At 36.5% G+C, this 288,358-nt stretch overlaps 1 protein-coding gene and 1 long non-coding RNA gene across 2 annotated transcripts; one reads left to right on the plus strand and one right to left on the minus strand.

Annotated features, from left to right (window-relative positions):
• Positions 1-26,034: 26,034 nt before the first annotated feature.
• lrrc4ca (leucine rich repeat containing 4C, genome duplicate a) lies at positions 26,035-150,991 on the minus strand. Its single transcript, XM_032546759.1, is given in 7 exon segments — positions 26,035-31,266; positions 31,268-31,375; positions 31,377-32,489; positions 47,042-47,111; positions 102,940-103,067; positions 105,570-105,679; positions 150,388-150,991. Coding segments are annotated over 3 exon segments (1,935 nt in total). The 5' UTR covers positions 32,439-32,489; positions 47,042-47,111; positions 102,940-103,067; positions 105,570-105,679; positions 150,388-150,991; the 3' UTR covers positions 26,035-30,501.
• LOC116708765 (uncharacterized) lies at positions 132,652-196,654 on the plus strand. Its single transcript, XR_004336769.1, has 3 exons — positions 132,652-132,668; positions 181,517-181,525; positions 196,588-196,654. It is a non-coding gene; the product is annotated as an uncharacterized LOC116708765 (long non-coding RNA).
• The last annotated feature ends 91,704 nt before the right edge of the window (positions 196,655-288,358 follow it).

Below are 288,358 nucleotides of genomic sequence, written 5' to 3' on the forward strand. Positions count from 1 at the left end.
CGTGGGGAATGTACTTTATGACATACAGATCAAACAGCATAGGAGACACAAAGGACTAGTCTGAAATGACCTCAGCCACACTATTTTTGCAAAGTTAATGAGCCGAAAGACTAATTCACATAATAGCATAAAAAATACATGCAGAATATTAACAGAAAGGTTTTTTATGACCTACTTTATTAGTGTTCACCATTATTTTTCTCAGATAAATGATGGAGGACATTACTCTAGTCTAGATTTTGTACTTTAGCTATTTCATCTCTAAAATGATTTTATATAATGATGTTAGTGTATCTTTCGTCTCCATGTAAATATAGCATATAAATGTCAATAAACATAGCAGTACTTTATTATTAAAAAAAAAAAAAGAAATTCCTTCAAAGAATTGAACATTGCAGAATTCAAACACTGAAATATAACATCAATTACTTACAGGATTAAACTCCAAAGCAAACCCAGTGGACACTAGAAGATATAAATAATTGCTGGAAAGGTCCACCCTTAAAAAGCCATAAAGCTGCATTTTGTGGAGATCACCATTGGGGATTAATTGCTAAATATGCCATATTTACCTTAGCCTGACCATTGCCTTCCAGTGCAATTCCACTTGAACAAAATTCTTGCTTCCAGCACCATCTGGGCTTTCTCCACATGACTTGGATTATCTTCAGTAGAGCAAACAGAAGGAAAAATTGTCAAAAATTGTGTCAATTTTCTGCTCTGTTCTAGAATTGTGGCATAAATGGCATAGGACAAGGGACTGGTTTTTACCAGGCTAAACTTACCTCACACTGTGAACTATAAAAAATTATGTACAAGACTTAAACATGTCTTACTTGGATGTTCAACCCAATAAAATGGCATAACGTGTGGCGGTTCTTGCATTAATGCAACACCTCATTTTGTGTTTTTAAAAGGCTATACTCAATAATGTAAAGTAAAAGCCACTGATTGTCATAAAACTCTTGTCAAAGAAATCTGTGTTCTCAATCAGTTTTACTCTGCTTAGCCCTATAAATCCTAAACGTGACGTGATTATCCAGCCAAATTTGCAGTAGTGTAATTCTGCCACACTTTGTGCTATGGTTTCTGAAAGGGGAGACGTTGCACTTTGGGAGACAGTGATCAGAGCATGACCAGGTGTCTTATCTTTTCCAGATTATTATATTTTTGGAACCTTACCATTTTTTGCCACAGTCAATTCATCAATTGCCTCCTCAGACTGGACGAGTAACACGAACTACTTTGTCGGAACTGTGAGTTCTAGAACTATACTGTTACCAGCATCCTTCAGTCATTCCCTAAAAGTAAACATTAGATTTTCTGAAAGTGAGTGAAAGGGGCCTGCATACCACCAGGTGATCTGCATACGGAAGATGGTTTATTAATATCTCCCCAGTATTACAGGTTCTCAGCTGTATGAACAGATCATCAGCATATAGATTAAATACAATTGGTCATGAAATCCTGCCTTGTCCAACAGGATTGCTAACCCCAAGGGGGCAGAAACACTGATTCTCCATGTAGTTGCCCTATTTCTCTTTTATGTCATCATCAAAGACAAAAATTTACTTTTACATAGATTTTATTTTATATCTGGGCTTTTGAGACAGGAGTCCTCCCACTGTCAGAAAGTAGATCATTGGAACTTGTACATTTTTAAGTAGTTTGCATTCTGAAAATAATAACAATGCATTTTATTTGCTAGCATCTTTCACCCAAAGACACTTTACACAAAAAAACAATACAAAAATACACTAAAAAATAGAAACAAATTTGGAAGAAAAACCCCCACAAAAGATTATATAAATAAGAGATTACAATGAAAGGACCAACTCGAACAGATGAGTTTTGAATTGTGATTTGAAAGTGAGAAAAGCGTCAATATCGCGGATGTCATCGTGAAAAGAGAGCTGAGCTAAAAAGCGAAGCTTTTGACTTACTGTTTGACCTACGTTCCTATCCTCATCTATAGTCACCAGCTCCGAGTAAAATCTAACATCTCTGGGCACAGATAATTTGTTTGTTTATAAAACAGCCTGTTAAAATCTAAGCTATATCTGCACATAGTGCATCCAGACAAGAAAGGGACCCCTTTAGCTCAAGATAATTACAGTGTAAGCTGTTTACTGTAACAGCAGCATTTTTAATTTGGAGGGCAACATACATTTCAAGACACACAGCAATACATGCATACACTACAGCCCTATTAGTCAGTGAACTATGTGAATAATAAAGAAAGCTTAAGAAAGGTACACACTTTAATATACAGGCCTTTTTGCTTTGCATATGATTAGTGCAGGGGGTGTTGACTGTAACTGATTGCTGAGGTGATGTGGATGTTCTAATTGCATAAAACAATGCACAAAATATTAAAGTTGCCACTTATATATAATGCAGGTTGTATTTTAATTAAAGACAAGGAAATCTGCTGAGGTATCAAAGCCAGGCTCAATTATGAAAAGTGAAACACAATCAGTTTTCTCAGATACACTACCAGACTGCTAAAATTAATTGAATTCTCTATAAATCCCTCTCTATCACTTAAGTGCTAATGGAAAAAAATGAGTATGTCAATAATTTAGGATAATCCAATCACAAGCTCTGCTTAGAGCTAATGTCTTTGAGAGAAGAGACTGAAAGAAAGCAGCATTTTTTACCACTTGGCAGAGATTTACTAAAATTAGTGAAGAATTCCAGTCTTACCTTTTACACATGCTTGTTATTAGAAAGGGATTTTTTTTCCTAATCTAACTGTTCATCCATATATTTTATAGTATGATTTAAGTTTGTGCTGTCGTGATGTTGTTTGTAATGTATTCGTTCCTCTCCTTTATTCCTACAAAGGGCAGATTTTGTGATCATTCACACCTGCACATTGTTCTATAATCAAGTTGGAAATCATTGCTAGTTGTACTCACCTTTTGCTAACCCGCGTGTCGTCGTGTAAACTTAAAAGTTAGAAGTTTGCAACAAATAACACTCAACAGAGCTTTACGATTAAGACTCATACAAACATCATTATCCACACTCTCTCTTCTGAAAATATTTGGCAGTACGTTGTTGCTGATACTCATGACCTGTAAACTTCTCACTATAGTTAACAGTTTGAACTTTTAATTTCCTAATCTCACTTGTCATAAATAATTACTACTAAATACAGGATAAAGTCTAGAAAACAGCCTTTCACTGAAACTAGATACCTGCATGTAGTATCTAGTTCTCTCTTTGTGACATCACTTATGACCAGATGTCTGGCTGTTTTTTTACTCTAAGCCACAGGTGTCAAACTCCAGTCCTCAAGGGCCGCTGTCCTGCAGTTTTTAGATGTTCCACAGGTACAAAACGCTGGAATGAAATGGCTTAATTACCTCCTCCTTGTGCAAATCAGTTCTCCAAAGCCTTGCTAATGACCTAATTATTCTATTCAGGTGTGGTGCAGCAGAGGCACATCTAAACGTTGCAGGACACCGGCCCTTGAGGACTGGAGTTTGACACCCCTGCTCTAAGCTATACAATTTTCTAACTTCGAACATCATGATCAAATGTTATCTTTTTGTCAGGGTTACAAAGAAAAACTTCAGTGGGGGTTGAATTTCTACTCTAACAGTAGGAAAGAAAAAGATACAAAGATTAAAAACCAAAAATGGTAACCTGGAAAGTGCTTCAATTTATTATGTAATGTATTGTAGTACAAATCCAGCTCAGAGGACATAAATGAAGAAAAAGCATCATGAAAAATAAGGAATATACCAGAAAGATGTTGAGAGGAAGTTTAAATCAACGTTATAAAATGTTTCATGGTTTAAATATCTCAGGGAGAACTGTTCATTCCTTTATCCGAAAATGAAAAATGCATGAGACACCTACAAATTCAATAAGACCTGGTTGTCCACCTAAACTGACATATTGAACATAGTGAGTGTTTATTAGAGGAGCAGGCCAGGAGGCATACTAAGAGGAGCAATGTTAATATACAAATAATATATGATAATCCATTGACTTGAAAATTGTGCTATCCACTCTATAAATCTGGCATTTATAAAACTTTGGCAAGAAAAAAAAATATTGTTAAAAGAAGACCATATGTCATGTTTGTAGTTTTGGCCAAAGCAAACATTTGGAATTACTTTTTCTGATCAGATGAAATCAAATTGAACTTTTTGGCTTTTTTAAAAATGCTATGTTTGCTGGGAAACCCTGCACAGCACCTGGAATACAGCATCCCAACAGTGAAACATGGTGATCATGGTGTGAATGCTTTTCTCCAGCAGAAACATGGAGTTGTTAGAGTTGATGGGAAGATGGATGGTTAATTACGGTGCCACACTGAAAGAAAATCTGTTAGGGGCTGCAGAAGACATGAGACTGTAGGGGCACGTTTCAGTGAATATACAAATATATTGACAAAATTACAATAGAATGGTTTCTATCAAGGCATTTTAATTTATTAGGCCGGGCCTAACTCTATTGGGATTCTGGGTTGTTTTCCTCTAGATTTTTATTTGTTTTCTGTGCTGTCTTATTCTTAGTTTTGATTAGATTGGCCATGTTTCTGTTTTACTTTAATTTAGCCATGCCTAGTTATTCTAAGTTATATTCTCTTTATTAATTATTTCTTGTTCTCAGTTAAAGTTTGTTAGATTTGTTTTCCCAGTTCTCCTTTGTGTTCACGCCTCCTCACTCCCAGTGATGTTCTCCCTCTCCCTCCCTCTACCCTCAGCCTGCCTTCAGCCCTCTCTTCACACCTGCAACCTGTTAGTTAATCAGCCCGGGTCTATTGTTCCAGCACTCACTCTCTCAGTATTTAAGCCAGGGGTCTCAAACTCCAGTCCTCAAGGGCTGCAGTCCTGCAACTTTTAGATGTGCCTCTGCTGCACCACACCTGAACAGAATAATTAGGTCATTAAGGCTCTGGAAAACTGATCTACACAAGGAGGAAATATTTAAGTCATTTCATTCCAGTGTTTTGTACCTGTGGCACATCTAAAAACTGCAGGACTGCGGCCCTCGAGGCCTGGAGTTTGAGACCCCTGATCTACATGCTATGACAAAATCTAACTAAGAAAATGTGACAACATTTTTACTGCAGTCCAATCTCACTGAACTTGAGATATTTTTGCAAAGATGTAATTCTTGCAAAATGCAAGTTCATGCCACACTTTTTAGTTTTTTATTAGTTAATGTGTTGCTATGGTTGTTCATCACAGAATCCCAATAAAATACATTAACATTTGGAGTTGTGATGTGAAAAACTTGCTGTACGTGAAAATGTTTGCATCACTCTGTAAAGTGAACTTCTCCCTCTTGCTGCATCAAGTTCTCAAAGCCAAAAAAGCTACCACATCTGGCCTTTGACTATAACGGTAAACTGTTTAATTAGCATTCAGTCCCATATCAACTGAATCTGCTGAAGTTGCAGGTATTAATCAGTTCCAGCTGACATTAAAAACAACATGACACCTAGAGGGTGCAGGTTAACTTTCAAAGGGGTGCTGTGCTTGAGGCTGCAAAAGAGGGTACAGCTCACTTTTCTTTTCATTAACACACATTTACTTATCGGTATCAGTTTCCAAAGATGTTGATAACATAAGACCACCCTTCCCTTTTATGGTGGCATAACATTCTTGCACCTCCTGTGAAATGTTAAAAAATGTGCTTTCATTTCAAAACAGACAAAAAGATAAATAAATCAGGAATTTTAGAATGTTTATCCAGTGGAAATAGTGTCATTCCCCCAAGCTATTATAGATTACAGACTTGCTCTTTGCGCTGTGGTGTAATTCCAAATGTTGGGGTTTAATATAAAGTTTGACCAAGGCTGCAAGCTTTACATGTGTTTTCATGCAAAAAAGAAACTACTGTGAATGAATCAGATGCTCTATCCACCAAGACCTTGGGTAGATTTAATGAACATAATTTAAACAGATACTTTGTTTTCTGGTGGTAACTGCTCTTTCAATTTTACCATATGTTACTATTCCATCCTTCCCCCCACACATCCCCACACACACTTCTCTTGAATCATTGTTTCTACTCTTGCTTGTCTTTCTGTAAAACAATTGTATGCAGTTCCATATCTCTGCTCTATTCTTGTTTTTTTTTTTCTTTGTAAGATTCCCCCAAAGCGATCACCACTCCATACAACTTCCAATGTGAACAATTAGCAAATTAAAACCTAACACTTGGAAAAAGAGGAAAATTTTCAAAAAACATATAAAATATTACCCTTGTTTTATAATTCATCACAGCATTTCAGAATGACTTAAAAAACAGACATTTCTCCTTCCTGAAAACAGCAAGAAGCACAATGAATGAACATTTCTGTTATTGCACTTTACCTAAACCTACATACTATGTTCTTTTTTTAATGAAGTGCTCATCATTACACTCGTGTCTGATGTACTGCATGCATGTCAGAGACACTTGTTTGTGGAAACTCCTGAAGAACAGCATCTGCAGAACAGAACAGAGGCAAAGTCAACATTTCCTTCTATTTTAACTAAATTAGACCATCTGGCAATGAACAATGCTAGTTTTTTCAAAGGATTAGCAGTGAGGAATAACATCACGGTGGCATGCCAATATTCCTATCATAGCAAAACAGTTAATGATAACTGGTGGTTTATAGTAATGCTACACAAAATAAATAAAATCACATGAGCTTTTTAAGTAGACTCAAGGTACTTACTAGTTATGGCTTGCACTTTCGCAACATTCAGCTGCATTTTTGGTGGTCCCCCTGTCCCTGACTTCCCAGTCAGGGTGGACTGGGCAAGGACCTCCATTGTGAACACCAAGACAGCCAGCTCCTGAGCAAAACTGCTCATGCGAGTTAGTTTCAGCCGAAGAAAAAAATTAGAAAAAAAAGAAACTTCAGATGAAATTTCATCATGAAACTATTGAAGTTTCATCTGGAAACTTTTGGAGACAATTCTTTGAACTCAGAGAAAAGGGGGCTGAATACTTTTCTACTCTGCACTTTTCAGTTTTTCAGTTGTAAAAAAAATAGTTTGATCATGTATAATTTTCTTTCTTCTTCACAATTGTATATCACTTTTTTTCCCCACATAAAATTCCAATGAAATATATGTATGTTTGTTGTAATGTGACAAAATATGGAAATGTTCAAGGGATAATGAACACTTTTGCATGGTACTGTATGACATTTGTCTGACAAAATTTTGGCCCATAAAAATTGAAAACATATCCAAATGCATTGATGCTTCCCATTATTTTCTCAAGTGTTATTGGGGTTGTGTTCATGCCTATGGTTACATGTCACTGTTCAATGAAGAACAAGTAGCTAAGTCAGCTGGAGAGACCAGTCAGCATGATTGGATAAAGTGAGGCTTGGGCCAAGGTAAATGTCTTATCTGAATTGCAACACAGCCCCGCCTCTTTGTTCTCTACAAGTCTCCAGACTATGAGCTGTTCCCCCTAACGTGACCTCAGTTTTATCTGTTTTACATGAGATCGAATAGTGAATACAGTAGGGCCTGTCAATCTTCCAATAACTAGTCAGCAACATCCAGGCTGATAAAATGATAAAATACATTTCTCAATGTACAGTATTTTATCAAGTTAAAGTTGACATTTAATATCCATGACGGATTTATGTCTCAAATTAAATTTTGCAACTATTTGGAAGAAAAAAACTGTTTATTTGGTAGAAGCATAGGAAAGCAGAAGAGATGGAAAGAGAGGGGGAGCCATGTACAATGTCTTTGCAAAGCAGGAGCTGTCAACTAGGGATTAGCAGAATGAGCAGAAAACTGACAATAGGCAGCAGCTTATATACCCTAGAAGACAGGATTTCAATTTTAATCCTCTATAAATGATGAAAAGAACCCCACAATACAATTCCTGCCATTATGGCAGTAGTATTCAGTAGTAAGCTTATATTTAAAACAAGAGGAACATAAAAAGAAAAGAACAAGCCAGTTACCAAAGAAAGCGTTAAAAAATAGAGTGATTATTTTGAAACTACACAGTGGTTGTACGGAATTTAAAGTTTTAAAAAATGTAATTTTATCTATCTGCCTTTCATTTTTATTTTAAGAAAGAATTCAGCATATCAAGGCAGCCAAACATAATTGTGGAAAACACTTCAATTATTGAGTGGCTTTTTAAAAAAGTAATGGGAGAATATTGTTGAAAAAGTAGAGTGAAGAGAATAAGCTCTACCCTTTCAAGAATGAAGTTGAGTACTTCAAACCTACAGTATATATGTGAACCTGCACTTGTGAAGTGCCTGTAAACAGGTGACATTATTGCTCAATTGTTTAAAAATCAACATGGGATTATTTTGATAATAATTTGAAATAAACATTTACGATACTAATGCAAATGTTGACACGGGTTAAAACACAACTCTAATCCTATAAACTGTAAGACATGCATGGATAGATACATGGATATTGATTCACAGCAGGAAACTAAAAAGAAAAGACATACTGAATAAAATCACAGTGTGAAAAAACTGTAGGAAACTACAACCATGACTTGATTTATCCTAGCATGTAAGATCATTTTGAACAATCAAGATTACTGAGTCTAATACTACTTCACGTGACAGTAAGAAAAGGAAAATGACTGATTAAAATTAGTCCAGCCACTCAGTATCTGAAAAACGATTAAGGTCTTTATGATGTATGACTGATGAAGTCTGTCAAATTACTGTGCAAACCAAAAACCCTGTCCATGTCTAACATGAGCTCCTCAATGGCATACTAATAGCAGAAAAAAAAGTTCATGAAATACACAAATTTCAATCCACAAAAAGGGTGAAAACAAAACAATTACCTGAATAACACACTGTATTCGTTCAGTAAAAAACAGCATCAAAAAACCTAAGTTGGGGATACATTATTATTTTGCCTGACTTACCACAGTCGAGAAAAGTCTGCATCAGTTGTGGGATAGCCGTGAGTCAGCAAAAAAATAAATACATTGTTAAGGGGACTGGAGAAGTCTGGAGTCTTCAAGTGTGTGAAGGGAAATGACTCAGCGTCAGTCGTACCCAAGCAAACATGTTTGAAGATTTTGAAGCGGATCTGGATGCAACTAGGTAGTTTCAAAGTCTGGCTCGTATGAACTGATCACTGATCCAGCTACAAATGCATGTTCCAAACAGTCAATGCACTCTTTTCACCTCACTATTTTTCTTTTTGATTACAGTCAACACTGATGTAGTATGGCATTGTCTAAATTTACAACAAGCGCAATATAATAAACAACAACAACTTGGATAAAGATAGCCTGTGTTTACTCCGTAGATTCCAGTAAAGAATGGACCTGTGACCGCATTGCCAACCCAACATGCATTGCACAGGTGAAAAATGGCCACCTCCATGGGTTAAAAGATATAAAACATTTGAAGTAATTATGGGTTTTTAAGTATCACAAGCAGCATTTTTTAAAATTAATACATATTTAGGTCAACATGTTCAACTAATCATAGATCCCTTTAAACTGTCAAAAGTTTATTTTCACATATCTACTTACAAAGTTTTTATACCTATGTTGTCATGATATTCAGTTTTCAATTTTTTTTTATTCTTTAAAATGCTTAAAAAGCACTGCCGTATTTTTGAAATTATAAATAGCTTTATCCAACCAAGAAGTAAAGCACAACCTCAAATTGCTGCTGTTATGACAGGCATTTGTGTGGACATGAAAACACCCTGCTTTTAACTAAAATTTGTTTTCTGACATGAGTCACTTGAGAGCATGGATGTACTGGTTTTCTCAGCTGAGCCAAGCAGTATCAGGTTCCATTAGCATCACAGTGATTTGTACACTATTCACTCCTTCCTTACTTATTTGCTTTGGGTTTGTGTGAAAATACTTCAGCTCTGCCTTTAGAATCTCTGAGTGAAAGCACGTTAGTTTAAGACTATTTATTCATATATTAATATATTATATTATTCATATATAAGACTATTTATACATATATATAGAATTGTATTTGAAATGTAATTAATTACAAATTTATTGATGTAACTTGACTTAATGATTGATTCTATATTGCATTGTGATTCTGTGTTTGTAATGATGTAAAGCACTTTGAAATGTCTTGCTGCTGAAATGTGCTGTACAAATAAAATTTGATTGATTGATTGATTGATTGATTGATATAAAGTGATCAGTTTGATATATTTGCATATAGTTCTGCAAACCAGAACTGTATATTTGTTTAACTTTTAAATGGTAATTTAAATAAATCTCTTGCTTGTTTATGTTTTATGATTTCTAAATATAAGCGTTTTTGTTTTTATCTACTGACAACTGACTTTTACAGAACCCAACATATTTGTATGATTTAAACCTTTTTATTGTCAAATGTATTGCTCCTGACGTTCATTAGACGGCCATTATTTCATTTAGGCAAGAAATAATAGGCTTCTTGCCCGAAAATTGACCTCTGTTGCTGTGATAAGAACCTCAGTGCTGTGCATCACATGATGTGCATTAAGTTTTTTCTGGGTATTTCATCCCAGATTTCATATAGAAAATTGTGCTGGATTGCACCAATTTAGAAGGATGCTGGGGCTTTGAAAATAAGTGGTAGGAGATGGACCAAGGCCATTTACATGCCTATCATTGCCTAAGGTTCCTATTCTTGCTGGAGTAGTAATGAATCAAGTGGAAGAAGGACTTGGTCTATACCCTCATGTATTGCATAGGCAGTTATGAAAATATGGAATATTCACTGTGACTGATGTGCTGTTTAGAATGACACAGTTACTACTGTATGCGTTAGTCTTGTGTTGAGTTAACTGATCTTAACGATATCAATTTTAAATGAAGCTCAAACAAAAAATAGTTTTGAAATGCCTTGCTTCATTTGTAAATATGTTTACTTTTTCAATCAGGGTACAATTTGGGATTAAACAGGGTAAGAACTAAAGTAGGAGAAAAACCATTAAGGTTAATCCCCAAGTCAACACAACAAGAAAGAACATTTACAATGTGCAACTTTGAGCACAAGGGAGACTAATAGGAATCAAAGTTCCATCTTTCAACAAGTCATCTGACTCGGCTTTTCACTAGCTAGATAAATCACTTGCCAACCCTGGGAGAAATAGAGCTGAGAAGACTCTTATTGTCTGCCTTGAGGCGCAAGCAATTTTTGAGTTAAAAAGTAAATGAAAGTAAAGTGTATTCATTACCACACAGAAGGCTTTTCTGTATAACAGTCTGTCCTTTGACTTTCTTAGTTTCTCAAAAGCTTTATTATGGGACAGCTTTATTATTTTCTGTGCTTCTCAGTTTTTTTTAGCACTCTTTTCAATAGTCCTATTTCTGTTATTTGGTTTTAGTATTTCAATTAGGAGACTGAAATCTAAACAAATAAGACTTGCTGTGTCTGGAGAGCATGGCATAAACAATATGTCTAAAGGAAGTTGTTATACTTGAACAAATGAAAGAAGCAATTTACCTTTTGGTATATCATGCTTTTTAAAATTAAATATATAATGCATTACTAGGTAGGCATGGTTGAGTATGCCATCCATCTATTCATTATATACCACGGTTGTCCTTGCAGGGTCGCTAGAGGGGATCTGGTTTCTTTCTCCAGCAGTCAACGGGCGAGAGGCAGGGTACACCCTGAATAGGTTGACACTCCATCGGAGTGCAATACAGAGACAGATAGGACAAACAAACTAAGGATAATTTAGAGTTCAGCTAACCTAATGGTCATGTTTTTGGATTGGGGAGGAAGCTGGGGTACCCAGAAAGAACCATGCACAGAGAGAACATGTAAACTCTATGCAGAAAGACTCTAGCCTGGGATTCGAACCGAGAACCTTCATGCTGCAAGGCACAGTGCACAGTGCAGGCTGCCACCTTGCAGCCCTGGTTGCATATGTTGAGACCAAATTTTCATTGTGACACCTAATGTGCACTGTAAAACATTTAAGGGTGAATTGACTTGAAAATGACAGTTCACCTGGTCCCTTCAAAATGCAAGTAAAAAGTCAACTAAAAATATTTATAATCTTAACTCAAGAATTTAAAGTCAAGTAGATTAAACAAGTGTCAGGTTGTCCAATCATAGTTTTTTTTTTTTTTTTAGTTCTGATAGCTCCTTCTGAATTGTGAGCTGTTTCACATAAATCCAAGAAAGCTATCCTCTCTTAGGTGAACAAGCACATGCTTTTGTATTATTTTCACTCATTATCAAGTTAAAAAACTGTCCATTTCAAGTTAGTGGACTTTAAATTTTTGTGTCAAAGTCATAAAACATTTGAAAGTGGTTTAACAGAAAATGAAGGCTCACCTGTTGCTTTGAGTTCACTCAAAGAGTTGTCATGAACATTAAACCAGACCAGTGCTCTACAAGAACACACTGGACACAGAAATAAAATACTAATGTGAAGTGTGCTGAATTTGAGGTTTGACTATAAAAAAGCTGACATGGTTTTATTATAGTCTTACTTCTGGCAAGCTAAACAGGGGAACAAACAGGTATGTAAAAATGTTTTAGCAATCCTTTTCAACATAATGTCTTTTTCATTGTAAATGTATGGTATGACAGAGCACAGATTCTGCCATTATCATTGATGATGTTCTGGTATGACACAGCCATATATTTTTTACAAGTAATCTGTAACAGATTCAAATTGTTGTATTTAGTGAGAAATGTGAAATATATCAAATGTAAGATTCCAAGAGGGACTGAAAGATCGAATTCATTGCTTTGTTCAAAAGTCAAATGCCAGAAGCAGTGAGTGGTCAGTGAAGCTAGACAAATGTGCCCTGAGGCTGACCTCTGGCATGTTGGAAATGATCTACCAGAGGGAACTTGAGACCGAAATGTCACACACAGTGAGAGGACATGGTTGTTGTCACCATAAGACTCAAGGGGCTACCTCCCCTTTCATTCAAGCTAACCTTCCTTGAAGGTGTTGAAAGGTACTTTCTCATAAGGTCATGAACTAAGACTTATTTTTAGAAAACCTGTCTTGTGTAATCAGTTTTTAAATAAGTAAATAGACTGCTATTTGGGTAGCGTAATTAAACAAATGTGTAAAAGAAATATTACTTTTTTTTTACACGTATGTTTTGCTTTTTGATTCATTTCATCTTGTTGTGTTGCATGTTTTGAGTAACTTCTATTTTCATGCATGAAGTTAGACCATTTGCCATTACTTTGCCAAAGCCTCAAAATACACATGGACTAATTGTGAATTAGCTCTATGCAGGAATTAGAGGGAAGACTGACAAGCCAGCAGACACTGAAGGTACGAGTGCACACAGGGGCGAGCGGGTGATCGAAGCGAGAACGAGCTGCGAGGGGGCCGCCACCGTCCACCCAAGAGGCTCGCACCATGGCAAGAATCGCAGCAGGCCAAGGAAGGATGAACCGAGACACACAGGCTTGAACTTGAACAATATGGCACTTTGGCAGTGGAGATGGGTGAGGAGTGAGTGTGCCAGGGACAAGGGCGGTGTGGAGAGAGGTGATCCTGTGAGACTGCGAACAGCAAGACCCGTAGAAGAGCCACAAGGGACCACTACCCAAGCCAGAGCTCAGTACTTATTAAAAATGTTGGCCGGACAGTGGACATTTGTAGGATTGGACAGGGAGAGAATGATGGAAGATACTGGAAACCAACAGGACCGAGCACTGGCTCGACCACGAAAGACTCTAAGAAAAAACAGGCAAGACCAAGCTCTTTTTACTGTTAAGACTGCTTGGACTAGACTTTTATTGTAGTGTGCCATTTTAGTATTTTAGCATGCATTTTATACAGTTTAATAGTGAAGTATGTCTTCTCATATCTCAAATTGGGCTTCTTCAAATTAAGTATTTTTTTCATACTGTACACACTCTTTAATGATACTATTGCTGGTCAGAAAAACCACAAGAGTGGTTATTTAGTTTTTTATTTATTTTTGTAAAAATAAAAAGCTGAAAATAATACTTGGACATAACAAAATACTGTAACTGTGTAGTTTTGCTAGGAAGCCTCACATTATCAAAGAAAAATGGGCAAAATGTTGAGACTTGGACATTGCAGCCCAAGTCACAGACGAGACATGACATGAAGCCATTGTGTAATCAGCAATCTGTTAACATTGAGCTAAAATGAGAAGCATGAAGTTTCACATAGACATCAAAAATGCCACATTACACGTGTTCAAGCTGCACTTGGATTTCAAATATGTGTTTCGTTGTTAACAGTTTAAATTTTTCCCATTCTATAATCAGAGCTTTCCATTTATAGAGAGAGCTATTTTCTACCTGTTCAGCTATTGAACATTTCTAAGAGGTGGACAGGATAGTTATTATCTTCCTTACTTCCTTGATATATTAAATTTCAGATACAATTTATCTGAGTTAGGATCTGACCTCTTTTTAAATAATTTTGAGTAAATACAGTTCTGTCACATCACAGAGTATCTGCCTGATGTGGACTTGAGAAGTGTTAACAGATTCTGAGCCTTTGTCCACAAAGCATTGCTTAAAATAGTAAATAATTGTTTTTTGTCCCCTTTAAAATAATATTCAGATAACAGTTAGCAGATTATATTAATGGACCATGCCCCAGCGCAGTAATAAAATATTCTATACAATTGTTATTCATAAGTTGATTTAATTCTAAAGAGCTGACAATAAAAAATAATTTTAATTAGTCAGAAATATTTACAATAAATATTCATATTAGTTAACATAGGCCTAAAAACGTAAGTACTGGTTCATAGGACCAATGAAGAGTGTTAAAAAGAGGTGTTATGATTCCTACACACAATTTCAAAAGTCTTTAAAACACCAAAAATATATTGTCAGTCTATACCATTTTACCTAAATAATAGTCATAGCATAAACAATTTAAGCTGATAAAAATAGACTGAAACTTAGAATTAGAAACTAATGAATTAGAGACTGAAACAGTTACAACAATTATTCATAATGTGACTGGGGATTCTCAATACATTAAAACTTTTCTGTACACGTTATGTGTACAATGAATTAACAGCTGAATTTTATATATAAAAAAGTAAATCTAGTAAAAATTACATAAAAGATAATTTCAAACAAACTAAATCATTTGCTTTTTGCTGCTGAAACTCCAACATACAGGAGCTGCTATGGCATTTTTTTCAGTGGTTGCAATGGACTGAAGCCAAGTACATTATATTGATATTGATACCAATTAAGCTCTAGAACCAAGACCCCTGGTGCAAATTGGCAGTTCAGTGTGGCCAACCTTTATGCAAGTCAATTTATTGAATGGAAGGAGGGAGAAGCAAATGTTCAAAAGAGATATGTTACTGACTTAGAGTTCATAAATAACAGGTGAAAATATTTTTCCAATGAACTGTATCAGGTCTAATAACATTTATCTCTTATTACAACTGCTCATATTTAGTTAAATATTGAAATCCTAAAAATTCAAGAATATACTTTTAATAAATAAATCATCAAGTACTGTTTAAGTTGCTTGGCTACACGTGTTTAATTGTCAATATATACAGGCTTTAGTTTCCCTATATGTGGTTTTGATAGAAATATGAATTAGAGCTAAAAGGGGGAAAAAACAACAACTATGAATTTAAGTATTTAAAAATATGTTTTTGTGTCACTTAAAAACAAAACTAAGATCAATTTAGATTTTAATATTTATTTGTAAGTTTCATCTAATCTTGGTAAATCTTGTTATTCTACTTAGCTTTTACTTGCAGGTTGTTTTTAGGCTTGGAATCTAGTAAAGTTCAGTTAAGGAACGGTGTGTTTGTATTTACTCAAAATATTTTCCTTCAAGAAGACCTTTTGTTATTTTTTTTTACCACTAAATATCAAAACGACAAAAAAAAGACACTACCAAAGGAAAAGACAATGGTAAATGGCTTGTAGTTGTATAGCATTTTTTCAAGTCCATATGACCCCAAAGCGGTTTACACTAGATTCAGCCATTCACACAAACATTCACATGCCGATGGTGGCAAGTTACTGGATAGTAACCAGCCACTGCCCTGGGGCACACTGACAGAGGTGAGGCTGCCATGCACTGGTGCCACCAGGCCCTCAGATCAGCCAACATCAGGCAAGGAGGGTGAGGTGTCTTGCACAACGATAGAGGCGGCAAAGCGGGGATCGAACCGGCAACCCACCAACTGCGGGATGAAGTCCTGCCTCTGAAGTTTAGTCTGATTTCCTGACACATTTATTTGTACATGACCTGATTCTTCCTTTCATTTAGCTTTTACATTTAAGAATGTTAAGACATTTGCGTATTCAAAACCCATCTGACTGTTGTGGAACAGGCACACCGCAAAGTTCAAGATGAATAGAGTGATGAGTCATTTCAAAACTGAGACTAGACATAACGTCTGAAAGCCATTGCATATACTGTAGATGGGATGGCTAGCAGTCTCCATTCTCAGTAGTAATATATGTTGTTCTTCCCTGCTCAGAGTATCAAAAAAAGCAAGTAAAAGGTTGGATGTAACTTCCAGGTCTGTAATCTAATTGAAGGCAGTTTTCAAAACATATTGGCAATAGTCATAGGAAGTATCCAAACCTGGACATTTCCTTAACATCCCAATCATCTGCAGTATTTCATGCATTCCAACTATTGTATACAGCTAAAAAAAATAATTCTTATTATTTAAAAAAGGATCCACTTTTAAAAGATACATTTTGAAGAACTTTCCATTCAAAATAAAATTTACTTTCACCAATAATGTCGCAGAGCTTGAGTAACATTGCTGTTTTAGGATTACGAAGAACATTAACTAGGCTTTGTGTTTATAGTGGTGGAAGTCAAGATTTGTATTTCCAAACAAGAAAATCATAGATATGTTTTCCCTGTACTAGAGCATTAGAAAGCTTATAAGAAAAAAGTACTTACTATTTCATAAATCAAATGCTTTTTTAAAAGTCAGTTTACAGAGAGATTATACTTAAGACCACTTTTCTGACTACAATGGATGTCACGGTGATGTTTCTGCAGTCCATCATTAATATCACCTAATCCCTCGAACATGGATCCATCCTGACAGCTTCTAGCCTACTGTGAGCACCCTTAGGTGCTTCCTGTTGTGCAATCAATACATTACATCTGCATAATTAAAAACAGGATGTTATTAGTAAAGAGTTCTGATAAAAAGAGTGAGTGGAGATGGTTAATTATTGTTTCAATTGTACAATTTGCTGTTCAGTGTTTATTTACCTAGATTATAAAGTTCAGCAGATAGAAAATAACATTAGAACAAAGAAGATTATGTGGAAACAACAATTCTTCCTTTAAAATAAACTGTAAGTGTCTCTGTGTCTTGTGCATTTTTGGTCAAAACAGGTATGTTCTTCATTTAGTGACATAAGAGGTCGATGAAGTACCCAAAAACTGGACTCAGAATGAAATAACTTAAGTAGGACTGAAAACAACTCCTAGAAGTACTTTTTTATTTATATGGAACTGATTTACCTACCTCTTTGAATCTGATCTGCATATCCAATTTAAAGGTCCTCCTGGAGCGAGCCAAGTATCCTGAGTGTTCTCACAGGTGAACATGTGTGGATTTATCACACGTCAATTCTAACCCAGTGGTTGTTTGTTGGATCTGGAGGGCCTGTTCCAACAGCTGTGAGTTGACATGCCCCCAGAGAGGATGTAATGGCTGCATGGCTTCCCTCCACATAGAATCACTGTTTGTGCCCTGTTCAAAGGAGGACAATTACTCACTTTCCATGGCCAATGTATGTCATGCATTTCAAACTAATACTGTCAAAATTTACACGGCAAACTTTAACAAACTGAACATGATCTAATTTGCAGTTTAATTTTATGTAAAGCACAGGAGAGTATCTCTCTTATTTCTGTGTGTTACAATCAATCAGAGCATGTATGTCCTTTACTGTACATGGTTAATTTTACTCAAAGCAACTTTACTGATATAACACACATTCAATAACTCATAACTCATTTAAAATCTTTCACAGTCCTCAATCAATAACTCCTTGGACAGTCAATGTGCATACTTTGCCTGACAAGTCGATCAGAGAAGGCCCATGGCATGGTGTTGCAGATCTGTCAAAGCAAAGACATTAATGTGCCTGTTGGGTTGTCAGCCCAACTTTTTGTCATTGTTGATGCTCCACTGTGAACTTACACTTTAGGAAGATAAATGTGACAATGGAGTATACTGTGATTATTCAGTCAGTTATGCTTTATTTCACTAATATATTTATAAATGAAATGGTCACAAGACATACATGTTGTGGTGCTTACCATATCATTCAGTTTTTTGAATTTTATTTAATAATGATGATACCACATTTAAATAAAATGTAGCTGCAGTACATACTGAGCCACCTCCGTGCTTCAAAGCAGTCCCATACTTCACATTTATGTTGGTCTATACAGACAGTCTATATATACAGACTGATAAACAGGATAGATAGATAGACAGACAGACAGATAGATATTTTCTCTATTTATTTAATTATCAATAAAATAAATAAAGCAGTTGAAGGTGGACTAGTCTGTCAGGAACTCCAGGTCCACTTTTTTCTCCCCAATCTACTCTTGACTATAGCCTTGGGTCACTGAGGCTGGAGGACAAACAGGATATTGCATGTCCAAAAGTAGACCTTAAATGTGATAAGTAAAGCTTTCTGTCCCACAGGGATTCAAATTCTGAGGACTTCTAACCCAATGACACTGATTTATACTGACTGCTATTGCAGCTAAAGATTTGCTCACTCTTTCTGGTTTCTCTGTAGTCAAATCCTCTCGTCTTCTCCTCCTTCCTCGAGGCAATGTTGTCTGAAGTTTCTGTTCCACTTCATCTCTCTTCCTAGCCTTTGCCTCTTGGAGTAATAATTGCCTCACATAAAATTCTTTAAATGCACAGATCTGTGAAAAGTGTCGTGATAAAGGCCACTGGTGTCGGGGTGTTCAAACTCTGCATCCACAATGTCCGTAAAAGCTATTTATTGCATTTCTGCCAGAGCTATGCCAACATACCATTTTCAGACTTCTTACTGTGAATTTTTCCACCTCCTTGCAGAAGCACATTAAAAGAAGGGCAATAACCCCTGGTCAACTAACATGATAATAAAAGAGAAATGAAAATATTTGTTTTTACATTTTTAAAAAATCGATTATTATTGCAAGTAACTGACTGAGTACTATGACATAGCGAGCCAAAATGTCTATTCACATGAAAACGTAATACATATACCTCTAAACATAAGTTCCTAACATGCGCTTGCACATATCACATTTAATGCAAGTTAGTTTACCATTAAATGCTTACAGAAGTATAATTTGAAGAATTTTGTGGCTTTTTCTGCATTGGTCCTCAAACAACATGACAACCCTTTAGTGTGTGTAGATAGGGCATTGCTCAAATATTTTGCTTTAAGCTTTAATCAAGTATTTCTGAATCTTTTTGTCCAACACATGTGATAATACACATTTTCACATGTGTATTTCCACAAATTACAAAGAAATATCCTGTTTCACTACTTCAGTTCAAAAAGTGAAGCTCATATTGCAAAGATATATTATACACAGATTTATATTTCAAGTGTTCAGTTCTGATGACTTTGATCATTTTGTTTAACCCCTATTGAGAATCCACAATTCAGCAAACAGGACCATTTAAATATTACAAAGGACCAATAAAAGATTTTAACTACAGAAATACTGTGCTTTGGCCTTCAGAATAATGATGAAGAATGCTGACTTGACAGTTGTTCAGCAGACAATCACTGACACCCTCTACAAGTTTGATAAGCCACTAAGGGTCACTTATAAAGAACTTGTCTGTTTGCAGTTCTGTGTTTAAGCATACAAATTGACATAAAAATTGATTGCTTACCAAAAAAAGTTTGGTAAGCAAAAGTTTCACCAGTTATAACTAAAACAGCAATGTTGAGAAAATAGTAAAACAAAGTTCATTCAAGAGTTCAGGGTAGATTCACAAAGAATGAACATTGGCCAGAGGGAATGCTTATCTAAGCCACTTATAAAATACATGGACTACAAATGTCATGTAGTCCAAGCCATGTCTGAACCAGAAACAATGTTAGAACTCTTTTCCAATATTGTGTGTAGGATATTTTTTTTTCTGAGGAACTGGATATGGACTTTTGCTTAGCTATAAGCCACGATTACCACAATTTACAAAATTAAACACTGAAAATTTTATACTGTATATTTGTACATTGTTTTAAGTGTAAACTAAGAGAACATTCAGACACTTTCACAGTAACATAAACATGTAGCTAAATCAATTACCGTTCTCTGCATTTGCAGCTTCCATCCAGTTCTTCTATACTGTCACTGTGCTGCTTTATTGTTCTGTCTATTCTGAAAAATGACCAGACACCACACTTTTAGCTCTGACTTTACCATATGTCTTCAGTAGGCTTTGGCACACAGAAGCTAAGTAAAAGTGCCATTTATAAATCTGTTTGATGACAACAGCTGTCTCCACGGACACAAAAATCACACAGAATATGACACTCTTCCCTGTCTTCAAAGTCATTCACACAGCTGAGTGCATTCCTTCAACTATAGTGAATGTGGAACATCAGTTCATTGATAGAGAGTTGTGAACAAAGAAAATCATAATTGAATGAGCCAATGGCTCCCCAGAACTTTAATTTACATGAGTACTTTTTGTTTGTCACCCTTAGTGTAATCGATGTTTCCCCACACTGATGAGATGGAATGCATCAGGTAATTAGTTTTCTGTAGACAATGCCAAACACTGTTTGGCGCTCTTTTTTTTTCTTTTACATAAGCATCCTCTCCAATCCAAATTTTTGCATACAACTTTGAAATTCGACACCCAAAAAAATGCATCAAAAATAGGACTGGACAACATTGGGAAAACATGTGTGGTGGGATGGTGTTCCATCCTCCGCATCCCTGCGCACCAGGTGCAGCCAGAAGCGCACCGCTGATTGGTGGGCGGGGCAGATGGCTTTATAGTCGAGCAGGCCGCTGCAAGGTGTGTGTGTGTCTTTGTTTCCCCTGCTACATGTCTGCTGCCCGAGTGGCTTGTGTGCTTGATCGGCTCATCTGTGCTCGTAAGTGCCATTTATACCATCTGTGGCTGGGACTGTGGTTGGGTTTTGGGTGCTATATCTGCCGTGCGTTTCTGCAGCGTTGCTCTGCTGGCGTTAGCGGCTGCAGCTGGAGGTTGTTGCGGCGTGCGGCTCTCATCTAGTCCTCACCTGCTGATCCGCTCCCTCCCTGGGCAATCTGTGTTTCCACTCCTGTGTAAGCTACCTGCTATTCAGATTTAAATTTATTTTACCTGAATCCACAGTTAATGAGTTTTCTGTTTTCGGCACAAGATTGTTTTGGAGTTGCAGCGCTTTGGACGCTCTGCTGTTTTGTCTTGCCGGTGGTTGTTTGGGCAGGCTTAGTGGACTGGGCATGACTCCTGTGGACCTGTTAAAGACTCTGAAACCTGACAACAACAATTTGTTCCATTGCTTGAAGTGTTTTTCTAATACATTTTGTCTTTGTTGTGCATTATTGAAATTACTAATTGGTTTGCTTTTTTTGGTTTGATTTACTAATTTGTTTTCTTTTGCATTGCTCTTTTTTTTTTTTTTTAAATAAGAGTTGTCCTTACTTAACATGATCCCTTTTCTTTCCAGGGACCGAGTAGTAGGCCTGAAGCCATGTTTTTAAAAGAGAAATGTTTTAAGAAAATTGTTTAATAAAATATTGTGTACTATTCTGTGTTCTGGTACATCTTGTTTAAAAAATCTCCCCCTGCTGGTCACACATGCAAGCAGTGATATTGGTGCATGTTATAAAAATATAACTGAAAGTACAGTTAGGGTTTATGAACTTATAGTTTGGGTTCACAGCAGACATGCCTCAATCGGAAAATAGAAAGTTTTGCTATTTATTTTTTTTGGGGGGGGGATCTCAACAAGGTATTAAAAAAACAAACTAGTTTTTGGCTTACATTTTTAGCTAACATTTACAAACCAGGCTGTACTGTACAATACGCATATTGCATACAAGCCATAAAGAAAAATGTGCAATATATTGTGCAGCCCTTGCATATCACTCTGAACAATTCCGGTTTGGAATAACAAAGGTCTGTTTTAGCTCCTGAGAGTTAAGTTAAAAGATAGTCGGACTGAAGCTCATCCCATAGGAAGTTTGCGCTTTTATAAAACGACTTCATGTTTGCTTCCATGTGGTTCTTCATTACAGTGCGTTTCACCTCTCTGATATTGCTGCAGGTCTCATTACATTTTAACTTGTCTTCCACAACGTTTTGCAAAGAAATTATTTCATAACATTTCAAAGAAAAAAAAATCCCTGGTGTCAATTTGTTACATTAAATTTATTAGAGGGCTAGAGTTTTATTGAGTTTAATTTTATGCTTCTGGGTGTGGAAAAGTGTTTGACCTGGACATTCATCATCCAAATACACGTTGTGCTTGCATTTAGCCTTAGATTAATGAATTGGCACTGTTTGGAGGTGATTTTCCTTAAGACCTGACCTTCAAATGTATACTTGCTGGTTTCACAAGAGGCACACTTTTACACAACAGCATGCAATTATCAGAAAGCATTCTTGTATGAGTGAATAGATAAAGGCCACTTAAAATAACTAATGTACATACATTGGGCTTTAAATAAAAACATTTTTTTTTTTTTACCTTTTATGTATTACTGACTTATGCTCTAATTACAGAGTATAGTTACCACATGCAATAAAGTATAGCTACAGGACTTGGTGATGAAGCATAATTAAAATTTGTTGAGTTAAATTAAGCTATTAAGTTCTTAGAAACAATGAAGACCAGGTTGATAAAGTCAAATTTTACATTAATAAACAATTGTGAAAGTAATGGAAGTTGTTGAATTTCAAAGGTTCCTCCAGCTGCCAGTACACTCAACTTTAAGACTTTCTGAAAGTGTTGTAGCCTCCAGGATTGCAGAGAAATGCAGTTTTGCCTGGAATGTTGAATATTGCATAAAAGTAAATCTCTTGCTCAGAAAATGAGACTCATGTATTATACATATATAGTGATATGTTCCAAAACTTCTTCTGTAACTTTGATCATCACTTACAGATATTGAAAACCCAAAACTTAATGCCTCAGAAAATTATTTTATGTTTTGAATTTTAAACTTTGAAATGAGTAATTAATTGAAGCCCAATTATCGGGAAGACTGCTGACTTGACAGATATCCAGAAGATATTCCCCATCACCCTTCACAAGAAGGTTAACCCACAAAAGGCAATTGCTAAATAAGGAGGTTGTTGTTACACATTAGCAGAAAATTGAGTGGAAGGAAGAAGTGTAGTAGCAGAAGGTGCACCAGTAACAGGAAGAACCACAGACTTGAGGGGATTGTCTTCTAATTGCAGTTATTTTTGTTTTTTTGTTTGCTGGTGTTGTATGTCATACTGGGCACAACTAAAAAATAAAAGCAACCAAAAATGCATTGTGGCTCTATGCTTTCACCAGCTAATAGTCCCCCCCAAAAAAGAAAGAAAAACTTTACTATTGTATAGAGGATTTATGATGCTTTGATGTGAATGTTACTTCTAATAGTGTGGAATTTATATCCTGTAGCATACCCTGAGGTACATTACGCCATACAGCCACAAACCCTGATGAAGAACTGACTGTTAAAATGAAATTTAAAATGTCCTATAAAAGCTCTGAAGTGATCAGAAAATAGATCAAGTGGTCAGATCCACATTAAGTTTCAAGCAAACAGCATGCTAAGGTGAGTGAATATTCATAAGTGTAGATGGCATACCACAGTGGGAGAACAAGTGATGTTATTAATGTTCAATTGCTGCAATATTTTAGTCGCAGTTAGGTCTGTTACACACTAAAAGTGTTAATAGCGTGTGAGAGTTTTGGACTATTCAAAAAAATCTTTGGTAACCCGACCTATCTGATTTGATCATATTGTCTAGTCAAAGCCAATATCAGGATGTTTATTTCCCTTTCTTCATCCCTTGGCAAAAAGAACAATTTATTTTTATGTCTGCAATCATGGAGTGCTTTATCCTTATAGATACTTACATGAGTAATTTGTGAATTTAACATATAAATTAAGCACAACAAGTAGTCTTTAAACACCTCTTTTAATGAATATATTTCTCCTCAGTTTTCCACTGAAACCCATTTATTACAAAAGACAAACACTGGAATACCAAGCACTGACATTAAGCACCCATTAATTTAACTGAGCCTCAGGAGCAGAATAAATAAGAAAATGAGGAGTTTAATGGTGCATTAGTGAGGAGGCAGTGGAACACGAGCTGAGATGTTTTCTGACTAGAGAACCCTTTCAAAAACTGAGGAACATCAAAAGAGGAAAAACTTGGGATTATGAATTATTTCACTGAGCAGCAAGGTGTGAACCAGGCTTGCCATGACTGACCAAAAAATATATCAGAGGAAAAAAGCTTTTGATATTATATCTTCTGGAAATTATTTCTTAATAATTATTTTGGTTGTTTAAACCTATTAGTATTCCACTGTGATTTTGTCTGAACAGTGGAAGATCCATGCTATTTAACATGACTAAGTGGAACAAAGACAGTATTAAAAATAAAAGCTTTAGAGGCAGATAGAGTACTAATTTAAGTGCAATGTTAATCTCTGTTTACCACAGTTGCCGAGCTGAATGTATATTTAACGTTTCCTATAAGTTTTAAATATGATCAGTGCTAAGAAACATCTAAATTAACCAATTATTGTTCCTATATATTGTTACTATTTAAGTCTGCTCTGAAGCTCAGTCTTGCTTTTTGTGTTACAAATGAGGTGGAGACTAACTCGGTAGAGGTAAATAAAAAAATGTGATAGTCCTTTTGGGAGATAAGCGATTAATATTTTTGTAAACTTGTTCGTAAACTTCTGTCAATATTTCTATGTACTAATGATTCAGTGAACTGTGTAAAGGTATATCTTTTTAAATCCTACTACAAAGGCCTCAGAATGCTCGGATGCTTTATTCTGAGTTTGTATTTTATTTTTTATACATAAAATGCTTTGGCAAAATATTTTAAGATCATTATATTAAATTCAACCCAATTTAATATACCTTGTTAATCTTAAAGGAAACAGTTTCTTTAAAATAATATTGCAGTTTCCTTTTCAAAATTTGTCTAATACAAAAAGCAAATATTTTTTAGTGTTCGATCATCAAGGCTAATGACTCCAGTCTTAGATGTAGATTTGAGAGATGCTTAGGTCACAAAACCAAGGCTTCACACTATGCTGGACTCGTGATATAAAGACTCAAAACTTCACTTTCCTGAGAGTCAAAGAGTGGAGCTCAGATCTCATGTAAATAAGGGTGGGATTAAAATTAAAAGTGTAGGTCATTTAAGGTAATGTTGCCCTTTTAAAAAAGGTTTTATTAACTGGTGTTCTTTGAAACATTCTGGAAAGTATTTAGGGGTTTTCCGCAATGTTCCATGACAGTCCTGTTAAAGGCCAGATTTGATTCATTGACCAAAGACGTTTTTGGGTGATGGGCATTTAAAGACTTATAATTTTTTCATGTTTGCTATACCAGGGTTACAATCAGCATAAGAATGTGTCTCAAACTGCACTAACTGTTAAGTGAGTTATATTAAACTTATGTTATCTCTGACATCTTCATTTCTTGCTGCTAAACTTGCTGCTAATCTGCAGATAGAGAGTGAAGATATAATCTTGCCTATTTGATTCATTAAAAATTAAAGTAGGGTAAATATTACATCTTAATAATTTTCAAAATATTTCATAGCCAGTCACAGCAGTTTTTATTACTGATCTTAATGTTTTGAAAAAAAGATGTCAAATGTTTCAGAGGTACAGAATAAAAATGTGAATACATAACCTGCAGCAATTCTGAGTTAAGTTACATCAGAAGACACTGCAGACTTGACTTAGATTTGCTTATCAAAGACTTGAGACTAGAATTGGGAAAAAATAAAAGACAGTATGACGTAATGTAACTTTGCTTTTTCCAATTTCAAACAATTTTGCTGTGGTGTTTGAAAACAAGGATCACACAATACAGAAAAACAACAATAGTTTATTTTACCCATATTTTGTGTATGAACTACAAACTCTGGTCTCTATAATCAATCTCCATATCTTTTAAAGGTCATGAAAGAATGCTTACATGAAAATCAATCTCTTATTCTGTTACAGCATATTTCTCTATTTTCACTTTTTAAACAGATTGTTGGCACATGTAAAATCAAAATAATAAAAAAGCTTGTTTTTTTTTTAAATTTTATTCTTAAAATGTATTTTTTAAGAAATCTACCACTAAAACAGCATTCCCTCTCAGATTCAAAAAGAAAGGTAGTTTTTAAAAAACAATACTGACCAAAAATATTCAGATATCTTACATACATGAGACAGCTTGACAAATGCAATTGATTTACCATTGAAATTTTCTGACAGTTTTCCTCCAAATAAAAAAAAAAGATAAAAGTCTGCAACAGAGAATTTTAGTCCTAAATTCCATCTCTAAGAGCTTAGACAAAACAATGACTGATACCGTTGCCATCCTATGGTATACAAAAGTGCCACACTCTACAAAAGTAAGGGTGAGAAGTCCAGCTGGTAAAAATGTGTAGAACTTAAAGTTATTTGATTTTTAAAATTCATTGTATTGTAATATTACCAAAGCAGAAATAACCACAAAAGTACTGTGTGTTGCACCTTCGATAAATTATACAGTTTCTAAGAACAAATCAAACACTTTCTTGAAAGTCTAAAACAGTTTGTACCACAGTGTGGGTCTTTTGTGGAAAAATTGCCAATATGTTGAAGCCCCTTCATAAATAAAGACAATTAATTGGTGTGGGCGATTGGCTTTGGGCTGTGGGAGGGCAGCAACAAAAGTATTCAGGAAGGCTCATTTAAAGATTTTTGATAGATTGGGATCCACAGATAGATTGGAATATTTTACTGTAATGATGCCACACATATAATTTACTTATTTTATGTAAATATGTATTAAATCTTATATTCATTAATACAGCTGATAGTTTTAATTGTATGTAAATTACAGTATAGAGAAAAAGTATTCACTCGCTTGGATGTGTCATTTTTTTAATGTTAAAAAAAAAAAAAAAAAAACTTTACAAACAAGCCCACTTAATGTCAAAGTGAAAACAGATTCTACAAAATGACAATTCAATAAAAATATGTAACATAAAATCAGTGATTGCGTCAATATCTACCCCTTCCAATGTGACGGACATAATTCTATAAAGGTCCAGCCAACTAGTGCTTGTAGTCTCACGATGAGTACAATGGAGATCACCTGAGCGCAATGACAGTATGTCTAGTGATTGCAGTATAACAATACCTGTTTCTGGGAGGCCCATTCACTGGTTAAGCAGAATTCCAGGCTACCAGAATGAAGACCAAAGGACACACCATGCAAATAAAAAAAAATGGTTACTGAATGTTTGGTGACAGATACAAAATACGTCTCTAAAGCACTGAACATCCCCTCGAGTTAAATCCATCATCAAGAAATGGAAAGAATATGACCCATATATAAATCTGCCTAGATCAGGTTGTACTCACAAACTGAGTGATAATGCAAGAAGGAGGCCATAGGGAGAAGACACCAAGAGACCCAGGACTACGCAGAAGGAGTTGCAATCTTTATCAGATGTTGCCCAGCTTCAAGCTTTCTTTTCATTGAAGAAAGCTTGAGTTAGAGTTTGCCAGAAAGCCTGTGGGAAACTCCATGGTCAAATTAAAGAATGTTATTTGTTCTGATGAGACAACACTGGAGCTCTTTGGCCATCAGACAGTACGTTGCTTAGCAGACGTTGAACACTGCACATCACCACAAATGCACCATTACCATTTGAAGTCATGATGACATCATGCAGTGGGGATGCTTCTGTGTAGCAGCTCCTGGAAGGCTTGGAGAGGTAGAAGGTAAAATGAAATGAGCAAAATATAATATTAATCCTAGAGGACAATTTGTTCCATCTAGCATTAGAACTACGACTTTGCAGAACATTTATCTTTTAGCAAGACAATGAATGACTGAAGCATACAGCGACATAAAAATGTTTTGAAGAAAACAATGATAGATCTTGTTCTGGAGTGGCCAGTTCAAAGCGCAGACTTCAATCAAATACTGACTTGAAGGGAGTGAATATTTATGCAATCATTTATTTTATGCAATTTCTTTTATTTATTGATAATCATTTTATAGATATCAATTTTCACATTTACATTGGAGTTGTTTTGTTCAGTACTTTTGTCATAAAAATACACATTTTGTTAATCCAGACTGTAAAAGCATGAAAAAAAGAAAACATCCAAGAAGGTGAAAAAATATGATTGTAAGGATTATTGTCTTGACGAATTACTCATGGATCCTATATGCCCTCTAGTCTGGCCATATGTCTTTGAATTAAGCAAAATCAGAAAAGAAAATTTAATGGTGCTTCTTTTAGAGTTTTTTGTGTACCTGGCAGTTGTTTCAGTTAGTGCTACTTTGTTGCAACAACACCGTGGTTTGATTTTTGCTTAAGAAAAACCATGGTTTAGGCAAAAGCAGAGAATAGGCTGTTCAAATTCCATACACCTTTGAGAAGTACAGATTCTAAGCTGAATCTTATCATTAAATTTTTATACAACCATTATATAAACACCATGTATTGTTTTCAAAGTCAGTGTTGCATTTCTTGACAACTCTTTGATTTCTACTACCGTATTCCTCTGTTATTATCAATTACCAGAAGTTGGGGGAAGCTTTTAATTCATGATTCCTTACCTGGAATACAACCCAAAATTCTAAACATCTAAGTGACCAGGGTAGAATTGCAAATGTACTGTGAATGTATACATGTCATGCTTCTTCAGTATGATCAAACAGTGCAACAATGCCTTTCAGCAAAAATATCCTACTGCTGAAAAGAAACCCTGTTTACTTGCTAAAAGTAAATCTTGGACCATCTGTCTAACCACAGCATTCATGGAGCTTGGCACAATTTTCACAGTAGGGACTTTAAAATGGCTTCCTGGATATGAGTGCCTGCAGAACTGTGTCCATACAAAGCCCATGGGCACATCAATTAAAATGTAAATTGTGTTGTCGCTAAGGGAAAAAGAAAAAAAGGTAGGTGCAACTCAAACATCTGGTTGATGCCTGATCCCACACATTCTGCATGACCATAAAGCCTCTTGTAGCATAAGCCTTGCCACTCAGGGCCAAGTCCTTTGGTTGGCAGGGGCAGGGTGTGAAGCTGGGGCTGCCAAGCATCTCAATGTGGAAATGTGGCACATAGATGACAAGCAATGTGGTCAGACAGCTGTATAAAGGGTTTAAGCTTTTTCTTCAGCTCGTCACTCTGGTTCTGACAGCACTCCTGGCAGTACTGCAGAAGAGGTAACAGGTCCCAGCAAGAATAAAAAACCTCTTTAAAGCAGCCACCTTAATATGCACCGGAACACAGCATTAGAAGGTAAATGTGAGGTCAGAATACATTGGAAACATTTCAAGCAAGGAGAATTTTGCCAGGATGGGTCAGTGACACTATTCCCATCCCGTTCAATTACAATAATGCTTCTAAAATATTTATTAATGCTGCTATGACTTTCAGAACAGCAATAATTCTTAATGCCGTCAATGGTATATTTTAATAACAATAAAAGGATCCCTCTAAGTAGGCACGGACTTCTGTCAAGACAACTTTGAGATCAGAAATATAATTGTATTTTGCATTCACATTAGGGACAGAACGACCTTTTGATCAATGAAATTTAATTTAAGAGAACATAAAATCATTAGTAATGAACTTCATTTTTAAACAGCTTTCATAAGTAGGGTCTATTTCCCTTTTTCAAGAACTTTATGTGACTTCATGGCAGAACAGAGAGTGCCTAATGTATGTGACAGTTCCAATTAAAACTTTGAATTGTGGTCAAAATTCAAAACTGACACTTTCGCTTTGCCAAGTGTTTTCTACAGCCATGTTTTAGATGACCACAAGTTATTCAATAATTTCATTCACTGCTGGAGAAAACCCCTAATGTGCTCTAGATTTTCTTCACAGGTGTAAAGTATGAAATTACCCACTCAGATTCAAACTGTAATTATACTAAAATACCAGCTAAAAAGTAATGATAGTTTTTTTTTTCCAACAGATGTCTTCTAAAAGAGTTTAAGCATATTTGTAAACCATTCATTTTCACATGAGAGGAGGAAAAATAACATGTATTAATAGATGAAAAAAAAGCAGAATAATCTTTTTTTCTTGATTCAACCACAATATTTTTTTCTTAAATAAATAACTTCTGTTTTGTAAAGACACTTTTCGAAACAGTAGACATATTCTAAATCCCAATGTCATTGAATGAAAATCACTCCAGTGATTTGCTAAACATGAGTGTGTTGCTCCAGATTTGAGCGACAGTCCTCAAAACCAGTTGTCAATACTGTCCTGTCAGTAATGCCACTGTGTAATGCCAACAGTTTTATGAGTTAGTCAAAAGTATTAGATTTGGGTCTCTTGTACATTGTCTTTTGAGGTGGCCCGGATTAACAAAGGTTCGTGAGCTGAGCTGTGTATGGAATTCATAGCTGAGGCATGGTTATAGGCAGTCTTGTAGGTATTGTAGTGGTTGAGGTGCTCATGCTCCAGAGACGGCAGAGTAAGATGGCCCTCCATGCCTGGGCCTCCTGTTACGCAGTCCTCATCTACATTGATGATCTCAATAGTGCGTGTGGGTGCATGGTGATTCTGCTGGTGATGCTGCTTCCGCATCTTGTAGAAGATAATCAGCATTACTGCTGCCATAAGAGTGATTGCAACGAAGCAGCCAATGATGATTTTAGTTGTCTTCATAACCTCATCCAAACCATTGAGTGAGCCCTCTGTTACAGGTATTGTGTAGGGTTTTTCTGTTGCGCGTGTGGACAGTGGGGTTCGAACTGTTGTCGTTGTAGAAGAGGTGGGTGAAGGACTTTCCCATATACTGGCAGAGGATGTGGGGCTCACTTTCTGTTGAACAGTGGTGGTGAAGCCTTCGTTATGAGGTGTTTCTATTGTTTCTACTGTTACTGTGGTGAAGTAGCTGAAGCTACTGTTCTCTGGAGAGGACACATTCAGTGTGGCTGAGGCTGTTGTGTTACCTGCAGAATTACTAACCATACATGTGTATGTCCCTGTGTCCTGCATGGTAACATTTGTGAAATTCAGTGTCCCATCATTTAGCACAGAAATTCTGACTTTGTATGCACCATGTGTCATTATTGAACCAGTTGGGTGTAATCCAGCTAACTGAGGTCAGCGAGCTGGCTCTACATTTCAACTCAGCAGCACTTCCCTCTGTTACATTTAAGTCTGCAGGAGGCTCCACAATAACAGGGAGCATAACAATGAAAGTAATTCTGGTCCAGCTCACCAATATAGCGGCCCTTATATTGGGTAGGTGAGCTGCAGCGGGCACAGCAGCTGGTGTTTGCAGGTACCATCTCCTTAAGCCACCAGCTTAGCCACAGGATGTCACAGTTGCAATTCCAGGGGTTATGGTGCAAGTGCACCCTCTCCAAATGATGTAAAGGAGTAAAGAGATCATGGGGCAAAAGCGTTAGGTTATTATGGGCAAGGTTAAGCTCCACAAGTGACTGAAGGTCATCAAACGAGTTCCTTTCTATAGTCTGGATTTGAGCATGCATCATCCATAGCTTTTGCAGGTGGATAAGCCCTTTAAATGAACCAGGCCGGATAACAGACAACTGGTTTCCAGACATTTCAAGTTCATCCAGTTTGACCAATGGAGTGAGATTGGGAATTTCCTTCAAATTGCACATTCCCAAATTTAGGTAGCGCAGATTGCTCAATCCTTCAAAGGCTCCTTCTGAAATGTATGAGAGCCTTTTGAGCTCCCCTAGGTCCAACCTTCGTAATGAGGGAACTCTGTTGAAAGCATAAGAAGGAATGCTTTCTATTGGATTATTTCTTAGCCAGAGCTCCTTTAGCTTAGATAAGTACTCAAATGCTCCGTTTGGGATGGTGGTGAGTCTATTATCGAAAAGCTCCAAGGTATTCAGGCTTGCCAGTCCATTGAAAGCGCCCAGCTCAATTTTACGTATGTGGTTTTTGCTCAGCTGCAGAATCTCCAAATGTCTTAGATGTTTGAAGCTGTCCACCTTTATCACCTGTATGAGATTTTCTTGCAGATTCAAATAGCGTGTGTTGGTAGAGATGCCATCAGGAACTTCTCGCAAGCTTCTGCGAGTGCAAATAACCTTGCTAAACTGGTTACTGCAGGAGCAAACAGAAGGACAAGTTTGAGCACGCACCAGTCCTGCCACTACTAGCAGCTGGAGGGCTAGAAGCAGCACAAATAAAGGGTCGGACAAGGCCCGGTTCCACCTAGGACCTCGCATCATCTGCTGCTGCTGGGAAGAGGTCATCTTGTTGAACATTCATAATTCATTGACTGTTCTTCCACTCTTTTTCATGAGGATATGGGCCAACTGGAATGAAATGACAGAAAAGAGACAATTAATTAGAATAAGTATGATGCATGTTAAAGATTATCCTGGTCAGTTTTATTTGTATGTTTCAAATTCATTATAACAAACATTCATACAAAACAATTCACCTTTTTTTAAAAGGTTTTGTTGGCTCTAGTGGCCTTTATTTGAAAGTAGTTCAACAGGAAACAGGGTAATGAGAGAAGGGGAAGGCCGCGACCACTGCCAAGAGGACAAAGGCCTCAATGCATTGGGTCGTGCTTTGCTCCTGCACCATCACAGCACCACAAGAATTCACCTTTTTTTTAAAGAAATATATCTGGCATAGTAATTCAACCTCAAACCCAAGAGGAAGAAACACATTTTTTGTGTTGATGAAGAACAGCAACTCATGGTGCAAGTTTAGTAGATTGTAGAGTCAATCATCTGACATAAAAGCCAATCTGTAATCTTTACTGGTCTTTCATTGATTAAGACATATGACTTTCCAGGTTTTTTGATTAAATTAGATAGCAAAAACTTGCTTAAACTAACATCAAGAACATATTAGTAATTCTATTAGGTTTTCTTCTCAATGATTTGCATGAGCTCAACTACTGGAAGTTATATGTTGTTACCTCTCTACTTTAGTGTTCAACCCACATGTTTTCCTAACTCAAATGTATTTATTTTTGATCACATTGTATTCTGTGCAAACAATGTAGATTATATAAATTATTTATAATTTTTTTTGATGTAGAGAAATTACTGAACACCAGATGGAGACTAATATTCTCTGGTTCAAGAAATGTATAAGTGATGGTAAAATACATAGGATAATTTGAATAATTATGTAATTTCTTCAAACAGGCAATTTGCATCTTACAAATTTACACTGAACATTTTTTTTTTAACATGATAGTTCTAATAAATGTAAACTAAAAACTTAAGCAATGCAAGCATTGCATTTTTCACACACTAGGTCTAAATGATGGTGGCAGCAGCTGTACTGGCACTTGTCAATATTGCCACTGGTAGGCCGGGCTTCAGAGTTGCAATTAAAAATTAGTCAAGCAGTGATATTTAACAAAAAATTATGATAACAGGTAAAAGTTGAAATGTTCTGAAATGTTTCTCTCTTCCAGCATATTTGCTCTCGAAAGTAAGGAGTTATTTATTAGCCATAAAAATAAAGAATGATTTACATTACCCAGGAATTATATTTTTTAGCACAACTACAAGTATGTGATGGTATGGTGATGAGAGCATAAAGCATACTTTCCATTGCTCAATGGAATGCTTGGGCTGATAGTACGGTAGAAGACTTTTAAGGAACTGTGCCACTGAATTGCTCTATTTTGTGACTGTGTTCAGTAATGTGTTGCTGATTCTGCAACAGAAAGCTCTCCACTTCAGGACGAACAGGCTATTACTGTAACTGCTGATTAATTGCTAGATTACTGACTCCATTAATTCTTCAATTACAAAATTCAAAGTACCCAAATCTTTCAAGCAGGCAGACAAATGTGACAGGGATCCCACACCATGCTGAACGTCACTTTAAATTATAGCTCCCTTTTTATACTGTAAATGAACATATTTGTGGCATGCCATATGGAGAAGTTAGTTACCTATGTGTGCCAGAGGACATTTGTTCTGCAATATAAATATCTCAAGATGGAATCCAAATTGCATGATTGAAATCATTAAATTAAGACTAGATTTAGTATCAAATTTGGCAGGCCACATTAATGTAATAGTAACCTGGATTGTATGACCTTCAACCATTTGGATCCTTTGTGTGTCAGTGGATGTGTGTGGTGGTTGGAGGTAGGTGGAAGGGTATATTTGTAGAAATAATAGTGCTTGTGTTGAGTGGGTGTATGTGAGAAAGTTTGTCACCTCAAGTTGCCCAGCTGTTAAAAGTGTTGAAAATGGTTGAAGCCTTGCAAGGCTTCAACCATTTTCAGTCTGTCTTTCAGCTTCATAGAGACTGAAAGACATGCCGACTCAGCTCTGGAAGATCCCAGACACAAGGCACAACGCCAGCCCTCAGCTGTTCCCCCTCCCTCCCGTCCCATCATGTTGCTGAGAACTCCAGTCTGCAGACCCAACTGAAGAATGGTGTTGCATAGGTCACAGAGAAGGAAGTGAGCACCATGGCACAGGCACCATTCTCACTTGGGGCCAGCTCCCCAACTGACCTCACCTTCTGCCACCCACAGTCAACAGTCAAGTGCTATATTGACTGACCCCTAAGTCAACCACCTTGCCTAGGTGGGAGCAGTTTGGGAGAACCTGGATCAACCAAGCAAAGTGAGCCCGGCATCAGCAGCTTAGAACCCAAAGACCCGTCAGTTCAGTCAGGACCACAGCTTCACCCCAGGTGAGAACACCCACCCTCCAAACCCCCATTGTCCATTTGGGCATAACCTTAATCCCATAACCTCCCAAACCACACTTTGTCCTACAAATGTCCCACAGCAGCACCCCTACTTTCAATTATAACTTCTTTCACTTGGTAAGAAGTAAAGCCTTGCACTTGACAAAAGAATAGGGTTCATTTTAGGTTGCTTATTTTCCATCTGCCATAGTACTAGCATATAAGCTCAGTAGTCTCAATTATGTTTATAAATACAAATTTACAAACTTTTCATTTGTGAAAATTTTAGTTGCTAAAATAATTAAAAAGAAAAGCAATGTCTCTCTTCTCATTTTTGCCGTTTCTTATCCCTTACTCCAAAAGATCAACCATCAAAAACGATGTAAACAATGAATCAGCAGAAGGGCCGCAGAAAACATGAAGCCGATTTACAAAGCAAAACAAGATGTCAGCATAACAGCAACGAAAGCACAGAACTGGATTTGCATAGTGCAGAGATGGATTTAGACATAAAGCGATAACAAGATGAGATTAGAAAGATAATACATCTTTCAACTTTTGAAAAAGATTAAAAATTGCTCTCTAGTCTTTTCTGCCACATAGAGCTGAAGACTGACCCAGATTAAAAGGAGTTAGAAAACTGAGGAGCAAAATTTGAAACATTTTTAAATACAGAAAATATTGAAAATTTCATATATGTTACCATGTGGATATCATAATTTCCATATAGTTGCAAAGTAAAATACACCTTGATTGCAGCTTACTCTGAGGACATATCAGTTAATGTCTAAAATATGCAGCAGAGTTGCTGGACAAGATAACAGCATGTGACACCTTTGTCTTTGACGAAACTACAACAGCAACAGACAGACACTTACAAATGTACCAATTAGAAATACAACTCACCACATTACCCTAAGGCGTAATGTGGTGAGGGGGCAGTTGCATCAGCAAACCAGCTTGTTTTCATTTTATTCCATCAGAGGTGCCATCAGACCCCTTTAGGTTTATAAGTAGGAGAGTGACTGAGAATGGAGACATTTAAATGGCACAAAACTATAGTTTGGTTAAATACAATATATATCTGGCTAACATTACGTACTTCTATTAGCCATTAAAAACAACATTGTATTCGAAAACGTTTTTTACATTCAAAAAAGTTATTGGGAAACATCTGAAAAATAACCAAACAGAGATAACATTTTTACAATCCTATTGCTACTGCTCTCAGCAATAGCAAAACATTTTGCAACATCTCCCACTCCAACAATTATTTCCAAACTTAAATGGCAGTTAGCCAAAATCCAGATATTCAAATAGTTCCGATATTAAACTGTCTCCTGTTTAATATCTGAACTACATTATACAAAACCTAAGTTTCTTTGATTAAAATTTGACAATACAGTCAGTTAATTTTATTACATGTTTATACATTTTTTGTTTTATTCCAATCAACTCAAGAGTGATGTTTCATGTAGTAATGAAAGACAACCCTCTGTTAAATAATCTTTTACGGACAAATTTGTGTTTCCTAGCAATATTATTGTTTGACTGGAAATATTTTAAGCTGCAACTGCTGCAAGTTATGCAAAGCAACACAGTCTATAAGCTGTGGTCACGCCCATGGTGGGTGATCCGTTTATGGCAGATCATTACTTTTGGCACAACACCAGCATAAGTGCATCTGTGAGTGGTTCTAATGATTTTAAAATTGAAACCTTGAAAAATCATAATATAACTATAAAACTCCATACATGCCACAATAAACGCACCCAAGTCTCCAAATCTCTCCCCAATGCCTTTCAGTGGCTGACAGCACCAGTCATAACAAGACATGTTGACAATCAAGTTTAATGCTGACTACATTATTGCAAAACAAGAACCTACCTTCAAGTTTCTTAATAATTCTTCATAAGAAATATGGTTTGGTCATAATGAAATGTTCATTTTGACATATTGAAAAGATCCTTCGGTGTGGAAATCTCATAACTTTAGGAAAATAGTGTGTTCAGGTTTTCATCAAGAAGTTATTGTCATGTTCTTGCTGAAATGACTGACTCACATGCACAAATGCTCCCAGGAGGTAAGACTTGAAAGGTTTATTGTACAGTGAAATAAATGTGTAGATGGTCTTTGCTCTACAGGAATTTTCTGTCAGCTCATGAGGACTAAGTTTCTGAGGGAAAGAGAAGACAGGTGAGTGGAGGAATGTTGATAGTGAGGTTGAAATGAATCCTGGTAGCTTACTGGATAAATGGTGGAGGTTTTGCCTGGGGAAGGCAAGCGGACTCCAGGATGACTATCTGTGTGGTGATTATAGATGGAGGGCACTGGTGATCTGAGCATAGAGTTGGAGATGGAAACATAGAAGGGAGGACAGGCCGCTCATTGGTGGTTGAAATAAGGAGCATGATGGTTGTCAGTCATGAATGATGTAGAGTAGTTCTGAGGCAGAGGAAGTTGGTTGATATCCAAAAGCTCTAGGGACATGCAGCTCGGAATCAGCTCCTTTAAAGGAGATAAAACACAGAGATTAATCTTGATGCATGACGCTAGGCAGCTCACTAGAAGAGTCAGAGACTTAGGTTTACCACTCAAGCAGTGAGAGACTGACAATCCACTCCTCATAAACACCGGGAGATTGACTTGATTGCTTGCAGGTGTGTGGGAGCACACCTGCACATCTACACCTTCCAGGATCGACGCTCCGGTCCTATTACACCTTTTGGTGGGAACCTGAGATTCAGGAAGAAACTGACACAAAACACAAACACCCCAGATTCCTAACAGTTACAGTCACAAATCCTCATTCTTCCATTGATTGTTTTGGAACTTTATGGGAAATCAGCTTTATGTATGTTCTCCTAAATATCCATTTTTCATAGGAAATACAGCTAATTAGCCATAAATAAGTTAATTTATTCATATTAATGGCCACACCAAGCTACACAGACGTTTCTACTAGCTTAACATTTTTAATGGGTGCTTGTGTTTGAGCAAATCAAACAGAAAAAATTAATGTTTTTGGAGAGCTGGAAAAATTTGAGTGTCATTAAAGTCAAACAAATTAACTACAGAAGTTACTGCTTGGCATGAAGTATCATATATTCTTTTTTTTCATGTTCAGTAAGCAAGTGAAAGTTGAATCTCCAGCAAAGAGTGAGCGACAAAATCTTTGTCTCTCACACTGCACAGCAAAGAAAGGAAAAAAGACAAGGAGATATCGCGAAGCATGAGACAGTTGAGACAGAGGAAGGTCGGCGTATACAGCAGAAAGAGAGAGACAGAAGGAGAGAGAGGGAGATTAATGAGATATAAATCAAATCAGGTCACGTCTTGATAATGCCAGCAATCTTGCAACAGCTCCAAATATAAATCTGAATCCTTTCAGGACTGCAGTGTGGGAGGGATACCCACCACATGCTTTACAGACCCTCTCTTTTCCATCTCTGCATTCTCACTGCATAAACAGGACATACAAGAAACAGATTGAATTAATTAAATCAAACTTTCTCTTACAAGATTCACATGTCCACTTTTTGATTGTGTAGAAATATTTTGCATAGTCTTCTGCATAGTCAGGGCTCTTATTACCAAATGGTTAATGAATGAGAATGAGAAAGTTGCACATGTGATACAGCTTTAAGTATGTGTCACTCAGTTTCACTTCCATGTATTTGTATTCTATGCTCTAGATTACATAAACACCAAAGGCTATAAGAGATTGAGAACTTTTCGCTTTTCTTCTTCTAAACTAGTTTTAGGCATGTACAATTTGTGAGATGGAAAACAATATCTTAAAGTATGTATATTGAACCAATCTTTTTTATGCAAACTTACACATATATGCTATCACCACAAAACAAATAAAAAGTGAAGTAGACAAAACAAATCATATTGTCACAGTCAGAATGGCTCTGGCATTCTTATGGGTACTGTTTTGACAGATACCACCCACCTAAACACTACTACTGGCCAGTACCATCCCCCATGTCAAACAAAATCACCAACAAGGACAATTGACTATCTTGCTATACAAAAATGCTGAGTAAGAACGCCAGAAGCAAGCATCACTTGCTAGATACTGATCAAATTGAATTTCTGCTGGATGCACCATAAAAACGTCTGCTTAATATAGGCTCTACTACTCCTCACAAATCAGTAAAACCTCCCTGAAACACGAGGTCAAAATCTGATGACTGATGCCATTTCCTTAAATCTTTACTTTGAACATTTTGCGAGAAATCAAAAACCATGTTCACAATTTTTTATTTTTTTACCCCTCCAGGGGGTCTTTTGTGGGTTCTAGTGTCCCTTATATGAAAGTAGGCTGACAGGAAAGGGGGAAGACATGTGGCAAATATCGCCAGATCCGGGAATCGAACCCGCGACGGCCACGTCGAGGACTCAAGGCCTCCAAACATGGGTCGCGCTATCCCCTACGCCACCACAGCACCCCCCTCATGTTCACAAATTTGACAATTTTTAGGTCTGTCAATGAAAGCATTTACATTCAATAACACACTTTCAATTATATTCAAACTGACAGCTGGTCAAAAACCCATTAGCCTGGCATACTTTCACTTTTATTTAAATTAAGGAAATGTATTTGACACACTTGTTACCCCCAAAAAACTCCACCTGTGCTGAGTCGGAGCCGAGGGGCTGTTTATGAAGACATTGGCAAATTTTCAACCAAAATGATGAACCTAACTGATGCTGAATGCAGCCCAATATCCATAACATGGCAAATAGAAGTTGTTGTTTCTCTGTGTGTGTGTAATGCGTGCTGTTTGAGAACCTCAGTATACAAATGAATTTTTTAACCTCTTTTCCTATAATACCACAGGTCAACAGGATGGTATTTATGGAACAATAGCTTCAATAGCTTCCAGGTTGCTCACTACCACATTTGTTGACATGTTTAGTTCTGTCTGTGATTTGTTTGTTCCTCTGTAATGTCTTAGTATGTCATGGTGAAGCAAAAGCTCACCCAAAAAGACAAAGTTTTCAATATGCTGGTCTGTCTACACAACAACCCTCTCTGATGGCCATGGGATATGAATCGTGATTTAAAGAATGAGACAAAAGGTTGACTGATCATACAGTATGCTGCTTCTTAAGAAATATTTCCTAATGAATGAGGTAAAATAAAACCAGCTGAACTGGTAAGTTCCTTAAACACTTTCAATGTTTGTTTTTGGCACCGTAATAGTCTTCCCAAACACTAGGAGTCATCCCTGACAAAATTACTGCACCTGCAGAAGAGCCTTGCATTAGCTAATTTACATATTTAACTTTCCTCTCTCTTCTAGGTAAGAGATCTGATTAACCTAAGCAATAATTTAAAAACCAATGAATGCATTTGACCCTAAAAGTGCATCTAATCAGCGCTGCTTACTGATGCACTTGAGTCGAACATGCTCATGTTCATAAATCTTATCACTCTCTAATGAGAGGGTTTTAAATACTAGTAAATATTTTACCATAACAGCCAGGTCACAGAAAAACAGCAAATGTACAACACATCGTGTTATGTCATTATACATATTTTGCAAGTTTTTCCACATATCACTGACTGACTGAAGCATGTTATAACTTTTTGCAGATGTGTTTTTCTGTATACCTGCTAGATAATGCAGTTGCTTGATGAGTTTGTCCTTTGGATGTTTACCCCAGCATGCTCTATATATTTAGGTTAATGTTCCTCTTCTCACAGATTTGCTTATTTCCCCTTGCCTTGTCAGACATGCCTTGAAAGCTGCTTCCCTCATCAGCTGCTGCCAGGGAGAACCAGTCAGGCATGTGAATGCCATACTTTAGAAACAAGTGACTGTAAAGTGGGTCTGACTGTATAATGCAAACCACAAACAAAGAAGTAGGATTTAATGAGATTCCCCAAAGTGTAAGGAGTTATTGAATAAATTGGTAAAGCCTTGGTTCCTGGTATCCCTGAGGCTCTTCAACTTCCCAAGCTTGCCTTCCTCATATATTATAAAAGAAACTGATTTTATTCAGACTAAACCGCTTTCATGAGTTGACCAGTTGTGATGTTCATGTATAGATTTTCAGCAGTAGACAGAGATTCTCATGGGTGCTTTGAATAGTCTACAGTCCCATACACAACAAACTGTAATCCACTGTGCATTTTGATATCACTCTATAAAAATGAGCATCAACATCTCTTAATGCTATCTACAGGGGCTCGTTTGTTAGTTCGGACCACATGGACCAGACTTCGTTCCCACATGAATCAATGTCCCTTGGCAGTCCTTGACCCTGTAACAAGTTTATCAGTGTTCCGCCTTTGGACCGCCTTTGAAAGATACATACTACTGCACAGCTAAAACACAAAATGTGCAAATTTTGATATGCTCCAACCTCTTTCTCTTTCTATCAGGGATCTTCTCAATCTTGCTCAATTCCTTGCACAAACCATTGCTTCTGCTTCCAACACGTTAACTTTGACAACTAAATTTTGTCTTGCCTTCCAATAGTGCTGGTCAAGATATAAGCATCATTTTTCACTTTAATTTTCATTGGATATAATGTTATCCATTGTCAGAATGTACTGTTAAAATAGATCCATTTGTTTCATCACAACATGTTGATGACCATATTATATAGAACAAAACTATATCCCTAAATTGAGTAATTTTCTTACCATGTTCTTAAATGCAAATGTGGTAATTATGACTATCCTTTTAAGTTCCTTCTTATATATTTTTCAGCAGCTAAGCTCTTTTTTTAGGTTGTTGTATTTTCGCTTTTCAAATCCTCTGATCTACAAACAAAGGCTTGGCTATGCTGTCATGCACTATCATGTATGACACCAACACTAATTATGACTAAAGCAAGCTTCATTGCAGCTACTACTTCTTGAGGACTCTGTGCTATCACTACATGTTTGTTCAGTGCGTCTCTTTGTAAACATACAGTCTCTCCATATTTGCAATGATGTGTTTTTCTTTATTTTTGAATGTGGTCCTTTATTAGTGTTTTGTTGAGTAAACATAACATCAGCTGCCGCACACTAAATAGCATGTGAGTTTTGAGTTGTTGTACATGAAATTTCATGTAGATTTTTTGTACATGTGTGTAACTGCACTGAATTCATACATGCAGATCAAGTCAAGATGCGTATGTTTTGACAAAATCTTGAATATAAATGGAAATTTGTACCTATTATATGTAGGAAAAGTACATACATGAGAATTAAGCTGTATGTTATATTATTTCAAAATGAAGACATTATGCAACCATACAGATAAGTTATTTTTGATACATGTGTTTTCAAATGTATCTGAAGTGTGGGTTTTCATTATGTGCAAATTTGCCTAAGATGTGTACATGGCATTTGGCTTGTTTCATGGAGAGCAGTGTGCTGGCAGCGAGAACTAGTAGCTGACAAGACCTATTGATGAAATCCATCTTCACCCTGTGAACATTTTAGAGAAGCTGTGGGTAGAAAATGGTTGCTAACTACTCCTCAAGGATGTCATGGCAGGAGTCTGTCGGTAATGCTGCTGTCACTCTGGTGTCTGTTAGAGGTCAAGGTTGGTGTGCATCATTTTAATGGTTTCTAAATCATGCAGAGGTTAAATGGCAAGTGAGCTCACACAGACGGGTGGGATTATTTCCCTATGAGAAACAGTTGTTTCTCACCTTCTACAGCTCTGTGTTGTAGTCATTGCAGCAATCATTTGTTGTAGTGAATTTGTACTTTATGGTAATAATTCTAAATCACCAGAATGCTAGTCATGATCAGTCAAAATAATAGAGAAAGGATCATCTATTTATGAACTGGTTTCTTGTGAAGTACATATGAGTAGTCACACAAAATGTAGGAAATCTTATTTTGAAAAATCAGAAACAAATTCTCATTGAAGAATAATTACAAAAACGGAACAGAACAGCTCCACATCAAGAGTGTTTCTTAAGAATGCATAATTGTCAAGCAGATGGACCATCTGCAAAATTTAATATCGTTAAGTGTTTTTGCATGAAATGATTAATTGTGTTGGCACTAACATGTCAGCTTAACAATGTCTCTGATAAATTTGCATAAGGTTGTTGTGAAACTAAGTCCACTACCAAACTTAGTTTCACAAGAATTTTAGAGACAAGAATTTTGTCTCACTAATCAACATTTTGTCCTCTGTATAATCAGCCTTATACAGATTCTTTTGGCTTATCTTTTTACTCCTTTTACTGTCTTGTACTGGTACTGGTTTTTAAAAGGCCAGTGAAATAAGTAACACCTGAGCTGCAAGGGGACCCTTAAGGAATACTTAACACAACAAAACAAAAAGAAAATGAATTAACTGATCATAAAACAGAATAAGTCTCCTAAATCTTGTCTTAAAAGTAAAGAAATTCTTTAAGATAAAAAAAACTGTCCAGTTTCAAAAGTATTGTGCAAAATTACAGCCGGTAAATGAAAAATAACCTGCGTTTATAGGGATTATACTAAAGTTTTTGTAAGGCTTTTAAAATTCTATCTGTGAGTGTTTTGAGTATATTTCTGCAATCAAACTACCTTAAATTTCGTATGGCAATAAATAAACTTTTTGTAAAATACTTTGACGACACTCTTCTGTAATCCATCAAAGATGATGGGGATTTTCAAACCAGCTAAAATGTTCAAACAAGTCCTCCCCTAAAACATGCTTTTCTTTGTCATGTATTTGTAGAGGATTATATGACAAGGCATTTAAATCTACAGACATTCCAAAAGAGTCTTCAGTAAACAAATGTCTCTTCTGGCTGAGAATCTTTGAACAATTGAAAACTGTTATGTCGTCTCATAAAAATGTGAATTTTTTAAAATTTAGTTCCATGTAATGGTGTTTGGCTAAAACCTACAAAAATACATTTCATTCTTTTTGACAAACTAAGTACTTTGCTTGAAACATAACCATTCATGTCTAGTCACATTGCACAGTTTCTTTTGCTGAGCTCAGGTCTTTCCCACAAAACTGTTCTTAAAATTCCTAAAGCCGTGGTGTAGAAAGAATGCATGGAAAATATTTTCAAGAGACAAAAACAGGCCAATTGAGTACACTGCAGCACTCTAACATCAATTTCTATGAAGGTTTCCTATCTAGCCCCACAGGAATGGGTAGAAAAAAGCACAGATCAAATTTGAGTAAAACCACATGAAAAGAAGCTTTGAAGTTAGTGAACCACAAAAGCAACTATTCATGCAAGTTACATCAAATAAGATGAATGGCATTTAACTTTTTAAAAGGTTTGACAGACAGCACCTTTATACGTGGGCTTAAAAGTATCCCAAGGAACCAGCAGAGTTCCAAAGCGACCAAAAGCCTGGTGCACTTCTGGATTTGTAAAAAGAATGAATTATTGTGGTGAAGATAGAAAAACTAAATACTGCTCCCTGTCAAATATACATCATCCTAATTTTGTAATATTTCTGTTTTTTCATATGCTATATGAAAAAAAAGGTTTTGCTTAACCCATCATCTTTTTAAATCAATTAATTTAGCCAATAATTGAGCAACCAATATGCAGTAACCCCCTTATGGAAGTAGTTAAATCAGTTATCCAGACTGACTGTGAGACAAATCTGTTTTTTTTTTTTATTGTGTGAACTTTTCTTTACTTTGAATATAGCATTTGTCATTAAAGATTTCCATTCCATCTTGCCACACTGAAACCATAACCTGTCTCTCAGGTTTAAGGACCAAGTGACTAAAGCTGAAGGGTAACATCTAAAAAACAACTGGTTGATTTGTTTGATGTTTGAATTTTTAAAAATCTAAGAGACTTCAGCATTGCTGACTATAGTGCTTTCTTATACGTATATGCACTCTATTTTTGCTGGGTGTTTGCATATTCTCCTGTTGTGTTGAGATGAAGACACATGAAGCCTTTGGTGCAAATTCAAGCTGGGAGACTCTCTCTAGCTTCATCTGCATCATCATTGCTTGTCTCTGCCGCAGCCAATCACCGCCAGATCCCCGCTCCTCTTCAGCCAATCATCGATCAAGTATCCCTTCATAAAGCTCATCATCCATCAATCCACCTGTTTCCCAGCTGTGCTTCTACCCACCTCCACCTCCAGGGTGGGTGTGCAACCCACCCGCCCCCATCGTCCCAAGCACCTTCAGGCTCGCTCTCTTTCCATTCTCCGACTCCACCACTAGTGTTCGGGCCCATGGGGAAGAAGACCCTAATCCTCACCCTTAGCTCTCTATTCAAGCTGGTGGCAATTCTCAGCATTGTGGAGAATTATCCGTTCTCCATGCTAAGTTCTTGCTGTATGAGGTTGAAGAAGAGTCAGTGAGTTGAATTTATGAATTACATTTATTAATACCAAAATACAGCTGATCCATAGTTCATGCTATCCTTAAGGGCGAGCAGAACAAAATGGCATCAAACAAAAGTTTTTCATTCTCTTTGCTAGCCCCTAAGCAACGCCCTAAAGAGGGCATTCCCTAGTGTGTCATATTCTCTAACCGTAGCTTTGAGGGCATTTCCTAACATGTCATTTCCTTTAGCTTTAGCTTTGTAACTAGCTAAAGGAGATAGAAAGAAAACACATAATTATTTATTCTCATTAACAGCATACACATCTTCTGTCAGGGTCTGAGCACCAAAGAAATAAATACAACTCTCTAATTGTTGCTGCTGGGGGCAGGCTCTGTGTGAATCTCTCCAGATTGAAATTATATGATTTATTTATTTATTTATTTTTGCCTGATTTGACCTCTTATTCCCACTTGGTAAAAGTCTCTATCAAGCTGGAGAATTTGGTAGCTAGGCAGGACGATTAGGATAAGTGAAAGTGAAACATCTGCGATCATGTAAAATCGCAGGCAGATCTTACATGACCTCCATCACAATCAAACATGTTTTGTTTTTTGAGCCGAGTATGAATGTAGTCAGGTCTTGTCAACTGATTAAAGTAAAGTGGTCTAGGTGGAGTTTAATTTTTTTTTTTAAATTACATTTGACAAAAAAATATATGTTTCAGTTACAATCATAAATTCTAATCTTGTTCATGCAGTGAAGTGAACCCATAACATTATTTTCTGTTTAGAGAGAAATTGATTTTTGGAATAATTCAACTTCATTCTAAAACCTACTAACACTAATTCAATGCGAGTACTGAAACAAACAAAGTTTCATATTGCCAACATCAAAAACTGACCCCTCTGACAATACTTCTTTATGGTGCAATCTTTCATATATAATTCAAACATTGGTCATTGGGAGTCTTCTCTGATGGTTCAAAAACAACACCACACTGACAGATGTCATTTGTATAGTGAAAATATCTAAAAACAAATCTAGCATTTCTGAAATTGAATATTTCAACAATATGTGGCAATAAAAACAACAACCCTAAAACAAGTCTTCATTAGGTAGGTAGTTAGAAAATATTTGCTGTCCCTTATGGGTTGGTGATTGGGAAGTAAACCTTCTAGTGGGAGTCGTTATCTCCAGCGATTGCTCTGCATGGTCGTTAAGCTTCCCAAGAAAGTGATGCTACTTTAAAGGACCCAGGGCATCCTTTAGAGCCAGTATTGTTCCAGTTTGATGTTCTTAATAGCCTGGATGATTATTTTTCCTAATAGGCTGTCAAGTAATTTTAAGTATTCTTGAAACAATTCAGCAATTTGTTTTGGTCATTTTTATGGATTGAACAAAGAAAAGTATTAAATGAACAATCTTGACAAAGAACTTTTCCTAACAAAATTACAGATTATAATTGTTCTGCATAATAATATGATTTTTACTGTTAAAATAGGACACATTTTATTTTATTTTAACAAAAAAAACATTGTGCTTTTAACTTGTAATGTGTTTGGTGCATTAAAATCATCTATTTAAAGACAGGTGATAAATTTTAGTCTGCTACAGATTTTTATTTTTCATTTTTGTATTGCACTGTTTTTTAACAGTAATGTCTCCAATGATAATTCTAATGACTTCCCCCCACAAAGACAGTTCATTCTCTGATTTTGTACTTTTCCAAGAATTGCAGTTTACAAAGTAAGTCAACCATAGGTACAGAATTATTATGGAACTACGTTGTGTCGCATGGATTTAAAGAAAAAAAAAGAGATCTGTTTATCTGTTTCTTTCATTCTTTTGAGATCAAACCTTGCAAGCTTAGAAAGAAGGTCAATGGTAACCAAACTCCCATTTCAAGCTTACTTCATACCTGCCAGTTCAGTAACTTGTACTTTGACTTCTGGTCATTTTTATTCCAGCTACCAGTCCAACATGCGTGCCTGTAAATACAAGAAACGAGGTATAAGCATAGGTCATTCTTGAGAAAACAAACATGTTTTTTATTAATTCCTTACCACAGGCTTTAGTAAATACTTTTGAGTAAGAAATTACAAATAAAATGTGGTTTACTTAATCACCTAATGCAAAGACATCTACTTTAATGCACTCCTTATTGAGAAAAAATGTTTTCTGTATTACTGTTACAGATGTTTGTAATAGTAACTTTGAGATTTTGCTTAAGAGTGACTACAATATATGCTCCTAGATGGCTAGAAAAGCTCATTCCTGAGGGTCAGTGCAATATTCAATTCTATAAAGCCTTGAGTAAGTGTCTGCAACAAACACATACACAAAAATAAATGCACAGTGTGAGTTTGTTTCACAGTCAGTGAGGACGGCCTCTGGTAAATAAATTATTGAGAAGGAAAGCAAACAGAGATTAAGGTTTCTATCTTTTATGCCACACAACAGTACCGTGTAGAAACTGCAAATAAGTGTGTGTTTGATAAGCAATAGAATATAAATGTGTGTGCTTATCTCACCAAATCTTGTTTTGGGGTTCATGAGTGTTAAATGTACTGTCACATTATTTCAAAATGACACTTAAATAACAGCCATGGAATGCCACAAGCGTATTAGTCCCTATATGTTGCGCACCTGAAAATTTAACAAGTGAATGAACAAAAGGGGAATATTCCACATTTGTTGAGCTTAAGTTTAAATATTGTTTAAGGGTTGTTAGATAAAACTTTGCCAAGTACAAACAAAATCACATATCTCAGGATTCTCAGGAAGTTTTTTTTCAGGGTCTGCTAAGTAGTTTTATCAGTAGAATTGGGTACTTGAGATTATCTCAAAATACACAGCAGTACCTACATGCATCCGAATGAGGTGAAGTGTTACGCAGTAACAGTTTTACTCAAGTGTGAGTCTCAAATAATCTCAGGCTGAAAATGAATACCAGTGACATTAAGAGGGAAGCTCCTCTATGCATAAATTAAATCACAACAAAGGTACAGTTTACACAACTGAAGCAGAAATACAGAATATTACAGTAAATAATGATATAGTGACCATATTTTGGCAGATTCGGCAGCAATCTTGCCAAAGTCTCTGATTTCCTACCAGCATTCTGTAACTTGAGCAATCATGAAATGTTTAATGTTGTCTTTTCACTGTGTAGGTTGGTCTATCAATAAATAGGTCAATGTTGGTTGAAATATGAGAAAATGCTTCCATTTCCTCTCTGTTTTGTAGTCCGTACGTATTAGGGGGAAGAAAAAAAAAATCTGTGTTCTGTGTTCGAATTGGGAGCAATACTTTTGATGTAAGATAACAGTCTTTTTTTTCCATATTTAAGAATTAAGTGGCCGTCTGAGAATAAAAGTTTAATGCTCAGTGACTATCTCCAATCAATCGAATTTTAGCTTCATTCCTTAAAAACACTGAGGATTTTTTCTCACCAAGGAGATGTAAGACATATAACCACCAGACTACATACACAGATAAGGTTTTTTGTCTGTCAACACATTACAGTAAAGGCATAAACTGTGAATCTTGTTCACTCTCTTGGCTTTGATCTCCCACAATTCCAACATGCAATATTTATTATGAAATCTTTCGCAATAATTTACTGTAGAACATCCCTCAAGGAGTTTACTGTGATATTGACCTGACTAAGGAATTCCACTGCCTTATCCACACACAATGAAACAATGACTTGTAACACTGGTGGCACCGGCATGTTCACTAACGCAGATATTTGCTTTTGAGAGATGAAACAAGGATATTGAGAAAGATCCTGGCTTTTGTGGGTAGTCCATAATGTTTTGCTATTTGTATGGAATGTCTTAAGAAATACACTGTTTCACAAATGTCAAGGATGACTTGAGAAGTGTACCAAAGCAACTGAGAAGAACTGCAATGTAAGTGATTAAATGAATGGATCGTAAACACAGCACAACACGCAGTGTTTACGGCTGACAGTCCAGAGCTGTAAAGCTTAAACCAGTTTTAAAATGATAAATTAATATTACTAAGTAGATGATGGATATAGAATTTGTTGTTGTAAGCATTATCATCGCTGTTACTATCAACAGCATCAATATTGCAACACCCCACTTCACCCCACCTTCATTCTTTAAACACACTCTGACACACACAAAGAAAAACATATCCTCTGCCTTTTGTCATCAGACTCCAAAGTGATATATCATTATGTTTTTCATTTTGCTTCTTAAGTGAGTATTTTAGAATGTTTTTCTAAGATCTATGCAAAGCCTAAATGCACAGATTGCCAAAAAACAGCTGGCAGTTCAAAAGCAGATAAAGTGTGATATGCTTCTATAGTGTAATTATGTAGCCTTGATTCTGTAGAAACAAACTTGAACCTATACATTTTTTCCCCCAAAAATTACATAAAATAAAAATATATATATATATTCCAACAGTAAGTTTATCAAATAAAAAACACTTTGCATCATTCAGTGGTCTAACTGACATCTTTGTGTGACTGCAAGAGTTTTGTTTTCTCATTACTAATTTAACATCATTCATCTACATAAAACCATCAAGTCAAGACCAACTAAGCCATATTCTTCTTCTTTCTTTTTTCAAAAATAAAGTCCCTGTCTCAAAGAGCAATGCTGCAACAAATCATGACTAATATCAGTGTCTTCTGCACCAAAAAGTCAACATATTTTGACCTGCTGGTCACACTACATCACCCTCTGAAACAGACCAGAAAAGCATACCATGCTGAATCAAATGGGTGAGCAGCCACTTGTTCAATTAGGATATTTTGTGGGAGAGGCAGTGCAGTTTGTAGTATGCTGAGAATAGACTCAAAAAGGAGAAGTGGTGAAATAAGCTTAGCTCTGTTAGAAATTTGTCATTATCTAATGGTAAATTTATGTGTTTTCGGTGGACAGGTAGACAGACAGAATCATTGCACAGTGCACATGTATTTCAGATCAACATGATTCCACAAGATAAAACACATTAGCTGACTTAAAATATGGGCATCAAGGGCAGAACTACAGGAGGCTAAAGAGGGGTCAACTACCCCCTCCAGTAGACTTTGGCTCCCCAGCTGCCCTCCAGAGTTTTATATCCTAAAACAATCATATAAACCGTATAATATTTTTGTTCAGAAGTCTTTTATAGCTTTCAACATAAATATTTGGCCACCAAAAATTATATATTTATAAATATAATCTTGCGATTCCTGAAAAATCTGGCTGTGTCCCTGCATTAAACATTATCTAACTCTTGCACAGCGACCACACATGCTAGTGTGTAACAAGCACATTGACATCTGTAGCCCAGCAGAGGAGCCACTTTATCCAGGTTATGTATTAGCACAAAAAGTTAAAGTCCAATCAAGTTTGCAATGAAAGATGATCACGGTTTAATACGTCACATTATCAAATTATCACTTTCTGAAAGAGACTCCATCCATCCATCCATCCATCCATCCATTTTCTGTACACCTTTGTCCCTAGTGGGGTCAGGAGGGGTGCTGGTGCCTATCTCCAGCAAACGTTTCGGGCGAGAGGCGGGGTCACCCTAGACAGGTCGCCAGTCTGTCGCAGCTGACAGTGACTCTCGCATGTCATTTCTTAGAGTATAAGCAAATTTTGCAAGTTAGCTTTTGCTTGTGATTAATTCAAGAAGAGTTTATGAATATTTAAAATATGTGAAATGTTTATGGCTTGCTGTTTCAGGGGGTGAACTTACAAAGGCAGCTCCATAAGATCAATGTCACAGCAAGGCATCACACAGTTAAACCATGTTAGACTGATTAGTTAAATTAAAAAAAATAAATAAATAAAAATGGGCATTTTTTAATTAGTTCATTTTGGTTCAGGACCAACTATAGTGCCCTTGATTCTGAAGAACAAACCTGAACCTGTGCATTTTTGGCATAGGTTCAGGTTTGCCAAAAACTTGAACCTTTTTAGAGTTCTATGATTGCGAAAGTGAGCAACCGAGCCATGGCTGTGAGGATACAGTCGGTAGAGGATACCACATTTTTTCTCAAGTAAGAGTTGTGATATTTTACAATATTATACTAGTAAATGATCATTTACAACTAGAGCACTGTACTGCAAAGTACTGTTTTTTTCAAAAGGTACTCAAGTAAATATAAATAGTAACTAGCCTCCCAGCCCCCATGTAAAATCTTCTAGATCTGCCACTAGTGGACATTAAGATGGAGTACAATTACCTGGTACCAATTAATTCTCTATGTTACATCATGGATTCTAAATTAATTAAAATTCAGCTAAATATGTACTTTGATACATTTTCATTTGATATCGATTAACACGTCTGGGATATACACCACGTGTACTAGACAACATGTGAGCTTGCAGGATTTTTTAACATATTGTCAGCATTTCAGTGTGTGCATGTCTGCGCTGATGCAGTCTATGAACATAGTTACTAACAAACAGACTTGCCTAAATATAGACAAACACTTAAGATGCCCAAAAAATGTGGCAACCATTGCCAGATTCCAGTTTTTCATTAGAAAGAACGATGCACAATAAAGTCATTCTAAAGACATAGCTACATTGCCTGGCAAAAGTATTCATTTCTCTTTTACGGCCTTTACCAGGTTTTCGGATATGCTTACATTTCCATCAAACTTCCCATCAATTCTGATTCACTCCGAGTTTAGTGACCAGCATATTAATTTTTACATCCATTTTTTAAACATATTTAATACAATTTTTTGGGGATTAAATGTTTAAAAGATCTTGATTGGTACTACAGTATTATTTTTGCTCCAAAAAGAGATGCATCGGGGAGACAAAAATCTCACCAGAGTGGAATTAGTTCAATCAGGGTAGATATGGAATTAATATGTCTGATTAAGAGCCTGACTGAATTAGCATTTGGTCCAAAGGGGATTCTAGCTGCAGGGGAGGGATGCAATATGTTCTGGAAGCAATAAAGGCTGACAGATTGGTCTATGGAGTAACAAAGACAATACAGAGCAGGGGAACATGCAAATAATTTGTTCTTTTGTTTTTGGCTTCCTTTAAGCCAACTTTTGGATCAAAGTTTGGTTTTGTAATTTAATTGCAATACCTCACCTAGACAAGCAAAAGAGCCTAAGAGAGTTTTTTTTTCTGTTATAAAATTTACTGATCAATTTATTTGTACATCTGGTGTCATTAAAAATAATGTATTTTATTATTCCTTTCAAAAAGAGAAACTTCTCTCCAATAGATTCATTGAACAATGATAAATTTAAAATGTGTGAATAATATGGCTAACAGCTGAATAGAAACTATTTCACAGAAAAATTTGATTTAACTTAGGTCACTAATGGCCATGTGGGTCATGAGTTGTGGTTGGACCAAAATGCAGAGTATACATAGTTAGGAGCATCGATCATATTGAACAATGTTCAATGAAAAAATGATGTGCAAATTTACACAAATTTGTACATTTGTACATCATGGATTCTAAATCAATTAAAATTCAGCTAAATATGTAAACCATCTAAACCTATCTACATAGATTTTATTAAAAAATCCTGATCAGGGTAATACTGAGCAGATTTAGGAATGTCAGTACATGCTGGGATGGAGAGCTGCTTAGATGTTAAGCTCTCCGAATAGGAAGTGCCAGGCATAAAAAGTCACACCACTTGCTTGGCTTCATATGCACTCAACTCAAACCTTAAACATGTGATTATACATCAATCTTAAAAAGGTACAGAATCCAAGTCACTTGAGGTCCAGGGTAAAGATTCCACAGTCAGTAGTGATTTGGGAAACCATTGTAATCTGCTGGTGTGGTGTGGTTTATCCACTGTGGTTTATCCAGTCCAAGTTCAGCAGAGCCATTTTACCCACACATTTTCGAACACATTGTACTTTCTTCTGATGATGAGCTTTATGAAGATGCTTATTTTATTCTCCAGCAATACTTAGCACCTGCCCATACTCCCGAAAGTACCAATACCTGAGCATTTGCTTGATTGCCCAGCAAACTCACCTGACCTTAATCTCATAGAAAAGATATTAAGTATTGTCAAAGGATAAGGTGAGACAACAAACTCAATCAGCTGGTTTATTAAAAAAAGAGTGCTTGCTTAATACTTCTGCAGAGCCACAGGTTGATCCTCCTACATGCCATGTACAAAGAAAATCTTCAGAAGTAGAACACAAAGTAAAGCAAAAGGAAGAAAAAATAAAGGTAATAGTTAGTATACTTCAACCCAGCAATTTGTGATTCTGGCAATAGTTAGTAAAACCTGTGCCACTGTTGATATGAAATGCACAACACACTAAAATGGAAGGAAAGCGTTGTGTGCTATGTAAATCAGTGTTTGTGTAATTTCAATTATTTGTCACCCTGTTAATTAGCAGAAAAACAAAGACAATAAATAGACACAATCTCTTAAAAAACAACAAAAGCATAGGATGATGAAGGGAGTAGGCAAGGACAAAAATAAAAAGTATACAGCAGAGAGATGAAAACCTTGGAGTGGGAGAAAGTCGAATAAAAATTAAGAAGAAAAGCCAAGGCGGCATAAAGAAACCTTTTGGCAAATGAGTGTGATATGTGAGCAAAGAAGGTGAAAGACAGAAAGGGAAGAAGAGAGAGCAGTAGAGGGAATTTTATATTGTCATTATTCATTTCATTTGCCTGGTGTGATGGACATTATGGTGAGTCACCAAGTGCGTCTTTCTTCAGAAGCATATGAGTGCAGTAGTTGAAGAGGCAAACTGACAAATTAGATTAATTTCTCCCTTCTGTTCTTTGTACTCATTTCGATTTTCCCCCAGAAATTAAACAGCATGCGTCAAACGGTGCCCCATTTGGTATGAGAGCCAGCTTCTTGTTTGATTTCTATGAACCCTATGAGGCTGTGTTCTTAAGGTAATTTATCAGATTTTGATTTTAGGCTTTTTCTCTAACTTCCTCATTGTTTGCTGCTGCATAATTTTTCTAGCACCTATCTATTTATACATCTTCCTTTTTTATATCATATTCACAGATTAGTTTTCTGTATTAGTTTTAAAACACTCTGTGATATAAGAAATGCTAATGTTTTTTTTTTCTCTTCCTTATTCTGTTCTTAAAATGATTTTGTTTGAGATATTGTCCCAAATTAGTAAATTCACAGTGACAATTGTTCGATAAATCTTTGATTTACTAATCTGAAAAAAAATTGTTAATTAATTATTTCAACATTTTCATAAAACTTTTAAGGAGAATAATCTCTCAATGCATAATTGTAACCCCCAAATTAATTGTGATCACACAAATGTTGAGTGCATGTAAATATCCGATAAGCCCTATAAAGTTTCTTTTATTGACACCTAGATTAATGACTTCTGTAATAAGGCTAGTTAAATATTTATATCAATGTAGAAACAAACATAATAGGGAAAATAAATAATAAGAATATTTTTTTTTAAAAGGTTTCTAACAAATGTAGCTTATTAACATGTTTGAACATTGTACCACCTCTGTATTTGGATAAATAAGCATACAACTCAAACTCTTATCTTTTATTTTACCACACAACATTTCTTTTTAAAAGCTATCTTAAAAAGGGCAGACCCAACTTTTATAATCTTCATTAAAAGAACAGAGCCAACGCCATGATGCTCCCACATACCATGTCCAAAATGTTTTGCGGAATAAACAAAGTAGGCTGATAAAGTTTTAGGATATGGAATGACCGAGTCTCCTATTCTGTTCACAGATTGTGAACTTTGCTCCTGGAAAACAACCAATTTAAATAAACTCTGCCAATTCCAATGAGAAAAGTGATTAAGTTTCAGGTTAGAATGATATGAAAAACTTGTTTCAGCAACTTACAGGATATTTACATAAATACCAGTATCACTATCCTCATAAAAATTTTAAGATTAGCTGAAAAATGGCAAGAATTCACATTCCCAAGAAGATTCTAAGTAGAGCTTCAACATGCAAAAGAAGAAATTAGAGTGAGATAAAAAAAAATTAACTGTATATTTTGTGATGATTTCTTTTGCTTGGAGAATGATGTTAATATACTTAGATATTTTTTTTCAATCCAGGATGCATTTTGTTTCTGCCAAAAATGGCAGGGGGAAAACAATTGTCTAATAATCTTCTGTGCAGAGTGATATGTGCATTCTGGTACCAATCAGATTTGTTAACTTTCAACATATTTATGATAAAAACAGAAGTACTGAGCACTGTTACTAAAAAAGTCACTGTTTAACAGAAGACAGCCATTGATCTACAAAGAGTGTAATACACAAAAGGCTACTCCCACAGAAAGTGGTTGTTTAGAGAGTGTGGCGTCCATACATATTCATAGTGCATATTGAGTGTATGGGAAAACTGTGGATAGAAAATGTCCACCAGCTACAGGGATAGCCATACCATTGAAGGGATTGTCAAGCAAACTTCAATCAAGAATTTGGGCAAAGCTTTACAAGGAGTGAACTGAGGGTCACTGAAAGTCACTATCCACAGATGAATCCTACACATGTTACATTCCTTGTTTCAAGCAACTTCTGAACCAGAGACTGAATGATTGCTTAGTGGTCCAAAGTCCTCATTTCAGATAAAAAAAAAAAAGTTTGCATTTCATTTTGAAATCAAGATCCCAGAGTGTGAAGAAAGAGCAGAAAGACACAGAATCCACGTTGCCTGAAGTGCAGTATGAGGTCATTGATGGTCACTGATTACACCTTAGCAGTGCCACAGGCTACAGTGATGCAGCAATCCATGCAAATGGAGGCCCATTACAGTATTGAGCGCATAGAAATGAACCTACTTTTAGCTTGACATTTCTGTTTGAAATATCTTCTTTTTATGGTGTTTAAAATTCTAATTCTATGAATTACCAAATTTTAATTTTTCATTATCTGTAAGCCAAACAGATAATGAAAAGTTATCTGTTTGTGTAATTATCTGTTTGTGTAATGAATGTAGTTTCTCTTAGCTAAAATGAGTGACAAAAATAGTCAACAATTTCAAGGTATTCACATTTCAAGTCCAGTATAAGTAACTCTGGTTACTGTAAGTCATTCGCACTGCACCATATTCATTGTGTCTTCAACACCTCCTTCATTTAAGGTAATTTAGAGTGCACATGTGCTTATAAAGAGACCCTTCCTAGATCAGTTCTGGCAAACTCCAGCAAATACCTCTCCATAAAGGATGACTCATTTCCAGTTCCTAGAATCACCTTCTGAGTATCGTCTCCCACTTCCCACGAGATGAACACAACTCCTACGTTTTACAAAACAGAAATGAGCCTTGAACAAGAGGTTGCTTGAGATTCATCTCATTCACTAGTGTGCATGTGTATTAAGAAGAATTTTTCCAGTCTATAATAATATGCATACTGTTCTTGAGGCCTATTTCATGATCTTGCTAAGTAGTAGAATGCCCCTAAGCTAACAACACAAAATATTTCTAATAGGTTGTTTCAAATGAACTTTAAGAAGATATTTGCAGTTCTCTTTTTAACAGTTTCTAAACTACACAATTTATTTTTTCATACAATACTTTCTGATTTGTAATAACCTTTTTTTTTAATAAGGTTATTACTAATAATCTTCTGTGCAGAGTGATATGTGCATTCTCTCCATCTCTCCAACTCTCCATCTACTCTCCAGTAGATGGAGAGTATAAACTCTCCATCTACTGGAGAGTTTATACGTGTTTATAAGTGTTTATAAGTTTATAAGTGTGAAGTTGTGGAAAATAACTTTATGTTATGTAAGTAATGTAATTAATGCAACGTTTCATCTCAGTTCATGTTTATCACAAAATATTAGATGTATTGCATTTTGATTTGCAGATTTGATATGATTTGATATTTGATCTATCTTTCTGAAAATCCAATCCCATAACATGGAAAATTATGCACAATACTTTTATGGGGCTATGGCCACAGACTATTTTGACTTTTGGGTTCACAGCTATTCTTAAGCAGATTTACATTGTGAGGACAGCACTAAGCACAGGGTTGATTACAGGTATTAGAAGTTGATAACAGACTTAAGGAAGGGAATGCTGACATGATATCAGCAGGGGGATGAAATCCGAAGACCATATTATAGTGTTTAATATCTGTGCGCTAAATAGAGTCAGTAGAAGATAGGATGGAAGAGGAGGAGAGAAAGTGAGAATGTACGTTAGAGTATGTGTAACTCTGTGTCTTCCCAGAGCCGAGCAGTAGTACTTTTGTTATGGTTCACAATGTTTTTAGGTGATAGATATGACTTGATTTCTTCTGCAAAATCTTATGTACCGTTACATCAAATAGCAGAGAAAACTGGTCATGATGAATTGTCTAAGTGGCTCTATCTTGAAAAAGCAATCAGTCTTTTAGTGCTTTCTAGAACAATCTTTCACCAGACTTGAGTTTCACTGTCTGTCACCCCAAGCTACAATACTCTGCCAGTGTTGTTTGCGCAAGAAGAAAATGCTCCATCAGAGTAGAGATAAGGCGCATTGTACTGTGTGCCTTGATTCTGGCTGTTATCACAGGAGAAGCACTCAGGCTTCCCAGGTAGAGTAATGTGTCCAATATCACAGTGTGCGGGTTATCATGAAGAGGAATCAGCTAAATGAGGAAGGACAAAGACCATTCAAAGGACAGTAAATGTTTAGCAAATGCAAATGCAGATGCATGACTTTTAATGTATAATGAAGGTCAGAACATGCTTTGTAATAGGAAGCCTTTCTAATTTAGATGAATTAAGAAAGGACGTTTTCTATTCCCAAAATTATAAACCACTCGGCCATAACATAAAGCTAGCTTTGATTCAGTGAAAGGCGGGTGACATTGTAGGACTAGCTAATGTAAGCCTTCTGCAGTGCTTACAGATTCATAGGGACAGTTCAAAATGTGTATGAAGTCTTGTATAGTCACAGAGGTATGATTTGTTAGATTCAAATACTATTGATAATCAGTAACAATAATCTAACTAATCATACACATATTTGTTTTTGCTCAGCCATAGAGGACAATCTGTATGAAATGAAAAAAAAAAAATTAACATAAAATTAGATTGCAGGCATAATTTAACTCAGTATTTCCTGCCTAAACTTATATAAGATAGAGTGAAAGAGTAAAAATGACATATCTGAAAGAAACATAATACCAGGGACAATTAAGTAAAAGAACAAGAAAAAACATATCATCAACAGGTTTTAGTCATGCTAACAATATCAACAATATCAATTTCTTCTAAGTACATTAGTTCTGTGGTGAGAAATGTTTTTCATTTGAAGGTTTTTCAGAGTTTTGCAGCTCAGCCTAGTTTTGACAAACAACATGAACCTATTGTGCTCCCCTACATTTGTATGTCATTGTCTAACAAAAGTCTAACTGAAAGAGTCGAGATTAAGGGTTGACTGTGTGAATACCTAGGCCTGCTAAGAAAGTGTTCTTTCTTGCAAGAAAAGGAGGGCGTGTGACGATGTTATTTATTTTTCATTCAGAGTTGGAAATTCAAGAGCAGTAGGATAAGCCTCAGAGGAATAACTGACTAGAGTCGTTACCTCCTGGGGCAACAGTCACTCTCTTCTCCTTCTTTCTCCCACTACTGCTCAATTTCCATCTCCCACCTTTCTGATCTTCACAAGAGAGCTGCCACTGTCTCTCTGAGAGAAGGAGAAATAACGCTGGAGCAGTTCGTTCTCAATACCAGCTTTGCCTTCCTCATAGTCAAACTCTATTCATTGCACACCTCTGTGGTTTAATAGTTACGGTTAGCTTCGTTCAGCTTTAAATACATAGGGCAAACTGAGTTGAGAGGTACTTCTGGTTCCTCCCTGGGCTTGCTTGTTTCTACATGGTTTCTACAGCTTTTTTTTTTTATCCCAGTCTTCCTCATTAACAGCATTCCCATTATACCCTAGAGTCATTAAAAAAGTCACTTTTTCTCCCTTGTCCCTCTAGTGTTTTCCTTTTATCATTCTGCTCCATTCCACGCCTTATTCGAATGAACTTAAGGTTTGAATGTCTAGGATAAAACTTATTTTCCATCTGGACCAGAGTGAATTATTGGATGCCAGAGAAGTCTGGCTGAGTTGGCTTCATAAAGCTGAGTCTCCATGCTCTGTTCTCGGCATTAAGCTGTTATCATGGGAGCCAACAAAAGGCTTCCTTACTGTTCCCTGTTCCTCCTAATGAACTGAGGTGTCATATGCATTCTTATATTAGGGTCATTTGGGAGGTCCCCCATAGCTATAAAAAGTCAAAATGAGGGTTGTAAGACATATGCAGAGGCTCTCATGCCTTCAAACCTGTCTCAGTGAACTTCTTTCATGTTTCATTATCAAGGGGAAGATCTAGATTTTCTCTTGGTGCTGGTTTTGATTAAGATGACATTGTTGCAAAAGTAAAGTGTTCCTTAGCAGCTTAGGTTGTATATAAGAAATCTCACACCACAACAGTGTCAGACTCCAGGATTTAGCCATTTTACTACAGTGTTTTTAACACCACCAGATAAAAAAAAAGGTGAAGAATTAAAGCAATGTGTGCTTTCCTATTTCTTTTGAGGGACAACTGTGATATTTGATATCTCCTATTTATAACACCTATTTATTATACCTCAAATAGAAACAAGCCGGGGCCCAGTCGCCCTCACAACAGCAACAGAAAGAAATAAACTTTACCTCTAAAGCTACAAGCCGACAACAGATTATGAAGAAATAAAATCATCATCCCCTGTTCAATATCGTAACTTCCTTCCTCTATCCTTGTTCCTCCCTCTCTTTGCCTTTCCCCTTAACCTTTATATTACTCTGAGCTCCATCCCCCACCTAGTTAAGTTCATTGGCTGAAGAGGAAGAATGCTGAGGATGCAGGATGGGGGAGAATCCAGCATCAATTAGTTTCTAAAGTGCTCTTTATTTATTTATTTTTGTGCCCCATGCCAAATTAAATTAAGCAATAAAAGATGTGAAATGGAAAAGCAGTGAACTTTAATTATTGAGGCAGAACCTCTGCATGGGTCATCACTCAGTAGAGTTCTGTAGATCACGGTGTGCTCTCATAAAGCACACGTTAGAAGAATGATTTTGATCTTTGGGCAGAATCAAAGACCTCTAAAAATCTCTTTGAAATGGTTGAACTCTTTTGGTCTATCTCTGCTGAAATCTTTTCTAAATAAGATGGACGTCTTTCTATCATCTGTTGTGTGCTATTCCATAAGTGCTCAGATTGGAAAATTTAAGAAATAGGAGTGTGATGTTGCTTGACACAATAAAAATGCTGTGAACAGAATGAGGAGAGGAAGAGAGGATAGCCATGAGGACGGATAACTCAGTTTTAATGAATGGTCAGAAATAAATCCAATTTTCTCAGTTCTGTTAATGATCAGAGTTTTCTGTTTAATCACTGTATTAATGCCTACCAATACAGTTATTAAACTGCATCAATATAAAACACATATTTGTAAAACACATGTTGTTTTACTTGCATTCTTTAAATAAGCATTGGGTGACATTAATCAACACTTATTTTATTCTTACTTGTTTTACTTGTATTGTTCTAAAGGTCTCTGCTAATGAAGCTGGTTGTTCACATAGTTCTGTATCCAAACATATGCATTTGCAGAACATTGAGAGGAAGGAAGAAGTGTGGTAGGAAAAGGTGTTCCAGCAACACGGAGAACTGCAGCCTTGAAGAATAGTCAAGCAAAAATCCTTTCCAGAGGAGACACCACACATTAATACTAGACTTAGGGTAATGTTGCATTCCCCATGTCATTCCTCCTGAACCAGAGACAATGTTAGAGGCTAAGGAGAACAGGAACTGGACTGTTGTTTTCAGATGAAAGTAAATTCTGTATTTAAATTGGAAATCAAGGTCCAAGAGCCTGGAGGAAGAGTGGAACGGCACAGAATCCACATTGGTTGAAGTCCAGTGACAAGTTTCCACAGTCAGTGATGGTTTGGGGTGCCATGTCATGTTGATCCACTGTGTTTTCTAAAGTCCACAGTCAATGGACATTCTAGAGCACTTCATGCTCCCCTATGCTGACAAGCTTTATGGCGATGTTGATTTTATTTTCCAGCAGGACTTGGCACTTGCACACATTGCTAAAGATAATAAAAGCTGATTCAGTGATTATGGTGTTCCTGTTCTTGATTGACCTGAGCCTTACAAAAAATATGTGGGCTGCAAGAGGGAGATTCAAATTTTTTGATGTACTACTACCAAGGAAGTGCTCTTTCCCTACTGCCTTTCTGCATAGGTCTGAACTCCCTGAGCAAAACACATAAATCAACAACACAGGCTATGGATACTGACTCAGAAATAGGGCCAATATCAGTCACCTCATCTATATGAATGATATCAAGCTCTGTGGTAAGTGTAAGTGAAACGCTGACTCACTGATCCACACTGCCAGGAATCCACAAGACGGCCTTCAGAATGTCATTCAGGCTAGAGAAATGTGGCTGAATTGAGACAAAAAGAGGTAAGGTAATCCATACAGAGGAGATTACTCTCCCAGAAGGGAGAATAGCAAATGCAGAGGAGAGCTATAAGTACCTAGATATACCACAGGCAAATTGGCAACCACAAAGCGGTCAGAGGGCCTTCCTTATTTGACATGAGGTTAACAAGAGCCCTCGGCTGAAGATGGTAGACCTCTTTCCGCACCCATAGAAAGACATGCTCAATGAACTGTTTCTGTTAAGAAACTCTTATATGTTAGAGAGAAGTTGTTTTTGTTTATCCAAAACATGTGACAGCTTGATATTTCAGAAACATAATTGTTGGACTTCTCCCTTAATCTGTGGTTATTTTGAACCTCCCCCAGTCCTAAGAGATTGGGTCCATTGGAATGAGTTATTATCAGGCTTTTTTTTTGTGGTTTCAGGAACTGACAGGTGGATCGGACACCACCACCACTTTCTGTTGCTCGACCGTAACATCTGCCACGCTCTTCCTGAGCATTGTGTGTTAAGATTGTGGGAGTATATGAATCTTGGCAGGCATATGCTAAGTATAAGTATATGTACTGTATATGTAACCCATGTTATTTTAGAGAAATATGAATTATAGCCTGTAATACACTATATTGCCAATAGGTGGCAGTAAATAGCTTCAAAGTAGTCTAAAGCTACAGTGATATGCTACAGAATATGAGCTAGAACAACCAGAAGAAGAAGAAAGAAAACGTTTTGTGGTCACTTACTGACAAAACTCGGTTTTCTTTTCTATATTTTTCAAGAATTAGTTTTCATCTATGGGTAATTTTCGATTCCTGTGTATCTGGATCCGGAAGAAGTTTGTTTTTTGAGATTTAATTTCTTTCTTTTTCTTGCTGCGAATCTCCGGTGAGTTCTGTGCTATAATTAGCTTCGTTAGCTATCGATTAGCCACAAGCTAATATTTTGCTGTTATGTAATAAAAGTTATATTGCAATCTAATTTTACAGTTTCAATGTTAAAAAGAAAAAAACAAAACAATCGGAGATACTTGTTTATGGGTAAGAATGCATGTTCTACATGTCTACATGACGTTTTGTATGTGAATTAGCAATGCTTATTATGGCTAACTCACAAAGGCTATTCTGCTAATATTAAGTATTTAGTGACAGTGAGTTATTTATTCCACTGTATGGAATTTAAGAGTGCTGGAAAAAAAGATGTTGATGTCAATTCAGTGAGTATTATTTTGTGATGTTTTGTTGAACTAAAAGAAACAAAAGTTATTTATCACAGCTGGAAATAATTTTATCTACACGGAGTGAAGAGATAAAATTTCACTGAAGTGACTTAGAATCACATATGACACTATAGTGAAAGATGTTTCTGCTGCATGCAGGTTGTTTTTTTTGTGATGAGAGACAACGCATGAAGAACGGCGAGCCAGGATCCACATTGTGTCCACTATGATGCCAAAGAAGGACCTTCTTCTGTTCCACTAGATCGGTGGGATTGCACATACTAATACTACCCGGGTAACTACAATATAACATTCAGATCTGAGTACTGAACTGAAAACAAATCAAAGGAAAAGAAACTCTTGAACTTGACTGACTTGACTTAGGTCTACTAAAAGAAAACATTGACTATTTTGTTCTGTTGGTGTTATTGTCAAAATGTATAATAAATGGGTTGTTTTGTTCAACACATTGATTCCCTTGCTCCTCCTGAGTTGAACCTAGTTCTGATATGCTATTTGATTATAAGGATTCATAGTCACTGATCCCCTTGTGGCAGGTGACTTACCAGGTTAGTAGATCTTACATATATATGAACAATAACTGAAACAGAATTATTTTTCTATAATTTTTTGATAATCAGGTGGTGCCCTGGGTTAGTACTTTTGATCTAATTTACTAGTTTTATTAATAATTGTCCTAAGCAATTACTTATAGTCAAACCTGCCTCTATTAGTTGCGCAACACCTCTTTGTGGAATACAATCTGGAGACCACTATAGGTCAAAGTCGGAATTACCTGCCAAGACGGTGGAGGTGATAGACCTAACTTCCTATGGGACTTTGTTACAAACGACCAAAACCGTTTATGTAAATTAGTCACATATACGTAATTCTCTAATTTTAGAAGGAAATCTATCAAAACAAAAAAATGTATAAGGAAGTAAAAAAATATATATGCATGAAGAAGCTTAAAGCTAATAAGTTGTATGTGAGTGTAATCAGGTCACAAGGGTAAGTAAGTCAGGAAGTTTTTTAAACAAAAAACATTTTATACAGGAAACTGGTAAATAGTAGCTAGTCAAAAGACCTTCAAATGATTGTCCAGAGGCCTGTAATGTCATATGATTCTTGATTATTTTTCTAGATATTCTGTAATGAAAGTCATTTGGTATCTGAAGGATATCAAGAACATAGAAGCAAAATGAGGAAATGGAAAATAAAAAAGACTAAGATCACAAGATTAAATGGGTCATCAGTATTGGATATCAGCAGATAAGCTAGTAGGAAAATCTTTGCACTCTGCTTGAATATGTGTAGTATATGTTTTGCAATAGCTGTCAGCTGTTGCCAATCATGGTTTTAATACCACTTTCCACAACAGTACTTAAGAATATGTCTTAAATAAAAAAGGATTAAATAAAATCATGAAAATTAACAGCTGCACTTTTAAAATAAATATGCATAGATCTATTTTGTTGAGATTACTCTTTAGAATTCCACTACCAGCAACAACAGGATGAGGTGAAGTCAATCGGTTTTTCAATAGCAGGTTTAAAAACAACATAGTTCACTAAAAGTGCTTTACGTGGTTTAAAATCAACTTGCATGCAATTTCATAAAATAAAACATACTGTTAAAATCAAAAACAATATACACAGGTCAGTGCAAGTCCACCCCAGAGTAAAAAATCCATGGGGTTCAAATGACCCCATATCTTAAAACCGTGTGGAGGTTTAAGGAGTAAAAATAAACAAGTTTAAACTAACATTCTAAAATGGACTGGAAGCCAATGCAAAAAGGCCAAAACAGTCATTTCTTCCAGGACAGGGAAGAACTTGTAGAGACCTCCAATTAAGACAAAATAAAGTCTTGAATTAGTGCCTCACAGTGACTACATGAAATGAGAATCTAAGCCTTGCTGATAAACCTTTGCTGAGAGAAAAGTGTCTTGACTGTTGAGTAACTCTATTTCTGAAATGTAAAGTCAAATCACAGCAACAGTGTTTCTATTGACAAAATGTGATTTTCTATCTAAATGTGACGGTCACTGAAATATGTTTGCATGTAAACATTTTTACAAAGTACTTTTATTTATTTAAGAAAACTACAGTTTGAGGTAATATAAACATTTACTTTTTCCCAAACAAATTCTATTTTACATTACACGTTTTTATCATGGCAACAAAAACTTTTAAACCGGTCACCTTGTGGTTGGTTGATAAATTGTCAAATACAAACCATACTCATTTGGCACACAGATGTTAATGGAAACATACACACAATGAAAGGTGTTCTCAGCTGTTTTACAACTTGCACATATTTCTGTTCCCTGCTAACGTCAAACACATGACGTTATCTTAGCATTGCAATTTATTACAATTTGTTGATGTGCAAAAAAAATCCTGCTGTAAACTGTTGTAGTTTCACTCACAATCGAAATACCAAACAAAAGAATTAGAGCCATATATGTTGTTTTTTTTTTTAACCTTTTCAGCTGCCTTGAATGTAAACCTCGTGAATACTAAATGTGTTAACGGAAAAAGTGGAGACAATTTTATCTGGAGTTGCTTTTAACACAAAAATACACACAAACTTCACAGTGGGATATTTTCTACTGGAGATGTGCTCTCGCAGCTAGAATCTCAAGAGAGAAGGCGTGGTGGAGTGTCTGTCTAGAACACGCAGGAGGCAGGTCACAATGCACAAAGCATGCTGTGGAAATCATTTTGTTTTGCTTGCACCATGTCAGACGTAGTAGAAGAGCTGTGTTGATGTGTTTATACCGAATATACAGAAATGTTGCCACTATAGCAAAAACCAAATAGAAGCCAACACGTACTGTATGTCAAAGTGGTATACTTCTGTTGACATACTCAGCAAGGTTTAGACCCTCATTTCAGAAAGTCACTTTAGTCAGTGAGGCACTAACTCATGCCTTTATTTTGTCCTAATCAAAGGTCCCTGCAAGTTCTTTCCTGTCCCTTGGTAGAAATGGCTGTTTGGCCTTTTTACAATGGGTAACTTGGAACTTTCACCCCAAGTTGGACAGTCAATTATTAAGCATGAGGAAAAGAGTCTCCTTGAAAGTGCCAGAAGGCTAATAATTTTCTTTTTAACAGAGCATATCATCTTTCACAGCTTCATTTTTAATTGCTGTGCTCAATCCATTTAGGACTGCAGTCATTCTAGAACAGAGTTGTTGGAGCTTGTGAATTGAAACTACTGTTAAAAACGGATTGATTAAAAAAACATACAAACTATGGTAAATGAAAGTGGACCACTTTACTTTAAATAAAATATATAATATAGATAGACAAAGCACATTTGTCCAGTGGATAGCTCTGGGTTTGGCAGTTAGCATAACAAAAACACCAGTAATTGGTTTAAATTTGTAGGATTATGTTGTGGGCCTGTTGAAGAACTTGACTGACCTGTGCAGAGTTCTGAGCTTAACCTGATAGAACATCTTCAGAATAAACTAGACCAGCAGTCAGCTAGGTCTAGTGGTGCACAATATATTGCAAATATATCATCATCACAATGTAAGTGTGAACAATATTCATGTCATAAAGGGTTGTACTTCAGTGCAATAATTGTTAGATAGTATATTCCAAGTCTTCTGAACTTGCATTTTATATGCTAACATAAACTTTAGCCTGTTGGACAAAGCCTCATGACAGCATATGCTCACATCAGACACTAATGACATTGGCCAAATGTCATTAGTGTCTGTCATTTCATTGAATGAAATGACAGATGAGAAAGAGAGGAAAGAAGAAAGTATGCATATATTGCAGTTGATATTGTAATCATAATATTTGTTAATGCTATCAGAAGCATTTTTAATACCTTGCAACCCTAGTTGTTTTTTTTCTTTAAACATTAGTGTCTGACCTTACAAATGTGGAACTTGAAGAATGGCCAAAAATCAACATATACCCTCCCATAAACCTTGTGGTGGACCCAGTCTAAGAAGATCCAAATCTGTCATATATGCAAAGTGTGGGTGGGCAGAATAACAAACACAATGTCACTTCAAATTTATATAGGTGTAAAGGCAGAAGTGAAGTACTTTTGGCCATACTACCCAAACAGTTAGCCAGACAGACAAAATACAGTCCTGTTGTAATTTATTTGGAGACTATTAGACCAGTGTTGTCCAAACTGGTGGGAACAAAAGTGTGATGTTTAAAAATTTCAGTAATAAAAAAAAAAACGCACAATAGACAAATAATAGTGAACTCTCTTAACTCTGTAGTGACAACTTAAAAATGCAACATTCGAATGACAAAAGTAGAAAAGAACAAATTACTTTGAAAAAGGTCTCAGATGCCTTAATCAAAGAAATATGAATAATTTCTTAACCTTGTGCATCAAATATTTTCTACTTTGTTGGTCTGGAAAATGTTTCTAGTCTAGTGAACTTTAAAAAATTACTTATAAAAACATGAAATGAACAAAGCAATGCTGTAATACCTTTTAAGCACTCAGACTTAACGTACTCACAGAAGGTCAGTAAAAGTCTTATGTGGGTTTTATGTTCTTTATTTCTGTTCCCCTAACAACACTTACAAAATCTGGCTTTGAAGTGATAATGAAAAATCATGTTTTGCAGCTTCAGACACATTTTGATTGGTTCCCGCGCTGCTGGTAGAGATTGAAAAAGTGGAATATTTATGGGCCCACAAGTGAAATTAATTTTTGTCAAAGGATGCCTGGATGATTCAATCTTGGACTACTTCTGAACGCTTAGATCACCTTAAAAATCATCAGTGCGTGACAGAAATCCACAGAAACAATTTTGGTGAAGATTAAAACTGCTACAAATGTTGTAGGTCTCCCAACAGACAGATAGCATGTTCAACATTTGTTGAATATCTAAAATCTGTTGTTCAGGTATAGAAAATCATGCAGTAGTTGTGTTTCCAAGGTTTACACAACCTCAATTTTCTAATGAAACAAGTCTAGGGATTTTGGTTGTTTGTCCAAGAACATGTGAATCGGTAGATCTACATTAAAAAGAGTCAGTCAGACATATGGAAGTACAAAACCAAACTGAAAAAATAAATAGAAAAAGCAAAGCAAATGAAATGAACCTAGGGACTACGGTGCCTCGTACCTTCCATTTACCCTGCATATTTTGGGGCGCTATGGTCTTTAATCTGCAGATGATCCTGATGGACTGTGCATTTAATTTGGCACCCCATAGCCCACAGATCAAAACAAGAAATTTCAAAGCTTCGCCTCAGCTTGCCCATGAGAGAAGATGCACTGGAACACATTCCAAAAACAGCTGATGCCACAACACTTACACTTCTACAAGCTGCACCCAGAAATGTGCAAAAAAAAACACAGCCTAAAACATCAGGTGTTGGACAGTGCAGTAGAAGCAAGCGATAAATCCCTGCGTGTGTAAAGCGAATAAACTTGACACAACCACAAGCACAATAACAGTGTCTCTATCTACACTAAATAACACTGAAAACATGAAGTAGAAGCTGCAAGTGGTGCAATATAATAACATTTAGTTGTTTCAGTGATTTTACATATTGTTTATGGTTGATATTGGTTATAAATATCACTGATACATTTGAAATATTTAACCAAATCACTTAATGCCACTGATAATGTATATGTACGCTCAGCATAAAGGCAGTGACAAACTATGCCCAATTATCATTGCCTTCAATAATTATGGAACTGTAATGATAATTGTGAAATCTGGTGTCAATTGTACAGCACACCCTGACTGTATTGAAATATATATTCTATATTACCACTTTAGGAAGTATTTTTGCATTACTGCAATGTATGTGATATTGTGCGATCTAAAACAAGAAAAAAAAAGTAATTTTGTGCTGTAAATAAAATATGAGCGTTCACTTTCTCTGCTGTCTGCAAGAACCTATCCACACACAATACATGAAGATTTTTTTAAAAATTGAAAAAAAAAAAAGTTTTTTTGTTACACGATTTAAATTCATATGTTGTTATTTAATGAGACCACATTGAATAAATCTAATATACATTAAATTCAACAGTGTAGAAAAAGTGTCTATGTGCGTTTTTAATATCTAAGTGCTTTTTAACAGCAGCAAAAATCAAACGATGTGTGGACGGTCACTGTAGAGTCTTAAGGTCTTAAGCATTGCTATGACTGCGCTGCATATCTCAATACTGCATTCTGCGTGGAAGAGCGTGGTAGTGGCAGATTATCCATAAGCTATGCATGTCTTAGCCATGGTAGAAGTTGCCAGAGTGGCCACAGCAGTTTCATTTCAAGGCTACAACCTAATCAAGCACACACCTGGCAGGCATGAAGCAGTAGGCACTCCATGTACCCTAGCTGCAAAAAAGAAATAAAGAAAGTAAGGATTCATGCCATGCTCATGCTCCATGCACACAGAGATTGGTATGCAGTGCGTTTCCATAGTTTTGGGTACCCAGCGGGGGAGAATTGCGCATATACTGTAGGTTGCCAGGAGATGGAGAGATGTTTAGTTTCTCAGCTGCAGTTAAAACTGAAAATATATTCCTCATACTACTGAAAAAAAGAAATTGGTGTACTAAGCAATGAAAAGGGACGGAGAAGTGGAAACGCATGAGCAGCCTTCTCATAGTGTATGTAATGTCACAGTAATCGCAGAAAAACTAGTAAAACTTCAGATTTTAGAGTCTTAATGTTATAATTTCAACGTGATCATTGAAAAATAAATTTAGGATTTTGTGTGCATAACTTTTAATGACTGCATTCAACAAGATATGCCTACTGAAAAAAAAAACATCAGGTTGAAATTTTTGTGCATGATGCACTCTATAATAATAATAATAATAATAATAAAACCTCACCTGCCTTCTTTCATTCTGTTAATGAGCAGAACATATTTATAAGGTTTTTTTTTCCTCCACAGCAAAGTGCACTAAAGGTGGAGATACAGGAAGCTCTCATATTAGTAGGTCATGTCTGTAGATTATCAAGAGGATATGAGATTTCCATGATGTTCATATTGTGACACAATGGGATACACATTAAGATGATTAACAATATAGACTTAGTTAAGTCAGTAACAGTTAAAATACACTAAGTGAGATGGAAATCTTAAGACAGAAATCAAAACTCTCTAAAAAGATTTTTTTTTTTTTTTACTTTTCAAAAGTGGCTTTTCAAAAATAACTCCAGTTTTGACCTTGGCAAATAGCACAAAAAGGCTCCTATATCAATTTGAGCCATATGTAAATGGGAACAGTATTAGCTCTTATCCAACCTAATATTTGCTTTCTTCAAGACTAATTTAACGAGATTTTTTTGTCAGCTTTGTGCTCAAGATGTACAACATGGACAAAATGATAATGTTATAAAGTAGAATTTTGAAGATGTCTATTCTCACACACTGTAACAAATTTAACTCTACACTAAAACTAATGCATAATTAAAGTTCTCTTAGTGAGTGATGCTAATCAATGTCTTTTATACATTGAATTCAGTTTGTTGTTTTGATCTGTAAGTCACTAAAAGACTGCAGCGTTTTATTAAAGACACTGGTGATCTGTCAGTATTTGTCTAAGAAACAGCAGTTACATACAGTATATAAGCATCAGAGATATATCAACATGCTTTCCAAAATAAAACAGCTGAACTGAATTAAAAGGCCAGATACTATTCAAACAACTGGCTACCCAAATTTTGTTATTGTTCCACTGGAATCATGTTTTCAATTTTAGGGAAAAGTGTGGTTAGGATTTTACAAATATATTTGTGTAACTACTCAAAATACAGCGAATCTTTCACTCAAACCATTATTTTCAAACTTATAACCAAGTTGACAGTTGTGGTTTAACTACACATTACATTTGTTCAAAACCGGAAGTTTCAAAGGTTCACTATAAGTTTTAATATTATGAAGGAAAATCAGAGGTTTCTCTCTAACTCCCATTGAAAAACCTAATTGCATAGAACACTTAGTGGGATGTGCAGTGTAAATGGTTTATTTGCACTTCTGACAATGTTTATCTCACTAAACAACAAACAGTACTACATTGTGTAACACATCTTGGTATAATACTTGAAATGTACAACTCTACAGAAATACATTATTATTTTAGATTGGTAAGAGTGGTAGTGGTCATTCAATTAGCAATTTTTGAACTAGTACACTGTCAAATTCAGAAATAACTGAAACAAAGCAAATTTGTAATTAGTATTGCGTCATTCTTGACACCAGAGTTAATCTGTTTTTTGAAATCATTAACATTTCTGAATACCGCTAACGACAGCTCAAGAATCTGTACCACAGTTTGAGAAACATGGAAATAAACTGGCAAAACAGAGACTCTAGAATTCTGCAAAATTGCACTCATGCTTATATATAGACACACAACTAAACTCTTTTGTATTGGTCTTTTTGTAAAGTTCTGAAATTATTACATTTGAGTAGTAATTAGGAACATTTTATGGAGTAATTCTCTGTTCAGTTAGAAAAACTGATTCCCAGTTTCTTTAATATTTGTAATAGAAAAGGTTCAAAATGCACAGGTACATTAGTGCAGCATGCACTAAGGAACAAATATAAACAATAACAATTTATATATTCTGATATGTTGCTAATTTTGCTTATTATCTCAAATTATTATACAATAAACTTTTCAGAATACAACTATATGAAGACTATTTTGTATCTATGCTTTTTAGATGGAACATTCAAGAAATCTGGCCTTCCTAAACCTTCAGTCCTGACAAATTGCTGGCGCACAAATTACAGGGCTTCAGCTGTAGGCGAACAAAAGCCCAACTGAGGGACATGCTCAGCTGGCAGACATTTAACTTTAGCTAGAGAACCTGCAAGCATGTGTGTGTAGTTGTGCGTGTGTCTGTGTGTGGTTGTGTGAGTGGAAAGAGGAAAGGGTGACACAGAAAGACTCCATGTTAGCAGTCACATCACATCACAGTTTGCAACCACATTGATTAAGAGAGTTACCATGCAGCCTAATCTGGACATGGGGCAGATAAGATCATTACTGGCAACCGCTGATTTCATGTGAGTTTTATAAAAGGATTAGTTCAGTGCTCTCAATGTGCCCCTTCCATTTCTCTTTCTGCTAAATTTATTTTATTTATGTCTTGCATTTGTAGACACTGGTGAATAATGCATACTTTATGTACATGATTGATTATTTTGACATAGAATCTATTACAAGGGTGTTTGACTCCACATTTCTAGTTGCAATAAGGGAGCAGCATATCAGTATATTGAATGTACTTAGTGCACAGTACATGTGTGTGTGTGTGTATTTTTTTTATTTCTCTGTATTCAAAGATGTGTACCTTTGAGAGTTTCAACAGCCAGTTCTATTGTAAACCCTAAGCTACTGTGAGACTGCAAGAGCGGGAGTCATCCATCAGAGCTGGACACTTCTCCCATATGCAAACAGGCGAATTAAAATACTCGCCTCCCACTGGATCCATAAGCGAGAAAGAAGAGAGGTGAAGGAATTCCGTATAATAGGATCAAGATTAGAAAAGCTTCATGCGGTGCCAACGTGAAAGGACAAGCAAATATAAGGATAAATGATGGAAGAAGGTCAAGTGATTTGGTTCAGCGAGGTTGAAACAAATCCCAGATACGGAATAAAACTCATCATCTGGACTAGGGTGCGTAGTCCTGTGACAGTACGATATGGATTTATCCCTTAAGGGTCTGTAATCATTGAAAGTGGTTGTACAAGAACCCTGCTCTGCACAGCTGTGTGGCACTTTTTTGCATCACTACATAGCTGTCGTCCTCTAGGAATGATTAACCTAGAAGAGCTTTATATAGAAAGGAAGGAAGGACTAGATGGAAAAGAAGGATGAGGAGGAAGGAAAGAGTGAGGGAAGGATCTGGGCATGGAGGACATTATTGAATTCCATGGAGGGTATACTCTTTACCTCTGCACATCAAACCATGTTCAACACCGTTTAGCAATCTGTCTGCTAATTAATCATGGACTATAATCAGTTAGAGGCACTGGAAAATTATGTGTTTGTGTGTGTCTAGGGATGTGGGTACATTGTCTGTGGTTCAGAAATAGTTACACAGTGAAAATGAAAGGCGCAGACAACATGTAATTTGCAGCCAGAGTATTCTTGCCAGCAACAGTTTTCATGCAACGCTTAAGCGGGTATATTGCTGCTTCTCTCCGCTGTGGAGAACACTGGGGAGCATTTTAATTTGCTCTTTATTGTGTATTTGTCCTTTTCATAATGTATATGGAATTTTTATCAGTTTATGACACAGCTACAGATTGCTACATGCGCTGTAAGCCTCCCACCTTCAGAAATTAATGAAACAAAAAACGTAAATTATCTGATGCTAATAAATGACTTGGTTCAATAATTGTAGGATGAATTTTACTGATACTGATCCAGTTTTGTAGATGAATTGACTATAGGGCTATGGGAAGTCTTGTTTGCAGCTACTCTGACTAATTTTGACATGGTGGCCATGGCAGCAGGGGTGGGCTTGGTTATCATCTGACACAGAACACCAGCCAAGCCTGCAAGCTCGCGTACAGCCATCAGTGCTAATCTCCTGCTATGTGCTAACAATAGCACTGATGTTCTGGCTTTCTGGAGGAGCTTTGCTTGCTCTGAGCATGCCTTGTTTGAACAATGTCCCAGTGGCCAGCCACCTTTAGCTTTCTCATTATGGATGGAACAGTAGAACTGAAATCAGTAAGTGTATTGTTGCTTCCATGGGATAGCTGCTTGATTCAAGGCACATAAGTCACTGACCGATATAGAAAGGAGCGGAAGATTCAGCCCTTGAGGTTTAACAGAGTGCTGAGATGATGCAGAGCTTGAAAGATTTGACTAGGGAAGGAATTCACTACCCATGTGTTAAAACAATGAAAGCAAACTTTTGTAATGATGCAGGTCAGAAAAAAAAGTCCTCAGATAATAATTAAAGAGGATCAAAAATCTTTACAGAAAAAAGTAAAACTTTAGTGCATCAGAAAATAAATAAGTCAATAATTTTATCCATTTCTGCAATTTCTTAACATGGTGCAGAGTGCATGCTACATATGTTGAGGGTCTTATCAAAGGGAAATATAGAAACAAAAAAGTATGCATACATACACTCAAGCCTAATGATAACTTAAGAGTGACCAATTAACCAAACATGTATGTTTTTGGAATGTAAGAGAGAACTAGAGTAGCTGTAGAAAACACATATAAACACAAGAAAACATGCAAACATTCAAACCCGGTAATAATCTTACTGCAGGCCACTATTGCTCACTAAGCTAATGTGAAGCATGTTCATCTTTGCAATCAATACAAAAAATAATTCAATCAAAAGTTTAATAACTATATTGTGATCTAACTTTAATTGGTTTTTGTTGTTTTGTTTTACCTAAAACACATGGGTTTCTTTTATGCTTGTTAGTTCTTTCTCTCCCCACAGAAAAATATGTCTCAAGGACAACAAGAACAGCCACAACAAAGCAGTTTCACTGTAAACCATAATACCTGGTAGGAATAAGCTGGTATTTATATGTGTAATACAATACATTTTATATGCTATACACTTAACTGAGGGCTGTGCATATAAAATAATATCAGTATTTCAAAAACTCTAAAACATCTAAGTCAGTTCCGATATCAAAACCAAATCTCCCATAGATCTTGTAAATTGTATTTTAAGAGGTTATACTGGATGCTAATTGTTAGCATTTCTTTGCATTTGTAAGTGCTAATAATTGTGGCAATCGAAGTAAAAAACAGAAACTGTTACAACTCTACAGCAACATCCAGGATAAAGAGAAACTTGTCATTTAGACTCTTTTCCATTTCATTATTTTATGGTCTTACTTGCAAACAACTTTCAGGTCCTAAACAGAGTCATCAGCAAAGCAACCTTTTGTGGAGAACCTGCAATAATGTCTACCCTATGTTGAAATAAAAAAAACATGCTTTGATATAACTTTAAAAATAATTTTGAACTTCCTCATTTTAACATACAGGACAATATGGTACGTTCATATTACAGCTTAACTCCATCAATTAGTTTGAATTAGAGCCCATTTCATTGTCTTTGCAATCACGATGATGTAAATCCTTTGATGCTGCAACAAAGGAATACAGACGTGGCTGAACAGAAAACTGCTTTTTATTCTCCCCTTTTTTTAACCAATGTGTGAATACACCACATCTCCCTTAAGTTGGCCAAGTTCTTTTTTTCACCAGCAATGGTGAAATCTTCTATTGTCATGTTATATAAAAGCTAGGTGCATTCTTGCCTTTTTAGACTTAACAGAACCCTACACACAGGCAATGTCTGCATTCTATCTACTGAAGGCAATTTGCATTTTTGACATTTATGGGTGTGCTTCCAAGGCTCGCAGTGTAATTTATGTGACATATACTACTCATTTACAGATTGATAGCTGCCATTCTTAACTGCTTATAATCACTGCACAAAAGTTTCTGTGCTGGATCTTTTGTCAGAGACTCTGTTAAAGCTGCTATGCTCTTCATTAAAATCCCATTTGTATTTGCAAGACAGAAGACAACCTCCTCTCACACTACCCCTGTTTTTAGGGATCATTTCAGTCTGGGGGCTCTCCCATTTGGGTTCATTATTTAAAAGTGAACACATGCACAGATAAAACTACAACAATTCAAATTCAGAGGAGAGTAGTCTTTCTTGAACTCTATGGAGTATTCTCTTTGGATCATAAAGTTCCCTCCTCATAATAGGGATATGACATTTATTTTTTTTCTCAAAATAACTTGTCCCTGTCAAATACAAAAAAAAGTCAATTCACATAAGAATCGAGATTCTCATTTACTACAATTTAGAATCAAAATAAAATGCCCCAAAGTTGTTTTGAAAGCTATAAAAAGTAATGCAAATTAACGGTCTGTCACCTTCCAATTTGTAGCCATGTGAGGCATCCTGATGCCACCATGCAGCTGCTACTGGAAGCTATGTAAGTGCAGAAAGCACCAAAACAAAGAGGAAACTAAAAATGAAGAAGAGGGAGATTTGAATCACTCAGCCTTCCTTGAGGGCAAACATTTGGACTCATTTAATTTTTTTTCCCAAATTTGTAGGAAGACCAAGCTTGGCATGAGCTTCACCGCTTGAACAGACCAATGATCCTTTGAGCCTCCAGGATCATCACATGGGGTGCATTTCTCTTAATGTTTGTTACACAAGATTTACAAAATGAAGATTGAGAACTTCGGGAATACCAGAAATCCAAGCTACAGTGGAGCAAAGGTAAATCAGAGCCTCCCATATAAAGATAAGTGCAGAGTTTTGTGTGTTTTTCCAGAAGTTTGTGGCCGTGTTTTTTGCAGAAATGTGCTGTAGTGAAATGTTGTAGTTCAACTTGTCCATTTGTTTATCGTATCCACAGGCAACATGAATTCTCCCAAGGAGCAATTATCTGATGAGATGAAGAATTTTATGCATTTGTACTATTCTTCACTGAGTAACTACTAAGACTTTTAAATGGCTAAAAACTCCTGGAAAGAAACTGACATGGCTTTCTGCAGATGAAGTATGGGAGAGCCTCAAGTTTTTCACTGACAGCTATGCCACAGCTTCACTGAAAGAGTAAAACAAAAACTCGCAACAAACTTTGATTGATACACTAGTGTAAATCAAAGTTCACACTAATGTGTGATGGAAATTGCAACAATTCCGTCTAAGCATGTGTTAATATTTAATGCCTAACCAGGTTTTAAATAAGACACTTAAGAGCAATGCTGGAGTAGACCATGAGGATCCTTTGAAAACCTACAGACTGAAGCAGAAGTCACTATGGATGATCTTTTTCAATCAAAAATAAATTTTGAATCAAAGTTGGAAATTGAATCCACTAATGAGATAGCAAAATATTCCCTACTTTCTAATTGGTCAGTTCCACTTGTTGTCTTGTCCAGACCAACACAGGAACAGGTTGTTTTCTTTCTGTTCCCTTAGCCAAGTAGTTTCCACATTATAGTAGCAAGACAAACCTCAAAGTTTTATGACCTAATTCAGGTTCTAAAGTTGCATAAAGGAAAATCACCATCATACAAATAAATAATGCCATATAATGTTTGGCTTTTGATTTCTTGTATTAAAATAAACCCTGATTTGAAGCTAATGAAAACAGAATAAACCATCTCTTCTGTGCTCGGATGAGTGTTATGCAAATACAGACAGTTCTTGTAAGAGGGGCAGGTGAAGGACTGCATCCCAGTGACTGCAGGCCTACCTGTTTAATCAAAGCACAAAGGAACCTTTTAACCTGCCTGTAGTGCCCTATAAAAAGCTGCACATGTCCCTAAGGGTTTGTTATCCTCTGGAAAAAGTCTGTTCATTCTGGATCTGCTTATAAAGCAAATGATTCAGTATAGCCCACCTGGTTCCATGGCTTACATGTCACTTTGTTAGCATAATTCTTCACAAAGAGTGTGAATTAAGCTATTAAATGCAGATTTAAATCTACATTCACCTTTTCATTGCAATGGCAGTTAGAAAATGGAGAAATCCACACAGACAGTGGGCAGTGAAGGCTGCAAAGTCCTTTTTTAGTGACACAAAAGGAAAAATAGATCAGGGGCTCTGCACTGAGATCAGTATTTGTTCACAATGCCCACAAAAGCTAACACATCAACTCTGTCATTTACACACAAACAGTTACACAATCATAAACCTCTGTTCCATGCAGCCCCAGAGAGAAAAGGCAATCCACACACCCCATGAATATTACAATGAGCTGGATCTGGGTCATTAATATGACACAGTCGTTACTCTGGAGCCCAATTAGCAGTCAACACAGAGCCTGGAACGTTCCTGTTACTATACATAATCACTATATCACTGAGACAGAGTCTGGAGCAGGGAGGAATCAAACAGTCTCACATAGGGAACATGAAGGACTCTTCACAGATACATGGTAGACAGGGAGGTTGCAACCAGTTAATGACGCTTAAAGAAGGACATTTAGAAACATATATGAATTTAATATTGCTTAAATGTCTACTATTAATAAAGGTTGGATCAGTATTAGAGATTCAACTTCAAATGCAGCTTAGTAGCAAAAACCTACAAAAAAAAGCAACTAATGTGTTTCTATATGTATTTAGATTATGGGAATAACTTATTTTCCCCTGTGCAGTCTTCCTAATCAAGGAGTCACTAAAGCAAACAAACACTCACCGACTTTTGGCTTGTAAACACTTGCAAACCCATTAGCAATGAAGTAGGAGGAGGTAAACCATCATCTCCATCATTTGGAAGGGGTCAATGTGAGTTGACCCTGTTTAATCCCTGCACTCTTCGTTTTTCAGTCATAAATGCTAATGTGAGAATGTGGCATATATCTAGAAATCTATTTTGAAATGTTTTCTCAGGAAAAAAGTTACAATATTTCACTTCATTAAAAGAGTCTGGGGTTGAATGTTGCAGTTGTCACACCACTGCCTCTCAACAAGAAAGTCCTGAACTTCCAACCTGTCCAAGCCATTCTGTTTTCACGCTTTCCTTGTACATGAGTCGGGTTATCTCTGGGTACTCTGTCTTCCTCCCACTGACTAAAACTGTAGCTAATGCATTTCAAGGCAGCCTTCCATTTGAACTAGACCAGCCTGGTGCCCGAGGTACCATTACAAGACTAGTATGATGGAAGTGAAGTCGGAGGAGGAAGATGTAAGGAACAATTATATGAGGCACACACTATTATATTGTGGTGAGTTATTGGTAGCAGTTTAGCCATTTTCTTTCTCCCTAAGTGTAAATATTTCATAATTTCATGTTAGGCTATTTGGCCTCTCTAAATTACAGCCCTGCATGGTTGTTTATTCCGTCCCTTTATTGCCCTGTGATGAACTGGCAACAACACCTGTCCCATATTGACCACCTGGAAAAAGCCACTAGCATTCCTGCGACTGCAAAGATTAAGCAAGTATATATAAAAATGGAAGGATCAAAGATTCTTTGAAAATATGAAGATTTAATGACTCTCAAAGTCACAAATTCAGAAAGATTAATAACCATACATTAAAGCACACATTTCCCAACATACTTCTCACCTGTTTTCAAGGCAAGAAATGTGTATTCATAGATATTTAGTCAGATATTAATTTGTAGGGTTTATAAAATAATCCCTTTAATTCAAGAGAAGTAGGAATGGATTTTAATTTAATGATATTGAAAAAGAAAGTTTTTGCATACATTTGACATAATGGAGCCTTTCCAGTTTCCATTAGTACTTGTATGCAAATATTTCAAATTTGATTAGTTCACTAACAAAGATTACATGTAATGTGATGAGGAAGAGAATGTATGTTTCTTTGTCCTTCAGTGACAGACAGACTGGTGCTAAATGCTGAGAAGTCTGGCACTGGTTGCAGGAGGCTACTCATTTGGCTACACGCAGGCGTGTGCACACGCACACACACGCATACACACACACACACACACCCCACGCACGCACTTCTTCAGGAATGATTAGATACCTCCACAGCTTTTCCTCACGACTTAGATTCATCATCACCACAGTTTTCTGTTTTCATCAGTGAAAAATATTGCTGTGTGACAGAAAGATTAAAGTTCATCATTGATCACAAACACTTTCAGGAATATATAAAGCCTAATTTGCACGTTAATATTTATATGACCTGCTCCGTCCTTCTTTCTGTAGCTTAGCTAAAGTTCCTTGAACTACACCATTTAAGATTTGGTGATGAACAGCTGCCAGTATAAAAATCTTTTTTCTCACCCTCTATTCTGCATACAAACAAACTGCTGCTGGAATGGGTTTTCCTTTGATGGGGATTGCATCTGTTAAAAATAATTTTTTATGATTCATCCTTATCAGGCATATGTGCTCTGAATTTGTTATTTTTTTTCCCAGTATTTTCTTTCTCTAACATGCAGTTCTGGGGGCAGTCTGACAGCTCCTGGCATAAGGTCCTGACCTGAGCAGGAAAACAGGGCTGTTCCTCAGCAGACTATGTCGGGACAACTTAGATTAAGCCAAGTGTAAAACAATCCTTGTGACATCGGAAACATAGTAGGGCACGTTGCCTACATTCAGGTGCCCTGATGAGCAAAACATTAAGGTCAGAGATAAATAAAGAGAGTTAGTGGAAAGAAAAATGCGAAAAGTTGTAGAAAGATAAAATTGAGACTATATTGTTGGATGAAAATGATAAAAACAGAAAGATACAAGGTATGAGACCGGCTTTTTGAAGTTGCAAGAGAGTTGGAATGGACATAAAGCTTTTTGTCTTCATCTTTATCAAAGCTTTGTTCACACACCCCAACACTATTGTAAGCATGCGAATGTTAGATGCAGATTGAACGTGCTGTGTAGTATTGTGGGTCTTTGACTGATGACCAGACTCCTGCTGCGAAGCTGAGCTGCACAGCCATCTGATTGCCAGTGTAACTGCCCTGAGGAGTTGAAAAGCAGATCTGGGAGACAGACGGCAAAGATTGACCCACATGTCCAGATAGCAGACAGTCTTTCTGCATCCCTGGGTCTGCAGTACGTTGCTGCGAAGGAGGACACACATGTGACCTCTCAAATGTAGACATGTACATTATTGTTGCACTATGATTAAAAAAATATATTTTTGGGTTTATAACTAATTACAGTACATGTTCATGTATGGTTTTCAACAGCACATGTTATGGTCGAAATCTCTTCTTCTAAACAGTGTAATGCTAGAGTTCAAACCTGGCATTACATCCCTGTAATTACTATGACGGTGTGAAAACTATTTATCTCCTCTAAAGTTTAATAGAAAAACTATGTTCATATGCGTTTCTCTTTAGTAGCGAATGATCAGCCACTTTCAGTCACAGCATGACAAGACCTCATATTGTGATTACAACTCACAAAAAGCCCCCCAAATACCATCTAAGGTGCTCTGGCAATACGGAAAATGATAATTACAGTGCTGTGAAAAAGTATTTGCACATTTAGTACATGTTTCAGATGAAACAAATTTTAATCTCAAAGGTAACTTGAGTAAAAGCAAAATGTAGTTTCCAAGTAAATTAAAAAAAAAAAACTGCAGAGACTAAGACATTGTTGTTGTTGTTTTGAGTCTTATGTATACCCCTCAAATGTTGTTGGGGTTTTTTTAACCAATTTTGGTTGCCAAAATTTTATGTGGGACTATCAAAGTAAAATAAATCAAATATGGATACTTTTCTGGTCTTATTTAAAATAAATAAATAAATCCTCTTTCAGAAAATACACTTCCTTTGACTTCACGATCGTGATTTTGTGTTGGTCTGTCATTTAAAATCTGAATAAAACACTATTCAAATCGTCTTTGTAATATGACACCTTCCATACTTACGCCATGCATATGTTAAACAATACCTACCTGATGTAAATGTAAATGTAACTTTTTTTAACTGACAAATGTTAGAGAGATTTCTGTCATTCAATTGAAAGTAACTTCCTTAATCATTTTCACGAAAAAAAGGAAAACTAGCAAACTTGCTAGTTTGCCCTAAGATTTATTGGATGTTTTCCTAAAAACAAATCAAATCCAAAAAAACCCCAAAACAAACAAAAAACAAATAAAAAAACACTTAATTACTCTCACTTTCTGTCTGAGAGAGAAACAACATCTTTTCAATAAACCTGGCAAATAATAACTGCAATATGTTATAGACAAAAGTACTGCTTTTCCTCAAGCAAATACCTATCTGCTCTCACAGGTCAACTAGCTCTTACCACAATAAAGCTTTTTTTTTTTCACTGTGGCAAAAATATACTATGATTACTGCTGAAATGCAATGAATGTTTTTCCATATACACAATTCCACCAATACCATGAGAAAGTCTAGAACTTTTCAAACTATTTTGTTTGCTTAGGCTGTAGAATAACCAATAATAGGTCAGTGGATGTGTGTATAATTTCAAAATGGCCTGCTGAAATAAGTTTTGTCATGGAAGGCTAGTGTCCATCGTCAACTTCTATTTTAGCTAGCAGCTCAGAAGATGCCTAGGGATGCACCAATCATAGCTCTGTTGCTATGCAACAGCTAGAAACCTCGTTTGGAGGGTGTCTCTTCAGTTCAAATAGTTTTAACTTGGAGTGTTCATACTGCGGAACACAGAGCACTCATGGATTCCTAAAAATCCTCTGTCAACAGAATATGCTTGAAAAGGCTTCATAGGAAAGGCCTTGTCCCCTACTTTCTTGTTCTAAGGTTCTTCATTATCTTCTACTTTCTTTACTCAGGAACAAGTATCTACAGATCAATGATGCACATCAAATAAAAACTAAACTTAGCCAGTCAGAGATAGTTCTGCCTTCTACCCTTTTCCACCTCATTTACCATTTAATTTAGCAGAATGAATTAACATGTTAGCCAAAGTCGGTATCACTTTAAAACGACACTGCCCACTTGCCTAAAAGGCAGGAAGACTGACTTCTCCAAGCACACGAGCTACTGTTGATGTGTATGTGTGTATCCCAGAGAGAAAAGTGTAGAGAGAGATGTCGGGAGGTTGAGTATTTGTTCTGCAGTTAAGCAAGCTGTTATCACTACCATTACATCAATCCCATCTCAGTTGCTGTCACTCTTTTTGATGACATGTGGCATTTTAGAGAGGTAGAGAAAAAGAGATCTAGGTACAAATAACTAAGTTGATAAGACACCATCGCTGACGGAAGGTGGGTGATGTAAGGCAAGTGGTGAGTAATGATGCATCCTGAATTCAGGTCAGTGCTCTTTGCTGATTCTGACGAAGGAAGCAAGCAAACGGGGGGTAGTGATGGATTTGGAGGGATTCCTTTTAGGATCTGAGTCACAGTAAAATATTTTGGGCTGCAATATAAGAATAAAACGAATGTGAACAAATGCCTCACAGTGTTGCCACACTAAACACTCTTATCCATATTTCATTTAACGCACTCCTGTTCCCCTAATAAGCAACAGGAGAAAATGCTCCTTGGTCCTTTGAAAGTTAGAATGGCACTTTTATGATGTCTTCCAGATTATTCCTTGAGATGGATGGGCTGAGTTGGAACACCAATTGATTAACCCATCGACTGGTGGAATGTGCCGCGGCCGTTCCCCAGCTAAGCTGTTCTTTCCCCCGGACAGAACATTTAGACGGATATGCTGGAGACGATGACTAATGATCAGATCTACTGAGGAATACAATCCGTGTCTGACTGTTTATTTGGACACAGTCTACATACGTACTCCTGTTTGGTTGGTGTGGCAAATTATGTTTTAGAAAGATCTAAGAGTCTCATGCTCAACTGACTGATCACAGTGGAAAATAATATTTTTTTCTGAGGTAAGATTTCATGAGGATGCAGGTGTTTACAACATCAGTAAAACAAAGACAAACTGTTAAATTTGATCAGACTGTTCTATTCGGATAATCACCTTACGTGATAGATGCTGTTTTTGTCACAAATCCAAAATAGGTGACTGTCAGTAGCAAAGTTATCATATCATGTCAAGCAAAAGTATTTGTAGCCTTTGGACTGTTTCCTTTTGTCCCTGTCATATTACTGGGAGTTTATAAGATGGATAAAGACAGACTAGTGCAGAATCAAGTGGAAAAATGAACTATTCTTTAAAAAATTCTTTACAAATAAAATATTTATGTCCGCCCCTTTTACAGTGATGTTCCATGACACAATGTAATGAAACATCTCATCTTTAAATGTCAATTCATTAGGCTTTGAGCATATTTTCAATGTAATTTAATCTCAGTATAAATAATGCAGTTCTGTGCAGGCCTCTCAGCACACCAGTCAACAAGAACTAACATGAAAACAAGAGAAAATACCAAACAAATAAGGGATAAGGCTGTGGAGAATTTTAAAGAACAATCCCTAAGATTTGACCATCCCACTTCAACACATCAACAAACCACAGAATGCTTTCTATCCATCATTTGAACAAATGTAGCACTAGTTTGATGAAACCAAAATTCAAATAGTGGAATACATGCAAAAGCCTATACATGGAAAAAATAAATAAAATAAATAGAACCGCATACAATACAAGCACAATCCTGGTGGTATATCATCCTCTGAGAATGCTTGTCTTCAGCAGGAACAGAAAAGATTAACAAAGTTGATGGAAGGAGCTAAATGCAACACAATTCTGTAAGAAAACGTTTTACAGACTGTGAAATATTTGAAACTAAGGTGACGGATTACTTTTCCACAGAACAACCACAATCAAAGAGGTACAATGGAACAATGGCTTAGATCAAAGCATAATCATGTGTTACAATAGCTCAGTTAAGTCAAACTCCTGACCTAAATTCAACTGAGAATCTGTGGTAGGATTTGTAAATTGCTGTTCATAGATGCTATCCATTTAATTAGACTACGTTTGAGACAAATGTTTTCCTCCAGATGTGCAAAAATGGTGGAGACGTGCTCTGAAAAAAAATTTCTGCAGTAATTTCAGAAAAAAAAGATGGTTCTAGAAACCTGTACTCTGAGGGTTATTGCAGAAATGTGTATTAAACAGTAAAATAAAAAAAAATAACTATTGAACAAACTCCATTTAGTGGTCCTAGGGCTATTCAATATTAGGAGGATATAAGACTGTCATGACATTATGGAATATTTAAAAATATCAGATATATTATGATTTACCCACATTTTTCTCACCACACTTTTTCTTTTCATTGGTATATGCCACTACTCTCTTGATGATTAAGATCTCTAAAAGTTATGGCCAGAAGAGACAACGAAAGTCCAGGTATCCTAAAGCAAATATTGCTAAGCATAGTTTTAGTACATGACATCCTAAGTATCAATGATTTACACATATTCTTTTGTGACTGTGATATTGCACATATAAAGATTCCTGTAAGAATTGTTTAAAATAATTGCACATCTAAATCAACCTCAAATTATGGACAAAATCATGAATTTAACCATTTTTGTAAGCCTTATTTTATTATAAAAATTCATCTCGCTGTCCTCATTAGGACTACGTCCTCTCTGGCCTACCACTTTAGACCTCCAGCATCACAGAGCTCTATTAAAGAAGGCAAGGACGAAGATAAGAGATCACTTCAACAGTTCCCTTTTTCCCAATGAATGAAACCCCCTGAGATAGTCTATACCCAGAGAAGATGAAAAATGTACGGGTGGCTCCATTATTGATACAAGTCTCCGGCAGCGAAAGAAATGAATGCTAATGGTGTCCTAAGCTGGGTTTTACAGAGATTAATCCGATTTTAGAAATGAACAGTTTATTATATGGCACACAGTCCTGGCCCTGATCTGAAGTGAATCCTGGACTGAAAAAGGGTGGAAAAAGATGACAAAGGGATTTTGGGAATGAAACATGGGTATACAGCTTGTCGCTTCACAAGACCCTGGCACCTCATTGCAGTTGTGCCCTTTTCCAGCTGACAAGTTCATTTATTTTCTGACATAGCTGCCCAGAAAGATTTTCAATAGATAAGTCAGACAACAATGGCAAAAGAAATAGGGCATATAACAGATGTCTTTGGTGACTACATTATTAGTTGAAGACTGGCTTTGTGCGAGCAGCAGGAAGTCCCACTTGGTCTCTTTGCTGCACCTGCTCTAAGGCTATTCCCCACTGTTTAGGCGGACTAATGGCGACACACAGGGGATACAGCTGTTCTTGGTTCGACACAGTGAAATAAACAGACTCTAATTTAAACTCGCTCAAAAGCAATAAGCTTTTTTTTTATGTCGGTTAGAAATATTTAGGTTGCCATGCCCTTTTTAAACCATATGGCATTCTGAAACCACAAGCACCATCCATCTCCCAAAAAATAAATAAATAAAAATGTCCATAGCGAGGACAAGGTTTGAGAAGTGTTGAATGGGGAAGTGGAATAGTTGTTCTGATTATTACCATGAATCACTTTGCACCAGTTGCCAATAAACAACTGCAATCCTGGGAACATATAGGGATATTTATCATACTAAAGCCTCCGACAGGGCAAAAAACATCAAATCTGCATTCAAATTTGTTTCTTAAAAGTAATGTCACTCCATCATATAGAAAGTTGTTTTTCTTCTTGTTTCAGTGAGGTGAAAAATGTATGCCATGTTTCTCACATTTACAGGCTATGTATGAAATCTATTCTTTGACTGAAGAGTGACACCCATCTTCATTGAAAACTTTATCCTCAGGGGGATCAGTGTAAAAACACAGACACTGCACTCATTGTGGACAGTCCTGTATTTTTATATTCATAGTATTTTTGAATGCATCGGTGTTAAAGTGGAAAGGGCAAGCTGCATTGCAACAGTTATTTAATTTGTAACAGTGGCCCTTTCTGAAAGTCTGTTACACCACTTGCACCACGTTCAAATGATATGAAAATCACGTTTAGGTTAAAAATTACAATTTATATGGTCAAGTTAGTCAACTCTAACTTGGCTATGTTTTAGGTCAAGTCAGAAAAGGAGAAACATATTTTTCCCTTCTTTTTTCTAGTTCTAAATTTCAAGTACACCCACAGCAACATGCCAAATAAAAATGATGAAATTCTCTTACTGCTTTTGGAGAACAACCCCCACAATATTTGTGACTTTTCTGTCCCTGTGAAGTTTTACAAAAAAGCCTCGGAGGTGCAGAACTTCACTGGATACCAGTCTTTATTAGAAGACGAGACTTATTATAAAAGCATGTCTTGTAATTTGGAATATCTCACGCTCTTTGGTTTTCATCAAACTTTAAACACACATTCACAAAGTGGTAACTGTTGCTTTGTGGCATATTGCGGCGGAGCTCAAAACAGACTTCTAGCAAGCCGTCTAGCGCATATATATTACTGGGAAGGACCAGAATGAAGTTTTTTTTTTTTTTCTTAATTTCAGCACCACGTAGAGGGACAGCTCCCTCCCAGCCTACCACAGAGAAGTGAAAAAGCGCCTTTTGTGTAAGTCACACCAAGTAAAAGTGGAGGGGGGACTTGTGGTCTGATTATTCAAAGATCCAGGAGTGAGCAAGAATTTCCAGTTTCATCAATAGCTTTTCTGCACTATTACTTGTATGTTAAACCATGTAGGTCAAATTTATCCAAGATCAGATGCACACATGCATCTGATGTCAGATTTTCAGCTGCTGAATAGGTTGAGCGCAAAAACAGGTATAGACTGCATTGATAACTGCAGAGGGGAGGACAGGTGTCACATTTGCGTTAAGCAAAACCTGACCTGCCCTGTTTATTGTTGCTCCGATCAAACAGGCGTCATATTAGCATAAATGTAAAACTATTTTCAGTTGATAATAAAATATATATATATATATATATATATATTTGTCGCGCATTCGCTCACTCAAGTCAAGGGCGCGCGGTGACGCCAAAGCAGACCTGTGCGAACGTGCGGATCTTTCTGCTATCTTGTCGAAGGAGCAGGTTATTAAACATCTTTCACTTTGAGAATGCAGCATCACTGAAGGGGTATAGAACCCTAATAACGTGCCCAATATCCCTGCAGTTCTAGAAACATTAAAGACGGTGCATAGAAGCATGATATGGTAAAGAAGGCATAGAACACCCTAGAGCGTATTTAACCACAAAAAACTTACTTTTCCACGAAGAGGTCTGGAAGGTCTGTCTTGCTGTCTCGCGGCTGACGGTCCGTCTTTCACTCTCTCACCCTCCCGTAAAAAGAACTGCATAGAAAAATTCCGCAATTCTCCGGCGCGTTTACAAAATTCCGTGTTGTCGTCTTCTTGTCAAAGACACTGTGTTCCTAATTAAAAAACAAAAAAACAAGTGGTACGTAATCCACACATTAGTCCGGACGGCGTGCTGCTAAAGTCTCACAGTGATGATACCCCGCAAATCAAATGGATATTTCCTCCTGTTCCAAGACGCAAATCACCACCAAGGCGCCCGACAAGTGCGATTGTTGAAACTAGTCTCCCCGACCAGAAGGCGATGCGCTCCCAAATTTTCAGGGGGAAAAAAAAGAGTTAAATTAATCCAAGCCTAATGGCTCTTTTGTCTTTTCTCAGAGCTTAAAAACTGACCTTTCCAAACCCATCAGCTCGAGTTGGTCAATGCCCAGGCACATCAAAGCTACATCCTGGAAAGCTCGTCATTTAGACACTAAGACAGAGCTTTTTTCTCCTTAGAGAGGCAGAGGTGGGGTTGCTTTTACGTCCCGCTCGCTTTCGTTTCAAATATAACTTTTTATCAAGTCCCCATAAGAATATTTATCAATCATCAAGCCTGATTGAAATTTTAGCGCATTAGCCAACGTACTTTTTTTTTAGGGGAATGCTTACATCTGTTTCTCCTCGCCGATGAAAGCAGCCCCGCAGAATTACGCCTGTGTGTGGTTATCCTACAAATTAAGTGAAGAAGTTGGGTATTTAAAAGAGCAATATCTCTCTTCAAGTTGCGTCGCTCTTCATTTGTAAAATAATACACTTTAAGAAGAAACGAAGCAAATGGAAATCCTGGGAGGTGTCTTCACTTGGATCCTCTAGCAGCAGCTTTTAAGTCTGAAAGAGCTGAGGGAGGAAAAAAAAAAAAAAAAAAAAAAAGCTCAATTCCTGCACGTTTTCCGCACCCAGTCTGGAAGGGAGTCACAGTTCACTGAAAGCATTCATGTCTCCTGCACCCTCCCTTCGCTCCGTGAATTTTCCTCATGAAGCCTCCTTTTGATGTGACAGAATATATTTATTCTTTGGAGTGCATTTCCACAAGACGTCGATTGTCCGGCTATCCTCCCCTTCTCTGGACCGCGGAGTGTATTAGTCGGCTTTAATTAGATGGCTCCATTACGCACAGGCGAGCTGCATCCATCGGTCCCTTTCAAAGTGCCCCGAGCGCTCAGCCTTTTATATTGCTATATAAATAAAACGCCGACAGACAGTGAATTGATAAGGGGCATCATGTAAGGTTACCTCCCACTGACAGGCTGTTCCTCCAACTTCAACCGGGTATGCTCCGCCACTGACTGCAGGTGGCTCACCCGCAAGACCGAGGCAGCGATGCCAGGGAAAATTGCCCTCCTTCTTTTACAGTCTACATGCAGCCCTGAACTAAAAAAAAAAAAAAAAAAAAAATCTGAAAAGCCTTTTAAGTACCACGCTTAGTGCTCCTTTGATATTTTCTTATTTGCCTGTTGCTTTATCTCTCATTAATCGGTCAATTTGAAGAAAAAAAGGGGGACAAAACTGTAGGTTTTTTTTTTGTGCGTGTGAGCATGTCGGAATAAAAGTCGTCGAGCAAACGACACAGACAGATGGAGAGAATGAGACAGGAGAAAAAGTGTTTCCTCCCATGTGAATCTTGGAAATAGGACATGACTGCCACCTACCGACTCCTTCTCTCCTGGGTGATAATGCGATAGCCCTGTTCGGGTTGACTGCCGCATAGGACCGTTCTCCCATGACACACTATAGATTGTGTTTACATACACTTTTGAATTTGTATTTCATAAACACTGTCAGGCACAAAAGGAGACCAGAGCTTGAATTATCTTCATGCATGCAAACATGGAAATAGATGTAAGGTGCAGGCGCACACATACAGAGAGAAGTGTGACAATCCAGAAAACAGATTAATATGAGTTATAATCTCTCTCAGGCTTCAGCACTTTAGACCCTATTTATAAATGCTGGCAGAGTGTTATGAATTATGAAATAGGTCCACACGGTGCAGATTTTTAGCACGGTGGGTGACACCAGAGACTTCAGGTCTTCAGAAAGATTATTGCTTGTGAAGCGTTTATCTTGGGCCGCCTGCTGCACTGCAAATATTATGCTAAACTCAGTAATATTCTGCAACATATATAGAGAGGCTACAAACGTGGAGGAATTTTTCCGCATATAGGCCGAGTTGAGCATTTGCAGTGAACGTGCTCAAATAAAACACGATAGCGAGATGTGAGAAGACACTTGAATGACTGGGATGTGTCTATCTGGTTGTCAACATCTGATCTCCTTTCCCTCAGTGCTGTAGGTGTTGCATCATTCATCTGTCTTCATAACTGTCGACCTGCCTGTCTGAGTTTTGGGCATACTCTAGTAAAGAGCACCAACCTTCTGCTTTCCAATTTGAGAAGGTATATTTATTTATTTTATTTTATTTTATTTACTTTTTCTTGGTTCACATTTGTCCTTAATTTCAAACACAACTTAATGAGAAATATTAGCATTTGGCTCTTCTGTTCTATTGTCCTGTTCATCTTTCTAGCCTAATGCATTTGATATAAAGATTTTATATCAAATGTGATATAATGAGGAGGAATTTGTCCATCATTTAGCATTATTATTATACAGCAGCTGTGTACAGGCCATATGTCTGTTCTTAATTCCGGAAACCTTTGACTACTTCATTATACTTATTAGTTTTGCCAAAGTCCATCAATTTGTGGCTCTCGAACAAATACATTAACAAATTTTATTATGCCTGATTCTAAAATATTATACTGACCTGACACATGGGTTTACAAGTTTTACAGAAAACTACTAAAGAAGTATTTGTTTTTCTTTCCCAGGAAATCCCTGTGCCATTCATCTTATCTGAGATGTTCATGGGCAGAATGTAGGCATGGTCATGGAAGAGAGTGTGTCTGGTTTGAGAAACTCAGGGTTTTTTTTATTTGATTTTTGCAGACGACATAGCTTGTTTGGCATCTTAAAGTTATGATCTTCAGCAAGCACTACAGCAATTCACAGCCACGTTTTAAGGGGCTGGGATGAGAGTCAAATCCTCTTAGTCTGAGGTTATGATTCTCAACCAAGAATGTCATTACCAGAGAGGTTAATCTCTGGCTCACAGAGAAGTTCAAGTGTCTTGATCATTACCGATGATCAGACAGAGCAGGAGATTGACAGATGGAACAGGGTCTTGTCGACAATAATGTGGCCACTGCTTCAGTCTGTTGTGGTGAAGAAAGAGCAGTGTCAAAAAGTAAAGATTTCAATTAACTGGTAACTCTGAATCCTGACCCTCATCTATGCATTTGGGATTTGACTCATGACTGAAAGAACAAGATCCTGGACACAAGCAGCTAAAAAGAGCTTCTTCTGTAGGGTGGCAGGGCTCAGTCAGAAAGACAAAGAGAGAAGACTTCTGTCAAACCTGCAAATACTTGTCACAGGTCAGTATGATATTTTAGAATAATATTTTTTAAAAGCTTTTTTAGTCATTGCTTTGGAGGTTAAAAGTGATGAACTCTGACAACCCTACTAAATATAATGAAGTACTCTGAAAGCGTTACCACTTAAGAATAGACTTATGGCCTGCAGTGTAACTGGAGGACAAAATTCCTCACTTATATAAAAGGTTTTTATGAAATTCATCAGGCAAGTCAGTTATCCTCCCTTAGAAGATCCAAGTGGAGCTGCTGCTCCTAATCAGGTAGAGGAGTACATTAAGGTGGTTCTGGCCTCTGACCACAGTGAATTGTGGGCATCCCCCTTTGGAATGTGTTTGAGTATGTCACACTGGGAAAAGACCTCAGGGCAGGCCCAGAACTTGCTGAAGGAACTATCTTCTTCTCCTCATTCTGCTCTTCCCTTCAAAGGTTGTCACTGCAAGTCATGTGTCTCTATTGATTTTAATATTTGATTTGGGTTAGATTTTATGTCGGTTGCCCCTTCTGACACAAATCTCTCCGTATTTGAAACCAGATATTTTCATGCATTGCAAAAAAAAAAAAAAAGACACAAACTTTTTTCCTGTGTGACATTAAACCTGACCAAACTTTTCCTGTTTTGTGTCAAGTTGAATCACCAAAATGATCTCCATTTGAAAAAAAAAACCTTTAAAAATTCCCCCATTCATTACTTCCAGTTTGAGTTTTAAATATATAAAAAATAGAATAGCAAAATACTTATTGCCAATCATCTCAGAAAGTGAAGCTTAAATGTCATATTGAACAATCACAAATAGAGTGACATATTACAATAATTGTTTCTTGTAATTTTGATGATTATAGGTTGCAGGTAAAACAAAAACACAAAATTCAATGTCTCAAAAACGTAGAATACTGTGAAAAAGGTCCTTAATAGAATGTCATAGTGTCATATCCTAATCAGCTAATTAACTCAAAACACCTACAGAGGTTTACTGACATTTAAAATGGTCCCTGTCTATGGGTCTGTATGCTACACAATTAGGAGGAAGGCTGCTGACTTTACAGATGTCCAGAAGACAGTCAATGACATCCTTTACAAGTAAATACATTGAAATGCATTTCAGAAGAGCCAACACACAAAGGCAAAAACTACACATGAGGTACAAATGTCACATTCCCCGTGTCAAGCCACTCCTGAACCATGAGACAATGTCAGAAGAATCTTATTTGAGCTAAGGAGAAAAGAATTGTTTCTCAACAGTCTAAAGTTAGATTAAAGTAAATTCTGCATTTCATTTGGAAATCAAGGTCCCAGAGCCTGGAAGAAGAGTGGAGAGGCACAGAATCCACATTGCTTGAAGTCCAGTGACAAGTTTCCACATTCAGTGATGGTTTGAGGTGCCATGTCATCTGCTGGTGTTGATCCACTGTGTTTTCTGACAGTCAGTGCAATCATAATCTACCAGGAAATTCTAGAGCACTTTTTGTTTTCCTCTGGTGACAAGCTGTATAGAGCAGGACTTGGCACCTGCACACATTGTCAAAGGTACTAAAAGCTGCTTCAATGACCATGGAGTTCCTATTCTTGACTGGCCAACCCTAGTGTATGTAAACATCTGACTTTAAAGAAATAAAATCTGAAAACTTCCTTCTCACACTGTTTTGGCATTTCAGGAAATACAACATGTTTTTGATAGTCTTGGCTGACAGATTTTTGTCAAATTTATTATTAATCAGTCAGAAGACAAAAGATACTGTGCCCTTTGTGTCTTCTTATACAGGGTAGGTATGCATTTTATTTCAGATTTGTTCGATTTTTGTCAGGGAATACCTTGTGATCCACCAACATTAGCTAGAGAGAGCCTCTGGGGGAAGAGATGTCTGGACTTCCCTCCAGCATCTGTTGAGCCTAATTCAAACTCTGTTGGTAGGCAGAATGCTCTGTCAATTCAGTCGGTTATGCAGCTACTATTTTTTGTTATCCCTCATTCATGGGCCTGGTAGACTGAGAGCACATTTGTTTTCACAGACACAGTACAACATATATATGTATGAATGTATATATGAATGAATGGAATACAGTAAATTGGAATATGCTTTTCGATGAGGCTCGTTTGTCGGAATAATAGTTTTTTATTGGTCTGATGCCATTTTTAGCCCTTTTTTTTCTTTTCTTGAATGCATAATTAACAGAACAAGATCTGTAAAGTATTCACTTCCCTTTGAACTGATACTTGTAAATTAGAATAAATGGAACTATTTCTTGTAATATTACACTTGCATATGAGTAATTTAATTAAAACTTTTCTGTAATGGCTTCAATGGCTGAACATTATTCAACAAACAGCATAATGAACATATTGGGTTCAATTGCTGAAATATCAAGACATGGATGTCCACCTAAACACAGCTTTAATCTAAGAGGCATCTAAGAGGCCCATTGTAACTCCAGAAGCTTCAGAGAATCTGTTGACAAGATAACTATTAGTCATGCATCCCAGAAAGCCACGATTTATGGGTCAGTGGCAAGAAGACAGCTACTGCCGAATCAATGAGAAGTCCTGTTTGCAGTTTGGAACAAGCCACACAGGGAACACAACAAACATGTAGAATTCAGAGATAGGGTCAGATAAAATAAACTTGCTGGCAAATAAGAAAACAGTTTCTGTGGCAACAAACAAATCATGTGTTGTTGAGGGAGCAAAATGCTGGGTGAATTGTTTGGAAAGGAAAAGTCGGTCTGATGTGATGGGAAGATGAATGGTGCTAAACAAAGGACCATCTTTAAAGAAAACATGTTAGAAGCTGCAAAAGATGCCAGACTTCACCTGTCCTTAAAACGTAGCTATTTTTTTTTCACTTTCAGAGGTGTAAGCTAAATCTATACCATTCTAACAAAAAAGGAGTCCTTTTGTCGTAGAAAAGGGATCCATTTATCGCTAAAAATCTTAAACATAAAAATGAGGGCCTGCACATTTGCCTTATTAAAAGGAAGCGATACAGTGTCTTCATTTTATGAGGCTGAATGTTTTCTACAGAAGCTTTTCTCTCTGCAAGAAGAGAAGGATATAGGTCAGCCTTTCTTTTGACATCAATGTGTGGGCCCATGGTCTGACTTACAAAAAGTTACTGGATATTACTATTTCAAATTAAAACTGAAAGCTAAAAAAGTGGCTTGTCAAAAACAAATACTGGCTTGATAAGACTTAAAATTATCAGTAGAAATCTCAGACTAAAACATATAAACAAGTGTCCGTCTGCGTCAACTGATTATAAATGCTCACTACATTTACTTTTACATTTTTCTTTGATACTGTTTTTTCCACTTCACAACTGTGTACTGTTTTGTGTTGGTCTATCACATAAATTTCAAATAAAATAAAGTGAAGGTTGTGACTGCACCATGAGAAAAGTTATACGTTTAACGGATATGAATACTACTGCTAAGCACTGTTGAGTCTGAAGGACAACAAAAAAAGAGAGTCTAAATACTTCTGTTTTTTCATCATTTTCTCTGTTGTACAGATGTAAGCACTACTCTTGGGCACAATTGAAACACCTCAGTAAAGATCACTCTGTCCTTGGAGAGTGATTGAAAAGTGTTGGGCTGCCATTGTTAAAACTATGACCTTGTTCCCTGAAAGGCCAAGACTCATATAAGACTCCTGGGAGCAAGATATTCCTGGAGCAGCAAGGGCAAGTAAAAGACCTTACTTAGACCAGTGCTCCAGTATACATTACATGTTTAAGCATTCTCATGAAAAAGAATAACAGCTAGACATTAATGTGAATTACAAATGTGGCATAAGGTATAATTCTGGATGTTCGTTCATTGTGTTGTTCAGTTATTTTTTTTTAAATATATTTTGTTTTTCAAAGTGTTTTTTTTCTGAAAATGCAGAAGAAAAACACAACAAGGGACCATTCAGTGACTACATAACACACCCATAATTTTTCTTTTTCATGAGCATCGTGTTGTCATATTTATATGAATGAGTGAAGATATTTCTGGTGTGCAGTATAGTAGGACCCTAGTCACTCAAAAAGATGTCACTGCTCAGGGTATGAGGAAGAGTAGCCAAACAGGGAGATGCACTCAGATTATTCAGGAATAGGGAGTAAAGAAAGAACCCAATTTTATTTTACAAAGTTTTGTGTTTGCAACACAAAACTTACATAAACTATAAACTACTAAGACATTTATAGATGTGTATTTGAACTAGGGTTTTGTTGCTCAAATTCTGACTCTTCCCTTTCTTTAATGGTCTTCACATTTCCTGCCGCTCAGACATGGTGTAAGAAGGTTCTGCTGTGACATCCACAGCTGTCCCACTTCAAAAGGAGGCTCCCTGAATACATTAATAATGTGTGTTCTTTATTTTAAGAACCACCATTCATTATTCATGATGTTTTTGGAGGGTATGAGACTTCACAACTGATATCCTACAGGGTTCAATGGCATTAAAACAATGTGATGAGGTGAGTGGGAGGTAAGATGCAAGGTAATGCCACAAAAGGCCTGTAAATGTTTTATTTGTTTTACTTTTTGATTTATTTTATTGCTACTCCTTATATCCATTTTTCTTCTCTTTACATATGCACAGAATGCCTTATAAAAGTATTAATATACCTTAAACTTTTCTTCATTTGGTTTTCAGGCTGACGTACTGTGTTAGTTTCACAACGCACCTTCTTTCACATATTCCTCATGTTCCTTGTATGAGTTCTTAACAGTTGCAATTGAACTTTCTTTTATTGATGACTTTCTACCTTCCACTCTGGCACATAGGACAGATGTTTTAGAGATGGCTAAAAAATCTGGCTAATCTAACAGCTGTAGTGTAGTCAGATTAGTGACGTAAGATAATCATAAACCCCATAACCATTACTGATTAAAAACATGCTTGGCAAAGGCTTTAGCCTTTTGTCCATCTTAGGCTGGTCCAACAATTTAAACTCTAGCTGTACAATACAAATGCACCCTATGAAACAGATGCAGGAACCTTTTCCATCGGCCTTAGCTGGATTATTCCAAGAGGTATTGGGTTGACCAGCGGTAGAGAAGCTCACAGATTGGTCCCAGTCCAACGTGGACTGCACGGTGCTATGGTTTTTAGGACTGTTGCCTAGCAGCAAGATGGTACTGGGTTCCAATCTCAGCCAAAGCCTTACTGCATGGAGTTTGCTTTTTTAACATTGTGTTCAGTTCTTCTCACTGAGTACTCCAGGATCCTCCTGCAGTAAGGGCTAGTGCTTGTGTTTAGCACTCATTGGGCAACAGGCTGGTACGTCAAAGCTTTCCTTGTTTTTTAATATAAAAAAAACCCAAACATTTTAGAATTACCAAAAATCATCATACATGAGAAGCCCCAGAGTATAACATGAACACTGTGGCTAAAAGGTTAATCAAAATCTAATTTACAATTTAAGGGAAAGCTCCAGCAATAGAGGGTGAATTATTGCTCAACGTATTGGCATCAACATACTGTTTGCCAAAAGCCAGCTGATCTGACATACTTTCAGACATTACACACACAGTTATGCATTAAGAAATTACAAATTTCTTTTAGCCTTGTATGCAAAACCTTTTGTGGTTTAAGTGTCAGAAGTCAGTGATGCAAAGATGATGTAAAGCAGCTGAAATATGCTGCTTTGTAAATTTTGATAGAGAGCAGCACCAAATAAATTAGGCAAAGCAAACTGTGTGCTATGGATCATGATACATATGGTTAAACACAATTTAACCAAGTGATATAGCTTATAGTAACTTAGGACATTTTGAACCTTCAACTTACTTAATTTATCATCTGTGGGGGACCAGTTGCTGGGAACTTTAGATCAAGGAACCCCTCCCACCCCCTTCAATTAAAATATGATTCTATTCTCTTTCCTATGAATATTTTGTTTTGCTTATTAAAAAGCACTGTGTTTCATTGTCCATGTTAAGCTGAACATTCATATATGTTGGTAACTATTCTGACTGATGAGAGGGAAATGAGTTTAGAAAGGCATCAGTTTTGAACAGGCGCTTAGGGCAGCCTTGGGTCCTAAGTTTCTGTGTTGAAGAAGCTCAGTAGTACATAGCAGCCATAGTGTGACGCACGTCGGATTTATGAATGTTGTTTGTATTTTCAGGTAAGCCGAAGTAGAGAAAAAGTTACCAAAAGGCATTGTATGTTTGTAACATGAAGTGATAAAGTTTCATAAATGTATGTTGCTGTATTAATAACCGAAATATGATTATCTCAGTGGAGACTGAGATAGCTAAGCTACGTTTCTGTGTTGAAGAAGCTCAGTAGTACATAGCAACCATAGTGTGACGCACGTCGGATTTATAATGTTGTTTGTATTTTCAGATAAAAAGGAAAGTAATGGAAATTTACAACCACCGCATGTCTCGACATCACTTCTGTTCGAGTGTGCAACACATCTTCCAATAATCTTTTATTTTTAAGTCACTATTAAAGGATCCCATATTCTCTTTCAGAAAGATAACTGTAACTATGCAAATAAATTTTAAAATGTAATTCCAAGACAACATCTAAACTAGTTCCAATTGATATGATTACTATTTGAGTATGTATGGTTTCAGGTTATAGGGACTGAACTCTAACCAAAAAAGGAAGGACTAGAAAAGAAAATTCTGTCTTTTGACGACAAACCAGATAATGATAAAATGAAGCATGCACCAGCTTAATGGCTCCCCATTTCCCATGTAACAATTGGAAACATTTATCAAGTGTATTTACTGTGAATAATGAAAAAAATGTGAACATGAGGTACAATTCTGCTGGAGTCTGAGCCACGTAGAAGTTAAGCTTGAATCCATTAGTTGTTTGTTGTCTTCCTCAGAAGAATTTAGACATTTTTCGGTCATAAAGCACATGAACATGGTGTTAATGCATCTGTAGCAAATTTTCAGCACAATTAAGGTCAGATGTTTCCTTTGAAACAGATGAGTAACCCAAAGCATTATGCCTGGCATTACGAACCTTCAGCGTAAATAAAAAAATATCTTAAGATCTTAGCTTATTGTAATTCTGATGCTGTATAAAACAGTGGTCCCCAACTCCTGGGCCACGGACCGGACCAATTGGTACCGGGCCGCGCAAGAAGCAATTAAATATTTCCGCTTTATGTATTATTTGAGTCTGGATGATCTTTTATTTTGAAAATCCTTTAACCGGATTCCCTCGGTTACGTCTTGCACGCCAACATTGAGCCCACAAGCAGCAAAATAAACATAAACATAGCCACATATAATAAACATATATAAAAATGACCTTTACATATAGTAATAAACATTTCCACATATCACTTCCGATGTCCACCGGACTCTCAGTTGCCATGTCAACTGTTTGAGATTCCGCTCCGTTCTTACGTCACCGCGCTTTCTGATTGGCTACCTGTCACATTCAATAGGCTGCGTTCTCGCTCCCAGCCAGGGAAAACCCCACAGGCTGCGATAATCGGGCCAAGACAATGTTCACTAATATACAACACACCACCAAGTAACACACCACACACTGTGTAAGATGGTCGTAAACGGAAAATTGGGGAAAAAAAAAAAAAAAAGGCTTTAGCGGGTACACTAACATGCAGAAGCATTATCTGACGGTTCCTCCTCCTGTGCCTGCTGGGCCCCTGGGCCGCAGCAAAATTGCCAAGTCTTGACCGGTCCGCAGGTAATAAAAAGGTTGGGGACCACTGGTATACAACAATTCTCTTGGGTTAATGTTACTGTGGGCTATTTTGAATGAAACACAACACTACTCTGCATTATCTTCCAAAAACAACAGTATCAGTCTGAGGAACTCCACCACACCTCAGTGTATTGCGAGTGATCATTAGTATTCTGCAGATCTTTCACAGCCCCCATATTCCAGCTAGAATTTTTGATTAATGCACAGCCATTAAAGGCTTACTTTGCCACTTGGAAAATCTTGACTGACAATCAGAGGATAAAGCTCTAAGCATGACATAAACCTTGTAATCCTGTATCATAGCAGATTTAGACTTGGTGGAACCTCAGTTTCAGCTTGTTTATCTCATTGGCTATGTCTCTGCTGAACCAAAACAAGCAGCACTCCAGACAATGCCGTACCTTTACGCATTTGAGGCAAGGAACAGATTTGCAGCATCTGGATGTGACTGCAGATCCTCTCTGTCTCTAATCCTCTGGGTTGCTGTGTTTCTGCTCAGGCACATGAGGGATCATGTGAGCCATTCATTTACATGCTTCCTGCCACAGGGCAAATAAACAGACAAAACAAAAACCAAAAAAAAAAGCAATATATTTCCACCTGAATAATAAAAACATGACTTGTACATTTTGAATGGTTTATAAATATGCAACATACATAAAGTTTGCAGTATTTTAACTTGGGTTGAAATGTGGCAAACTTCCTGTATGGATATCTTATTATGTCTGCTAACATAACGTTCTGCTATAACAGCAGTCCCATGATTTAAAGATCTCAAAAGTTTCTGCTACTCATCACATAATTGATTTTGGCTACCACGGGGACCTAGGATTACAATGCTGCACATATTAACACCTCCCCCCCCCCGGATGTTGGTCTTAACTTAACTGGATCTCCAGCTGGATTTGAGAGAATCATTTCAGCTGGAGCAGAACGTCTAACAATTTACACTGATCCAACTTTTTATGCAGATTTGTTCTGTATTTAGCCTTTAAAGACAATTTACACGAGGCCATAAAGTAACATATAAAACCTTAATAATCAACTCTATCATACATCAGAGATTTGATTGGTCCAGATGTTCCTAACAGACCACTTGCCTCCCAGTCTGCAGATTTACTGCCGGATGCTAGGATTTCTAAAGGTAAAAAGGGAGACAGTTTGTTTAGTTGTCAGACCCCTCTCTTGTGGAACCAGCTCCTAGTTTTAGTCAATGAGGCCTGTTCCAGTCTAGTATAGCCTATAGGTGTAGGCTGAGGCTGCTGGAGGAGATAATGACAACCTCTCCCTACTCCTCCACAATCTTCTCCTTCTAACCACTCCTCGCTGCGCTATTTGCACATATTTAAACTTTTAATTGTATATTAAAAGCTACTTTCGGTTTGCCGTTCTATTTAGCTGTGACAGTTTCCTGGAGGGAATTTAAATGTCTTATCTTGAAACTCTTGCTTGCAAATCTAAACTATCTATTCTGGCCTCAAAATGTAAAATATTTACCTAGGGCTATCATGAAAATTGCATAATAAAGACTCTAGGCTAAGCTTTGTTTCCATAAGCAAGGTATCACCTTGAAAGTTTGAAAAAACTAAACAACACAAGTTTCAGTGCTAATTACATTAACAATTTCTCTCACAGGGAAAGGTCGTTTTGAAGTCGGTTTGACAAAAGACAACAAGAATCAATAACCGGTTAAAGATGGAGCTGCAAAGATTTGTTTGTCATCAGGCCTAAATGACACTGCTACTTTAAAGAGATCACCAGAAAGAGTAATAGAATAGAGAGCCTGATGTGGCACAAGTATTTAATGGTGGACGGAAAGAAATTACTTTACCACTTCTGATCTCGCTAAATGGTCATCATTAGTCTTTAACGATTTTGTCTGTATTCATAAATCAACTATTTATTGTCAAATAGGATAATCTATTTAATATTCAGGCAGAATAAAAACTGATGAGCAACATTCATGAAAAATGATTTGTTACTGAAAAAACTACTATATATTTTCCTTGATATATATATTCACTCTTTTTAAAGATTTTTAATATGAACATTGCATTTTGCACAGTGTACTTATCAGAGCATAATTCACAGAAATATCTCAGTAAATTAGAATAAAATTACATTAATTTATTTTAAAAACTACAATAAAAACTAAACTCATATAACATTGAACATGTTTTCTCCTGCTCATTTTGCATTAGTATACAGTTAAAACTCAAATCAGGTTCTCTGAAAATAATATCAATAAAAGATAATTTTGATACAAAATTGCCGGAATTCTGAAATATTTGACCGTACACAGTATAATACCTGCCCATTAGGCTGGAGATTCTTTAGGGTCCGTTGTGAGTTAGCATTATATAAACAAAACTGAATACAGTCCTTCCCTATTGAGGCATGGAGTCATCTTGATTCCTAAGGTGCACTGTGGTACTTGATACCAAAATGTTTGCCCTAGTCAAAGTCAAATTATGCCCACTTTTTCTGTTTCCAACGTCAGTTTAGAGAGCACAATATTCACTTTCTGACTAGTACAGGTATAACCTACACATACAATGCTAAGCAAACAATCAGTGTTACCAGCAGTCCCCTTAAGTGGCTATTACAATATGTCTTGTCACTGTATTTGTCTGAAAAGCACAATTGTTTTGCATTCTGATTTAAAATCTAATCTCATTCATACTGCTCCTTTCTCTGTCTTCAATAGGTAAGTATAAATATATTGCTGAGTGACATGGTGCATTGTTTTCTTCTCTTTGTCTCCTCCACCTTTTCCTGCCACTTTCAACATTTCAACCTTCTCCTCATTTTATTTCATGTAAAAATTTTGCAAAAAGATATAGTGACAGGTGTTTAACCTGTACAACAAACAACTATTTCAAGGGTAACAAAAAAGTTTGCAAGGCAGCAATTACACCACATTGTGGGCAAACACTTCACAGACATGATCCTAAGGGGCCCGAGGCTTTTATGTAACTTCTAGCAGAAATCAGTTCCACCAAATGACAGCTTGCAGATCTTACATAATTAGGAAGAGACAGAGTAGAAAGAATTTGCTGGCCCAAACTGATAAACATTTAGCAAAGGTTGGGAGCTGGACACATCTCATTTTTTGCCATTTCGCATTGCCTCTCTAACAAAGCTATACAGTGCATAGATTAGCAGGCAAATGGATAAGATCCAGAAAAAAAGTTTGAAACTGAGGAAAGGTAGTAAACAGTAAAAGCATAGCAAGAGACAAAGAAATGAAATCTGTCAGTTTGATTTAAAAAAAAAAATCTTTGTGCTCCCTGGTGCCTGAGGGAATAACATGTCAACACCTCTTTGTGTTTTAGTAGTTCTTAATAGTGGGTACTAAAACTGTCAAGCTTAATAAAACAAATTTCAACAAAAAATGAATACAATAGAAACACCAGCACACCACATACATTCACTTCAATGAGAAAAGTGAGGGCAAATACTTTGGAAACAAAAGAAAATAGCTTAATTCTAAGACAAAAAAATGTATTTACATAAAAACTGTAAAACATTCTTTACTGTCTTTTTGTGTGGCTAGAATACATAGGATCACTGTGCAAAAAGGAATAATATGGTGTTTTGTGTCTATGTACGTAGGAGCATGTACGTAGTAGCTTCGTACATGCTGCTACGTATTTATTTGTAGTAGCACAAAGTGCTTGTAAAGTTTGACTATCTGCCTTCTTGGTAACCTTTAGTGACCTGCAGATTACACAAGGTATCCTTAGCAACTGCTGCCTTCTCGTTCCAGTAGTTTCTCTTTTGCCATCTCACCTTTTTATCCTCCCACTCACTGCAGATCTGTGAGCCCTTACATGAGAAGTCTTGATATGAATGTTACATTCAGAATACAAAGAACAAAGAGATGGGAAATTCTTAGGGTACTCCATTGACTATTGCATGTCTTTTTCCCATGTTGTAACAGGTGTTACGTCAGTCTACGTTACCCCATCAAAATGCCCCCTACAGCTCTGCATGCAAAAGCAAATGAAAAAAAAAATTGCATGTGCTCGCTTTTGGTCTGTAAATGGTACACTTTGCTCACACACAAAGGGATTACGGCACTCCGTCGAGTTTTGTTGTGAAAAGACAGAATCGATGTGCACACAAACAATGAGCGGCATTAGTGAGAAATTTGATAAGCAAAACTTACAAAATTCAGAAACCGGGCATAGGAGGGAAGCAAAGTGAATCAGCCAGGAAAAGTAATTTTGCCCCCCGAGGACTTATGTGGCACCCACAAGGTCACCCCATCATTCAACATGTAAAAAAATGTGTACACTCAACACTTCGATTTTTTTATTAGGGGAAAAAAAATCACCATAACACAAATTATCCATAAACCAAAAATTTTGAAAGATTCTGACCTGGGTCTACTAGTGCAGCCTCCATTTGTGATGCATGAATGATCTCCCGTGAGGCAAAGGCAACAGGAGGAGGGCTTGGTAGTGTTGCAGGATGCCAGGAGAATGATTTAAATATCTCAATAATGCATCTGAAGAGAAAAAGAGATGCATGATTCCATAAATAAAAGTATACAACACTGGACATTTTTAAGTTCACTATAATGCCCATGTAAAATACTGTACATGCACAATTTTCTGAAATGTACAATTTCCTGCAATTTAAATCAAATTAAATGCTGAATTAAATGAAGCAATAAACTTTAATAATATGGGAATTCAAAAATTATCTTAAGTTGAAAATAATTTGTAGTTACTCTTATGTAATTATATCACACAGTTGAATAGCTTTTGCTACTTTACAGCTTTTCTGAAAAATAACCTACTTAAAGAAACTGGGATCTACTCACTATCTCAACAGAGGACGGCTCACAACCACACCCAGGAGGAGTGTCTTAGTGATTTCCAAAATGCTTGTGTATGTGCTGCTCAAAGTGCCTAATGGCGGAGAAACAACGTATCATTACTGAAAAGTCATTTATCCACCATCATTGGTGGTGACAGTTTTAACAAATATGCATAAAAAATATTGTTTATAAACGATACCTACTGCAGCTTTAAGGAGTGTACCAGCACTTATTTTATTTACAAATAAACCACTGATTTATGTAGCCTAATCTGTACAACTGAGATAAATATGTTCTGTTTTATTCTCTAATCTAGAGAATTGGGTGATCACAGCGGTTTCAGAAACTGTGTACCCATCCCTCTACTGAGAGCAGAGACTATAGAAAACACTCTGATATGTAAATTTACTTTAATATATAACGTTATCTGTTGTTTTTTTACATTACAGCATCAACTGTGCTTGGAAAGCTGTCAGGAGAAACACATTTTGATGCCACCCCTAATAAGATCATAGTTTATGTGATATTGCATATTATATGAAAATGAATAACCAGTAGCTAAACATCTGACAAACAGCAAAAAGGCAGGGGGGTTGGAGAGCAAACTTTTCTAACATCTCTGCACTGATATGGCGGGGGAGCACATTTCAAACCATTGCTCCTTCACTGCACCATTTATGCTGCAGCTGCTGCGGCTTCAAACAGCCCTCTTTTGTTCACGTTTCTGCTATTGAGACACTGCATTTGCAGTCAATTCAAATCCGTCATCCAGAACTAAAAACTCAGAGAAAACAAACCACCACTGAAACATAACCATCTGGGATTTTGGTTTAGGCTTTATGTCTAGGTTTATAACACAGGCTAGCAGGGATTTTTTTTTTTTTTTTTTTGTACAGCTGCCAACACTCTTGCTGGTGCCATTAAAAAAAATAAAACATGAAACTATACAGAGTTATTCTTATTTCCTTTTTTTTAATTTTATGGATTGTTTTGGAGGCTTTCAATTATTTGTATTGAACATTTATCTGAATTTCACACTGGAAAGTAAAAATATACTTTCGAAGAAGGCCTACTAAAACCTATTAAAAGCATATTGGAAGGGCCTACATCTCACATGCTAATATTAACTGTTTGACTCAATGACCTTCATGTTATACATGCGGCACAATGGTTTTCAACCCATGTATGGGTTTTAATCTTTTTAGTCACAACCTTTGAGCACACCTGGCTAAGGGCAACAGGTTTTGTGCTTTGTTGACAAAGGATTAGGAGCATGGAAAAGCATGAGTCACAGGGAAGAACGTGAGGTAAAATGTCTGGTGTGATTGCAGGAGAGGTCCAGTGGGAGCTGAAGGGTGATGGACAATGCCATGTTGGACGGGGGAGCGGAATGTGACAATGTTGGTTGCAAACTCTCCCTGCCGTGGAAAATGATCAGTGACATAATGTGTGTGTTTAACACTGGAGGCTGAATCTAGCTTGGGGAAATGTGGCAAACTGGGAGTCTGTGTTAGCAAAGTACCGATTGCTATGCTTTGTGTTGCAGTTTGGGTGAAAGATGGCAGAAGACCAGCTCACTGGTAGCAGGAGGGAGCTGCAAGAGGAGTGATTTGCAGCAGACACATTTGGCAGACAGACTCTTCTCATTCAGAGGCTCTCACAGACTGGTATGATCTGCGTTTTCTATCTTACAGACCTATTTTAATGTCCTACTTGAGTACTCTTTGCATAAATTAGATTTTTTAATTGATGTCATGTTCAATGTGTAAAGGACTTTATTCAAACTTTACAAACTTAGTCAGCAGTTTATTTTGTGTAGTTCATAGGTTGCAACAAACCTATGTCCAAACCATGCAGTACTGTATTAGTATTATTAAAAATACACTCCCTTTATTATAAGCATGCTTACACAGACAGTATTGATTCAACATACATCCTGCATTGGTTTGTGCAAAAAAATATAGTCAAAAGAAATATGAACAGAAAGTGATGCGGATGAGAATGCTTTAACTGGGATTAACCATGTGCTGTGGTTCAGCTTCACCTGCCACATCTACATTTGATTGCAGCTAGACCTGCAGATTCAAGAAATCACTTAAACAGAACCAATCTGACAGCACTGAGTTAATTAATAGACCTTAGAAAGCATGGCCCAATCAAAAGAAAAAAGAAAAGAAATCACCATACCTACAGTCAACCATGGTGGTGTGATGGTCTTTGGCGTCTTTGATGCCTCTGGACCTGGACAACTTATTGATGCTGATGGAGCCAATGAATTTGCTCTCTTCCACAAAATCCTAAATGAGAAAATTCAGCCATCAGTTCATGACCAAGTTAAAGTGAACATGGGTTATGCAGCTTTCCTAAATGTAACACAAATTAACAAAATAAAACAAAGTGAATAATAAATGAATGAGAGGAGGAAGTGCAGAAAGCTAACTTTCAAATATTGAATTGACATTAACAGCCACCTCATTTAACTCAGTATGGTACTTCTCTCTTCGCAGTGGAAGATGGTTGTTCATAGCACAGGCAATTTCAGGTAAGCTTCATAGCACTGAACTGGCACATTGTATACATCACAGCCAAATGTTAACAGTTTAAAACTTCAACAAAGTCCATGTCTCCAGGAAGGAATAATTTCTCAGTAGCTGGGGGTTCAAACCTTCTGTACAAAGTACAGCATAGAACAAGGGGCTGTTTTTTTTTTGTTTTGTTTTGTTTTGTACCAGGCCACTGGATTGCATATTTAATATGAAGTTAGTTTTTAGTGATATACATTATTCAAATCCTTTATAGAGGAACAAACAAGTTAGAAATTCAAAGCTTTCTGAATGTACTCCTTTAACTACTAGTTCCATGATGTTCTCAATTGAATCAACTATCCATACTCTTTCTGCAGAAAGAGGGGTAGTTGGTAGCAAAGGTTAGGTTGTCCTAATCACTATAAGATATCCGGGAGCTGTCCTTTGATTGGCCTACCAGAGAAGCACTCTGGGCTGTCATTTCTTATTTGGGAAAGAGATGATGCTCATGCCCACAGACAAGACTAGATTTGATTGGAATAACACTGGTGTGCACCAAGCTTGCAGACATGTCTATCTTGACAGTGACTGTGCAGAATGTTTGCTGAGAAACAGCTGAAATGGAAAACAACCAAGCAGAGAAATCAGCCCCTACTGAATTTCAGTCAAGTTTGTGGGAGCAAATATCTTTCTTGTCTCCAACCTTAAGTAGTAATAACACAGCAACGTCAAAGAATCACCAGGTTGGAAAGACAGTGGTCAGCCATCTCTGGATGAATGCATCTCTCTTCACACAAATAGACTTTTTTACGATACAATTTTTTCTGTGATCATTCCAGTCAGTTCTTGTTTACAGATGGAATTATTTGTTTATGTCGCACAAATAATATTAGTCTTTTTTAAATAGATATAGAACTTTTTTGCACTTAACACAGGAAACTCACAAAAAAAAGAGAAGTACACTTCTCCAAAGGCTAACTACTCTCTGACTTTGATAGATTAGTCTCATCGGAGCGATGTCACATGTTCTTTATTTTCTCGAACACTGTGCAAGCGGAACAGATGGTATCTGGGAGTAACATGCTCTCATTAGGAGGTCCAGTGTTTGCATATATGAAAGGGAAAATGAGAGAAAACAGAGAGGGAGGGGGTAAAATCCTCTGAGTTTTGGCACAGATCGACACTCTGACCTTCTGTCCAGTCTGCTGTCTGACAGGCAGGAATAAAAGGATGAAGTAGTGAAGGTAAAGGAAAGCCTCACAGTATCAGAGAGCATCTTATCTAAGTCGCGCTAATCAGTAATCACTAATGTGTTTCTTTCACCTTTGACATATCTGTTAATCGGAACGTCTGCTAGGCAAATGTGTTGCTGCTTTTAAAAGTTTCTAATATACCACATTAGCAAAATAATAGCAAAATAACTTTAATGCATTTGTGCATCTCAACCTATTACAAACCACACTATTCATTCAGTACAATTGTATATATCAAACTTTAAAAGCAATAAGCGAAGAATCAAAATACAATAGAAAGTGAACCCTGCTTTTTGGCATCAAAAAAATAATTAACCCAGTTTGTGGCAAAGTTTGCCTTCACACTCTGGACCTCTCCATGTCTGTTTGACTGTGGTATTAAACTTTTTACAACGTGATGTAGTGACCTTTGGTCTACCTATTTATACCTGGCAGCTACATAGCATGATATGCTACTGTGACTGATGTGTCAAACTGGCTGGATCACTGTCAGCTCCAATTACTGTTCTGTCTCCTCATCCATGGCATCCCTTGAGGTAAGCTACTATGGTTTCTTGTGTAACAAAGTACAATCATGGAAGGTTTTCTAAAGCTTTAAGCAGATATCGCACTATACTCCGAGTATTAACCAAGAACGTAATGCCAAGCATTGTTTATCAGGTTAAAATAAGGTCTCTTCTCTGTCAGCTTTTCTGCTCAATAAAGTCTCTGCTAACTTTCGAATCCTTGTACTAACTTGATTTGTATTTAGTACGAGTAGAAAAATCTTTATTTAAAATTATTTTGAAAATAACTGAATTCTTATGTCAGGTAATGTGCAACTTACAAACTGTACATTAGTTTGTGAGATGTGAGAAAAATATACTAGAAAAAAAAAAGATATATAATTTATCAACTAAACCTATGCTTACTGTGCAAATGCATTTGTACTCCGTGAACCTATTCCCCTCTTGTGATGTAGGAACAATCAACTTCAATGTAGTTTATTAGGATTTCTTATGTGAGACTGACTCAAGAAATACTTCAGTGTTTCAATTTTGTTTGTCAGCACATGTAAGCCCTATTATGCAATGTCCACAACAAACAAAAAATATATATACCGTACTGTGAAATCTATTCTATCACACAGCATCTTGAAACTGGCTAACTATGAATCCACACTAATCTATGCTCACTATAGAGATTTTAAATAACAAACACCTGTAAGTAACTAATTATTATGAAAAGATGTGGTTGAGTCACGAGTAAAGACCAATGTCACACTCATCTGTATCTTTTAATTAGATCATTTCATTGTTTCTTTTTGATTTTGGGTTAATCAGTGCACTTTGCACTGTCCTACTACATTTGGCCAGTGGTACCTGTCCAATATTTGAATACAAAAAGTCAGATAACTTGCTGAAGTGAACATCACAATAGGGAAAAAAAGGATCTACGTATGTGACTATGTGCTTTGCCAAACAGGCTTCCCTGTGTCTTTGGTAAGAACACTCTGATTGCTGTTGAAAGGACCAGCTCATGTGATAGGGTTGCACAGTATTTTCATGCCACTCATGATATTATCCCTGGTACAGTATTCATGTATCATGAACAATATCAGATTGGACCTGGGACCTTTCATTCCTAAATAAAAAAAAGCTTCAATTTCAGATAGCCTTAAAACCCATAAAAGGATGCTTTCAATTTCATTTTGCAATTGTACTAGGTAAAGAGAAAAACAAAATGTTATATTGTTGTTAATTTTTTACAGATTATATAAAATTATATTTGAAAGAAAATCATAAGGCTACTTTGACTGCTTATTTTGAGGTAATGGGAATTTGGTCAAATCTGCTTTGTATATTTCTATACCTTTGGTACATCTTATCTGTAGTTGCATGACTAAACTCTCTTAACACATGTAAAAATGTAAAGCATAAAAGCTCTGTATGTTAACTTTATGCATAAAAATCCCCCAAGTAAAACTGTCTGACCTAATTCTGAAACTAGCACAGCTGAGTTTGAGCAAGAATTAGCTTATTTTCTGGAGGGCAGAGGAAGAGGTAGAATACAGTAAGTGGTAGAAGGGCCCTTTTGCTGATCAAAGTATGTGATGTTATAATTTATTTATTTTCTTGTCAGCCTTTACTGGTTCCGTCTGGTGATATGGCAGCTGTTTGGAGCATGACGATTTTATTTTAAGCTCATCCCAAAGGAAGGCGAAAAAGTCGCCCAATTTTATTCTACAAACAGATGTAATCAGGTGGTGTCAGCAACATAAACAAAAGTATTATTGCTGAGCTTTTTAGTTGTCAGGCAGTAATAAACAAAATGCAGTCAAGCAAATATGAATCTATGTAGCAGCTTAGGTGCAAGAAAAATATTACATAAAGTGCTTGAAAATCTTCTCCAGTTACCAGGGATATAATGTGGTTTTGTTTGCTTTTGCAAAAAAGAAAAACAAAGTATTTAGTAAAACTATAATAGCTACTAACCTGATCCAGAAACATTGTACTAAAGAGTTTTATGGGTAATTTCCCCCTATGTGGGTGACAAATCTTTACTTATATGCAGCCTTTCTCTCTTCCCCAACTGAAAACGTCGCCATTACCGTAGTCCCTTTATGGACCTAGTTTCCCCAAATAAAACTTTTTAATTATCCACTTGCCTGACTTTTGTTGTTCAAGACCTAAGTTTATAACAGATGCAGTGGCATCCAAAGAATTTAACATAATTTGAGAAAATGTGTTGCTTAAAAAAAACTGGCTTACTTCATTCACAATAGAAATATCATGAGAAAAATGGTTTATGAGTAAATAATGGAGGAGACATTTTAGTTTGCGTGTTTTGAGACATTCAGTTTTTACAGTATAATGAAACAAAAGGAATAGTGGATGACGCAAAGAACAACTTCCCTCCCTAAAGTCTACAGACTGTATGCAGACTTAAGGATGTTTTACCCCGGAGTGTAATACTGTTCTGTTGTTTTTTTTTCTTTCTTTTTTTTTTTACATTAACTATATATTGGGATGATGGTGGCAACAGTAGTAGGAGTTCATTCTGTAATCGTGAGTTGCCAGTTCGATCCCCAGCTCCATCTGTCTCTGTCGCTGTGTCCTTGAGGGAAACACTTCACTTGCCTTTCCTGCTTAGAGGTCCCAGTGGCATCAGTGCATGACAGTCTTGGTTTTGTCAATGTGTCCCATAGTAGCTGTGTCTACAATCCAGTAGAGAGACCAGTCTCCTCATGGAACCATTGTCTGAGATCTATTTGTTTTTGGGGTAACAATAAAGGGGTCAGTAAATGGGTGTGCCCAATTCTAATTTTGAGTAAAACCTCAGAGACTTTGTAGACCTACCTAATGTTATTAAAATATAAGCAAATACCATGCTTAACAAGGAAAAAAAATACTTTGTTGTGTACCTAATGCTTTGTTATTTAAGAAGATATATATTTATCTTTGTAAATCTGACCCTAAAATTACCAAAAGCATCCAGCTACATCAGCTCCAGTTGTTGGAATGTCAAATTCATACCAATCCTGAAGTGTGTCCAGCAGAAATATTGCCAAGGCCACAAATGGCTGGTGGGCTGCACCTTGAACACCCCTGGTTACTACAGTATTTTCACCTTTTATATCTTACATTACTGCTTACTAATTGTTTTAACGAATAATACATTTGAATTTTACAAGACAAATATTTTGAAATGATTTATAATGTCTTATTTTGTTCATCATGGCACTGAAATATGTCATCCTTTTACTTTTGTCTTGACATGAAAAAAACATATTTTTGTTAAAAAAAAACCCTATTGATTTGTATGAAAAAAGAATCAATTACACATAATTAGGATGTAAGCATACTGCTCACTGCTCTCGATAATCAAGTTAATCTTAATCAATAACACACCATTTCAATATGGGATCATTCAAGCTAAAATAAAACAGGAAATAACACAGCATGACAAGTTTCTCAATAATTTGCAATGTGCAACACCTCATATTTGCTTTGGCTTGTATCATTCTGGTCCTTGATTTTATGAATGTCAGAAAAACATCCTTGTTTTCATTACAGTACTAGGTTAATTCCAACTAAATAAAACCTAGCAGGCCCTTTAAGTTGAGATGAAGTAGTGTCTTTGAAAATGGAAAAAGTCAAAGTTCAAGAGTTGGTTCAAGCAACAAAATTACAGCTGAGCATGTCTACATAATTGTTCAGCATGAACTTCTATCTTTATGTAACTATGTTACACAAACATTAAATGTAGGGACAAAAGTTTAAATTTATTTTATTTTATTTTTTTTCCTATTTAATCAGTTTACATCATATGTCTACCTTCATTTTGCTACCTGTTAATATTAAATGCAACAAATGTTCATTTATGAACATTTATATGTTCATAAATGAGCATATATTTGATCATTTATGAATAAATACATTATATAAATATATAAATATTTTTTCAGACAGAAAGAAGGCTGACATTAGCAATAAGGTTATTCCAGAAGTAGGGGGTTACTGTTCTATCTCCACATCTGTTGAAGCAACGATATTCCATTCAGTAAGTATTGTTGAGTAATACTTCATCAACTGATTTAGAAACACAATTAACCTTGGTCAGTTAGAAGAAACTTAAATACACCTTAAATCTCTCTGGCATCAATTGAACCCAGCATGTAACCCTGTAAGAGTTTGCAGCATTGTAATATTATCTTAGAATTTATGGCTTTTACAGAAATAGTTTGATTAGCGCGGTTTGAAATGTTGGTCTTACTAAACCTTCAATTCTCACACTGTCAGGTCAGGACTTTGTACAGGTCTTTGTCTGCCTGTGCAAATTTATTCTTCTATACTTAAAACTGGTTGCTTATAAATATACATATTATACTGTATGACTACAGTTCGAAGCCATTTGCCTTAGGATTTTAATTTTTTTTTTCAGATGGCAATAGTAGCTCAGGGAAGAGGTGGAGGAGATCGATATTTTTCACAGACTCTCTGTTTCAGAAGAAAATGTAACGACTTAGTGACATTTTTGAAAAATATGTAAAAGAAATTTTTTTATTAATAAAGATTATGTACTGCAGCTTTAAAGGGGTTTATGCTAACTGTTCTCTCAGTACAAACTTTTATCCAAGATGCTTCCAACTTCATATTACAAATTAGATGGTTAAAAACCAATTGCATCCAGTAATAGTGATGAATAGTATCCAACACACTGTAAAGTGCAGAATTCACAACAATAAAAAAATAGACAGGTTTGCATAAAACCATTATCATGTGTTTCTGTTTTAGCAGTTGGCATTTACTGATCACGCTCTAAAAACAGTGTGAACTTTCTTCCTGCAATGTTGTATTTAATATTCATAGTGAACAAACAGAAGCTTAAACATCTATTAAATGTGAAATCTAAATTACCACAGCAGCACGCTCCCATTGTAGTCTGTTCAAAATGAAATCCATTCTTAGTTGAGTCAATGCTGACCTCACCAAATGCCTCACACCAATGGAGTTTGTTAAGAGTTTCGGGGACTTAGCAAGGCAAATTGGACTCCCTGTTAAATTTAACAAATTAATCTTTCATGCTAAGGTATATTACATCAAAAAACTAAAAGGAACAACATTCAAGCTCCACCAGTCATTGTATCAATGATGGAAAAGTAAAACTGCTAACTGTAAATAAATAAAATAAAAAAACAATCTACTCCACTTCCTCTTTCAAAATGTCAAAGATTTAATTTGCAGCTTTGTCTGATATATTTATAGTCATCTCTGTAGTGGCCCTTGATCAGTGTTAACTTGATGTTTTAAGTGTGCTGCTATAAATATGCCAACTGTGCCAAAACCAAAGCAAAACTTTTAAAACTGTTTTTTTCTTTGCACTTTCATATTAACCTCCAAATTCTACCTCTTAACGACATTCCCTCATGAAATGTAGTCATGTTTTTTGCATATAACTGATTATGTTTCAAGCAAACACTGCCTTAATCTTATTAACATGAGTCACAGAATTTACATATTTTGTTGTAATTATTTTCATGCTTAAATGATCAGGTACAGCAGATAATGAGATAATAATCTGTTGTGACACAATTTTTTCTCATACCCTTGATGCTGGAGATGTAAAACTCTTTACTAAAATGTTCAAATGAATTACAGATGACATTACTTCTATCACCTATTTTATTTTTGTAAAATTTGAGTTTATAATATAAATTAGTGTCAAATAAAAAAAAAAAGAAATGCCAGATATGTTGAATATATAGCTCCGTAATGCCTTGTTGTTGGTTTTTGTGTGTGTGTGTGTGTGTGTGTGGGGTGGGGTGGGGTGGGGGGCGGGGGGTGCGTGTGCATGTATGCTATACTTTTATCTTCACTTGAGCCACGAAATAAAGATGATTAGGTGTTTGTCATCAACACATCTTGAATCAGGTCAAGAATCTGGGTTAACTGCAAAACAAACTCCACATTCTATTTCGCATCATAAAAATGTAAACAAAGACTTGTTTCTTTTGAAGTTATGACATTATTTCTTAGCGAAACTTCAGAACTTCACCAAGTATAAAAACAAGCTATTGGGTCTGAAATATTATTAGTACTTCAGCTGTTATATACTCCCTGAATAGGTCAAAGGTTTACCATGTATAAGAAGTGAATTTACACGTGAAGTAATCATTTTAAATCATTTCTTTTGATTCAACTTCTCCCCAAAAGACAAAGAAAACTCTTTAGCTATATAATCTACTTGCTTGCTTCTATTCCTGATTCATGAGCAAAAGACTAGGACTTGAGTTCCTCCTAACAGCAAGATTGAAGTCTATTTTTGGGACTTAAGTGTGATTTGAATCTGACCTTGAAATTTAATTCCCCATTTTTATATTGATATAGTAGGTATTATACCAAAACCATACACATAAGTACTCCGTGCTAAAGTGCTTGCAGTGGCTCCAAAAATATGTCTCATTAGACATTATAAGAATAGACAGCACATTAAATTTATACAATTATATATGACCCTACACACAAATACTACTGCGTCTGCTAGAGAAATATGTTTCCCTGGCCTTTATAGAAACTTTTGTCCAGATGGCCAGACGATAACTCGGCCCTTGCCTGGATCCCTCAATCTGGTGATAAACTTGCAGTGTGAAACATATAATTAGACTATGTATACACACTGTTTCGTCTGCTATCTGCATCTGACCTATGAGATGTTAATACAAGGAACAAAAAGTAAAAAAAAAATACCTGAAAGTGGTGATAAGTGGTAAGAACATGAGCTTTCACTGTGCAGTATTAAAGACTGGAAAAGACACCAAACCCAATAAAGCCCACCATGAATGGTTTTAAATCCATCATACAGAAATGTCACAGAATTCTCTCTTCCTCTATGGATGAGCTGGAGAAAGCTAAAATCTCATGTAGGAAGAAAAACAATTTCTTTATTATAGAATTTGTGAGCACAAACAAACTGTTGCCATGAATTTGCTAAGAACTAGAACACAAGGAGCAATAAAGCTGGTAATTAAAATTCAAGTTGATCTTTTGAGGCTAAATATTCTTCTGCTTTTTTGCTTCAATGATTTTAGATGCTAATTTATCTATTTTACACAAAAATATGATGAATGATGACTGTGATAACTGGTAATGAAGATGATAGTGGTTATTGAACAAACTGTCTACCAGACGTTTTGGTTAAGTTGACAAAAATATCTTTCAACATATTGGTATAGTCAGGGGTAAGTAAAAATAATAACAACAATACTACTACTACTACTACTAACTACTACTACTACTACTACTAATAATAATAATAATAATAATAATAGTCTTTTCTGTAAATACAAAAAATTACATGGACTACAACAAAAAAGGGTGCCTTCCCTTACGAACATTCATTCACACAACACCATCGGACATAACCATGGTATGTAACAGCCGTACTCAAAATTAATGAAAAAATACCGACAATAATAATAGAGGTTACATTCACTCAGTCATATTTCTGCCTACTTTTGTTGATTTATGTGCACCTATTGAAATCATCGACAAACACGCCTTAATTAATTCTATTTTATCATCATAGCATTGTTAATAGCTCTCCTACAGAGTTAAGGGCAAAATTATTCTCTTCATTTAAACAGTCCTTGGACCTGCAGTGCAGCCAACACTATAGAATCAATGTCACAAAGGACCAATTGATCTATCTTCTAATTATTACCTTAAGATGTTCTGTGAGCAGCATCATACCAGTATCCAATCAAATCCAATTAACACTGGTGGCCCCATCCAGAAAACTGCATTATAGAGGGATTACACAGCTATCTGTGCTGGTCTGATTAATGGCCACAGTAATTAATGCTGAAGGGGTCTGTCCAAGTGCCTCAGTGTCGAGGAGCATACAGCAGTGAGCCAGCTGCAGCGAGCGGGGCTTCTATTCACACACACACACACACACACAGGCCCGCACGCCCCTACACAAGCACAAACACTTGAACACCTGGATCCTCTCATGCACACATATGTTGCACACAGTGAGGGTTTATTCAGAGAATTATAAACCGATATATAAATGCAAAAATAGAGTTCAAGTATAATTTAGGTGTCAATTGAAAAACTGTGCAAATAGTATAATAAAAAACATAATAGTTGATAAAAAAGCAATATTTGAATATTGGAAAATTAACAAAGGCTGATACCTATATTGCCATCTGTAGGCCTCCGTCTTGAGGTAAACTGTATAGCTTTATTGTGTTCAAAAGTGAAACCAATTCCATACGTACCAGACAAAAAAAAAAATAAACATACAATGAGAAATAATATGAAAATGAAGCATTTTGTGGCAGTCATACTAAAATTTAAAGGAATGATTTAGTAAAATTATTATCTTATTATCTTACAAATGTCACTATAAAATATTTTCACCAGAAAATATTATCAATAATCAGTCCTTTATCTCTTGTAAGGAAACAAATACAGTTACTTTACCTCAGGCCGTTGAGTACAAGTACTTTGGTGTCTTGTTCAGTATTGATTGCAGGATGGAGCAGAAGACAGATAAAGGGATTGGGGGATAATCAGCAGTAATGCTGGCGCTGCTCTGATCTGTCATGGCGAAAATAAAGTGCATAGCCAAAAAGCAAAGTCCTCCAGCTACATTCTAGACTCAGTTCCCAAAGCTGAGATACTAAAGTCTCTCTATGCTGCATGTTTTAGGTGTCTCCTTGAACTAGGTAGCATGCAGAGAAGGCATTTATTGTCACAACATAACTCTTGATTCTACAGACAAGAACCCAATAGCAGGATGATGATGTCTAGAGAGCATTTTCTCTTGTCATCAAAATATCCTTAATCCTTAGAAAGGAATTTCCAAAATATCTCAATATCTCTGAAAAGTTTTCACACATTTTTTGCCTTTTGATTTTTCTGATATTTAATGTACTTACACATATTTATGCACATTATTATTTTATTTCCATTTAATTAAAAATGCAAATATTTAACGATCAAAATTAAAAGCACATAAATGTTGTGGTAAACAGTGTGCAGAAGGTAGAATGAGAATGTGAAATTGACCTTTCTTTTCTTATTTTGATCATCTCTCAGAGCTTGATCACTATGTCCCAAAGCAGTTGGTGTTATGCAGAACATATATGCTGACTAAGCACAAATTATGGCTTTGCTTAGCTTTGCGTTTCATTTTAAGCTATTTTTGTACCACCAAATTCTGCAGATGTGCTCTATTTAAAAAGAACAGACCTTGTTTGACTGTGAATGCTATCGACTTGATTCCTCTTTGATTTCATGACATATGAATTTCAAAACCAAACAGCAACAACAACAATAGTAACAAGTATATAGCAATACTACTACTAACAATATCAATAATAGGTAATGATGACTGCATGATGGTCATGGGTTTACGTATCAGCCTGGGATCTTTCTGCATATTTTCGCCATGCACGTTCTTTACAAGTATTCGCGCTTTGGCACACTGTCCAAAAACATGATTCTTTGAGTAATTAGTTTCTCTTAAATGACTTTTGGCACAACTGTGTAAGTGCAGTTCATACCTAAGGTATGATTAACCTGTCCAGGGCGTAACCTGTCTTGGCCCAATGAAGGCTGCAGATGGGTCCCATGCTCTCTGCGATCTCTCAATAGTCTAGAGCACATCCCAGGTTATGCTTTTTAAAAAGGAGTAGTTTTATGCTGTTACATGGTAAAGTAAAACAGCATGAATTCAGAAAGGAATGCTTTAAATACAAACACGAAAAGAAGACCATAATTGTGCACGTCTGCATTTGATAAAACAGACCAGCAGTCAGTTAGATAAAGAACATGAACCACATAAAGAGAGAGTTCAAAGCAACAGATTTAGGAATGCCATCCTTCCGAGAGCAAAACTAAAAAGGGAATCTGTTAGATGTGGTCTGTGCTTTAGACAATTTTTATAATGTCAGTGTTCTAGAATTTTAAGCAACGAAGGACTGCTATTATTTGTTTCCTTGTAGTGCTGCAGGTCTTCCAAGCATAACAGTACCTATTGTATTTCATGTCAAACTTGACTATGGAAATGTTATGGAAAAATTTTTCAGCACCAGCATGAGTGCTGAGGTGGTAATCATTCTTTTCCACACCATGGTCTGCATTCTGCCTGTGTTTTGATCTACTTTACACATTATGTATGTTGCCATGGAATATTTCTGATTATTTTTACTAAACATGCTGATTTTCTTCTTGTGCTATGAATATGTACAGTGCTTTCTGTGATTATATGAGACATTCACAATTCACTGAAATTCTAATAATGAATGGATCATGGATTGTTCATACCTGGTTACCACCAGCTCAGATTCCAATTTGTCACCATTGTCAATGCTATAGAAACATGCAGTAATAGTTACGGACTGGGTGAAAATCGACTGCTGACTCAAACTTTAGCAAATGTCAACCATGTCATTTCACAATACTTTACAATTACTGTTAATTTGCATGTAAGGTACTCGAGGCAGCACTAACATGGAGATGTTTTTGAGAACATCTCCATCTACACATATTTCCACAAAGCGCACAAATACACACATCGCTACATGTCTATTTTTTTTTTACTGTTGCACAAAAGCTTAATTTTGAGATAGCAGAAATCAGAGAGCATATCCATTCAATTTGACACATGTTTTATTATTCCTGCATTATGCAACTGTTGCTAAATGTCATGTAAATGCTTCAGTGAATTTCAATTTACCATCAAGCCACTAAGCCCCAGTTCCTACTTTGAGCTGATAAAGTGAAATTGAGGAATGCAACAAAAAAAAAAAAGAGGCTGGAAAGACAGAGAGAGTTCATGGGACACTTCCCTCAGAGCAGTGTTATCCACCATGAATACAGAATGTCACGAGCAGTAAGGAAAGGAAAGTCATTTGTCAGCTGTATCAAGGATCTGGGTAATTACTGTAGAAACAGCAGCTTTGTGGTTATCCTGCTGAAGAAGTACAAGAGAAGAACTGTCTGTTTGAAGGAGACTAAATTCTGCATCTGTCAGACCTGACACTACTGAGAAGGCCCCTTTTTCAAACAAACATGTAAAGATAAAAATATTTATTTTTCTACATTGCTTAATGTTTTTGTGGAACTCTAAGGTGGTGATTAAAATTCATACACATTGAACCATGATGTCTAAAATTTTACAATTTTTTAGTTTATTTTTTCCAAAAATAGATTATTTCTTAAGTAATTCCCATCCTTGGTCATATTTATAAATGCAGCGGCAAGCTGTAATGATTAACAATGGCTTTCAGGGAACTCCGAAACTCATATGGATATATTAATGATGCTGTGACTGTTTTTCTATTTTAACACTTCAAAGGTCTCATGCCCTGTTTCCTGGCACTTTTTGTGGTCTTTACCAGATATTTTTCAAAATATTTGGAAAAGCAGGGGTACATAAATAACTGATGTTAGAGAGGGTATGGTGTTCACAGTTTCACACCATCATGTCTTTAAACTGATTCATGATAATCTGATGTAGACTGACAAAAAGTGGTAAGCAACAATCATTGTGTATAAGATATCATGTGTATAAGATATCAATCTTTAGTAGTTATTTCTTTTATTCTTAATCCAGACACCTTCAAATGTTAATAAACTATAACTTCATATTTCTCTGTTACTGTTATATGAATGAACACAGTACTGTTATTTACATATGATACACAGAATAAAGAACGCATCTAGAATAAACAGTCTACATTTAGAACAGGTTCTATACATTCTTGAAAAGTCTTTAAAAGTATGGAATTTGACAGTACTATTTTCAAATAATAAGAAAAGACATAAAAACAACTGGAAAAAGGCACCAGTCCTTCTTGCCAAATTGCAAGCATAAGTGTGTTCACATAATGAATGGATGGATTATGTATTGATATAAAGTGCACCACTAATTTATGATATCTCAATGAGTACATACAGTAAGTTTATAATCAAAACGCTTTGGTTAAATCCAGAATTTCTTAACCCTGATCCTCAGAGCTGTTCCAGGTGTCTCCCTGCTGCTGCACACCTGACTTCGGTGCACAGGTGATTGGCAGGCATCTGCAGCAGTTCATGCAATACTGAGTAGGTAATGCAATCCTTTACAGTAAGTTTGTAGTAGGCACATCTAAAACACGAAGGTACCAATAACAAGGGTTGACAAACACTGGGCTATACAACATAGTATTTCTGTTACCATTGAATGCTATGAAAATAAAAAATGTAACCTAAAATTAACATTCTCCAATCCCTTGAATTTAATTTTTAGATTTTTTGGCACCTTTAATTCCAGTTACTAGATGGGAAATGGGTAAAGAGAGAGTAGACCTGCAGCAAAGGTCTCAAAGTCAGTAATTGAACCCTAGACAGTCACAAAGAGGATCAGAGGTTCTTTTATTTGTGCTACACTCTGTTGGTATTTTTGTTTTCCTATTTTACTTCAAAACCTCAACAAATTTTTTAAGCTTAATTGATTAAAAGAAATCTTATGCGTGCTGACAAGAACGTCTAAGACACAGGAAAAATTCACTCTGGAGGCTTTTTTTAGAGACACTTTACATATGAATGTCCATCACTATTTCCGGATTTGTAATAATAGCAGTGCGTGTGGCAGAAGGAATGGTCGGGAAAAGAATGGTAACAAGACTAAAAAAAAATGCTCTTTTTTCAGTCAGAGGGAGCATGTGCTCGTTCTAAAATGAATTTCATCTCACATACACATGTAAATCTCGTCAGTACTCATCTCTCTCTTGGCGGGAAAAGCAGTTCAGAGAGACAGCCGGGATAAATCAGTGGGTAGGGCCCTGATGTAGCCTGTGTGGGCTAGGACAGAGATGAAGTCACTGCAAGCAGCCTCTCTGGCTTTAATGATGTGCAGTGAGCCAGTGGAGGCGTGTAAATCTGCAGCTGGCATCTCATTCTCTGCAGCCTCTATTCTTACCAACCTTTGAGATATCTCTGTCAAAGTCACCTCTGTGCACCTGCTACAGGTTCAAGTGCAACAATTCCCCCAGTGGGTAAGAGACAAAGAGAGAGAACTTACCAGAAAGAGAGAAGCTTACGCCACAAGTTTTACTTTACTCAAATTCAGAAGAAAATACCAGCAATCTTCAACTTGCAAGTGCTAATATTGCTATCATTAACATTATTAATATTATAAACAATTACAATCCAGATTTTTAAAAAGTTTTTTTTTTTTTTATAGAACACATGAATGTATTAAATAGAACACTAGTTCTCTAGTTTTAAATGCTCCCGGTTAATGGGTATGGGCCTTTCATCATTTGATAAATTCCAGTCAGTACTCTCAAAACTACATAATTTTACTTAACATTATGTAGTTTTTAAGTATACTACATAATTTATAAACAGCTATAAACATGCTGGGAATGTTCATAGCAACATGCTGGGAAACAAAAATGTGCTCAAAGCAGCTAATCTTTTATGCTACTGAATGTCGGGAATTCTCCATATAGCCTGGACTATTGACATACATGCTCAATTAATCTTTGGCAGTTATTTTTTACCAAGGAGTATGCTATCAAAATTCACTGAATGTTCAGTATGACTGATTTGGTCATTTTCATTCCCACATAAAGCTCATGCAATGTAATCCCTTGAACTGAAAATGCGGCATTGTATGTAGGAAAATTGCCTCTTTCTCAATATAAACATCAACTGGAAAACTAACACTGGTGAAAAAGTAGAAGATTTGTACATCTTGCTCTGCATATATATTTATATATTTTTCAGTTATTTAATAGGTATTATTAAAAACATTTCAGAGGGGGTGTTTTGAGTTTTTTGAGCTTTACGTTACGTTACGTTACATTATAATGTAATTCCCTCATCAAAAACATATGTGGAGTTTGCTTTGATTCTTTATAAGTTTGAGAATCCTTGAATGTACCGTGGCAGCTAAAATGGTTACTCCCACAAAGCGCCACCTATTTCCATAAAGTTCCTCTTTGGAGCTGTAGTCTACAAATAATAATATAAATCTGTGTTACATATGGTTTCTGGACATGTCCATCAATATTGTTTTCTTTTGACAAGCTGTTACTGTTTTCTTTATAATCATCAATATTCTGCAGCTGTCATCTGTATGTAACTTTGCGTTATATTTAGAAAAACCCAAGTATTGGACACACTACATAAGAAATCTCTGGTCTACATTTCTAACTGCATGTGACTCTATCTCTGAATTGTGTTAGAATATAATTGGATTGAATTGGTTGGACAAATTATTCCAAGCAAAATTTGTTCATGTACAAGCAAAAGAAGTGAATTAATTTCTAATCAATACTTTTTTTACAATTATTTATTCATGTTCTATAACGAGAAAGATTTTGATATCTGGATCCAATGTCAAATGTTTGCATATAACATAAATTTTAAATTTACACACTGATTCAAATTGTATGTTTCAAAAGACATTGTTTTGTTTAAAAGCATTACAGATTCACTAAAACTGCAGCACTTAAAAAATATTAAGTCAAATCTATTTGAAGTATTATGCAGACAATTGCCTATTTCATTAATCCTGTCTGTCAAGCATGATTTTAGTTTGCACTCGGTATTTGGGTAAAGAGTGGTGAAGTGGCTCAACCTTGCTTTAATTGAAATTTTGAAAACAAAAAAAGAAAAACAAATTAAATTTATTTATGTATTCACAACAGAAACCAGTTGATCTGCAGTGCACTTTATTTTTAAGCAAGAAAATGCTTTTACTGCTTTTAAGGAATGAACAGTTTGTCAACATCAAGATAGCAACAACAGCCCTAACTGTCCTGAGGCATTACAACACACTAAGTAACGTAACAATTTTAATTACCATCTACTTTTAAAGTCAACGTTCAGTTTTAATAAATAATAACTATCAAAAGTCCCAAAACAATTAAACTGTTTTGTGACTGTTTTGATTGAAACTCCCTTTATGTTGGGAAATTAAAGCACAGCTGTTCAGCTTTTAAAAGCATTCTTTGTAGTAAAACTTTGTTGTCTTTCTGGTAGAGCTACTTTGCAGAAGAAAAAAAACAATCAGTCAGGCAGTAAGTGAAAGAGACAGTAATTACAAAGCAAATAAAAAGCTGAGCTGATGAAACTAAATGTTAGGAAGCAAGAGAAAAAAATATTGTGACCCAAATATAAATTAAGTAAAAAGAGAAAAGATAGAGATTAATGAAACATTAAAGTAGCTGAGAAATACAAGCAGCAACAGGAGAGTACAGATGAATGACTGGCTGTTTTAAGTGTAAACATGAAAGCAAGATGTGTTCATTAAAGTCAAAAGTGTGTCAAATAATTGCAGTTTTTCTGGGGTTTTGTGACAAAAAAAATACCTTTATACTCTAGTCAGTGTAGGGAGTAGACTCTCTGATATTCACACCTCAGTAAAAACATGTAAATATAAAGGTAACATGTTGCACAACAACATACTGTATAAAGTGTCGAAACAAAACATTGAAACAAAGACAAACATGGTGAGATAAATGTTATTTTTTTTGTCTTCATGGTACAACAAGAAGAGCGAGTGGAGCTCGGGTCCAACCAATTTTGGAGCCTATTGTTAAAAAATAAAATTGAAGAGAAAACAACAACACAATAGATAAATTCATAAAAATCCCACAGCCATATTCTGTCACTGAATGCATCATTGCACGTAACATTAGTCAAGGTTCACAATACCAAATGCAAACCTTTCTCACATAGTGAATTGCAAGTTTGCTTTGTTTGCTATTTAGAACTTTTTGGAAACATTTTCATATTAATTTTCATTACAAGATTGTTTTCCAGAAAGCGCACAAGCCTGTGAAGTTGTTCTACTCTACATCAGTAGCCCATGTTGAGAGCTCTTGGTGATCCCTCCACCATCTTAAACTAGTTAGTGGTTAATTAAGGCATGCAAAATACTCATCTACAGAGGGCCACATAAAAAAATATATAAGCCAGATTTCATCCCCGGGCCTGGACTTGGCCACATGTCAATCACTCTGCAGGAAGTAGTATGAAATTGCCCTGCTGTATGTACATTCAAATAGATGTAAAGTCCGGGGTAGCGAAGCATTCCTGCTTGAAAACAATTCTAGAGAAAGATTATCGTATCCTAAAAATAACAGATGTCCACGAGAGCTCTTGGACATATGGGCTGACTTATAACTTTGCTGTATTCTTATAAGCTTAATATACTTTGTGAACTATTTCACACACAGAACACCTGCCCTCTGGTTTCAATGCATGATTTTGCAGAGTTGCAAACACAAAAACAGGTAAAAAGCCAAGCATCAATGTGGAAGAAAGCCCCTTGTAATCCTGCTGTTTTTAGCTGTGTGTGCTTATCACAATGCACAGAGCAGGGTTGGTAAACAATGCCATGTATGTCAATTCAAAAGAGAGTCATTGCTTTGCATGCTTCTCACTGATGTGCTGTGCCATGCAGAGGTATTGTGTGCTTTCTGCTTCTAGCGAATCTCTTGAAGCTGGGTGTATGTGCAAGGCACAAGATGTGGACTCTAAAAAAAAAAAAAAAACATGTTATGGGAAGGGCATGCTCAAATATGGTATTAAGGTTGTTGGAACTAGTTTTACTATAGATTTAATGAATTTTATAGTGGGTTCAAGGTACAAATCTTTGTAAGACAAACAGCAGACAGTTACAAATGTTGGTCTTAAATCTTATTTATTCTTAATATTTTTGTTTGAGGTGACACTTCTTCCAACTTTCCACTATCAGTCAGTGGAACTGATAGTGGCTTTTTTTCTAGGAAAGCCTCCTAGAAAAAGATAATTTACAGGCATTTTATTTCCAAAATAATGAGGCTGCTGTCTGTCATCATTGAGGTTCTGCAGTGGTTCAAACCCTATGTCTTATCATAAATGTATGATAATAAGACAAAAGGCAATGCCATGTATATCAATTCAAAAGAGAGTCATTGCTGTAATACTTTGATTCGCCATTTGCTCTGTATTTTCTTTCTGAAACAATAACATTAATCGTTTTAAATGTTGCCATGGTAACCAATATAAGATGTTATAATTTCTTCACTACTACTTTAATATTTTAGGCAATGGTTGACTTAATGATTATTTATAAGTCGTTATCCAAGTTTTAAAAAAAAATGCATTTGTGTTCAGAGCTAACACCGCAATCCGCAAAAGGATTTATCACTTCTGTTTAATGTCTGCTTGTTCATATTAGCCAGAAAACCGGAAAACTGCACATGCAATACTAGAAAACATTGAGTCAAATGGAAGAATAAGTGGAGGGAGCCTGTCATGACATATGCTTAGAGCAACCACAAAAATTGAACAGCAACAACACTGCTGATATCATAGACCTCTATCAGTCACTTTTACTGTAATCACCTCAGAGTTAAGCTGACAAACCAGGCAGAGGATGGAAAAGAAAAAGGCACAGAAGTGACAATAAGTCAGTAAGAGTGAAACATGTGAAGTTAAAGAGAGTGGATTTTAGAAACACATTTCTTGTGCAGGTGTGTGTTTTGAGTTGTGTTGGTTTTGAGAAACACTACTTGAGGCAATAGCGTAATGCTTTGTGACCTTTGTGTCACAGCAGATCAGAGAGATCAGCTTAGAATATCAGTGAAGATGGGAGATTTGCTTTTCTTTTTATATTCAGCCATAGTTCAAATGTTAGAAACACTAGTATTACCTTTGAATCTTCACAGACTGGATTCTAGCTGTCTCAAGGGAATAACTCCAGTCACACAATATTACACTCCTCCTTCCTTCAGTTCTGGAGAAAAACTAATTCAACATTTATATTGGCCTTTGTTGAGGTTTTTAGTGCGGTTTAGAAAATAAAACATTACTACACAAGATTATTCCTTTTACATGCTTTACAAAAGAAAGACCTAAACCTGATTTTCTCAATGTCAGCAACATCTTTCTCCAGTGAGAAAAAAAACATCCTTTTGTCAAAAACACACATGGAAATGTCCCTGAAAGCTTGTGGAACCATTACCTCACCATGGTCTTTTCAACAATTCATCAAATCTTGAGGAAGGTCTGCCAAACCAAATACACCAAACCGAATAGTCTTATGTTCATTCATCCTTTACGCCAGGACTGGTTTTCTTTTTCCAGTAATTTTGTACCTTTATCCTCTGACTAAATGTAGTTTATCTTTTTCTGCTCCTGGAAGAATCTGTGCCAAACAATCCAAAAAATTTCCAGATCTCTCTCACATGAACACTTCTGACAGGGGAGAGCAAAAGTAAAATGTGTAACTTTTCAACAATTTTCTTAGTTTAATCTCACCATGAAGAGTTAGAGCAGCATCTAATTGTATAATGCTGGTGTAAAATAGTAAATATGTATTTTCATCCTTTTTTGCACAATAAAGCTGAAATATATTTTGCAAGTAACACAGTACTGTGAGTTCGTTAGAGGTTTTGAGGACTCAAACACAGATAGGAGGCAGGCAAGATCACTTTGTAGTGAAGCTCAGTAAACAAAAGGTAAAATGGAAACTGGTTATGTGTAGAAGAAAAACAAGAATATGTCAAAATAGGGAGCAGAAAAATCTGAAAATTGACTATTAAAAACTATAAATCCAGAAGAGGAGGATGGTGGAACAAAGGAGAAGTGATAAGGGCTCCCTACAACAATGAATCTCTGTATGTATGGCTTGTGCATTCTATTAATGTGCAACTCTTATGTGACTCGAGTGTGCAGGTGTCCCATTTAGTGGCATGCTGGCCTGACTTAGCACTTAGCACTTCTTTTTCCTGGCGTAAAGCAGTGTAGGGAGTAGACTGCAGGCAGGTCCAGTATGTGATGGCTGACTTCTTGGTGAGTCCATGAAAAACTAATTTGTAGAATTCTAACCATTAGGACCTGATGCACTGATGCACTATTTCACTATTACCTGCAAAGGACAGTGACTAACCCTCGGGCTCTGGCTCCTAACCCTGTTTCTAAAGCCCCAGAGCACAGAGAGTGCACACTTTAATAATACTCACACCCATAAGCAGTCAACTGTGGAGCGTGCCATCGGCCTCCTAAAATGCTAGTGGCAGAGTGTAAACTTTATTTCACGTCACAGTGGCTAGCAATCTGCTTTTAACTCTCCACCTCACTTACATTGCTTTCTGCTTCCATGAAATTGTGTTTATTTTCTCCTTTTTTCCCTGTTGTTGACGTTGTTAATCATGAAATAACATAATCAGTTAGCCAATTTAAATAAACACTGACATTTCCTGTTAAACTTGTTGTATTGCTCATAAAACCCTGAATTTGCTTCTGATTGGTTGACAAGTTCCCCATGATTACTCTGTTAGATAAGTATTCGATATAGGTGTGTCTTTTGTGATGCTCTTCTAGACCATCATATGTTTTGAGTTTTCTAACACATCAAGCAGTTGACCCAGCCAAAGTTAATTAGTCTCGCACTTTATTTTGATCTATCTGAAATGTCACTTCAGAGCAAAAGTTATTATGTTGACTTTGTAAGCATATAGATGAAACAACTGGTTGATGAATAAACCATCAACCAAAACATTGGCTTTTGTTTGCTGGTATTTCATCTGGAATTTCCAAGAAGGAATTTGATATCACTTGAAAGCCTACACTGTCAAATTTTGAGTGGATGATAAAAGAAACTTAACACTTGGATTACAAAGCCTGAGTGAACTGACATAATCTTAAAAGCAGTGTATTGCGTTATGCTGTTGTCAGCCCAGTTTTCTTGTCAGTGACTCTCACTTATGGATGCAGTGTTGTCTGTGTCAAATTTTATCAGGCGGTATTTTAGAAAAAAATTACTGACATGCAGTTAATAGTCATTTCCAGAACACACAGAAGAAAATATCTTTAGAATAATGTCACTTTGACTATGATGTCCAGTGACATGGAAAACCATCTGCAGAGCTACGATTGCTTGTAATAAATTTCATTTTGTTTAGCAATAGTTAAAATACAGCTTAGCTAAGTTTTTCTTTAAGTATTCACCCCAAATTAACTGTATCTACTCATGAATGGATTAGATTGAATTGTATGTAATAGGAGAGTCTCAATCTGATATTGATATTGGAAATTGATCTAATATATCAGCTGAAAAATTGGATTAAATTGGGCTTCATCTAAAATCTCAGGTATACGCATGCAGAAAAAAGCATCCCTCTCTATTAAAAAGTAAGAATAATACAAGAATGAAAGATTAAGTAGGACAGTCTACATGATCAAAGACATTTTAAAACACATCTGATAAATTCTAAGGTTTTTTTTATTATTTTAGAATCTCAAAGAAAATGAGATTCTTTGTCTTTTTTTCGAACAATGAGCTAAAACTCTTATTTCATTGTAATGCAACCAAGGTCATGCATTATATTGTCTTGTCTCATCTAATGAGCTGGTTGTATAAAAAAAACACCCTTATTTAACATGTACAAGTAGTTAGAAGGACCTTCTTTTTCACCACCTGCACACAAAAACACACCCCTTCTCGGGTTTCCACCCCTATTTTTAACTAAAATACACCATTTAATATATGACTATTGTCTGTGTTTATGTTCCACTGCATTTATCATACAATGAGTACACGCACCATTAGCACCGCTGTCGTCACAAGGGATCAAACCTATAACCTTCACAGTATTGCTGCTTAGTTTAATCAACACACCAAATTCATATCCAGCAGAAATACACTGGTTACAAACTGGTTGGAAATGACGTTGGACCTCTTGTAGGAATGTCAGCTCATTGTAATAATGTGATCTGCTTTTGCTAGAGATTTACATATAACATTTTGAATATTCTTTCAAAGGATGACAATAAAAGGTCTCATAGAAAGTGGCTATTATGTGTGTTGGGTTGAGATTATGCTCTTCTGACTAAAATATTTAGTGATATTCTAATTTTTCTTTCTGACCATAAAATGTAGTTACATTAATGGGTGCTGACAACTATTACTTTTAAATCAAATGTATGGCTCACATGTGGTTTCCTCCATATTTTGTTGTGTAATGTCCTTCAACAGTGGAAAAAGGACAACAAAGACCAGTTACCTGTCAGAGAACCAATTACAGGAAGCAATAAAGGCATAGAAAACATTCAATAGAAGAAATGTTTGGTACCTCTTCCCCCCTTGGCAGTCCACCCCTTCTCACTTGCACACAAAAATAGTGAAAGGTAGCACAGAGGTAGCAGGCTATGAGGCTTCCTCTCTGCTTGCTTGCCATTTGTCATTACAATACTGCAATGTTTATTTTCAGCACACACAAACTGAAAAAGGTAAAGGGGAGAAACAACAAGCAACTTGAGTACTGCTGACAAAGCACAACAGGATCACAGGAAGGCCTGATGTACAGGAGTCCAATTTCTCAAACAGAGGCTAGTCATTCTTAAAAGAGCATTTGTTTACTTTTAAATGGCACAGCCATTCTACAAGCAAATGGATTGCCATCCACAGTTCACGTGAGATAAATATATTAGCACTACTGTACCAAAATATTAAGATAACTGTTCCACATTTTAGAGCCTAAATTTTTAAGTTGAACTTCAATCTATTTCCCCTTAAGCTTTATTCAGCATCTATTCAATCTATTTAGCCTCATACATACGTATCAGTATAAGTACAGTGATTACACTGACTTTCTTTTTAATTTATGAGCAACCATCAGAGTTAATCAGCATAGTTTATTTCAATTCACATGGTTTCATTTGCAGCAATTGCACGAGGTGTTTAGATCTAACAAGTTAACTGTATTTTGGAGGGGAGTCAGAGTGGTTGTCGAATTAAATATGCACAGTTACATTTTTGAAAATATCTGCTTTCCTTTTTTTTTTTCATTGGAACTGTCTGCATAGTTTGACCATTGGTCCATGACACTATAGATATCTTAGCAGACAACAGTTAGGACTGAGATTAGTGTGCCAAACATTTAAAAGGATATTACTGTGCTTATTGAAAAAGACAGTGTCAGAATTGTTTGCACACACAATGTTTTCCGGTTGCATTTCAGTAGTTTCCTGTTCCACAGAGCATAAAAATGGAGTTGGAAACACATTTACAGAATAAGTTCTTACATAGCAAACTTTCCTTCCAACTGAAATTTCTGAGGTCTATGGTCATTTCAAGAACACATGGATGAAAATCTCTGTAAGAATTTTCCTTTGACTATGGTGCCAGATGACATAAAAAAAGCATTTGCAGATTTACAATTGCTTGTAACAAATTTAGTTTTGTTTAACAGTGGTCATACTACAACACCTTAACTGAATAATTTAAAAGACCAAACCTACAGTTCAGAAGGGAGAACATTTAGTTTTTGTGAGATGTGTGGTCCATGCTAGTTTGCAACCTCTACATCATTTTTATTACAGCCATGTGGAGAGTCAATGTCTGATGAAATTGCACTTTGTGTAGCCTGGTTGATTCGCTCCAAACCACTAGGTTCACATTTTTGTTCCTTCTTTTTTGCAAAATTTTAGAAGTCCACTTAATTGGACAATGGGATGGAAACACAACTTTAAAGATATTAACTGAATTAAAGTTGAATTGACTTTATTTTAGGTAATAAAAAATTCAGTCATTCTTTTGTTGGTGCTTGATTCTTTCATGCATGTTTGATTAAATCCTTGAATCTCCTGAGGCACTCATTCAGTGATGCCTAAACGCTTACTCAAACAAAGTTCCTTCTTGCAGCTGCAGTCTCCAAGTTGAGTTTCTGTCTCACAGAACAGCCTTCCGCAATGCCCCGCACCACTCAACTTCACCAGACTAAGGCAGCACCAATTAGCAAACTGCAATCCTGCTAAGCGTATCATACAAATAACTTCTAACACTCCTAAGAATTTCAAGCCGTAAAATTGCAAAGTCAAATTTCTTTTAAGTCATGCTTGATATATACAGAAGTTGTAAGCTATAAAATGGCATTATGTGGCTGGGTAATATGTAGTGCAGCCCCTTCAAAATCCTTAGCTCATTCAAAGCCCAGAATTCAAAGCCTTGGATTGTCTGAAAGTGTTCAGTATGATGTAATATCTAACTTGAAAGTCTTTCCTGCCACACAACAAAACTGTTCGCCCTAAGACAGCAAAATCAGGGATGAAAGGCTTTTAGTTTTGAGGGTTGTCCTCTGTGAAGACCTATATTTCACAAAGGTCAAATCTGACCTCCTTTCATGGGTTTCAGCTATCGTTCACACACATTGTGTCATAACTCATATTTACCGCTTGTTGTTTAACATGGGTCAGTTCTGGCCCTCACATAACATGCAATCATTCACCCTAAGAAACAGTAATGTTGCATTTGGGCCACATTTGATCTTAGCCCTATCCAGAACTGAGCCTGATGTGTCATAGGGGTCCAGAGAATGCCCAAATTTTGAAGGCCATCTGCCAGTCTCTACAAAGAAACCAAAAACAGAGGTCTATATGTAAAACAGTCTTCATTTACACATTTCATAGTTTTTTATTGTGCTCTGGATTTACTTTTTTTTTTTTCCATTTCTACTATAATTTACTACCACCCCTGTTTTATTTACCAGTGTTTTCTTTAATTCCTCTTAATTAGAAACTAACTTAAGTATGATTCAGGAGTTGTAATGTAGTTTGGTCTCCACAGGTTAGTGCCATTCAGCAAAGGATGTCTTAAATTTGCCTGCATTTGGTATTGTTGGTTTCATCTCAACTTCCGAGAGGTTAAAGTTCATCAATTAATAGAATAAAATATGTCATATTTTACCTGTAGCTGTATAACCTTCACATTCACTAAGGTGGATGTATTTGAGAGATAAAATTTTTTGTCGCTGTTTGCTCCTTCCCGTTGGAATTATTCATCTGAAGCACTGTCTGGTATAATTTTATAACCTCCTTCTCTACGTACCTTGACGTCTGTATCTGTTCCTCTTCCCCCACTCATCTAATAGCTTACGTCTTCCCTGAGGGATAGATGGCCAAGTATAATGCTTCCGTGGATAGGCTTATAGTTGCTGAAGGTCTTTCTTGTCATGGGAACAATATAAAAATGATAAAGATAAAAAATTTTCAGGGTCTTGATGTATTTCATTTTGTCAAAATCCAGCTGACTGCCCTGTATTTGGAGAAGTACTGGTGTATTGTAAAATTGTATACACAGGCTCTCTCCTTTCGTTGTCTTGTTTTATGTTGCATCTTTGGTGTTCTGCCTTAAATGCCAGAGAAAAATAATTATTTTCAGATTCCTTATCAAAATATAGATGTTTATCATCCTCTCTTTACCACCATAATTTCCTTAGTCTTCTTATTTTGGAGTACTCTGTCAGAGAAGAATACAAAGAAATTCTAGAGATATCCCAACTTGACAACGATGATCAATAAGTAGATCAGAAAAACTCTTTAGAGTGATTTTTTTGTTCATTTTCATCTGATATTGCTGCTATAAACTCATTTTTCGTCATTCTCAGAAGGCAAATTTATATTCTGCTTAGCAAATACATTCTGACAAATATGTTCATAAAACAAGGGCATAATCCTCTACCAACACCTAATTTCTTATATAATCACAAACTAAAAATAGTGTAGCAGATGGAAATGACAAAAAAAGAAAAACAAATTCTCTTACTACTACATTTGCGGTGAGATAAAATGCTGTAGGTGTTATTCAGATGATTCATTTTGCCATAAGAAAAGGTACTGAGAACTGTCTCACCAGCTCTTCTACACACAGTAAATGGAGCACTCCAACCCTTAGTACAGCGTATTAGTTTGTGTTATGTTACAAACTGTTTTGTCTTTGACGGGGGGACATATTCTCTTTTCTTCATTTTAAATATAAACATGTTGGAACTGATGAAATTATGAATAAGCTGATTGCAAATGTAGCTTTGTATATGTTACATACATTTCTGCTTCTTCTCAATATAGATGCCTGCTAATCCAGGCTCTGATAGGTAAGGAGGTTGAATTGGGTCAACCTCTCTGCGGACAACGTACATAACATATATTTTCTCACCAGGAAGTTTTCATATCCTAGAAATATGCATTTAAACAGTTGAATCATAAACAGTTTTTATGACTGCCATTTTCTATGGGAAGGGATACTGTTCTTGGAAGACAGGCAAGAGAATAAAACACAGATGGAAAAATAAAGTGCCATAATGTTCTAGAAAATTCTGAAAGGTATTCTTCCATAAGCTTTTTCTGAAAAAAGATTTTGTGCCTTTTATTTCATGGAATGACATGATATTTAGTCAAATGTAATTTTAAATGCAAGTTTCAGAATGTTGATTACTTCATGAATTGAAATGTTTACATCTACATGCTGAACATAGTTTAGCAATGAAGAAGTGGATTTTGAGACTTTTCTAAAGTAATTAAAACGATATTTGCACCAAATATGTATTTCTATTGATATAAATATATTCTGACTTAATATTCTTTATAAATATATACTGTATAAACTAAATAATTCTTAACATATTTTTATTTTCCTTCTCGCCAACAACATTGTTAGTACAAAGAATACACACACACAGGCAGGTACATGAAGGAGGAATTTTTCTTTGTATACTGCTAAATGTATCTAAAAAGGACACTAATTGGTGTGCAAACCAAATAGAAAAGTTACCATTGTTTAATTCTCTTGATTCATCCAAACTGACCTGAACTGATGTAGCTAAACACAATCTCTCAAATTCACATTTTTTTAAGAGCTATCGCCAACAGCACTTGTACTGTATGTGGCTTCATCTTGTCAGAGTTGTGTGAGGAAATTACTTTTTCACTTTTAGTACATTGGATAGTTATTTTTGTCTGACAAAAATATAAAAACAAAATAAAAATGTAAATGGGAAATTTTTTTATAGCACTGTATAAAGAACAATTGCAAGGCTTGCCTCAGATCCCAACAGACGCTCCAATATACTCAAGTCTGTGGAATTTAGAGGTAAATAAAACATCTTAAAGACTGAGGTTACAGGTGTTCTTCCTTTGGTCCCTATAGGTTCAACTTTTCATAAAGTTAAAAGAATCTAAAACCTATGGTTATGTAAATGACTTGATGATTAATCTAATGGTGTTTATAAAATGTTATTGCACGACTCGCAATTATTCTTTATCCTTATGTGATATCAAGGCCGTTTATATAAATTGAACTTTCTTTATATCTATGGAAGTAAAGCAAAATCTATTAAAGTATTATAATATAAATCGAAGGAGTTTTTTTGTGGAATGACACAACAGACACAAATACTCTTAATTGTAATCTTATTTCCAAATATGTTTTGTAGATATTACGTTCAGAATTACATTCAATTAAGTGAAAATCACATGTCTCCTCTGGACAGCTGATCCACAATCACACCTATTTTTTTTTCTGCAAAAGAAAGTTAGCCTCTCATCCTTACCCACACAGCCTTAATCTTCCAAATGCTGCTTGAGCATTTGAATTTCTGCACATCAATCTCAGGGCTCCGTCCTGCCTTGATTAATGGTCCCCATCTATCATGGCACCATGTGGCTCGCAGGCCTCGCTACGGCAGACAGCTTTGCTTTAGAATAATGGGTGCACTCCATCCGAGTCTCTACCATGCAATGATTGTGCATCTCTGTGATCTATCTGTCAAGCCTCTCTGTCAAAAGGGACAACAGGGGACAGTGCAAGGGGAAGCAATCAGAACGAAGGAGGCATTGCGGCATGCCATTTAGCTACAGTATGTAACAGACTGCGTTTTATAGAAGGTAGCTGTGCTGACTGATAAACACAAATATTTTCTCACTGACAATCCGGATTCTCTCATTCTGTCACACATGGACGCGTGAAGCCTTGGAGACATTCAGTCTGCCATCAATAACATTGACAGGGAAAGTATAGCCACTAATGGTAACTGCATGTTTTGTTGTTATCCTTTCTTCTCTTTGTTTCTCCTATATTTTTTAATAAATGAAGCATTTTCTAGGTTTTAAATATTTACCATTTCACTGATACAGTGAATTTACAGTTTTCTGAAAATCTATTGGAGGGGCAAAACAATCACACAGTATATCTCTAATCTTAGAAAATGTACTGCATGGTGGCACAGTTAGAAGCACTGTTGTCTTACAGCAGGAAGGTCGTAGGCTGATGGTCTTTCTGCATAGAGTTAATATATTCATGAATGGGTCCCATAATCCAAAAACAAGACTTTTAGGTTTATTAACTCAAATCTACACAGTGTCAAAATTATAAATACAAGCCTAAAATATTTACAAATCTCCCAATAATATTTAGTTAAAAGTTCCCTTGTAATTTGCCCCTCAACCACATCCTGCTTGTAGCCATCAACAAGTTTCTGGCACAAATTGGTGTATATTTAATAACTCAAGTTTGTTTAAGGGGTAGAGCTCATTTGATTAGGTTTCTGTTTTACATGTGAGAAGACATAATTTTATACTAGATGAGAGTTTATAAAAAAAATATTATTTTTGCAAATTGTGGCAGGAAATTAACTTATTAAGTTTGAAGTAAATGTAAACTTGCTCTCTCATTGTCAAAGTTTGTTGAAGCTGTTTGTTGCATGATCATCACATTCTGAAAAAGAGAATATTTCAATTACATATTTAAATTTAGAAACTGTATATAGCAACAGTGTTCATGCTAACTGTCAGTAAACTCCTGATGGGAATTGTTTTAGCATTTTGTTTTTTAATTACTAACTAGTGCATGACAGCAGTAATTACAAGGACATCACTTGGTAAATAGTGTGACCTGTATTACCTGTTTGATCATACCTGTAGGTCTCTGTTGTTCAGTGTTATTGGGCTTTACTTTATTACTTTTTTATTTGCTTTGCTTAAATGTCACAGCCCTATTACATTCTCTTCTGGGAATAGAGACACTATGTCGGAGTGTTGTGTTCCACCCTATTGCTGACATTTCTTTTCAGCTGGATATTACTCCAAACATTTTCCCCTGGTTCACCACTCCTGTCAGTCTGCGCCAGATGCAACATGGGGCGTGAGAAATCAATTTTTTAGAAGTCTTATGGATAACAGTGGTAAAGAGCTGCCAATGAAAAACATCACTACATGTATTGCATGTTGCTAAATTAAAAAGAGGATGAGAGCGAGAGAGAAATTTCACATGTTGTGACTAATTACAGATTTCTAAATAGAATGTGCAGCAGTTGTGAAAGTCCAGCTGATGAAATATCTTCAGTTTCTGTTATGTGCTTGAATTTCCTAGCTCTCTAACACATATAAGCATAAATTTGCATCTAAAGTTTTTGAAGCACAAGTTGCTGATGCCTTTTGACTCTGAGAAAAGTTGTAAATATCATGTATTATTAAACATGACTAAAGAGACAGAAGAGTACTTAAGTGAAATGGTTAGACTAAATTCATTCCAGGAATATAAGACTGAATCTACCCAACAATGCCCATGAACTAATTTAAATATTTATGAGTCTATATAATTTAATGAGACATGCAAGACAAATCTTTCAGCTGCACAAAAGTAAATAATTTTTTTTACGTAATATAAAATACACAGGTGTTCAGGCAGATGAAGAAACCATAAGAATGCATTTAATCTGTGTCTGTTGTGGAAAACATTAATTTAGTTTACCTAATTATCAATGATCAATTATTTATTTCCTGTTGCCAACTGCTTATATAAAAGGTCAAACAAGGAAAGCCGGTCCTGTTTCTCCTCCTGATAGAAGATAGGAAATTCAGTCTGCAAAATTGTGATGCAGTTTAATTAGGTCAGCAGCTGCCTAACCGTATTTGATAATTAAACATTTATATGAACTTCAATGTTAAGCATTGTTTTACAAACATGTCAGCCAAGTATCTCATTATTTTACTAATGAGATACTTTACTTTGCTTTACATAGTTCTGAAAATCTGTTATTCACAATTCAGATATGTTTTTGGTGAATGGATAACATCATAACACGAAATACAGCTCAATAAAGTCGATTTTAGATAAAACCTCCCTGTAATCCGTTAAAAAAATGGTGCTGAGATTGCAAATAGTGATTTTTTTTGAGGACTTGGTACACCTTTCTGAATACAGCATATAGGGAAATATAGAAGAAAAAAATGATGCAAAAACGAGAGACTTGGATGTCAGTTGGCCAGTTAAGTTGATTTTGCCTTGAAAAGACCTAGAGTCATTTAATTCAATATTCGGCTTGAGGAGCAATAATGGGGGATTCTAATGAAGCTACGACAAAAATGAAAAGGTTGTCATAAATCGTTAATAACTAATGGTGTGTGAAAGAATCGTTAATAGCCAATGGTGTGTGAAAGTCTCTGTTTAAAAACTCAAACACATTCTTTCAGGTGAGAATATATGTACCTCTGTCAGAGCTGCAGTTGTGGCTTAATTACTGTAAATACTTCCTTGATGGTGGCATTAAAAACACATGAGTTTAGAAGGTGCCTTTGCTTCCTTTTATGCACATGTATTATTGAGAAACATTACAGAAAGCCCTTACACGGTGTGCTTGGTGTAAGCACTTACTAGTACTTGATGTTGTGCACCAGTAATATCATGTCACTTTGATACGAATGTAAAATAAATACAAATACTGTAAATATGTGATGCATTTTGAGATGTCAGTAGATCCTTCGGAAGGTTAAAAACAGAAAAAGATAGAAATAAAGCAATTTAAAACATGGCTTCCGATCCTGAATCCGGGAACATTTCACTGTTAAAACATTTGTTCGGTGACTAGACAGAGGAAACAACAATGGTCCCTTAATATTCTTTTGTACTTATTACCTTATTTTTACTACTGATTAAGTGAAATACAGACTACCAATGAAGCTATAGTCTCAGAAATTGAGTGTAAGTCAAGTCTTAGGTCTTTAGAGCACAAGTCCAAGTGCTGAAATCTGTTTTTGTGACGCAAGTGTAACGTGAGTCAAAGTCATACTCACTCACAATCCCTAATTCCCATACTAGTATGCTCATTCTGTTGCTTTTTGTAATTCACAGCTCGATATTTGTTCTAAATTGCACTTTTTTCCATGTCTGTTTTCCAAGCCCTGTTTGACAGTCACGTTAGTTAATCTATATTTTAAATTTAAATAATGTGCCAGTACATGCAGTGTGTGCAGAGGTCTGTTAAATGTTTCTTTTCTGCAACTAATTCTCTGAACGAATGGCTGAAAGAAAAGCGTGATGTCGTGTGTCTCAAGCTGAATTTCAACAAGAATTTACAACTAGTTAAGATAAATTGCAGTCTTATGTTTGCATGCAAAACATACTGCCAGTACAGACTTTTGTTCATAATCTCCCATAGATTTGCAGTTTAAATTGTTGTTTAAGAAAAGAGAAAGGCTTAATGAGCAGATGGTTAAACTTGCCCAAGATAAATACAAAATGTATGGCATCCCTTTGTTTTCATTCAGAATTTAGTATGAACTGTAGCATATGTGTTTAAAGTGATCTGGATGTTTTCAAACAGTGAAGGTCTATCGTAGACAAATGATGACCCACATAATGAATTGTGCAGTACACACAGAAAGCAACTTGCAATGCCCCAGCAATGTTTTTGCAAAGGAAGCTACTGACTGACACTGATTCATTGCTGCAGTGTCATATTTATGAAGGTTTTTTCCTGTATAGTTAAGATTTTCATTAGTCAATGGATGAATGAAAGTCAGAACAGCAACATATTTTATGCTTTCCCACTGTAGGCTGTGCAGTGTGGAAATTGTAAACATACTTCAGACACTACTTTTCTGTAAATTCCTTCAAGTAATGGAGTTGTTAACCAGTCAGACATATTTTATGCACCAATAATTCACCAATACCAGGAAAACATAGCAGTGTAACTGAGAGTGATTCTCTATAAACCGCCATCATTCCTCATTACTAATGAAATATAGAGGCCAGTGAGAGAAAGAGACTGCATTAAAATGTGATAACTATATGTAATGTGCTGCGGCAACACCAGGAACAAGTTGCCAGAACACAAAGTGCTTTACAGAGTGCAAAAATAATAAGAGGTGCATCTAAGTAAAAGCTTGTCTATATAAAAGTGTTCTGAATCCCTGTTTTTTAAGGGATTCAACAGAGCCGGTCACACGGAGAGACGGGGGGGAAAAAAGGCAAAGGACTGACAGGACTGATCCCCGGGGGAACCTGTCAGGTTTGCTGTATGACTCCCTAAAAAACCACCTGCTGTTTTACTTTATTTCGTACTTAAATTCTAATTGTTGTCTTGAGGCAAAGGCGGCAAAATGGAATTTTGTGGCTCCATGAAAAAACAGGCAGTGCAAGACATTACGTAATAGAGTACAACTCCAGGTAAAAGGAATAGATTTTGCATCATAGATACTGAGTGAGTGTGGCAGCCAAAGTTTAAGTAACCTTTCATCACATTGCCTTGAGGTCTTTTACACTGGTAGCAACATGTACAGCTGGATGTCAAGATCACTCTTAAGTTGTCTGGCTTAAAAAAGACAAACAACAAGCAGTCAGCAATCTCTATAATGTCTGAGTTGATTTACTCTTAGGTTCTCCAAATGTCAAGGAGGAGTTCAATCAGGATTTAGTAGCACAAACAATTCGGGAAATGCCAACGAAAGGAAATTAGGACTTTACTCTTCTTAGGCAGATTCTTGGACTCTCAGCAAGACGGCTGTTGTTACTACATTTAAGTACTTGCCAATACAAATATTCAACCTTTTTTATTCTTACCTATATATTTTCTGCTACATACATTTATGTTTTCTGTAAATGTATTGAACGTTGCTGGTCGCACATGTGACATGGCCTTAGAAAGTTCCGATTTATTTAGTTCAAGAAAGCATTCAAATGGTTTTCTTTATGAATGTAATCCAAGCAAAGATGTACATCACCCTGTTTTATAATACAGGATTCTGCACCATTTGATATAACCATTTACACTAGTTTAATTTGACTTTCTTTCACAATTTGGAGTAAAACAGCAAAAAAAAAAAGTCATTGTAATTATCTTAAAACTAAAGCTGCCAATACATTTATTAAAGGATTACAAACAAAAAAGCAGTGTTATACAAAATAAGATAACTTATGCATAAGTACTGCTAACAATAATTATACAGCTGCAACTAAAAACAGCTACAAAGAATGTCATTTTGGCTCCTTTTTCATTAGCCAAAAATTAGAGTACATGTAAGCAATAGTCATTCCATCATACTGATATAACAATCCCTCCACCGCACACATTGTGTCACAACTTGAGTTTTCCGAGGGATTTTGTATAATATCATTCACTGCTCCTATGGAGACAGAAAATACTCTGTGGAACACTTTGCAATTTGCCATGTATTTACCTTCTCCCACACAGACACTGGTGATATTTAGCTTCCTCTTCCTTTGCTATACTTTTGCAAACTGTTTGTATTTGACAGGGGAGCTTGAAGACGAGGCAGAAGTCATTTTTTAAATCTCAGTGTTACTCCCACTTCCTGCCAGCAGCTCATTTATTGTACATGGCAACATTCAAGGTACACATAGACAGATATAAATATAGCATCATGCACTGAGAATAAAATACAAAACAGGATGAAGGGCATCCTACTAGCTCATGTCAATAAATGTAGGCTTATCTTCAGTCCAGATCTTTTCATCTCTCCATTCTGCAGTGTTATCAGAAACATCATCATAAATTTTGTCCCACTAAACAACAAAGATCACCTCCCCATCATAATGTCTCTGTGAATATTAAAAGCCTTTTACAAAAGCTGACAATCTGCTGTTATGATTCTGCAGGAACACCAGCCCTCACAGACAACTGCAAATCTTTGTTGTTTTTTTTTTTAATGTTTTACATGTTAAGATGAAGTTTTGTATGTGTACTTACATGTGTGCCCCATCACAGTGGGGTGAAAAATACAGTTGTTTCAGAATCAAGAAAGAGAAGGAAAAAAAACATCAAAAGGCAAGCTTCAAACATTCCTGGAAGCCTGGCATCGATGTATAATACAACAGATGAACAGAAGCTTGCATTAAGTAAAAAACTTAAAGGAAGAATGTTTAGGTACTCTCTTAGGTGCTAGAAATTTGGTTTGAATTTACAGTATGTTCCTGTTTAGATCATTCCTTATTTATTTGCTATTTCGTGGCCTTTTAGTTTATTCATTGTGTTAGTTCATTTATTGATTTGGTTTGTGCTTTGGACTTTTTTTTCTTAGATTAGTGTTATATGATATTTATATCAGTTTCAGAGTTTTTTTCCCTCAAGCACTCTCTGCTTTGTTTCTCTTTCACCTTTCTCTCAGGCTGCAACTCTCCTCCCTTCTCAGCTGTTCCTTGTCCTTTGCGCTTTCACTCAGATTCTTTCCATTCTCATCTGATTAGCTACTTTGGTTTCTTTGTCGCTTCCACCTCTCCCTCAGTATTTAAGTTTCTTCCATCCATGACAGGCTCCTTCTGTGATGTACCTTGTTTTTCCTGCCTTTCAGTTAACTTGAGATTCTTGTGTCTTCTATAATTCCATTTAATAAGTCATGATTATCTTGAGTTCATGTCTGCAGTTTGGTCCTGCCTTAAAACTCCAATACTTAACAGGTACCTTCTTAAATATTTTATAATTTAGTTATTTTTAAAATGGCATTACATTGCTGTTGCAAAGCAAACATATTTCACATTTCTCTCCAATTTTCATATTGACTGATTTGACATTGACTTCTGAAGAGGTGTACTATACCCTTTTAAGAATGTCAAGCGGATTGATGCTTAACAAAACATACTGATTCTGTTTCAATAGTCTTATTAAACAAGCTTAAAATTAGCTGGACAGTCTGGAAAACTCAGCTTAAAACCAAACAAACACTGGTGGCTCCAAGAGAAATCGTAAAGTAATAAGAAATGTCACTTTTTGTTCCAACTCCAAGGATTATTTCTATTTTGTTTTCTTGTTTTGTTATTTTTTTTTGAAAAAGCCCTTAAACACTACATATGTCATTGTGTCCTTTCTTGTTTAATTTTCAGTACAATTTTTATCATTTATTGTTTACAATGTCAGAAAACTTAGAATTTTCACATATATTTTGCCAATATAATGATTATTGAAATAGAGCATAACCTGTTGCTCTTATGAATTGATATGACAATTTAGTGTTGGGCAGGTAATTTTTGAATACTGTGTGGTATGAGCTGCACTGGGTTGTTTTTTAATTGCATTTTTGTTTAAGCCTTATGAATCTTTCATAAATATATTATTGTTTGTGCAAACAACATTTTTAATTTTCCCTTAACTCAAATTTTAAAATACAGTTTTGTTTATACCTGCAGTAAAATATAATAGGTTATCCAAGTCTCGCATCTCCCTTTGAAAGAGTTTAACTTGGAAAACACAGCCAGCAAAACTCATCTGAACAACATCAATGAAGGTGACCCCTGAACAGCAGGGCAGACAGAGCACTGGCAACGCTTCAAACACAACTAAAAAAAAAAAAGAAAAAGTCTGATGATTCTACTTCATCCTCATTGTGTCTTCTGTCAAAAAGTCATCAGGAAAACCTTTTTGGATAATGTTGCAATTAGCAATGCATTTTGCATTTAATGTGACCTAAAATGGGGTTCTGTCAGAGGAATGGCAATATGAGCAATTGGATTAGTAGAGGCCACCAAAGAAAAAGAAAAAAAAAACAAAAACACTTTGGCCATGATTTGAATTGCTTATGAGAAAGACCTTTGTTGGCCTTTGGACTAAAAGCGACTGTTTAACTTCATAACTCAACACAGTTTTAGCTATTTTAATAGCACTTTAACACACCAATATTAATGGGAGATTATTAGGCTTCTTCACATTTTATAAACCACCTATCCAGCTATGCATGTGTCAGAGTAATATCTTACAGTTTACTGTTAATGACTGTTTTGTAATTGATAATGTTGGCAATTACATGAATACCTTCTCTGTTCTATTCATTATCCACAACAACAACAACCCTCTAATAGCTCATTCACTGAATGTATGGGGGGAGTGTGGTGCCGCACTCTATTCCTCTCTCCGTCACTATTTATAGCCCAAACAATTAAGCTGAGAAGACCTTCATTAGCCTGCTGCTATTCAGCAGGACCCTGAGTCGCCTTGCCAGCCAGCCAAACAGGTGTTCCTTAATAATCACAGCTGAATTGCCAGCAACACTGGTTTGCGATTTCCCCCCCATATGTTTCAAGTTGTTAGCGGTCCTCTACTGAGAAATGAATGACTTTCTAGCCTCATTACAATATCTTACAGTATTTACATGTGGATGTTGGCCTGCTGTCTGACCCTTAATGCAAGTGACATTCTGCTTCAGTACTAGAAACAGATATTAAAACAGGTATTACCATTTTTAAAATTGTAATATTTACCTGCCTGAGCATTCCCCTCACACAAATATTGCTTGCTCCAACTGCATGTTTGTTCTGAAAATAACATGGAGTATTTCCACATCGATGTCAGGATTTGCTCTGGTCGGCAGTGTCTTATGTTTTTCACAACTGAAAAACATATTCTCTATTAGACAAATTAATTACAGCTAACATATCCTGCCATTTTTTAACATTGCGGTTTCGGGAGCTGGCTGCAGTCCTCCACAGCATGTGCCAAAAGCCAGAAGATGACAGGCTGCCAGAGGTTTTAGAAATACTGCAATGACATGGCACCACTTCATCCAATTTGGCTCGCGTTCATCTATTATCTCATCAAGCAGTGCCAACATACAGTCTCTGTTTCTTGTATACTGGGATGATGATTTTGACTTGGTCTAAATTTAATATGAAGCTCTGAAAAAAAGTCACACAGGAAAGCAAGTGCATTTGAGGTGTTGGCTTAAAATACATTTGCCTCCAAAAAGCACACATCTTGAACTAACCTATTAGAAACTTTAAAAAATCATCGCATTGTCATTTGGGCTTTCCTTAATTCTTTAAAGGCATTAGTGTGTGCAAACTTACTAATTTGATTAATTTGATAGGAAAAAAATATATAATTCTCATTTGTCAGACATTTTGTAAATGTAAGTTATTTTGACTATTTTTACAGAACTTCACAGAAAACCATTATTTAGATTTTTCCTGGTCAGAGAGTGAGATAAAAAATGTAATGGGTTGTTTTTTGTCTAGTATGTATAAATACCTGGTTTCAATTATATAACAGAATTACATTTATTAGGTTTCTCTTCTCATTTGAAGTATCCTGTAAGTTTTCTGTACCAGTAGCTACATAGACATTTTTAGGGTATTCTTCTCAGGACTTTCAGACAAGTTACCCTCTTAATACAGCAGGTCAGTTTCAAAGCACAGCCAAATAGTATCACCATAGTCAAAGAGTTAAACACTGTCTTGCTTTGGTTGCCTTATTACCTTCTAGAAAATGTACGTTGCATTTTGTCCATTATGAAACTGAGCTGTTTTATGGAGGGTGGGAAGACGTAATGTGATTGGACATCAGGAAATCCAGTCCAAACTTCATTTGCTGCTAATATATTCCTCCCACTAACAATGTATTCAACTGGCTTCATTCTGTTGTCAAGATTGAGCCTGTCTGTGCCAGAACTGTACTTAACTTTTGTTGCTAAAATTAGATGACTGAATGCACTTGTCATATTTTCGACAAACATTCTTAGAACTGTCCAATATGGCATAGACATATTATTTATGTGAGTGAGCACTGCACATTTATATGACGGAAAACTTTCCCTAAATTAAAATAAAATAACAGAGATGTGACTAGAGTTTTCCTAACACAAATCAAAAATCATAAAAATAATTATAGTTCAGTATGTCAGAGGTATTTTTTTCACGTGTGGACGACGGAGATGTGATGGGGGTGACCCGCCAGCCTGTTAATTCTTGAAACCACAAAAAAATCACAAAAACTCATTCTATAGGATGGGCCATGAATTTCCATACTTTATATAAGTATTTTTCTTTCATATTTCAGATACCCAAAAAGATGTGTTTGACAAAAGAGCAAAGAATTGAAATTATACTGATGACTTGATCGGGAAGCAGTCACATGGTTGCACGAAACTTTAACAGAAAACATGGAACCAGCATCACACACGGCACTGTGGCAAAACTTATTTGCAAGTTTCAGAAAATTGGAAATGTTGCAGATCAACCACAAAGTGGTCCAAGACGTGCAGCGATTACACAGAGTCTCAAAAAAATAAAAACTGTTGTAAAATATAAAATGTTTATTTTTTTCTATGTATGGAAACTTATGACCCACCCTGTAGTATAAGTCTGACCCTTCTTTCTAAGAGTGAAATCACATGATGTCATATCTGTCAGATGTCTGAAACTGCAGATATTTGTGAAAATTGCCATAAATTGGTAATGTGACCAAAGAAAATTTATGTTTGTAAATAAAAATCTTAATACTGACATGAAAAACTACAATTCAGTAATATTGCTGAAATTAGTCACACCATGTTGGTCAAGGGTATTATTAAGTCTCAAGGTGGATTGATTCAGGTTGCTAATGCAGATAGCATCACAGGCCACCTCTGAAAGTGGTCCAGAATAAACCAGCCAAAGAGAATCATAAGGATTTTCAGGGTTATATCTTAGCACCAGGAATAAATAAGGCTGAGTAGTCTGAGCCAAAGAAAACATGTATTTTGTAGATGCACTTTTCTAACTACTCAGTAAACATGGCGTATTGTTTTCCAAAGAAATAAAATGGCATTCACATATGTATTTGAACCACACAAGAGTTCACTTCAACCGAACCGAGACCTAGGATTTTAGACAGACAGGAATTTGCTTTTTTGGTCCACATCAGGGTTTGATTGTGCCTTCACATCTCCCCAAACTATCCAGACTTTCTCAGCAAACAAGCTAGAGTTTGAATAAAATGGACTTAACAGTGCTGGTGTGACTAGATATATTTGGTAATAAGAAGAAGAACAATAGAAAAGAGTTCCAACACAAATTATGTAGATGTGTTTTTCAGAAAAGCATGAACATTATGGATTTCTTAGTTTGCAGAATTTATCATTTCTTCTTAATTATTTTTAACTTCACACTTTTCCATTAGCTGCAGCTTCCAAGCTTTGCATTGCTTTTTTTGTCTTTTATCCATAATAAGTCATGTCTCGTCCTATTATAGACCGATGTTACTATTCAGCCGGCAACTATTTACCTGACATTTTGCACTTGTTTAAATGAAGCTGTTGGTCCACAGTCTCACTGTAATTATGATGAAATACTAATTAGGAAGGCCTGACCTATGCAGACATGGCCACGCTCTCAAATGTCTACTCCAGATGGCAGCAGGTACAAAAGATGCTTGTGAAAGAGACCTTTGTGCATTAGGATAGAAAGGACCTGTCCTACTGGAACATTAGGATTCAAAACATGCCTCAGTCACTGAAGATTTTAAATTAGCAATCTGGACAGTGTTCAAAAAGGTTTTGTCAATTGACAGACAAAAAAGATAAAATGTGCATCATTGCATATCCAATTGTACATTCATGTTTATATTAAACAGATAGGAATTTTTTGCACCTACATTCATGAAAATCTGGATCATTTAGAGTAAAGTTTCTGACGTACAATAAAGATCCACTGTGTTTAAGACTAATCCAATATCCGGCTTATCAGCACAAAAATAAACAGGGTTTTATAATTGTGTTTTTTGTAAAGAGACACTTTATTACATGAAATTTAACAAATTTCATGTAATAAATTTCATATTACATGAAATTTAATAAATTTCATGTAATATGAAATTACATAAAAACCATAAATGTTTTTATGGTTTTATGTAGTTCCATAAATGTCTATTTGGTTAACATTTGTGTGGCACACTGTGCCCATGAGGAACTTATAAGCATTTTTCCAACAACAAATCCTGAAATAAATGCCGTCCTCAAAGAGAAGAAAAGCTCTTTTCTTTGAGAGAAGAAATGTTCAGATAAGGGAACAAGGAAGATGAACATTCTAACCTTTGTGCCACATAATGCCCCAAGTTTCACATTCATAAATGTTAATTTTAGGACGTGTTGATTTATTTAATTATAACACTTTTGGCTTTAACCTACTGTTTGTGTTACATTTAGATTTTAGCTCCAAATACCATGGGCCAAGCGTTCCTTTAGTACTTGAGGTTCTACAGCAGTATCCTCATTTTATTTACGGCTGTTCACCTCCAGCTACAAATTACAGGTGCTGTGCTGAAAACGGCCCGGTAGTAACTTCAGTCGAGAGCAAATACTGAAGCAGTGCAGCAATTGATGTTTACCAATGTTTCATGACCTATTAGAGCCATTGTAATTACACTTTCAACTAAGAAAAGAAACAAAACATGTCACTGTCAAAAACTACAAAAATGTTAGCGCTATTAGAGCAGAGGACACAGAGATGAGAGAGTTCTGTGAAAGTAGGTTGGAGAGTAAGCCAAGCTGCAGAAAGGCTGTACCTCCGGCTTAAAGAGTGTTCCTTAGGTTGACAGAGGGTACCATTTCTTACCAAAGTGATAGAGCCCTGACCGAGAGCAAAGGATCAGATTGAAGCAGCATATTTTCCTCCCTCTGCCTGTAGTGCTTTAAGCATTTCATACATAGCTTTACTGGAGCAACTTGATGAATTCAAAGTCAGAAGTTGTGTCAGTGGCCAAATCATCTTTGTGTTTGAGACCGGTGGCTTATTTTGGTAAAAAAATAAAATAAAATAATAATAATAAGAGAAATATTCTTGACCAAAATTTGATGATTGTAGGGCCCAGTTCTAAAGCATCTGCGATTGTAGTTTTTCCATGTTAAAACCAAAGAAATTTAGATCTAGAAATGACAATGTCCATGTTTCCTTTGAACAAACGCTATATATATGGACTTACATGTAGCAAAACTAAATTCTTAGTAATTAGATCATCTACACCTGTGCTGAATGTTGTAAGTAGAATGTTAAAATTATTAGTTAAAGGAATTCTTCTTCTGCCCCATTGTGTTAAATGACCCTCCTCACGAAATGCTTGTCAGAATGGCTTGTGGCAAATTCTAACAAAAGCACTTAAGAGAAAAAGCTTTCCCCATTGTTTATGTAGTGCATTTCAGCCACTCGGCAGAAAAGAAGAAACACTAACTGAGTAAGTAATACTAACTAACCATTAGACACTAACTAACTACAGTTAGTAGTTAGTTAGCTTTCACAAAAGCTAGTGTGTTTTGTGAAAGGTGAGATGTTGAGATGGCTTTAAGTCAGCCTACCTGAATGTTGTTACAGCCCATCTCTCTCCTTTGATGATCAAAGTTTATCGCATTTGCTTCTTCCACAAGGATAATTCACTATGTGACACATCTCAAATAATCTCAAACTGGTTTATTGAACAAGTTCATGATAGTCCAGATCTGGCGACAATCTCTAGATCTTGACCCAATAGAAAGTATTTGAGATGTAGTGGAATGGAAGAGTCGCATAACGGATATGAACTGCTAGTCTGTCAATGGGACAAAAATCTATGCAGAATATTTCTAACACCATGTTGGATCTACACTATATTATATTATCAAGGCAGTTGTTAATGACAAGATTTTGCTTGCAAGGTGTACAATGAAGAGGTGATTATGTAGGTCAAGTATGTGTTTTTAGGTATCATTGTTAAAGGGTATACACAGGAGTAGTTTCAAGTAACAGCCAGATGCAGTTCCTTCCAACTGGCTTTCAGTATGCTTTTGCTTTTCTTGTTTTGTTTTTTTTTGTATTGTCATCCTTCTTCAATAATACATGCCACATATGCTTGCTACTGAGTCTAATGTTTGTGGTGTGGGATTTACGTTGGATTAAGCTTCAAAAGAATGGCTGGCAATCTATTGTTTGTTACTGGCAAGCTACATTCCCAATAGGGGGCCTCTTTTTCAGCAGTTTCTGTTTCTAAGAAAATAGTTCCAACATAATATAATTTCATTTCATTTCGACATTGTGTGAAATGTATGCTTTTGGAGGGCCATTGATTTCAAACATTATGTGTATTTTTTCCCTTATGGCTCTACTCAGCCACAATAATGTCAATAATGAGTTATTTAGTCAAAGCAGACATCCTGTTTGACTAAGAGATTCGACACACATAATTTCTTAAACAATTGCGAATGAATAAATTATATTCTTTGTTAAATAATTTTGTCTTGATGAACAATCTTTGTCTGTAAAATCAAATGAAGTCTGTTTTTCCTGATTTTGATGATGTACATAATTTCATTATGCTTAGCTGAATACTTTTTTGTCATTCTCAATCAGCACCAATTATAAGCACTTCATCACCACCTCCCTTCTGTGAATCATTGGTGCCATAAAAGGCTAAGGATAGTGGTTCATCAAAATATGCCCCCTCTTTCATGGGTACAACACTTGTCCAGCATTTCAAGGGTTCTGAATGCATACAGACAGACAATGACCCAATCTAAATGTGCATGAAATGCTTTCTCTTATCTTTGCATGCCTGTGGTTAACATAGGAGTACTGACAGGAAAATAAAAAAAGGTGATCATCAGTGCTACACTGCCGTCAGACACAGGACAAAAGTGTTTGCCGTACTTGAACAAAAATTGGATAGTTTTAACAAAACATTGGTTCAAAAACTGTGAACCAATTTGTTGGCTGAGAAAAGGGATAAGAAGAATGTTGCTAATTTTTTGAAGACTACACAACAAGGTGCCTTTGACATTTGCTCCAAAGATAATTCCTAAACTTTTGCTGCAGTGTGACAATGACAAATACATATTTCTCTCTTGTATATGACCTTTTGTTTGATCAGACTTCTCTAAACCCCTTTCACATGATGTATCTAATAATGTTATCTAGTCTGTTGTCTGTAGCTAAATTGAATTACCCAGCATGCACTTCTTCTTAAGACTGACTATTCTTTTTGTGTAATCTGAAATACTACGTAATGTGATGACAATTCTTGACATTATCAACCCTGAAATTGCTGTTCCAACTGGGGAGTTTATGGGTGGATTTTGTGATTAACCATTTTTATGTACTGGGGCTTTATGTGCTATTTTAAAAACTAGAGGTGGTTTTAGTTGTTCAGATATTGCTAGGCCTAAAATATTTATAATAGTTTCTAAAATCTAAAATCTTTATCATGTGGATAAAGAGAGATTATTGATTCTAACCCAAATATCACTTGTTCAGTAATCCCAATTTCATTATTCTCTTCCAGTCACTCTTTGTAGCCTTAAAATTAAATACCACTTTAGTAATTAACCAAACCTCAAACCCATGACCAAACTCTTTTTTATTGGGACAATCCAGGCCTGAATATGTGTTGTTTTACCCAGCGGGTTTGGGAGGTTCTATTAATAACAATTTACTCTACATTGTTATACCTGCTTGGGAAAGAAGAAAACTCAACATTATTTCAGTTAACTTAATAAGAAATTTTGGATGGAAAAAAATTTAAAAAATCATATTATTGTTTTTCTTTGGTCTATGTTCTATGAACTGTAAAGTCTGCTTCTGCAATGAAGCTCCAATATTGTACGTAGTAATATTTTTAAAATGGCATCTCCAAAACAAACTGGAGATGACAAACTACACATGAGACTGTGTCTCATGTGCAGCATGAGACACAGTCCAACAGTAATTTACAATATCAAGAAACAACAAAAAAAGTTAGAAAAAGAAAGGTTCAAAAATATCCAGTCACAAATGAATGGTTTATAAAAAAGTAATATCAGTGCTATTTTTATGATTAAAATGTTTTAATGATATTGCCTAAATTGAATGTGAATGAGGAAAAACATAATCAACATTCTCTTAGTATAAACATCTGAAACTGATTTTACTCACCAGTGAATTTTGAATCACAGTTCAGAGCAACCTCACCATGTCTTGCCTTTCTTGCTCCCAAACTTAATACAATGGGAATAGGGAATGAGGGATTGTGAGATAAAAAAAAGGCAGCAGGCCTATTTGGAAAGGAACTTTTCGTAAGTAGTAACTCCATGGACATGTATCCAATAGATTGGGTGCCGAGCTGTGAAGACCATAAGATGTTCCTGAAAAGTATCAAGGAGATTCATTTAATACGCTGAAGGCTTTTTGAGTCCACTGCTGGTACTAATGCTTGACCTGTGCAGAGGTAGGCACCAATTGTCATTCAGGCCATGCTCTCCGCTCGCATGAATATTCCTTCAAATTAAGCCAGAGGAAATCGTTTGAGTATCTGAAGGAAAAAAGGAAAGTGAAGGGTACAAGGCAAAGCTGGAAAAACCAAGATAGTATTCCAGAAATTATATTGGTGGTGGCATTGGAGAGGTGTGTTGCTTCCAATCTTTATCCCCTGATCCTCTTTTTGGCGTCCAACTTGTCTCCAGCAGTGGTGGGGGCATAGAGTGATAGAGCAGTGTTGAGTATTGCTGCTGCGTTCTTTCTCCTACCAGCAGTCTCTGCTCAAATAAATGCCTGGTCTGTCACAGTTCTCTGCTGCAATGCATTAGATTCATCCTTCCCCTCATGCACTCTCTCACTCGTGCTTGCCTCCTCCCTTCTTGCTCACTCTTATTTGTTCACTTGAGCTCAATCACACGTGAGGAGACACAGAGGGAGAATAGAATACAAATAAGCGTTCTTAACGAACTAGTTGTTCTTGGATTTGATGTATTTTGAGAAGTCAGAATGAAGGAGAAACTGGTTTGAGTTTATGTGGTCTATGAGTCACTCCCTGTCTTGACTGGGAGGGAAGACTAAGTCACTGCGCATTGGTATGAGTGTACACCTTTTCTTATGGGAAACAAATCATTTTAAATAACTACCAGTAGTTTAAACATTAGCAGCCAAAAGAAAAATAAATAATTGATGAGTTGATATATTTTTTTAAATTTCAGATAACTTTAGTCTCATAATGATCATATTTACCAAGACACTTGCAAAAAAAAAAGGTTTGAAAATCTTTCTTTTTAATTTATTTTTTGCTGGTTCACTAAAAATTCTTCCTAAGTGCAAAGTGTCAGGATGCACTTGAGAGCACTCCAGTAATGAAATTAGCCTGAGTTAATTTACCATATTATTAATTTTCATTAGCTGCAACTGTGCATATCCTACTGCAATATGTAAAACACTATTTCATGGAAGTGGTCATTAGTAAGAAGTGTCATCACACCTCCTTCAGAAACCCAGAATAGTAAATGTGGCTTCATTTTTTATTTTTACATTACTTGCTACATTACATTATTTTTATTGTAGTATTAAATTGTTATTATACAGTTTTATTATCTTTTTAATGTTGTTAATCTAGTATTATGAATGCTTATGAGCAGGGGTGCAGCCAGGAATTTTGGGCCCCACTATTTGAGAAGTAAGTTAGTCTATATTGATTAGTTCCGTGTTTGGCTGGCTAGCTTAGTTGCTAGTGATGGCAATTTTGACTCTTTTCAGAGAGCCGGCACTTGTGGCTTAGCTCCAAAAAAGAGCCAGCTCTTCGGTTCTCAAGCAGCTCTTAGTTTAGTATCTGCAGCCCTATATATTATCATAACTTAGCAAGTAGTTCCCCATATGAGAAGCCTTGCACTTGATTAGTTTTATGTATTTGCTATGTTACAAAATCACACATTCTTACGTTTGTGTAATATTTTAATCAAAATTTTAATTAACAAAAATAAATGAACAAAATACTGCAAGCAAATATACTGAACAGACCCATAATAATAACAACAATAATAATATATTATCATTCTATAATATTTATAATCTTCAGCCAGATGCTGCTTCTTTTACATGTGCCCATTATATTTATGGGTTTTTGCAACACACTCTTCTTCACCACTGCCTATTAATTCTAACCCGACTATCAAGTCTTTCCCTGCATAATGGTAGGGTCCCATATCCTCACACGTGATTGGCTACAAGGCTGCTAATCATGCTAATCAAAATAAAGTTCTGCTGTGAGCAGATAGCGCTTCCATTCAAGAGTGAGAATTAAGCAGCAAAAGGGGGGAGATAGTGGGGAGATAGCTAGCTCCCTCCCTTCCTTTCTCTTTCCACCTCTCGTGCAGTGCGCTGCTCTTTGCGCTGTTGTGTTTGTAGCCCATCCAGTAGGATGCAGACCAGTTCTCTGTGAAGAGCAGTTCCTGTCGTTCACTTGAAAGAGCCAGCTCTAAGAGCCGAAACGTTCGCGACGACCCGCCACTACTAGTTGCTACCGCAGCAAGTTAGCGCAACACTCTGCTATCAAAGGCAACATGTAATTTCATCACATTAGTATCACTGTACCTCTGTCTCTGTCACGTTTTTGGTTTTCTTCTTTTCTCTTCTTTGAGCTCCAGACAATGGACCTTACCAAGCTCCGCCCACAACCGACCCACGTGACCGCAAGTCTCACAAGCAAAGCCTTGCATCGCGTTGTTTCTATGTAAACGTGACTAGATTAGTGCATCATTTCTACCGGATTTTCACAATATATCAGCTACTACAATGGACAGAGGAACTAACAAGTTCATGTCATCATCTGGGAGGAGGTCACTGGTTTCTCAGTCACAAGCTGGTTGTAAACCTGAGGCCAGCAGGCCTCAGTCAGTTATGGTAGATCTGACATTTGGTTTGATGACGTCAATATGAGAAGCTACAGACTGATAGGAGGAACCAAAGAGCTCTGTAAAGGTAAAGGCAAATCTTCTGAAGTTGATATATAATTAATTTAATTTCACATAATTATCGCGGTAGAAGCCATTTGTTTGTTAAAATTTTATGAAATATATTTGTTCTATTTGATGTTTGTTGTGAATGACGTAAACTCACAAACGAACAAGGTAATTAGTCCAACGTTTAGAAACTACAGCGGCTGTAATGCGCCACAGCAAAGGTAAACAAAGGTAAAATAACCCGAACAGGTGATCAACTCAAAACCACTCGTACCTTTTTACTCTCTCTCTCTCTTTGTAGTTTAAGCACACCTATTACCGTGGCAACCGCCTGCGCCCCGCAAGACGAGCAAAGATTAGTTAAAAACATAACATTCAGTCCGTTACGATATCAAGTTTCCAGGCTTGATATTTATTTCTCGATTATTAATCAGCGCTTCCCTGAACACAGCGATGGTTGATTGACTAGCTGTACTTGGTGCTAGCGTGGCTGACACGAGTAACAGTTTAGTCCAAAGCCTTTCCTGCTAAAATAAAATCTTCAGTGTATGTCAGATACAGTACACATTGCATATTGATCTGTTTAGCTAACGTAAGACTGTGTAGCAGACAGGCTTCAAGGTGTAGAAGTTGTATCAGTTCTGCCTTTATGCTGTACTTAGCTAACGGGAAGCTAAGTGTGTTTGTGAGACTGCCACTGCACGTGACCACGTAGAATGGGCATCAGCCAATGAAAAGCGGCCCCTCTTGTAAGGTCCATTACAAAACTCACCCTCTCATTCCAACAGGGCAACATTACTGAGAAGTGGTGGAGAGGCGCTCAGGCCGTAGGAATGAACCAACTAGTGGAGAAGAAGGAAGAGCTAAGCAAAGTATCATTGCTATTAAATGTAGCTTTTCATATTCTTTGCTATGCTGCTTACGGAGCCCCACAGGGGACATTTAGGATTTTTTTTTCTTTTGTGTTACCAAAAGTATTACATTCCCTTGCAAAAAAAATTTGCATTCCCTTGCAATACTTTTGCGTTACCTTGCAAAACTTTTGCATTCAATTGCAATACTTTTACGTTGTAGAACATGATTTGGTCTGATGAAACCAAAGATGAGCCAAAAGACAAGCTTAACACAAAATACCCAGAGTGAAACATGATTTTATCTGGGTGTATCTTCCCTGAGATAGGAGTATTTTTTTTTCTTTCTTTCTTTTTGGTGGATGAACAAGATATGTATATGTACAGTTTCAAATATCTGTAAATTTTCAACCAAAACCTGTGGCTGCTTGCTGAAAAAAGAAATTTTGTTTTCTAGTATCACTGTAAATCCAAGCATTTGTCCAAATTACCAAAAATAATGACTTCATAAAAGCAGAGATAATCTTTTTGAAAGTTTAGTCAAAGTCTAGAACTCAGTATGGAGGACTCACCTGGGGAAGTCTCTGAGTAACTTTGAAATTTAGCAAAACTTATACATTGTGTTTTTCAAACTACATGCCACAAATAAATTAAAAAACTGATGTGCATGTTCATTCAACTTCTATGCCGTTTGACTACATTGTCAATATTTTTGCTCTTGGCTTCTGGCAAACTAGGGCACCTTATAACAATTATTTTCTTCTTGGTACTCACAATCGTCAGATTTATGAAAGGCAAATTTAATAGCTGTTTTTGACAAATGATTTTCCCACCACAGCTGTAGATTTCTACAGCCTCCCACCCTCAGAGTAACCATTTCAGCTTCTTCTCTAATTAATGCTTTGCTTGCTGGCCTATCAGTTTAGGTAGACATCAACCCGTACTTGGTTTGCAGGTTGTGCCATTATTTTCTCTTTTTGGTTAGAATTTCCAAGTGCTTTGTAAGATATATGTTTATATTGGGTTATAACCCAACTTTACTTTAACCCTCCTGTTATGTTCCGGGTCAAATTGACCCGTTTTAAAATTTACAAATTAAAAAAAAAAAATAGAAGATTTTTTTTGATGAAACGTTTTCCTATGGTGCACTCTAGACATAGTGAAATTTATCATTTTAACATTTGTCCAAACCTAGTCTACTTTACATCGATCTGTTGGGTATTTGACCCGCAGTAGGTTAAAGTGCAAAAAAGATTAAAATGCCAATTCTATAGTTTCCTTGCAGTTAGACCAATTTCACACACAAATCACACAAACGCACGCACCCACACCAACAAATTCCACTATCTCTTTACTCACTAGAAACTGCGAGAAAGCAGGTTCACACAACCCGGGAATCTTTTGTTCCTGTGGACAAACTCCCCACACTGAGTGAATCAGCAGAAGTGAGAAAAACATAATACTTCTGCTGACTAATCTGATTTAATCAGAGGTCAATTACCAGAACATATGGTGTACAATTCAATTATAAGATCATTTGGTAAAAAAAAAAGATATATAAATAATTACCAAGGTCAACTTCAGAAACATTGTTTTTTGTGTCTAGGTTTTTTCATGGCATTAAAATCTAAATCCATTTTTATGTCCAATGAGTAATGAGGTTGTCATCATGACCTTATTCCTGAAAATAATAAAACATCATTGACACAAATTGATGAATGGTGGTATTGGAGCAGATCAAAAAGTTTGGAGATTTTTGGTTTGACTATGCATGATAACACTCCTGGGTCAATTGACCCACAACATTTGCGTACCAGAAACGAAAACAGAGGTAGCTCACAACTTATCCTGACCTTCTGGTGATTTCTAAAGTTAATTGGTTTTATTTAGGTGTGTTAAAGAAAAAGGGGCAACCAAAATTCAGGTACCTTTGATTTATGTAAAAGAATTGAAATAGCACTTCTATTTGCACTCATGGTTCTGCTCTATTTTGTTTTGGTCCATCCAACTTTGCAGCAAAGTGTTTTGACTTCACACTTTGTATTCTGTGGTGCTAATAATCTATTTGTTTTCCTGGTGGAAAGATGCAATTCTTTTAATTTTTTCTTTATTTTATTTGTACTTTTTTTCTGTTTCTATTAAAGATTCCTGGAAGTATTTTTTTTTGTCAATTTTTGTTTAATTTCAATGTAATAGCAATGTTTAAACACATTTTATCAGTCTCAGGCTATGTCATTGTGTAGAATTAGAGATGTGGAGAATTACTCTATTTAGTAACTTTTCAGCCAGTTCTCTTTAATGATTAAAAGCAGAACAAGCTAGTGTAACAGAGACAGTATAATGTCACCATGCCTAGGCCAGCAAGTTCAAAAGTATTTCATTTTACAGGTATGATTACCTCTATTAAGTCTACTGGCACTGATTGCTTTTTGTCAATAAGCACAGTGATTCCTCCCTGTAGAATTTTGAAATTATTCTATTTTAAAATGTGTTTGTATCATAATAGTGTCTCATACTGTTTTCTTACATCAGATAACATAACTACACAACATAATCTAATACTGGCCATTCTACCTGCAATGATTTGTTTACCAAATTGAATCTGCAGTCTGGATCCCAACACACTTGGGGCTTTCCAACATGTCAATCACCAGCAAAGGCTTTAGCACTAAGATGTTTTGTCCCACTCTGGAGTCCAAATACAAAAACACATTCAATGAGGTTAGATTATGTATCCTAACATAAAATGTCTGACTGTCTATCACAATTAAACCAAATAGGCTTCATGAATTTGAATAACCCCTCCCCCCCTCCAGGGCACATTATCAATGTTTGATTTGAAGCAGCATCTGGAGACTCAAAAACAACATTTTTCTTTGGAGAACAGAGCAAAATATAGTACACCAGTCAGTGATTCTCAGTAAACAGTTAGTGCCTTACAAATAAAAGAAAATGCTAGGCTGGTGTGAATGGCGTAGTTGCACATGTTGATGCATACTCGGTTAAGAGTTACACTATGATTGTGGTAAACGTCTCTAAATTGACTAAATTTTATGATTTAGTTAATCACTGTTAAAACTCAAAAATGTAAACAATAACTAACTTTTGTCTGCCAACATAAAGAGCATCTTTTGTAAGAAAAATATTGATAATCTTTAGATGTAATAGTTCAAAGAATATGACTGATGCTTCCTTAAACTGTTCATTTATGACCATGTCTAGATAAACTAGACATTTTTTAAGTTCTGTTGTCTTAAAAAATATATTCCAAAGAATAGAAGGTACTTTTATGTCCTCTTTCCAATTACCTTTACTATGTAAAATTAATATTTTTGCCATTTCTGATGCTTTAGTACAATGAAAAAAAAGAACTATTCAGATTATACTTTTGGTCCTTGTTATATGTGACTTTATAATCAGTGAAGGGAGTCAAAACTTTAAGAGTCTACTCAGTTTTAACAAAAATGTGGAAAACCTTTTTTTTTATGCCTTAACTTTTTCCATATAGTTTTCCATATCTCACTGGACTCTTTACCCATGAATAAGCGATCACTTAAACATCCACCTGTGTTTTCCAGAATAAAAGCACCTTCCAGCACCAGCACAGGTGCAAAATTGTCAGAATTTTCATGCTTAATAAATTCAGCAAGTCAAGACAAGACATTGGGAACATGACTCTATTTTTGCCATCATCGCTGGTCTTTGCTTGTGCCTTTCTGATTATTAATTACAATTAATGTTTTGAGTCTTGCCTTCTCTCTGCATGCTGCCTTTTTGCATCTGTCATACAGTGGAGCCAATGTAAACCAAACCTGGAATTTTCTTTGATCCAGTTGCTATATGATGAGGGAAATTTTTACCATCAAATTTCTCTCCATCCGGTGTTAACCACCTGAGTACAGTCACTCATCTGCAGAGTTCTTCTCCTTGCTGCGCAAGCTCCTGAGGATCATCCTTGCTCACAGGTCTCACCTGAACTTTTCCCTTTCTGTCTGGAAGGTTGGTCAGTTGTGACTGGAACAAGGTTGTTGCATTGGTTACTTGCTCATCTCTGTCTGCTTCAGAACTGCACAGAGTTGCTGCGATCCAGTATTGTTGTCTTTTTGCATCACTAGTTAAAAAAATGTAATATAAAAAATATTCATGCAAAAATTACAAGTCAAAACCATTTTATCTTTATTATAGCATAAAGCTTGACACCTTGATGTGACCTGCATGAAGATCGTTAGACTCCATGCCCATGTATTAATCAGTAACTGCGTCTTGCAGTTGATAGTGAGTGAGTGCACATAGTTAAATGGCGGTTTCATTTCGGATTTGCCAAAGAGGCTTGTCTTTCAAATGGCATGTGATGACAACCTCGTCTTCTGCTTGGAGATTAACAACTAGGCAGGCTGCATGGCTCTATATGCTCTTGAGCCTTGATCCAACTTGGAGAGGTTTGGAGGTCAGAATTTATCTAAACAGCAGATGGTTTGTTTGGTCTCAATGGGAGTGTTCTAAAAATTTAATGAATACACAAATGAAAGTATACTTAGCTGTAATAGAAACTGGTTGTGGGAAAAAGCGGCTGAAATATTGAGTTCACGACATCCATATAGTGACTAGAAAATTGAAGAAATGTTTCAGTCTAATCACTACAATACACAGGAACAAGGGAGTGTATCTGATCTCTAGTAAACAGCAGCACCCCTAATTTGTTAACAAATGCCATAAACAGCCAGACAGTACACAGAATGCAGCCTACCTTGAAAGTGCACAGCTTCCAATATCAATTGACATTGAATGCAATTTGACCCTTCTGCTCAAACAACCCAGTAAATAAAAGTATTATACACTTTCATAAAACTGATTAGAAGTATAGCTTTGACTATCCAAATGGAAATGTTAGGCTGCACCTGTCACATTGCAGTGTTGTGGCAGCTGTAAAGTAGTTGAACCATACCATTAGGTAGAAGTTTAAAGGTATAGCTTAGTAGTAAAATGATTTGCTCCTCTGAGCTGCATCTTTCCCATGTCTGAAGGTTATGCAATTAAAAGTGGAATAACTATGCATCAACAGATCATAGTATACTTTAAGAATAATAAATGTAAGCAAGGCAAAGTTTAGATATATAAAACATGAATTATACACATAGTGTTATGGCTCCTGTGCTGAAGAGATAATACTAAATCAATATGCTATGATGAGGCTGATCAGGTTGATCATGTGATACGTGACTAAGGCTAAGACTGTAATCTCTGCTTGGTTATTCCTGTCCGAAAACCAGCTTTAAAGAACATAACTGAATGCATTATTTAGTTGTTACCAATAAGATCAAGCTTAATTACAATATCTTATTTTTCAGACTAAAAACTGACCAAATGACAGCGTTGACTTGAAAGGAAAAAACAGGCGGTGCTGAAGTGGAGGCTTTCTTTTACCGTAGCGCTTAAGCTAGATGTGTAGTCGACACATTGAACTGACCTGAGTGCAGTTGCTGGATGGATGAGTGGATGCTGCCTACTGAGGTGTGAACTTTACTGATGTATTAGGATGACAAATGGAGTCTGGGACATGACTGAGAAATGTTGATTGTTTATTGTACGAGTTTTTTCATTTTGAGAACTTTTAAGGAGACAAGGATTTGGGGAAGAGGATGGAAGGTGTCTCCGATTTAAATTAAAAACAAATAAAAAATATCACACAGATATTTTTGCTCTACAGCAGTGAGCATTTTGATATACGGAAATGTTGCATAAAGGCAACTGTTTTTTAAAGTTTTGAATAACTCTGTAGAAGCAGTTTCTTTCAGTAGTTTATTCTCTTTAACCATAATGAATCTAAAAAGATATTTACTTCAGCAGCTCTTTTTTTTAAGGCATAATTCAAAAGTCACCCTTAGGCAACATATATGGTCTAACAAAGATTACAGAAAAAATATCTGTAGACAAATGAGAAGGCCAAGGTTAAGCTTGCAGGCCTGCCATTGGGCTAATTGCCTACGATTTTTTCTGATGACATTTCAAAGGACAAATAATGAGAACATTGTAAAAGTTGTAATTACTACCTTACGGGGAACAGGATCCTAACCTCAACCTGCAAAATGTCGCTTTGTCTGAACTAAGAATCAAGCCTTTAAGCCTCCAAGTTACAGCACTTTCATGAAGCTTTACCTGTCTTGTAAAAATGTCCCTTTAGAGACACCACAGCCTCCTTCAGCGAAGCTAGCAAACTGCTCAGTCTCTGCCTAACAAATCTTACTGAAACCACTGATCGCAGTGGGATCAGGTGATAGGAGAACATGCAGCCCAACCGAGGAGGAAAGCTTCAGTGGCCATTGAAAAATCTATTGGGAGCCAAGAACAGATATTGCAGAAACAAAACATAACAGGATTGCAAGACATCTCTGCGTAGAAAACATGAGAAGTACAACAAACGACTTGCAAACGACTGGGCAAAGAGGGCTGGCAGCATGCAGATGTCATATCCCTCAAAAAAGAAAAAAAAAGCTGCTTCTTCTACTTGATCGTTGTTGCTTCAAACATGTACTGAGATATTTTTACAAAGAGCAGATAGAATAAAAATTCTGCATTGTAGGTGGTCAGAAGCCATGAAATTTTAATAAATCCAAAAAATATGTAATTAAAACACCCACCATAAAAGAGGAATGTTTAGTTTTCCTCTCGTCACTCAACTTTAAATCTCAAGAAGTAAGCAAATGGCATCTGCAGACTGTTATCCCTCAAGTTACCTACAGCTTACTTAATCAAAACAACCTCTAATCCTGGTGTAAGACGCAGAAGATCTGCAGAGCATTAAGGCACACCTGCAGTACATAAGCTGATTTCTAATGTATAATGCTGCCAGTGACAAGAGAAACACCTTCTGCAGAGACAGGGGAAACTGCATTAGCATAAGGACGCTTGCATGTTAACATTGCCATATGTCTCTTTTCTTGAAATCTGAAGCTACATTCCCCTGAGGTTCCCACACACAACTGACAGACAGCTTATGAAATGAGCATCATAAACATGTGATAACTTTTATAATTAAACCAGTCTCAAATGGTGTAAATTTGTTGGAAAGATGAGACACAGTTGATTTAAACAAAGTAAATATGTAACATTCAAACTACAAAAACATCTAATCTGTTAATGCTTGTGTCAGGCAAGTTTTTTTTTTTTTTTCTAACTTACTTTAATTTTGACAAGCACTGGATCATGTCCCTAAATTGTCTATGCATTTTCTGTGTGCTCTTAATCTTTTTCAGGGTCACAGCAGGCAGTTGCTTATCCCTGCAGTCATTGGACAAGAGCTTCATTACTGGCATGATCCAGGGGTGCTTGTCTATTTACTCTGTGTGCTTCTCCTCCTTCTACTTCCTTCGCTTTCTGTGCTGCTGCCTCCTCCAAGGGTAGGGCTGTTCCAGAGGGTCAGCATGATTCCCTGCAGCATGGATGTCTCATCAGGACTATAAGAGGACTAGTAAGATGCTCTTGCTTCACCAGTTTTTTTTTTTTGTTGTTTGTTTTTTTCATAAATGTAGCAGTAAGCCAGCATTTTTAGTCTCTTGCCCAGATTTTTTAATTTCATTTTCCCAGAACGTCTCTGAAGTGTGGCTATTCTTTGCAGCTTAAACCAGAACATCTATCAGTGTTCAGGTGACTTTTTGGTCCAAGCCTTGCTAACATCTCACATTTAAAGCTTATTGTTGTTCACAGAAGCTCACTGCTGGTCCTCCATCACTAATCCACTTATAACCCCTGTATCTGTGCCAGTGCTGTCAATTATTGCCTGCAGAACCTTTTTTGGCTTCTGCATTTCTATTTGAGAAGTACTGCAGCCTTACATTCTGCTATTTATTGCATCTCACATTTCTTTGTGTTTCCTTTGTGATGGCAACCTACCAGGAAGAAAGTAAGAAACAATCCATTAACAACATTTTACCAAAAACCCTCTTGAGCCATTCTAGCCTGTTTCTATCCCTTCTTCCAGTAGTACTTTCACTAAGGCTGACCTCCCACCAACACATTGATTCAAAAACCTTTTCCCCCCCATCTGGTTTTTCATTGTATTCGTACATTGACTTCATAATAGGACGACCTCATGTACAACAGGGCAAACACGGGGGCAGGATGTCAATCCATTGCAAGATCAGAGATGGACATAGAGGACCAGCAAAAGTGACTGAAGACAGTCATTTTTTTGACACGCCATTATGAGGACAGTTAAGAGTGAATATATACATTTTCTCTGCAGGAAGACAAAATAGTAGGAGAGCACCCATGCATGAACAGCAAGAACAAGCGACACAGTTGCAATGCATCTTAATATAAATCTCCCAAACATCATCAAAATCACAGGTGGAGTCAACTAAAAGTCTTAATTAAGTTTTTTGCAGGGTCTGTAATTAATTGCAATTAATACCATTTTATTTGAAAACCATATAGCTAAAATAAGCCACATTTTCAATTCAAAAACCCTGCTAAGCTGTTCAATAAATAGACACATGAGCTCAACAACAAAGATAATTGTTGTTTTTAATTTATTTAGGTTATTCAAACATCAGATTTGTGCTAAGGGTTATTATAGTAATTCAGCTTTCACGTTTTCAGGAATCCCTGATCATTCATGCAGCTTCTTTAACAAAAAACTTCTTTAGAATTGCCGAATGTGGATGCTAATATTAGCTTTGGGGATGTCTATGCTGGCTGCATCATGTTTTGTGCTGACATGGTCAAGCTTTTACTGTTGTTTAAAAAATGAATTGATCAATGTTGTGCAAAGGTAGGCAGAATGCAAATAAGTAGAATTTTGTTTGACCACTTAAAAAGAGATCTTAATATATTCAGGACTGAGTCTGTGACCTGCATCAACTATGTTTCATCTGCCTTTATTTACATTTCCATTAATGAGGCTCCTCCTCTCTGTGATGTAAATGTTAAGCATACATCGATGTAGCCTCCCAGACAGCATAACCGTGACATGGCAATGTTTTACAATGCTTTATAGAATCAATTGCAATTCCTGATCTCTGCACTTCTATGACAGGCATTCTAGTGTGACATACCTTTAACTGGACGAAAATGGCTTTGTAATTCACAAATCTAGCAGTCAGCTCCAACTTGCAGCAATATAATGCAACCTGTTTCTACTTTCACAATATAACACTCAAAAATTTGTTACCAAAATAATCACAAAATGCCCATCTGCCATCCTTTAGACTTGTTTTTGCAAAGACAAGATGCAAAGATAAAAAAAAAAAAACAGATGTGTTTAAATTGGGTATAAACTGACAGCTTCCTTTTATAATACGTCCATTGTGGGGGAAAAAAACAAACAAAAAAAAAACAGGCACGGATCATCCAAAGTAACGGTAGGTGGTTCACCTTAAAAGGGTAGTCTGTCTCTTTTGAATATTGAACAAGCTCATGAAGAAAGAAAGAGACAGAGAGAAAAACTGAGACTGACTTAAGGCACCATAGAAAGGCAGCCCATTCTATTCTATTCTAGCGATCCTCCCAGCAGCTCTATGCAGAGTCACATAAGCATAGAAGAAAACTTTCATCTTCATGACACATGATGCTGCCAGCCTTTAACTCACTAAATCATTTAATACATCACAAACTACTTATAGACCACTTCAAAAACAACAACAAACAGACCAAAAATCTTCACAGAAAATGCAAAGAATTGAAAGGGAAAAAATAGGAATCCAAAAAATAAAACAAACCAAAAAATCTGCCATAGTCTCACTCTGTTTTGAAGGCCAGGGCATAAAAGTGTGTTTATAAAAGAGATTTACAAATAGTGAGTGACAAAGCATGTCTAATGTGCATTGATAAATCATGTCAGTCTCAAAGCAGCAGCTTAAAAGCCTCTGTCATCTCAGAGTTTTAATCAGGTCTTTGGGATGACTAAAAGCCTCCGGTCAGTCAACCTAAGAGAGTGCATGGTTCATATGGATGCAGCAGTTCTGACAAATAAAAAGTGACAGCAAATTAATTAGAAATTAAAGCTCTTTACACCTATTGACAGATCTGTTCAAATTAGCTTTAGGTTTAATGTAATCTTAACTTTACTAACGATCTACTAATTGTTGTGACTTCAACATTCTTTGGGATTCCGCAATAGTGCTTACTAGAAACTAATAGATGGTCTTTGGTGGGAAGGAAAGATGAGGGTGATGGCAAAAAGGCCTTTGAATACCAAAGACTTGGAGATCATCATCAAAAATAAACCATCAATGTAGCAGTAAAAACCTATGAAAATCAATTTTAAGAAATATTAGATTTTTCTACTGTTTGAGAAGGATATGCATTTTTGCTAAAATAGAAATTATATATATATATATATATATATATATATATATATATATATATATATATATATATATATATATATATACACAGTATATATACATGTATATATATATATATATATATACTCCTTGTACTGTATTAGTCAACATCAGATTTACAATGTCTAATCTTTGACTATTTTTTTGAGTTTGTCAATACTAATTAGTCCCTACACAAATAATAGTTTTATAATATTCTTGCAAGAATAGTATGAAATAAAATTTCTTTCAAGATTGATTTTAGAGTGGTCGCTTGTAGGTTTTTAAGACAAGAAGGAAATTTGCAATTCTGAAATTAGGTGGTCTGAACAGATGGTAGTGCTTTTGCACTTTTGCTCAACACCCATGAAAAGATGCAGGGTTCAACGAGCATCAAAAAATACCATGCAAGCACAGATGGAGAAAAAAAACAAAAAAACTTTTATGAATAAAAATGGCATTATGCCAGCATTTGCACCCCTGCTGGGTTTGCACCTGCACAGAAATAGAGCCATGTTTGTTCACTGCAGTAAAGCTATCGCACATCTTTTGCAAAGCTGAAGTTCATCTATTTTCATCCAAATGTCTTTAAAATATTTTAGTGCTACAATGTACTTGATGGCAGTAATTGAGAACCCAGTTTTGTTAACAAGATTTGAATATCAAAAGAACCACTTGCATTTTAACTGAATAAATTATCTGGCTTGGCATCAGAAAAAGATTTAGCAACCTCGACAATTCAATCTGGAGAGACTCACACAGAGAAAAAGCATCAGTTAGAAAGTTTTATTTGATTTGAAGTTCCTCTGGTGCTCTGACCCCAGCCAAAGACGTGCATGCTGAGGATGACGCTGGGACAAGGATTGTCCCAGGGGGTGGTCTTCCCCTTGGGGCACAGGGACTGGAGAGCGGAAAGGAGAGGAGTCTGGAGGAGTCCGGAAGATGAGGGTGAAGATGGGGAGGAAGTGGGACAAAGGACAGCTGTGAAGCAGGAGAATCCATTGATGACACGTCGTATAAAAGGGTTCTTGAGTGATAATTGGCTGAGGTGGAGTGACGACCTGGTGGAGACATGGCAATTGAATGATGCAGGTAGGCTGGAGAGAGTCTCCCAGTTTGAATTTAGGCCTAGGCTTCTTTTATTGGCACACCTTGTAAACAAAAAAGGAAAATACCATAAAGAAGATTGACTTTCATTCCAGCAACACAATCTCACACCTCAAAAAACAAAATCGGTGGAATAATTCTATGTTAAAGGTTGTTTTTACTACTATTTTAATGGAGCAAAAGATTAAAATATTTCATTCAGATTTTAGATGATGCTGTTTACTGCCAATGTTTTTGATACCTGATGTGCAACAGCAACATTGTGTCATGAAATAGGCTTTTATTAAAACTACAGAATAATAAATGCATTGTGTCAAAGTGAAATTCTGTTAAGACAGAGGCAATGATTACATAAAAAAATTAAGAGATCTATCTTTTGCCTAAAGGACTTGTGTGGGAGTCATCAGAGGACTGTTCTCAAGGAAGCATGAATGGGTTTAGCAATAATTTGTGTACAAAACATCCTCATTCATTAAACTAACTGGCATTCAGAGACAGCGCTGTCTCCCAGCTGGGGTAGTGCATACATCTTCATGCTTGAGTTCAGAACTTGAAATTAATAACAGTCAAAACAACAACAGAATGACGAACATTTACTGTTGCTAGATGACATAGAATAAATGTTATTACTTTTAGCTTACTACATTCTGTAACTAAATGTTGATAAAATCAAGGCAAAGAAAAAAAAAGCCATGGAGATTCTGAAAGGTGTACTTTTTCTATTGTGTATGCAAAACACAAATGTAATGTGAAAAATTAAAACACACACTGAAAGAAAATTTGGGTAAATGAATATTCATGCCCTGAATTGGTCTAACAAGCACACTGATTCTTAAAATGTCTTTTCACAGTCAATACACAAGCATTCACTTCTTTTTGTGTACTAACTGCATTTGCCTGATTGCTTTTTCTGTTTATGAATGGTTTGTTTTGAGAAAGGCCTTGGCATGGGGTATGAGGCATCACTTAATCCCCTGGCAATAAGAAAGAAAGGATAAGAAACAATGTGAAAGCATGGCAGAATAGGCAAGCAATGATGCTTCTCAGTGGTGATCATTGCAGCATTCTCTAGCACAGCATGCTCAATGGATTTTCTAGTTATACTGTATGCCTCAGTTACTGCCAACAGCCAACCAGCTGAAATGACAATATGCGTCTTACACATGCAACCTTTACTGAAAGACATAATGTTTTGGGGCAAAGAAACTAACCCTCCTTTAGTGTGTTGCATAAAAGTGGATGCAATGAGTCAGAACAGTAGAATGTGGCTTTTTTTACTATAATTGTTTCACATCTTACTTTAGCATTAACAATGTATCATACCTCTGACTTACAGTGAAACATGAACAAGAGTTTTTCATTGATTTTTTTGCATAAGAACAGTTACGTAGGCAGAAATATGAGGCTGACAGCCTGGTCATCTTGCCAAAGCATAGATTTTAGATACAGTGGCTCAAAACCAGCCTAGCATGGCAATGAGTCTAGCTGGGAGGCTGGACTCACAAGACAGAGTTTGAGTAATTCTAGAGACCCGCTCTTTTGAGGTTATAATAATGCCTTTCTATAATCATAATGCATTTCAAAACACCCAAGGACACTTTACAACATTAAAAACACAAGTTAAACCATAAAGAAATGGCTACAAGACACAAAACCACAAAATAACTACACAATTAAAGTGAGAAGGCTAATTTAAACAGATGAGTTTTGAGTTGTGCTTCAAAGGTCAGAAGAGAGTCAATATTACAGATGTCAGGGGAAAGAGCGTTCCAGAGTTGGGGAGCAGAGCAAGAGAAGGCTCTTTTCCCCATGGTGCTGAGACGAACAAGAGGCACATTGAGGTGGATGGAAGAGGAACAAGGAAGGGAACGTGAATGGGTGGTGATATACAGAAGATCAGACGGATAAGGAGGGGAAGGTTGTGGATTGCCTTGAATGTAAACAACAGGCTTTTGAATTGAATTCTGAATGTCTGCTTAAATCCAAGATCCATCATGAATTTTGTGAACTCTTTGTTCCAACAACGAGGAGACTGTTTTAATCCGTAGATTGATTTTTTTAGTTTGCATACAAGATGCTGCTGACCTGGTTTGATGTATCCCTCAGGTTGTTCCATGTATATTTCTTCCTCCAGATGTCCATTTAAGAATGCAGTGACAACATCCATTTGATGTACATGTAGATTATTCTGGATGGCAAAGGACAATAACGTACAAATTGAGCTAAAACGTACTACAGGCGAAAACGTTTCATAGTAGTCAGCACCATAGAGCGGTGAGTAGCCTTTGGCAACAAGTCTGCACTTGTATCGCTCCACTTCTCCATCACTTTGATGCTTCACTTTGAAGACCCATCTTGATCCAATGACCTCTTTGTCCTTTGGTAGTTCCACCAGGTCCCATGTTTCATTTTCTTCCAGTGACTGATATTCCAATCAGTCGCTTCTTGCCATTCTTTTGCATTTGGACTCTTTAATGCTTCTTTCAGTGTGATTGGTTCCATGACAGAACACACATTAGCACAATGATCAACAGTCACCATATCTGCAAACTCGTCATATCCGTATCTCTTTGGAGCCTTTCTGATTCTGCTTCCTTTTTTAATAGTTTCATCGACGGTGACGTCATCATCAGTTGTTTCCTTTTCTTCTGTGATGGTAATCACCTCTTTCTCTGGACAGGAACTTCTGTTTCCAGTCAAAGTCCGACTCATTAAAGATAACATCCTTTCGAATCAGAATTCTTCTTTTTTCTTCATCAAACAGACGATATCCTTTTGCGTTGTTTGCATATCCCACAAACCTGAGCTTTACAGCTTTCTTGTCAAGTTTTCGTCTTTCAGCATCTGGAACATGTGCATAAGCAACACAACCAAACACTCTCACATGGTTCATGTCAGGTTTTTTACCAGACCATTGTTGGTAGGGTGTCTCTTGCTTCAGAACAGATGTTGGCAATCTGTTTTGTATGTAGGCTGCTGTTGCTACTGCTTCAGCCCAGTACATCTTTGGTAGCTTAGCATGTGACAACATGCTTCTAGCTGCTTCAACCAATGTCCTGTTTTTTCTCTCTGCAACTCCATTTTGCTGAGGTGTATGAGGTACAGACATCTCATGGTGGATACCTTGAGCCTTCAAATATTCTTGAAACTCACTTGAAATGTACTCCCCACCATTATCTGATCTCAGTCTTGCAACTTTGTGTCCACACTCATTGGAGAATGTTCTCTCAAATTCCTTGAATTTGCTTAAGACTTCACTGTTTAGTTTCATGAAGTAAACCTTACAACAGCGAGAAAAGTCATCAATGAAGGTTACAAAGTATTTTGACCCACCGATGGATTCAGTCTGCATGGGTCCACAGACATCACTATGGATCAGTTGCAGCTTACGTTTGGAACGGATTTTTCCCACTGCCTTACATGGCTGTCTTGTGAGCTTGCCTTCCACACAGGCTTCACAGAAAGGAAGTTCTTTGTCTGCAGAGAATTTCACTCCATTCACCAGAGCTTCTAGTTTCTTTAGTTTGGTGGTGTGACCTAAGCGCTGATGCAACAGATTAGTTGTTACTGATGCACTTGATGCACTATGACAGACCGGCGTAGATCCTTTAATATCCAACTGATACAGTCCATCAGATCTTTGTGTTCCCATTCCTTGAAGAGTCCCATCTTTGCCGCGTATGTAGCACCGAGATTTTTTGAACTGCACTGTATTTCCTTTTCTTCTAGCAGCTCCCACTGAAAAAAGATTTCCAGACAACTTTGGGACGTAAAACACATCACACATTGTGGCAGGTTTAGCATCACTTATTTTGAAGGCCATGTTCAATTTAACAATGCCAAATCCTTGAGCTTCCACCACCCTGCCATCACCCAGTTTTACAGACTGTGTTTTTGAAAACTGCTGGTAGTTTTGAAGGATTTCTTTGTCACAGGTCATGTGTTTTGATGCTCCAGAATCAATCAACCACTCATCTTGTACTGGTCCTTCAGTTAGATTTGCATTTTCTGCAACAAAGGCACTCTCAGAGGGGTCTTCTTCATTTTCACATACCGCATTCTTGGCTTTGTGATTTTTGATTCGTTTTTTTCCAGCTTGGACAGTTACGCTTTATGTGTCCTTCTTTGCCACACTTGTTACATCTCCATGAACTCTGTCTTTCAGCTCCCACTACTTTTGAATGGTCCTGCATTTCTCTGTGAACTTGTGTTGACATGGCTGATGCACCACCTGACGTAGCAGCACTGTAGACATCATTAACATTGACTCTTTTTTGCTCTTCATTGATTAATGCTTGCTGAACAAACTGCAATGTCAAATTGTCCATCTTTGTTTCTAGAGCAGTGACAATCGTAGCACAGCTTGGTGGTAAGCTACCCAGGAGTGTTACAATCTGATCTTCCTCTTCAATTACAGCACCTATTGCTCTTAGCTGATCAGTAAGTTCCTTCATTCGTTTTAAATGGTCATTTAAGCTGTCCTTTTCTTTCATTTCACATCTGAAATACTGTATTTCTTCTTCAAGAACAGTTTATTTGCTCAAGTGTCTCTCTCAAAATGTCCTTTTAGCATGTCCCAAGCCTCTTTTGGAGTTTGACAGCTTGTTATTAAATACAACTGGGTTGTACTCACATTTAGCACTAACATGGAAAATGCTCTTTCTCTCCGTCTCTCGAATTCTGCCTGAGCTTGTGCGCTAGCGTCCGGAGTTAGCCTATCCGTCTCCATTAGCATGCCCCATCGTCCTTTAGCTTTTAGCAAATGCTCCATCTGAAACTTCCATGTTGCCCAGTTCTCTGATCCGCTCAGCTTGTCGATAAACATCTTATCATCCATTGTGAATCCCACAATTCCGTTTATCTGACTCAAAAACTTCACTTAGAGAACTTTTTGCGACGCTCTGGGCCCATAACCTGAAGAGAACAGGCGTTTCAACGTGCGTTCATTTATTGTCTTTTTCAGAACGGTATAATACAACTGCAGTACTCAGAAGACAGATGGCAGATGGCAGCATAACAGCCTCTCCATTAACCATTGAACAAATTACTGCTTCATATTTCAACAACAGGAAGCCGGTGAAGTTGTAAAATTGGAGTGATGTGGTCAAATGAGGCCATTTTGGTAATGATGCAAGCAGCAAAGTTTTGAACCTGTTGAAATTTACGGATAGATTTATGAGGCAGACCAACCAGGAGACAATTACATTAATCAATTCAAGAAATGGCCAGACAGACTATGAACCAAAACAGAAGCAGAATGCAAGTAGAGGAATGGACGAAGTCGGTTAATATTATGGAGGTGGAAGTGTGCAGACCAGATAATATTATTAATATGAGAGGGTAGAATCTGGTGCAGTGGATAAAAAGAGCTGGGGGTCATCTGGAAAACTGTGGAAGTGGATGTTAAATTTACAAAAGATATTGCCAAGGGGGAGAAGGTAAATAAAAAAAAGGAAGGGGACTCAGGACAAAGCCCTGGGGCACACCTGAAACCACGGGGTATAGATGGGATTTGAATGATTTAAATTGCATGAACTGAGTGCGGCCAGAGAGATATGACTGAAACCAAGCAAGGGGTGTGTGTGTGATACCGTTGGAAGAGAGTCTGTGGAGCAGGACTGTATGAGATATGGCATCAAAAGCTGCACTGAGATCAAGGAGAATGAGAAGAGAAAATAAACCCAAATCTGCTGCCATGACGAGAGTGTTGGTGATTTTGAGGAGAGCAGATTCTGTGTTGTGACCAGGGCAAAAACCGGACTGGAACTGTTCATACAGACTGTTCTTGGTTAAATGGAGATGGAGTTGAGAGGCAACTGTTTTTTCTGGAATTTTGGAGATGAAAGGAAGGTTAGAAGTAGGGCGGAGATTACTGAAATCGTTTGAATCCAATCCAGGTTTTTTAAGGATAGGAGTAACAACTGCAGTTTTGAGTGGCCCAGATGCCACTCCAAGGGCTGCACAGATCATTTAGGAAGCTCTAGAGAACCACATCATGCCACAAAGGCCAACAAGATTTGTGAAAAACTAGATGGCCCAGGGGTGATAGAAGAACTCTGAACTCTGGCTTGAGTTCTGGAGGATGTTTCACGTTTAGACCTAGACCTTTCTAAAAATCTGCTGCAAGTGGAGAAGCAGCTGCCAAGAACTTGTTGCAGGAAGACCAGATGTAAGTTACAGTTATGCAATTTCATTTTTTAAATACTTTGACACTTCAGCCTCATGAAAAAAAAGAAAACACTAAGAATATATGCTATTCCTGTCCATTTAGAATGCTTATTTTTTCATCAGTTCTATAGATTAGTCTATACAACTGGCTCAAAAGTTATTAATGTTAAAGTAATGATATTGAGTCACTAAAGGTTGTTTTTTTGTTAGAAGTCCGTCAGTAATCCAGTCTGATCAGTGGACAAAGCAGAACTGTCAACCTTTAACTAAAGATTTGCTGTTACTAAAGAAAAGCATATTTAATTTTTTTTCATGAAAAAGAATGTACATCATGTGCAGCTGATCGCGTCTTTTTCCATCCATTTTATTTCCTCATTTATTGTAGAAGTCTGTCTTCCAGAAACTTTGCTTTTTTGAATTGCGGTGAGCTCATGCAGCCTTCATTTCTACTCACCCAGCTCACCTCATTCCAAGATACGAAGGGAGACAGAAGGAAAAGTGTAGAATTATATTCCATCTTTGAGAAGACTGATAGCATGGGATGGGTTTAGCGGCTTTAGGACGTGGAGCTAACTGTGGGTAATGGAGATGACAGAAAAACTGAGGGATCCTAAAGAGTTGGACAAACTAGCGAAGAGAGAGAGGGAGCTTGTTACACTTGGCCAAGAGACATGTCCGAACTTCACTCTCCAGAATGGGTTTGAACTCATCTTCCTCTCTTCACACAAATGCTTTGGGCAGAGAAACAACTTCGGACGTTGCCTGCATTGGGTCAGTTTAATAAGGTCAAAGGTATAGGAGGAAGAAAATATGGTCCCTCCACTCTGGATCAGGAGCTCAAATCTGAACGTGTCACATAAACAGCAGCCTAAAATACTGTAGCAGTTTAGACTGCATCAGGTGTGGAAAGCCAGACTGTGCCACAATTCAATAAATCAAAATGTATATTTATTCACATGAAAATGTTATTAAAACTTGAAATTAACCTAAGCTTATCCTGACCAAGGAATGTACACTTGGCAGCATCATAGTACTCCATTAGGTAAGACATAGGCCAATTTTGCTTTCTGTTGTCCCCACCTGGTGATAGTGACATAGTAGGATATGATTCCATATTAGACTCTTGATGAGGATGAATAAATCTAACTTATGTTGGAGAATGATTTATGACTTTCTGTCTGTAAAAGGCACTTTGTAAATAAACTTTACATGTTTATTACTAATAAATGAAACAATAATAGTGTGTCTGTAGCTATAATGTACTCGGAATTAGAATTGTTCCTGATGCATTAACAAGTGTTCACACTATCATTTCATCATTTTGAACACGGTTGTTTGGTTTAGGAGTAGCTCCAAAGCCACCCATATTCAGATAGGCTGCCTCCAGCTGTATCTGCCTCCTCTGCCCTTGACGTCCATGTTCTGCATATCTAATCCTCCACTCACCCCCTCACTTTGCCTTTCCACAACAGTCTTCTCTTCTTTTACTGTCAAGTGTGCCTCAGTGTATGAATTTTACAGGTTCAGAGATCAAAGCGGGGAATCTCAGTGGAGATAAAGACTGAGAGAAAATGAAAGTAAGGATAAAGAAAATTTTATACCCCCTCCAGTCTCCACATTTAGATGCTTTTTTATCACTTTGTTTATGTATTTTACTGCAACAAAGTTGATGCATAGTTTTGCACTTAGCGTTCTTGTTTGGACTGCTTACCCTGGCAGATACACAACAGAGAGTCAACAAGCCTATTATTTTTTCTCATGTTATTGTAAATTAAAATAGCTTTACTACACAGTCGGTAGAAAAAAAACCCCCTAAAAACATCAAAACTGCTTTGAGTACAAACAGTGAATTAAAATTTAATTATACAGATTGTCAGTTCTGAAAATTAATGTTCAGGTTTGACAAATCAATCTAAAATCAGTCTAAAAATGATCAAATGCTAGAACAGTTTATGATAGGATATAATGCTTCACAAATTTGTTAACAACTTTCATTAAAAAGAAATAGTACTTCCCAAGTTGTATACTTCCCAAACACCCCAGGCCCAGATTTTATTCCTGGACCTTGTTGCTGCAAAGCAACAATATGCTAACAACTGCACCAACATGAGAACCTTGACCCAACTCACAGCACTCAATATTCTTTCAAAATTTCTCTACACTTAATTGTGACTGGGTTTGACCAGGCAGCTCAAGTCTTCAGCAAATGTGTATCTTTCTCTCTTGAGAATCTTTGCAAAGGGATATATTTGCAAAGGTGTCTATGATATATATACTGTATATATATATATATATATATATATATATTTGTACCCCTCCAGGGGGTCTTTTGTGGGCTCTAGTGTCCCTTATATGATAGTAGGCTGACAGGAAATGGGGAAGGAGAGGGGGGAAGACATGCGACAAATGTCGTCGGGTCCGGGAGTCGAACCCGCGACGGCCACGTCGAGGACTCAAGGCCTCCAAATATGGGTCGCGCTAACCCCTTCGCCACCACGGCACGCCCTCTATGATATATTTTAACCCCTAACAAGTTTTTTTTTTGCTGTTTCAGTTAATTGTATGTGGGGGGAAATTTTTACAGAGAGTAGTTATCCTGATTTATTAACCAGTTACTTTAATTTGAACATTGTAATTATTGAGCAATGTAGCAACCCTTCTCCCATATGGCTGTGGATTGAGCCTCAGCTAATCATACCCTATAAGTAAAGTGTAGACTGGATCCAGATTGACTTGTCATTCAATCTGTACTGGGGTCTGGACATTGAGAACTGCTGATGTTGAGCATTTTGGAATACTTGTTACAGTTATTAGTTTTCCAATTTTTTCTATCTTAAGGTTATGACAAATGTACTGATGCAAGCAAATTTTGGAATGGCAATATAAAGTATCCTATACAGAGGAATAAAATATCATGTTAGTGCTTTTTTATTATGTGTTTAATGTTCTTCTTATACCAACCTTGAAGTTGAACCTTATAAAATGTATGCAAAAAACATCAAATAAATCTAGTATAAAAAATATAAAGCAGGAATAATGACATGTTTAGGAAGTATAATTAATATTTTGTTACAAAAGACCAAGACCATAGACCCAAATTACTCATACTTTTAGACTCATACTTTTTCACTCATTTTTCTTTTTGTTTTATCTCAGTTTAGAGTACTGATGGATTAGTTTTGTTGAGCAGATGGTATTAAAAAACGGGATGGGAGCATTTGGTCTTAATTAACCTTTCTATTCTGTGGCATCATTAATGTCAATCAGGTGCTGTCACCAGGGATGAACCGGGCTGAAGAAAATGAGCCAGGGTGCAAATGAAGAGAGCAGTTTGAGCACACTGCAGAGTCAGAGGGACAGAAGTGAACAGCTACACAGAAAGAGGGGGGTTGAGGGCTGAAGCGCAAGAAGAGTAATCTACAGGAAGGAAGAGTAGTTCGACCTTGTGTGAATCAAAGATAGAGTTTGTGGTTGGTGCGATGTCTCATTTATAAAATTTAAGCTGCTTTGATAAAAAAAAAAAGGTTGAGTACTCTGCAAACTTTTGACCTGCATTTGGATGAGCAAGTAGTGTTGTTTTGGAACATGACAGGGAAAACAAATTAGGGAAAAAAAATCCACTTCAAAAGCATTTGAAATGTCACAATTGAGTCATTTTTTTACATCACTATAAAGAAGGGCAGACAATGTTAATGGGTTTTCTGAAAAAAATGTTAAGTGTTTGTGAAGTGCTTTTGGTCGTCTCCAGCAACATCCTGGAGTGAAAATCACAGATTAGAACTTGCACTCTGTAAAGAGAAATACCTGAGAACAAAGCAAGCAAATGTCAACATCACATAAATGAAAGAGTTGTTAGGCAACAGGAATTGCATCAATGTTTATCTTAACTATTAATAATTATGTTTAATAATTTATTATTCATGAATATTTTAATAGAGATGAAGTTTCTTTTAGTAAAAAGGAGTTGAGGCTCCACCAGAATAATTAGCCAAACATCTTCAGTTTCTTATAAAGAGATTAATTCAGTATTAATGGACATCAGTGCGCCAATAAAATATGAGAATTTATTAACAAAATAGCTCAGCCTTACTGTTAAAATGTTCAGTCAATAAGCTCTACACCTACACAACCAATTATTCAATCCAAAGATAATGAATAATCAAGAATCAAACTAATGAACCTTTAAAACGGGGGTGGAAAAAATAACTTCAAGACCAATTAATCTGCCCAGACACTTGAAAAAAAGAATAAAAGATATGTTTTTTCTGTAAGGTGATCAGTCTCAGATTCAAAACAATGTCCAGGGAATGGTCCAAACAAACCAGGCGAGCTGGATGCACACCTGGAGGACTCTCGATAAGAGCAGGTGGTAAAATTGCTGGGTTTAACAGCCAAAAGGTGAAGCGCTCAATGACGTTGAACAGGAGCGGATTGCTGGAAAGGCTGGACTTTCCAGCAATCCGCACATCTGCAACATCACACATCTCAGTTTCAGGCATAAGTAAAGACTGTTAGTTACACAAACAACCCAACCTAAACTTTTTGCTTATACTTTGAAGAAGTATTAGCAAACTTTTAAAAGTTCTCTTTCCCATCCAGCAGGTTAGAAGACAATGAATCCACATAATCTACACCTCTGATTCATGGCTATGTTCCCAGTGAGCAGGAAATGAATGATCACGAAGCTTGAGCTGAAGTAACTTTTGTGATGCCAGCAAAACGGAGTCCAGCACTATGAATACTTAGAGATGCAGTTTCATCATTCTGTTTAAGTAAAATGGAGGCCCACAATATCTTTTAAAGAAAAGAAAATTAACTAATTTAATTTGGATGGATAGAAAGAAATGTTAGATGGCATGGACAAATTAATTTAAACAATATTTTCAAAATAACAAGTCCAAAGATAATAACTTCAGTTTTGTTTCTGTTCAGCTGGAGAAATGTATGGCACATCCATGCACTGATTTGCTCTAAGCATCTGTTCAGTGCATGGATGGGTTCAGAGTCACCCGGTGACATCGCAATATAGAGTTGTGCATCATGTGTGTAGTTATGATAACTAGTCATATTTTTCTGTTGTAACCTGAGCTAGTGGGAGCTTTTACATTTTGAATAATAGTTGTACCAGCATTGATTCTTGAGGCTACATATTTAACTCCTTATTTCAGGGTGTTAATTATGTTTTGTTCTTATATTCAAATGAGGAGGCAGAGTTGTTTTCTGTGGGACTGGGGTGGTCTGAGGGAAGTGAGCAGAGAGACAACAAACTTAAGTGCATCTTCCCGACGGTGTAACATCCAAACTACAAGAGCTTATAATCTTCCCCCACACAGTATTTATTTAGCTAACTTTGAATGAAACGGTTCTCCATACTTCGCGTTCATTTCACTCAAGAAGACCAGAGTCGTGGCTCCATCCATACAAAAAGTTTTTGTTATAATCACTTGGTTTTACAACTATAACCATTTCAAAATAGAGAGAAAAGCAAGCTAAAGAGGAGTTGATATCCCAGCCACCGCCAGGTCACTCATGTAGGACACCAATGTTCACACACTGGAAAATAACCCAAATTAAAAACTGTATGCATCACACACGCAGAGGATGTCACTGCCAAGGGTGAAACCACACCTGCCAGAAGCTCCTAGGTGCAGAGGAAAGGATAGTTAGAAAACAAATTGGTGCCAGTTAGAAGGAAAAACTAAAATAATTGCATGCACATACACACAGTATGCCTTCTGTCTTCACAAGGACATTGCATTGACTTCAATTCATTTTTCATTCATTTCTATAGCCTAACCCTGACCTTTGCCCTAAACCTAAACCAGTACACGCCTAACTCTTAACCTAAACTTAATTCACTCTTAATTTTTAACCCCAAAACAGGACTTCTTTTTATGTAGTCTGAGCTTCGGGCCTTGTATTGCTGTGTTTAGTTGCCACTATTTACAACAAATGCAACATACTGGTTCACACATGATAAATGACATCTCCACGGTGCTCCCAGACAGCAGCTGTCATGTCCGGCTTTTAAACCAGTGTTTCCCTGGCTTGCTCCTCCACATGGGGCTTTCATGCTACACACTTTTGTAGGAGACCATGAGCATGGCTGGTAACTGATGCAAGAGTTCACTCTTCCTTCTGGGCTCAACACATGGGAGACAACATCACTTAATCTCCAATAATTTCCTATGGAACTTACGGAGGTGACAGTCACTTGCTCTGTTTGCCAAGAAATTTGAACAATGTTCAACTCTTGTCATTAAATTTGCTATGGCATTCCATGTGTTGGTTTCATCCTGAGTGATAAAAAACTGATGCTTTTAGCTGTCATTTGTTGCTCCCCAAGCACATTACTCCAAGGAAACGACAAGAGGAGGAGTCAGTGTACTGAAGTAAACATTTTTGTCACCCAGTGTCTTTGGTAGAAAAAAGAGAGAGACATGACGAAAACAAAAAAGCCAGCAACCAGAAATTATCATCTTTATTTTAAATCATCAAGCGATTAATTGATTTATTGCTTATTGAGACAGGCCTCCCTCTTACACATAATCAGGGGACCTGTTAAGTTTAACCTGCTAGTATCTGTGTTTATTAGCTCAAATATGGTGGAGAGGCAGGAGCAGCCCAAGAAGAGAATGACCTGCAGAGTGAGTTGAAGGGGGCATGCATAATGTGTAAGTGGAGAGCTTAGCTTTGAAACTACAGTATGCTGGCTCTTATTGGCACTTTTCCACTGGCAAGTCGAGCACTAACCAGTTAATGTGCGGTTCGGTTCTACCCCAAGGAGTGAACTTTTCCATTATATGGTCCTATCCCTCGCTATTGTAGGTGGGACGTGAGCATGCAGCAGCTGTGGTCGACTCCCCAGTGATGTTTACACCAACACTCAGCTCAATATGAAGTGCTGTTCTACTTCATGCAACAAGTCTGTGAACTATGTCATGGAGTTTCCCGTGGCAACCATTCAGCTGTGCAAAACGCCTGGGTGGGCCGAGTCCCACCTTCAAGGCACAGCTCCGCCTCGGAGCTTCAGTTTCCAAGCTTTTGAGCTTCTGCCTCACAGAGCTTCCCTCCCCCGCGAGTCTCCCACTCAGCTCCTTCAGGCTAGGCAGCAGCAATTAGCAAACAGCTGGTGGAAGTGGGCATCTGTTGGGCTCATTACATCTATTTCTCAGTGAAATGCTGGCAAATACATTGTTAAAGGGGGCCGTGATTTTGTTATGACATCCTGAAGGCGGAGTTTAAGAAAGAGCAAGATATTTTAAAGGGACACAGGTCAGGATTCAATACATTAAATGACGAAGTCAAATATTTTTTAAGTCATATTTGATATATATAGCATTTGTATAACAATTGACGGAAACATAGTTACTTGGCCAGTGCTATAAAATGACCCTGTGTTCCTGGAAAGTACATAATACTTCCATTTTAAAATTTCACACAAAGGGGTGTGTATGTTTGTGTTTCAATGTGCAAGACAAGGCTCTCCTCATCATATAATTGCCATTAAAGAGGTCTAAGTAGATGTTTCTTATGTGGCAGTTCAATTGAACAAATGCTGACATGAATACAAATAGAGGACCCTTGTCTGTAACCTCAAGCCAGCTATTTGCCATGGCGTCTGTGTAGATAATGTGAGGGGACACGAGGGGTGGGGATGTGACACTCATTGCATGCACCTCTGACTTTGGCAGGCAAGCCTGAAGAGCTATGTGAAAGTGAACTGATTTAGGCTGCTAAGACTAGCGACCGTTCATCACACCAGAAGCAAAGTAAATTTGAGCTAAATGAACCCTTATGGATGGTATATTGGTCCTGACTGCAGGCAGTCAGCATCCATTTGGTAATAGTGAACCACAACAACCAAAGGACTGCCTCAGGTTTCCCTATTTCACCCTTTTTCCCTCATTGCTTTCTACTTACGTGTTAAACCATTTTTAAATGATCAGGGGTTTTTTTGTGCTGATATCATACCTCTTGAGGTTTTCAGTTATAAATGAACTCTATAATTTTTGTGGCTTTATTACTTCCATATTTGGTTTTATTAATTCTTCTCTGACCTCTGTTGTCTTTTCAAAATACTCCTGTTTGATTTATGGATATATTTGAATAAGTCTGAACTAAACCCACAATGTTAAAGCACGACCCTGGGTTAATATCGTAAGTTAATATTTCATTCTCCCCTGCTGAAACTTTGGTCATTGAGACAGTGATGATAGGCTATTATTAGTGAGTGATGGAGTGATTGCTAATGAGGAGGATAGGGTAGGCAGCCAAGCCCTAGTTGATGAAGTGTGATAGATAAAGGATGAAATTGTCTCTCTAATGTGTAATTGAGTTTGAAAAGACATCATCATCTTGAGGAAAAAGACGATTACAGATGACCCCCTATTATTTTATTATTACCACTACGTTCTAGATACGAGAGTTTTCGTGTTTTCCGTGTCACTTCCCTTTATGGTTAATAAAGGCCTTGAAGAGACAGATTGCGCATAGATTGTAATTTCGCAACAAATTTAACATGTACGTGTGTTTTCTGTATCTTAGAAACAACACCATCCAGACACTGAATGGAAAAGACAAGTGGATATCGTCATATAGGTAATAAGTTAGTGATTTATGAAACATCCATAGATAGCCTTTGGGTCGCTCATTGGCTCTCCCCTTTCCCCTCTTAAAATTCATTAGTATCAATAGCTTTGAATATGTAGGCTCTGAGTGCTCATATTGTGAGACAGCCATGTCCATAAATTTGGGGTAGACCTTTATAGCTGAATATATAGTTTTAATGAATTTTCTCATATGCATTCACTTAAGACATAATTTCTGCATTGCTCTTATAGTTAAATCCAACAAGAGGTGACCATACCATTTTCTTTCTTCATATCGAGCCACTTAGTTTGATTACCTTCCACTCCTGGCACCCCACCACTCACAGACCTGTCAAAGCCTTACACAGAATCATCATGCCACTTTACACTGACAGTGTAACAAAGATTAAATGTATGGATCAGTGGTTTTCATTGTGGACCACCTGAGTGGCAATGACTTGGAATAGCATCACCTCCCTATCTGGGTCATGCCATGGTACACTTGGGTTTCGGGCCAGTGGGAGTTGATCAGTCAGTGAGCAAGGCATTAATCTGCTGTGACATATAGACTCTCCCCTTGGAGGACGTCCGGTACTGGGAATCGGTCCAACAGCAACGACTATTGCTGATAGAGTAATGTAGGATGTCAGCGGAGCTGGCATGGATTGAAGAACTGAGTACGAGGAAACGAAGGTGAACAAACAGAATGTAAAGATGCTTTATCAGCGAGGGGGATAAATGGGACATAGAAAGTAAAAAGACAAATTGAGTATGTCAGGAAAATGATAAGAGTTACAATATGTTCTTTTTCCTTTTTCATCTTATAATTAAATAACTATTATTTGAGGTAAGATCTACTATCCAGCAACTTTTAAGTGCATCCATTCTCTTTCTCCAGCATACCTGAAATGAATGGCTGATTACCAGGCCTCTCCAGAGCTGAAAGACCAAATACACATGACAGAATTTAGCCATTTGATTCACATGTGTTCAAGCAGGACAGCAGCTCTGGAGGACTGGACTTAGGAAGCCCTGATTTCAGAAATTTTAAAAGCTTTCATAATTTAAGTTCATATAGGTTCAAAATAGGCCTGACAGGCAAGTAGAAAACATTTGGTCATCGACCTAATCAAGGAAAATACAACATTAATCCCCCCAAAATTGTTGCAAAATGTAAAACTATTGTGACTCCAGCATTTTTCTTCCCAGTAGTTCATTTTTATTTATTTGTTTATGACATATTTAGCCTCTTGTATTTTGTATCTCATTGTGAGAGGCTATAGCTGGTGATGAAGAGAGAGGACTGAAATGTAGACAAACATGTAAATCAAGACCTTGTATTATTTCCACAGTTCTTTCTTCACAATAACAGAGCAGATGTACCAAAATAATGACAGTAAGGGTGATTACGTAATCCCCTTCAAGTCTCAACTATGGCCTACAGACAGGCTTTGTTCAAAGATATTTTGCAAAAAACATTTTAGAAACATTTTCGAGCTTTATATATATATATATACACATTTTCAGAATGTAGATGTTAGTCTCTTATTTTGTAAAGTATCCCTGGGGCTCAGAGAGAAGTAATTATCTGACAGTTAGGAGGCTGTTGGTTTCATTCCAGCTTCCATCCACTGCAGGTTGACATGTCCTTGGGTGCTATAAATGCAGTCCATTACTTACACACAGGGTGTAGTTCAGCACAGTACGAATGTCTACTTTCATGACTGCAGGAAAAAAGTTACTTTTTTATATAAATGGAAAGAAAAATCGGCTTAAGAAATAGGCATTAAAATATAGGCTGAAAAGTATCTGGAGTACTGAAGTTGACTAATATGATTTGTAAATCCAGTGTCAAAATGACTTCACTCAGCATGTGCGTCTTTTATTACATGAAAGCAAACAATGACAACCCTGACAACACTGAGTCTCAGTTCTGTAAGATCTGTTCTCTAACATCCCTTTGAAAGGAGAACTGGGGGGGGAAAAATGACCTCAAACCCAGACAGCAGGGTGAGTTTCAGAAAGAAGGGAAGGCATCACGTCTTAACTTTTTTATCCTCGTGGACAGTTTTCTCTCACTCAGAATAAGATTGGAAATAGATGAGTTCATTTCAGCTGAAGTGCTTTAGGTTCTGTATCATGAAATGGAAAAGTGTAACATTTGTAATTCTTCTCGGAAGTATGCATTTATTACCATTATTTCTTGTGTTGCGGAAAGTGCCTCCACTGTATGAGATGATAGCTCAGTAAGTGGTGTGTATGTTGAGTGTAGTTGAGCGAGATGTGTGGCAACCGTCCTCCGGTCCGAAGGGGGGCGCTGCGTGCTGTAAACAAGAAGAACCGGGAGGCTGGGGGAGCGAAGAAGAGACAGTATGTGGGAGGGGTGAGTGTAGCCGACGACCGGGGCAGTAGCTAGAGGAAAAACTCTGTTAACTTCCAACTGTAAGCTGGCGCTATTAAAAGTAAACTTCCAGCCACCTTCGTGCCACCGTGTGGTTCATGTTCAAGGCGTATGAAGGAGTTAACCCCGAAGTAGAGTTCACTTCGGCCCTGGAGGAAGAGCTCCCCTGTGTCCTCCGACCACGGTCAGAAGACTGAGCAGGAAAGGTTAACACTTGCATTAAAAATGATGTATGATATAAATATAACATTGGATGCTGCATCAGGTTTTTTCAATTGTACAAATGTCCTTCAGAAATATATTTTTAATAAAACATATTACCACCTTCATAATGCATCATGCAAAGCTATTGTATTTTTAATACTCTAATATTTATGGTTGCACCGATAAATCGGCCAGCCGATATATCTGCTGATACTTGCATGCGCAGCCGATCCCATTCAACGATCACATCTACCTTGGCAAGCATCTGAAAATGAACCACTGTCCCCTGTTGCTTTGGCCCAAGAAAAGTTCCACAGGCAGACCAGCCATACCTTTTCATATCTGGGAGTTTGAAATGAACAATAGCCACTCCACTGTTGCCTACTCAGTGACTTTCTTTCTATATTTAGCAACATTTCTGATGAAAAAAACTAAACAAAATATCTGTAACAGTCAAAATCAGATTCGTCAGGTCAGGTTTTAAAGATTGGTAATCTCTGATTGGTCAGAAAACTGCAATCAGTGCAGCCATAGTAATATTTCTTTATCAACTGAAATTAGCTAAGAGTGACCATCAACAATAAAGCGATAACATTAGGCTCTTCGTCTTCTGGATGCATTGTGACAGTTTGTTATGAATACATTTATGTAACTCTTGCATGTATATACTGTCTGTAGGCATGCTGGCATAAATTATTAAACTAATAGACACAATCGATGTGACATGCATGCTTCTGAGTTTGTATAATTAAATAGATAGTTGAAAGAGAGGTGTTCAATATAACAGCAGCATGGTGTTCAGTTAGTACGATCATTTCTTGTTCTACTCTACGTTCACACAGCAGGTCTTGATGAGCAAATGGATGGGATACCTGTTCGAAGGTGACAGAAGTTGATCAGTTCTCTGTTTGAATCCTATGTCTTAAGCTCGCTTATTATTTAGAAGGCGCATCCTGGCAGACTGATATTTACAGCTTATCATTGCACATCTCAAACAACCTCTTCTTTATGTCTCCTCTATTCAAACTGGACCCTGGTGAAATTGAAAAAAAACAAGGGTGAGTTTAAGACAGAAGGGACAGTAGGGCAAATATGTATTTATATATAAATAAAGCTGTTTTTTTAGATCATCATATCTTATTGTCCTTGGTGGTAGGACAAGTTTAACAGTCACTTCTTCCTCCAATGCCCATTTTGCCTCCGAGGAATGTTAAGCATAAACATCAAAGGATAAATTACATTAATTTAGCACTCTGATGTTAAATTGTTGTTCCAGAAATTTTCTTTCATATGAAAATGCAGAGGAAGATCCCAAACTTCTCTGCATCCTAATCGTTAAACATTTGCATAAATGCCCTGCACTGGTGCATTGATACCAAGGGGAAGGTGGAAGACTAATGGACCAATGCATATGCTGTACAGGGAATCAGGTGCACTAAAGTCACGGTTACTGCACACCCACAGGGCTTTGAAGACAAAGGCTGAAGACCCACCCCACAAATGTCAGAGAGAGCACCTGCTGCCATGAATAACTACTGAGATAACAGAAGCAGGACACATGACCACCTGCTGGGAGGGCATACACACGCCACAGTTCTTCACAAAAGACTGAACAGATTTAGAAGAACATGAAACAAAGTCCCAGCATGAAAGTTAATTACCACAACATACTGTAACATCCCAAGATCTGACTTTGCTGTTCTAATTACAGAGCAAGTTGTTATTTTGTATAGCTATGGGTGAATTCCATTGGAGTTTAACATTACTTTTTCCCTTATTTGTCATAATCTAAAGAGTTCTTACAATTGTTTAAACTACATTCAATATGGGATATTTCTGATGTGAAAGAAATTAACTAATAAAAATGAGGGCAGAAGTCATTCACCAATCAAAAGGAGACACAGTCAAAACATCCAGCTGTAACCTTATTCACTCTCAGCATATACAAGTCATTATAATTGCATATTGTTTTCTGTCCTTCATTTCTGCCTAAGTGATAACTCTGCTCCACATAACCTAGCTCAGAGGGCGGTGATAAAGCACTTGAAGTTTGTTTGCCTGCTGCTGTGAGCAGATCTACAAGATGGATTTAGTATTGGATAAGTTAGAATTCCCTTAGTGGGAAATTAAACAAGTACAAGTTCAGAGTATACATCTGACATGATAGTTCAAGTTCACAGATGTCTGTTTTTTTATAAAGTTGTCAGACAGAATTTAAGGTACTGTTAGTTTAAAAAGCGCAGGGGCATCTTTTTGTTGACTGCAGTCTGCCTCCAGAAGATTTTTGCATGTCTTAATTTTGACCATGCCAGAAATAAGAAAACTGGTTAATCCAACAGCATATAAATAAAATATAAATACAATTTTTTTCAGGTAACACGTTGGAGGTTTTCAAAAGTCCACTTTCCCGGCCAGCAGGTTAGAGGAAAAAGTGGTCCACAAAGCATGTGTCTGTCGGAAGCAAACCCCAAAAGCCCAAAATCCTTATCTGTCCAGCTGTGGGCTTTATTGTCAGAGTGAGGTCCTATCTGTGGATAGATAGGAACTCATTCGCCAACGCAATGAATCGTGAGGAATGCAGTTCAATCAGTCCATAATCAAAATGGAAGCCCCACAGCTGTTTATGTAAACTTAGTTGAAAATCTTTATTAACCTAAGTTGGTAGTTTCGAAAGTACTTCTTAGAAAACGGTCCTTAATTTTTTGAATAGAGCTTAAGCATTGTCACACTTACAAGAAGAAAAAAACATAGATATGTGATAAACTACAAAATCCAGAGATTCAACTCAGTATTGGACCAGTCTTAATTTAATTACTGCAGTGATTGCCATCTAATACGGGGATGTCAAACTGTCGGCCGAACATTAACATCATGAATGTCCTCTGACAGCCTATTGTGGAAGAATGTATTAATAAAAGTACCTGTTAAATTGTTAAAATATTATCGTTTTCTTTGTATTCAATGAGCATTTCTTAAAATGCATTAATTAATATTGAACATATTTTTACACTGATGTAATTTGGCACTAAAGAAATAAAAACAGATTTGATTTGACTGATAAAATAAGATTTAAACACAACTGTAATCGTAAAGTTCTATATATGTTGCCCACTAGAGTCTTGAGGGGCACATAAATAGAATTTGGAGACTAGGAATCCTTGAGTTTGAAACATGTGATCTATTATGTTGAAAAGTAACTTTTTACATTTTGGTCATATACAGAATAATTAGACAGAAAAGCAGTAGTTTATTTTACCTAAATTAGCACCAGTAACCTGGTCATTTGTACTAATCGTATTAACCAGTAGTATTAAAGAATTTAATAAAAATAGGCTTCCAGTTGTAAATCAAAGACAAGTAAAAATAATGAAAATCTTTACTGTAATATAAAATTGCAATTAATTTTACAAAACAATGTCATGAAATGTGTTATCTCAAACTTGCAAATTATACACTCTCTAATCAGTGAAAAACATTCTTTGGCTGCCCAGCGCTTTGTATTAGACACAAACCTTACAAATGCCATTCTGATGGTGAGGACAGGTAGGGTCACAAAGGGCAAGAGGGGCAACATAAATCAACATCGCTCCGAACTGCAACATTCAGTTTGAAGTGATGTCTCCCCCCCCCAAGGCAACAGTTGCAAACCTGATAGTGCTTCTGTAGCTCTGTGGCAGAACATGTGAATTTCTGTTTCACAGCAAATTTGTTCAGAAAAAAACAAACAAAAAAACATTTTTTATCTCATTGTTATAGCTCTTACTAGATGTTGGTCATTTTAGCAGTTTATTCATCATTACTTATAACATTTTTGTTTTATTACATATTTGTTACAACTGTCACCACGTCTTGACAGTATGTTATGAGACAGATAATCTATGACAAGATTGATCTTCTCCACCTCCTCCATACTATTATGACCATCTGAAGACACGCCGCATTCCCGACCAAAAGCAACCAGTAAGAGTCACTATTTTGTCATGGTGCAACCATAAACTTTAGTGTTCTCCATAGAGATTTTTCTTTTAAAACTTCAAACATGTTCTTTAATGCCCTTTGATGCCTGTATGGTTTTTGTTTTAAAAAAGGTTATTTAAAAAAAATAAGAGAGAATGTGAAAAGTAGTAACATACTGTAATTGCTGCATAGTTTTTCAACCTCTTCAAACTATGAGCATGAACATAAGCAGCTAACTACATGGCAGTTTTGAAAACTTTCAGTTGAATTAAGTTCAATATCTGAGTTGAACTTTTGGTTCACGATTGTCAAAAAGTAGTTCTTTAGAGTTTGCCTGTAAAAAAATAATTTAGGTGAAGCTAAGTGAACGAAACATTTGCAATGTTAGCAAAAGTGGTTAATAAGCATTAAGCTAAATATAGCTGCACAATTAGTGGATTAGCAGAAGTGTGCCCCCCACTGCCTCTACCCACTTTGCGCATCAAGGTGTTTTAGTCAATTGTTCTTTGCAAAGTAACTGAAGCGCAATGAGACTGAACAGCTCATGTTAATTTATGGAACAGATTTTTGATTGGATTAAGGTCTGGATTGGTCTGGACTACTCTAACAACATGATAGCCTTTGATTAAGATCATTCCATTGTAATTGCATGTCTAGAATTGTTGTTCAGCTGGACTACAGCCTCAGGGTAATGTAGTCTACATCTGAAAAATGCTTGCTGCTATACGCTTGCCCTGTCCTCTACATTGCTTGTGCTCATCTGAGTTGTGGTTCTCCACTGCTCTTCTATGGTTTCCATTGTCCTCTTGGCTACCCTTCTGATTAATGCTCTACTTTAACTGCACAGCATGTCTTGTTAGCTTTGCAGCTGTGCCATACTTTCTTTTATTTGGAATATGAAGCCGTTCTCTGTGAGATATGTGATGCTTGGAATTTATTATTTTACAGTCATACTCTTGCTTCCCCGCCTCCTCCCAAGTTTATTGCTGATCTCTTAGTTGTGTTCTTTGGGCGTGATAAGGATGTCTGTTCAGCCAGTTGTAACAATATTAAGAAACAAAGTAATGCAAGAGAATTGGATTAATTGGGTGAGTTATGGAAGCTGTTGGTTGCACTGGATTGTATTTAGAGGTAACAGACTTCAGACCACAAAATGTTGCAAACAATATATCCCTCTCCTTAAAACATGCAGCTGAGAGTTAAGCCAAAGAAATATTCATATCCTTGAATGTGTCTCAGGACCCCTGTTTTGAGAGCTCTGTTTGCTCCTGCATCCACTGCAGACCATGGACTTTATTGCTTTATTGGGGTTACCCATTTATTCGAGAATGACACTCTGTGCTACATGTCTGATAGTTTAAGGGAAAATGGAAAGGTACTACAATGTGTTCTTTACATTTAAATCAAATGCACATCTGCAGTTCCCATGCTCCAGCTCAAGCTTTTGCGCCTTTGACCCATTGTTCTCTCCTCACGGACATCGCTGACAGCTAGACCTGTCACAACAGAGAATGACAAAATTAAATGTACAAACATGCCAAGCTGATCTAGCACCAATGAAGGAACTTTGTCAGTCAGTCTGTGCTGCAGGGCTTTGTATCCTCAATAGCTTTGATCTAAATAGTTTGGCTCTCAGCTGTCCTTGGCAATGTGTGTGCTTGGCAACACACTTTCCCCATGAGATAATACCTGCTCACCCAATGTACATATTGCAGGAACAGGCATTGAAGGGGGAATGAAAGTGATGCAATTCATCTTGCTTGGTAAAATCTGACATTGCCGATTTGGTATTGTGACACTTTCTGTCAGTATTTTGGATGTAGCAATAACTGACTAACTGTCAAATTCAGGAATGTCCATTTGAAACTTCATTTGGATTTTTTATCTTTCTTTCTTCATTTGTAAGTAGAATAGAATATACTTTATTAATCCCCAAGGGGAAATTGCTTATTTGTTGAAAGCAATTATTAGCTTCTCGTGAAAAATCATCAATAAACCAGTGATGAATCCTTACTTTTATCCAAAAATAAATATGTTTTATTTATAAAACAGTAAAATAAAAGCAAAACAAGACATGGACTGCATTGATTAAAATAAAAAAAATGTTCTAGATACTAGAAAATGGCAGAAACTTTTTCAGTTCTCACTGACTTTCTTAACCATACCAGTCTATTTTGGGGGGAATATAGAATGTTACATTTGTATTCACTTGTACAAGAAATACTTGCAAAGCTCAAAATACAAATGGAAATCCCAATAAAAGTATGCACACTGTGCATAATAAAAATGATCACAAATGTTAAATGCATCTATTAATTTGTTTAATCTAATGTGAAAATAAACTGAAAATGAAATTATTTTTAATTGTTTGTCAATTAAAAAATAAATACATATTGAACAATTGGTACACAGACCCAAATATTGGATTTCACTGTATTGAATTAATAGATATTCATGTGCAACCTAAAAGTGGCTTACAGGTGCACTATTTAATATATTATTATTATTAGAATGACTAAATGTAACAGACTTCAATATTAAATTCTTAAACAAAAACATTATTGTGTTTGATTCAGCTCATGACTTTATTTTGCTCCTTTTGAGATAAATTCTTATCAATCCCTAACAAATGCCAAGCATGCGTGCAGAACATAAATATGTTGCTACACCTGTCTTCTGCAGAAATAGCTTGTCTGGCAAACAAGGCATACACCCACCAGCATTGCTGGAAAGGGAGAGATAAGGAGAGGACAGGGAGTGGACTCAGTGTTGTGTCTGAACTTCACGTAGTTACAGTGATGACTTAATTTTCTTTGCCGTCTCAGTCCTGTGCTTGCTGACTAATCCATCTTCGTAGCCGCAGCATTTGTCAAAGACCGGGGCAGCGTGACCTGCTTCCTAGGGTGATAAAATGTAAAATTCTTCCACTCGATGCTACTTTTAATGATTGTATCCTGATATGCCTACTTCACAAGCATCTCAAATGTGCTTACAAGAAGACGATCAGCAGTAGCATTTGTGGTTGAATCCAGCTGTTTTTGTTGTTGTTGTTGTTTTGGTGTATTTGTCAATTGCCATTTTTATGCTATGCTTTGTTTCGAAATTCAAATAATTACAATATATTCACTGAAGCACATCTGGTTCGGTGGAGGTTTGCTTTTGCTTCTTTTTGTCAAATGCAAACACATGGGTGCAAGTTGTAAGGAAGGGTTTGTTGGAGGAGGACGTGGGGGAGGTTAATGTATGCTGCTTTATTTATTGGTTCTCATCCATGTCAATGCGTTGCACTCATAGTTCTGTGACATTTCACAGATTGAAGCAAAGAAAAAAAAACAATGTAATGGAGAGAAAGACCTTCAACACAGCACAATAGAGCTGAAAGAAGCGTGACGGATGAGGCAAACGCCTCCATTACCACTCACAATTCCCTTTGTCACTACAGATCTTCGCCGTCTGCATTGCGGCTCAAATGTACATGAGAATGGAAGCTCACCCAGGCGGCCGCCTTAATGTGAGGTCCACACAAATGTACTGGGGGATATATGATGTTGGGTTTGTACTCATCAGTTTTTCCTCATCTTCTCTGGGCTCTCTTTCATCTGTCAAGGCTAATGAACAGATGTTGCTCTGCTGCTGGAGTCAGCATGATGGACTGAGTTGCTGGCAGGCCCGCCCTTCTGCTGCGAAGAAGTGAGAAGGGTCATCTGGACACAGAACAGCATGCAGGGGTGCCTCGACTCATCTGTGTTTCCAACTTTTTTTCCTTGTTGATGCCCTCATCTCTGACATTCAAAAGCCTTTTAAGCCCAAAACCCCACACACTACACTCTACCACCCACTGTCCTGTCCATCTGAGGCCATGTCAGCCATTCTGTTCAACTGATCACTTACCTGTAATGTGCCCTTGTCCATAACCGGAGAGGCCAGCAAGTGAAAAGGTCAAAATGTTTATAATAAGGTCAACAAGACCTCTGAGAGGAGAGGGAGGATCAGAGTCAGGAGTGATGGAAAAGTGTTTCCAAGCAGCTGTGGCTTAGGCAGCCGAGCAGATTTTCATTACTCACAGTTGGTGGTCTGATCTCAGGCCACTATGCATGCCAAAGTGTCTAAACACGAAGTTGAACCAATTCTTTCTAGTTTAGTGAGTCGACTCAACCTATCAAAGCATTACATTGCTCCTAGACCACCTCAGGCCTTTCACTGTCCCTGACCAGTCCAAGAAAAATAACTACAAAAATAAAATTACGCATACATAAGCATGTAATGTGCACAGTTTCTAATTAGTAGAATAAGTTATAGTCAGCAACTACTGTTTTCTGCTTTTTTTTTTCTTTGTAAGTTTGCACTTTGCTATGTTTGACACAGTGTAACACATCAGCACAGAAGAGAATGTTATTTCTGTGTTTATGATATTCTTTCCAAATTGTATGTTAAAAGTTGTTGCATAGTTCGGACAGCGTTTCCAGAATCTTCTAAAGAAATGCGAGTAGTTTCTTGAACTGGCCATAGCCAGGTATCAAGGAACAGGCAAACTAATCTAAATGAAAAATACAAAATAATTACCATGAGTGAGGCTCAGTGCTGGGACAGCAGGTGACTCTCTGTTTGTAATTGAACCTACTGATTGTTTTGTGTCAATGCTTTAAAATAGAGATCAAAACTCAGTTAATCTCACCCTTTTTCTCTTCCTTATTCTGAGGTATTATTATTAGGTCTCAACCAAGATAAAGATATCGGGTCGTAACAACAAACATGAGGTTGAAAAACAGAAATGACAAATTCAAGCAAATAGTTTTTATCATTAATGGAAATCAGCAAACGTTTCAGGAAAAATCTAATCAAACGCTTGTTTAGAGGATTTAATTAATGAGATATTCATAAGGATGCGATAATCATTTTTATCTATTTATTTTTTTTATTTTTTTTTGTCAGCGATACCTATCCAAGTCATTTAAGAATTATGATAAAATGGGCTTTCTCAGTACATCTGACTCCAGGAGCACTTATCTGGCTTAACAAGTTGCTGTGGATCAATCATGTACATGCTATGTAATCTGGAGAGAAGATGTAAGTTCTGATGTCACGACAAATTGACAAAGGTTTTCATATTTCTTTCTGTGTCAGTTTCTCATGGGCTGTGACATTTGTGATCCAAAAAGTGGAAAACACAAATACAATGTGCTGCAGGAAACCTAACTGGAGTTCTTGCAGTGCAATAGAGGTCGGACATTCCGTCTTACTTTTTTTTTTTGCCTTGAAAAACTAAAACCGTGGAAACATTTTGTATAGAAAGGGATAAGAGTGAACAGTGTTAACTTTTACTAAGAGGGTCATGTCACCACACACTGTTTTCTATGTGTGGTGACCCTGAATATGTAGAACTGACTGTTTTGGTGGCATTGAAATAACTTTAGTTTTGGTGCCCAATGACAAAATTAACATCTGTATGAAAATTACTTGAGGCAATGTCTTCCAAAGCATGTGTTGTCCTTTCTCTAGATGGGGGAGAAGCTATGCTGCTAAATGATGTGAAACAAACCTTACAACTACACAGATTTAACAGATGCTTGCAAAAGAGTACACATTGGGGAGCACTATGAGGCTCTCTGTATTGATCAAGACCAATGAGAAACCATGCAAATCAATTCACGTGAAAAAATATTATTTATGCTTTGATTTAAATAGGCAATAATTGTTTTAAAATGAAATAAGTACACACTGTGATCTTTTATGTAGATGTTCACTTCTAGTTTATTTGTAAAACCCTACTTTGTTTTCCACTTTTAAAGGTATGAGGTTTTCTAAAGTGAAGATCAAATATGTGGTAAAGCTGTATTAAAGAGAAAATTACAATCTGCGTGGGCAACAAAGTTCACATCATTTTCTGTCTCTATGGAGGTTTAGAAAAGTTTACGTTTTTGGCAGAGTAAAACTGATTTTTAAAGCAGTTAAGTGACATAAAATATTGAAAACCTGTTTGGCTTTTTATTACACTGGTAGCTTTATTTTTCCTGCACCTTAATTTCACTGATAAATGAATCTATTTGTCCACAAGAAACACCAAATATACAATATATGTAAAACACTGACAGGCTCTGTAACTTGTGAGGTTATCGGTATAACTGATATGGCCTTTCTGTTGTCCTCTGGCTTTCAGCAGTCACTGCAGGAAGTCCAAAGGATGAGAGGTGTGCAGGGGAGTCCATGTTGTCCCTTAATCCCAATTCAATATGAAATGCAATTGCTTTGTCTCACATTTTACTCCCAATCTGCCACACTCAACAACCTACTCATCTAATCTCGTTCCTGAGCAAAGAGTTCCCCTGATGAGGAAGAAGAGAGATTGAAAACAGGATGGATATATAGCACTTTGTTGAAGATATAAAATATATAAATAAAATAAATGGAGGCATACATACAAAGAGGTCTCTGTAAAAAAATAAAAAGTTACTAGTTCAGTAATAGTTTTAATAATCCAGCATGAACTTTATTTATATGAAATGTGATGCAATAAGCTACAGAAGTTTTAATTTTGAGGAAACATAAAGAAAATGGCACAATCACATTATATGTTGGTGTGCATGTTTGTGCAAGCTGGTCAGTAAAAATTATATTTTCAAATTATATATAATTATATAAAAACTGGTTGCCGTATTGAAAACTTTATTATAAGTTTTCTACACAATCCCATTAAGGTCATCCTTAAACATGTGCTGTACATACTGTACTTTTCAGTAGAATGACAGTCTTAATTTAATCTTATCTATTATTCTTGTGTAGGATTACGTTAATAGAAATTGATTTTTGCGTTTTTATTTGTTGACCCATAATCATAACCCTTCACTTTAAGCTGATCTACTGAAAAGCATTTAGTGATTCTAACTTATTGAGATGCACCTGTATATCAAATACAAGCATTATAAAATTAGCATTAAAAAAAATAACACATGTATGCAGAACACTCCCTTCACATATGCCGCCCAGGTTACAGCAGGGCTCCGGAAGGTCAGTCCCCTGATAGAGATTTTGCGCCTGGTAATTTGGGATGACAGCCTGTGTCATCGAGAATGTTTTTCGAGGATACGATTAGCATCAGACCTGCCCATGCAAATGACAGGAAGACCTTAAGGGATATCATTTTCTATTAAAATATGTAAGGGTTTAATTACAGATAAATGTCACATTAGCTGTATGAACTATAGAGACCTGAAGCGAACAAGTGGTTTAGGAAAAAAGGGTGGAAGGGGCCAGGTAAGCTCACAGCGGAAAGGCAGTGTTGAGCTTAAAAAGGGAGGGAGGACTAGTGGAGCTATTAAGTGACATGATTTACAAAACTTGATTAGTTATGTTCCAAGGAACATTTAAGAAAATGATTAGAGCAAAAGAGAAGCATGTGGGTGTAATGTACAACATTGCGATTACATTGTGAAACATGTTTTATCATGTTAATTATCATTGACATGTAGGAGAATTATTGGTTACATGTTATTTTTCAAATGCAGTGGTGAAAGAATATTTGCAGTAAAGAAGTATCACTGACAGAGGACATGCATGGTTTTGTTCTTGTTAGGTTTGGTGAGTCTTGCTTTTGCAATGACAAAATGTGTGTATTCACGATATGAGCAATCCTCGAGATCATTTTAAAATGTAATTTAAAAGAATAACTTTGATGGACGTAACGCAAAAACGATAACTTACATGTTGGCCGTCAGAATTATTGTGTTAGTGTATTTTCGATTAACATTGAGTAATTTCACTTATTGCTTAACACTAATTTTGACTGAAATTTTTTTTTTTAATAATCACTCTGAACTACTTCTGTAACTTCACCACAAGTGAGCGTACAAGGAGCATTAATGCCTTTGAAATTAATAGCCAAGTACCTTATTTTTAACTCAACATTTTCATTTCATTTATTGATGCATCATAATCCACTTTGAAGGAAACTACGTGTGCTGCTGGCATCATTGCAACTGTTAGCTGTTAAATTGGATTACAAGTGGTTAGACTTTGGCATAACTTCAAAATGACAAAACAAAATGTACACTTCCACTGGGAGAAATAATGTAAAGGTATAGCACAGAATAAAATGACCATCTGTGTTGTTTCCAGTCATGTCTATTTGTTTGACTTTAATTCATTATAAGAGAAATAAATCTCTGCAGTATGTTGTCATCGGACATGTTTGCTTGTGCAAGCTATTGATTCACCGAGACATCTCATCTGGTAAAAGTGTTAAAATCAGATGTGCTACCAGTGCAGTAAGTAAATTCCTTTTTATATTTTGTACTCCAAAAATAAACCGATGAATCTGCCGATGTGTGTGAATCAGAGGGAGAAGAGCCTGAATACTGAGACCTGGTGAGCCGCTTCGTGACACGGAAAAGTGGAAGTGGTGGTGGAGAATAAATGCCTCTATGTCCACATAGACAAGAAACTAGACTGGAGATGGAACAGCAATGAGATGATGTTTACAAGAATGGTCTGTATTTCTTGAGCAATCATAGGTCCTCCAGGGTTTGAAGCAAGGTGTTGCAGATGTATTACATGTCAGTTCTGAAAAATGTTTTTTCTTCTCAACAAGCTGATGAAGGAAGGTTGTTTTTAGTGGACTGCTTCTGGAGCATATACAGATGATTGTATATAGAAGAATACAACACAAAATAAAGTACATAATGGACAGTCCTGATCACCCCTGTCACCAGACAGTAAATACAACAGGAGAGTCATCACTCAGAGGTTTCTTCAGATCCACTGGACTACAAACATCTACAATTATTTGAAGAAACTTCAATAATATGAGCTTTTCCAACACAATAGAATGAGCTAGTACTGTTTGTATGTTGAGTTTTATTCACATATGTTGTTGTGGAGACAGCCACAAACAACGGTTTCTCATTTCCAAATGTACATATTGCTGGTGCACTTGCAGCTATACACATCTTGTTATCCAGGGAATAAATATTAGCAGGATAAAGTGTCAACCGACGGATCTGCTGCGAAGCAACCATCTCAAAGCAATTTGAAGTGTTTTGAGATGGGGCAGGAATAGCACAAAGTATAACAGCAGTCATTAGCATTAGGTGGTATAAAGTCCTTGTCTTGAAAGACACAAGTAAGTCTAGAGTATTTGACATCGACTGCATAAATTTAGAGGTCATCACACAATACTTTCTGCAGTGTTTTATGTACTTGTAATGGACTTTAATGACAAATGGTTAAGTCAGACATTCAAATTTGATCACTTTCTCCTTCTAGTTACTTATTCATTTTCACCTTCCAGCCCAGAGGGTATGCAACACTTGTTTGTCAGGCTAGCATTCTAGAGGAATTGCACAACACTCAGTCTATTATCTAGTAGGTGAACATGGCTCTGAGCAGAAAAGGGAAAACATGGAAGAGAGAGCACCAGCACAGATCCAATTACAAGTGCACCACAGAATATTACAATGTGACTCCGGAGAAAATTAGAGCACGTTATTTATTTAATCAGGTTGTACCTCTTTATTCAAGTTTATTGTTGCATTACAAGGGGAAAATGAAGTCTGATGCATAATGCACCAGGTATGTGATTGCTTGTGTACAGGTTGAACTATTAATCCTGTATTCAATGAGTACAATGAGAATCAGATTTATAGGTCAAAATTGTGCACACAAACAAGGAATTTGACTACTGTTTAATGAATTCACTGTGGACAGATATAAATGTATAAATTTAGGGTAAATAAAACAATAAATATTTAGCATATACAGTCATATTCAATAAATCAGAATATATGTTCAGATGAGGCTCGTTTGTCAAATTAAAAGCACCTTAGGAAAATAACCTTCAAGCAGATGTGAAACATACTTTCTATTAAACCCACAGTTCTGTATTACAAAATATAAATTTCACACTAGGAAATTAAATGGGAATAATTTAAAGTATTTTTGAATTTGAATTACCATTATAATAATTTTCCAAAGAGATGTATGATTTCTGAAGTCCAGTGTTTAAATTGTATTTTACATTTTCCAATAGTATGTGCATTTACAGTTCCCCAAATAATAAACATAAGCTAAACTCCATATTGGAGAGTTTAGGAGAGAGATAGATAGATAGGAGATTTAGGAGCGCGAGGACAGGATAGGAGTAGGATGGAGCCGGCGAGAAAGAGGAGGATTTCCCCTATGTGGGAACATTTTGATTTGATAAGCCCTAACAAGGTAAGGTGAACTGAACATTTGCAGATGCATTAGGTTTGCTTATGAGGAACTGTATTTTTCACTGTTTCTTATTTTCTGTAAAGGTGAGGTGTTTATTGTGCTCCAAGGAGTTGGGGTACAATAATAACACCTCATCCATGTAGTGTCAAAAAAGAGAAATCGTTTGAAACCAAAAACTGTGGAGAAATTGTTGTTTCTTAATAAAAATGCATGAAATCATCCAAGTTACACAAGCATTAGCCTATTCACTACCCCCTCCCTAGTTCCACAAGCACTTTCACTGTCCTCTGCCTGATTAAGCCCAGGCCATTTTTCTAGAGTCACAGAAAAACATTATTACACAACATGCCATATCACATGACACTACTATTTTGGGAATAATTACACACAGAGGATACATTCAAACAATATTTTATTATACACATATGTGTATACATAATTTATGTAGACAAATGATTTCGTCCTACACCTTTTGTGACGTCATTCCCAAGAGCCATAATAGACAAAAATTCAATGCATCACACGTGTTAAGATACAGCTGGCTGTGATTATACACCTGGCCAGTAGGTGGTTTCGTGTGCACATGAAGCTTCAAGAAATGAACCCTTTCTCGAACCAGTTGGCTCAAGTGGTTCAATGCCTCATGAGGCTTCATCTCACCCATCACTACTAAACTCTATATTTCTTATTCATAATTAACGCATTCTGTTGAAGCCTGTTTTAGAGTTGTATATCATCTGTTCTGCTCAGTAAAAGCTTCTGATTTTTCTTTTGTGAATTGACTCTGAACAAATTCAAGAAACTTTTTAAGTGATATCAAAGAAACTCACACATGAAAAACTACATGAGGACAAGGACATGAAGCAAAAATCAAAAGAGATGGAGGAACTAGTGAAGAACAATGTCAACCACAGAGCCTAAACACAGTCCCAGGAGCAAGTGGCGAAGAACCAGAGGAACTAATCAGATGAGAATGGAAAGCAGCTGAGTTAAAGTGCAGACACAGAAGACTGAGCTGATTGAGAGCAGCTGTGCTGAAAAGCAGGTTGGCTGGCAGAAGAAAAGAAGGAAGGAAACTAAACAAAGCAGGAGAAACAGAGACTATGGAAGGGGAGAATCTGAAACAAATATAAACAGTAAACAAAAAGGAACACTCATGTAAAAAAATATATTGAAACAATAAACTATTAGAATAAATGAATTTGTACAAAGAATAAACTAAAATGTCAGTATGTGAGCTAAATAAACAAAAAAATAAATGATCAAAACAAAAAACATCAATGAAACCTAGAGTCCAAACAGCTATGGATCATGAGACACTTATAGCATTGTGTGGTCACAGATGGACCGTAAATCCCCACTGCAGAGAACGTGGAGATTTTGGCCAGTGCTTCAGCTGAATGTGAACACAGTACAGCTCTCCCAAATCCTGAAGCACAGATTTTGAAACTGCTAAGCTCCACCAGAAGACCCCATCACACCCACACAAGAATATTTTATGGTTTAACGAGGCCTTTTGGACCCCTCCATAATGACCCAAATAAGGCATCAGAATGATAAAAGAAAAAGCTTTTAATGACAGTCAATAAAGTTTTATGGCAATGTTGTGATGGAAGCCATAGAGAATAGTTGTTATTGTAATTAAAATAGTATCCCTGGATTGTAAGGAAATAGAAAAAAACATCTTGGGTGAAGGGGGTTTGCAGAATTGATCTGCATCATCATCAACATTCTACTTTAATTCCAGGTTGAGAAATGTCAAAAATTTCACTTAAACCATTTTCAAATTTTAAAACATAGACATTTGGCGTTATGGTTAAAGTTTTGCTAACTTATTTAGCATTTTCAACATTTTACTTGAAGTCAGACCCTTGTTCTACACTTTGCTTCCTACAGAGAGTCTGGACCAGCACGGATTGAGTGGCTTTCTTCACTTTCTCAGCTGCCATTGTCTAGCTACAACCGTAGGTGTGATAGATGAAATGTGTTCATTGTAAGTGAGAGGTATATTTACTCTTTCTGGTTATATCTTTGTAATGCATGCATTACAGACATGAGTGTCCAGAAATATTCCATTGGGTAAAATGAGGCTCAGTCATAGGAAAACTATAGGTACAAGGTTATTCATTTGCTATCATGTCTACATGAAATTAGTAACATACACTGGGATACAAGTTAAGCTAGCAAAGAAGTTTGACAAACCATCACTGTTTGTTTGACTCCAGCTGCGAAAATTATCAATGATGATTTGGATTTTATTTATGTAGGAGCCCTGCGAGCCTCTTGACTGGTCGAAGTCAAGACGCTCAAAGTGGATTTGCAGGTTGAAGTAGATTTGTCAAGTGGAGGACACAATAATGCATGAAAGTGGAGTGAAACATTAATAAAATATATATGTACTTATTAGGTGTAATATGTATGCAACAGCTGGCTGCACTAATAACCCTAACCCTACTAAGTCAGTTCAAAATAAAGTCATTTGAAATTTAAAATAAATGTTTTAAAGATCGAAATGTCTGTAATACTAGGCACAGATTAATACAAAAAGACAGAGCATGTCCCTAAGAAGAAATGTACTACAAAGTACAAAAAAAGAGTATTACCCAAATTCTATTTTTTAAGAGTTTAACCGTAAAAAAAGAAGAGTCGTATAAATAGCTGAAGGATTACAAGGATACAGCAATCTGTGTGCCAGACATGGCAAATACACAGCACAGTGTCTGTCAGCTGGAAATGCTCCCTAACTTGGAAGGACAACAGGGGTTGGGATTTGGCCATCAAGGGTACAAGCTGTCAGTGGCCTCTCTTATCCTGTCCCTTGGTTCTCTTCACTAAATCCCTGAGTTAGACATCAAGGCCATTGTGATCTGATTTTATCCTGTGTATCTAGTTCAGCACACACAGTGTTTTTTTTTTCCTCTTTGGAATGAGGAAAAAGTAGCTCGCTTGTCAATACAGGGAAACTACCAAGACTTGTTTTATAATAATATAAACTAAACAAATAGTTCTAACAGATAATGTTTGTGACAATGTTTGTAATGCATTAGTTGCAATATGGTTATTTAAAACACTATGGCGTTATGGTTAAGATTTTATCAGTAGCAATTTAAGACTCGAAACATCATCTTATCTCAGATACTACCAAATGTGTTTTTAGTGGAATGTGTGTGTTTGTTTGACTTATTGCAATGATATTTGCTACCTTCTTTAGTAAAAAAGAAGAAAAACATTGAGAAAAATTTTGCATAAGGGTGTAATAATGTATCTGGGTTATGTTATGGATCAATTATTTTGTGTTTTCCTCTGTCTCTTTTAGTCGCTTGCATCCTCAAGCACACCCCTACACATGTAAGGGTACAGAAATGACATCACAGGAGAACGCCCTCTAGAGGGCGTAGCTTATCTAAATGGATTAAAGGAGTGGAAATCAATGGTCTGGGGCCATTTTCTGCGTCCATAAGGAAGCATAGGGATGGACCAGAGCTGTAGCATAAACTATTTCTCTGTTGTTCCTGAACAATATGCTGTCTTATTTGGCTTTAGTAAATTGAACTGATGATTTTCAACATGGTGACTAATTTGCAAATACATGCTACAAGTACAAATACTTTTGATAAATTAACTCTTGATGGTCATTCATGTGCCTGAACTGTCAATGCTGACCTATTTGCAAATACCAGGTCTATCTGTCACATTCTTACAGTAGCACATCACAAAGCTTAAAATAATTTCTCATCCAGTCTTTAGTTGTCAGTGACTTTCAAAGCAACCTCTACCTACCAAACATGATGGATGCTATCTCAGGAGCAATTATGTGTACTCAGTCCTGGAACAAAATAATAAAAATAAGTAGTATTTCAAATTTATAAAATATGAAATTGAAACATTAATATCACTCTTCAACAGACTGACTGTTTATTGTGAAAAAGCATGCAATAATAATTATGGAAGTAAGAACAGAAATTGTGTATCATCACTAGTACAACATACTACACTGTTCTGTTCATGTTTCCTTAGTTATTTAGGCATTTTAATGGGAGCTGTGTTGAATTTGGTGACTGACAGCTCCTGGGTAAAAGAATTTATTATAACACTCCTTCCTGCATATAGGGTATAGCAGTCTGCCACAGGAGCAGCGTTCCTGTCTAATCACTGTGTCATGCATGGGGTGACAGACATTTGCCAGGAGAGATGATAGCTTGGCAAACATCCTTTTGTCTCCCGCCACGTCCTCTGAGTCACAGGGATATCCCAGGAAAAGATCTGGTCTTCCTGATGAGTTTATACAATATCTTCCTTCTTTTTGGCGGTCTTTGTTGCAAGTATTTGATGAAAAGATGACCGGAACCCAGCCTCTCCAAAGGCCTTTATGCACTACAGGGTTCTGGCCAGGTCAGTGTGCTTTGGGTACAATGGAGACATTAATATGTCCCATTTATTACATTTTAAAAATTAATCCACTCTTGTAACTACTCCCTCTCTGCATTCCCTGATTTGCTAAAAATGTTTCTGAGGACAGCCTCCTCCATGACAATAGTGTTGCAATTTCCATCTTGAGGTTTTTAGCCATTTGACAATGTTTGTAGTTACTTACTTATAAAAGAATCATAAAATATTTACAGAATTCTTCACCATGTCAGATAAACATTCGGCATTTATGTTGCAGATACAAAAACAAGATAGCGGAAGCAGACTGGTTGAAGTGAAATGTCAAAATTGCTGTACTGATGCATTTGTGCATAAAACACAATTACAAACTTCTGAGCAAACACACAACATATCACAGCTTTGTATTGATGTGTATTGACTCTGCATTTGCAGTGTTTTCGAGGAGCTATATTGTAATTTTGTGAATCTTACACACTGTGAAGCTCATGACAAGTTTGGTCTTCCTGAGTATTTGGAAGACCAAACTTCCAAATACTCAGGAAGAGTATTTGGAAGTTTGGTCCAAATACTCTTTGGACCAAACTTGGATATGTTTGCCTTCAGCAAAGACAGAGCCAATTGAATTTCTCATTTTTGTAGTTCCCTCCCTGTTTGGTGCTTTTTGATTGGAAAGCTACACTTTCTGATGTCACATACAGGCTGACATACAGCAGATTTTATTTTATTTTTTAAAATTGATTTTGGAACATTTTAAATAATTTCTAAACTGGTATTAAAAGAGAATTTGGAGTTTTATGTTAATCTATTTTTTGGCACACCAAAAATCTGGGTTTGGGGACGGAAGGGTAAGTTTTGGTATCACTATTAGAGTGGGAGAAGGAAACTGTTTAGGTCTTAGATGAATAAACAAACATGACAATCATGTCTTTGGTAACTATACTCACAACCAACCACAATAACTCGCTCAACAGTTTTTTTAAATTTGCTATTAATTTTACAACATAAAGATGTTTATAGTTTTGCATTAGCTGTCTAAATTTGGTCAAAGAATTTGAATCCAGCTTTCGTGTCTCCCTGCTGTGTTTCTTTACTTACTAAAGAGCTGTGATTTTGATGACAAAATGTTTGAAAATATGATTACAAACCAGCTCTCGAGGGAGATGAACAAGTATGGGAGTAAGCTCATGTCTTTGATGTCATTATACACCTAAGTAATCTCAGTCAAACTCAATTACCCTCGTTCCTCTGATCATTGTTGAGTGTCAGAAAGGATGGTGGGATGCACACTTTACTGCAGTAGATTTCACTAGACTGTGCTCGCATCCTTCGCATCACTAACTTCTGGAAATGAAGTCACAAAATACAAGCTGATTGAGACAGTCTTTGCAGAATCTATAACATGTTATCAAAGAACGACAGAGTAAAAATGTGTTCTAACAGGTAATGTGATGGCTTGTAAACTGAATTTCCTCTGTAGTCCTTTAAATGTTAAAAATTTCTCTTTTTAAGTTTTCAGACAATTACTAATTTTTGCATACAGTGATGTATGTTAAGTCAGTCCAAATAGCTAGTCTACATAGTATAAGACTTTTTAAAGTAAGTGTGGGATCCTGTTTGTGTAGGCATAAGTCAGAATGTCCTTTGTAGGTTGTTGAATATATGAGGGGTAATGGTGCTTAACATTGATATATTAAATCCCATGACAACAAAACTGACAGAGCAGTGTGAAAAAGTAACTCAAGTGCCAAAAATCTGGCTTTTTATGGCAAGCCACACCATGTGCCCCCCTTTCTTCACTTCTTTCAGCACATCTTACATCAAACAAAAGTAAGTTCATATGCCTCAGGTCACACAAGACTGCAACTAAACCTGAAAATGGTCACATTGGCTTCAAAAATAAGTCAACACAGAAGCGTACACACAGACATATGCCTTTGTGATCACACATAAACATTCTGAGTTCATGATCCCTCTAGGATGTCTTGGGCCGCTCAGCTAACCCATAATACCCCAGCTTATCTCTTCTATTGGCCCCACTGATTCTGCAGTTCTCAATTCATTCCAAAACCTCTCTGATAATCAGGCATCTCTTTTCAGCCAGAGGTCTGGCAGAATATCCCCAGGTCTGGAGATATTAGATCCAAGTCATGGCCTGAAGGTCTCAGTGTGCAAATACAGAGCAGCAACAATAAAAAGATTAGTTGCGCAAAAGCATCCATTATGCATTTTGATCTTTAACTCATTTAGAAATACTGTTGTGTGCTGAACGCCAGATGTAATGAGAGATTTTAAACTGAGAAACATAACAAACAAGTGAGTGCTTCTTGGTTGAAATCAATATGCATTATTTATGATGGTCAAATATCAACGTATCCGGCAACACACACCCCTTGACAACGGTGAAAATCAAAGGAAAACAGATGAAAATCATACTGAGTGTATAGAGATGTTAACAGAAACAAATACATGCAAAATTACATTCGGGCTGAACATTTTCATATTTCCAACAAATAACGCATAGTAGCCTATAAAGAAATAGGACAACCATAGGTTTTTAAAATTACATTCAGCTAAATAGTATTTTATGCAGGCTGTTTCATTAGCCAACAATCTAATGTAATTTGCCTTAGTTTGAATTTAGCTGAAGTTTCTTGTACAAATAAACTTCAATCAAGTTTCAGCATTTCCTTCATGCTTGGTGTAAAACCTGGAGATATACTGATGCTGCTGCACATTGTGGGTGAAATCATTGTTATTATGCACATTCTGAAGGATCCTAAACAGAATGGGACTGCACCAAAGAAAAAATCAGTCCAATCCTCTATATGTGGCAGCCTTCCTAATTGACCAGCTGGAGAGTTATGAGAGGCATCAGTTTCACATTAAGTGTATTCAACATGGGTATTTTACTTAAGTTTATTTGATAGAGAAAGACACACAATAACAAACAAATAAAGCAGAAGTCTCTTGCCTGGATCATGGTGCTTATAGTGTAAGCTAATATGTCCCTCGATGGGCTTTTATAATCCTTTATGCAGGGAAATATCTTGAGACTCTTGGCTCATTTAGAAGAGAGACTTGTTACATCACAACATATAACATAGAAAAACAATATAAACAGCATTAAGGTACTATTAGGAAGGGAAATTATAGTAAAATGAAAATCATATTAACAAAATAAACGTAATACGCAGTTACACACTTTGAGCATGAATAATGCTCAAAATGCTGTTTTTGACAGTTTGGTTTTTCTTTTTAAACATAACTGAATCTGGTCTCAGACTTTAAAGTGACGGGGAGTGAGTTCCAAATTGTGGATCCTTTCACACCTTGAGCAAGAACTTTGAGCAAAATCAGTTCTATGAAAAAGATCCTTATAATCGCTAATGCTGCTCTTGTAGATCTATTTTAGCACTGCAGTTTCTGTATACAATTGATTAATGGTTTATGTAGTTGCAAGTCCATTTAGGCATACAAAGATCAATTTTTAAAATTCTCATTTATAAAATTGGACACTTCTACAATAATGAACTTAGCTAAAATGTTACAGTTATAAAATCTGATTGGCTCTTGGTATAAAACATTCAAGGCCTGATTGTAGAGCCTGTGACCAAACAGTAGCTCCATAAGACAAACATGAAAGAATCATTGAGTTGAAGAACATCTGTGCACAATTAAGTGTTAAACTATTTGTCTGCATGATTGCTGAAAACCGCATGACATATACTGCAGCAGGAGAGGTTTCACAGGAGCCCTGTATGGTGTGCATTGTGGACTGAAGAGTGTGTGTGCAGACGAACATCCTGCAGCCATGTTATCATGCTTTTACTGTTTGACTTCAGCCCAGCCAAAAGTCCTGCCTCTTGGCCAGGATTCCCTTGAGAAAGAAGTTTAAAATCTCAAAATATCGAAAAAAAGAATCTATTTTTTATTCTGACAAAAATAAAGATTTAATTTAAAAAATATAAAAACATGCATGACTTGTTACTCTTGACAAACTCTGACTCTCACATGTCATGAAGAAAGAGCAAATTTGGTTATTTGATGTTTCTCTACAATCAGGTTATTGGGAAGAATAGTTAGTTCTTACTGGCTAACCAGTTAGTTTTTTTTTAGTTAGTATTAAATTTGTTTTTATTCAACAGTGTTTTTACAACAGTGCATGAAGCAGAGTTGGTTTTGGGTTTTTTCAGTTCTAAAGAGAGGTAAACAATAGCATAAGAAGCAGAAGCTTTATAATTAGTAGTCCAATATAAAGGCTGAAAAATATAGGTCATGCAAGTCTAAATTATCCAACTAATATAACTTTCTTCTTGACCTCTTCAAACAAAGCTAATATCTAAAAGATATCAATTATGTAGCTAACATAAAAAATTCTATTTTATTAATGTTTTTCAGTAGTGGGTTGCTGAGATAATTTTGCACATTAATAGTTTGTTAAAGTTTTAGTTCACAAGTAAGTAGAAAAAAATATTAGATCTGATTATTGTTTCCTCTGTAAACATAAATAAACTGTTGTATTTATATGTGTTGATTCTTTAAATAAATTTGAATCATGAAAATACACAAAAACTTTTCGTTTTAGCTAGAGTTTAAGCTTCAAATTAGGACAGTCAGGACAAATTAGGACAGTCAGGATTTTTTGAGGAAAAAAACATATTTTTAAAGTGGCTTCAAAATTAAACCAACACAATTTACTTCCTCTACTATCTATTTTTACAAGCTCATAGTAATTCTATGCATTTCTAAAGTGCCATGGTTTTAAATCAAATCAGTTTCTTGTAATAATAGAAGACAAAAGCAGTGTAATACAACAAAAACCTATGTATTACCATAACTGCAACAACCACTGTTACACCAGCACAGGTACACGTAGAGGCTAGAAAGGCAGTCTGGGACATGAAGGTCGCTGGTTTACTTCCATAACTGACAGAGGAAATTGTGAACCAGAGCAGTGAGCAATGAGTGCTGTCCTGCTCCATTCTCAGTTCTTGCTGAGCTGCCCTCGAGCAAGTCAACGAATCCCCCAATTGCTCCCCTGATGGTATAAACTATAGTAGCCTGCTGCTCTTGGTGTGAGTGTGTGTTTCTGCTTGTCAGTATTTGGTAAATTGTAGAGTTTGGACAACCTCAGGTGGGATAAATGCAGGGATCAAAAGCCATGTAAAGCCAATTATTATCCATCATTAAAAAATATTGTATAAAGTAAAATTTTGAGTCATTCTACATCACTAGCAGTGTTGCCAAGTCCGCTTATTATAAGCGACTTTGGGCTTGTTTTTCTAAAGTCCCTTGCAAATTTCATGCTACAGTTTTTAATACTTGTTTTGAACATGATGTTGCTTATTTGGACTTTGAAATACGCAGAGACACATATCAAAACCCAGAATTTGTCTGTCCAGGCTGTTTTAGTAAGGCTCTTCCTGTCCATCTTTTCTCTGATGATCCACCGCCCCTGTCTTTGTTAATATCAAGGTAATATTTGCCACACATTACCTCGAGCTTCACATTGTGCTACAACAAACTACAAACACTAAAATGGATAGCGCAATAAGCATGGAAACGTCCATGAGCGAACATGCCTGTAAGGATGCCCAATTAAACACCATTGATGTCATTAAGATAAAAGGTAAGCGTCACATATCTGTGCAGCAGGCCATCTGAGGCGTGGACCTGCTAGAGGAGCGATCTGTGCTTTGACAGCAAATAGGGGTGTAACCTCCTGGAGGAGGTTGAGAGACTTTCTGACAGTGACAAAAAATGTTGATCATGTAAAAATAGCTTTATTAAAAACCTGAGAATGAAAATCTTATTTAAAGTTTTCCAAACAATAGTGGAAAATAAACAAGAACATGCAAAATTTCCTAAGGTGCATTTATTTTTTGAAGTGTTGTATCCACAGAACAATTTTCATCATCACTGATCTCCCTTGACTTGTGGATAAATATTCTGGATATTTGGCCATTTTCTTTCAGTAGTATTGTTTATTTTTTCTGGGTTTTTTTACAATAAATGTATATATGTTTACTTATTAACAGGGGGTTTGCTTGTTTTGCTCTCAAGAGTTGGTGACACTTATCGCTAGTCTTCCTCTGGTGGATGTAACTCTAACATCCCACAGTTAAAGTTTTGTAAGAAGAGGATATAAATCATATGAAATCAGCCATAATTAAAAGTCTTCAAATCATATCAACAGACATGAAATGTGTTTGAGTTTGAAACTCCAACCAATTCATAAATGTCTTGATCTAAAATTAACCTAGTTGGAATGTCACAATGCAACAATGTATGAATAATGTTTAGGGCGTGAGAACCTTTATTACCCATATCTTATTACCATGAGATATCGGATGTAGTGTCATGGTTTGTGAGAAAATTCTCAGGTGATGATGTTAAAGGTATATCAGATGTATTGTATAACAGGAAATGGTAAACATGTCTTGGTCCACGAGGAGTGGTGGTTGTGTGGAATCACTGTGATGGAAAGGAAGCAAGATGGTAACATTGAATACTTCAAAATGAGATATTTTGAAGATCTTAATATAAACCAGGAAGGAATGAGCAAAATTCAGGGTGTTGGTCCATGTAGTGTGGCATAGATGGTAAAGTGTTGGAGGATGTGCTGTACAGGTTAGGTTGGTAGACTTGAGCAAGCGAGAAGCCTTGAGGTTGATGGTCATATAGGAGGTAATCCAAGAGGTTATTGAACAAGTGTGAACATTTAACTCAGGCAATGTCACAAAGGAATGGATCGAGGAGGGAACTCGGGAGATAACCTTCAGAGTTACAGGGTTCCCATAAGCTAAGAAAAACATTGGGAAAAACCGTTAGGAATACTCAGATGACTAGAGGTACCACTTGTTGACACACTAGCATTGATTGACTGACAACCAGCTCCTCTCAAGCTCCTGCTGAGGCGCTGATTTGGCACAGGTGTGCATGAGCACACTGCTCAGCCCTGCCCTTAAATGGAAACCTGCCGCTCCATGGAAGAACACCATACAAACACAACACACCCAGATCCCAGACAGGTAGAGCAATCCCTTGAAATGTGCTGATATTGTGGGTAAAGTCATTCTCATACCCTAAAGTTCAAGGAAAATGCTATATTTGATCATCTAACGTGTTTTTCTACAGATAACTGTATTTTCTTTCACTCATTTCTCAATTCCAGTGGGAAGTTTCATTTTCTAGGTCAAGGGTATTGAAGGCAGGTAAATTGCTGTGCCTGCTCCATGCAGCTTGTTTCACAGAAAAGACATAGTGATAGTCTCTTGATTTTTATTTTTTTTTTTTTTTCATACTTTCACTTTGATGTACTATTGAAGCAGGATGCATCCTTCCTGTAGCATAAGTGTATATAAAATGCCTAAAGTTATTCAAAGGCTATAATAGGATATAATAAAAAAACTGAAACGATAACAGTGTATGAAAGACCTAATGACAAAGAGTGTGTAAATAGCCAGCCTCTGGAGTTGCTCATGCAGATACTATACTGTCACTCTGGAGATATAAATGTGACGCTAACAGGCTGTGATCAGGGTTTAATGGTATTCATAGTTGCCATGGGTCCTTTCACTCTAATATTATAAAGATAATTTTTATTCATGATATCTCCCAAATTGTCCTTGGAAGAAACAGCAGATTATATTGTTGGAGGCTACTGACCCATAGATTCTGAATAAACATGAAAAACAATTGGTGTTTCATTTAAAAGCAGAGTGACATTTGGGAATATGCCTGTGGAGCAGGACTGGAAAAGAGTGCCAGAAAATAATGGAATCATTAGAAATAAATTGAGGTGTGAATGATTGATACTCAAAAATGTAGCTTTCTGCCATCATATATTATAAAACATTAACTACCGAGACTGTCATTATACACATCAATACCTATATGTTTAGGACTTGAGGCACACTTTAAATACATGCCACTAACATCTTAATAATCTTGTATACTTTTTTTGTTTTAAGAAGTACAATTTACATACAATTTAGCTAGCCTGTAAAGGTACATGTAGTATCAACTTTCTGTATAATTTTCTGGGATATATCCTAAACTAACAACCCCTTTTGATGCCATCTTGCAACACTTACCAAGACTGTTGTATTTCTGTCTTGGGAAAGCCCTTACTTTTTGTCCATATTTTTGTTTTCTGATAAACAGAAAGATAAAAACAAAACCGGCAACATAAAATACATCAGTCAATCTTCTATGCTAATTTCAATAATTGAAGTAGACCAAATGAAAGAAACATAGGATTAAGATGGTAATAGTTTTACTACAAAATAACTTAAACTTAATAAATTAACTAAAATTAGTCTATAAAGACATAAAGGCATTATAGACCTTTATAGACAGAGTAAGACAAGATACTTACTCTACCACTACTTTGTTTTATGATGACTAAGTTTGCATAACTTTGTATTTACTGGTACTTGGCTGTGTCTGTTTATGTGTGTGTACTTCTTTTAATTTAAAGTAAGACAGCAACAAAGTCTTGCATGCCTGTTGGAATCTGGAATAAAGTAGATTTGGCTGTAATGTCAGCTGCAGTTTGAATTTGTCCCCCACAATGGCTTATTGAAAGAGAAAGGGATAAACAAGTGGAACGGCAGCCTGTAGGCACAGACTGTTGGGGAATATCCATAGAATGACAACAGCAGTTCAAACACGGTGGGAAGAAAAGAGGTTGAATGACAGTTTAGAGAGAGAGCGAAGAGAGTACAGAGATGCAGAGAGGTGACTTTCTTTTTTTAAGAGTTTGTCTGTTGCAAACATATTGTGCTGTACCCATGCTCTTAGACAAGGTAACAAGAGGCTCTTTGTCTTTTATTTCTTGACAACTGAGCAGAGTGCGAGGGTTAGGCCACAGGGGTGGTAGTTACATTGTCTTGGTCTTTATGTTTTTTATCAGCGCTTTACAAGATCACGAGAGAAATGGGAATGGCCCCATTTAGTGCCATCTGCTATTGTTGAAATAACTGTCTAAGGTGTATTTGAGCACCTACAAGTCAGATTTATTAAGGCAATTAAAAAGTTGTGCTCATGTGCTTGAAGTTGAATGAAGAAAGGGTATTTCATCAATCCCTTAGCTTACTTGTCACAACTCAAACTTTAAACTCTTGAGTCATAACAGCTTTGCTCTCTGACACTACAGAGATGGGGTGCTGAAAACTGGTGGTCAGTTTCTTGGATATCTTTCAGGAAACATTTCTTAAAATTGCTGACTATCTTCTTAAAGGAAGCTGATACTGTTGAGGGCTATTCGTACTTAAATGTGAAAAAAAGCCCCACAAACTCATGAATCAGAACAAGAATAAATAAGACTATCCTGGATCTTCCCAATTATTTATTTTCAGAATCTCCCTTAGAGGTTTGAGGCAGTGAAAGAAATGAGGTCCATCATGGACATCCAAATCAACCCCCTTCATAGCGTTTTATAGAGACAGCAGAACTCATTCTCCAAGAGACACACTTTCATAAAAAATGTTTTGGAAAATCATTCTTGTCTTTTCTTTTTCTTATCTCAACTGCAAAGTAGTGGCCAGTAGGCGATTCCTGTACTGCACCTTACATCTGTATAAATTTAGAACTATGTGACATATTTTTATTGTGCCATTGAGCTACAAATACCAGTGTACTACATTTTCACTATATCGATTGATATTCATGTACTATTTAGTTTCTTGTTTTTGGTTATAAAATCAGTTATATCAGTTTCTATTTTAAAATGATTATCCTTTTTAGTTAAAAGAATTTGTTTCAATTTAAAATAAAAATGTTTAAACAATTTTATAACAATTTGGTCTGTTATGTTTGGCATCATTCATTCATTCAGCCACCCTTCTGGAAACAGTTGTTTAACTGAGCAAATAGACTGGGTACTGTAGTTATCAAGCTTCTTAAATTTTAACTATAAGATTCACTGATAAAATTGGGCCTAGACAATCTTATTAAAAACATTTGCTTTGAGTGTCTGTGTAAAATCTGGAAGTAGTATGCATGGGAATGTTTTGTATATTCTTATATGAACTCTTTGTATTTGTAACTCAGCACCTGCATCCAATCTTAAGGTTTGCAGATGCATTCTCAATGCCCCTCCTTATTTCCAGCCTTGCTAGTAATATAAGAATAATGACAGCTTGGGACCCTGATGAAACTGACCTTGGTGTTAATGAGCTTCTCACAGACAGACAGTAGTCCTTTGTGCACCTTAATTGACACGGCACCATTCTTGCGCGAGTACCACTTACCTGTGTCAATCTTAAAATGACTTTTCAGCCCATATCTGCCATAGCTATTTGTTCCATCCACCCACTCAGGGGAAACTTTAGCATTCTTATCATACTCTTCCAAGTGCTGTTCCAGTTATTCTATCAGTAACTGTTGTTAATTTCTACTTTTGCACATTTGTGTGTAGGGAGTGAAAAAAAACCCCAACACTTTATGGATTCTTTTTAATAATAACCAAGCGTCATTAAGCGCTAATGACTTGCATAAAACCTTTGTTATAAGTGAAAGCTCGGAGATGTCTTCAGAAGTCTGACACAGTTCTCACAGTGAAGTACTATATTTTGATGTTCATCCATGTATTAAGTTGACATTCAGTGCTCAGTGATCCAAAAGGTTTGCAACAACTTATTTATTTATTTATTTTTTACAAATTATTCTGCAGATATACATTACTCAGTTTGATTAAGTGCCATAATTACTTACTAAAAGGGATCAAAGGCATCACAGTGACAATACATATTCCTGTTTGGCTTTGCTTGTCTGTTAACACTCACACATGCCAATTGATGCACAGAATTTTTTAAAACCACTGTGGATAATTCACATTTTATGGACAGAACAAGCAGAGTGTGAAAAGTTCAACATAAACATCAAAGAAAATAAACAGTGGCAATGACATTTGAAGTGGAACAAACACCAATGTAAAACAGAGAGGTTCATGGACGTGTTTCATTTATTTTATTATTTTACTTTCTCAAGCATAACCCCATATACTTGTTCCATTAAAGAAAACTATTATCTCCACTTCCACAAAAAGGTCAAATCTATAAAATCCACACAGTGAGCAGCCTTATGTTGGATGACACTTAAAGCATATTCATTTAGGTAATTTTCATTTGCAGTCTAAGTAAAAGATACGAATGTACACTCAGCACCCCATTTTGACAGAAAAAAAACAGCAATGTGGATTTTTTTGGCAAATTTATTAAAAAAGAAAACCTGAAATATCACATGGTCATAAGTATTCAGAACCTTTACTGTGACACTCTGATTTAACTCACATGTTCATTTCTCCTGTTCCTCCTTCAGATGGTTCTACTCCTTTACTGATGTCCAGCTGTGTTTAATTAAACCAATTGGACTTGACTAGGAAAGACACCCACCTAGGGTCATTGTCTTCCAACAAGACAATGACCTGCAATATGTTCTGTAGAAGTTGGGAAGAAAGTGAGTTCATAGTTAAAAGGGTCTTCTGGCTCACTTTCAAGTCTATAATCAGGTGAGAAACTCTTTTCGACACAGTAAACATTGGGTGCATATGAATATAACTGGTCTGCTGTAAAACACATTATAATAAAATAGCTAACCTCCTGGAATCCAGGGTCATTTGCTTACTTTAGTGGTTGATTATTGATATTTACATAAAAAGTGTTTCATATTTCCATAAAAAGACAATAAAACATTTTTACATATTCTCTATATTCATTCCCAGGGGAAATTAACATACAACAATTATATATATAAACAAGGTGCTGAGTAGATTTTTTTTTTTTCAGATTAAAAGTACCTTCTTAAAAATAACAAGCTTTAAGCAGGTACTAAACATGTTTCAGTAAGCCCACATTTAGTCTTTTCATTGATCTGATGTGATATTATATTTTAAATGTCATGTCTTCATTACCTGTAAGCAGGAAATCATCATAATTAACAGATATAAAGGCTTTCAAATGCACATCTGTGTGTTAATGATCTATGTTTTACATTGTAAAAAAGTTCCTGAAATAAATGAGATTATCTGTATTTCTTTAAATGGGGTCTCTATGTATTTAAAAGATTCTTAAAGCCATTAAAAGGATACTAATCTGCACAGGTAGCCAGTGAAGTGAAGTTAAAATGGTGGCAATGTGTTCAGACTTTTTTGTCCCAATTAGAAGACGTGCTGGAGCATCTTGCACCACCTGCAGATGCCTAGTGAACGCATCACCAACCACAAAGTAAAGTACACTACAGTAGCGGCCTAGATGTACTGGCAAAAGCTGAATTGACTTTTTAAAACACAGACAAATCTGGGAGTTTTCTGTATAGCAATGGGGGAAAAAACCCTCCCTGTTCCTTAAAAATAGAATCAAGTCATTTCAGATATATAGAGGAAATAAAAGTTCCTAAAGCTTAACCCTGTGGGACCTCTCATTACATTGAAGCATATGAGGATACAAAAATCACTAAGGGTGACAGAGAAATTTCACCCTACCAAATAAAATTTGAACCACTGCAATGCAGTAACCCTCACACTCACCCTCAACTTTAAACCAGGAATTGAGATAATTTATGATCCACTGTGAAACGCAGCAGTCTGAAGTCTGAAAGCACAATCTATGGAATCAATTGAAACAAACACATAATAAAAACCTTCAAACTTGTTTAGTTTTATTGAGTCAAAATATATGGAAACTGATTTAATATTGTCAAACGTATTCAGTTTTATATTAAAGTGCTACTTTGAAAATTAACATCTTAAAAAAGGGTAACCATTTCCTTGACATTCCTACCTTTGTTCACTGTGCTTTTTGTTTACTGTATCAAATTATCTTAACAAAAATCATTTGGATATTTTATTTAATGATGTGCATTTATGTAAGACAGTGAAGTTTCTTTTTTTTTCATAATACAGATATATATCTCAAAGCATACTGGCATTTTCACAAGATAGTAGTTTGATATTAGTCATTAGTACATTTGTTTTCAATGCTACAACCCATCACATTATCTCTCTCTTTGAAGGTGATTACTGTCGAAGTGTCACTTTTGCAACAAAACAGTTTGATGAGGCACAAAGAATCAATACTCTGAAGAGTACCTGAGGAGAGTGCAATGGACTAAACACTCATTTGTAGCCTTTTTACAATGCCCCCTCCTACTCCCTCTAATGTCAGCCTTGGAAGATCACCATATTGATCGAATAGAAAAAGGAATCTGCATTTTCTGTGGATGTGAAAGTCTGGGGAATCAAGGTACAACAAAGTACAAACACATGGAGACAGACACTAAATCAAACTTGTATGTTCAAACAAAACAAAAGGGACACTCATTTAGGCCAGTCCGTTGTGAAGCACAAACTGCTGTTGGCTATTACAGATGCAAATGAGCCATTGTTCTCACACTGAGCAAGACTGTGGACGCTGTGGTCAAATAAAGCAAACGTGTGAAACGTTACAAGAATGTTTCATCGTGTCTGCACAGCAGCAATGAATCTTCATGAAGCAATACATTTGTCAATTTCTGTTTGTTGTTTTATCCCATGTTTTTTCACTTTACCCCACGTTTTTGTCGGCCTTCTCCCTCTAGGTATATTCATATAGGTGGAAACTGCATTGGAGAGGTGATTGAAAAGCTGTCCTGTAGATCAGGGTGGTTTGTGGGGCCTGTCCATGCTCTAATCCATCCTGCCGCTCCAACACACAAGTGGAATTTCAAGCAGGCAATCCCCAGGGAAGAAAACAGGAAAAGATGTCTAGAGAGGAGACGCAGAGAGAACAGACACATAGGAAAAGAGATACGAGAGAACGGAGGGAAAAAAAGCCATAAGGAGGAACATCAGGATTAAAACAATGCAAGGAAAAAACAAATGGGCATGAAAGGAGGGAATGGAAAATTAAATGAGTTAGAGAAAATCAGAAGTAGAAGGTTGGAAAATTTTAACCCATGACTGTCAGTGGTGCAAGAGAGAGAGAAAGGCAATTCCCTCTGTCTCACTCTACTACTTTTCTTCATTTGGCTATGATTAGCTCTGATAATGTATCTGGGCCATTATGTTTCTTATAAAAAATGAAGCCAGGTATTATAAAGTGAATACTGGAACAGGTTTTGGATCCAGCTTAAAAACGTAGAGAAGGTCAAAACATTCCAATGGATTTTGAAGGGCATTCTATTGGCTATTGATGGGAAACTTAGAAAGATGAGCTGCAGGTCCACAAATCTTTTGATAAAGCTATTTTGTAAGGTTACTAGCATTTTAAAGAAAGCTTTTACCATTCCAGGCAAATCCACACAATGTAGACTAAAATACACTAAGACTAAAATATTTTTGGGGAATGATAATTTGCAAAAATCTTTGATTAATGTAATTATTAATAATTCTAAATAATTTATTATTAATGAGCTTATTAAGGAAGCAGAATTATGTACATTCCAGGTGTCACACACGTTATGGCGGACATACTTATTTTCTGTGTAATAGTTTGCCTTATTCTGTGAAAACAGAAATCACATTCTTAGTGGCTTCACTATGATGCTCTGATATTGAAATCTGCACAGCTAACGTCAGTACCACTGATGACAGAGCACTGGTTTCTATTTATACTTAACGTTTTATACATACATACAACTCAGATTGTCAAGAATCGGTGCGGTGAGGGGTGGTGAGGCAGACGCAGCAGACCCAGGTAAGAAGAATGATAGACTTTAATCAGGAAGACACACAGTCCAGCAACAGGCAGCACGCACATTAGACGAGGACCCGACAAAGAACAGACACACAGGTGGAGTTAAATACACAGGGGGTAATCAAGGAACGAGAAACACCTGGGAGTAATCGAGGGGAGACCAGGACAACACGAAGACACAGAAAACTCTAAATAAACACACAGAACACACAGAACATGACACAGATGAAGAACTTGATCAGCACATGATGGACTGGCGACCTGTCCAGAGTGACCCCGCCGCTAACCTGTTGACCGTTAGAGATAGGCACCAGCACCTCTCATTAGCGTGTTGATAACGGATGGATGGATGCTTATGCCATCTGTTACATATCATATACAAAACAGCATAGATAAAAGAAACAAAAAATAATAATAATCATGATCTTAACAGACTTTACATTACTAATACAAATATATCCAGTGCTTAAATAAATCTGATATATTATATCTTATAACTATCTGCTAATATGAAATAGCAGGGAAAATAACTATTAAACTGCCCAGTATCTTCAACCAACATGCTAATTGTTGCAAACAATTAGCCTGGAGACTGCAGTTCCTTTAGACAAAGGGAAGAGCTTTGTCAAAAAGGTAGTGCTAGGTTCTACATCCAGAATGGCTTTCAAGCCGATTAAAGGACTTCTCATTCAAGAAAGAATCAAAGCAACACTTGAGTTATGTTTTTGATGAGGGAATAACATGTTAACATGATGTGAAGCTCAAAAAGTCAATTTCACATGATACAGCTTCTTTAATAAAAATCAAGTTTCTTTAGTTGTTTAGTAGTTTTAGTTGATATTTTGGCCAGTCAATGTATCAATACCTATTTCCTTCATTTTGGGAGATCGTTGATTGACCGATGCTTACATGTGAAGCTGATCTTATCCACCAATCTTATCTACCATGGCAAAAGTCTAAAAATCTAAAAATCAGCCATTGTCCTCTATTGGTCTTCCACGAGAGAGGTTTTACTGACCGGCCCACCAGGTCCCGTCTGCACGTTCTCAGTTAACAATAGTCACCCCACTGTTGCCAACTTAGCAACTTTTCTTGCTATATTTAGTGACATTTCAGACAAAAAAATGATGTTGGCCAAAAGTTTAATTGACTGGTCAGACTTTTTAAAAATTGGTAATTAGCAATCGGCCAGAAAATTGCAATTGGTGCACCCCTAATCGGGACACAATCTGGAATTTCTAGAATCATAAGTCAAACTTATCATTCTCATGAAGGAATGAATTTAGACTGCAAATTCAGACTCATTTTTTAAATATCTAACTGCTGTAATCACGTTTTACCACTGGCCCCAAAGCAGTCTTGTATTTCTGAATGTATATGAAGGACCTGCTGCCCTTCTCTAAAGGTGTATCAGTGACTACAGAAAATCAATTAGATCTTGTGTAGCTTTGCTTTGTGTGAACATTAGCTGGGATGTCAACTTCTGGCAGGACAGTCCTCGAGGGGGAACTAAGGAAGTTGGCTCTGCACTCACTAACTGAGCTTATTTGTTATCATTTCTTTCCACAAAGCTATACAATTAGCACATTGCTCACTCATACAATTAAGAAAAGACAAAAAATGATATGAAAACATAACACTTAAGTGCAGTGACTGTTACTGCACTTAATACTGGTAGTAGCTAAAATAATCCTAATATTCACCGGAAATAAGGTTGATGGTGAGTGTGTGGGTAAGACGGGTGTAAATATTCAGATTTTAGGCTTCATGTTAACATCACCGTATTGTTGGTTTTCTTTTATGAACAAGAAACCAACAGTATGCAATATGTTTTTCTTGTGATCAAATTATGTATAATAGAGGGCATCATATAGCTAAAACTTAACATTTTGCTATAAAAATACAAGATAGACATCCCAATGTATTAAAGTAAGGAAACCGTATTTTAATAGCAGTTTCACAAGAGAAAAATCTGAATTTCTCAGACAAAAAACCAAAGTATATATAAACTGTCAAATGTCTTTTTTACTTAAGTATAAAATTTTTGCTTTTCCTCCTTTCTCCAGGATATTGAGATTATACCTGTAATCAGTAATTGCACCCATACAGTGCACCATAAGAAGTTCTCGCACTTTATAATCCTTTATCTCATAGAAACTGAGCTTTGATCCACATGCAGTAAATACTGTAAGTAAACACATGAGTGTAATTGTTTTCTCTCCAGATTCAAGTATTGAACTGAAGAGAGGATGTTCAGCTTAGTTTGTGTTGATGGTACTGTGCAGCAAAAACCCCAAATAACAGTGGTAATGAAAGTCAGGCTGAGGTTGGTATGTGTGCTGACAGGTTTATAAATGGTTTTCCAAAGTGATGTATGTTCGCTGAACTTTTGGACAGTTTATGGCTTTGTGCATTGCAGCAAAATGCAATTTTTAGTTCTGACTCCTGTGTTGTTCTTGAAGATACAGTGTCATTCTATATGTAGTTTTAAGGCAGAGCACTTCACACTTCATGCCGCTCTCATTTTTCACAGGGCTTGGATCACGATGTGCATAACCTTCTAGAGTTTTACCAGAGGAGCAAAGGAAGTACTAATGTTTGCCTACTAAAAATCACATTTTCCTGTTTTATCGTCCTGGCAGTTTGTAGCACAAAGCTGGAAAGCAGAAAAATAACAGCACCTTAAAAGTTATGTGATTTTTCTTTGGTATAATTGTGTTCTTTTTTTTTCTTCTGTCTTTATTGTTTATTTGCATGGGGACAAATGTCAAGTATAAGCAAATACTTAACACTATAACATTTATGGCCTTAGTTAAGTTTTAATGCACATCTTATTGCATTTACTTGAACGGCATTAAGATAGAAATCTTCACTTTAGAGTCAACATCTATTCACTTACACATTTACTGGGTGATTAAGAATTTTTTATTTAACACTGAAGACAAAAATGATCTGCAAAATCATCTCAGTATCCATCTTTGACTCTTTTATATCCACAACTTTTAATCAACTTTATTAAGAGTGCAGAGATTCAAGTAATTTGATGGTCATAATGAAAAGTGCTTGTGAAAACTGCTTGATTTACACAGTTTACAAAAACAATTGAAATTATTTATACAAACTACAGTATTTTTCAGGGATAAGAGAATCTTCTCCATCTTGTTTTGGTTTTAGCAATTTCATTTCTAAGACTCTTTCAAATGATTATTAAAATAAAACCTTCACCCAGCAAATTTCAGACAGAATGATCATATCCATCAGTTTCTGTAAACTGCTTAATGCAACAGTAAATGTAAAATTCCCTTTAGGATTAAATTAGAGACATTTCATTAAATCCCCCATAACCTCACTGGACTCAACAATAACAACAATGCCTCAACATATGATCTAATTCAAAGGTGAAAGTTTTGCCCTTTAAATTATTAAATTACCAACACCTTTGCATAAAAAGATTTACAGATTATCTATTTGATTATTCCAAGGCCTGGCTGCTGCTTTGTCTGCACATAGTTGGATTGTACATAAATGCATAGGCACTGGAAGAGTATCTCCAGTTTAGATAGGCACCAATTCAGTATATCTAATACAGAAAATAGATATCTAAAATGTTGAATTTTTTATTTGAAATACTGGTATTTACTTTTATTGATTCATTTTCTATTTCTGAACTAAGAGAAGATTTATGGATGTAGAAGCTAAATCTTTTTCAGTCTATTACATCCAAGCAAAAACTAAGCCAAGCACATGGTAAATCAAACGGTAATTAAAATGCAGATGAAATGTAAAGAAAGTATAGATCAATGAAATTCATTAGGAAGCTGTGTTTTTAGATGATGGAAGCTGTGGCGGGGCTCTGTTAAAAGTAATAGGCCAATGCCATAATTCACTTCAGATGGTGTCTATTGTTGGAGGAGCTGTGCAGCATATTTACAATGCAATCAGGCAGGTTAAAAAACAGACAAAAAAAAGCGGTACCTTCATTGCAGCTCAAAAAGGGTGTAAACTGCAGAGCCCTCGTTTATATGGTCACATGCTCCGCCCACAAGAAAGAATAACAAAAAACTAAACAATTACTTCTAACTCAAGTAAACTCTTGAGTTGACAGAATCATAACACAAAATCATGACCAAAGTTACAATGCTCAATTTAATAGAAAACGCTCAATTAATAAAAATGTCCCGATGACGCCATTACGTCATCACGTGACTCGCACCGCCATCGCCGGTCCACTTTAATCCGGAAATAGCTTTGTTTGAATATCTGAACCGGGAAAATGTTTGACATTGAAAATTACAAGTTCGGATGGGTATGAGAAGTGAGGCAGGGACACCGCGTGTGCACCCGCGAATCGCGCCAGTTTGTCCTGAAACAAAAAAGTAAGTTCTGCCAGGAGTATGTATGCGTGGGTGCGTGTGTGGTGTGTGTGTGTGTGGGTGGGGGTATGTGTGGGGGTGTGCTTGCATGTGGTCACAGGCTTTTCTGTAGGACTACGGTCCTGCTCGTGATAACTCCTCCGTCACAGAAGCTAATAACCTAATCTGAAAAGTACAGATAAACAACTTGTTCCCATCCGATTAAATTGATTTTGTGCTGCAGTTACCAACAGAATGGGAATAATAATAACGGCGTTACTTTCTGCAGTAAGTAATCTAATCAATTACTTTTTCCATAATTGACAGTAAAATATCGCGTGTTGCTGTATTTCAACACAAAAAATAACCTTTAACTATTTCTAGTGACCTTTCAAACAGAACTTTCCTAACACTGGTTACTAGTAAGTTAAAGAATATTATATTTAGAATTAATTTTTCCATTTTTTTCTACTTACTAAAGAATAGTTCTGTTTTAAAACAGCAGACCCCTGGTATTCGCAGGGAAGAGGAAACACAGCTGCCAGTGAATTGGCAAAATCCAAAATTGACTATTTTGAAACAATTGCTTGCTGGACATGTGGACTCAACGACTGGTTATGATTTACCCAACTGCTAATGCTTGGCTGTGACACATGTAATACACCAGCTCGACTGTGAAGGAAGCTGTGCTATAATGCTTACTAGAAACTGCTTGCGCTGTAAAGAAATCGGTACATCTTTTTTCTGCTTCAGTGCAATTCAACAATCATTCATGACTTTTATAGAGAGGATTCAAACACAAAAGCCTTGCATACATTGTTTAGTAAAATCAAGTAATTTCCCATGTACATACTGTACATTGCTAATGCAATGAGGCAAAATGTAACACAAGAAGGCTATTTATCTGTAGCTGTCTGAAAGTGAAATGAGAATGTACAAGAAAGGCACATTGTTTTTCTGTTTTATATTAAACTTTACATCAAATTAATACTTAATGTAGTCCTTTATTATGGCTGAATTTCTTTGCACTGATGGTTCAAATGCTGACTGTTTTGGTAAATAAAAAGGCGATTTGTACATTTTACCAGTGAGCCCCTGAACCATGTACTGCCCTCTAATACTCACTCAGAGTAGATTGCCACTCATTGATCCCGGCTCTTCCAGAGGTTTCCTTTTGTTGAGAGAGACTGACATTTTTGAGATACAGGAACCCACGACTAATATTTTCCCTTTCTACATGTGGTGTTTATAATAATAATAACAAAAAAAACAAAAACAAACAAAGCCATAGCTTTCCTTGTTATTTTGAAGACTGTGAAAAACATTGTTTACTGTGTCATGGTTGCAGGCTATTAAGAGTCAAAAACGGTCAACATTGCACTCAATACGTTGTTCGTCACCGAGGGTCAGGGTAAGATGTTTTGATGTGATATCAAACACATAGCATATATTTTGTTTTAAAAAAGACCATTTTATGGCTATATGTGTGATATGTTAGACATTAGTTATTAAAATAAAAGAAACTTAACTAGATCAATATAATTTACTTATTTTAGTAGAGTAAATTAAGAGAAAAACTCTGGTTCACCAATTATACTGAGTCTGTCACATCATACTCCCATGCTCTAACCTATCATCCTTCTCCTGAGTCTTTCTCATTCATCCAGTCGCTGGATGTGTCCAGCCCTTTCATTATATCCTCTCTCCTTTATAAAAAGGGCACATTTTCTCATTGACTCCCTGGCATATCTTGCAGGCACACATTACCACCCCAACTCCACCCACCATTTAAGGACTTCTTTTCTGAGGTAGGCACCTCCAATGCTGCACTATGCCAGGTTCTGCCTCTGCACGTCTATCTTGATGGTTATTGAATTTAAATGTGCGGCACAATTTTTTTCTGTTTAATGATACTCTGTCATGCTAGTGGCAAAATCTACGGTGAGTTAACTGTTAAACAGACTGCCTCGAACTGTTCATACAAATGATAACAAATCTCTGAATTTCAGTTTTCCAAGTGAGTGTATGCTACATGTCAGGCTTATTGAAACATTCATCACACGCTGAAGTTGACAGATGCAGCAAAAGTGTTCACAATACCCTATAAATGATTTTTCTTCTATTCATATTAACAAAGTGTTAGTGCATTTTACCTCTTGCCTTGTGAGGAAACCTTTTTCTGAAAAGCAACTTAGAGTTTTTATTACCCCTTTATAGTTTTAGAAAAGATTGAGTCTTTTTTTTTTTTTTTTTGGTCACCTAGCAACAACATTAAATCCCCAGGGATTTCAACTAAATGAACTTCATTGATTGGTTCATTGATTTGTCTTAAAGCCATGAACAGGAGTGAGTGAGGTGTTTTGATGCTAGGAAAAATGTGCATTATTAAAGAATAAAGGTCTGTTGCTGTACGTCAACAGCTGTGAAAAATCAGCCGCCTCCCTTGCAGATTTCTTCTGTCTTTACTTTTTTGTTGCATCAAAATTTTCCAGATCATTCCTTTTCATTATCAGACATGGATCACCCAAGTAAATACAAAATGTTGTTTTTAACTGATGCGTTCATTTATTAAGGGAAACAACATATCCAGACCAACCTGCTCCTATGTAAATGTAATTGCCCCCTAAAACCACTAGCTATTTATGCTGCTTTCAGTGGTGACAACTGCCGTCAGGCATTTGCACTAACTAACAGGGAGTCTTTTACATCACTGTTGATGAGTGTTAGTCCTATGGCATCCCAATGGAAAGAAAGGACTGGAGTATCACTAGGCCAATCCTAAACCTTACATTCCTTTTAGTTTTGAGCCAATTAAAGGTGGTTTATCATCCTACTGTTGAACCTGAGTTAACTTGAGCTTTAAGTCAGACACTGATGCTGGGAGTTTCTGGTAAAGAGCAAAATCATATACTTTTACACTGAAGAACTATATTAGTTTTAAGACAAATTCAACAGGACACACACCTTCTAAAATGGTTTTGTTTTTTGTCTTCAGTCAGAATATTTTTCCAAAGAGCTGTTTTGGGGCCAACCAATCCATTTTTATTTATTTATTTTTTCCCCGTTTATATGGCTCGTGGTTGTTGTTTTTGTGCAGTCTCTTTCTTATTGTTGAATCATAAATGCATACCTTACCTGAGGCATGCAGTGCATTAAATGTACTCTCTTTAGTGAGACCATCTGCATGAATTGTTGATATTCTTTTTGCAAAATTGTGGGAAGCTAGTCACTTTTGGGAAGCATCACCATGCTTACATGTTTTCCTAATGTAAGTATTAATTTAATGTAAGGTTTAATCTAAAAAAAAAAAGAAGGTATATTTAAAAATGTGTTCTGCCTGAATGTGTTATTTTATATTTGTGGTATTTTATTTTTTCAATTTCAGTCTTTAGAATGCCAGAATTTGTACATAGCTTCATATTTTGTCTGTCTGCTAACATCATTTTGATATATTAAATCAGATTTTATGATCAGATGCTCAGTATTAAAGTAACCTTTTTTATTAAATATTACTTTTGAGTAATTTATTGGAAAGCTAAGTTTTACCTTTACTTGAGTGAAAATAAGTTGACGTAGTGTTACTTTAACTTGAGTCCAATTTTTGGATACTTTACCCACCTATATTACTTCTCTAGATGGTCAGTTAATGCTGCAATTAAACTCAATCCTCTTTCATTTCTGTTCAGACGTTTAATCACTATTTAATTCACATATTTAAAATAAATCTTTATTGTCACAATATTAAGAAAAAGGTCAGATGGAGATATTAGACCAGAGGCCAGTAGCAGAGATAAAGATGGAGGGTCTTTTCAGGTAGGGAGAAATTACAACTTGCTGGGAAAAAGATATTGTTGCAGAGAGAAACCAGTACAGACTTTTACAGACATTTCAGGATTACTCATTCACCCTCCAATATATTTTTGTCCAAGGCAGCATACTGTTCTATTCTTGTAGGCAGTTTATTTCTCAGACATCATTGTATGATTATGCATTTAAGATTGGAAACATTGAAGACTTTGAAGATTGGAAACATCATATTAGATTTCTACAACGTATGAGCTAAATCTTATGGTAATCTGTGCATAGTTACTCATCATTTGTCACCCGTTTTGCCATTGTTTATTTTGTATTAATAAAAAACACAACAGCTTGTATATTAAACTATATTTGACCAAAAAGCAGCAAATCAACAGCAGAAGAAAATATGTAAGTTGGCAAAACCATTTCTCACAACACTCTGAAACACTGTTCTACCTGAGGCGAGCATATGTTTGGCTATGGTTTTTATTGATTCACCGATGATACCTAGTTATATTTTAGATGAGTATTGTTGGACATCACTGTGGTAACTTGAAAATATTTTATATTTATAGAAATGTAATTGTATTTTTGTGTATCTTTTCAAAAGATACACAGGGAAAGGGGAAATATCTCAGATTTCAGCAGCTCCTCTTCTCTCTCCTGCCTTGTAGGAATTATGCACAGTTTGCTGAAATTTTCATAATGTTAAATAAGGAGAAGTGCTTTATATAGATGAACAGAACTATAAAAACCTCACATGGTGACTAAGTACATATATGGTCACAATTAGCTGTTGTAAAAAAACTGTTTATATTCCCAGATATAATGTGGAAGAGCCTTTTGTGAGAACATCTGCCTTGCATATAAAGAAATGCATCAGGCATAATCTTGAAGGATAAATCACTCAAAAGAAACGGTGGGTATAAGCACACAGCTCAGCGCAAAGCGGGCTGACTGCAGCCGAAAATTGGCAAGTGACCCTTGAGATGGGTCAGTCCCAATTCACAGACAGCAAATTGTGTGGAAGGCATTGATTAATGGGGAAGACACATCTCGTTTTGGCCTTTTGGTGTCATCCTTTGCCTCTTTCTCACTATCTTCAGCCATATCCCACTGCTGAAATTAGACTAGTGACTAAAACAACAGCTCAGTTATTGATCTCAGCAAGTAATTAATGGCACCTCTCAGGCCTGATTTGTTTACAAGTATGACCTGAAAATATGATAGAATGAAACAAACTTTTGTGTTATTTCTCACAATTTCTGCTATTAATGGAATGTTAAAAGGTAAAGTTCATTGTCTTTAATGAAAATATTTTTGTCTGTTTTGATAAGATCATTTACACAAGTCAGTAAAGTGAAATACATTTGTAAAGCAACATGCAATCAGAAGTCCATCATAACTTCTGAGAAAAAGATATCTCAAAAGTCATGGATAAAAGCCACTAAGCATAATAGAACCAAACAAAAAAACTCTATACAAGTAATAAATCATCAATATGAAAATATTTTCACTTGAGAACAGTCTTTACTATAAACCAACACTCTATTAATGGAACAGTGACAGATTAAAAGTTCCTAACTAAAATACATAATAGAAGATATATTCAATTTATCTATAGTTAAAGTTATTTTTAAATGCCCCTGTTGCTTTTCAGTTTGTTGAACACATGACATAGACTTTTTTTTTGTATCTATTCAAAGTCTTTTAGAAATGCTGCTGTAAGAGATCTGTGCCTCGCTGTCCACTGTGACAGCAGCACTGTGTCGAAGACAACTCTCTTGTTTATTAGGTTATTTTAACGTCGGTCTCAATAGCTGTGACAGCCCTGGCCGTTATTGAGTTGGGCTTGTTTTCACTACATCTTCTGCAAACTTTGACACCTGATTTCATTGAGGGAGATGGAATTTGAAAGGTGAGGGACTGCGGGTCAACAAACCCACCTCACCACATTTTCTAATGCACTGTACCCGAGCAGCTGCCTTTAAAAAAAAAAAAAAAGAGCTTCTTCTTTTTCTCACCCTCTTCTGATTTTTCTTCTTTCAATAATTTAAATTTCTTTTACTTTTTTTTTATCAAGTAATTATTAAGTTTTTGTATATTTTGTTATATTTAGAAAACCTGCACAAATCTGCAGATGGTTATGTGAGCTGAAGCATAAAGTCAGGTAATTTTCTTGTTGTAAATTCTGATGTAGCATTGTTCTCAATGTAAGGCTCAAAGAGCTAATGCCAAAACGACATGTTAAAAAAAAATATCTTTTTTATGTTTAATATTAAACACTGTAGCTTGTAGGCATAGTGATTTGGATATCTGACTGCTTTGATGCAGGAAATTCAACTGATTGATAACTTTGTATTAATTTCTCCTTCATTTCTCAGTTTCAGTAAAAACTACACCTGGTCCTATTCCATGTTTCTTTCTATTCTGCCCTTCCATTCCCCGTACACTGATCCTGGTTCTACTTGAGGTACTATTTCACTCTATGATGGCACAGGATGTGGACAGCAGAAATCCAGATTTGATACAGCTTAATGGTTTCCATAGCCCTGGTCTCAGCAACCTTTGCAATCCAAAAAAAAAAAAATGTTCCCTTTTACTGCTCTAGATAAATAAAATGTATGTAGAGCAGGCCCTTTTATGTTTTAGATTTATGAACACTTACTGTACAGATAGTTTATGTTTTATAATTAAAGAGCCAGATATTGACATCCGTAGAACAAAGAAAAATGTTGAAGACAGTAAAACTATTTTCTTGAATGAAATGTTCCAAATTGATGGAAAATGAAGAAAGAACATGCAGATAGCAGCAGGATTGAATATCACAGAAAACTTGTTTATATCAAACCTGATTCTTTAGTAAACACATTAATAAGCAATTTAATAAGCTGACTGAAATCTCCATATGTACTTACATTCTCCTACATTAGTAAGTAGAAATGAATCAGCCTTTATATCTTGTTTAATTGCTTTTGAAATAAATTTCAAAAGCAGCTTTCTGAACAAAGACTGCAAACCCATGTCTTTGTTCTAGTATTTTTTTAATACATTCTGCAATGTCTGAAAAAAGGTTAATCATGAAGAATTATATTTGATTTGATGTTTATTTTAAATGACACCACTTGTTAAATGTAAAATCTAAAAAAAAATTAACAACCTATACTCACTGTTAGTCTTTAATTTTTTATGGGGGCAAGACTGTGCATCCAATATTTTGCTTGGACTCTGGAGATTTTTGCACTGATCATTCTCTTTGATGTACCCCATCTAAGAGTTTAGCATTTGTATTATTCCTGTCTTCTACATCAAGATGCAAGAGTCTCATTGGGGCCCTGCAACAGGCTGATCCAAAGTCAGTTGAATTAGTCTGATTTTGGATCAGTCAACTCGACTGAGCTCTAGCCAACCCCCAACCCAGAGCAAGACTGAGCACTGTGTACAACATGTCTTTGTAACCAGCTAGTTATAATTAAGAAAAAATAGCAAGCAGTCATGAAAGTGAACCAAGACTTCCTTAGCATTAATTTTGTTGTACATTTGTTTCCTGTTTTTAGTTTAATTAAATCTGTCATTTTTGAGAGGTTTAATTTTCCACCACAGAAGGAGAAGTGCATAGAGAAAAAATACTGAATTACTGGTCATTCCTGTTTAGACAGGTGGTGGCACCATAAAGCGTTTGGGCTCAGGGCACTCAAATGGCTAGCAACAGTCCTGCTCTGTTATACTATTGACCAAACTTCCAAAATTCACAAAATATTCAAATATTTACTGTGAATAAACTAAAATATCAAATGATCAGGTTTGTTCAAGAAATAAATCCTGAAAATTTGCATTTATTAGGACAATTGTGTGGTATTTCATCTCTTTTAGGTCAAAAGTCAGATTTATAATCGTTTTCATAAGCTTGTGTTGAGCTTCTCAATACAACATTGTGGAGATGGCCTCGACCATGACCCCGTAGATACAGTACAGACCAAAAGTTTGGACACACCTTTTAATTCAATGAGTTTCCTTTATTTTCATGACTATTGACATTGTAGATTCACACTGAAGGCATCAAAACTATGAATAACACATGTGGAAATATGCACTAAACAAAAAAGTGTAAAACAACTGAAAATACCCCTTATATTCTAGTTTCTTCAAAGTAGCAACCTTTTGCTGTGATTACTGCTTTGCACACACTCTGCATTTTCTTGATGAGCTTCAAGAGGTAGTCACCTGAAATGGTTTTCACTTCATAGGTGTGCCCTGTCAGGTTAATAAGTGGGATTTCTTGCCTTATAAATAGTCATGAAAATAAATTTAACCCATTGAATTAGAAAGGTGTGTCCAAACTTTTGGTCTGTACTGTATGTTCAAACTTATGTGCAGATCCATTCAGTTGTTTTTGCTAAATAGGTATTCCGCTGTTCTGTGCCCTCCCTGGTGTTGGATATTTGCCATATTGGAAACACAACTTGAGGGTCGTGGTTGAAGATGTGAATTGCATCTAACGATGTGTTTGTATGTGTGAGATTTACCTAATTAATTTTTTGGCTGGATGGCAATAACAATTTGTCTGTGCATAGTGTTCTCATTTTTCAGCATTTCAATAATTTACTTTCTTGAGCTAAAATGAGTTCACCAGTAAATCATTGAGTAACAGTAGACAGAGAAAATAAAAATTGGCTTCCATTACCTCTGCATGCTTGGACCTTGTATAATTGCCTGCTAAACCCTCTCTGTCTCTAATCAGTATTTATTCCTTTAATCTTCAACAAAGAACCTCCCAGCTGTCTGACTGTGCCTTTTTTGAGTTTATTTGTAATACTCAAAGTAGTGATGCTCTTTCACGGTAGATGTGACTTGATGTTTCTTATGTTAAAAAGTTTGTTTTATTTCAGAACAACTTCATAACCATTTGGCAAAGAGACTACTGTACCACTAATTGGTGCATGCAAAGTTTGCTATCTTTTGAAGTTATTCTATTAAATCCATTTCACTAAAACGTAAGCTGAACTGTTGCCAGAGAAAAGAAAACATTTCAGTGGGTATAAAACACATTTATTGATGCTTTTAAAAGCATTGGATTACTGTTCTGCCTCAAGAGAACCCCCTTATAATTTGTGGCTTGTATTGTATGTTTTTTTCTTAACATAAGCAAAAACAAACTCCTGGGGAGATCTTTGGTTCACTGCTTCTGACTGACATATAAATCAACATTAGGCATTAATTGTTACAATATAAATGTAACAATTATATTGTAACATTTGTAACCTTTCTGCTAACTTACTGATGCAGCAATTAAGAAAATGCTTCAACAATTTGTTTTGTATGTGATTTTTTAAATTGAAGAATGCATACTCAAATGACAATTGTGGCATAAATGTTTCTCAAAACAGACTGTGGACATGTTTTTTGTTTTTTTTGGACTCAAAAATAACGTGGGTCCTTGTGCTGCTTTCAAACTACTCTCTTTCAGAGCACAATTATAAATGTGCACTGAAAGCATTAAATATTGATTGGTCTGGATTAACTCAAAGCTTGGAGGAAATTAAAACAAATATTAATTATATTCTGGTGAATCAGCAAACTTTATTAGATTTCTGAATGAAGGCAAGTAGAAAGTCCACACATTTGTAAGACCCTTAGTTTATTTGTCTGTCAATTTAAATTTTAAATGATGTGGCTTCATTTACTCAGCACAGAATTTGCATAGATAGATTGCAGATCTGCTATCTGAGGAGGTAGGGGTTGGCTCATTACTAGCACTGTATTTGCTGACCATCCATACCTTACCTTTTGATTGAAATAGATGGTCTTCCATCATATTGCATCTCTCTGCTTTTATCTCTAGTGCTAATGGTACTCTTATACACCATCTATGAATCACAAGAGGGGGGGATTTTTCAATGTGAGAGAATGTCTTGGAGTGTGAAATAAGCATGAAGTCTGGGTGAGATGTAAATTCCATCGACACAAATGTTGTCAAAGTTCAACATGTCATTTGGGGTTCAGGTCACCTTTTCAATCTAGGTGTCATTTCTTATTTAGGTACCACAAATACATGTAATCCCACTTCTTCTCACATAGCCAGTTTCTTAAAGGGCAGGAATTATCTTCCTCTAGCACAGCATTCGACTTATAAAAAGAAAAAAAAGTCTTCCTGCACTGTTGGCCAGGATACATGTTTGATTAAAAACATTTCTATTGGGTCTAGTTTGATCTTATTCACATTAGTTCTTGTCAGACCTTTGTATATACAACAAAGCAGCTTGGTTAAAGTTTTAAAAATCAAATCTATCTTGTGTTACAGCAGTGTTTGATGATTTAATACACACTGCATTTGTTTAACTGAGAAATGCATAGCAGTCTTACATTTAGAAACTATGAATTGCATGATCTGTCAAATACATCACTTAATTGTTATGATGTAACAACTCTACTATACCTCTGTACATTTAGGATTATTTACTATATTTATGTATGCTGACTACATGTTTGAAAAGCATGACATCTTATCTCATTGCTTAGTGGACAACTACAAGGTTTACCTTACCAGAACTCCTTTGAAAGCCATTTTCAGGAAGAAAACACAGGTCTTACATTATGAAAGGCAAAATCTCAAAGCATTTGACGTTTTAAGCAACTATATGATGCCCTTTGTTAAACAAAATTGTAGATACTATTTGAAAAGCTAGTCTTTCCTGTTAAGAAGTGGGGAGGTAAAGGTGAAGAAACTTTTAAACAATACAATTTATCTGTGTCTTAATACCTTCGTTTTGGTGTACTTGGACTGACTATTTTTTGTGTGGAATTAGGGTGACAGATTGACTGACCTGCAATTGAGACCCCATTACAGCCATACTAGCTTCTTTCCAAAGGCTGTATGTGCAATGCAGAATTGATTTCATTGAAACTACCTCAGGATATTTTACATATTCCCACTTGATCAATAAGGTTTTTGGAATAATGCTCCGTTTTACCATTGATGGTAAAACATAGGGGGAAAGGTCATTGTGGTTGCTGCTGTTGAACAGCTTATGTAACAGTTTCTGTCTATTCTGGAATTTCCAACATTGCATATCTTTTAAACATATTTTAAAACCTGTTCACTGGCTTTTAAGTTCCTCTAAATATTTGTTCACTTCATTTCTCTGGAAGCTGTGTATTGTGAGAAATACATTTGTCTAGTATTTCTGAGGGCCATCTGATCAAATTGGACAGAACTTGACACATAAAATAATTTTGTTAAATTTAAACATTAAGGTATGATTATGTTCAACCTTCATACCTATAAAAGAACGAGAATGATACAGAAATCTTAAATCAATAGCATATTCTTACTTTCACTAAGCAAATATCGCAGTATCCGTTTGTTGTCCTCAGCATCTGAAGACCATGTTGCATGTCCACAGTTGTGTGAACAGAGACCGGGGGGAAGCAGTTTGTTTGGACAGTTAATCATCATTGAGCTGCAAATGGCCACTCTGTTGTGAGGCAAATCTCAGAGAGTAATCTCCCAATGCAGGACATAATCAGAGGCAAGGTTAATGAGAGTTTGATGGAAGCATATGCCTCACGCACACCAGTGGTATCGCAGATAATAACGGCGACAATAAGTTAATGGTGCAGGTCCAGAGACAAACATAAACAAAACACAATCAAGACAAAATGTTGAGACAAAATCAATTTAGTTTAGCTCACTCATTTAGTGATTACATCAGTCTGCAGTGCAACCACAATCGTTCCATTTTGATCGTTCTGCATGTGGGGACTTTTATAGTACATCTATCTCTTAAATATGTGTGTCTGAAAAAGCCTCTTTGTTTACCACATGTGCTCACCTATTCTACCTCATGCATATTTGGTAGAATAAGTAGCATTATTCGTTTCTCCAGGATGACAGATGATGGTAAATCAAGCTTGACAGGAAAGGGCCCATCCGCTGAATGCAATGTGAGTCACTTCACTTCACTTGAAGCTAGTTTGCCATCATTTGGTGTGCTGTAGCCTACCTAAAGCCCAGCTGTGAGGATGCTCTGCTCACCCAAGCAGAAACTTAACAACATAATGACCAAGCGCTCCAGATGGATTCCATGGAACTGTGTGAAACACTGAGTCCCAAAATGCTGTATATTAAAATCAGTATGTACATGAAAGGAAATTATTTTGCTGTTTGGTTTTAGCATAATTTTTTTAATACAAACAGATTTTAGAACTTTATATTTTCTCATTGTTCTTTTAGTACACATCTCTACAAATCTAATTGCAACAGTTATTGCATGTGTTCTAATCCAAAAGCTTATAGATGTGTTTTAAGAATTTTGAGAGAAGCTACGTAATATCGGGTACGCAAGTCATGATTGATAAAAACAAGACAACCAACTATGTGCAGTAAATTATACATCAAATTTCTGTTATAGTTTATGACTACCAACAAGCAAGCATTACGTTGCATGGACCTGTTACAATCCTAGGGTGTTTGTGTGTTAAGTTTCATTTCTGTTTGGTTAGGTTTTTCCCTTTGTTTAATCTTCTAGTCTCCTCTCTTCTTACTCTGTTTATCTTTCACCTTCCCTCAGCTTGCTCCCATTCCCAGCTGTTCTCCATTTCCTAATTCTCCCCTGCCTGCCCTCTCCCTCGGCTGTTCTGTATTTGCCTCTGACCAGCCCTTCTGGTTGTCTGTCGCCCTCCATGCATTCATCAGTGTATTTATAGCTTCTTGGTTTTATTGTCCATCACTGGCTCTTTCTGTGATGCTACCTGTTTTTTCCCCCTGCTGCTTCACTGCTTGTTTGCATTCTGTACATTTTTTGTTATTTTCATATAATCTTAATGACTGTTCACGCAACATACATAACTGGGCCTCACTGTGCAAATAATCTGTACTGCACATATGTGACTTTGTATTCGATTTGACTTAACTGCACAACTTTCCTATTTGTCCTTTCTTTATCTGATTGTCTTCCTGTATAACCACTTCAGTGACCGCGATGACCTCTCGAACACCCTGGATTACTGCATGGGTCTCTGCTCCAGTTGGGAAATCTGACAAGGAACCTCAGATCGTCACAACACCAGTGGAGCAGAGTCGTTTCTGACCACCCTGATTTAGAGCATGGACATCGGTGTGTCAAACTGCCAGCAGACTTCCAAGCCAAAGCCAACAGTTTTCGTGAGTTTATTAAAAAGCAAGTAAGTGAACATAATGTGTCACCAAAACCTTTCATTAACATGGACGAGGTTCCCCTCATATTTGACAATTTTAAATTAAAGCCACTTACTGTATATTCCAGGGCAACTTGCGTGTTTTTCCTCTTCATGACACATTTTTTGACTAATGGGACTTATAGTCCGGAAAATACTGTAATCTTAAAGGCGAGGTAATATGTATTTTCCAGGCACATAATGCCCTTTTGTAACACAATCAAGTAACTATTTAGCTTTCAGTTGTTATTAAAATGCTGTATATATCAAACATAAGATGCAAGAAATTTGACTATGCAATTTGATCCCTTGAAATTGGCCTCTGTCTCTTTGATAAGCTACTACTTTTTCCAACACTGCCTTCAGCATGTCCTCACAGCAATGCTCCTTCATTATGGCTTTACCAACCTTTCTTTTTTAAAAGTGTTGGACTTAAAGTAGTTGGTATGACGGGTTCAGTAGGCTCACAGTTCTAGCAGGTGTTTACTAATTGCTGCTAGTCTGTTGGAGCCGAGTTGGGGAGGCATGAAGGAAAGGCGGGAACTCAGCTGGAGAATGCAGCTCCAAGGAGGAGTTTTGTGAAAATGGGTGACAATTTGTATGAACAAGAGTTTGGGTGACCTCGAATTGCTAAAATGGGAGATTTAAGGATTTCTCAAACATGCACGAAAGAATCAAAGTAACACTTTAGGTATGTTTTTGGTGAGAGAATAACATTAAAACATGATATAAAGCTCCAAAAGGTTATTTTTATGTAATACTTCCCTTTTAAAGCTCTTTTGATAAGACTATTAACTTTTTTACTAAAATTCAGTTTCTTTGAGAAATTCAATCCAGAGACTTTAATTTCATTTTTAGCCTCAAATGACCTCGGTAAAAGCAGGAAAAAAATGACTAAAGAGGAGAGGAAAAGAGATATGATTACCTTAACAGCCTTAGTACTTTTATGTTAATGCTTCCTTACCCTACAATCTAAAATATAATTTGTCCTCATTTTCAAACCGTTGATATGTGTTAAATGCAAATAAATGAAGACAGTGAAATCAGTCCTAGAATAAACAGAACTGAAAGTCATTTCAACAAGTTTCCAAATGTGAGTGCAGGATAAATATCTTGAAAAATAATTCTGTCTCACATGATTATGCAATTCAGTTTATTTTCAACTTGATAAGCAAACTTGAAAATAAATTGACGAATAAAAAGGGTTTTGGCTAAAGGTTTATTCTACAGATTGATAAAATAATGTTGGAATCAATTCATGTTTAACTGGCTTTATTTTTTAATCAGGGAAATTTTATCTCTGTATGCCAGTATAAAAATCACTTGCTTGAGTAAATGACATTTGCTTTTAGTGGCTCCATTCTACTTATCTTAACAATTAATAAGTCTTTTCAAACAATTATTGTACAGATTAAGTTCCACATGGACAATTGACTTGAGAATTTGCAAATGGAAATAGCTTGCACAGTGGCATTAAGCAAAAAGGAATAGTAGATCAGTTAAAACTTCATTCTAATTTCTCACATACAACCATCTGTTCTGGCTGGGCCTCCCTGATGGCTCTGTCTAAAAATACCAGGTAACTGGGACCACTGGTGCAGGCTTCATCTTTTTTCCAAGGAGCATGGCCAATATAATATCTTCAGCTCTGCATTCAGCCATTCAAACACTAAGAATATTTGGAAATAAAAAATGTAACAGTTTGTTTACTTTTTTTTTTTCGTACGTATTGGACTACCAGGCTGAATTATGATAACAATTTATTAGTTTTTTTGTGTGTGCACAAAAAATAGAGTAAAAAAAGAGCAGAAATGTGTTGGTGAAATTGACATGGTTTAATGTGATTGTGATTGTGGGCGATTGTCAATATTTTTGCACAGAATATCATAGATGGTACAAAACCAAACTGGAAATAATGTTTTCAATTTTTTTGACCAGTATAGAGTTGCTCTGTTAAGTTCTCCAGCAGTGTTTCATGTGGATTTATTTTTTTTAATCAAATTATGCTGTAACTTTATGGAAGACTGATTTTTTTTTTGTTTGTTCCCAAATGGGAAGAAACACCTACACTACCTATACCTTTATTGGCTCTGTGATGGACTGTTCACCTATCCAGGGTCAGTCTCCACACAGCTGGAGATGGACATTGTCCTATGGATTTTAGATTTGGTTTGTTTTCAACCTCGTTTAGGGGTGGATCAAGCTTTCTTCTTTCATCACATAATTCACACTGTGTATGAAGGCACAGCTGAAATGGTCCCATCCAGGTACACTATGTGAGGCTAAAAAAAGACGGCTTGTTTTCTCAGAACAAGCACCTGCCTATCAGCCTGGAGCTTTTAGCTTTGCGGTATTTTTTTCCTTTACTCTAGTCTGAGGCTTGACACCCAGACTTCCACCAGCAGATCTGACAGCAGTGATTTGTTGTAGTTTGTAACATCACTTCCATCTGAGACTTTAGAGTGAACATTGCAGCTCCCTTTAGAAGTCTGTTAATGACTCACCAGAGTGAGGCAAAATACTTTTGCTTCACCTACGCTGTTGACTGCCACTGCTGTGTATTCATAGGTTGAAAATATACATTTTCCTTTTCTTAGAAATGATTAACCCAACCAGGATTCTACAACATGTGATTAGTGAACATGATAAAGGTATGGCTTGTTTACATTAGAACTACTGTGAGATGGAAACTGTGGAGCAGCCATATCCCAATGATGAAATAAGCCCACAAGTTTGTGACCATACCAGCCAAAAATACAAACAAAAATGATACACTCTTAATACTCCTAGCAAAGAGCATTACTGCATATAATAAAAAAGTATGCACCATGCTATGGCATATTGAAACTAAGAGCTTAGAAAAGCAGAAGAAAAGACAACAAATTTTTATTAAGTCTATACATTTTTATGTTTTAATATACTGTACACATGTTCTGCAAATAACACTCTAAACCCTATTGCACTTCAGTTTGTTTGTATTATTACTAGACAAAGGTGTTTTAAATTTTCATAGTAAGATTTCTGTAGTCCAAACATGGAACATATCCCACACACACACTGAGTAGAACAGAGGATGTCTTCTGTCTTCTAGCTTTGTAACTGTGCGGCTGTGAAGGTTTTGTGTCAGCATCTTTAGCGATCACGTCTCATGTAAACGTGTAATTACAGAAGGACTCTTTGACTGCCACCCTCTCCAAGGACTAGCATTAATCCCAGAGATCAATATGTCCAACCCCAGATATGCAGAGCAGGCAATCCATCTGTCATCTTGGGCACCTTTAAAGTCTACTGGGGGAAGAACCTCTGATAATTACCTGAACACATTAATATAATACAGGAATTTACTGAGGAAATATGCAGTTGTTGTACCTGTGGCTTGACAACCATTAATGACTTTTCTGTCAGAGAAATTGCTGTTGCAGCCAATTTCTTTATGTTAAACTCAGCTTGATCATCTTATTATGTGTCTGCTTCTAAATGCATTTTGTGCTTTTTTTGTTCCCCAATTGGCCTCTAAAGACTGTGAAAAATGCAATATGTCTCTGCGACAGTACATTATGTAGGTGTGAAATACTGATTACATGTGTGTCTAAAATACTGAGGAAATAACGACAAACATCACAGATAGAGAATAAACCTTATGATATATTTTTAAAGGGAATTGCATATTAGGTTTGTATTTCATTAAGTGTTTCTATTTACCATTATGTAGTCTTCTGACAAAAACATGTTTTAAGAACTGAGTATATAGATAAATAAATAAAAATATTGGCTGATAAAGCAGATTCTGATTGTCATCCCTGGGTTAGTCAAATTTAAGAATCTTTCACACAAACAACACAAGATGTCTTCCTGAAGGCCTAACTTGGATCCACAACACCACGGATGACTTTTCTCTAATCCAGAGTTCGTTGGGCTTTCTGCCTCCAGAAAACAAGTCATGTTTTTATTCAGATTCTCCAACGGTATTTATTCAGGTCTTTATTTCAGTGAAGATGCCATGTTTACTTTGTTCTGCAAGAGAACAAATGTTGCCTGCAGCATGGGGGGAAACATTACAAATATGAATATTTTAGTTGTAGGAATTTTGTTATAGTTTTGTTTATGTCTGTTCTGTTTTATTATAAAAGCAAAAGTTTAAAGCCAAAGACTCGGAGAGATTAAAGGAAAACCTATAAATGGAAAGTTTAGGTATTAAATTAAAACAATTGAAAAAGAGAACTCATTTTGAGATAAAAATAACACACCCACCACCTTAAATTTTCTCCCATGGAACTCTTTTTTTATGAATTTGTATATATTATATGTTAATAAATGTACTAACCACGAAATGCTCTGAAGTGGGTACCCATGAAGCCAGTTTGTTCATTTTATTTGTTTTTCAGATAAACTTTCACTACCCAAAATTTTAATTTCTGGATTCCATATTTGACATTCCAACCCCTTTTGTTTCAGAAAAATAAACTGTGAAAAACAAAACAGGATTTGTTAGGTAAAGAAAACAGACTAAGAAAATAGAAACAATTTTACATGGCTCTACTCAAGCCATTTTTCTTGACAAATTTAATGTGGTTTTAAAATGTTTCCTTTGTGAAAATTATAATGAATACAAATCAAAACAACAACTGCACATGATTAAAACTGCATCTGATGTTTACCACTAGGGAAGTAAACAAACAAGGGCAAGTTGAAACTTGGAGTCAGCCAATAACTGAACAAACTCTCGGATCAATAGCTACAATCAGCTACAGGCCTCCTGCCAATGCTGCAGTACAACCAAACTTTATTAAACAGCCATTGACTTGGATTTATCTTGTACCATAAACAATAAACTAACTGGAAATAAAATAAACCACACACAACAGGGTAGTCCTTAATTAATTTACCAGATTCCTAAAGCAACAAAAAAAACTTTAGACACATGCTATGATTTAAGGGTTAGAAGTGCTAGAATTCAACACCTAACCCCAAAACATGGAGTGAATAAATAGAACCATAAATTCTGTTGTCTACCAAAAAAAAATTGAATGAGAATATCCGGCCATCTGTCAGGACTTCAAACTGGAAAAAAAACCTGATCCACAATTATCCAAAAAATGTCCACCTCTTAATGGCTGAAACGACAAAATGACTTTGGAGTGGCCTATTCAAAGTCCTGATCTGAATTCTATTGAGATGTGGTGGCATGACCTTAAAAGGCAGGTCATCCTGGAAAACTCTCCAACATGGTTGAATTACAACAATTCTACAGAAATGAGTGGGCCAAAAATTCCAACACAGTTGAAAAAGACTAATTGCAAGTTATCGCTAATGTCTGATTGCAGGAATCAGGAAGGGGAAAACACTTTTTCACACTACTGTGGATCCTAGAATAGAGAACTGATTGATCAATCACAGTCTCCTTGGACGCAAACATGTGGCTTTAAGCTCGGCGGGATAAATTCTGTTGTTACTACAATGGTCTTTTCATTAGAATCAAGCTGCTTTGTCTCTGGTTACCTGATGAATTGTAAATCCACTCTTTGTTCTCATTTCAGTTGTGGTCTGGTCTTTTTCAACAGATTTCATGCTGAAAAAAAGCCCCCTTTAGAGATATCTTTAAAAGAGTTAAGCTTTCTTCTGTTTCTTGTATGTCAAGACATTAGCTCCTCTGATATTGTAAAGGTCTTTCAATGTTTGTAATTGGATTTAAGAGCTTCTTGTAGCTTGTAGGAACACAAAACTTTGATTTACTATTACTATTTGATACTATTACATCAATTACCATTTACCATCATCATTTGCCCCATCGTTTACATCATTTATTGCTAGTGACATTATGAAGCCAGAAAACCCTTCTTTTCTCTTCTGGTGTTTTAATGCTTACAAGATTTATAGGTTTTACTTTTGTGGAATAATAGACACTAAAATATTCTTCCAAAACTAGTAATAAACTGCAAGCAGATGCTTCCTTCAAAAAAGTAACATGTAGTCACTCCAAAAATACTAAAAGTAAGCCGGACTGCACAAACCTGAATTTAATTACAGAGGTGACATACACCTATATGTGCAAATGCTTTTCAGAGGCTTGCAACTGTGCGCAGTGCCAGAGGGTCTCTTTCCATGACCCAGTACCTTCGTAGTGAACTTGCCTAGCCTTGTCCTCCTTTCCTTTATAACAATGGGAAGGGTAATGGCCTCCCCAAGGCCTCCTCATTCAGTCTTATTGCCCTGCCAGCATCAAGCCAGCTGTGTCATAAAACAATTAGCTCCATTTATCAACCTTATATCCTCTATCTGTGGATGGGGAGAGGAAACATAAGAAGGGGAGGTGTAGAGGAAGAAAACGACAAGTAGGGGAAAAGACGTGGAACTGGAGAAAAGCTTAGAAAACAAAGAAACATAATATCTCTTGTTTTGTTGAATGAGATATTGCTACCTAAATCTGTTCCAAAGTGACATTATTTTAGCCTTTGAGTATAAATATTTCTGATAATTCTGAACAAGTTGATTCTGACAAACAATTAAGGCAAATGCTTTCTCTTCCAAATAGAATTATACAATAGCTGTGTTGTTGGAGCCCTTTTAAAATCATGTGTGAAATGTAGCATGCCATAAAGTACCAAGGAAGTTAAACAGCCCTCTGACTACATGTCTGAAAGCATGGTTCAGTTGAAAGGAAAAGAAAGCCAGCATAGTTTCACACACTTACATTTATACAGTTGAACCTATTAATAAATTCCTGTTGCTAAAATTACAGAATAATGAGAGAAATTTGAAGGTGTTTTCACTTTGAAGTTTACATATATTAAGGTTATTGTTTGGAAAACCAACACATAACCTATGTCAGTGCTCAACAAATTTCTTCTCCAACCTTTATTTAACCAAAATAAAACTCTTTGAGCTCATAGATCTATTTTACAAGAGTAAAAACCCAATTTCCTGACTTTCTGAGACAATATCATGTCAAGCCACAATAAGTCCTGAAAATTGTATCAAGTCTGTCCATCTGCATCAATCAGTAGCTCAGCATGTCGTTTAACTGCGTGTACTTGTAGCTCATCCATATATGGCTGCATGCCATCTTGTGCCCTAAAAACTGTGCTAACATTAGCGTCATCAGTAATCTGACTTCCTGCTGCCAGAGGAATCATCCTTACTGGTTTGATTGCAAGGATCTCTTGTGTTTGGTTCCGAGTCTGCATCTCTGGTGCTCATCAGACTTTGAGGTTTTTTTCCATATTTATCTCTGTCCATATCATCCATATTTTTGTTTTTTATCATTTACTTTTTCTTAAATAAAACCACTGTGGTAGATGTTTGGCAATTGTTATAATCATTGTAACTCTTCCCTCAAAGCAAAAGCCAACAACACAAAAACAAAACAAACATACAGTGTATAAAGTTGAGATCAAGGCTTTAAAGCTTTACAGTAAAAAATTTTTAAAAATCAGATTTTGATGATTCCATGTAACATAAGTGGTACCCTCACAAAATAATAGTAAATATTCTAATCCTCACCAATATCGGTACCCTACTGAGACCGAACAATGAAAATATCATGATGTATTGTGTCTGGGCTTTCAGAACATGTGTGGTTACAAATAAAATTATAGCTGAAAAGCTGAATATAAAGCGTAAATACAAATAAACACATCACAAAAGATGAATAGTAGCTTGAGCCCTCTTTTCAGTCTCCCCAGAGATGTATGGCGCCTCTGTTAAAAGCTGTAGCAGACTAGGAGAGTTTTTTATTTCCCCACTTCATTTCTCTTGGTTGATGAATTGTACCTTTAGTTTCTCTGAGTGATTGTCTGGTTTTCTACAATATTCCTCAATTGTTTGTATCTCTATAAAATATACAGTGCACAAAAATAAAGCTGTTCTGCTGGGAAAAAACACTGATACTGAATTTAAACACAATTAAGTGTTTGCCTCTAAAAGACTTAAAACATCTTCATGTTCAGCTCCTTCCTAAGTTTCAAGTTTCTTTGTTTTACCAGCAGCGTTTGTACAGAGGTGCGGTAAAGCTCATTGACAACACATGTAAAATTAGGCAACTGACTCCTTTCCAGACACTGATGTCATGTTAACATGTAGAGAGCAGTAATTATCCCTCAGCAGAAATAGCAACTCATTACAAGAGCCATAAGAGGGCACAAGGTCTCTGAAAACACACCCAGCTGCTATGGACTCATAATCCTTAGCTCATCGTTTATGTCAGCAGGAAAGTAGTAAATGTCTGGACTTAAATCATGGCCTCTACTCCTCAAAGTCTTTAATTAAGGTCTGATCTCCCTGTCCTTCGTTCCCTATATTAGTGTGTTTAATTTCCTACTGTTATATCATCTTCCCTTCTGGATACATTATTCATCAAGCCTATCCATTTCCTCTGTTTCAGGAAGCATGCTTATTTCGTTCCATTCGAACGACTATTAAGAACAGCTTAAAATGATTGTTTCTTAAGATAAAACTCAGATTTAAACGTCAGTGTTTAGACGGGCTTGACCGATTCCAATTTCTTTGTGAATAAGGAATGAAGTTCTAAACTCTACAAAACTACTTCATGCTTTTTAATGTTACAACCACAAACTTTAGTATACTTTACTAGGATTTTTTGTGACACACCAACACAAACTAGCAGATAATTGTAACGTAGACAAAATTGGATAGACAATTTTCTATTTTTTATACTAAATTTCTGAAGACATCCTATTTTCTTTTTTGCTAAGCTTATATGCTTATGATAATCAAACCATGATAATCAAACAAAAACATCAGGCACAAATGCTTAATTCAATTTTCAAATGAATATTTAATTTCTTCAATAGAAAAAAAATCTACACAATTTGGTTCTATCTAAAATATGTCAACATTTTTAATTGTGAATTAAGTGTGATTATACACATTCTTTAGAAAATTTTAGAAATTCCACCAATCACAGTCTCACATTATTACTGTCAGACCTGTAAAATTAAGCAGTGATCTAATTATAACAACTGATAAATTGAAAGGAGCTAGAAGTTTTCCCAAGGTGGCACATCATACACAATCTAAAAAGGTTAAAGAACAGATGGAAAACAAGATAATTGACATTCATGAGTCTGGAAAGGTTACGACATCATTTCTACATCTTTGGGACAAAGAAACGTAGTCCTAAGAAACTGCAGTAAGAGCAACTGTCCAGAAACAGAGAAAACATGAAACGTGTTTCCAGGATTGGCCACTCTACCAAATTACTCCAACAGTACATCAACAGCTCTACATAAATTCACAAAAGGCCCCAGAAGAAAATCTAAAAGGACATCACACATCAGTTAAGGTTAGTGTTTTTGTGATTCAGGAAAACGAAAGAGACTGGGCAAAAATTACATAAGACGATTCTAAAGGAAAAGCACTGCTGGCCAAAAGAACACAGAGGCCCTTTTCACAAAGGCCCATCTGTGGGAACATTTTTGAATATAGTTTGATGATCTGAAACACATAAGCCTTGTTATAAGAGTTGTTAAAGAGAGGAAAAGTGTCCCTAACCAACATTTTACAGATGACTCCTCTAGGAATTCAAAACTGTTATTTTCTGGTTTGCCGAATACCCCCCTTTACAGTGGTTCACAAGTTCAAACTGATTACTTTTCTGTTAAGGATCATGAGACCAGCAGGAACTTGAACAGCTTTTTCAACACTGTCACTTTGTTACATAGAATGTTGCTGGTGAATCTCAACAACTTTTCTTTTTCCATTTCTTTTTGACAACACCACAGAAGTACTTTTGTCTGCTCACAGAATCAATCAAGTGTGGCAACTGGCCACCCTCTACAGTGACAAGTGCAGAATGAAAAACACTTTAGACCATGACACATAGACTTAGGTGCCGCACATCAACAGGTTGTCTTATCGCTGCGCTGTGGACCATGAGCACTTGAGTGAAATGGGCAGAGAGGCTCTCTACTGTGAGATGAGAGCAGGAGACGCTGTTGCTTCTGGCCGAGTTGAGAGGCTGAATACTGAAGAACCAAGGCCAATGCGGAAGCTCGAGGATCAGCATGTCTGCCCAATTTTACAGTTGAGAAGCCTTTGTCACCATCGATGCCGCAGCCTGCTGCAGCGCTCCAAATGCAGCGTTATTTGAGTGGCACTTGAACCAATAAAATGTGGGCAAATTTGGGAATTGGGCTATATGTTTTTTTTTTTTTTTTTCTCTCATTTTAGTCTGCGGCATTTGTTCAGCCATCAGTAACATGAAGTGACACAAGAATTTTACTATTTTGTCTTGCAGTGACAGGTTCATACATTTACAAAAGCAGTGTAAGAAAAATGAGGAATGTCCAACCCTGACATTAAGAAGTAGATCCTTCTCAAGGATACATGTACAATAACAGTAATGGTTTCCTTTTTTTTTTTTTTGTCAAGATTCCTTAATGTTATTGGTGCACTGAACTGCATAAGGTTAAAAAGTCTCTGGTGCACATGAAGGCTCAAGTGTGCCTTTAAGAGCTCTAAAACAACATACTAAACCTCTTAGCAGTACTGTATATATGGTTGAGTGGCATTAAAAAGGGGAAAAAAAGGAATTTGGAAAAAGACATCAGCCTTACAAAAAAGCAAAAGTGGAGCATGAAGGAAGAGATGTTATTCTAGTTAGACATGAGGAGGTGGTGGATGTGCACAAAAAAGGTGCTCTATATTTTATTAATTTCAGTCTTGACCCTTTTATCATGTAATTATTGCACATAATATTAACCTGTCGTGAACAGGAATTTAGGATGAAATAATTTGATTCATAATGAATTATATTAGTTAAAATGTCAGACAGTACCTGTTTTATTCAGTGAATATTATTTAGAATTTCAAATGTCACTCATGCAATACCCAGCAAAACATGCATATATTAATTTGCACTTTCACACTCCCTGCAAACACTCTCATGAACTTCAAATTTCTGTGGTAGAATGCAAATGAAAGTAATTTTTAAAATGATAATAAAAAACACATCCATTAATATATTGGGGAAGCGCATTGCACATGTGAATTTTGTTTGAAAACAGCAGTAATCAAACCACTCATAAAAAAGAACAATCTGGACAAATCACTACTGCAGAATTACAGGCCGATCTCCAACCTCCCATTCATCAGCAAAGTTATTGAAAAAGGTGTGTGTAAACAATTAACTAGCTTCCTAATGATAACCAACCGCTTTGACTACTTCCAGTCTGGTTTTCGTGCTCACCACAGCACAGACCGCCTTCGTAAAAGTGTTCAATGACATCCATATAAATACGGACTGTGGGAGAACCACAGTGCTGGTTCTGTTGGACCTCAGTACAGTTTTTGACACAGTCGACATATTACTGAATCGACTGGAGAGTTGGGTCGGACTCTCCGGTCCAATGATTAACTGGTTTGAATCTTGCATAAAGAACAGGGATTTCTTCGTTTCAATTGGAAACTTCTCATTAAAGAGGTCAAAGGTCACATGTGGGGTACCCCAAGGTTAAATCCTAGGACCCCTCTTATTCAATATTTATATGCTCCCACTAACTCAGGTTATAACAGGAAATAATATTAGCTACCATAACTATGCAGATGATACTCAGCATAGTTATGATGCTATGCTGAGTATTATCTCAGCATAGCATCATGCTATGCTGAGCATGATGCTATGCTCAGCATAGCATGCTGAGCATAGCATGCTATGACAAGCTGAGTATGAAGCTTGTCATACTCTATCAGTTAAAGGTCAAAGAGGGAAGAAAGTACCATTACCAATAATTATTCGGTTCACAAATAGAAAACATAAGATTGAGCTGCTTAAACAAGGAAAAAATTTGAAAGGTACAAGTGTCTATATAAATGAACATCTCACAAAAAAGAATGCAGAAATTGCAAAAAAAGCCAGAATACTGAAGAAACAAAATAAAATTCAGGCAACATGGACGATGAATTGTAAAGTTTATATTAAAACAAAGGATGCTCCTGAAAATGCTCGAGGTATATGGATTAGATCCTTAGAGCAACTGGACAAGTAAATAGTGGATAAATAGAGGATGTCCAACAAACAGTGAGGTGGCTTTATGTTAACATTATGGGTTTATTAAGTACTTTTTTATTTTTTTATTTTTTTTTTTCCTTTTTTTAAATTGGATTCTTTTATATTAAAATACAATAAACAAAAATAATGAATGATTATGAATTTTCAGATTCTAAATTGTATGATGTAAACTTGATAACTGCAGATCCCTTTCCAGATATCGAGTGTGAATACTATGATGAGGAGAAATTTAACAACAGTAAAATGATAAAAGCAGGTTTCTCTGTAATTCACCTAAATAGTAGAAGTATGAACTCTAATTTCTCAAAAATAACAGATTACTTAAAACGGTTAAATGGACAATTCAGTATAATAGCAGTTTCAGAGACTTGGTTGAATGAGGAAAACAAAAACAATTTTCAAATAAATGGATATGAATTACATTATGTGAATAGAAGTAGTAAAAGAGGTGGGGGTGTTGCTTTGTTTGCTGATAGTGAAATAAGATGTAAAATAAAGGATACTATGTCAACAACTGTTGAAGGTGTAATGGAGATGATTACTATAGAAGTGTTAAGTGAGAAATCGAGAAATATAGTGGTGAGTTGTGTGTATCGAACACCAGGATCTAACTTAGAATTATTTACTGAAAAATTAATAGAGCTTATTGAAATGAGTAAAAATAAAACATTATTTCTGTGTGGAGATTTTAATATAGATTTAGGAACCCAAATTGATTTAAATAGGATGTTTGTTGATACAATGTGTAGTTTGGGTTTCTTTCCATTGATATCAAAACCAACAAGAATTACGACACACTCTGCCACAATAATTGATAATATTTTTACTAATATTACGGATGGAGAGGTGCTGAGTGGACTCTTCAAAATCGATATAAGTGATCATTTACCAGTTTTTGCTATTTACAAAAATCACCAGAAAATTATTACTGTACCTGTGCCAACGAAAAAAGTGTTCAATATGTCAAAAAAAAATTTGGATAAATTGAAAAATGATTTGTGTCAACAAAATTGGACTAATGTATATGTGGATGATGTACACAGAGCATATGATGAGTTTATGAATATTTTGGGAGTTCTGTATAAAAGACATTGTATGACAACTAATTTTGTTAAGAAAGATGCTGTTGACAAGCCATGGATGACAAAAGGGTTGAGAAATGCTTGTAAAAAAAGAATAATTTGTATTCATCCTTTTTGATGTTAAAAACGAAAGAAGCAGAGGATAGATATAAGAAATATAAAAATAAACTGACATGGATTATAAGAAAACATAAAAAAGAATATTATACCGACCTATTAACAAAAAGTAACGGTGACACAAAAGCAATATGGACAGTTATACATAGTGTTTCTACAAAGCATACAATAAAATCTGGTATTGCAACACACTTTTTAAAAGAAAATACTGAAATTTATGATCGGAATGAAATAGCAAACGAATTCAATCATTATTACGTAAATGTTGGTCCAAGACTTGCTGCTCAGATACCAAAAGATGATAGCGATGTTACCCAAAAAATTGGGAGTTGTCCAAACAGCATCTTTCTTGGAGAAACGGATGAGAAAGAAATACTGAGTATCGTAAACAAAATGGCGGATAAAAAATCAAAGGATTGGGTAAATATGGATATGAAATTTGTAAAGGAAATTATGTCTTATGTAATTAAACCATTCACCTATATCTGTAATTTGTCATTCTCATCAGGAAAATTTCCAGACGCCATGAAGATAGCAAAGGTAATTCCCATTTACAAAAATGGTGAGAAATGTATGTTTAGTAATTACAGACCGATATCGTTGTTGCCACAGTTCTCAAAAATTTTGGAGAAACTATTTGTAAATAGATTAGATACATTTATAGATAAAAATAATATATTAAGTAGTAGTCAATATGGATTTAGAGCCAAAAATTCGACATCATGATCAAAAACAATATAGTGCTAGCATTTATGTCGATCTAAAGAAAGCATTCGACACGATTGACCATAGCATTTTACTCAAAAAACTTATTAAATACGGGATTAGAGGGCCGGCATTACAGTGGATTTCGAGCTACCTGGAGAATAGAAAACAGTTTGTACAAGTACATGATACTAGATCCGAATTTTGTGAAATTACATGTGGAGTTCCACAGGGCTCAGTACTTGGACCAAAGTTGTTCATTTTATATGTAAATGATTTGGTAAATGTATCAGGGTTTTTCAAATGTATTCTATTTGCGGATGATACCACTTTTTTTTGTCAGGGCAATGATATAAAAGGGATGTTAAAAGAAATGAAAATAGAATTTATGCAAATACATAAATGGTTCAAACTAAATAAATTATCTTTAAATTTGGACAAAACAAATTATATGTTATTTACAAGGAGACAAAGAATTGTAAATACTCCATTTAAAGTTGATGGTGTAGAGATTTGTAGAGTTAGTGAGGTGAAATTTTTGGGTGTGATAATTGATGAGAAATGATCATGGAAATCCCATTTGAATTATTTAAGAACAAAATTAGCAAAATCAATTGCAGTGCTTTATAAAGTACGGGATTTTCTGAATGATCATGCACTATTTATGTTGTATAATGCACTAATTGTTCCACACTTGGTTTATTGTGTTGAGGTATGGGGAAAGGCATGTTATACTAGTATAAAATCTGTTTTTGTTTTGCAAAAAAGGGCAATAAGAGTTATTGCTCGAAAACATGGTAAATATCCAACAAATACATTATTTTGTAATTTGAGGTTTTTGAAATTCAATGATTTAGTTGATTATAATATTTTGTTGGTTATGTATAAGGCACACCTAAAAACATTACCCTTAAACATCCAAAAAAATTTTGAAAAGAGAGAGAGTGGTTATAACCTTAAGGGGACACAGATTTTTAAGAAACCTAAATTCAGAACCTGTTTGAAAGAACGATGTACTTCGATACAAGGAGTCAAACTGTGGAACGACCTGCAAAACGATGTTAAAAATGCTAAATCATTACACATGTTTAAAAGAATGTTAAAGATTGTTTTTTTGAAGAAGTATGAAATAGTATAAAGTCAAAGTATAGTATTGTTCAGTTGAGATTGATGATTGACCTTGTTTCTTTGTTCCTCCTTTGTTTTCTTTTTTTTGTCACATAAGACAAATCAAAAAAAAATTTTAGTTTTTTTTTTTTTGTTTTGTTTTGTTTGTTTGTTTTTTGTTGTTTTGATCCATAGTTGAGAAAAAGGGGCAGATATTATAAGATTATTTTCTTCTTTCTGCTACCTTTCATTTCATTTTTTTAAATTATTTTATTTTTTTCTTCGTATTAAAAACTTTTTTTATTTGTATTGAATGAAATGAATAAAGAGAATAATAATCTGCATAGCATCGTATGCTGATGATACTCGGCATACGATGAGAAATTTATTGATGGAACTTGACTCAATGCTGTGTTTTGATTGTTGATTCTATATTGCATTGTGTTTCTGTGTTTGATATGCTGTAAAGCACTTTTAAATGCCTTGCTGCTGAAATGTGCTACACAAATAAAATTTGATTGATTGATGTCACCAAAAAAAGAGAGATGATTTACTCAAAAAATTAATGTTAAAATACAGCTGTGTTTCTTGGCTTATTAATTTATCTTATTTTCAGATGAGAAAATGAGAAAGTCGGCAGTGATTTTCCTGATTAGTCAAGTTAGGTTGTGGTGGATTCCTCGATTTGAAAAAAGATCAAAAAGGTCCATCTTGGCGTGCCGTGGTGGCGTAGGGGATAGCGCAACCCATATTTGGAGGCCTTGAGTCCTCGACGCGGCCGTTGCGGGTTCGACTCCCGGACCCGACGATATTTGCTGCATGTCTTCCCCCCTCTTCTTCCCCCTTTCCTGTCAGCCCACTGTCACATAAGGGACACTAGAGCCCACAAAAGAGCCCCTGGAGGGGTACAAAAAAAAAAGGTCCTTCTGTTGTTTTGTGAAACAACAATAGAAGTTAACACAAACAGAAACTGATACGTTAGAAGTTATGCTTTAGCTGTGATTTAGAAAGAGAAGAAACCAAAGAGAAGTAGAAACCAAACTTAAAGATTAAAACTTGAAGACATACAGTACAGACCAAAAGTTTGGACACATCTGTGTGTCCAAACTTTTGGTCTGTACTGTATATTAAATCTTTAGAAAAGCAGATGTGTGTTTTCCCAGTCACTCTTTTTTTAGTTTATCATGTAGGACAATATATGTTCAGAACAAAAAGTACCTTGAATTTAATTGGTTGAGATTTGCCCAGTTAAGCATTATCTCTTTGATTTGTTTTATTCAACCTTCAATTTCAGTATATCTCTGTTATTGAATGGGGTGGTCACGTCCCGTTGCTTCAGATATGTTGGTCACACTAATGTTTAGCACTGTCAGCAGTTCTTCTTTTTATCTGGGATATTGTTGGATGTGTACCCTGAATGTCCTGCCATATCCTCACACGTGTGGATTCTGGGTGAAAGCAAATGTTTGGAGAGGCCAGACAGAAGCAAACTGGTAGTATGTCATGTATGCTCTGCTGTCATGTGTCGAGGGTCAACCTTCTCTTTGTTCTCACAATGGTTCTCCAGTGCAGCCCACGCAGTGAGGCTGCAGCTCAGTTAGATGAGGCCTGGATGACATCCCTCCCCCCCCCACCCTAAGGCTCTCCGAGGGCGTGCTGCAATCCTTCATATTCCAGAAGCTTTGACATTTTTTTATATAAAGGCAATGCATCAAGGGGAAAAAGTTTCAAAGCATCGAAAAAGTTGGACAGAGCACTAGAGCGAAATGCATGATGGAATTTTGTGAAAGAAAAATGTTGATTTTCAATAAAAAAAAGAAAGGTACCATTTTTGTTGAATAAATGTCTAAGTGTGCAAAAAAAAAAAAGCAATGGACGTAATGTTTACCATCTATGGTGTGGAAGATTTTGGAATCACACTTTTTCTTTTTGCTCGATTCCGACGCATCAGTCTTTCTCACACTTCCTAAGTAGTTGTGAGAATATCTCTTTAGGTTTTCTAAAGGTCACTGTCTTTCGGGCAACGCATGATTTACCAGTGAATATAAATTGTTCCTGTCAAAATGAAGTTATTTAGCTCTTGGGATAGAAATGAACAATCCACTGGCAACTGAAATGGCAATTCATTCACAATGGCTTAATAAAAATATATTAGGGGCTCCATTCACGAAACTAAGATTCAAAGATGGAATTTAAAATAAAGTTGCACAAAACTATAAAATGCTTGACAGTGATTGAGTTGGCTGAAATGGGCTTACACGGCACATTTAGTAATTTGCACACCTACCTGCTCTTCAGAGCGGCACAATTACAGAGTGTCTCGGGGGCCGTTTGTGCCCCGGCTGCCTCTTTCTCCCAGTGCCCTGCTCGGCCACTGAGGTGCTGGCGTGAAATGGCTGTTAATTCCTTTTGCTATCTGTCCCCCACAGAGTCTGTTTTAAACGCACATATGAATCTGTGGTCCACTGAAATATATAAAGAATAAAGAAATCAGACGATGAAAAATAAAAACAGGGATTTTTTTTTTGTTTCTTTTGCAAAGACTGAAAACATCAAACAAGTAGAAAAGCATGTTGCTTAAATTTTCTCTCTACGGTTGGATTTATTAAGTACTGCACCCTCTAGCATCGAGCACAGAAAAACAAACAATGGTTTGTTTATATATACCATATATATATATATATATATATATATATATATAGTGAAATAAGTAAAGCTCTACTAATTATGCTCCAATAATTCTGGACATTTTTCTTCTTATTCTGTGCAAAAGATTTATAGTTGTCAAATTGTAAGGAATACAACATGTGTAGCTTACATCTAGAATAAACATGGCACCAATTACACATAATGAATATTCTTGAACTTTTACCAACATCACTTTTTCTTTTTTTTACATTTGCATGTTTTTGTCTCCAACTTATCCTGTCAAATAGATAAAGCTTTTGTAATCTGTCACTGTTGTGTGGTGTGATGGGTTGCAATGAAAGTCTGGGCCTGACAAGCTGGCTCAAAACAACAGCGTGTATATCAACACACTGATATGATGGACACAGGCACCTGTCGTAACGCATAAGTCTACCTGCAGAAAAGCTTTGCTTTGCTTTCTGTGGATTTAAGTGCAAATAATGTGACTTTATCTGGAATTTTGGTCTAGGTGGTATTAGACATTCAGATTCTCATGCTCCAATGCCAGGCGAAATAAACGTCAAAGGAAAAAAAGCGTTGCACATACACACACTAGACGGAATAGAAGGAACAACCCCAGCCAAGGCATTTGACTCTAAAACCTTTCAGTGTTCTGTTTATTACTTTTTTCTGTTTTATTTTTGTCCATTTAAGGCCTCCTCCTCTTCATTTGTGTTTAATTTTCTGGTGATATTTTAATATAAAAATAGACTGAATGGTAATTGTTCTGTATTTTGTTGACCACTCAAAGTGGTTTTTGCACTATTAATCACATTCACCAACATATGGTTGTACTGGTTGTATTCACCAATACAACTGTATACTGAAACCTGTATGCTGACACAGTTTCAGTTCTCAACTCAGGGTTGATCTCAATATCTATGATTAAATTGCAAAAGAGACATCATGGTGGTGATATTCATTCACAACAAATAGGCCATGTGTCTATGACAGGTTGTTTCTGTTTGTATGTCTTTACTGTGCATGTACTGTCTGATTGATTTGGCTCTTTTATAGTCCAAGAACATAAATGTTTTAGATTGTGTTCATGTGTGGTAATTTGTAGAGATGCATCTATAAACTGTTTAGATTTTTGTATTGTCATAATTTTGTCCATTGGTCTTCTGCAAGGAACTCCCAGTTTTTGGGGTTGGGAATCCCTTCTTCATCTCTTTAGTCATTGTGTCCTTCTCTTCACCCGCCTTGCCTGCTAGTGGTGCTCAGAAAACTAAGCGTTGCCGGTGCATGGCAGCCTCGCCTCCGTCAGTCTACATCAGGGCAGCTCTGGCTACAATCCAGTAGCTTGCCATCCTTCAACTTGAATGACTGAATGTGATGTGAAGTGCTTTTGAGTTCTCTGAATTTGATAAAAGTTTTCCAGGCTTCCATTGAAGCCCATTTGTCACACAACGTTGGCAGATTACAATAGCTTTTATCTATAGTTTTACAGGATCAGTTGGAGACAACAAATAAAGGGAATTTACCATTTATCATTAATATTAATTCCTCTTAGAATGGGTAAAAATGTTAAAATCAGTTGAAATCTAAATTTACCGGGACCATTTCTCAATGGAGTATAGAGTTCCCACTGTTAAATACATGTCCACCTCCACATGCAGACAGTATAAGTCACGTGACACTGAAGAAACCAAACAATAAAATCTTTTCTAGTTTTTCAAATTTTGAGCTATTTAAAAAATATTTCAAGGATCCAGCTAAGAGGACTGGTCAAAAACAATTACCGTACAGTTCAGTGCATTACATGTTAGACTGTTATTTGTTCTTTTAGTTCATGGTGAAATTCCATTTGCCCTTATATGGTTTTGTTGACAGAGAATTTCAACAGTTATTTATCTATCAACAATACATGGAGCCACTGTTTCACACCAGTATAGTTTACAGTGCATTTTGTTTGCACAATAATTATTGTCCTGGCCTCGCTAAGCACTGTGACTTTTAGCAGTAACTCAGCTATACAAGTAGCTAAACACTTTCCCATCCGTCCACCAAGAAGCACTCCATTTGGTTCTTTAGCAGGGTTTAATGAGAATCGTGTAAAACTGTAACACACAAAGGTACAGAAAATGAATGCCAGCTAGGCTAACACATCGGGCTGACACGAGTAAAAATGTCTATCTTCACATAAACATGTCAACGGGTTACAAATTATGATTTATATGACAAGCAAATTAGAACAGTACTTACAGACGATGCTGTTTCACCCTTTTCGTACTTAGATTAACGAAAACACAACAAAAAGGGCTTCTTTCGGAGCACATGGATCAACAGGCCTTCTTCCGTTCTGGTAAACAAGTTGTAGTAAGAAAAGTGACCACAAGACGGCAGTCAGTGAACCAGCAATAGACAAAATTATAACATTTGCCACTAGGTGGCCTCAGCAGATGAACTTAACATTGAATAACATTAAATTAAACAGGTTTCACTACAATTATTCTAATGACATTTATTAATGTAACTTTGTAAAGAGGTAAATTTGTACCCGAAAAGCTTTCTTCAATAATTTAATAATCAAATAATCAAACATTTTTTTAGGCTTTTGCTAACCAACCTGAGATTGTCTAACCACTCCTACTTCTTAGTTTTGGAGCCCAAAATTCTGCACTGATACAAACATGTTCAAAAGCCTTGTTTGAAGAAAGAACTTTGTAACAATCTTTTACCTCATGACCAAGAACATTTAGGTTTTTCACTGACACAACTCAGCAAGTTGTAAAAGTTATACAAAGGAAAGTTTGTTCATTTTTTTCTGAAATTATTAATTTAAATGTTTTTTTTTCTCCATACTTATGTTTTTGTTTATTGAGTGAACTAATAACATATAATTCTTAGTCAACCTTTAGACATCTGCATTCACATGTAGATTCACTTTAATAGATTACAATGTGAATGGTAAACTACTCAAAACGAGTATTTGCTAATGTTTTTGAGGTGAGATAACTTATTTACAAGTTTTTACCGGTTGTGGATGGGGCTTGTTAGTGAACATCTGGGTGAGCCAGTAGGTGGCAGTAATGCACCTTTGAGTTGTTTGCCAACACAAAGAAAAAGAAGACCGGCAGTGTTTTTGTGCATGTTTCCACTGACTGTGATGGCTGAATGGGGTTCTTTGCTGATCACATTGGTTCTGTAGCATTACAATGACTCCTGGCGCCGTAGCTGTGAGTTTTGCTTGGTAGTTCAGCTGTGTTAGTTCGTTCAACTCTGTTTCTTTTTTCTAATCGCCTCATTTGATTTGTGCGGAGCCAGTGGGGGATCATGGGAATTATTTTTTTCATTTGCATCCCTTTGCTAAAGTTGTATATTATCTTGACAAAACTGTGCATTTGTTCAAGCAGGACTCATGACAGCATAATTAGCATTTCATATTATTCCTTTTCTGTCATTATTCATGGCGGTCTGTTGCAATTCAGTAATTTGATTCACTCAAGGTGAGCCGGAAGCCTTCATTGAAGGTGCAGTTGTTGTGGAATAGCTGACCACCCTGCCAGAAGCTGGGTCTCCTTTTTGAGCTCACATTGAATTAATTTTTAACGTGGTGATATGTTTACTCAACTTTATACATGGTTAAAATGTTACCACTGGCTTAAAAAAAATACAATGGATTGTAATTTACATATAACAATTCTAATAAACATGATAAATTAATACTGATAAAAAAAAAAATGGGGTACACATACTGATAAACATGAAAAAAGATTACTAATAAACATGAGTTAAACATGAGTAATGCTTGAATCAATTTCTCGTAAACATTAGTTTTAAAATCTTGAGTTCTTTAGTAATGGATTATCTTGGACACAAGACTTTATGTACACAGGGCTTGATTTGTTTGACTTTTAATTTGATAAAACTAGACCCTCCAACTGCAATCACTTGCAGTGTGCAGATTTAGTAATGATTATTAATTTGGTTTTACAGTGTACAAACCAGTGTTAAAGCTTTCTTTTTCTTTCAGCCTCAGGTCATATAATCATTGCTTTTTGGTTCAAGATTTGACCAGAATAATACTTTACTTATTTTTACCTTATATGAATTATAACTATATTATAATATAATTATAAAATAATAATTCCAACATTGTTAAACATCAGCAATTGAACTCTATTCCTTGTTTTTAAACTGGAGTTGAATATCAATGGCAAATACACCAGAGAACAAACTACTCAAAAATGTATTGATAATTTTAATAAACCTTTGTACGCTATGGTGAAGATATAAAGGCATCACATGTTCAATTTATTTCTAAGGTGTATCTGATGGTTGTGCAGAAAAGTAATTTCCCCCTGCTTTGTAAAGCAATATGGCATCCTCTCAAGCTAATGGTGTCTAATTAGCCAGGTTTGTAGTCTTAGTAGTAAACATTTAGTAGGCTTTTTATTTTACTAAAAGACTGACTAAATATTTGCACAATTGCAATTACTTGTTTGATTTAATGATTTGTAAGTTACAATTTGTATGCCCTTCCCTCTCCCTGGAAAATACTTCTAGAGAACCAAATTTGTGAATCTCTTTTTACCATGGGGAATAAATTTGTGTAATCACAAACTACTGACTGACAGCTCTAGGCAACACATGGGCTAGGGGGATATTAAACAGCAAGAAGTTATAACACAAGCCTCCTGTGTGCTTTTTAAATGAATTATTAAAATTGTGTTATGCCTTAAAATTTAAAAAGAGCTCTCACATCCTTATGTCATTTGTTCATACATGATTTTACTTTAGAGTAAAAATCACATGGTATTATCATTTTTAACCTTATAAATTCTTTCTATTATGGAATACAATTGGGCTTATTTTATTGTGAGTGAGTTTTCTGTGAGAAAACTGCTAAAAATAATGAACTTTTGCATTAATATTCTGTTTCTATACAGTCATGTTCATAGCAGCCATCACTGTCTGTTCTTTAACTTCATTATTATTATTGTCACACTTTACTCTGCTGGAAGTGAATACAAGTGCACCATTAAAATGAGCTAAGTAAAAAAGCCATTCCCTAGATGATGTTACATAAAAGATGATTAGCAAGTTGATTGTATGAATAATGTATTCATTGATGTGCGCTATTCAAATAAAATCAGCCATGATGAGCATTAAACAAGCTTCTCTGTCATTTTTTTTTTCATTCTATTCTTTTGCTGCCCAAACCACGAGGGCACAGATTGAGCCACTTAAACACGTACAGTTAAATTTTGAATTAACTGACTGAGAAAAAAAACGAAACATAAAGAAAAACAAAACAAAAAAACTTGTAGAGTAAAATAAGGGTGAAAGAAACATCTTTTTCTAGTACTGTACAGATACTATAAATGGATAGGTTTTATCTCGCACATTTTGATTTTGATTCATTTTAAATTCATTGTAGAATAAGCTTTTGGACTGGAAAGTGATCATCTAAGTCTCTGCGGTCCTTGCTGGGTTGGAGTGAATGATGTGAAGCCTTCTCCTTCTACATAATCTGTAGATTTAAACTCCTGAGCAGCATATTAAAGCCACAGTGCCTTAGACCTTTTGTTATTTATTGTCTGGCTAACCTGATAACAGATTTTTATCGCAGCATGGGGCATTTTCATGGCCGATGTTCTGCTAATACAAAGACATTGTGTCTTAGTTGTAAGTCATTCTGCTTGAAAGTTTTAACAAAAAACATGTGGACGGCGGATGGCGAGGCACATCTAAGGGTATGGTTGGTGCATGCATAACAGTGGCAGATGGGGGCCACCGTGACAATGAATACACTGAGGGAGATGACAGCACAATGTTTCCCTCTACTGGTGATTGGTGCGATCACCATATGCATCAGATGGGAAGATATTTAAGTCTGTGTGGTACTGCTGAGGATAGAAAGGATGAAAAGGCTCCCACTTGATGGATTCATGTGAAGACAAAGCAAAGCAGAAGTCATTCTAGAAAAGATGAGAAACAAGCAGACAAGTAGTACTCAGCAGCTGTTCCTCTCTGCAGGTGATGAATCTGTGACGTTGAGCTATGACAGAGCTGTTGCAGGAGAACATTAGTGCTCCACACTACGAATCAGTTGTGACAGAAATCCTTTTCAGCAAGGTTACATAATACCCGGAATCAAGGAAGATGTGTGAAAAGGGGAAGAAGGATGTATATTTTAGTCATCTTCCCTATATATTTGATTGCACAGCCCCTTTAGTTTGTCTTAAAGTAAAATTACAATGGGTCTTTAAAGGTTTGCCATAAGACTCCTGCTGGAGCTGTCAGGATCAGTGAGAATCTTCTCATCTTAATTGATAGGTTGAAGGAGACAGCTTAAAAGACAGAATGCAACTTCATGCTGAGTACACTGAGAGACAATTCCCCATTCTGTGTTGTTTCCCTGGAAATTTTATCTTATCCTGGGGAGAATGTCAAAGCCTCAGCATGCAGTGAAGCGAGCTTTTCACTACAAAATTTTTTTAGATCTCAGTTGTTCTCCTGTTTGACTTGCTGCCAAAGTGAGCACAAAGGTCTCAGAGAATAGGTGGTCCGCACCGCCAGGGTTGCCCTTCAGGGAAGTGTTTATGTGTGAACCTTCCCCGCTCTATTTTTCCCCACAGTTCAGAGGAAGGCACATTCACTTCAGAGGAAAAAAAAAATGCACCTGTGGTACACTCGCATGCACACCATACAGCAACACAACAGACAGAAATGAAAACACACAACCTCAAATGTGATGTGCCGATGCTGGAGTGGCTGCGTGAGGCCAAGGTCACACAGTCTCATTCGTTTATTCCTATAATCCCCTGTGCTGGCTGGTGAAAGGCCTGCTAATGGCTAGCACACTCCAAAAAGGGAAATAGTGCCTTAACATATACTCTAGAGACTCTCACAGCCCAGCACCCTGCATAAAGAGCATAGCACATGGTCTATACAATCCATCAACATGGCTAATTAGGCCCTGGCAAAATCCCTGAGAGAAGCATTAGAAGGGGAACCAGAGGTGTGTAGAAAAGCACCATAGTAACTATTATGCTCCTTGGAATAAGCTTGAAAATACCATCAGCCTTCAGACCATTCCATCTATTCATATTTTTAAGGGTCTTTTAAGAGCTGCACTGAAGGGAAGCTGTTGCTGTTTTACTAGCTTTAACTGGTTGTAAAGGGGTTGTTTTTAATTTGCATATCAATCTCAGGCTTTTTAATGGAATTTTTAAATAAATCAGCTTTTCCTTTTGAGTCCCTGATGCTGCCTGCACCGGGACTCCTTGGGAGAAGAAATACCATACCCCAATATTTTCTATCAAGAGACATACACAGAACACAATGTGGTGCATAGTTGTGAAATGAAAATGTGTGTCTTCAAACAACCTTTGTAAAAACAAAGGAGCATTGTGTGACGTGCATATACACTAAGTCCACTAGAGTCAGTACTCTAAATACATCTGCATTGACGCTGGAGTTACAGCTTCACCAGCTTTCTTTGAGAGGTTTAAATGTGTTGCTCTTTTTGCTTAACAAAATAGCATAATCTCAGTCTGATTGGATGAAGATCAATCAAAACATTTTGTCACAGATTATTTTTGCATCTAAAGTTTTTAATGGACCATTCTAACACATGTTTCGGCTTTTGTTTCAGTCTTTGCAATGTAGTTGTGCATTTTTATGGTTTTTGTGAGGTGGACCATCACTGCAGTCTCAAATCTTTTTCTGCTTTTTATGATGCTACCATTTCTATACTTCTGTATGGGGCTGGTGTGTTACTTTGTATTAGTTTTCAAATATACATTACGTTTTACTAGTACAAAAAAGTTAACATTTTTGTATTTGTCCAGAGCACCCTCTGTGTTGTGTTGTCTGCATTACTTGGGGAAGACTTGAAATTAATTTTTTGTTTGCTTTTTTTTTTTTTTTTTTCAACAATAGCTTTCTTCCTTCCACCCTTTCATAGAAATCACTTTTCTAGATTGGACAAGTACTGGCTGCATCAGATGCTAATGGAAAATGAAGGGATAAAACCTAATCTAAAAAGACCAGTCTTCATAATTGCCCTCTTCAGTAGCTATCGTAATGCTAGCACTATCAACTTTAACTATGTTGTGGTTCTCAGTGAAGATACATTTATTACATAAAACCAATAAAAGTAAAATAATAATAAAAAAAAAACACAACCAAAATTGCAAAAAGGGATGCAGTTTTCTATCACATGATATAAATACTAATCCTCCACATGCTAATCAGCAGATGTACATTGTAACACAAGATTGAAGATAATTATGTCAGACTGAGCTCATCGACAGCTTATCTGGTCAATTTTGCTCTTCCTTTTTTTATTAAAGACAAAAGCCCCCTCAGCAGCTTGATGTTCTTAAACTGAGGTGGGAGTAGAATTTACAACCTTCAACTAAGATTGTCTCTCTGTTCCCCATTTCGAATCCTCAGATCAACAATCTGTCCTCTAGGTAGACGACTGCAGTCAGGCAGCAGAGAAAATGGTTGAGATTAAAACAAGGTAATGGCACATTTGCTAGGCCTTTGTGCAAGCTGTGTATGCAATTTAAGGGGCTGCCGTACAGAGCAAGTTAATATTTCATTGCATGCCATGGAAAGGGAATTGAGAGGAGGGGGAAAAAAAACTGCATATGTCTCATTTTGCAATCTGATTCGTCTCAGCAAATCAGCCTGAGTCAATGTCATTCCATAATGAACTCTCCTTCACTCTTCTGATCATTCTGCTGGTACGTGACTTCCTGCTTTCACACCGACTGACTGAGCAATGCATTTATAGTAAAAGGAGAGGGGTAACGGTCTATCTCACCCTCTTGCCAATGCTACAGATTACTGCTCCTTCCCTTCTCACTTTCTCCTTGCTTTTCTTCATTGTCACCATCCAGAAAAAAAGCTTTATTTTCTCCCCCCCTATCCTCTTCCCATCCCAACCACCACCCCTACTCTGTGCTGGTTTAGAGATTGAGATGAGGGAGGGAGAGATTTTGATTGACTAAGATGCTGAGATGTAATCTTGTGCAAGCCGAAATGTGTAGTGGGGCTGGTTGGGTGATTGTGTATGTGCAAAAGAGGAAACGTTGCTGTGGCAATGTGTGATGCTCGGTTTATTGCATCGCAAGCTCATTTGTTTGTATTTTATACCTCATTTCAGTTCAGACGAGCCGGCTCTAGATTCCGACTGTGGGTGACCCAGTTTCACTGTTCTGTGTGACTCTCACTCTCTAATAACATAGCAGACGTCTTTTAATACATTACAAGTGTTAAGTGTTCTGCTCTGTATGGATATGCTTTAATGCAATATACCTATAAAATTTCTCACTGAGAGGAAAATCCAAACTCCAGCTATTTCACTGCAATGGTTTCTGCTCGTTCCCCTCAGGCACAGCTATGCAGTGCGTTAGCATTTTAGTGCAGTGCGTGACACCACTCTGACAGCACTCTAAACATCAGAAGGACTAAAGCTCATCTTGGCCGTCAGGGATATAAACAAAAATTAGAGATGGGCTGTTTATGGTTACAGAGAAAAAGATAACATACGGGTGACACAACATGAACATAAACCTGTCCTATTTCTGCCAACGATAGCTGCTGTAACTCATTTTCAGACTTAGTAGCATCGGCATTATGTTAATGTAAGCTGAAATTCCCAATATAGATTAGTAAGAAACTGAGGCTGCAACAAGAAAGGGAAAAAGCTTGAGTAAGGTCAATAGCTGCATGAATACAGGGATTTTTCTCAGATTCTTTGCTGAGACTCTATCAAACACATTAACCGACTGGCTTAATTTCGCTGTTATCTACAGTAGGGAGCTATACAACCACTGTTTCTGCTTTGCTTGCTGTTTGGACATTTTCCCATTATAGGTCGTAAAAATGTACCCTCCTTTGGTCAGCTAGAGATAGCAAATTGGCACCATTCCACTTCAGGTGCAGGGACTGACAGTAAATAGTGGCAGGAGTGCCATGGGGTCACAATGGGCAGAGGAGCTCTGTGCGTTCCATCGTAACACTCAAATATCCATTGAAACCAGAAAATATCCTAAAAGAAATTGCTAAGTAACTCTGACCCCAAGTTCATAGAGTGAACTACTGTCTTCATAGAGACAGTTCATTAAGTCCATTACTGTCTTCACATTCAAAGTTTAAAACCATTATTTTAACAGTCGATCATTAAATAGTTTATTTTATTTTTAAACCTAACAATCCAGCAAGTATATTTTGAAGTGGCCTGGGAACAAAACAAGTAAATGAAAGGTAGTATCTAAAGTGTTAGCGAACAGTACAGTATTTTTTTTCTTTGTTGGACTCGCCTGTAAATCAATTCTGCTCTACGATAAGCTCTGCTCTCATGAGGAAGATGAGAGAAAGTGGTAGTGAATATTCACCATTCCAGTCCAGGTACAGGGACAGCAGGTGGATTGCCAGGGGAGCACAATGGGCAGAAGAGCTCTGAGAGTCCCAGTGTAGAGGGTGGTGAAGCTCAATCATTCCCCTACCTTAAAAACACCTCAAAGGTTCACAGCTGTGAAATCGCTCTTCTGGGGAAATTCATTTTTTTGTGTATACAGCACAGCATAGAGATAAGCGGTGCAGTGAATGATTGTACACCTCACACCTAGGATAGACTCCTTTCGTCCATATGTGGCTTTGTTCATTCCACTCCTTGTCAACAGTCCACACGTGGTGTCTATCCACTCTCCTTACCCCCATCCAAACCCCTCCCACTGTATGTTCCTGCTGCAGAGCAGGTAGTAGCTGGCCCGTGCTATCCATTATTCCCTAGCTGGAGTGCATTAAAGATTCATCTCTGCTGCTCAACCTCAAAGAAAAGAGCTATGACCCCTGGTAGAGCTGCTGAATTATGGAGACGGCCAATAAAGTTGTTTGCCTTTGATCTCATTCTCAGCTTTCTCCCTCCCAGGTGAATGTGCACAGGTGAGCACACAGAAAAAAACAGACACACACCTCAGTGCTGTCATATAGTGCATATTGCATTATTACTTGCTCTTTCCACTTATGCCATTCCTGTTTCTTTCTATCCAACACAGATTTGCGCACAAATGCACCCTATATTCTATTTTCACATAATTTGACTCTTGTACCTGCTCCTTCTCCTTCACAATGAAATCCACAAAACCAGAAGAAGAATCACAAGAACAAAAAAAAAAAAAAAACCCTAAAGCATTTTTCAGAGAAGATGATGATGGAACAATTATGTGAAAACAGTCTTGCCTGTTACCCCGTCTGCATACCAAGTGATAGTCTTGTGCTATAAATTTCACCCCTGCCGTCAGCCACAATTTCTGCCTCTCTTTCCCAAGCTAAAAGTGGCTCATGGCCCCGGTGGCAGTGGTAGAAACACATTTGCTCACACATGTGCATTGTTTATATCTAATCGATGTTGAGTGGAGGGTCCTGTTTAAAATGGCTGTCATTTGTCAAGTATTAATAATTCATTCACATATGCGCAAACACAATGAGAAGAACTCACAGGAAGCTCACACACCCCCGCGTTGGGTCGTAAAAAGTACTTACTCACCTGAGGGGAAAAAGTTCTCCTTTCACACAGCTTTCAATCTGTCTCTTAATATTGGGATTATTTTAGAATTAGGAACGGTGGGTTATTGATTATCTACATGCACAGGATAGTGAATGTTTTTTTTGTTTTGTTTTTTTTACCAATCATGACTGCAAAATGTCCATTAATATGTGATTACAGAAAATATTTTGTCATTTAGATACAGTGGATTAGCACATTGTTATGTGACTGTGACAAAAAGCTATTTTTGTAGAATCACATTAATTTATAAGCCTTAAATGTAAAAAAGAATCTTAGAAGTTTAAATAAATACAGATTTTCAGTAATTACATTTAATTACTTTCTAAATTTGCACATTTAATAATTTATTGCTTATTCTATGGTCACTTTATTTTACTTTGTGGTTTCATTTGCTGTATTTTAGGTTGAGAAGCAGCAAAAATACAGTGTAATAAATATGAGGGCCACATTTATCAAATTGTGGAAATAAATATGGTCCTTATAATCTCTTGAACTTAGAGTTCAGATTTCTTGTGTTTGCATTTTTAATTATTCTAGTGTTATGCTCTGATTAGTTTTGTATTTGAAGCCAGAGTCTAGTAAGATGAGTCCTTTGTTGATATTTTTGACAGATGTGTTAATGTTCTTGCCAAAGATGTGGACATGTGGCAGAAGAAAATATTAACAATGTCTAACCATCCCTCAGTATTGGGTTTGTGCAGAGTGACTGCTTATTTACAAGGTGTATCACAAGAGAAGACAAATGGAGACACACACACATGCACACGCAAACAGAGTTGGCCCCCTGTGGAGCTCTGCGCCAGCCTTCTGAAAGTGCAGATGCTGACCGGTGGCCACTAATGGTGTTGGGGATTTGGGGGCTTTTATTCTTTGCAATACAGAGGCATTTTATTAGCGATTTAGAAGTGGAAGATAACATACCTGACATAACGTGTCAAAAACAGCCTCAGTCTTCTGGAGCATGTTGGAGAACACTCTGAAGACAAAAGGCATAAATAAGTGCACACAATAGGAGCAACGTGGCCAGAAAGTGGTACGGGCTGGTGAGGAAACTAAGGCGGTGGCTCAGTCAGGTTTTTTTTTTTCTTCCCCATCTGAAGATACAAAGTGATAAAATAACTGTGTTACTAATGCAAGGGGTAACCTTCAACAAAATGTATATGTTTTCACACCACAGTGTGGACATTTGTTGTGGGGATCTTCTTAACTAGGAAATGCATCCCTTGAACATTCCCATAAAAGAAGTTGCTCCCAATTTTTTTTCCTGCTGTTTTTAATTTAGAAATGATTCTAATGTGAATTCTGAGCTATGTTCAAACTCTGGATTTAATGTCGTTTAATGGCTCCTGTTTGTGAATGAGCCCCTTGTGTTGCTTTTATGATGGGAGTTTGACCCAAGCCAAGGAAAAGAGCTAAAAGCTTCTTCATACAATCTATCAAGTTTAACTTGTTTGGTTTAATACTAATTGTATTTTTGTCTTTTTTTAAAACTTTATTTTTTATCAGACTTATGTAATAAGTATAATTTGGCTAAACTCATGCCTTGACAAAAGCATTTCTTAAATATAGACCTATAATACTGTAGCTGTAGACTATTAACCAAGGAAATATTTTGTTGTAGTAATTCAATTTAGCTATAGGTGAGTTTTTAATGCATCTAGATTTACTGTAACCTTAAAACTAATTTTTATTGTTATACCAGCGCATTGTGTTTCATGTGCAGCCAAGTATGTGCACATTACCATTACCATATCATTAAAATGTATTAACCATCTAAAAAGCTTTCATGTCTTTGCTATGGTATAGCAACTTCTGATAAATGAAAGGAGGAACAGCGAGACAGAACCTCCACTGTACCTTAGGACCCATGTGCAATCATTCACATTAGAAGACAATGGAATTCACAGTGAGAATAAAACGCAATCCATCACATAGTCATGAGTGCCACAAAGAGAGAGGGGGAAACGGTAATAAATCATTCCAGACTTGTGACCCTTTTACATAAGTCTACCCTTTAAATTGTGTGTTTGTGCACAACTTCTTCAGCCCGAACATTTTTTTTTTTTAACATAGAGGGGAGTTTTCTGTCAAATGCTATACAGACGAAGGAAATGGTTGGCTAAATAACTAAAAATAGCATTTATCGGAACAACTCTGCCAGCTGACATGTTATGACTCACAATCCTCTGGATAAAAATAGATCATGATTTATCTAACATTACTTACCTTTTCCAGCTCAATGCGTTTATTAAAGTTATAATTATAGCTTAATCTGTCAAAGATCATCAACAGCAGAAGCACAAAAGAATGCCATGATTTAATAATGTTACATCAGAAGTCTGTTGTGTTACATCCAAATATCACGCAGAAATCTTTGTGCAGCTTGTGTCTCGACTCCAACGGAGTTATGACCACCATTGTTAATAGTCTGTTAACAGTCTGTTGTGGGTGTCAGCAGTTTACCTAATGTAATTGGGGTCACTCTCAAGTACAGGTAAATAGAGAGCAAACGTTAGCTGGGCTGCGTTTAATGTTGGAAATAAATGTACCCTTGGAATAGTTTACAAGAAGTCTGTGGTCTATGGTTTGATGGATTGAGGTTTTACAGTGCTCTTTGCCTGCATGCGTGCAGGGAATCAAGTGAAGCCACATTGTCCCTGTCAAGGTCACAAACAAAGTCTAAGATGCTAATTTTTATAAAGGCCCATTTTCATCCTGTTTACCTTTCCCCCAACTTCTATTACATCTATCAGCTACTGGTGAATGTGTGTGCATGTTTGTGTGTGAAGCTTGCATCTGATCCCATTTGTATGTGTGTGAAAGTTTTCAAGGCCTGCAGAGAAGTTCCTCCAGGGTGTCTTTTTATCTCGCACCTGTTTTCTCTCTGTCATAGTTCCTTCTTTTTTCAGTCTCCCTAATCTGGGGAGATGCTTCTAAGCGCACATATCTTATTGATTTCTGCAGGGTGAAACTCTGTGATTGGTGCCTTTGATAGAAAGCCTTTCCATGGAAATCAGATAAGATGATGTTGCCGTACAATGAACTAAGCCCAAAACAAGCACTCATCAACAGCCTGTACTCTGTCTAATGACGGACCACAAAGAATGCGAGCCACTACTTTTCAATACCATTTATTAATGTTTTGCCATTACTCAAATGTCATTGTAATTTGGAATGGTTTGCTATTAGGCAAGTGATGAGAAAAAGAAAAACTATCTAATTAAGCCTTTTCAGGTCATTGTGTGAGCAGTGTCCATTATACTTTGTGTACAGTGGCAAGATCATCACTTAGACAAGTACTTGTTTTTTTTTTTTTCTTACTTAGTACCCTTTATTTCATACAAGAACTATTTATACACTTTTAAATATTCCACATTTTGTTACTTTGCAAAACTATACTTCTCTTGGGTGATAGATAAAAACAAAGGAGAGGATAGTTATACAGTCAATGAAAAGTACGGTGGGTTTCAAAACAATTTCTAATGAAAAAGTGTGTGAAACATTTGAATTTATTTTGCTTTGCAAATTCAGGGTTGTTAAAAAAATCCAAAACTTTGGACAACTAGTAAATCACCTTCCAGTCTGAGATCTAAGAATGGGAATAATAGAACTGCACAACTGCAAAGCTACCAAATCATGACTGTCCACCTAAACCAGGGACCTGCAATCTTTGGCTCTAAAGCTGCCTCTGGAGCTCAGGTGCCTCATGTGGGCAAACCAGTTGGTAGGACAACTTAGTGAGGACTTTGAACATCTGGTCTTAGCTGGCAAGAAGAAAGACAGTTTTGGAAGAACAGCATAAAAATTCATTTGTAATTTCCCCCAAGATGCTTTGAGAAGGTGACACTAATTTGTTTGTGCTACATATGCTATCGTATTTGCTTTGGAAAACTAACACTGCACCTCACCCAAAGCCACCATAAGCATAGAGATAAAACTGTCCTGGCAGCATTGGAGTGTAAGAATACTTTTCTTCAACAAGAAGAATCAAGCTGATCTGAAGTAGCATGAAAATAAGCCTAAATATAACATGCAATCAGAAATATACTGTTTGAAAATGGCCCAGTCAAAGTCCAGATCTAAATCCAAATTAGATTTTTTGTGAAAATGTGATAATTCCTGTTCAGATGCTCTTCATCTCATCTATTATCTAAAACTATTTGGCAAACAAGAATGGGCAAAAATGTCAGTCCCTCGATGTCTAAAGCTGATAGAGACAACCAGCAAAGGACTTGCAGCAGTAATCACAGGGAAGGATTGTTCTATAAAGTATTGATTCAGGGGAATGTATTACCAATGTACAAAAAACTTTAGATTTTTACTTTTTAAAAATTTGTAAAAATATATGAAGTTTATTGATTATAGTCCACTTCAAAGATATCTGCACTTTGCCCTGATGTATCACCTTAATTTACAACAATGTTTGTGTTCCTAATAATTCTGGTACTTCCCAAAATTTGTTAATAATTTATCCACTGAAATTCCAAGTTACATTATAACAAATCAAAAAGATTCACTGAATCATTAGAATGTATGTGTAAAATGTAAGTAAAATTGTTAGTGTAACAGAGAAAGCAATTCAAATAACGAGTCACAGAAAATAGATTTTATCTTAAAATCTCAAATCAAAGAAGTGTTACAACAGCCACCATCTGCATCGTTTATAATGGACTGAGTTCATATTTAACAAGCAGTCTCCCATAGCGTTGGGACAGAGGAGGAGGACTTATGGGTCATTCTTTGTGATTTATATTCAAATTCCTGCTGGACTATGTGGTCATATGAAACTGAGCTTTTCCTTGAATGGGCATGCTGTAATCACAAATCTCTATGGCTTGTGCGGCAGCCAGCAATCTAATGCCCCCTGAGAGGTAGCTTGACAGAAGAAAGAAAAGGAACAGAACAGCACATGAGCTTTGGATGTAGATTTTCAGGCAACATGCTCCTCAGATTCAGTGTGTAAATGCCTTGCTTCTGAGACAAATGACAAATTAGTTCTGCAAAAAGCTGAATAGTTGTTTAAAGAAGGCATTAAACAATCTATTCTTGAAGCAAAATGTGATTTTGTCACAAAATTAAAGCCTGATGGAAACAAAATGTCTTTTTAGTTAAAACCAATGCATCTTTAAGAGGAAGAGATGCCATTTGAAGGTTTATTTTGTGTCTGAGTCATGTTTAGCTCCTTCTGTTAAGGGGGGAACACTTGAATTTGGTATGCCAGAAAAATCATATTTGGATGTAGTAGATGTTTTGAGTGCCCGGTTGGGCTTATTAAGAAGTTCTTGATGTCTTACCCGACCAGTTTGTTTTGAGTCCTTACTACATTCCACTGGTTATAAACACAGCAAGATATTTTTTAAAAATCTAAATGAGGTGATTTTACAAAGTAAGGAAATCTGCTTCAGTTTTTGCAAACGTGTTTGCATGCACTATTTGCATTTAGAATCCAGGTTTCAGGAAATGCATGTAGATGGAAACATGTCCAGTCCAGTTAGAGACAAATGCTAGCAAATTATAGCTAGGTTGCAGTTTTTCTTTCTTCTGCCATAAAACTGCACATGCTGAAGAGATTGAAAATATTAAAATATAAATAAAATCATCTAACTGGATGAGAGATAAATCAATTTTGGAATTATGTTTATTAATCTCTAGATAACGCAAATGGCTTTCAGTGCCGTGTTTCAGATTGTGAGAAATGATAAAATGCCTAAAAATGTGCACAATATAGAACTATTTTTGTTTGTCAGAATAAAAAAAAGATATTACTTTCTTGGCTGTGATAACACCCTATTATTCCCTAAAACGGGTTCTTCGACTTCTACCATGTTGCACTTTTTATGTTCTACAACCCATATATGTATAAAAAACATCTGCTGAAATAATCTGAAAGATTTTTATTAGATTTGTAATACATTTCTGTTTACAACTTTCCTTTGAGTCGAGGCAACAGGATTGGACTTTGTGACAACCTTTATGTGTAAAACTCCACTAACGGTTGATTCACACGTGTCATCTGGTCTGCCTAGAAACCTAGATCTCGGATTGGTTGAAGTGAACCTTGACGCGGTTCGGATGCATTTGTGAATGCCATGTGAATAGGACACCGGTCCAAAGGTAGGAAGTGGACGATAGAGCAAGACATTCTGGGTAAATCCCATCAAAACAAATGTGTGCTAGTGAAATAAATTATCCGTGCTCTTTTGCCAAAGACAAAAAAGAATTCCAACCACGAAAATAAGACGGGTCTCCATTTCTGTTTATAATTTGTGAAGGAGGAAGGTGCACTCATGTCTTCTTCAGAGGTTTTCATGTTATTTCCTTCTTGGTTCAGCCCCACCAAAGGCGAGGAGATAAACAGGTTTTTCAAGGTTCGTTTGACACAGTGCAGTGTAGAAGTGAACCACACCAGCTGAAAATGTAACAGATGTTACAAATTTGGTCCCTAATTGAACTAAACCCATCACTTTGACACTAGCAGACTTCATTTAGGGTCACACAGTTTTTAGTGGGATTCTCAGATATTAAAACCTGCTCTGATTCAAAACATTAAATGTCCATTTAAAGGCAAAGCCAAAATTATTAAGTAATACAGAATGTGTTTTGTGGCCCTAGTAGATTAAGTGCTATACTGCTTTGCAATAAAAATGGCATTAGATACAGAACATCACTAACAAAGCAGACAGCAGGCACCTCTTGTCTTTGCCCACATGAAATCCTGGCTACAGCAGAGCAATTCGGCCAGCTGTAAATCTAAAATAAAAGACACAATGTTGACTAATGTTCTCAATTTCAAACAGTCACAACAATATACTTTACTTATAATCAAACAAAGACACTAGTACTTTCATATATGTAGAGTGATACCTCATGCCTTTTTCTTGTCTATGTGTTTATATTGAACTACTTTGTGCAATTAGAGAACAATCTTTAAAATTAAAACTATCAAATTGATTTTAGTTTTTTAAAAGTCAGTTTAGGGAATATAAGCCCATTATAGCCACAAGTGTTTCCTTCAATACAATTATTAGCACAAAATCCCTACATGAAGGCTAAATAAACAAACCATGTTTAATGTAAGGCTATAAGAAACAACAAAAGCACTACTTCAAGTCAATTATTCAGTCTATGCCTGCTTTTTGCTTTTTCAAGTCATTAGAAAATATATTATTTTTTACCAAATCTAGACCTGCTGATTCATACTGAGCCACAACAAAACACTTTGCCTCACACCCAGCCTTTCAGTCAAATAAAAGCTTTAGTGTTTTCACAATAGAAACATCATGCCCAAATGTCAGTGAGCATGTATTGTGTAAAAGGACTTCCCTGTGTGAAAAAGACCTGGATGTTATCTTGTACACAACTGGGGAGCTGCGCTTCAAGGAGAACATCAATGACTTGCATCCCAGAAAAAAATATAATCCTTGGGTTTGATGTTGTAGAGGCTTGATTACATGCTCCCCCTCTCCCCACCAACCCCCCACTATTTTTCTCTATTTTCCTTTTCCCCATGAAGTATTGGGAGGACATCAGAAAGCCCAGTGGCTGTCATCATCCTCGTCCTGTCCCTTTCCCAGTCATCTTTGATTGAATCAGGGGTAATGACTCTCAGGGGGCCTCTTTACAAGGAGGTGGCCATTACACAGATATGATGGGAGAGCTGGAGATACAATCCATCCACTGTGATGGTTAACATCACACTGGAATACTTCTACTGAAAGATAACTGTAGCAGCCTCCATTCATCTCTACGTCAATTCTTCACCCTTTCGCCTTTACTCTTACACTTTATGGAAAGGGATTTATGTGGTTAAATAACTGCTTCATTCATTCTGTTGCTTCACATTCACAAAGGGCAGCATGTTTGGCTCTACTGTCTCAATTTTTGTATTAATAAATCATAGGACAGTTTGTGAGTAACCGTTATTCATCATTTTCACCAACTGGAACAGAGTTCAATCTGAAATATGAAGGTCAAATTATTACACAAAAACTACAGGTGCATTTTTTGAGATGAACGTTTATTTATTATTGACATTTATTTAAAAAATGTAACTCTAATATATAGACATTTTTGAAGCACTTTTGAGAGATGAGAACTTAAAGCAGAAAAGAAATTCAGTTTCTCATAAAATTAGAACAATGTATGCTCAATTAAATGTATGTTTAATGCAACAATGTTGTTATACGTAGAGTATTCAATCATGGGAAAGGCTACTGACTTTACAGTTATTTTCCACACAGAGGCAAGATACAAAATGTTTCTTCAAAAGAGGCTGATTGTTCACACAATTGTATATACAAACATTTTAAAGGAAAGTTAAGAGAAAAGAAAAAGTGTCATTGATCACAGCCTTACGATGACTGTGAATTTTAAATTTGATTGGAGATTCACAATTTGTGGACTGCAGCATGAGTCATTGTTGTTAGAGCTCCTACAATATATGTAGCTGGGACATAAGCTAAAAAAGTCACATTTTCTGAAACATTGCCTAAAGGGTCTTGCCTGTTCTAAAGAGAAAAAAGAAGTTTTGAAAAAAAGAAGTTTAGTAGTTTTGATCAATGGTTTAAAATTGTCTTTTAAAATTAAAGTTGAAAATGTTAACATTTGACATTACATTTAGAGAACATTCTGTAGGAGTGAAAAAGGACAGAATCCAGTGTGACGTTTTCTGTAAATGTTTGGGAGACCTGATTGTCTGCTGGTGTTGCTCCACTTTATTATATCAAGTCCAAAGCCCATGCAGCCACGTACCAGGAATGTAAGAGCAATTCGCGCTGACAAACTTTAGGCAGATGCTGATTTAATTTTTCAGTGTGTTAAGCGTCTGTACATACTGCCAAAAGCACCAGATCAAATGGGTTTGATTGGCCAGTGAAGTAGCCTATCCTAAACCCCACAGAGACTGTGGCATTTTCATTAGTTGTAAGCCATAAACAGATTCAACAGAAATAAATGGTCTTTTTTTTATGCTTTGTCAAATGAATTTACATAAAATGACTTTTATTTTTGCACAAAGTGGCTAAAATAGATTACCTTTACAATCATATTGTAATTTACTGAGATGCACTTGTATCCAAATAAGAGCAGCAGCTGCTTAAACTGTTCAAGTTTTAGACAGATGCTCCATGGCAATCCTTCTCCTTGGATCTTGCTGCTAGATTCACTTAAGCCACTGGAAATCTTTTTTTTTTCCAAGCTAAGGCTTGAGACAGACCATCTTTCTTCCACCCCGCGAACAAAGCAAACATCATTTATTGGCCATACTGTGGGAACTGCTGTGGAACACAACCTCAAACCAAGTAAACCTCAGAGAAAGAAAATAGCTCTGTGATTTGAGACTTACCACAAATTCTCAGACAAAATCAATTTGTGGTATTTCAGTTATCGAGGAAAACTTGGATTCAAAGGAACGTTTATTATAATTTAATTGAAATAAATCACAATCAATCAGAGCTGAAGTGTCTATTAAATGCACAAAGTAGGTGTTAGTGTGGCAATAATTTATTATATGAAAATATTAAATGATTTGATGCTGAAATAGCGGTATGACAAAAAAAATGGGATAAAATATGCACCTGTGTGAGACTAATACTGACTTACTACCTTCATTTCTTAATGTCACAAAGCCAGTCATCGCTCCTTTCCAAATTCTTTCCCCTCTCATTCCTTCTCCCACTCATCCCACTGCTCTGTGTGCTGCTCCTCAGGAATTGCATCTCAGGTTTATGGTCTTAGCTTTATTATGCATCTCCCCATAAGGCAGCCCTTTGAGACAATGACACCCCAGACACCTATTTAAAGAGCCTGGTGAGCTGGAGATGACAGGACCTGGGCAATGGCAGGTTGTCATCTGCAAGCCTTGTCTGTGTTTATGGGCTGTTAGAGCACTTGAACCGTGGGGTCAGTCCAGCTGTGCACTCCATAGGCACACCATAAAAATGAACAAAAATAAATCCTAATGAACCTTTTAAGCCCTCTTGTCCAACCCTAGGAAAAGAGCTCTGTCTGCAAAGAGATAATGCAAGAGGACAGGGGGAGAAATGGTCTGCCAGCAGGGACAATGAGAGTGAGCAAAGGGGCTGTCAGTGCTTGGTAAAACCTTGTGATCATCTTCTGTGGTGACAGATGCTGAAGAGGTGATAGCATACTGGAGCAAGTGAAAAACCGTAAAGCGAGTTTGTTTATGTGAGAATGACTCAGTGTTTGGGTAGGTGGGTCTGTCTGTTCTATTAAACCTCCAAAAGCATAAGTAAAGGATGACTTTAAAGCAAAGATAAACCGCTAAATCTGTTAAATCTGCAAATTTTCCCAACGTCCTTTATGTTATCTGATTGTGATCAGTTTCAGACTGCAAATCAAACTTTTTATCCACTTCTGCCTTTCAGGTCTCCCTGAACATACTAGTTATAACTTTGAGCATTAAGGTGGAATCTGTGTGACAAGAGAAAGCCGAGCACAACAAAAAGGAACAAGGAAAAAATAAAAACATCAGGGTAAGGAATGAGGAAGTTGAGATGCTAGCTATTAGCTGGGAATGGTTTTACTGTAAGTGCGTGGGAGGTTGCTCATGCTGCCTGACAACGAACCTCATACCTGTTGCATGCGTCTGATTGCGGGCTCAGCTATTTCCCAACTGTCATTTCTCTTACAGTGTGTATCTGACATCAAACCCAGCCGAGAAAAGCCTGTGATTCATTTTCAGCTGTGCAAAGACGGAAGTGGAGCATGCACTCTGAGGATTAAAGCTACTTTGAAGTCATTTGTGTTTTGTTTTATTTTATTGTTATTGCACCGATAACAAAGAATGTACTGGAATAAATTGTGCAAATGTATTGCATTTGGTATGTTTTTATTGAAATCACAGCAATATGGACATCAAAGGTGATAAAAATCAAAATGTCTTTCTAAGGTCATTAAAACATGCTGTCACATTACACAAAGCTTCAAAGTGACTTATTGTTTTTTTTCTTTTGAGTGTGATGATTAGTAGAAAGTAATGTATTCCTTGGGAGATTAAGGAAAATAACACATGCTTTTAAAATGTGTTTAAAAAAAATATATATATATAAACATATATATATATATATATATATATATATATACTGCTCAAAAAAATAAAGGGAACACTCAAATAATACATCCTAGATCTGAATGAAAGAAATATTCTCATTGAATACTTTGTTCTGTACAAAGTTGAAATGTGCTGACAACAAAATCACACAAAAATCATCAATGGAAATCAAATTTATTAACCAATGGAGGCCTGGATTTGGAGCCACACACAAAATTAAAGTGAAATAACACTACACGCTGATCCAACTTTAATGTAATGTCCTTAAAACAAGTCAAAATGAGGCTCAGTATTGTGTGTGGCCTCCACGTGCCTGTATGACCTCCCTACAACGCCTGGGCATGCTCCTGATGAGGTGGCGGATGGTCTCCTGAGGGATCTCCTCCCAGACCTGGACTAAAGCATCCGCCAACTCCTGGACAGTCTGAGGTGCAACGTGACGTTGGTGGATGGAGCGAGACATGATGTCCCAGATGTGCTCAATCGGATTCAGGTCTGGGGAATGGGCTGGCCAGTCCATAGCTTCAATGCCTTCATCTTGCAGGAACTGCTGACACACTCCAGCCACATGAGGTCTAGCATTGTCCTGCATTAGGAGGAACCCAGGGCCAACCGCACCAGCATATGGTCTCACAAGGGGTCTGAGGATCTCATCTCGGTACCTAATGGCAGTCAGGCTACCTCTGGCGAGCACATGGATGGCTGTGTGGCCCTCCAAAGAAATGCCACCCCACACCATTACTGACCCACTGCCAAACCGGTCATGCTGAAGGATGTTGCAGGCAGCAGACCGCTCTCCACGGCGTCTCCAGACTCTGTCACATCTGTCACATGTGCTCAGTGTGAACCTGCTTTCATCTGTGAAGAGCACAAGGCGCCAGTGGCGAATTTGCCAATCCTGGTGTTCTCTGGCAAATGCCAAGCGTCCTGCACAGTGTTGGGCTGTGAGCACAAACCCCATCTGTGGACGTCGGGCCCTCATACCATCCTCATGGAGTCGGTTTCTAACCGTTTGTGCAGACACATGCACATTTGTGGCCTGCTGGAGGTCATTTTGCAGGGCTCTGGCAGTGCTCCTCCTGTTCCTTCTTGCACAAAGGCGGAGGTAGCGGTCCTGCTGCTGGGTTGTTGCCCTCCTACGGCCTCCTCCACGTCTCCTGGTGTACTGGCCTGTCTCCTGGTAGCGCCTCCAGCCTCTGGACACTACGCTGACAGACACAGCAAACCTTCTTGCCACAGCTTGCATTGATGTGCCATCCTGGATGAGCTGCACTACTGAGCCACTTGTGTGGGTTGTGGAGTCCGTATCATGCTACCACGAGTGTGAAAGCACCACCAACATTCAGTATATATAAACTGTGCCATACATATGTATTCAGCGCCTTTTAATCTGATCCACTGCAACTAGTTGCTTAGTCACCTAATTAGCAAAGAGAGCCCATTGGTGCACAATTTAATCTCCATATAAATACAGGTGTTCTTTTTGCGCTTTCTGAAGGCCAATAGGTCAGAGCTAAGCTGTGAAGAACTTTAAAGCAGAAGTCAGTAATAAAACAATATCCCACGCTTTAACATCTCACAAACGTTTTTCAATTTATCTTTTGAAGCATTCATATCATAGCGGAAACCAAAACATACCCGTCTACTTAAAGGCCAACACATACGCCGCAGGAACAGAGCAATTTATTCTTTTACTTGAGGCTCCAAGAACAAATTCTTTCTCAATAGAACATTTCATACTTCACAAGAACTCCAGTCCTGAACTCCTAGGAATTGTTTTTGTCTTTCCAACTGCAGCACAGCACCTCCATATTCATATTTTATAATCACCCAAGGAAAAAGTTCATCAAAAAGAAGTTGCAAAAACTTTCAAATCCAGGCCGAAAGAACAAAATTTTGTCATTATGTTTTTGCAACTGTGGGTGAGTGAAAAAGTTCTTGTGGAGTTATGAGTAGGGATTTGACTGACAGGCTTTATCCAGAGAAGTAACCCAGGGGCCTATAGTAACTTTGGAGGAGCTGCACATCTTAGATCTATAGGTCAGATGGGAGATTTCTTTTAACAAAACAGCTACTAGCATTGCATTCCATAAGACTAAACCTTTATTGAAGATTGACTAGAGTGGCTTCAAATATAAATATAATAATTCATGTTTATGGTGTACAATTTGTGACAAGCCACATAAGGCGACGCAGGAAGCATGTGAAAGATGCTCTGGTCAGAATTGTTTTTATTTGCTATGTTCTGCTTTGCAGGTCCGGAGAAGCACAGACACTCAGTCTGACTGGGAGCACCTGGCCATTCCTCCCAGGATCTTAAAAGCTGACTGCAGAATGCCACAGCACATACAGTCTCACACACTGAGAGACATCTGGAGAAAAGCACCTCATCCCAGATTCCCAGTGACACTTCATTTTGTGTGGTTTTACAATGATACAGATCCATCAATGACACGGCTCCATCTGCTGACATGCTGATTTATATACAGTATATATATCTTATTATATTAAGAATTAAATTTCTTTGATTTAATCAATACATTATTTTGATTTTTCATTACAATCATGGCCTCAGTGAGTTTTCAGTCACACCCTGGTCATGACAAATGTTGTGTGCCTTAAGAAGGGATAGAGTGGATGTGAAGATGGATTGAGCTAAAAGCACGGCAAGAGGAAAACCTGTTGGAGCATGGAAAGAACTTGAGACTACAGCAGAGGTTCATCTTCAAGTAGAATGACTCCAAACAGATAGCTCACTTCAATATAAAGGTTTAGATTAAAGCATGTTTGTATGTTAGGATGTTTTAGTCAAAGTCATAGCCTAAGTACAATCAAAAATTTGTAATAAGACATGTCTGTTCATAGAAACTGGCCATATAGTCTAATTGAGCATTAGGTATTTTTCAAAGAATGGCGAAGTTTTCCGTCTCTAGATGTGCAAAGCAGACAGATACACTCTAAAGTTAGCGGCAGTTAGAACAACAAAATGTGGTTTTACAAAGCTGTGACCCAGGAAGGCTAAAAATCTGATGGAAATTACACTTTTCAGACCTTTATTTGTAAAAATAAATATCAGAAAATCCAAATAAAACACATTGTTCTTTGTACTTGTTCAGGTGTTATAATTACTTTTATCAGATACTCATTTCATCGTCTGTTTGACTTCGATGTGCAACACACACATTCCACACATCAGCTGCCCCCCTCCACTGTCAGCCCTCACCACCTCTAGTCCTCCACCTCAATCAGAGAACATGTGGACAGGAGCTTGGTGAAAGAGAGCACAGAGGCAGGCTGAGAAGGGAGGTAATTTCTGCTGTCTCACCTCAGCGCTTTCCTCATTCGACTCTGATTAGCTCCAATAATGTATCTCAGACTTTTCAGCTGTTCAGAAGGAATGGGGGCTGAAAGGAAGCGAGCAAGGGGGGCAAGAAGGTGAAGCACACGTCCCCTCCCTCACTGCTCTTCCACACAATTAATCTTTCTCTTCGTGCTGTGGTCTCGAGAAAGTGATTATGCTGAATTAATTCTATTTGAGGACTCTCTCCACTTTGTGTAGACTGTATTTTACCTCATAAGAAGACCTGTCAAAAGCCTTGAATTGTAGACTAGAGAAATAATTTCCTGGTTCCATTCAAAGTGTTTGAAAGGGCAGTGGCTGGTGCAATTACTTTCATAAATATGGTCAACAAATCCTAATCAAAAACATGTTTACCTTGTCATGTGAATTATAATATTAAAACAAAAGAAAGTCTGTCATTTTTATTGCTGTTTATTTTCACACAAGATCATAAAGGTGTGTAATTGCAGCAATTTAGGTAGTAATTGTCACCACTTTGAGGGTGAAAGAACTAAAGAACATGGTGAAATAAAACACCATAAGAATAGCATTTTGGCAGTAGAGCATAACAAAAAAACTGCTGTTTAATGCCAGTTAGGGTGATCCAGTTCAGACAAATATATACATTTCTTATGTGCTGAATAAAAAAGACAAACTTATTTTTGAGAATTTTTTAAAGCTTCCTCAATTTTAAAAGTTTTCATATATTTTCATCATCATTTTGCTTCTCCAGATAAATTAAGGCCATTGTGATTTTAGTGTATGTAAAGTAATTGTAAGTAAGTAAAAAAATAAATAAAAAAGATCTCCCATTATTCTGGTATTTAGTAAGTAATAATAATTTTTGATAATCCTTCATGCCCTGAAGCAACAACATTTTTGCCTGATTTTTTGTCAGACAATGAGAGGGAAAATAGTGTTGTCTTTTTGTAAGCAACATATATTTGTACTTTCAGAAACTTTTCATGTTATATTTAGTTGCTGTGTGAACAGATGCATCACCAGCCATCCCGGAAAATGCTGTTATTGTTTATTAAGGGCATTTAAAATGAAGCCATCAACAGCCTTCCAGCCATCTCTAGAGTGTTATATCTGGAGCATCTGGAGCTGTGTTCAACATATTGAACAAACTTTGTTGGAAATTAGTAGAAAATGAACAGTTACTTTGTTTTATGTTTAACAGCTAAAATGTTTAATAAGGAGTTAACAGTCCAAATGATCCGTTCTTCATTTTTCGCTAAAAGTGTTTGAAAGATATGAAGCTATGACATGTCTTACTAAAGATTAATTAACTATATGAGCATTGTTATGATTACGTTTGATTCCTAATACATGATAAAGTATGGCTTTTGTTTGCATGCTGTTGGATTTCCAGGTGTCTAATTGCATCATGTGCTTGGCCTAGCCGTTTGTCTACATGAAACAGAAAAATGTAAAGCAAAAGCAAACACGTCTCTGGAAGACCAACAGCCGCATGAGCAGGTCTTCCACCAACGGAGACACCAACTTCAGCAGGGGGGGAAAAAATGTGACTTTAGGGAATTGAGCAAAGTTATAGCACTCCCAGCTTGCAATGCAGTCCTTAGAAGAGTTACGGGTCTCTCTCTCCCTCTCTCTCTTTCTCAGCAAGCCATCGTGCAGCTCGATGCCCGTAAGTGATGGGTTGCTCAAAATCCCTGAGAACGCTTGCTGTGTGCCGATAACTTGGACATGATTTGTACATTTTGACTCCTACTTAAGTCCAAGCTACGAACACAAGTTCATTTGACAAAAGGAATAGACTGTTTCAGACTTATCAGCTGGAGGTCCTATTTGCAGCATGTTTAGGTGATTTATTTTATCCTAGTTGTTGAAACCAGAAAAAAAAAAACAGCAGTGGATCCAAACTCTACTCCTTATTTAATTACACTATTTTGATTCCTGAAATTGACTAAGTAGTTTATCGGCTGGACCCACAACAGCAAACAGTGTACTTATCTGACTCTGACTGTGTTAAAATGGTAACTACACCAAAACTGGTACTGAAGCTGCCTTCTTGTGAATGAATCAAAAACAGATGCGATAATAGTAGTTCATCTTTGGTCACTAACATAAGTTTCATGTGTCCTACTCTTGAAAACCTGCTGGATTATCTTTTAACCCAAGAGGCCAGAACAAGCCTTCTTCAGAGACCATTTTGAACTCCACAGCAACTTGATTAGACTTTTACAAACTTTCTTTCACAGGATGAACTGAAAAAACTGGTAAAATGGAAGAAACATGACACACAGTAATGGTATGATCAGTGAGTACTGAGGATGGATAGAGAAAAAAAATATTATTGTTTCATCCTCAGTATTACATGGTTATTTGCATGGGTCATGGTTTATTCTTTTCAAAAGTTCAGTGTTATGTACTTACCAGCGTTACACTGAGAAGTAGCTTGCATGATGAGCTCAGCAGATGCACAATTTATCAGGTGTTTGCTAATTGCTGCTTATGTGGAGATGCTGAGTGGGGGAGTTCAAATTCAAAGTCAATAATACTTTATTAATCCCAAAGGGATATTAAATGTTGTTGTAACTCATTAATTCTTCAAAGAGTTATTGTAGATTGTGATGGCTGTTGGCAGGAAAGATGTCTTTGTAGCAGTCTGTGTTACAGTCAATCTGTAGCAGCTCTGCCTTCCCAAGACAGTCTCATGAAGAGGATGGTCAGGGTTATCCATAATTATCTTAATTTTATGAAGAATCCTTCTCTGCATAATCATCTCCAGAGGTTCCACAGTCAAGAGGGAGGGTAGATCTGTAATGCAGAAGCTCAGCTTTTAAACTGCAGCTCCAGGGAGCAGCATTGTGTTTGGTTACACCACTTGTTTTCTGCACCCAGAATGACTACCAGAGGAGATTAAAAGATTTCTCGAACATGCATGAAAGAATCAAAGCAACACTCCAGGTAGGTTTTGATGAGGGAATTACATTATAACATGATGCAAAGCTTAAAAAATAATACTGCTTCTTTAACTTCAAACTTGAAAATTAAGATTTAGTTTTGCAGATGACTTCTAAACTACTCTCATTTACTCGGGTATTTCTTACCACAGATTCACTAATGACCCAGTTGCCTGATAAAAGCTGTACACATTGTCACCCATATCAATCATCATATGGGGATTAATTGGTTTTTGCCTTGCATTATGAATCTAAAACACTACATTTCCTCTATGGGTAATTAATTCTAAATGTGAACTTTCAAAGCTCTAATGGGAAAAGGCAACATGTGTTACGCTGCAACACCCGGACAATATGTTGTATATTAATAACGCTAACAAAGAAAAATGAGTTTGAAGGCAGATCCTGTTCCCCATTGGTAAATGTTCTCACAGGAACGCAGACACGCAAAGACACATTGCACAAGACAGCATACACAATGTCCACTGGAGACATAGGGGTCCTCAAGCACTGTCTTTTTCTTTCAGTTCAGTCAGAAGCTTATGTGACATGTTCATTAAAGCAGTAGGAATCCCATTACTGCACTCAACAGCCACCCTGTCACAATGCTCGCACATAATTAGTTACACATGCAGCCTTAGGAATGCTAATTGTTGCGGTACACCCCTCAGTCACTTACTTGTAGAGTTTCATGCATCCACCCTCTTTCCTCTCCTTTGTTGGCTCTGCAGGTGGCATGGTGTGCCACTTTTAGACTGTCAAAGTTGCACAGCGAAGCTTTCAAATTACAGTTTAAATATCCCTGCTGAGAGCCTATTAACTTTATAATAGAGACAAAGATTGAGACAGAGAGGGAGAATAAAAGAAAAGAAAGTTAAAGGTAAGAATAGCAGACTGGAGGGCTGGATCGTATGTCATTCTCATGTTCTGCAATGAGAGTCTATTCACCCCTCCACTCATTACTGTCCTGTCCCTCATGTTTGTTTAAGGGAATAGATCAGTGAGAATGGTTTTACAATGATCACTATGCAGTGATAAGCATTTTCTCCCTCCCAGATTTCTTCATTGTTTGGCTTTTTTGTCAGACTGAAATGTTTTAGATCATCAAGCACAACAGATAACCTGAGTAATTGAAAAATGCAGCTTGCAAATCCAACTTTCATTAATGAATTGAAAGGAGCTATCCAAACAAAACAGTCCCTTTCTAAAAAGTAATTTCCCTTGTGCTAAATTATGAATACACTGTGATTAACCAAATTTTTTGAGAGCTGAGTCTTAATGTCACCAGCTACACTCAGGCCTGATTACTGATGTAGAAACAAGAATCGTAAACAGAACAAGTCTTATGATATGCACAAGGTTGAAAGATTTTAAAAAGCAGCACAACATGTCCTGACTGAAGACATTCAATTACAAGTGACAAACGAATTACTTGGTCTAGAAAAATTTACACAAGAGCTTATTATCCACAAGTAGAACAGTCGAACCGTCCTGTTTTTTTTTATTATTATTTTGATAACAGTATAGCTACTAACCTCCTCTTTGAAATTTGTCTGATTCTGAAATCAGATGGAAAAACAAGAAAATCGCCTGGCTTTGTTTCTTTTGTAACATGTTGAACTGTACCTTTATCTTCACATTTCATTTTTTAGAACTATCTACTGAACAGCTTGTTAATCTTTAACTCTTTCCAAGTTTCAATGCCTCCATGAAGCAAGTTTTAAAACAGATCTCCAGTATGCCCGCAAATAATTCAGACTCAAACAGGGATGGGGTTGTGGATCCAGGATTCACATGCTTAGAATTGGACCTTATGAATTATATTCAGGTGTTTTCTGCATAACAATGATTTTGCATTCTGTTTTTTTTTTCTTCTTTTCAACACTGCTACAGAAAAAAAACAAAAAAAACGTTCAGTCTGGAAACAGCGTGCTCTGTTCAGATTACATAGCAATATGAAATGCTTAAGATACGGAGCTTTGTTTAAAAAAAAGAATTTATGAGGGAAGAGAAATTTAAAGCTGAAAATAGCAGGATTTCAAGAGTTCGGCTTAGAAGTGTCACATTTTATTTTATTTTTCAGCGTATCTCGGAGAAAGAGTGGCCGTAATTTTGACAATGTAAGAGGTGTTATTTTTCTCCTTCAGCAATGAGATGCTCTCTCCATGTCTCTATAGCAACTAAGCCTTGCCCATGTCTTTCTAATAAACTAATCAGAGCACACTTTTGATCATTTTCTTGTCACTCTCTTTTCTGCACTGATTTTGTGTTGCTTTCCATCACTGATAGTTTTATTCCACATAGCTCTTACATAGCTCTTAAAGAAATACTGACCTAATTAGTATCAACATGGGTTTCTTTTCTTTCCTCCAGATTAATAATCACAGCAGACTCACTTTGACTTAAAAATGCAAACCTCACATTTTGTATAAATGTCCAGATACGTCATGAAGTAATGAATCAAATGGTAAAATCATGGGTATTTGTATTTCAACATTTTAATAAAAATGTTGAAATACTGGCTTTTATGGACCACCATCAAATAATTAATCTACAGATAAACTTATGCCAAATGTTTTAACCTTGTTAAAAGATTTTTTTTAAAAATTCTTAAAAATCGAAAATATTGTTTCACAAATATATATATAATTTTAATTCCAAATATATAATGTAATTTTACTTTTATAATTCAAAGTAGAATTCACATGTTCCTGTACCTACAAGTATGAAAATTCTATATTTTTATTATTATTCTATATTTTTAATTATTTACACAAAGAATGCAGTATCATAAATTTGCTTCTTATAATATTTTTATTATGGCTTACAAACAATAAAAACCCAAATTCTGTTTCAGAAAAGTCTAAATATGTCAAAATGTTAAGCAATGGTAAAACTCATGGTGTCACACCTAATCATGTAATCAATTAAAAACAACTGCAATGGTTTCCTAAGCCTCTAGTCTCATAGTCTGTGTCAATAGTTCTGCTGTTGAATTAATCTTTATTGAAAAACAATTTGTAATATTAACATGTTATTTGTCTTGTTGATGCGGTTAATTTGTTTTCTCAGTACTACAAGAAAGAAGGAAAAAAACTTTTTTAAATAGTTACAATCAGTGCAGTAAAGATTATTTTGGTAAAAGTAGTACATACAAACCAAACACATCCCATGGGGATGAAGTAATACAAGCCAATGAAGTAAAATTGCTGAAATTATTTACAAACACACTATTCATTTGAATGTCTGTGTTTACTCCTTTGGTACACAGTTCAAAGTAGGTTTGTGTTTGTCTGGTTGTTAAAAATTTGTACTGGAAGCCATAGTTCTAGACTTTACTTTGTCTGCTTTTACACGGGAAACGTAACATATTATTTTTTCATATTATTTTTCCAGATTTTGTCACATAACCAGAGACAGAAGTATCCGGCCTGCCAAAGATTCTTAATTGGACTTATGCCTGGACTTTAAAAACGTTATTCAAACATATTAATTTACTTTGAGACCAGCTGTTGCTACATTTTCAAGGTTGTTAGTTTGCTGGAAGGTGAACCCCCACCCGAGTATCAAGTCTTTTGTAGCCTTAAAAAGTCTTTTTTTTTTTTTTGTTTGTTTGTTTTTTTGCCCTGAGCTTCCTCATCTTATCTGGTAAGCATTTTTTTCCCTGTCAATGAAAATCACCTCCCGCAGCATAGTGCTGCCTTCACTAAGTTTTGCTGAGGGGGTGGCATATTTATGTTGATTAAATAGCTAGTTTTCTACCACACTTTACATTTTGCATGTATGGGGAAAAACAGCTCTTTTGTCTCATGTGAACAGATCACCTTCTTTCACTTGTCTGCTGTGCCTCCTTCACAAATTGTGATGAACTGCAATTTCTGGCTTTCTTTCAACAATGGCGTTTTACTTGTTTCTATGTAACTTGGATTTACAGCGTGCATAGAAAATAGTTGACTTGTCCATCTGGGGCGTGGCTCTCTATTTTTCACATGAAATCCTTATATTCTGCTACCTTGAAGTTTGGACAGAGTCACTTTTTAGGGGGTTGTGGTTTGTGTAAAACCGGATGCTTCTCTGCTGTGTTTTACTAGAGATATTTAGCACACTGAGAAAAGCAGTCATTGTTGCCTTGGAAGAGCCTCAGCTGATGGTCCACCTCAGAAAGGTGATAATTGAAACACGAGGGGCTGCCACTGGCTGCGGCAGCCCAAGTATGACAGCACAACTCTGTCACAACAAATTGGCAATGCACCCCTTGAAATCTGTGCTGCCCTGGCGTCTCATCTCTAATCTCTCCCTCTCCCTCATGTATCACACCTCCCTATAAAAGCTAATAATGTATGTAGGATCTGTAACTGTAACCCATATGAGTAGTACCATCCATGGGCAGCATAGTCAATAACTGTCAGGGAGAGTGTTTCATCGCCCACAGTTTCTTATATCACATCTGTGCTGCTCACTCATCACAGAACCTCATTTTCAGGGATGGCCAGTTGCGCATGTGACAACAGTGTCACCTATGGGTGAACAGGAAATCTACACCGCAATCACCTTGAGTGCAGTCATGCTCCTGGACGCCGTGCAGGTAAGAACAGGATTTTTTTTTTTTTTCTTGCTCACCAAACGCATACATTGTGAGACACACAGAACCCATGTTCTCCCATGTAATCAGCGATGCAGCCAGACCGATGCTGAGTGAAAAGACATGGCAGAGTAAAAGAGAACAAGAAAGAAAATAGGATTGTGAATAATTCATTTCTTCTGTTGCACTTCTCATTACTGTAATTACACACCCACTGTTCTTTGACAAGGGGGAAACGTAAAATCACAATTTAGGCAGTAAAATTGTCATTTGTAGCCATAATTGACACTAATAAAATGAATTTTTTTCCTTCCTTCCCCATGGATCATGTGCTAATCAAAATGTGAAGTATTAAAGATGACACTAACGAGTGTGATAAGCGGTTAATGAAAGAGAGGAGGCAACTGGGACAGTAATAGACATACTCTTGCTAATAAGTTACTGTTCATTGGAGCAGACAACTGTACCCTCCTCCTGTCATGTCTGCTTGCTCTGACTGACAGTGTTGACAGCCGCTCTTGTCATGGAGAAACTTTTGACCGCATCCTTAAAAAAAGCATTAATGTGTCACAGTTCTACTAAGCAAGTCATGAACCTTTATATAAATGGATCAGACGGGAACTATTATTGGAGAGTGACTTAACCCTCCCCGAAATAGATGGCACTGCCTGTAAAGACTGCTTTTGGATGACATTTCCTTGTATCTGGGAGGATGGCTTCACTACTTCCTCACAGTGTTGGCTGACTGACTCACCCGGAGTGAAGCCTGTATGACAGACTTTGATCTCTCCCCCTGTGTCTCTTTTTTTTTTATGCTGCTGTTCTCCCGACGGACTTTTACATATGTTGACCCACAACCACCCTGACAGAAATAAAAAGAAAAGCAGAATGATGAACCCCGACTGTGAAACTCTAAGTAGCAGGCTGTCCTGGTCAATCGGCAAGTAAATAGTCCGATGAAGAGAGGAGTTTTAAAAATTAGACAGACCAACTACTGAATGCAATAAGAAGTGGGTGACCTCCATTTGCTGATTATTGCCGCATTAATCTTCATGCACTAAAACCTGGTTAAGCATTCAGACTGCACTCTAAACCACTTGGGTCCCCTTTATTCTCTGTAGGTGTTTCATTCTTTACAAACCCCTGGATGCACAGCTACTGGAAAACAAAAATAACGTGTCGCAAATACAGAGTCAGCCAAGAGGACTGATGCCACCTATCTAAAAACCCAGATAGGGGGAATTTCTTTTAAGTTGTAAGGGATCAGCAGTTCCGAGGGTTACAATTAGAACTGCGGTGATCTGGTGCTCATGGGGAGAGGAGTGAAAGTTTTACAGATAATCATGCTATCCCTCATTACCTCTGAGGATGATCTGCGGGGAAGAGTCCGAGGTACACACACTGGAGAGGAAGAACTTCCAAGGCAAGTGCATTTTGAACTTGCAGAGCACAGACACCCAAACATGGATCATAGAGCCTATGGAATGAGGAAAAGCTATTGATCTAAGCCAGTTGGGATGATGAAATATGCAGTTTAATAGCGCAAAGCTTGTTTTATTCTATTTTATTTAATTATGAAATATTAATGCTTGACTACATAAATCAATATCAATGCATGATAAATAAATATGATTTATTTGTTCTGCATCAATTTTTTTTTTTTTATCCTTGACTTTGCACAAAAAGCTATGCGAATAACCTGTTATTCTTTTTTTCACTGACTTTTTGCTGTTGTCTAGTACAACCCTGTTCAAAGTTATCTCAATTATCAGCATGATCCTAGCACTGCTTCTGGTCCCAACAGGCTCTGTAATGTTACACACTGACAGATTACATCTAGGTGTCAGATGAGAGATGTTACAATTTCCACCAACCCTAATTGGTGGCAAACAAAAATAGAAGGCTTGAACTCTATCTAATCATTGCCAGTAGTAACAGTAGATGTGCAGAAAAGGAATCTTCGGTAAAGTTATTTTTCTCTCCAAACTTGTTTCTGCCGAGACAATGTTTAATGGAAAAAGTTTATTTGAAATAAGAGATTTAAAGCTGACAGAATTGACATGGGAAAAACAACAAAGCAAACAGAAATTCACAGGTGTATCTTGGCATCGTACAACTCATCCTTCACTCATATTTGTGCACGAAAAGTGGGAAAAGGTGGAGCCCAGTACATCCATCACTCTATAAACATCACTCACAGGCCTCCAGGCCCTCATAGGCTCAAGATGGAGTCACAGAGAACAACCAGCTGTTCATATACTCAGATTTAGAGTGAACAGATAGCCTTGCATGCAAGTTTTTGAGTGTGGGAGGAAACCAGAGTACACACACACACTGCTGGGATGAGAACAAACTCTACACAAAAAAAGAGTCAACTGGGATTTTATTTGATTAATTTATGCCCTGAACTTTTAGTGCTGTGAGAGAACAGTGCCAGTCATCAATGCATTGTGCATCTTATACTGTCTCAGCATTCAACGTGCATGTACAGTGGCAGTCTGAAATGTACATACATTCGTCATTCACACTTGTGAAGAGACTTTTCATCAAACAGTAACGCTGCAGCCTTAATGCTCCCATTAACTAGCCTACGTTATCATTTGATCTGTGTATTTTTTTTTTACATTTTTCTTTGTGGAGTTCATTTAATTGCGATTTGAACTCTGGACCAAGAGGTTGAGATTAACGTGTTTACCAAGAAATAAACACATACAGCATAAAGTTAACATGAAGTTAGTTTAAAAGAAAGCTATTTACCTCATTACTGGTGTAGTGTCTTTGTAACTGCCATCCAACTCCTAGCTTATGGCTACTCATAAATTGATGCCAGTTATTAAGTTGTTACTTAGTTTGTTTAAAGTTTAGAAATGCACATCAGGCTTGTGTCATGTACTGTTTGTAATCATTCTCAAAAATATTTCTTCCTCTATACCGAGAACGTTTGGGTCATTACGTTGAAAACTGGACACAGTTGGGTTTTCGAACAAGATTATAATCTCAAACCTGGTCTTTACACACATAAAGCAAGCTAACATTAAGCTTGTGGAATCGCCTGATGTTAACCATGCGAATAAATGATGGACTGGCTTAAAAGTCTGACTCAAGGCAGAAAACAAACAAAATGAAATTCAATTTTGGAAGGTCTTTGTGCAATTATGACCACGTTCAGATGAGAGAAAAGACAAAATAATTTCAAAGCAGCTTAGTATAATTTACTTTAAGTTATCCATCCTGGATAAAAAATGATCTAAATAAATCATTAAAAACATAAAGTCAGTGCCACATTCATATCTATGATGAACATGTCCAAACATCTGGCCATATGTCTGACATAAGACCAAATGTTGCTGCTCACAAACGTCAAATACGGGAAAAATTACAAATTGAAATCTATGATGCGTAAATGTGTTCAGTGTACAGCAACTAATTCCAAGAAATGAAACTCCAGGAATACCATTAACAAGTGATGCTAACTGATCCTTGTTACACATCATCATCTGTCAGTCATTTTTATTCCAATACAATTCAGTTTACTTGTATAGTGCAAATTCACAACAAATATAGTCTCAACACAAATAAACTATCACTTGTGTTGCGTCGACTTTACAGCAAGCCGTCTTTACCTTCATGCAACCACTTATAAATGATTGCATTAGGGCCAGAGCTATTAGTTTGGATCCATCTGTATCTCTGAGTCAAGTTTAAAACAACTTATTTAAGTGATGATCACAGCCCACACCTGCCCTTCTCATGAACTTCATTTTCAACTCCTCTATTCCA

Source organism: Xiphophorus hellerii, chromosome 2, assembly GCF_003331165.1.
Source record: "Xiphophorus hellerii strain 12219 chromosome 2, Xiphophorus_hellerii-4.1, whole genome shotgun sequence".
NCBI classification, from domain to species: Eukaryota; Metazoa; Chordata; class Actinopteri; order Cyprinodontiformes; family Poeciliidae; genus Xiphophorus; species Xiphophorus hellerii.